The 288,358-nt window shown below is 33.1% G+C and overlaps 1 protein-coding gene across 1 annotated transcript; it reads left to right on the plus strand.

The window, feature by feature from the left end:
• The first annotated feature begins 174,153 nt into the window (after window positions 1-174,153).
• On the plus strand, window positions 174,154-175,464 carry LOC114334345 (toll-like receptor 6). The gene has a single exon (XM_028284382.2). It carries the CDS (start codon window positions 174,154-174,156, stop codon window positions 175,462-175,464), a length of 1,311 nt encoding a protein of 436 aa, XP_028140183.2.
• Window positions 175,465-288,358: the final 112,894 nt, after the last annotated feature.

Here is a 288,358-nt window from a genome sequence, read left to right on the forward strand (position 1 = left end):
TATTATATTATTAAAATCACTCATTTTATCATTTTTTCCATATCTGGAGGCTCCATAAAAACTCATAATGCAAATTTTTTTTGTTTTTTATTATTAACTTTATATTTTGACTCCATTTTATAATGACCGGTAAAAAATACGGGGGATCTGTAATTACGTGCTAATATTGGGATGTCTGTAGTTAAGGGTTCATTTGTATCAAAATGTGGAGGATGTTGTTATTAAAGTAGATCAAGAAAGCATTACTTCTTGTCATACAATTAAATTTTTAGGCATAAACATAGACAGCAAACTTGATTGGAGTTACCACATAACTGAACTTAATAAAACCCTCAGCAGAACTACATATGCCATAAGAGCAATTAGACAAAATACAAATTTTTGTGTGGCAGAAGTAGTTTATTTTGCTCAATTTCAAAGTATTATGCAATATGGTGTGGAATTTTGGGGCGCGGCTAGCACAGCAGAATCCACATTTGTGGCTCAAAAACGAGCAATTCGAGCACTATTCAACTTAACAAATAGAACTTCATGTAGACCTCTCTTCAAAGCTCAGACAAAGCTCTTCAGACCTCAGATTTATAAGATGTCTCTACTTATACATAGAAAACGACATGAATTGTTAAAACCTTCTGATATACACAGTCACAATACACGCAGGCAAGATATAATTCTTCCCAATTATAATTATAGACGTACTCGAAATGGTCCATTGTACTCCGGTATTAAAGTATACAACCATTTGCCCACTGGGATTAAAGTACTTTCAATATGTAAGCTTAAAAAAAAATTAAAAAATTGTTAGGTTTTTTATAGCCTGGATGAATTCTTTTTAATAAATTTTAATGATCTAGACGGTTCCAACGCTTAGGCTAAAATCACATATTGTTCTTGTACAAATATTTTTGTTAAAATTATATTTATTGTAAATTTGTGATTTTTTGGAATAAAGATAACTAACTAACTAAGAAGCAAAGTTATAGCTAATGAAAAATAGGTTCATATTCGTCAAATTGTAACGGTCACGTTGCAAAATTAGCTCTTTAATTATTATTATAATTATTTTCCCTCGGTCTCCATTTAAATTCTCTAATTTCCCGTATAGGACTACTGGGGTGACGTCATACCTCGGTGATGGAACGTACTCCACCTATCGAGAATGATTTCGTTTTCTGAGAGAATTCGACGTTCACCTTGGCGGAGAAACGTATCTCGTTCGTCACTTGGTTTGTGGCTGCTAATTAAGTGGGTTGGTTTGGTACTTGGTACTGGTACCATGAAATGGCGAATGAGTTCCATACACCTTATTTTATAACATCAATCCAGTTTTTTTAAGTAAAAAGTTACCAGCAAGGGTTGTCTGGAGTTAGGGAGACATGTGTGTGACAACTCCTGTTGGAGCCTAATAGGAATCATTCGGTGAGATTTATTTTTTTGTAATAATTTTTTAATTAGCCATTGTCATGTGTTTGTTTGTTGTGGAATATTTAAAATATTAGTCCCATTGTTAAACTTTCTTAGTCAATCTATTAAGGGAAGGGTGTAGATGATTTCGATCTTTATATTACCTTTATATCGATCTTTATATTAATGGGGTTTTTGGTTTTACATAACCAAACATTTTTGAAGTCCTCAAATTAATATTGGAAATAATTACCATTTCTCTGTAGGTGTTAAATTTATTGAACATCCAATATTTTATAAATTCAATATATTTTTACAGATAATTCCTCAAATAAATCATTTCAGTGTCATTTATTCATGTCTTCACACTTAAAATAGTTCAAGGTTACCTGAGATTGGTTTTTTGTTCCATTTTTAATGGCCGGTTTTTCTATACTATTGCTTCTAAAAAGTATTTCTTCTTCCCTTTACTTTTTGCTCATGTTTAAAATGGGAAATAAAACTGGGAATGTTTTTAGCCATTTGGAAGTAACCCTAACATGAAACCGTAGCCCTTTGACCACCCAGGGAAACCACTGCAGCCACGGCCAAGTCACGATTGGGAATATGTCTATTTGGGAGCAAGCTATGGGAGCGTTCCAGCTCAATTTTCGTCTTGGCACCTGGGCCTATAGGAGTCATGGGGTCGCTCCATCCTGGTGCATCATTTTCTAGGATGCAACCGCAACCTCGTTTGGGAACATTTAGTGAGGTGTTTTAGTAACTATTGGTTTTTTTTATATTTCAGACTATCTGTTAAATACACTATGTTTTTTTTTCAGATTTAGGTTACCTCTGTTTTTTTTTTGACATATTTGTATATTAGATTATTTGGTTCCCAAACTTTGTATCTACGGTAACTTCTTGTGCACAGGAATAAGCCTAGAGAAAATTAGGTTTTTAATACTTTATTATTGCTTTGATATTGGTTTATGTAATTCGGGTAAATTCATTTTTTAATATTACTAGCTTGTTTCCCAAATATTTTACTGTTATTCGCTTTATTCCATTTGTTCGGTTAATTTAGGTCATCGTCGGTATTTATCTCAACTTCATTTCTACTTTAGTCAATTGTATTTTTAACTTTATTTATTCATTATTGTATTTTCCCTTAGTGAGGCTTGGGCCTATTTATTTGTAGTATTTTCATCTTTGTCAGTTTCCTTTAGTTGTACGTAGCAGGCGTACTATAACCATTTGGTAGAAGACTTATGTAATTTTGTACCCTATATGTTAGTGAGAGGTACTTATACCTGTAATTTTGTAACAGATAACATTATTGTTGTTATCTTAGATATAACTTTTGTATAACTTATGTCATTTTAGAGTCACATGATATGCACTTTATGTAACTCAGAGATTGTCAAAGATCTAGCAGTTATTTTTAATAAATATTTATTTATTTTGTATATCATGAATTTTAATACTCCTTTATGTTCATTATTACAGGTTTGATATATTTAATATTTGACAGCAGTATAAGATACCTGGGAAAATGATCGAAGATCATTTTCATGGCGCCCACGATTTGTTAGATTTATTTATCTTGTTCGTCTTTAGCAATTATCCATCTTCATTCAGTTTCAGTACATTATTCTTATTTTATTATTTCATCTTTTAGTCATCATTACTATCTATATAGAGCTACTGTTCTTCGACAGGCATGCAAACGAGCCGTATCCATCCTTGAGTGTCAAGTTGCTCTCTTGCATCTATAGCTAGCCAACTCTTCCCACTTCTACTTCTATCCCTTCTAATCCCCCTTTCTTTAGTACTACTGCAAAGTAGTATTTTTTTATTTTTTCCCTACTTCGGCTTCAATGGAGAAGCCCCTTTTATTTTCATAAGAGCCCCAACTATTTAACTATTTAGTTATATTTATTTACCTAGTCTTTTCTTCTTTTTCCTTACTTCTGTTGGAGTATATCTTTCTTTTTACTTTCACTCCAACAGAAGTCTTCTTATTTTTGTTACAAAATTCCAAATGGAATACTTTAACGTGAAATAACCAAAAATGAAGCACATTTCGGGGAAAACTCATTACAACTTATTTAAAGTGTTTAAGCTTCATTTTTGTTTTATAAAAAAATTTTTAGCATCAAAAGTAAACAAGTTACGCTCAAAATAAAGTTAGTCCCTTTTTTTGGTAAAAAAATCGGGAAATTCACCTCTTAATTAGTATCTCAAATAAACTTAATCGTTACGACTTCAAAAGTTTTTTGACTCGTGTATGTATTGTTTATATGATCTGTAACTTTCGTCGGTTCAAAGTCCTTATTTTTGAAAGGGCTGTAGTTAAAAGGGGTTGAACGAGTCACTGATGACGAATGTATGCAAATTTAGAAACAGCAAATCTTAGTAAATTTTTGTATTATATAAAAACCAAAGAATACAGGATATTCAGAAAAGCAATGCTGACTTTTTTTGTTTTTTGAGGTTTTTGGTGTCCCTAACAATTTTTAAGTTATTTTGAAAAAATGCATATTTTTCAAAATTAAAATTTTTGAAAATTTTATTTTGAAACCAAATTTTTTCAAAAATAAGCACTTTGAATTAATGAAACTTACAGATCATATAAACACAACATAAGTAAAATAATTTGTGGAGCGGTAACGACTAATTTCATTTAAGTTGCTAATTAGGGGGTGGTCTTCCCGATTTTTTTTTGCCAAAACAAAAGGGACCAACTTTATTTTGAGCGTAACTTGCTTAAATTTAATGTTAGAAACTTTTTATAAAAACAGAAATAAAGTTTTTTTTCAAATGCTTTAAAAAAGTTTTAACTTGTTTTCCTTAAAAAGTGCTTAATTTTTTGGATATTTCACGTCGAAATATTATATTTGAAATTTGGTGAATATGAACCTATTTTTCATTGGCTGTAACTCTGGTTCTACGAAGTCCAGAGACCTCACGCGTACATCATTTTTTTTACAGGCTATATTTTTGCTTAGAACTTTTTGTCGGCAAAATACTTACTTTTTGAGTTATTTGCAAAAAACTGTCTAAAAATGTGGTTATTGTGTGGAAAAATGAACATATTCACTCTAAAATAACTCGAAAATAACTCGAAAAGTGTTGACTTGGCGAAAAAGCTCTATAGAACAAAAGTTACTTAAAATTAGTCAGTTTACCCATTTCCGGACTTATTTTGGACTTATATTTTTTCACCCCCAAGCGGGTCTGAAAGTCACCCCCAGGGCAAAAGCACACATCGACACAATATCACTTTTTTTTCTTTGGCATGTAAGCTATGCGTATGCCGAATTTCATGTCAATTCAAGCGGTTCTTTAAAATATAGAGCAAAAACCGTGAAAGAATGTACTAAAATAAGTTTAAAATAATCTACGCATATTATAGTCTATATGGTAGGTAAAGTAGTTCGTCAGTTCCATTGCAAACATCAAAGCTACAAAACATGACAATAAAAATTTGATTACACTGCAATATTTTAGTGTCATATTAAAATATTACATTTATGGTTTTCACCCTAGTTTGAAAGAATGTAAAATCGTTGGATCATTTCCTCAGTCATTATACCAGCTAGAATAACAAATAAGGTGTCGAATGAAAGCTGAAAAACCAAGGATGAAACTAAAGGTGAGAGAGTTGACCTCGGTTAACTTCTGATTTTAGAATTGTAACCAGAAGTACTGTTTTAAAGTCGTTGAAATGGTACAAGCGATATATTATTTGACACGCCTTAGCAAGATGAGAACAAATATATACTTCCGGTTTAGTGCCAGTCTGTCCGTCTATCCGTTTGTCTGTAAGCACAACTCCTCCGTCATTTTAACAGATCTAATGAAAAATGAAGGGTCAAACGAAAGTTTATAATACAAGAATGGTATTAAGCATGAGAAATTTTTCCTCGGACTTCCGGTTTTAGAGTTGAAACCGAAAGTACTGTTGTAAAATCGCAGAAAAGAGTGCAACCTATATAGTATTTGTTGCTAGTTAGCGAGATGAGAACAGATATATACTTCCGGTTTCATGCCTGTGTGTCCGTCTGTCCGCAAATATAAGTCCTCCGTTATTAATGACGATTGAGGGGTCGAACGAAAACTTATAGCGCAAGGATGGTATCAAAGATGAGAAATTTGTCCTGGGAATTCCGGTTTTAGAGTTTCAACCGGAAGTATTGTTTTATAGTTACCAAAATAGTACAAGCGATATATTAATGGACGCGCTCTAGCAAGACGAGAATAAATATATACTCCCGGTTTTTATATCACCTCCGGTAAAAAGGTGTAATCGCCAGTGACACATTAGACCTTCAGAAATAATACATGTGATATATCAATCATCGCGTATTGAAAAGTCGAGCTCGGATATTTACTTTCGGTTTTGATTTCTTTTCTGTTAAAAAGTTAGGACAGGAATTTGATGGCAAAAATGACTCAAAATGAGTGAAATCGTATATCAATCCACGCAAAGTTACACTAAGTGTTCAAATATCGACTTACATGAAGTGTCCAAATGAAGCTCAGCAATGGACTGCCACAGGGATCTGTTTTGGCACCCTTACTCTTTAATTTATACATCGCGGACCTACCTAGGACAACTTCGCAAAAATTTGGCTACGCTGACGATTGGGCCATTGCAGCAAGACATAAACATGAATGTTACAGAAACAATACTGACGGATGACCTTGCTGTTATGTGTGAATATTTTCGCAAACGGAGGCTACGGCCCAATGCAACGAAAACTGAAGTGTGCTGTTTCCGTCTGAATAATGCCCAAGCCAACAAAAAACTCTCCCTTCACTTTGAAAACAGACTACTCACTCATAACTCAACACCAAAATATCTTGGAGTGACTCTTTACATAACCTTAAATTTTAAGGAACACCTACAAAGAACAGCAGAAAAACTGAAGACGCGAAATAATATAATCCAAAAGCTATGTCGCACCACATGGGGGTCACCAGCCTCCGTACTCAGATCATCCGCTCTCGGACTCGTATACTCGGCGGCTGAATATGCTTCGCCGGTATGGCTCAAGAGCAAACACACGAAGATGATTGACACCCAATTAAATCAGACAATGCGAATGATCTCAGGTACAATTCGACCAACACCGAACTATTGGCTTCCCATTCTGAGTCACATTCCACCGCCGAAACTAAGAAGAAGTCATTCCCTTCTCAGAGATTATCGAAAAATCGAGGCTAACCATCAACTACCCATCCACCATGATAAGCTTGATATCGAAATGAACAGACTACGCTCCAGATATCCCCCATTGGTAAGGGCCGCCTCCCTACATCAGGAATATTTCGATCTCATCAACGCTTGGAGACGACAATGGGAGAGCGACTCACCACAGGAATCACACCAAATGGCCTGTATCGATCAGAAACCGCCAGGCTTTGAACTGCCCCATAACACATGGACGGCGCTGAACAGAATAAGAACAGGTACCGGCATGATATAATGAAACCGAAGATATGACACCACGCAGCTCCTGGTGACTTCAGTACGTGACGATTCCGGCATTTTGTCATTTGTTGTTGTTTGTTTCCATGGCTTGTTTCTGCTATTTATATACAGGTTGTAAGCTTTCAACGATTGTTAGAGGAAAGGATGCAAATATGGGCTACCCATTTTGTTTTTCTTTGTAAAAAAAGAATAAAGATTCTGTTTTATTTCCAAAGGTATGTAAAAATACCTACATTTAGTTATTTATAACCTGCCCAAAGTCCAAATTGATTAAAAAATATACAAGTGTTTTAAATGTACAAATAATGAAAAATTGTACTTTTGCGCCGTTTGAATAATGATCCTAAATATGGGCTACCCCGAAAAATGTGTCTTAAATTTGTGTGAAGTGAGATAAATGCGTGACAAATATATTTTAATATCTAAAATACAAAAAATACATCAAATAACCCATATGCTAAAACTATTTGCAAACGTCACACACATATTCTTCTTTTTCGGCCCCAGCGCACTGGTTATGTGCCCACAAATGGCACAGAAGCAATTGACCCATATTTCACCAATATTATACTCTGAAAAAAGGGCTTCGCAAAACATACACGTTACGTCAGCTGCGTCTTGTGGAGGCTGTGTAGAAGGAAACTCATTGTAATCACTCTCATCATCTGCAGGCACATATTCCTCCTCATCCTCGCTACTAGAACCCGATTTCTTTTTTTGGTTCTTTGTGACTTTGTTAACCTGCTTACGTTTTCCTTTTTTATTTCTTTTTCTTTTCTTTTTCTTTGCCTTTTCCTACTTCGTTTTGCCTACATTGCTACATTGTTCTAAATATGGGCCACTAGCCCATAATGAAAACAGAGACATAGCCCATATTGTAAACACGCTTGCTTTGCACAACAAAAGAAGTTATGTCTAAAAGCAGACAATTTGAAGAAAACTCATTAGCATATATCAAAGACTAATAATAGAGCTTCAACGTGACACAGACGTTTTTTTGAAATTCGTGTTTATTTGTAAATACTGGAATTTATCAACTTACCCGAAAAAGTTTTGACACTCGCACCAACCGACAAACAATTATTATAAACTGGGAAATATCTACCACAGTGGCGACATCGCTACGGTGATAGTTTAACTTCGTCAAATACCTTTTGCAATAGTCAAAATGTAGAGATCTGCAACGAATAGCTGTGAAACCCACCTAGCCCATATTACAAGACCAGCCCATATTTGCAGCCTTTCCTCTATTAGTATTTAATATGTCATCAGGTTTGCAGATACAACATAATTAACACATTTGTGTTTATCAAAGTTAATAAAAAGTGTTTTGTTAAATGTATTCTATTTTTTATTTAATCCAAAAACCTATTAAAGCTTGGAAAGGGAGTATTAAGTTTATGTTGAAATTTAGTATTAACAAGAGCTCTGGATAATAGGTAAGAGACATAGAATAAATCATCTACTAATCATAGCTACAACCTGTTATGCACAACTTCCAGTTCAAACAAGAAAGAAAATTGACAAAAAGGCAATCAAGCGTTATTTGATTGGTTTAGACGAAGAAGATACAGAATTTTTGTTGAGGATGAGAATAAGGTCACATTGGCAAGAGATGTTTAACATTTGGAAAAACTGGTTGTCAGAAACGGGTTCAACTTCCTCTACAATACCTCCTTATAGAAAATAATTCTAAAAGTGACCATGATTATATAGCTATTTCTTAATTAGAACAAAATGAGATCGATAATGAAATAATCTCACAGAATGGTGAAGATGACCATAAAAGAATCGGTAGATATGGAAACAGGAAGATATAACCTAAGAAATTGTGATCAAACTAAAAAGCCTTCACACAAATTTCCACAGCAGAACAAGTTACAGATGTGATGACCAAACTTCTAACAAAAATAAGATTCCACATCCTCTCAAAGACGGGACTGATGTAGATGCGAAAAACCTTTTTAATAACGGAAAGTGTTGAAATTTAGTAGGTATTAATATGGTTTTTCTCATTGTATTCAGTGAATGTCATATTAGTGTGATAATAGTTTTAATGAAAACATCACCATTTTAAGTGCACATTTGCCTATTGTATCTTCAATAAATTCATAATTCACAAAAGTTTATATCCATTACTTTATCACTACGTTTCGTAAAAAGAAATTTAACATAAACAATCCGTAATTTTGTTACCAGAATGCTCCACTCTTTATGTTATCCATAGGTTATTTCAAATTGGCGCCGCTAACTAGTCACGTATTGACGTCATGCGCAGAACCGAATGAATTTGAAACACTTTGGTGTCATATCTCAGGTACCGGTAGATGTGCTGACAGCTTGCATAGATGGGGAAAGGCCCTTACTCCTGAGTGTGACTGTGGTGCGCAACGGCAGACCGCCCGCCACATTATTGAGGAATGCCCCCGAAGGTGGTACCCTGGAGTTTTCGATGAGTTCCTGAATGCGACCGAAAATGTTTTACATTATATTAATACATTAGATGCTCGTTTGTGATATTTCATGTAATGTTTTATATACTTTTTTTAAATTATGTGTTCTTATTGTATCTACGCCATACGATAAATAAATAAATAAATCGACTTACATTTCTACTTCCTATCACGTTGGGTGAAAATCTAGGATTACGAAGTCTAATTTCTTGCATTCTTGATAATTTGATACAGCTGTACAAATCAATCTTTACAAATAATACCGGTAATTACTATTTTACAAAATTTTATAGAGAATCGGCTTTGCTGCCATTGATCATACAAAATGTATAACACAATTAAGGAAATCCGAAAGAAAAAATGAGCTTTTTCCCTAAAAATTAATTTCCAAATAAAGATAAAGACCTCCAGACATTTCCTAATCCTCCCCATCTCGAAACTTAATCACAATCCACGAAGCTTTCATTAAATATTTCGAGCTTAATCTAATAAGCCATTTTAGGCTTCTCTCTTAATAAACTAAAACTCGAAATCTTTGATTAATATTCCAGCCCTAATAATTTGGTTAGATGCTATAATGGCGGACTGTACTGCGAATAATTTAGCCTTCAAAGAAGTCAAATTGATGATTTTTGATATTAATAAATGCCAAAAAATGTTGATGGAAGGGTGAAGAAGTCAGGTAGCTGTTGGCTTGCTGTATCAGTTTGGGATGAAACGTTGTCAACAAATTTTTCGGAGGATAATTACCCGCTCTCATAAACTAACAAAATTTCATTTAAAAAAAAATATAAACTTTTAATAAAAATATAAAAGAATAAAAAGCAGATACAGTAAACCATACATACAGGATGAGTTTTTAGTGCAACATTGGTGAATAATTCCAGCATGGTACAGTATTTTTTAATAAACTAAAAGGGAAGTTCCCTAGGTTGGCTGTATACCATATAGTTAAAAAACTCTAACAAGAAGTAAAACCACTTCTATGTAAATTGGTATATTTATTAAAACTTGAAAATCCCAATGGATTGAATAAAATATGTCCAATTCAGAACGTTTTCAGACCTATCGGTCCATCATCAGTGAATCTACAATAAAATAAGTAATCCCACCATTAGAATTGAAAGATGGTTGAAATTTTTAAAAAGCTAAAAATGTGGTTAGATTACTTACGTGCATACTTGCTAAATAGCCCCAGAACCAAACAATGGTTGAATTTAAAATTCGATTTACATTATTTAAAAATAATATTCAACAGGCTAAACGCCGATGTTACAGGATATTGCCTATGGGAACATGGTGAAACCCTACCAAAACCTCAATCAACCATCTTAGGCCAACTTTGACTATAAAGTGACACTAGTGTGTATGGAACTGTTTGAAGTGACATTGACAGTAGAGAAAAAGGTAGTCGATTTTATAGTCAATTAACCAAAAGGTCATGACCCACAACAAATGATAAAATTTTTTTTTTTTTAATATCTGAAAATGTCTAACATTTTAAATCTATTGGTTATTGAAAAAAAACTTGTGATATACAAAATTAATTTAGAATATAAGATTATTTATATTGACTGTATACCATAACATTAGATTGATCAAATTGATAGAAAGAAAGTTGAGCTGCTGTCAATAATGATAAAAAGATAAAAATAGATGAAGGTGAGAGAAGAGAAAGAATCAGTATTAGTTGGAATGTTATTGTACAAAATGAATAAATTGGTAGGCAATTTAATCTAGTCTATATTGTATTGGTGGTTGTATATGTAAAAGGAAAATATTGTTATTTAAAAAATAAATGTAAATTTTTGTAAAGAATGGATTTGAGTTAGGATACAGTCAAATAATTAAAAGTGTGTAATATGTGAATGAAAAAGAATTGTAATTATTATGAGATGTTTTATTTTTCAATTTTATTTCAAAAGTTTTGAGAGAATTCTTGTGACAAAGTGGGGGTATGTGAAGTTAGAGATAAAGAAAAGTATGATTATAGCTGTTAAGTCCAGTTGATACACGAATGAAATTAAAATGAAAATAATATTGAAAGTGTACTGAATAAAATAAAACCAAAGTAAGAAAAAGAATATTGATATAATTTAATTGTAATGATAATGGATCTGAATGTGAGAACTGAAATTAAGTGATGTGATGTTAGTTGGAGAGGTAAAAATTTTCTCTTGGAAAAGTCAAAGACAAAAAGTAGAGGGCTGTGGTGTAGGGTATAAAGACAAGAATTTTTAAGGGAAAGAGAGGGATAAAGAAAAGATAAGGTGTGGAATTAAACTGAACGAAGTAATGAAATGAAAAAGAAGTAAAAAGATAGTAGGGTGATTAATGAGGTGATGGTTAATAGGGTTCAGTAGTTAATAATGTTAGTCGGGTAAAGGAGTTTGAAACAGTGAAGGATAGAGGAAATTTTGAAAAAGAAGGGAGAGAAAGTTGAAAGAGAAAGAATAGGATAAAAAGAGGAAGTTGAAAAATAGGAATTATGAGAATAATTGGCGGTGAATGGGGACAAAGTTGCGGTTAAGGGATGTTTGTCTATTGACACAGTTGGGACTCTTCTTCATGTCCTTGCCAATCTCCAAATCTTCGTATAAGTCTAAACGGAGTGTATTGTTTTGTTGAATATTGTGTATCAACTGGACACCTTCAGGAATCTTAAGTTCATGTTTATTGACTTTTAAATGGTGTGAAAAGGCAGAAGTGGTATCTCTCTTGCTGTGTCCAGCAGATCGGGTAGAAAGGGATCTGTAAGTTCTGCCGATGTAGGTGGCATCACAATCTGAACAAGAGAGTCTGTATACCCCACTCCGGTTCATATAATGGATAGGATCTTTGGTATTAGTTAAACTTTTGCTGAGAGTGTTATTAACTTTGAAAGATATTTTTATGTTGTCACAAGAATTGGAAATGATATGTTTGACTCTTTCAGATAATTTGGAGTTATTGAATGGTAAGGAGGCATAGATGGGAGTAGTTGTGGATGATGTAGAGAAAGCGGATTGTTGTAGTAATTTGAGTTCTCTTTTTTGTTGAAGTTTAGTGATGATGTCTGGGTCATAACCATTGTTGACTGCAATCTGTTTGATAATATTCAACTCATTGTTGAATTCAGTTACGGATAAAGGAATAGAGTTTAATCTATGTATAAAACTGCGAAAAGCTGAGAGTTTATATGATAAAGGGTGATTAGAAGTAGAATGGATAATATGATCTGTCTGTGTTGGTTTACGGTAGATACCAAAGTTGAAGTGGTCATGTAGTCTGGTAATAGATAAATCCAGAAAGTTAATGGAGTTAGAAGATTCTAGTTCCATGGTATTATACTATTTTTTAATAGTATATTATGCAACGAGCATTTAATGATGGTCATTATGAAGCGAGTATGAGGGTTACGAAACGAGCCGTATGCGGCGAGTTTCGTATAAAGTACGAGCTTCATAATCATAATTAAATGCAAGTTGTATACACCATTTTTCCTATGATCAGTCACAACAAAAAAAAATATATTGAAATTTATTAATTTTGTAACACAAAGAAATTGAGTAGTTTGTCAGTTTGACGGTTTGTTTACATATTGAGAACTGTCAAAGCGTATACATTTATCTCGCCATATCTAAATAGATTTTTATTATCAACTGCAACATTTCTTGAATTATTGATGGCCACATTTATATCACAAATTATATTAAAATTATTATATTCTTATTTTTTCTTGATTAATGTTAGAGTTTTTAGTATTTTTATAAATTTTCGAAAACTGTATACATTTATACATTTGTTAAATATTTTTTGTGTTTGTTTATATTTGTAAATTAGTATATTATATTTTTAAGTCTCACGCACAAGGGGTACTACTTTTGTATGTATATTAGTAATATATATACAGGGTACCTCAACTTCAGTGAGTTATTTATGTTTATTTAGGTAGTACTCATTATGCTTTTTATTTTTTTTTGTAAATCTTTATTGTTATTCCTAAATAAACATCACCAGATTTAGCCATACGGCTCACACTCCCTCTAAGGGGAAAATTGACTCATCCCAGATACCTACGGTATCAAAAGGATTGAGCTCTGGTGGGACTCTTTCCGTGTTATCGAGCCCTAGGTGACTTGGAATGCAGGTGTATCTCCCAGAAATTTTCGTACGCATCTGGCCGTCGCGAGTAGTACAGCTTTCTGCATGGTCTTATAAAGATGTTCATTCAGACCCAGCTTTTTTATGCTTTCGAGGAGGGTCTTCGGAATGACTCCAGTAGTAGAAATAATAATCGGTATCGTCTGGGTACTTTGCATTCTCCATTGCCTTCGTATTTGAATTTCTAGATCTCTGTATTTGGCGATTTTTCACTAAATTTACTACGTAGATTATTTCCTAAATAAACATCACTATTATTATTATTATTATTGGTCACTGCCCGTGTACCACCTATATCGCGAATGCCATATCGCGATTATATTGGTTAAAAATCTGTATCTTAATGAAAATCTGTATCATAATGAAGTTCATTAGGATACAGGCAGTGACATCATAATTGATATATTATAGTATGAGAAGAGAAAAAATATTATATCTACTCTATATCATATTATATATAAGTTTTTAGTTTGTGAAAACTGTCATTATAGATAGCAGTGCGTGAAGTGTTTAAAGTGTGCGTGAAGTAACAATATATTTTAAATGGGACTTAATTTTTCGTACTGTTTTTGATAAACTTTCATATAATCAAATATCCTTAATTTTCGCGTTGTCATGGTGATGACATAATGAGCAATAAATTACGACGAAAATTTTGACAGTTTTGTGGTTTGAAAGAAGTTAGAATTTTTAAATGTCAAAGTTCTAAAAATTGTAGAATAGAAATACATTTCAGTGACGAGGAGTTACAGTTTTTTTTATTTGTTCATCATAGATAAAATATTGTATTCATTAATATATATAATATTGATATTTATAGTATATATAATAAATATGTATAAATATTGTATTTGTTTTATAAATAACTATTTTAGAAAAAATGTATGCAATGATTTTCTCCAAGCTTTGGTCGAACGTACTTTTTTCTACATGTTTATTGATAGTAGGCTGAAGTTTGTCAGGAATGTACTGAACTGTTACATCTTTTCATTGAAATGTTCTTTGATGCAGAAAAATGTACTAAAGTTTCTAGAAAAAACTTGCGTCACAAAAAAGAACTGCAAATTGAAATATTTAGTATATAGGTAGAAGTGTACAACAATAATTGAAAACGTTATTGTTTTGCGGTCACAAAAATTTAGAATTACAACATTTAAAATAAAAAAAAATAAGAAAATTTTACTCATAATAAAAACAATAAATTCTTAGGGTATTTCCTTGCAAAACTCTAAAACTAAAGTAAAGCGCGTAAGCGTAAGAGTAAAGCACTACAAGCTGATGGAGATTTTATTCAATATTGGAATAAACACCTGTCATCTAAGAATTGAAGATTTATGTGAAATAGGGAGGTATGTTGCATTTTCTAAAATTTTCAGTTTCTTAATGAATGAAGGTGGTATGTAACTTAACTATCATATGCCACTTTTACTGTACCTCTAAAAAGCTTAATAAGAGATATTCTAGTGGATGAAGGAGGTATGTAACATGTAAAATACAATTCTCGAATGGAAGGAGGTATGAAACATTTTTCGTCTTTTTCAGGTTTAAATTGTTTATAACTCGGAAACTATTAACTTTAGACAAAAATTACAAAAGACCTTTTTTGTTTCCAATGATCAAAAGAACCTAAAATAATGTACCCAGGTTAAAAAAATTGATTATTTTAATTTGTTTAAATTTTTTTTTAATAAATGTAGCTAAATAACTACGAAATTATGGCATTTAGATATAGGGAATATAACACGAAAAATAATCAGCATTTATTAAGGACTTCAAAACCCAAAAATTTACAGGGTGTTCCATTTGAAATAAAAAAATTCATTAGGTTTACAGAAAAAGGGAGGTTCTGACAACAATGTAATTATCACTATTATATCGGTCGCATCAGAAAACCCTTTGTCACCAAAATCTATAAAAAATCGTGGAAGCCCTTTCCGAGATAATTGAGGCTTTCCATACATAAAACTAACTCTATATAATATACTCCATTTAATAATACAAGGTAAGGTAGACTTGGTAGACGGAAGAAAAAACGCCAGGTCGAAGAAGAAAGGCCAGCTCGAAGAAGACCCTCATGGCTTAGACACCTGTGAGGATGGTTTAACAGATCCAATGCATTCCATTACCAAGCTATCAATAACAAAATTACTATAGCCAATTTGATAGCCAACGCTCAATAATCGAGCACGCCACATGAAGAAGAAGATTATTTTGTGTTCAATTCAGTTAGATAAAATAAAAATGTATACCATTTTTATTCAGTTGCAATGCGAGGCCAAAAATGTCCTAATTTTTACTTAGATTAGAGAGCGCAACCAGCACTCTTATCGACGATTTCACCTCTTGTTAGAGGCTCTTCAGAAAATGCATAGGTTGCTTTTCTCTGATCCAGTAAATTTTTCGACATATTTTAGTCCCACACTGAAACTGAGGTAAATGGATTAGTTGACTAGCGTCATCTGGCAATTGAAAGATAAAGTTTTTCAATCCTAACAGCAACATCATGTCGAAAAATTTACTGGATTAGAGAAAAGCAACCTATGCATTCTCTGAAGAGCCTCTAACAAGAGGTGAAATCGTCGATAAGAGTCCTGGTTGCGCTCTCTAATCTAAGTAAAAATTAAGACATTTTTGGCCTCGCATTGCAACTGAATAAAAATGGTGTACATTTTTATTATATAGTAGTATTACTCCGTGGAGTAACTAGGTGCATTTTCCGTTGGACCTTTCCCAAGCTGCAGACGAATATCTCATACCTTTATATAATAATACCTTTTCGAACGGTTTTTTGCGAATACTTTAAAAAATATGCATCTAACTCAAAAATCAATAATAAACATTTTTGTAGGTTATAAAAAATCAAAGAGACACTTGCCTTCATAAATCTTCTAGTTATAATACAAAAATAGATATGGTAGGTGAAAACAGTTTGTTTTTTGGTACATTCTCAAATTGGTGAATTCAACTTGAAATAACAGAGAAACGGTCAACTTTAGCTGTATAATGCTACTAATACCTTTTGTAGTGCTTAAATAGACATTTAAAATAAGCTACATTCGAGGTCCATTACATTAAAACGAAGCGAAATATGCTGCAAAAAAAATGATGATAATATCTTTTATGAAAAACGAGAAATAATTTTAACCGTCATCCACCAAAATGTAAATGCGTCGTTTTTCTTCTACAATACCTTAAATTATAGTCTTATTTCTATGTTCAAAAAGTTGGAGGGGTTTAAAATGAATGGCTTTTGAAAAAAAAAAAGATCAAATTATAGAGCGCATTTTTCAATTTTCTTAAAAATCTTTCTTTTTCTCCATGTAACTTGAAAATGATAAGAGACAAATTAAAAGGAAATTTATATCTGAAAAAGCCGTATATTTTGTGTGGTATTTTTTTTTCGTATCTCTTATCTTTTTCGAGTTACATGGAGGAAAAAGAGGATTTTTAAGAAAATTTAAAAATGCGCTCTATAATTTAATCTTATTTTTTTCAAAAATCGTTCATTTTAATCCAGTCCAACTTTCTAAATATAGAAATAACACTATAATAAAAAGTATTGTAGAAGGAAAACGATGTATTTAAGTTCTGATGGATGAGGGGTTCAATATACTTATCATTAGTCATCAACTTTTTTTCAGAATATCTCGCTTAGCTTGAATGTGATCAACATTTAGTATTGCTTATTTTAAAGGTCTTTCCAAGCTCTACAAAAGTTATTAGTATCATTATACACCTAAAATCGACAGTTTCTCTGTTATTTCAAGTTGAATAAACCGATTTGAGCATGCAGCAAAAAAACAAACTCTTCTTACCTTCTTTGTATTTTAACTAGAATATTTATGAAGGAACAAATCTCTTTGTTTTTTTTAAACTTACAGAAATATTTTATATCGTTTTCTTGTTAGATGCATAGTTTTTAAGGTATTCGCAAAAATCCGTCCGAAAAGTTGTAATTTTTCAATGAAAATGGCCAATTTTTAACCACTAATAACTCACAAAGTATTGAGTTTCAAAAAATAATTCTGTATGTCGGAAGCATACTGTCCTAAGTCCAATTTTTACATATTGGACTTATTTATGTAGGTTTATTTACATTTTTACAATCTATTTAGTGGTATATAATGCCAAGTCCATTTTAAATATAAAAAGAAAATAGTTAAAATAACATTGTCTTAAGTCTGTACCTCCTTACAGGCATATAATCCTAAGTTGGACTTAGGACAGTATTCCTCTATTTATGTAAACCGACAATGGTAGTTTAAGTCCATTTAAAAAGAACAGCCCCCAAAGAAATTTACATCTGAAAGATGCAGAACGTAGGTACAATCTCAAATCCTCAGACACGAATGAAACTAAAGAAAATGGCAAACATAAGGTACTCACAGCAGATCTTAAAAAGTGATTACCTACACCACTGTTGACCAATTCGCTTACTTTTTATAAAAGAAAGCTTTGGACTTTAAATTATACAATTTTTGATTCCTCAAATAATTCAGCCTGGTGAATGATGTGGGACGAATCAAAAGGTAAGAGAGGTGGGAATAAGTTGCCATCAGCCTTGGTAAAATGGGCAGATCTAAACTTACCAGGATCCAATATAGAGCACATAACGCTTTGGTCTGATAATTGCTTTGGGCAAATAAGAACAACAGCATCGTAATGGGCTTTTATTTCATTCTAAATAAATATCCACAGCTTAAAACCATTGATCAAAAATTTCTTTTAAAAGCACATAGTCACATGGAAGCTGACACCGTACATGCACAAATAGAAAAACAGCGAAAAAAACCCCTACAATGACAGTTGTAACTCCGTGGGATTGGAAGCAACTTATCGGTCACTGTTCCTCAAAATTTAAAGTAATAAACTTAGAATTGGCGGACTTTAAATCTTTTGATCCAATGTATACCGTTGCAAAGGGTTCTTCAAATGCTGCACCTTTCGTTGCTCGAAAAATGAATCGTAATAAACAGCCGTTCCTATTGTCTAAAGTAGTTCACTTGCAGTATGTATAGAAAAGACCAGTTGGGAATACTGTACTACAAAACATTATTTCAAGCAACGAATTTCGAGGAAGTAGATTTGAGAAGAAACACAAGAACTGAACTTACCTTACCGATGGATCTGGATCAGATAAATAAAAGGCTAGTGCCTATTTCAACAGCAAAATAACGGCCTCATGGATTTATTGCCTTTTCAACCATCGGAGTTTCACGAACACTATCGAAGCTTACCATGCTCTAAATCAGAACGATTATCTAGAGGGAGATGCTGATCCATAAAATAAATTTATTTAAGCTAATACGTACTTTAAAATTTTTAGTTCATGTTTATGGTAGGGGAGCCCAAGCGGGGATTTTTGCAGTTACTCGAGCGCGTCAGATTATTACATGGGGAGAAACCTTGTACCCTGAAAATGTACTTCTACCATATATTGGCTCTTAATGCAGAGGAGTTCGTTAAGGGGGGGACGAAAAAAAAATATCCTTAGAAAAACTAGAAATCGTCAGATTAAGATAAGGTAAGTTAAGTACATGCAAAACAGTGTATATTTCAAAAATCTGACGATTTGAGCGGGGCGTAAGAAAATGGTTGAATCCCAAAATTTCACAAGAAAAATGCGAATATTTCACGAAATGTATGACAGATCGAAAAACTAAAAAATGTGTGCTCAATATTTTTCAAAAATCTATCGAATTATACCAAACACGACTTCCCAAGGAGAGGGGTGGGCGGTAAATTTAATATTTTAAATACGAATCCCGCGATATTTCGCGAAATGAACATCAGATCGAAAAACTGAAAAATACACTTATTATATATTTTTAAAAAATCTATCGAATGGCACCAAACACGGCCCCCACGGAGGTGGGGTGAGGGGTTACTTTAAAATCTTAAATGGGAGCTCCCATTTTTATTGCAGATTTGAATTGCTTACGTAAAAATAAGTAACTTTTATTTGAGACATTTTTTCGAATTATGGATTGATGGCGCTATAATCTAAAAAAACGATTGTTGGAAAGGAAAAATTAAATTAAAAATGGAAAGTCCCCACTAAATGGAAAACTTTACTTATCTTTTTTTGGTTTAAGGACCTAATAATCGCAACCCAATAGATCCCTGTAACGCTCGAGTGACTTCACATTTAGCATCCTTTGCTCCCTTATCATTATTTTACTTGCTGTTTTAAGTTTTAGTTGCTGTTAAACCGATTATATATATATATATATATATATATATATATATATATATATATATATATATATATATATATATATATATATATATATATATATATATATATATATATATTGTTATATTTCTATTTGATATGAAAATTAAAATTTGATAATTATAGACAAATTCAATTTAATATAAAATATTTTCAATTTTCTCAACCACGGGCATATAAATTTAGAACAACCTGTATACAACAAATTGTTATATTTAATTTTAAGAAGTGATTAAATAAGACTCAAGTGAAATCGATAATAGGTAATTATGTTTGTTCGCGGAAGGATCGATCATTAGCCGATGCTAAATAAGACTAAGTGGAAATAGAGAATAGGTCATTAAAATTTGTATATAGTAGAAAGTAATTTTAGAATGGGAATTAACTATTTTCTTTGAAATCCATTAAGCATATTTAGAAAGTTTAAAAATTGGTTTTGAGGAATACTGCGAATGAGAGTTGGTGGTGGAATTTTGATTTGTGAATCTGGAAGGGATATTTAGAAAGTAGGGGAATGAATGACAAATAGAGATCAGAATGTTTTTGAGCTGTCGAGAAGTGAAGTCCAGTGGTGGACGGTAGTGTACGGAGAGTGAGAAAGCCGGTGTAGTTCCGTGAGTGTGGAGTATCTATCGTAGAACGAGAGGTAGGCCAGGTTGAGAGTAAAAGAACCTCCTTGAGCCAAGAGTTCCCGGTAGCTGATTGCAGTTTCGAAAAAGGTAGAACACAGCATCACGACAGAAGCAGGAAACGAGAGCTATACGAGCTAGTTTCAGAGGAGAACATTACTGGAAGCCAGGACGAGGTTTTGATTGCAGCCAAGGATAGCAGGAAACGGGTCTTGTGTGAAGACATTCTCAGTGCACCAGAAAAAGGTCAGTCTCATTTGTTTGGACATGAATGTATGGGTTTTTCGTAGTAAATATCACATTTAAAATTGAAGAAACATAATCAATAATATCAGAAAAGCTTCATCAAACTTAAATAGAATTGTTGCTGATAAATCATAATAGTTAAATGTTAATAAAAACTTTCAATTGGAAACCAAAAGGAAATAAGATTCCCATGTGTAAATGTTATTTTTAAGAATAATCAGATATAGCAAATAATAAGCAGTGATTGCCATTTAAATAAAATAAACAATATTTTGATTACAATTGTAACCCATATGTGTTATTATTTTACTCTTTTCTTTCCTATCCCGATTAGGAACCATTGAGAAATACTTAGAAGCCACGTATGTAAGTTATTAATTTTATAAAAAGCCCTGAGATTGAAAACATATTGATATGTGATCTGGTAAATTAATTAGATTAATATTAAAGCATTGATTAAATTAAATGACATATAAAATTATTATCTCATATCAATAATCAAGATCACATCAACTGTCGTCCAACGTGGAAAGCATTGTAAAGTATTTCTAGTGGCAAATTTGAAGGATAGAAAGAGTAAAGCCGGTATTTGAAAATTTATATGCCTGTGGTAAAAAGTGAGATACTTACATTTGATAACATAAAAATTTAGATCTCTTTAGGTACAAATTTTACATAACTGATTTATATTTTATTTTTACGATATTTACATTTGATATATTTATTGACAATTTATAATATTTGGGTGAGAAAAAGTCGTCTTGGTAACATACTAGTAAAATTTCATATTTGGCGGGGACAGTACTTCTTGAAAACAAATGTCTGTGACAAGAAGCCAAAGCAAAGACAACAAAAAACAAAAAGAACATTCAGACCAAGAAGATATTTTAGACACGACAATCATGGCATCAGAACAGCAAGAATTATCAGGAATTGATAAACTATTACAACTGATGCAACTCCAGTCACAAAAACTGGATGACAATCAAAGAGAAACAAAACTAACAATGGATAAAAATCAGGAAGAAACATCAAAGAAAATGGATAAAGTGGATCAAAAAATGGATGAAACACAGCAAAAAATGGATGACAATCAAAAGGAAACAAAACAAGCAATAGAAGAGAACAATAAGAAAATAGAGGAACGCATAGAAAAGTATGAAAAGGAAATAAAAGGATGTTTGACAACAATGAAAAACGAGATAGAACAGCAAGAAATGAAAATTAAAGATCACATGCAAGAACAAGAAATTAGAATGAAGGACCACATGAAAGAACAAGAAATGATAATTCAAAATAAAATAAAGGAGATAACGAATTGCCAGAAAAAAGAAATGGAAAGTTTGGAAAACAAGTTTGAAAACGCTATTCAAGCAATCAGAGAAGAAATGGAAAGAAAGATTGCGGAAATCAATATTCAACAAAATGTAGGAGAAAGAAGAGAAAATGTTATACATAGCACAGATGACGTGAAGATAAGGTTTGGCGGGGATGTAAGAAGATTACACCCAGTGCCGTTCATAAATAGCCTGAAAAAGAAAATACAGCACATCGGAAATTTCGAAACAGCAAAAGAAACTATCAGAAACCATCTAAAATATGAAGCAAGCCTATGGTTCGATTGCAGAGAAGAAGAATTTGACAGTTGGCAACAATTTGAACAAAAATTTTTGAATTATTTCTGGGGAAAAGTCCAACAATTGGAAATTAACAAGGAATTGCAAAATGGGAAATACAATGATAGGATGGGTATATCAGAAAGGACATATGCATTACAAATTTACTATAACGCAAAACATCTACAATATAATTACTCATCGGAACAATTAGTCGAACTGATTGCAAGACATTTCGAAGAAACGCTGGAAGACCATATCACATTGCAAAACTACAAAGACATAGATAGTTTATGCCAATTCCTACAAATAAGAGAATCACGTTTAAGAGAAAGAAAATCAAGAAGGTCGCGAGAAGATTACAGGCTCCGAGAAACACAGGATTACAGAGATAGAAATCAAAATAGGAGGGACTATACAAGACGAGAATTTAATCCCAGAAGGGAAAACGAAAATAGAGACAACGGAAGAGGAAAATATGAACAAAGAAATAGGCAATGGAATGAGGACAGAAATCGAGAATACCAGAATAGAAACACCACACTCGCAAATCAAGAAAACAGAAATAATGGTAGACAAAATGAACAGGGATATCGAGAAAACCGAAACAGATCCGACAGACCAAGAGAAAATAGAAGAGAAGTAAATAATACCCAGACAGATGAATATGACGGAGAGAGACATTATGACGAAAATATAAACTACGATGAGCAACCGGCGTTTTTTCACGACGGCGCTCACTAAAAACCAAAAATCAAACAGGAATCTTTTGTAACCCCAAGGAGTTTATTAAATTGGCAAGAAACAACGAAACGAAAAATGGAGTTAATTTAAAATTTGTGGATGGATTTATCAACGAGAAACCAATTAAAATTATGATAGACACTGGATCTGAAATAACATTGGTCAACAGAAAACTAATAGAAGAAGTTAACTTAACAAATTTAATTTACAAAATACCTAGGGTAAATTTAGTGGGCGCAAACAAACGGACATTGGCAACTATAAATGAAGGCATACGAGTAATGGTACGACTGGGTAAGAAGATGTATGCACTACAATGTGTAATAATGCCAAACATGTCACATGACATGATAGTAGGAGTTGACGAATTGGCAGAAAAACATGTAGTGATAGATTTTAAAAATAATACGATGAATCTAACAGAAGAAAAAGAAGAAGAACAGAAGAAGGAACAGGAGAAACAAAATACGGACGAATCAGGTAAAGAACAAACAGTGGAAATGAATTTGGCAACGAAGCAAGGACAAAGAAGAAAAGGGAGAAAAAGCCAGAAAAAGACAAAAGAAAATGAAACCTGTGGCTCCTCAAAAGAAGAGTTGAGCCCAGAAGAAGAAAAATTGAGAGTATCAAAAGCAAAAGAAAACTGGGATTCCTCAAAAGAAGAGATGAGCTCAGGAGAAGAAGAAATAAAGCTAACAAATGAAAGCGAAAAAGATATGATCGAAACAGTGGCATTTGAAGAGGAGGCATTAGAAAACGAGGATGCAGAATACACGGTAAAAGTATGTGAAAAATCTGAGGAAAAAGACAGAAGATTGATATGGGAAAAAGGGAAAGACAATATAATAGCCGACACTCTAACACAGGATGAGGACACTGAAAATAAGGAAACAATTACTCTACAGGTGGGACTAATTAGAGTAATACAAGAAGAAGGGGTATAAGACGTAGATTAAAGTAAGGAAATATACAGGGAGTTGGTTTTGCCTCGAGAAAATTTATTTAAAAATGCAGATAAATTTTATCGAATACAAGGCGGGGATTTGTTATATTTCTATTTGATATGAAAATTAAAATTTGATAATTATAGACAAATTCAATTTAATATAAAATATTTTCAATTTTCTCAACCACGGGCATATAAATTTAGAACAACCTGTATACAACAAATTGTTATATTTAATTTTAAGAAGTGATTAAATAAGACTCAAGTGAAATCGATAATAGGTAATTATGTTTGTTCGCGGAAGGATCGATCATTAGCCGATGCTAAATAAGACTAAGTGGAAATAGAGAATAGGTCATTAAAATTTGTATATAGTAGAAAGTAATTTTAGAATGGGAATTAACTATTTTCTTTGAAATCCATTAAGCATATTTAGAAAGTTTAAAAATTGGTTTTGAGGAATACTGCGAATGAGAGTTGGTGGTGGAATTTTGATTTGTGAATCTGGAAGGGATATTTAGAAAGTAGGGGAATGAATGACAAATAGAGATCAGAATGTTTTTGAGCTGTCGAGAAGTGAAGTCAAGTGGTGGACGGTAGTGTACGGAGAGTGAGAAAGCCGGTGTAGTTCCGTGAGTGTGGAGTATCTATCGTAGAACGAGAGGTAGGCCAGGTTGAGAGTAAAAGAACCTCCTTGAGCCAAGAGTTCCCGGTAGCTGATTGCAGTTTCGAAAAAGGTAGAACACAGCATCACGACAGAAGCAGGAAACGAGAGCTATACGAGCTAGTTTCAGAGGAGAACATTACTGGAAGCCAGGACGAGGTTTTGATTGCAGCCAAGGATAGCAGGAAACGGGTCTTGTGTGAAGACATTCTCAGTGCACCAGAAAAAGGTCAGTCTCATTTGTTTGGACATGAATGTATGGGTTTTTCGTAGTAAATACCACATTTAAAATTGAAGAAACATAATCAATAATATCAGAAAAGCTTCATCAAACTTAAATAGAATTGTTGCTGATAAATCATAATAGTTAAATGTTAATAAAAACTTTCAATTGGAAACCAAAAGGAAATAAGATTCCCATGTGTAAATGTTATTTTTAAGAATAATAAGATATAGCAAATAATAAGCAGTGATTGCCATTTAAATAAAATAAACAATATTTTGATTACAATTGTAACCCATATGTGTTATTATTTTACTCTTTTCTTTCCTATCCCGATTAGGAACCATTGAAAAATACTTAGAAGCCACGTATGTAAGTTATTAATTTTATAAAAAGCCCTGAGATTGAAAACATATTGATATGTGATCTGGTAAATTAATTAGATTAATATTAAAGCATTGATTAAATTAAATGACATATAAAATTATTATCTCATATCAATAATCAAGATCACATCAACTGTCGTCCAACGTGGAAAGCATTGTAAAGTATTTCTAGTGGCAAATTTGAAGGATAGAAAGAGTAAAGCCGGTATTTGAAAATTTATATGCCTGTGGTAAAAAGTGAGATACTTACATTTGATAACATAAAAATTTAGATCTCTTTAGGTACAAATTTTACATAACTGATTTAATATTTTATTTTTACGATATTTACATTTGATACATTTATTGACAATTTATAATATTTGGGTGAGAAAAAGTCGTCTTGGTAACATACCAGTAAAATTTCATATTTGGCGGGGACAGTACTTCTTGAAAACAAATGTCTGTGACAAGAAGCCAAAGCAAAGACAACAAAAAACAAAAAGAACATTCAGACCAAGAAGATATTTTAGACAAGACAATCATGGCATCAGAACAGCAAGAATTATCAGGAATTGATAAACTATTACAACTGATGCAACTCCAGTCACAAAAACTGGATGACAATCAAAGAGAAACAAAACTAACAATGGATAAAAATCAGGAAGAAACATCAAAGAAAATGGATAAAGTGGAACAAAAAATGGATGAAACACATCAAAAAATGGATGACAATCAAAAAGAAACAAAACAAGCAATAGAAGAGAACAATAAGAAAATAGAGGAACGCATAGAAAAGTATGAAAAGGAAATAAAAGGATGTTTGACAACAATGAAAAACGAGATAGAACAGCAAGAAATGAAAATTAAAGATCACATGCAAGAACAAGAAATTAGAATGAAGGACCACATGAAAGAACAAGAAATGATAATTCAAAATAAAATAAAGGAGATAACGAATTGCCAGAAAAAAGAAATGGAAAGTTTGGAAAACAAGTTTGAAAACGCTATTCAAGCAATCAGAGAAGAAATGGAAAGAAAGATTGCGGAAATCAATATTCAACAAAATGTAGGAGAAAGAAGAGAAAATGTTATACATAGCACAGATGACGTGAAGATAAGGTTTGGCGGGGATGTAAGAAGATTACACCCAGTGCCGTTCATAAATAGCCTGAAAAAGAAAATACAGCACATCGGAAATTTCGAAACAGCAAAAGAAACTATCAGAAACCATCTAAAATATGAAGCAAGCCTATGGTTCGATTGCAGAGAAGAAGAATTTGACAGTTGGCAACAATTTGAACAAAAATTTTTGAATTATTTCTGGGGAAAAGTCCAACAATTGGAAATTAACAAGGAATTGCAAAATGGGAAATACAATGATAGGATGGGTATATCAGAAAGGACATATGCATTACAAATTTACTATAACGCAAAACATCTACAATATAATTACTCATCGGAACAATTAGTCGAACTGATTGCAAGACATTTCGAAGAAACGCTGCAAGACCATATCACATTGCAAAACTACAAAGACATAGATAGTTTATGCCAATTCCTACAAATAAGAGAATCACGTTTAAGAGAAAGAAAATCAAGAAGGTCGCGAGAAGATTACAGGCTCCGAGAAACACAGGATTACAGAGATAGAAATCAAAATAGGAGGGACTATACAAGACGAGAATTTAATCCCAGAAGGGAAAACGAAAATAGAGACAACGGAAGAGGAAAATATGAACAAAGAAATAGGCAATGGAATGAGGACAGAAATCGAGAATACCAGAATAGAAACACCACACTCGCAAATCAAGAAAACAGAAATAATGGTAGACAAAATGAACAGGGATATCGAGAAAACCGAAACAGATCCGACAGACCAAGAGAAAATAGAAGAGAAGTAAATAATACCCAGACAGATGAATATGACGGAGAGAGACATTATGACGAAAATATAAACTACGATGAGCAACCGGCGTTTTTTCACGACGGCGCTCACTAAAAACCAAAAATCAAACAGGAATCTTTTGTAACCCCAAGGAGTTTATTAAATTGGCAAGAAACAACGAAAAGAAAAATGGAGTTAATTTAAAATTTGTGGATGGATTTATCAACGAGAAACCAATTAAAATTATGATAGACACTGGATCTGAAATAACATTGGTTAACAGAAAACTAATAGAAGAAGTTAACTTAACAAATTTAATTTACAAAATACCTAGGGTAAATTTAGTGGGCGCAAACAAACGGACATTGGCAACTATAAATGAAGGCATACGAGTAATGGTACGACTGGGTAAGAAAATGTATGCACTACAATGTGTAATAATGCCAAACATGTCACATGACATGATAGTAGGAGTTGACGAATTGGCAGAAAAACATGTAGTGATAGATTTTAAAAATAATACGATGAATCTAACAGAAGAAAAAGAAGAAGAACAGAACAAGGAACAGGAGAAACAAAATACGGACGAATCAGGTAAAGAACAAACAGTGGAAATGAATTTGGCAACGAAGCAAGGACAAAGAAGAAAAGGGAGAAAAAGCCAGAAAAAGACAAAAGAAAATGAAACCTGTGGCTCCTCAAAAGAAGAGTTGAGCCCAGAAGAAGAAAAATTGAGAGTATCAAAAGCAAAAGAAAACTGGGATTCCTCAAAAGAAGAGATGAGCTCAGGAAAAGAAGAAATAAAGCTAACAAATGAAAGCGAAAAAGATATGATCGAAACAGTGGCATTTGAAGAGGAGGCATATGAAAACGAGGATGCAGAATACACGGTAAAAGTATGTGAAAAATCTGAGGAAAAAGACAGAAGATTGATATGGGAAAAAGGGAAAGACAATATAATAGCCGACACTCTAACACAGGATGAGGACACTGAAAATAAGGAAACAATTACTCTACAGGTGGGACTAATTAGAGTAATACAAGAAGAAGGGGTATAAGACGTAGATTAAAGTAAGGAAATATACAGGGAGTTGGTTTTGCCTCGAGAAAATTTATTTAAAAATGCAGATAAATTTTATCGAATACAAGGCGGGGATTTGTTATATTTCTATTTGATATGAAAATTAAAATTTGATAATTATAGACAAATTCAATTTAATATAAAATATTTTCAATTTTCTCAACCACGGGCATATAAATTTAGAACAACCTGTATACAACAAATTGTTATATTTAATTTTAAGAAGTGATTAAATAAGACTCAAGTGAAATCGATAATAGGTAATTATGTTTGTTCGCGGAAGGATCGATCATTAGCCGATGCTAAATAAGACTAAGTGGAAATAGAGAATAGGTCATTAAAATTTGTATATAGTAGAAAGTAATTTTAGAATGGGAATTAACTATTTTCTTTGAAATCCATTAAGCATATTTAGAAAGTTTAAAAATTGGTTTTGAGGAATACTGCGAATGAGAGTTGGTGGTGGAATTTTGATTTGTGAATCTGGAAGGGATATTTAGAAAGTAGGGGAATGAATGACAAATAGAGATCAGAATGTTTTTGAGCTGTCGAGAAGTGAAGTCCAGTGGTGGACGGTAGTGTACGGAGAGTGAGAAAGCCGGTGTAGTTCCGTGAGTGTGGAGTATCTATCGTAGAACGAGAGGTAGGCCAGGTTGAGAGTAAAAGAACCTCCTTGAGCCAAGAGTTCCCGGTAGCTGATTGCAGTTTCGAAAAAGGTAGAACACAGCATCACGACAGAAGCAGGAAACGAGAGCTATACGAGCTAGTTTCAGAGGAGAACATTACTGGAAGCCAGGACGAGGTTTTGATTGCAGCCAAGGATAGCAGGAAACGGGTCTTGTGTGAAGACATTCTCAGTGCACCAGAAAAAGGTCAGTCTCATTTGTTTGGACATGAATGTATGGGTTTTTCGTAGTAAATACCACATTTAAAATTGAAGAAACATAATCAATAATATCAGAAAAGCTTCATCAAACTTAAATAGAATTGTTGCTGATAAATCATAATAGTTAAATGTTAATAAAAACTTTCAATTGGAAACCAAAAGGAAATAAGATTTCCATGTGTAAATGTTATTTTTAAGAATAATAAGATATAGCAAATAATAAGCAGTGATTGCCATTTAAATAAAATAAACAATATTTTGATTACAATTGTAACCCATATGTGTTATTATTTTACTCTTTTCTTTCCAATCCCGATTAGGAACCATTGAGAAATACTTAGAAGCCACGTATGTAAGTTATTAATTTTATAAAAAGCCCTGAGATTGAAAACATATTGATATGTGATCTGGTAAATTAATTAGATTAATATTAAAGCATTGATTAAATTAAATGACATATAAAATTATTATCTCATATCAATAATCAAGATCACATCAATATATAATCTTAATAAATTGAATGATGTATATCTACCTTGGTTTTACTTATTGTAAATAAGGACAGGTGACTTAAGATAAAAATATTTTTGGGAAAAAAAATACAACTTTGAAGCATACTGTCTTAAGTCCATTTTTTTTGTAAAATTAGAATATTGCAAAAATTTGAAATTGGTGGATTAAAATACTCTACCTGTACTATTAATTGCTTAGATAAAACTGGTTATTCATTATTTATTTATATCTGTAATAATTCTAAATATTCACCGAAAACCTTTAATTCGTTTTCCTGTAAAATCAATAAATTGGACTTAGGACAGTATTCTTCCGATATACAGAATTATAGAACGGTTTTTGCTTAAAATTAGGTTCTCTAGCCTCTTCCGTGGTTATTTTAACCAAAACATTTTTCACCAACGAGAAGGGGTGGGAACCACCCCCAAGGTAAAAGCGCACATCAGTATAGGGTAGACTTTGTTTCTTGAGCTATTCCCTACTTAATGCCAAAATATCGAGTAAATCAATGTAGTAGGATGGAATTCGGAGCCAAATGCCCTCATTGACTTCCCTATATAGCAATATAAATAAAACCAAATAACACAAACAATATTTTCATCAAAAGTAGAGGAATAACACTTTAATTACCCATATCTCAAAAGGTAGGCTTTGTAACATACCTCCTTCTTCCACTTAGGTCTTCAATTATTATTAGCAATCTGTACTGGAATCAAACATCTTCTATACGGACAGATGCAGAAGAATCCGACGATATCAACGTCGGATATATACTATGAGGGAATCATTCAAGAAGCAGTGGATGATACTTAGAATTCGAAATAAGGGTGAATGTATTAATAACATAAGATTCGCAGACGACATGGTGGTATTCACTGAGAGTTTTGAAGCCCTCCAAGAGTTAATGAGTAGAATCACAGAAGTAAGTCAGCGATATGGACTTTCATTAAATACTAAGAAAACAAAGTGCATGGCGATCTCTAAGAAGAAACAGCAATTTAGTCCAATTAGTGCAAACGGTTAACAAATAGAAAGAGCTAAAATATATACCTACCTTGATATGAACGTCAATGAAAATTAAGACCATTCCCTAGAAATCAAATGAAGGGTAGAGAAAGCAAGATCTGCATTTCAGAAAATGGTTAAGCTATTCAAATGTTATGATTTATCATTACTGTTATGTTCTGAATATTAGGTATACGGGAAAATCTAATTTACTCATACACTGTACTTTAATAATACTTTTTACTTAATTAGTTTTATACATTTTAAATTATACGACATGACATGAGTTGTGACATAAGTCAAACTGGGGACCTGGCTGTCAGCTGCGTTACCAGACGTCTTTGATGACCTTGATATATGACACGCCCCTTCTAAAAATAAAAATTAAATTTAGTATGAATACTATTATTACAAACAATATGATTATAAGTTTAATCTTTCTGGCTGCTTTATAGTACGTCCACTTCTTGTGCATCTTGCATTTTCTTCTCCTTTGGGGTCGTTTGGATTTTGATGTTAGTGCAGTTTGGTCCCTCACTTGAGAAGTGGGTTGGCTTGGCGAATGAATAGTGGGAGTAGGGGAATTTTCCACATGGATTTGAGGGGTGTTATTGTTTTGGTCTTCAAGGTGATTTCTGATGTTTAGTGGCTTTAGAAACGATCGGTTTCTTCGATATTGGCCATCACCTGCCTGCACTATATAATCTCCATTGCTTGTTTGGTGTTTAACAATGGCTGGCGTCCAGTCTCTGGTTCCTTTTTGAAGTAAAATTGGTTGATCAACTTCAAGGGTTGGGAGCCTTCTCGTTCCTTTGTTATAATATACCCTTTGTCTAGATTGTCTTTTTTCGAGTGCCTTCTTTACACCAACAGTTGGAAAGTTAGGTTTAAGGACATTAGTTTTGACTGGTATTATTGATCTGATCCTCCGACCCATTATTAATTGGCATGGAGCAGGTAAATCAGACTTGGGAGTTATGTTGTACTGTAGGATGGCTAGAAATGGGTCTTCGCCTTCCTGATAAGCCTTAGTTAACAAAGTTTTTATTGTCTGTATGGCTCCTTCGACCATACTATTTGAGCGGGGATATTTAGGACTGTAAGTGTTTAGAAGAATGTCATATTTCTTTGCAAATTGTTGAAACTCGTACGAATTGAATGTAGGACTGTTGTCGGAAAAGATCTCTTTAGGAATTCCATTGATTGAAAAAATATTTCTTAGGGTTGACAAAACAGTTGATCCCCTTTTATTTGCTAACTTGTTGACAATAGTGAATTTGCTGTAGTATTCTACAAGGACAATGAAATCCTCCTGGCCTAAAGATTTGAAATCCATGCCTACTTTTTGCCAAGGTAATATTGGAATTTCATGAGGGGTCAGGGGTTCCCTAGGATTTGAGACTGCATACTTCTGACAAGTTAAACAATTTGACACAAAGTTTTCAACATCTACTGATAGACCGGGCCAGTATACACAGTCGTTTGCTAATTTTTTGGTGAAAACAATGCCCTCATGAGTGCGGTGTAATAAATTTAAGAACTCTTCCCTCAGAATAGATGGGATAATTAGTCTGTTTTGATAAAAAAGCATGTCTTTATGAACATATATATCATCTCGAATTGTCCAGTATGCTTTAATTGGACTTGAAACATTAGCTTTATGGGTTGGGCAGCCATTTAGGGCATAAAATTTGATTTTATGTAGAATAACATCCTCATTAATAGCTTTAGTAAGCGTGGCCTGATTGTCTGAAGTGGTGGATAGTACAGAATACACCTTCAGGTTGTTCTCCAGATAATCAGTATTGAAAATATCGTTGATTGGTTCACGGCTGAGTGCATCAGGGACATGCATCAGCTTGCCTGGAACATAGGATAATTCAAAATCGTATCTTAATAGTCAAAAAACTAGTCGTTGGATTCGGGGAGAGAGTTCATCTAATGGTTTTTTAAGTAATCCTACTAGCGGGCGGTGATCAGTTTCTACCTTGAACCTACGACCAAACAAATAATAATGGAATCGCTCACATCCATGTACTACAGCCAATAATTCTTTCTCGATATGATTATATCTTTGTTGACAGCTGGTTAGTGATACAGAGGCAAATTCAATAATATGGTCTTCTTGGCTTATCGTGGCGCCTAGGCCGTAAAGACTTGCATCAACAGAAAGTGTGACGGCTTGATAAGGATTGAAAAACGACAGGACTGGGGTTGACGTTATAAGTTTTTTAAGCCGTTCAAAACATCTTGTTTCATTAGCAGTCCACTGCCATACATTCTTTTTACTCAGAAGTTTTCTCAGCACTGCTGTTTCAGATGAGAGGTTAGGAATAAATTTTGCAAGGTATGGGGTCATTCCCAGAAACCTTTGGAGTTCTTTAGAATTTTTTGGAGCTTTCATATTTACAGTGGAAGAAATCTTTTTTTCATCTGCTTCCACACCTTTTTCACTAAGCACATGTCCCAGAAAATTGAGACGACTAGCACAGAATTTTGATTTATCTAAATTTAAATTCAAGCCAGATTCTGAAATTTTTTTTAAGACAGCGTTTAAGTTTTTGTTATGTTCCTCTAGAGATCTTCCAAAAATTAAGATGTCACCAAAATATGCAATTACACCTGGAAGCCCATCCAAGGTTTCTTGAATAAATTTTTGGAATATTTCGGGTGCTGAAGAAATGCCATAGGGTAACCTCAAAAAATGATATCTGCCAAATGGGGTTGCTATTGTGCAAAGAAATGAGCTATCATCACTAAGCGGGATTTGCAAAAATGCAGAAGAAGCATCAAGTAATGAGAAATATTTGGCACCACAGAGTTTGCTAAACAGAACATCTTGAGTGGGGATTGGAAAATTTTCCCGTCTAATATAAACATTTAAGGACCGAGGGTCCATGCACACCCTAATATCGCCGTTGGCCTTGGGTGCTATTACTATGGGGTGTACCCAGTCCGTTGGCTCACTTACAGGTACAATAATTTTTTCAGCCACCATTTCATCAAGTTTTTCCTTCACTTTGGAATTAAGAGCAGCAGGTATTTTTCTAGCACCAGAAATTCGGGGAATAGCATCATCCCTTAAGGCTATTTTGTAGCACCTATCAACAAGTCCTATACCTGAAAAAACTTTTGTATGTTTGTACAGAATGTTATTTACACTAGTTGGAATGGGAATGTGTTTGTCGGAGTCTATAATAGTTTCACAATTATTGCCATTCAGGTTTAATATTTTTAAATCATTAGCAGCACTAAGTCCCAGAATAGAACTAGGGTTTAATCCCTTAGAACATAAAATAAAAGTTTTTTCTTGATATTATTATATTGACAATTTATATAAATGTGTCCGATAGTGTCTATTTTGTGACCAGAATATGATGAAAGTTTTACACGTGTTAATGAAAGTTTATTAGATAAAATATTTAAGTTTTTGAAATCACTAAAATTTAAAATGTTTACATGACTGCCCGTATCAATTTTGAAATTAGTTTTAGTACCTATGAGAGATATCCTCTCAAACCACTCAACTGAGTCTATTGTCCAGACGACATTTTCGGAACAGTCAATAGAGTCTATACGCACTTCTAATTCCTCAGTACTGTCTTCCAGGTTTTCGGAAATTTCGTGTACTCTATTCATGCTGCGGCAAAATTTACGATAGTGACCTTTACGGTTACAGTGGCCACAAGTTCTATAAAAAGCAGGACACTTACCTCGAACATGTTGAAGAACGCAGTTCATACAGTTACCTCCAGCCGTTCTGCCACTCCTGATGTCAGCACTTTTACTGTTGCCGCTGTGCTCTGCTTTAGACCGAAACTGTTCATTTTTCTGAAAGTTGCTACTTGTTGCACTACGCGCACTATCACTATTTGGCATGTATTGTTTATTAATTGCACTCACGGATGCACTGTCTGCCGCTATTTGTCTCTGGGTTAAAACACTTGATTCCATTGACCTGGATATGTCTATAGCTTCAGCTAAACTAAGATCTGGCTTTTGTAATAATTTCTCCTGTATTCTTTCATCTATAACTCCAAGGACAATCCTATCCCGTATCAATACATCTTTTTCTTTAAAATCGCATGAATTTGCTAACTCTTCAATGCCATGACAAATTGTTCTATTGTTTCACCCTGTAACTGGTTTCGTTTGAAAAATTTGTAGTGCTCAAATACCTGATTTTTAAGTGGCTCACAGTATTGATCAAACTTTTCCAATACTACTGACAATTTGTTTTTGTCTTCTCCTTCTTCATACTCAAAGGTATTATAGATACGGATGCCCTCATCTCCTAGATAGTTTAATAGTACTGCTATTTTATGCTCTCTGGCTTAGTTGACTTCCCACTAGCCAATATGTAAATATGATATTTTTGTTTCCACAACTTCCAATTTGCTGGGAGATTGTTGCCCTTGAATTCGAATTGTTCAGGGGCTCTACACTGTTCAAATGACTCGGCCATTTTAAGAAAGTAAATTCTACAGCTAGCTAGGTATTATACCACCTTAATTGAATGTATTTTTATCAGAAAAAACCGAAAATGTTTTTATGATTACCGCTTAATTACGCCGTTGACATAACCTTTTCACACAAAGTTATTTAAACATTAGTTTTCCGTTTACCGTTGCCACCATGTTATGTTCTGAATATTAGGTATACGGGAAAATCTAGTTTACTCATACACTGTACTATAATAATATTTTTTATTTAATTAGTTTTATACATTTTAAATTATACGACATGACATGAGTTGTGACATAAGTCAAACTGGGGATCTGGCTGTCAGCTGCGTTGCCAGACGTCTTTGATGACCTTGATATATGACAAATTCTTATAAAAATCAGGTTACTACGATGTTATGTCTTTCATATACTGTTGTACGGAGTTGAGTCGTGGACTCTCACAGATACCGCCTGCAAGAAAATTGAGGATTTCGAAATGTGGCTTTATCGTCGAATCCCGAAGATATTGTATACCGAACACGTCACTAATCTGGGTGTTTTGTTGAGAATGCAAAAAGAAAAAGAGCTGTTAACCACAATAAAAATTGCCAAAATCGAATATCTCAGTCAATCATGAGGAGCAGCGAGAGATATGTGGTATGCGTTTCAACACATCAACCACAAATCTTTTCAGATCAGCAATGTGCAAAGTAAAGATTGCCATGATGGTCACCAAGATTCCAAACGGATAGGTACTGCAAGAAGAAGGAAATTCGAAAAATAATGATATTTGTTGAGATCTTAATTTAATATGGATTATTATTTTAAAATGACCAATTAACAAAAAATATTTTTAAATATACTTTTTTCAGCGTCGCCAAATACATAGTATTCAATTCGAATATCTATTTTTCTGACAGTGAATTTTACGAAGAAAGGAATTTCATTAAAAATTCGTCATTCGACAAAATGATTATAAAAATGCCAACTTACTCAGAGGTCCTTCATGCTCCGGAAAATAATTATAGCTACGTCATTCAGTGTCAATTTTGGCAAGAGATCGAAGACTTATCGTTATTTTCAAATTTCGTAAAGAAAGATAAAAAAATCTGTGTGAGATGTTATAAAGAACGAACGAATAAATGTTTTGTTCACAGTTGATGATGTATTATTGTTTTGATAATTTTAGTTGAAAAATTGCTTATTGTAACATTGTTTTGTTTAATTTTATACTTAGAAATACGTAAGAACTTAATATATTGTTATGATCTGCTTCTTATTAATTTTATATTAATTATTATTTATTTGATTAATTATTTAATTGTCACAAATCATACATAAAAATGAATAAAAAATCTCAGGGTGCCTTTTTATACTATAAAAAAAATCTACTATTCCTACTATTCAAAAAAGAAGATAAAAAGCAGCCAGAGAACTACAGAGGTATCAACTTGTTAAATACTTCCCTAAAACTTACAACTAAAATCTTACAAGACGTAATGAATCAGAGGATAAGTTTAGCAGATGAACAACAGGGTTTTCGTACTGGAAGATCGTGTACAGATGCAATATTCGTCATAAAGCAAATTACTGAGAAATCACTAGAGTATATATAATAGACCAGCATTTCTATGTCTGATTGACTTAAAGAAAGCATTTGACAGAGTAAGACTCAGGGATGTAATCCACCTTCTGTATAATAGAGAAATCCCTCTAGATATCATAAAAACTATTGAGAACATCTACCAAAATAACAAGAGGGAAGTCAGAATAGATGGACAACTTACAGAACCTCTAGATATAGGCAGCGGAATAAGACAGGGAGACTCATTGAGTCCTCTGCTTTTCAATTTAATGATGGATGAAATCATCAAAAACGTCAACAAAGGAAGAGGATATAGAATGGGAAACAAAGAAGTAAAAATACTTTGCTACGCAGACGACGCAATATTGATAGCCCAAGATGAAGATAGTCTGCAAAGATTAGTCCACAGATTTAACATAAGAGCAAAAGAATTCAATATGACAATTTCATCTCAAAAAACTAAAACTTTAGTAATCAGTAAAGAACCAATCAGATGCAAAATAGAAATTGATGGTATCAGTACTGAACAAGTAATGGAAGTAAAATACCTTGGAATTACATTGTCAAGTTACGGAGACCTAGACAAAGAAGTGAGAAATCAAGTACAAAAAGCAAATAGATTGGCAGGATGCCTTAATAAGACTATATGGCGAAACCGACATATTAACACTGAGATGAAGTCAAGAATTTATAAAGCCAGTGTAAGACCAATAATGACATATGCATCAGAAACAAGACCCGATACAGCCACAACACAAAGACTACTGGAAACGGCAGAGATGAGAGTACTGAGAAGAATTACAGGAAATACACTGAGAGATCGAAAGAGGAACGAAGATATTAGAAGACAATGTAACGTACAGTGTATAAACGAATGGACACTAAATAGAAAAAAAGAATGGAACAACCATTTAACCAGAATGGGGGAGACACGTGTGGTCCAAATAGCACGAGATAAATCACCAATCGGCAGAAGAAGTATCGGCCGACCGCGCAAAAGATGGAGCGACAACCTTCCATAGAGGTATCAATCCGCCAATGAACAAGCAGAATTGCTTATAAACAGGAAGAAGAAGAAGAAGAAAAAAAATCTAAATTATCTCACGTTATACTTATCTTCTCTCGTGGGTTCAGTATCTCTTAGTTGATCCTAATCGGGATAAAATAGGAAAAAGAAATAAAGCAAAGTATTAAAATAAATATACAGAATTGTCTTTTATTTATCAAAATCAATACTCTAAAATCCCTCAAATTTAGAATCTGTAGGCACAGATGTCCGAATGAAATTTTTACCACTTAAATTTATTATAGTTAAAAAAAAAACAATTTATCGGTTTGTTCCCGATGACTTTGGTAAAACAAACTAAACAAAACAAATTTATGTATTCGCAAGATTACCTATATTTACTATTTACTTTTTGAAATATTGGAATTTTAATTCATATGCTTTTTACTCAAAAATTTAGTTTTCGAACATGAAAATCTCTTTCACATAAATTGACTGACCTTTTGCTTCACTCACTCTGATGTCTTCTCGTGACCCAAAACAGCTCTACCTCGTTGACTATGTTAAAGGCTACTCATCAAAGCCCTCTCTGTTCTCCAGCTTCAAAACTATCAGCATACCAGCACCAATTCTCCAACAAGCCGGGTCTCTTTTGACACGTACTCGATTCAAAAAAACTCCAAAAATTCTCTGCTCTCCTTCTCGCAATAATACAGAATCAAAGAGGTATTTCGTCTCAATTTGATCTGTCTCTCGTTCCACTTTTCAAAACTATTCTCCACTATCAAACAACCACTGGTACTTGCTAACTATCTATTCACAAAAACGTCGAACCACTCCTCAGCGATGCCAAAAACATAATGACTTCTTTTTCAAACTCTCTCAATCATTCAAACTACCTTTCCCCTTCCAACTTGCCAATAATCAGAAACAATCTTTTCCATTCGACAAACAAACATTCATTTTTAAAATTATTCCGGCCATCCTAATTACTTTCGGGGAAACTCTACAACATTTACTCGTGTTGAACAAAGATATTAAATTCCAAACTTTCTTTTTAAACCACTTTCCCAGAAAGTGATAATTACATCTACCTGTGGATTCTATAGTTCTCGTAATAAAACATCTATTTTCATTTTAAATCTAAATACATCGTCCTTTTCACTTTAATTATTCACAAAAGTCTTAATTGGTTCATCGGAAAGTTCATTAAAAAGAGAAATCCACTTACATCCAAACTAAATTCTAATAAATATTTACAGCTCCATATACAGGGTGTATCAAATTTATGTGCCCGCGTTATTTAAAAAAAATTAATTTAATTTTTATTTTGCCTTTGATAAAATTGAAAACACAATAACATCCCCGCCTTGTTTTGAGATAAAATCAGTATTAATAAGTGCAACAAAAATATGATTTTCTCTCGATAAAAACACTTTTCTATTGTGTCAAAATATTTGGTCCCACCTGAAAAACAATTGCTTACTTTTTCCCAGTGTCTGTACTTAGATGGGATAGGATAAGATTTCGATCGAAAATTTCCTAAGTCTTTAGCCTCAAATGAATTTTCATACTTTTTGGCTACTCTGTTTTCTTCATTTATTAAATTTTCACATTCCCTCCATATTACACGCAGTTCCTTCTCCTTTTCTTCTCCACATATCAATTCTCTTTCTTTTTCCTCCGATTCTCTACACATGTTTATTGTGTATTCTGTCTTCTCTATTTTGCATATTTCCTCTTTAAATACCGCAGTCTCAATTGTATCTTTTCCGCCTTCTTTTTTTATTCTGATCTCTTTTTCTTCTGGGCTCATCTCATCTTTTGAGGAAACCCAAGCTTCATTTTCCTGTGTCAATCTTCTTTCTTCTTTTTCTTATTCTGGGCTCATCTCTTTTTTCGAGGAATCCCCATCTTCATTTTCTTTTATCAATCTTCTTTCTTCTTTTTCTTCTTCTGGGCTCATCTCTTTTTTCGAGGAATCCCAATCTTCATTTTCTTTTATCAATCTTTTTTCTTCTTTTTCTTCTTCTGGGCTCATCTCTTTTTTCGAGGAATCCCAGGCTTCATTGTTTTTACTTATCTTCTGCTGCTTTCTCCTCTTTCCTCCCTGTCCTTGCTTCATTTTCAGAATGTTCGGTTCTTCTTCTTTTCCATCTGTGATTTTCATCGTGTTATTTTTGGAATCTATCACCACATGTTTTTCTGACAATTCATCCACTCCTACGATCATATCATGCATCATGTTTGGCATTATAACACATTGTAGTGCATAAATTTTCTTCCCCAATCGAACCTTTATTCGTATTCCTTCACTCATTGTTGCCAAAGTCCGTTTATTTGCGCCCACTAAATTTACCCTGGGAATTTTGTAAATCAAATTCGTCAAATCAACCTCTTCTATTAATTTCCTGTTAATTAAAGTAATTTCTGAACCAGTATCAATCATAATTTTAATCAGTTTCTCATTGATAAAACTATCTACAAATTTTAAATTAGATCCACTTCGTTTATCATTTTTTCCTGTTAATTTAATAAATTCCTTTGGGTGACAAAAAATTCCTGTTTGTTCTTTTGTTTTTAGTGAGCGCTTTCGTGAACAAAACGCTTGCTGTTCTTCTTCGCTTCTTCTTCCGTCGCTTTGTCTCTCATCCTCATATTCATATATTTGCGTGTTGTTTACCGCTCTTCTGTTTTCTCTTTGTCTGTCGGACCCGTATCGGTTTCCACGATTTTCCTGTTCATTCCTTCTATTATCATTTCTGTCCTCTTGATTTGTGCGGGTGTTCTTCCTATTCTGGTTTTCTCGATATCTGTCTTCGTTCCATTGCCGATTACTTTGTTCATAGTTTCCTCTTCCGTTGTCTCTATTTTCGTTTTCTCTTCTTGTGTAATCTCTCCTAAAGTTCTGTCTTCTATCTCTTTAGTCTCGATTTTCGCGTTGTCTATAATTATCTTGCGATCTTCTTATTTCTCTTTCTCTCATTTTTGCTTCTCGTATTTTTAAGAATTGGCACAAACTGTCGATATCTTTGTAGTTTTGTAAAGTTATGTGATCTTCTAAGGAATCTTCAAAATGTCTGGCTATCAGTTCTACTAGCTGTTCGGATGAATAATTGTACTGTAGATGTTTTGCATTATTATATAATTGTAGTGCATATGTTTTCTCTGAAATACCCATTCTATCATGGTACCTCCCATTTTGCAATTCCTTGTTTATTTCTAGCTGTTGTATTTTTCCCCAGAAATAACTCAGGAACTTTTGTTCGAATTTATGCCAATTGTCCAATTCTTCTTCTATGCTATCGAACCATAAACTTGCCTCATCTTTAAGATGGTTCCTTATCGTTTCTTTGGCTGTCTCGAAGTTACCGATGTGTCGTATTTTCTTTTTTAAATCGGTTATGAAAATTACTGGGTGTAATTTTTTTACATCCCCGCCAAACCTTATTTTCACTTCCTGTGAATTATGGATAATCGTTTCCCTTCTTTCTCCGGAATGTTGTTGATTTCTGATATCATCAATTAGTTTTTCATTATTTCGGAATCTTTCTTGTATTCCTTTCTTATCTTCTTGCAAAGCATTTTCAAATTTGGTTTCTAAATTTTCTAGTTCCTTTTTCTGGAAATTGTTTATCTCCTTCATTTTGATTTTTATTTCTTTAATCTCTATCTCCTGTTTCTCGCTCTTTTCTGCAATCTCTTCGATTTCTTTAATCATTTCCTTTTTGATACTCTCTATATTTCTGTTGTTTTCTTCTATCGCTTGTTTTGTTTCCTGTTGATTGTCATCCATTTTTTGTTGTGATTGATCCATTTTTTGACCCATTTTTTGTTGTGTTTCATCCATTTTTTGTTCCAGTTTTTGTGACTGGAGTTGCATCAGTTGTAATAATTTATCTATTCCTGATAATTCCTGTTGTTCTGATGCCATGATTGTTGTTCCGAAAATGTCTTCCTGTTCTATATGTTCTTCTTGTTCCAAATGTTCTTCTTGTTTTTTGTTTTCTTTGCTTTTGCTTCTGGTTGTTATCGACATGTAGTTAAAATTTATCCCCGCCTAATATGAAATTCGAAAATACCTTGTATGCTGTCGAGACGAAAATTTTTCTCTCCCCAAATATAATCAATTTATCCCACAAATTTTTAAATATTTCAAAATTCAAATCAATCAAAAATAAAATAAATATGTAAAATTGTACCTAGATAAAAAATTAAGTCAAACAAATATTTCAAAAAATTTTAAATATATCAACTTTTTCCGACGGGCAAATAAATTTTCTTTCACCTGTTTTTCCGTTTCCTATTCCCCTCAAATTCACAACCAGAGATACTTTAATGTCCTACGTTGGCTCGCCATGTTGTTATGATCTGCTTCTTGTTAATTTTATATTAATTATTATTTATTTTTGATTAATTATTTAATTGTTGCAAATCATACATAAAAATGAATAAAAAATTTTAGGGTGCCTTTTTATACTATAAAAAAAATCTAAATTATCTCACGTTATACTTATTTTCTCTCGTGGGTTCAGTATCTCTTAGTTGATCCTAATCGGGATAAAATAGGGAAAATAAATAAAGCAAAATATTAAAATAAATATACAGAATTGTCTTTTATTTATCAAAATCAATACTCTAAAATCTCTCAAATCTAGAACCTGTGAACACAGATGTCCGGATGAAATTTTTACCATTTAAATTTATTATAGTTAAAAAAAAACAATTTATCGGTTTGTTCCCGATGACTTTGGTAAAACAAACTAAACAAAACAAATTTATGTATTCGCAAGATTACCTATATTTACTATTTACTTTTTGAAATATTGGAATTTTAATTCATATGCTTTTTACTCAAAAATTTAGTTTCCGAACATGAAAATCTCTTTCACATAAATTGACTGACCTTTTGCTTCACTCACTCTGATGTCTTCTCGTGACCCAAAACAGCTCTCCCTCGTTGACTATGTTAAAGGCTACTCATCAAAGCCCTCTCCGTTCTCCAGCTTCAAAACTATCAGCATACCAGCACCAATTCTCCAACAAGCCGGGCCTCTTTTGACACGTACTCGATTCAAACAAAACTCCAAAAATTCTCTGCTCTCCTTCTCACAATAATACAGAATCTAAGAGGTATTTCGTCTCAATTTGATCTGTCTCTCGTTCCACTTTTCAAAACTATTCTCCACTATCAAACAACCACTGGTACTTGCTAACTATCTATTCACGAAAACGTCGAACCACTCCTCAGCGATGCCAAAAACATAATGACTTCTTTTTCAAACTCTCTCAATCATTCAAACTACCTTTCCCCTTCCAACTTGCCAAGAATCAGAAACAATATTTTCCATTCGACAAACAAACATTCGTTTTCAAAATTATTCCGACCATCCTAATTACTTTCGGGGAAACTCTACAACATTTACTCGTGTTGAACAAAGATATTAAATTCCAAACTTTCTTTTTAAACCACTTTCCCAGAAAGTGATAATTACATCTACCTGTGGATTCTATAGTTCTCGTAATAAAACATCTATTTTCATTTTAAATCTAAATACATCGTCCTTTTCACTTTAATTACTCACAAAAGTCTTTAATGGTTCATCGGAAAGCTCATTAAAAAGAGAAATCCACTTACATCCAAACTAAATTCTAATAAATATTTACAGCTCAATATACAGGGTGTATCAAATTTATGTGCCCGCGTTATTTAAAAAAAAACTAATTTAATTTTTATTTTGCCTTTGATTGATAAAATTGAAAACACAATAATATTTATGTAATAATGTAATTTTAATACAGTGGAACTTCTATAACTCGGATTAATCGGGACCGTGGCCAATCTGGGTTATCGGAAATCCGGGTTAGCCGGAGAATATGGTAAAAATTAATAAAATACTGTATACTTACAGATAAACTCCGTTATAATTGAAATAACATGAAATATATACACTGGGGTGCAAAATTAACCGGACACCTTAAAAATGGGTCACTTTAATGTCTGGAATTTCCTAAACCTGTTGTCCGATTTAGGTGATTTTTTAATATATTATAGCCTTATTCTTTAACAATATCGCCATAAGAGTATTGTTGCTAAACAGTTAAATTTTCATTGTATACCGGGTGTACCAATCAAACTGTGTTTTTTTTTCTAAAAATTCGCATCACCCTGTGGAACATTCTAGCATTTACAAAATAGTTAAACTAAAATCCAACTATAGCCTCAGGTTTTCTCAACATTTTGTTTTTTGATTCATTCGCTTATGTTAGATAATAAAAAAGTTAGGTATTTTAACAACTAGCCATGTTTTTGATTAATACAGGGTGTTTTAAATAAGTATGGCCAACTTTAAGGTGAAAATTCTGCATAAAAAAATAATGAGAGTTGGCTTTATAAACGGTATATCCGAAAATGCTTCGTTTCCGAGATAGGGCGTGTTGAAATTTGTATTGCCAAATGACGATTTATTTATTGCTTTAAAACTGGTTGAGATATGCAAATGAAATTTGGTTGGTTTTAAGACGTAGTAATTGCACATTTTTTGACATAAAATTAAGTATTTAATATTCACCATTGGCAAGCATACGGTAATATAACCGCTCATATGACCCGTATGCGCGCCAATGGTGAATATTAAATTCTTACTTGTATGTCAAAAAATGTACAATAACTACGGCTTAAAACCCACCAAATTTCATTTGCATATATCTCAAGCGGTTTTAAAGCAATAAATAAATCATCAGTTTGAAAGAAAAATTTCAACACCCTCTATCTCAGAAACGAAGGATTTGAGGACATAGGTTTATAAATCAAACTATCATTATTTTTTCATGTAGAGTTACCTCTTGAAGTTTGCCACGCTTGTTTAAAAACTCCCTGTATTCATGAAAAACATGGGTAATTGTTAAAGTACCTAACCTATGGTCCAACATAAGCGAATGAATCAAAAAACAGAATGTTGAGACAACATGAATCTATAGTTGGGTTATAATTTCAGTATTTTATAAATGCTAGAATATTTCACAGGGTGATGTGAAGTTTGAGAAAAAAACACAGAGTCATTGGTGCACCCGGTATACAATGAAAATTTACCCGTTTAGTAACAATAGTATTACAGCAATATTGTTAGCTAATAAGGCTATAATATATTAAAAAATCACTTAAATCGGAAAACAGGTTTAGGAAATTCGAGACATCAAAAATAACCTATTTTTAAGGTGTCCGGTTAATTTTGCACCCCAGTGTATATGCACTGTACCTGACATCTAAATTAATAAAAACACGCAAACACAAACCTAAGCAAACGGAAGCAAACAATACAAGACTCTGTACTACACGCAATACAGTCACAATCGGAACGATGTTATGTTATTTAAGAACAGTGAAAACTAAGGCCATTGCTTAAAAAAGAATTTTTTAAATAGTCTTTTAGTCTTTTTTAAACAATGTTAGGACAGTTTGAAATAAATATAGGAATACTGCAGGCGCCTGTTGTTTCTGATAATCCGAGAACAATGAACGTGGCTCTGCAGCCATGTGCCATGAGTCATTTTTATTTTCGTATAGTTCAAATTACACAAATGCACATTATCTCTCAAATATTATATATATTATATAAATACATATATTGTTATTGTTGAAATGTTTGTCTGATGAAAATCGGTCCGGGTTAGCCGGACTTCCGGGTTATCGGGGGCCGACTTATCGGGGTTCCACTGTATATAAATTATAAAATTAAAAGGGAAACTCCCAGTAGGTACCTAGGTGCCTGTATACCATATTTTAAAAAAACTTAAAAAGAAGTAAAAACTTCGTGTATAAAATAGTATATGTTTTATTAAAAGCCTTTTAAAAAATCATCTAAATAGATTACAAAAATTCCAGAACGTTTTCGGCCTTATTAGACCATCATCAGTGAAACATTATACTCGTAGTTGAAACTAGCCCACATTCGTTACATGATTTTAATGTTATAATTATATTTTGAAACGACACTAGGTCAATGTTAAAAGATTAACTTAAAGAGCAAAATGTAGGGTACTTATTTCTATGACTGATGCAGACCGACTGAGTCATGTTTCACTGATGATAGTCTGATAAGACCGTAAAAGTTCTGGAATTTTTGTAATTCCTTTGAATGGTTTTTTAATAACTATATACCATTTTACACGCGAAGTTTTTACTACTTTAGAAGATTTTATATACACTATATTTTCTATTAGCGCACTGATCTGAGTAAATACGGGTTAAATTAGCAGTAAGTCTATCCAGTATTGAGGTGAGCACTCTACGAAATTCTAGAAAAATAGTAAAGCTGTTAAATATAAATGTCATATATTTATAATAAATATGATTTCTTAGGGTAGTATTGCAAGAGTTAACAACTGAATACTTCGTTGCTGTTATGTTCTGAACATTAGGTATACGGGAAAATCTAATTTACTCAAGCACTGTACTTTAATAACTACTTTTTATTTAATTAGTTTTATACATTTTAAATTATACGACATGACATGAGTTGTGACATAAGTCAAACTGCCGACCTGGCTGTCAGCTGCGTTGCCAGACGTCTTTGATGACCTTGATATATGACAGTTGCATCCAAGTTTTTTTATTGAAAATAGTAACATAGAACAAGTAGATTCAACAGATTTTCTGCGATAGCGATTTGACAGATTAAAAAGATTGCATCAACAACATTTCTAAAGAACTATTGAGGATATAAACGTATTTCATAAAATAATGTAATAATTATACTTATCTTAAGAATATAAATGTATTTTATAAAATAACTGGACTATTTCGTGCGGCTGTAAATAAGACAGCGATTGTTAATTTGCTGGGCAACATGCAGTTATAATATACCTTTTGAATATTTAAATATACCTTTTACAAAATAAGGTTTCTATTTTTTGTTTATAATAGTCATAGATTTCATGATGAAACAAGCTTAAGATAAAAAACAGGTATACAATGGTCACCATTTAAAAAACTGGAGGATCTAGAGTTTACTGACGACATATTTTTCATAACATCAAACAGGCAGCACATGTAAAACAAAATTACCAGATTGAACAACATAGCAACAAAACAGCTTAAAAATAAATCACAATAAACGAAAATATTATCAAATGGGGCAACGAACAGAAACAATATATGTAGAAGGGAAACAAATAGAAGAAGTAAAAGATTTCTGTTCTTTGGACAATCTGGTAAACACAACAGGAGGCACAGAAAACGACATAACACAAAGAATAAGCTTGGCGCAAAACGCTTTCAACTCTTTACGCAAGAAACACGCTTTACTCTTCTAAAAACATCAGCAGAAGAACAAAGCTACGATGATTTGAAACTAATGTAAAGTATGTCCTGTTATATGAAGCAGAAACATGGAAACACCATAAACAATTTTTTCAGAAAATACAATCCCTCACTAACAGGTGCCTACGTATTATACTGATTTATTTTCTGATGATTTTAACTTCCAACCGTATAGTAAGATATTTGATCACGTGTTTAATTCTGTCCATTTAGATTAAAATTATATTGATAATTATCTACTGTAGAAAATTACCGATAGATTTTTTTTAATTAGATTGTTTCTGTTTAATGCCAGTTTCCTAGTTTTGACAACTGTCACATTTAAGAAAATATCCATAATATACGTATTAAAAAATAATTTTACGAATATCACACGACAGTAGGAATAAATAAGATAATAATGCTTCATTTTTACTCAAATTTGTTGTCATTGGGCAATAGCCACTCGAGCTCTGCGGGCTCTCGTGTCTATTGCCAGACAACAAATTTTCGAAAAACTGTCGCATTATTTTCAATTTATTCTAACTCTCTTGTGATATTATACCCGAATATTTTTTGATGATTTTAACTTCCAATCGTATAGTAAGATATTTGATCACGTGTTTAATTCTGTCCAATCAGGTTAAAATTATACTGAGAATTATCTACTGTAGAAAATTTGCGATAGAATTTTTTTAAGTAGATTGTTTCTGTTTAATTGCAACCAGTTTCCTAGTTTTGACAACTGTCACATTTAGGAAAATATCTATAATATACGTATTCAAAATAATCTTACGAATATCACACGACAGTAAGAAAAAATAATAAAATAATGTTTCATTTTTACTCAAATTTGTTGTCACTGGGAAATAGCCACTCGAGCCCTGCGGGCTCTCGTGTCTATGCAGGGCACTCGTGTCTATTGCCAGACAACAAATTTTCGAAAAACTGTCGCATTATTTTCAATTTATTCTCACTCTCTTGTGACATAGTCCTGTCGCCAGGGGGGGTACAACGGCCTCCTGTATTCAGATGGAATTACCCAAGTTTTTTTTTATGTATTTTGACCTGTAGAACACGAATTTTTTGGGTAACAGTTGATCCAGATGTCGATAAGATTGTTATAAACCAAGAAGTTGAGGAATCATATAACAGCGATTTCTCGCAAAACAAAACATTTTTTTGTATTTTTTGGGCCATTCTAACCAAAAAATGTTCCTACAAATTTTTTCGTAGGATGCATAGTTTTCGAGATAAACGCGGTTGAACTTTCAAAAAATCGAAAAATTGCAATTTTTGAACCCGAATAACTTTTGATTGAAAAATAAAATAGCAATTCTGCTTACCGCATTTGAAACTTCAAGTCAAATTATATCGGATTTAATTATTTGTATTGCTACAAATTTATTATTTTATTGTTAAAAAAAGCTACAAAGACCTAGTGCTTGAGTGATGTTTTCAATGATTTCTCATTTAAAATCGAACGAGTAGGTAGAAGAGGTAAAAGTGCAAGTGGGGCTATTTCTACGTAGCACGCATTAAAACGCATGTATTAGGCACGGGAAACACTATGTGTTTATAGCTTTTTTTAACAATAAAAAAATAAATGATTAGCAATGCAAATATTCAAAGCAGATATAATTTGACTCAAACTTTTAAAGGCGGTAAGCAGAATTGCTATTTTATTTTCTATTCAAAGGTTATTCGGGTTCAAAAATTGCAATTTTTCTATTTTTTGAAAGTTCAACCGCGTTTATCTCGAAAACTATGCATCCTACGAAAAAATTTGTAGGAACATTTTTTGGTTAGAATGACCCAAAAAATACAAAAAAATGTTTTGTTATGCGAGAAATCGCTGTTATGTAATTCCTCAACTTCTTGGTTTATAACAATCTTATCGACATCCGGATCAACTGTTACCCAAAAAATTCGTGTTCTACGGGCCAAAATACATAAAAAAAACTTGGGTAAGTCCATCTGAATTAAGAAGGCCGTTGTACCCCCCCTGGCGACAGGGCTAATATTATACCCGAGAATATTTTGGCCAAACAAAATTACTAATGAATAATTGTGGAGAATAGCAAATGAAGAAAGGATAGAACATACAATAAAAAACGTAAATGGAAGTGGATAGGACACACCTTACGAAAATCAGCAACAAATATTGCTAGACAAGCTCTACATAACAATTCTCAAGGCAAAAAAGAAAGGGTAGACCATCTTATAAGTGGAAAAGGACAATAGAGAAATAACCTAAAGAAAATAATTGAACATGGAACGATGCAAAAAAGATAGCAAAAAACAGAAGAGAATGGAGAAAACTAGTAAACAAAATTGGACGAAACTCAACAGATGATGCGTGGGACTAGCAACCTCACCATCATTTCTTATGCCCTTTGCTCCACTTGGAGATGTATGATTATGATCACTTGCATGACGTTAATTGTACCTTACCCCACCTGTGTAACATATAGAGTGGTAGCAGCTATCTATGAGCTCTATTTTCAGCTCACCTGGGTGCTATTGTTGGAGGTGTGAAATGCCATAAATAAGGGATCTACCTGTTTTAAGAAATGATTCTTGTTTATGTAATTTTACACGACATATTATGCTTCATAACATCAAACGTCAAACAGGCAGCACATGCAAAACAAAATTACCAGATTGAAAAACATAGCAAAATAAACAGCTTAAAAATATATCCCAATAAAAGAAAATATTATCAAATGGGGCAACGAACAGAAACAATATATGTAGAAGGGAAACAAATAGAAGAAGTAAAAGATTTCTGTTATTTGGACCATCTGGTAAACACAATAGGAGGCACAAAAAACGACATAACACACAGAATAAGCTTGGCACAAAACGCTTTCAACTCTTTACGCAAGAAACAAGCTTTACTACTCGACAAACATCAGCAGAACAACAAAGCTACGATTATTTGAAATTAATGTAAAGTCTGTCTCGTTATATGAAGCAGAAACATGGAAACACCATAAACAATTCTTTCAGAGAATACAATCCTTCATTAACCGGTGCCTACGTATTATACCGATTATTTTTTGATGATTTTAACTTCCAGTCGTATAGTAAGATATTTGATCACGTGTTTAATTCTGTCCAATCAGATTAAAATTATACTGATAATTATATTTCGTAGAAAATTACCGATGAAATTTTTTTAAATAGATTGTTTCTGTTAATGGCAACCAGTTTCCTACTTTTGACAACTGTCACATTTAAGAAAATATCGATAATATACGTATTAAAAAATAATCTTACGAATATCACACGACAGTAAGAATAAATAAGAAAATAATGCTTCATTTTTACTCAAATTTGTTGTCACTGTGAAATAGCCACTTGACCCCTGCGGGCTCTCGTGTCTATGCAGGGCTCTCTTGTCTATTGCCAGACAACAAATTTTCCAAAACCTGTCGCATTATTTTCAATTTATTCTCACTCTCTTGTGATATTATACCCGAGAATATTTTGGCCAAACAAAACTACTAATGAATAATTGTGGAGAATAGCAAATGAAGAAAGGATAGAACATACAATAAAAAACGTAAATGGAATTGGATAGGACACACCTTACGAAAATCAGCAACAAATATTGCTAGACAAGTTCTACATAACAATTCTCAAGGCAAAAAAGAAAGGGTAGACCATCTTATACGTGGAAAAGAACAATAGAGGAATAACCTAAAGGAAATAATTGAACATGGAACGATGCAAAAAAGATAGCAAAAAACAGAAGAGAATGGAGAAAACTAGTAAACAAAATTGAACGAAACTCAACAGATGATGCGTGGGACTAGCAACCTCACCATCATTTCTTATGCCCTTTGCTCCACTTGGAGATGTATGATTATGATCACTTGCATGACGTTAATTGTACCTTACCCCGCCTGTGTAACATATAGAGTGGTAGCAGCTATCTATGAGCTCTATTTTCAGCTCAGCTGGGTGCTATTGTTGGAGGTGTGAAATGCCATAAATAAGGGATCTACCTGTTTTAAGAAATGATTCTTGTTTATGTAATTTTACACGACATATTATGCTTCATAACATCAAACGTCAAACAGGCAGCACATGCAAAACAAAATTACCAGATTGAAAAACATAGCAAAATAAACAGCTTAAAAATATATCCCAATAAAAGAAAATATTATCAAATGGGGCAACGAACAGAAACAATATATGTAGAAGGGAAACAAATAGAAGAAGTAAAAGATTTCTGTTATTTGGACCATCTGGTAAACACAATAGGAGGCACAAAAAACGACATAACACACAGAATAAGCTTGGCACAAAACGCTTTCAACTCTTTACGCAAGAAACAAGCTTTACTACTCGACAAACATCAGCAGAAGAACAAAGCTACGATTATTTGAAACTAATGTAAAGTCTGTCTCGTTATATGAAGCAGAAACATGAAAACACCATAAACAATTCTTTCAGAGAATACAATCCTTCATTAACAGGTGCCTACGTTTTATACTGATTATTTTTTGATGATTTTAACTTCCAGTCGTATAGTAAGATATTTGATCACGTGTTTAATTCTGTCCAAACAGATTAAAATTATACTGATAATTATATTTCGTAGAAAATTACCGATGAAATTTTTTTAAATAGATTGTTTCTGTTTAATGGCAACCAGTTTCCTACTTTTGACAACTGTCACATTTAAGAAAATATCGATAATATACGTATTAAAAAATAATCTTACCAATATCACACGACAGTAAGAATAAATAAGAAAATAATGCTTCATTTTTACTCAAATTAGTTGTCACTGTGAAATAGCCACTCGAGCCCTGCGGGCTCTCGTGTCTATGCAGGGCTCTCTTGTCTATTGCCAGACAACAAATTTTCGAAAACCTGTCGCATTATTTTCAATTTATTCTCACTCTCTTGTGATATTATACCCGAGAATATTTTGGCCAAACAAAACTACTAATGAATAATTGTGGAGAATAGCAAATGAAGAAAGGATAGCACATACAATAAAAAACGTAAATGGAATTTGATAGGACACACCTTACGAAAATCAGCAACAAATATTGCTAGACAAGCTCTACATAACAATTCTCAAGGCAAAAAAGAAAGGGTAGACCATCTTATACGTGGAAAAGAACAATAGAGAAATAACCTAAAGGAAATAATTGAACATGGAACGATGCAAAAAAGATAGCAAAAAACAGAAGAGAATGGAGAAAACTAGTAAACAAAATTGAACGAAACTCAACAGATGATGCGTGGGACTAGCAACCTCACCATCATTTCTTATGCCCTTTGCTCCACTTGGAGATGTATGATTATGATCACTTGCATGACGTTAATTGTACCTTACCCCACCTGTGTAACATATAGAGTGGTAGCAGCTATCTATGAGCTCTATTTTCAGCTCAGCTGGGTGCTATTGTTGGAGGTGTGAAATGCCATAAATAAGGGATCTACCTGTTTTAAGAAATGATTCTTTTTTATGTAATTTTACACGACATATTATGCTTCATAACATCAAACGTCAAACAGGCAGCACATGCAAAACAAAATTACCAGATTGAAAAACATAGCAAAATAAACAGCTTAAAAATATATCCCAATAAAAGAAAATATTATCAAATGGGGCAACGAACAGAAACAATATATGTAGAAGGGAAACAAATAGAAGAAGTAAAGGATTTCTGTTATTTGGACCATCTGGTAAACACAATAGGAGGCACAAAAAATGACATAACACACAGAATAAGCTTGGCCCAAAACGCTTTCAACTCTTTACGCAAGAAACAAACTTTACTACTCGACAAACATCAGCAGAAGAACAAAGCTACGATTATCTGAAACTAATGTAAAGTCTGTCTCGTTATATGAAGCAGAAACATGGAAACACCATAAACAATTCTTTCAGAGAATACAATCCTTCATTAACAGGTGCCTACGTATTATACTGATTATTTTTTGATGATTTTAACTTCCAGTCGTATAGTAAGATATTTGATCACGTGTTTAATTCTGTCCAATCAGATTAAAATTATACTGATAATTATATTTCGTAGAAAATTTCCGATGAAATTTTTTTAAATAGATTGTTTCTGTTTAATGGCAACCAGTTTCCTACTTTTGACAACTGTCACATTTAAGAAAATATCGATAATATACGTATTAAAAAATAATCTTACGAATATCACACGACAGTAAGAATAAATAAATAAATAATGCTTCATTTTTACTCAAATTTGTTGTCACTGTGAAATAGCCACTCGAGCCCTGCGGGCTCTCGTGTCTATGCAGGGCTCTCTTGTCTATTGCCAGACAACAAATTTTCGAAAACCTGTCGCATTATTTTCAATTTATTCTCACTCTCTTGTGATATTATACCCGAGAATATTTTGGCCAAACAAAACTACTAATGAATAATTGTGGAGAATAGCAAATGAAGAAAGGATAGAACATACAATAAAAAACGTAAATGGAATTGGATAGGACACACCTTACGAAAATCAGCAACAAATATTGCTAGATAAGCTCTACATAACAATTCTCAAGGTAAAAAAAAAGGGTAGACCATCTTATACGTGGAAAAGAACAATAGAGAAATAACCTAAAGACAATAATTGAACATGGAACGATGCAAAAAAGATAGCAAAAAACAGAAGAGAATGGAGAAAACTAGTAAACAAAATTGGACGAAACTCAACAGATGATGCGTGGGACTAGCAACCTCACCATCATTTCTTATGCTCTTTGCTCCACTTGGAGATATATGATTATGATCACTTGCATGACGTTAATTGTACTTTACCCCACCTGTGTAACATATAGAGTGGTAGCAGCTATATATGAGCTCTACTTTCAGCTCAGCTGGGTGCTATTGTTGGAGGTGTGAAATGCCATAAATAAGGGATCTACCTGTTTTATGAAATGATTCTTGTTTATGTAATTTTACACGACATATTATGCTTCATAACATCAAACGTCAAACAGGCAGCACATGCAAAACAAAATTACCAGATTGAAAAACATAGCAAAATAAACAGCTTAAAAATATATCCCAATAAAAGAAAATATTATCAAATGGGGCAACGAACAGAAACAATATATGTAGAAGGGAAACAAATAGAAGAAGTAAAAGATTTCTGTTATTTGGACAATCTGGTAAACACAAGAGGAGGCACAAAAAACGACATAACACAAAGAATAAGCTTGGCACAAAACGCTTTCAACTCTTTACGCAAGAAACACGCTTTACTCCTCGACAAACATCAGCAGAAGAACAAAGCTACGATTATTTGAAACTAATGTAAAGTCTGTCTTGTTATATGAAGCAGAAACATGGAAACACCATAAACAATTCTTTCAGAAATTACAATCCTTCATTAACAGTTGCCTACGTATTATACTGATTATTTTTTGATGATTTTAACTTCCAATCGTATAGTAAGATATTTGATCACGTGTTTAATTCTGTCCAATCAGATTAAAATTATACTGATAAGTATATGTTGTAGAAAATTCCACACCTGTAATTTTGAACCAATCAAAATAAGTTATTTTGACAGATCACCATGGCAACGGAGGTATTTTATCGGAAATTTTTTGCTCGTGGGCTACCCAACAGCGAATTATAGTGGAAATTTTTTGACGTTTACAATAACAGAACATTTTTGACAGACTGGTTTTTATTTGTTTACATAATTTAGTTTTGATTCATTTTAGTTACAAAGCTAAGATGTTTTCTATATTCTTCGGACACCTCCTCTCTTCTTAATGGCAAAAATGCAGGACTTTGAATGTTTTCAATTAAGTTTCTATGTCTAATAAAATATATATAATATTTAGACACTAATTTATTTACCTTTTTCCCATTCAGTACTTTCAATTTTGCGTAGTTTAGACGCAAATATTCGTGGACAATTTGGAACAGATTTTCTTTCTTCAAGTTGAAACCACAATCCTCTATTAATTCAAATAAATAAGCCATGGTACGATGATTGATCTTTACATCAGATAATTTCACGCATATTTTGCATATTGTATGATTTTCAAATCGATTCATTTTTTAAACAAAGAATTTTATTGGTTTTACTGACTGTGCAATATTATTTATTGTAACAAAACGCGAGTTTTTTTTTGATGTTTTGAAGTGTCAAAATATAATGATCACAGCCTCCTATGATTGATGCTTGCTGACGCTGGTTATGAATTCCATACCATTAAAACGCGCATAACGCACGTTAAGAAAAACGCCAAAAAATAATTTTCTATCACTTGTAGTTACTCAAAACTTATGTAAAATTGAAGAATATACTATTTTCTATCTTGAAATGGTATTCCCATGCAACTACAATGAGCAGAAATTACGAATTTGAAAGCCTAAATAATTGCTGACAAAGCTATGGCGCGCTATTAATCTGTTCATGCAGCTTTGGATTTTAAAATGCAAATTTGGTGTGGAATTTTCTTACCGAATACCACGCGAAGTCAAATTAATATCCGGAAATTTTTTTTTGATCATGAATATTTTTAGAAAATTTTCAAAATATTCATGATCTCAAAAAAATTTCCGGAAATAATTTGACCTCTAGTGGTATTACTAGTGAAAATTACCGATGAAATTTTTTTAAATAAATTGTTTCTGTTTAATGGCAACCAGTTTCCTAGTTTTGACAACTGTCACATTTAAGAAAATATCGATAATATACGTAATAAAAAATAATCTTACGAATATCACACGGCAGTAAGAATAAATAAGAAAATAATGCTTCATTTTTACTCAAATTTGTTGTCATTGGGCAATAGCTATTGCCAGACAACAAATTTTCGAAAAACTGTCGCATTATTTTCGATTTAGTCTCACTCGAAATAGACGCTCTCAGTTCTTTCTCTATATTTAGGTGCGATCTATATTTGGTCTTTAAAGCAGCCATCGCGGAAAATCCTGTTTCGCAAAGGTAGGATGGTGAAAACGGTAATAGTATACGGAACGCTCTGGTTTTCAGTGCAGAAAACTCATCATTTACCCCTGCCAAAATTCAAAGAGGGATCTAATATTAAACTGTTTCTTGATTTCGGCATTTTCTGTGAAGTCTATGAAGGTTCCTTCTTCTGCAGCAGAGAGCTCTTCGGGTGTAATTTGAAACGGGTTCCCGACCCACTCATAACTATTAGGTACGTATTAATTGGTCGTCGGCAAAAAAGTATCTTTTAAAATTTTTTGTCAGCATTGCTAAATGATTTTCATTGGTTACAAAAACAACTTTCACGTGTTTTTCTTCAACCTGGTAAGTTTTAAAACATTCATCCACATTTTCAAATATTTCTAGGTTTTTTGCTTTAAATTTCTGCTCCACAATTTCAATTTTCTACAGAAAGCGTTAACTTTATCATTCGTATCAAATATATGTGTATTGGCCCCTTGAAGTTGTAAGTTCAAAATATTTAGTTTCTCGAATATATCAACCAAGTAACTCAATTTCATCAAAAATAAACCATCATGAAACATCTTGGCTTGCGGCCTCTTTTCTTCTTCTAGAAAAATGGCGATTCCATATCTTAATTCAAAACACGTTGTAAAAATTTCCCACGTAATAACCAGCTTGCCTCACAATAAAATAATAATGCTGAATGTACCGCATCCATGTCTTTGCAAAGTACAGAAAAGATTCTAGTTTTCAAAGGTCTCCTTTTTATGTAGATATTTAACTATTGTTACAACCGTAGTTAGCACAATATTCAAGCCAGAGCTTCTCTGTTGATCATACAGTGTTCCTCATACTCTATTTTTGCTTCATTTATATAATCATTTAACATAGCAACTAATGCAAGCGACTTTGCTCTCAATTATATTGGTTTGCAGAAAAGTAGTTCTGCTACTGATCTGCCATCACAAAATCGAACGTAGGCAATAAAATGAGCATATTTATTAGTACTGTTGCCTCATCAAGCTGAATCGAAAACAACTTTTCACGCAACTTCCTGATTACCTGATCCTGTACATATTCAGCTATATCACCAATTCGGCGGGCAACAGTATCATTTGATAAAGGTATAAACTCCAATTTTTTAGCAAAATTATCTCCAAACACAGTTTCTACAATTTTGATTGCAGTTGGCAATATAAGATCTTCACCAATAGTGTTAGGCTTTTTAGATCTGGCTATTTAATATCAGACTTTATAAGAGGCAAGTAAAGCTATTTCATTCACAGTCAAAGTTTTTATTAAAACTAATTTTTGCTTTTCACGCCATTTTAATTTTAACTCGAAGAATTCTCGGGGTTTGTTAATGTACTCACTATGAAGCGTTTCCCAATGTCTTTTTAATTTATTAGGTTTCATGCTGCTCAAGGTATATTATTAATGCATAGATATATTGTTATTGAACGAGGGGGGGCGCGGTGAAAATAATTATGGAAAATTGGGGCGCAAATGGTAAAACGTTGAGAAACGCTGGCATAATACGTTTCTCATCTTGTTAAATTTTGCTCTAGTTAATCCATAGTGGTGCACATTGCTAAGCTACATAATATGCAAGAGCTAAGCCTAATGACCTGAGTATGGATGCCAATTACCCCATGTTGTGTCGCAAGATTCTGAATGATATTATCTGTAATTTTAAGCTTATTGGTAATACAATTATTATTATTAAAGGTCCTCTAAAGGTCATTGTTCTGTCCAAAGTCGAACCTAGTTCTTTTGTATGTTTATTTTGGTTTGCAATATCAAAGTGAAAGTTGAGGCCTATAGAATCAAAACCTGCTAGACAAAGTTTTTGAATTTTTTTAGGAGACAAAAAAACATTAAAAATGTAAATTTCCCAAAAAATATCCGGCATTTCTTAATCAAAGTGGCATCAATAAATGTCAATAATTTGATATAGAGTCATATTTCTGCATATCCCTTACATCTTCAGAAATTTGTACTTTTATTTTAGATTTAGCAGATTTTGATTCTAAGGGCCGGAATTTCAATAGCTACTTAAGCTTTTGCTTAGCTAAGCCTGTGTCAAAAGTTAAGGAGAAGCTTAAGCTGGGTGCCGTATTTCCATCATTCTCTTAACTAAACTGATGCTCAGCTGTAAAGTTAATTGGTTTGGTACCTCTGAATACGTCAAAGTGCCAGAACTAACTGTTGTGAGGTAAAAACCAATACAGTTGACATTTAATTTTATCTTGTCATCTGTATCAATGTTATTTTTACTTCACTTAATTTTGTAATGATTTTGTGTACATGGTACATACATGTGTTTTTAGTTTATTGTCTATACCGGGTGGTGAATCGGAAAACGGGCCATAGGAAACTCAATGTAAAATTCTAAACTGTTGAATTCCTGCTTCCCTAATTATGTTACATCAAAAGTCATGAGAAGTTATTTGTAGAGGATTGAAATCTGTATTAAAAACAGAAGTTACAATTGTTCTACGATTTAAACACATTCCAAAATTTTGAAAAATATAATGTATTTACCGCAGTAGGTATGTGTGGGTATGTTAGGCCACACGTTACTATTTAACTGACAGTGAGCACATTATTGACTGAAGAAAATATCTTTATTATTAATATTTTCTCCTTAACTAAGGGTATCTTATCAACTTTATTGTGTTTTAAACAAAAAATGATAAAATAATTAAAAAAATTGACAGTTCTAATTGTTAATATAATAAATTCATTGTCAACAAATGCAATCTTATACACATTATTGTATTGTGTGTGGCCTAGCTTTGGCGTATTACTCTGAAAATTGTATTATATTTTTACAAAATTTTGAATAATTATTGTTCATAGAACAATATTAACAGTTGTTTTCAATAGAGAATTCAATTCTCTACAAATAGTTTCTGATGACTTTTGATGTAAAATAATTAGGGAAGCAGGAATTTAACAGCTTAGAATTTTACATTGAGTTTCCTATGGCCCGCTTTCCAATTCACCACCCGGTATAGTCTAAGAGCTAGTGAACCTTTTGACTAACGGTCGTCCTGTAAGGCTAAAAATTTGTAGAGTGATAATTCATAGCACACCAAAGCTAAAAACCATGACCTGGCAGGCCTCAGCGGTGCACGTGTATCTACCAGGTGAATCGAAAAGTGCAAATTTAGGGGGTAAAATAAACTTTCTCCTGTAAGGTTTAAATTTAAGTATGTGTTTGAGTAAGTCATTTAGAAGAAATGTGTACAATGACAGGCGATTCTGAAGAGCATAAGACCTTGCCAGGCGAGGGGAAAGATTAGGGGTTTTTCCTAAAATTATTCTTTTTGCATCGAATAAATTTTTTTTAGGCTTTTTGAATCATTCCAAACAGAAAAGGTCCTTAGTTATTTTTCTCTTAAATTAATAGTTTTTGTTATATAAGCGATTGAAAATTTTGAAAATTGCGAAATCGGCCATTTTTTACCCAAATCGGACATTTATCTAAAAATTTCAATATTGGCAATGTACGCAGATATTCCTTAAACATTGATTGATGAAATCCCGAAGAGTTTTTTGCAATAAAATATCGAAAACCGCTTTGTTTTTTTAATTGCTAATCAAGCGGGCGCTACACTGTAGTATAATTGAGGACGTTTGAGCTTGCATAAATTCATTATCTCGAGAATGGGCAAATTTGAAGAGAAATCCTCAGACAGGTCGATTTTTATTTTTGAATTAGGACTTTTTGGTATATATATAATACTAGTGACGTCATCCATCTGGGCGTGATGACGTAATCGATTATTTTTTTAAATAAGAGTAGGGGTTGTGTGATAGCTCATTTGAAAGGTTATTTAATTCTCTATTCAGTAATATAAACATTAACATAATTATTTATACAGGGTGTACAAAAAAAATTTTTTCTTCTATTTGTCAAATTTAAACAAAGTTAATTTAATAAAAAAAAATTTTTTGTACACCCTGTATAAATAATTATGTTATTGTTTATATTAGTGAATAGAGAATTAAATAACCTTTCAAATGAGCTATCACACAACCCCTACTCTCATTTAAAAAAATCATCGATTACGTCATCACGCTCAGATGGATGACGTCACTAGTATTATATATATGCCAAAAAGTCCTAATTTAAAAATAAAAATCGACCTGTCTGAAGATTGCTCTTGAAATTTGCCAATTCTCGAGATCATGAATTTATGCCAACTCAACCGTCCTCACTTATACTACAGTGAAGCGTCCGCTTGATTAGCAATTAAAAAACAAAGGGGTTTCCGATATTGTATTGCAAAAAACTCTTTGGGATTTCATCAATCAATGTTTAAAGAATATCTACCTACTTTGGCAACTTTGAGATTTTTAGATAAATATCCGATTTGGGGTTAAAAATGGTCGATTTCGCAATTTTCAAAATTTTCAATCGCTTATATAACAAAAACTATTAACTTAAGAGAAAAATCACCAAAGACCTTTTCTGTTTGGAATGATTCAAAAAACTTAAAAAAAATTTGTTCGATGCAAAAAAAAATAAATTTAGGAAAAACCCCTAATCTTTCCCCTCGCCTGGCAAGGTCTTATGCTCTTCAGAATCGCCTGTCATTTTACACATTTCTTTTAAATGACTTACTCAAACACATACTTAAATTTAAACCTTACAGGAGAAAGTTTATTTTACCCCCTAAATTTGCACTTTTCGATTCACCTGGTAGATACACGTGCACCGCTGAGGCCTGCCAGGTCATGGTTTTTAGCTTTGGTGTGATATGAATTATCACTCTACAAATTTCTAGCCTTACAGGACGACCGTTAGTCAAAAGGTTCACTAGCTCTTAGACTAATATTTTCTCTGGTTATATTTTATTGTTATTTTGCATAAGCAATAGATCCGTCTTTGTAATTTTGTTTATTGGATATATTCCTTAAAATGTCAAATTGGAATTTAAGTTTATTTTTGTAAAGTAAATATACCTACCAAGCATTGTAGAAATAAACAATTTTCATGTGCCTACACCTTCCAAAAGTAGTAAGAATTTTAATAATCGTTATTACGATTAATAAATTAATAGATTATTATTTAATAATCCAATAATAACGTTATTACTTAAAAGTTGGTTTTCAAAACAACTCTATAATTAATAATAATCTATAGAAATAACCTCAAAAAACAGAAAACTAATTTTAAGCAAAGGCTTAAACCAACTCCCGCGCGAGCTTAAAATTATTTGGTTTAAGCCTAGGCTTAAGCCTCAAATTGAAGTGGAAATACAGGCATATAAGCTTAAGCAAAGGCTTAAACTAAGCCTTGGCTTAAGCGAGGTTGGAAATACCGGTCCTTAGCCAATATAATATTGCTCATTTTCAACTGCTTTGCGGTGCAATTAATTCAGTAAAATCAGGTATTGAACCATTTTGATAGGAAAACATACAAATTTTACAAGAAAAAGAAGTACTTTATTTTTCATAACACTATGGACATGACAGGGTTTGATTCTACGTTAATATTTCAGTGGTATTTTAAAGAGGATTTAGAAGGTTTTGAGCCGAAACTTTATGCCTGTAGATTAATAGATACTTGAACTTTGAAATTGTGTAAAAAGAGAAAAAATGAAAAATTTAGGATTTGGTAGGTTCTGATTCGGATGGGCTCAGTTAAGTTTTGTTGAAGCCAAATTCTGGTTTAGGCTAAAGCAGGTCGTTTCGGTTTTACAGGCGTTTTACCTCCATTTGTAAAAGTAACTTCCCATAACTTGGCCGCTTATGCCGATGATATTAATATTATGAGTAGAAAATCAACAGGAACACAAGAAACATACGCAGAGTTCAAAACAAAAACCAAAATGCTAGGTCTGGAAATTAACACAAAAAAAAACAAAAATAATGACTCAGACGAGAAGTCCCACAAAACATAGTATATGAAGATGACATTGAAACGGTTGAAAAATTTACATACCTGGGAGTAGAAATATATGCCGACGGATCAGAAGACGGAGAAATACGGAAGAGAACAACGCAGGCAAACAGAGCTTATTTTGCCCTCTCCCATATATTTCGGTCTAAAAGTGTCCACCGAAATACAAAGATACACCGAAATACAATTTAATTCGAAAAATAACATGCTGTGACAGTGAAGCCTGGGTCCTGAAAGAAACATCCAAAAACAAACTCGACACATTCGAAAGGAAAGTACTGAGGAGAATACTAGGACCTGTGAGGGAAAACGGAATCTTTAGAAGTCGATACAATAACGAACTTTATCAACTTTATACGGAAGCACCCCTGTCAGACTTCATTAGAATACAAAGATTGCAATGGGCCGGACATGTGATGAGAATCGGAGATGATAGGCTACCAAAAAGAGCACTGAATTCTAGAGTTCCGGGAACTAGACCGGTTGGAAAGCCAAGAAAACGCTGGAAAGACACAGTAAACAGCGACGCACAAGCCCTTTCAGGAGTCAGTGTATGGAGAAGAGCAGCCAAAAACAAGCAAGGGTGGAGGCAAAAAATAAAAGAGGCCAAGACTCAATTTTGGATGTAGTGCCATAGAAGAAAAATAAGGAGATTTTTTTTATTTATTTATTGTTTATACATATGACCTGGCCTCTAGTGACTAATCCAGGTCGTTTTTTCCTGATGGGATTACAGATTTTTTTTATATTTTTACATTTTTTACTAAACTACTAAATCTATTTTTACAATTAATAATTTGCCATAATCTATTAATTACATTTAACAAATACATTTAACAAATTTAAAGAAACAATAATATATATTTGTTAAAATATTTTTGTTACTATCAACTCCCTTCTAAGTTATAAAGACAGTCCCTCTATTTTCAGAAAAGAGTTGGTATTTTTTTTTTATTTAATGAATTATTTATTGAATTATTATTTTTTTTATTTATTTATTATATATTGAATTATTATTATTATAATTTTGAATATCTATTTTTGAATTTATATATTATTTTATTTATTTTAACTTTATCTTACTCAACTTCATCAGGGTTGGATTATTTGTTGTCTTCTTCTATTATTATAAATTTCTTGTTGTTTTTTAGATATTATTTCTGTTAGATTGTTTAATATTCCAAAATATTTTTCATTTTGTAATATATCTCTTATTTCAATTCTTTCTAATCTTCTTCTCATTTCTCTAAGTTCTTCATTTTCTATAGTATTTTCACAATGTAACACTATATGTTCTGGTGTACCTAGTTCTCCACATTCACAATATTTTAAGTTAAATCTTTCCAAATATGTTGGGTACGGTCCATGTCCTGTTAAAAAGTGTACTAAACCTTGTTTTGGATTAAAATAATTTGGAATGTTTTCTAATATTGGTATAAAATTGTATAAACGTCTAGATTTTGTTGAATTTTCCCATTCATTTTGTCTTTTCTATTTATTATTTCTTTTAATTCTCTTTTATTTCTTATATCTAATCCTATTATTTGTATTACTTTTTCATATTTTTCTTTTTTAAGCCAATAATTACATGCTCTTTTTTGTGTTTCTAAATGCATTGGCATTACTCCAGTTAAAACTGTGAGTGGCTGTGTTGCAGTTGTTCCAAATGCTCCCGTCATTCTTACAAGAAATCCTCTCTGAGCTCTATTTAATTTTTCTGCATTTTTTTATTTATTAATCTATGTGCCCATACACTTGAACCGTACCCTACAATTGATGCAAGTATTGTACTTAGGTATATTCTCATCTGTCGGAACGAAATTCTATATTCCTTCTGTGCTAGACTAGCAATGCTATGCATGATCTTTGTTGCCTTTTCACAGACACAATTCATGTGTTTTGTAAATAATTTTTGTTCGTCTATTATAATACCTAAATATCTTGTTTCCTTTTTTTTATCGTTTTCTCTCTAATTTTTATAGTTGGATCTCTTTCTAAATTTCCTTTTATTAAACTATATGTTGTTTTTGAATCTGATATTGTTAATTTTATTTTGTTCATCCAATCATTTACTCTTATTAATACTTCATTTGATTTATTTTCTAATTCTCTTCTTGAGTTTGCATCTATGATCAACAACAAATCATCTGCATATGCTATGCTTCCAAGCACTTCAGGATCTATAGTCAATTGTTCCAACAGTTCCTCTAGCATTACATCCCAGAACATAGGTCCACATACTGATCCTTGTGGACATCCTTTTGTGATATGTTTTGTCTTTTTTCCTGTTGGACAGTTTAGGCTTGCATTTCGGTCTTGACAGTAGTTTCTGAGACTTCCGTACAGATGCTTTGGACATCTCATTCTTCGAAGTCTTTCAAAGAATGACGGCCACCATAGATTGTCAAAAGCCATAGACACGTCTATAAAGATCATTAAAACATACTTTTTTACGTTTTCATTTACTATTTTAAATACTTTATTTATTGTATCTTCTGTTGATCTACCTTTCCTAAAACCATACTGACCAGGATTAATCCAATTTCTGTTCTTATTTGATTTAATTTTTTACATAGAAATTTTTCTTGTAATTTTCCCATTGTATTCAATAAACATACCGGTCTATATGATTTCGGTAAGGCAGGATCTTTATCTTCCCCTTTATGTATTATTATAACTTCTGCTTATTTAAAATTATTGAGAAACCTTCTTTGTCTAAGACATTCATGATATAATGATGTTAGTACTGGAATTATTTGTTCCGACAATGCTTGAAGTATTTCAACATGAATATTATCCGGTCCAGGTGCCTTCTTTCTTTTCATTTCTCTCATACTTTCATATACTTCTTCTTCTGTGAATTCCTCTATGTCTCTTTCTTCTTCTATTTGGTATTCTTGTATCATTTCTTCTCTTATATTTCTTTGTTCTAATGTTTCTCCTTCTAATTTATCTGTAGGTAATAATACATTAAGTAATGTTTCGGCTGTCAGGCCTTTCACCCCTGTCAGACTTCATTAGAATACAAAGATTGCAATGGGCCGGACATGTGATAAGAATCGGAGATGATAGGCTACCAAAAAGAGCACTGAATTCTAGAGTGCCGGGAAATAGACCGGTTGGAAAGCCAAGAAAACGCTGGAAAGACACAGTAAACAGCGACGCACAAGCCCTTACAGGAGTCCGTGTATGGAGAAGAGCAGCCAAAGACAAGCAAGGGTGGAGGCAAAAATAAGTTCTTCTTCTCCTTAAAGAAGGAGAAGAACAACTTCCCATAACTTGCATTTATGTCTTCCTCCAGAATTTCTTCTGCTTCTTCTAGGGATTTTTTTGTATTAATTAAGCCGCCATTGACATATCCAGAGTTTTTTGATATTGTTGCTGGCATGCATACGATGTAAAGAATTCATTCTGGGGGTGCTTATTTCTGAACCAATAATTACTTAAACTACACTGTTAGTGAGCATATTTTCTATTAATATGGATTACTCCAGTCAATGAGAGCAAAAAGAGGATATTACCTCTGAATTCTATCCTACTGCATAGATTTTAATGAAATTTTGGAAATAGCCTCTACTCCTCTAAAAGTACCTTAAACTTATATCATCAGGAAATCTTTTAAAATTGTTGCTAAGCAAAATTTAAGTCATTATTATCTCAAATATAAACAGTAATTTATCACGTCGTCGCCTTAGTACTATAACTCGATAACTCCAAAATTGACGTTTCTGAGATAACTAGTTCACAATATGTATTTTATTTGCTTCCATGTTGTGTAAAAACTTGATAACTCGTTCCAAACGTATTAAGTATTTATTTATGATTGACGAAAGTTGATAAAACTCAAATGCCCCTAATATTCAGTGCTAAAACTTGATAAGATAAATTATCAAGCTATTGTTTAATATACTGCATATACTGAATGCTATAACTAGCTAACTCTAGTTATCTAGTTGTAGCATGTATTTTTCTGAAACCAATAATGTTACCACGTAATTGCTATCTGTTTATTAGGTTCACTTTAATGCAGAAATTCGAGAATTGTTAGCAGATCTGGCAACCCCCATGGCAGGGGGCTAATTTTCACCAAAGTAATGCTTAAAATGCTAGTAGTTGAAAGACTGATAAGTTTGTACACCCTTTAATAAATAAAGGCAATGAAAATATAGTATGTCAAATTGTGTAAATAGTTTATTTCTTTAGCTGAGCGCTTTCGACATAAACGTCATCATCGGAGCTAATGGTCAAATAGTAAAAAAGTACCGCCACATTGAGGTGTAATCGTGTGCTTCTTATGAATTATGAATATAAATATGAATTCTGATTGCAAATGCTAACTGCTTTGTCCTCCCTACAACACCAAACATTAAAAAACAGAAAAAACGGCCACATACACATTGCACAAACACATAAAAACTTTTTTTATGGTATGGGTGTAGGTATCACCCTTCCATTCTTGGCCTAATAGAGACAGCTGACTAACTAGGCCAAGAATGGATGGGTGATACTCACACCCATACCAGGAAAAAAGTTTTTATATGTTTGCGCAACGTGTATGTGGCCATTTTTTCTGTTTTTTACTGTTTGGTGTTGTACGGAGGACAAAGCAGTTAGCATTTGCAATCAGAATTCATATTTATATTCATAAGATGCACATGATTACACCTCACTGTGGCGGTACTTTTTTACTATTTGACCATTAGCTCCGATGATGACGTTTATGTCGAAAGCGCTTAGCTAAAGAAATAAATTATTTACCCACTTTGACATACTACATTTTCATTTCCTTTATTTATTAAATTACTAGGTTTGTTAAAAAATTCACTTAGATGCAACTTGACACGACATGCGACATTCCCAAATCTTAACATTGTGGTAGTGCTAAAAGTTGATAACTTTAATTTTTCATGTTATTTTCCATATTGGAAAACAAATTTTCACCATATTCCTAAGTAGATCAGTAGCCAAAAAGTTAAGGAACAGTATTTTAAAGCTGCAGAGTAAATTTCATATTTGAAGGGTCCAATGCATAAACCGGGCAAGTCCACTTTTTGGGCAAAATGAGTTAATCACTTATTCATGCACAGTATACAATTCTACATCTTCCAGTTCATAAACCAGCTCGATAGAATTAAAAATATCAATAATAGAGCGTATAATGTGTTGCCTGCATTTTGATACTTTGCGTAAACCGGTGGAGTCCTGGACTTGACTGGTTAATGCACAGTGGAACTTGCAGCCCCTGACCTTACCAAACCATGACCATAAGTTGGACACTGAAAGGAGAAAGTTAAAAGAGAACAAATTCGAGCATGTTATGTCTCTGGCAACAAATTATGTGCCACAGTGTGATCAATTATTTTATGAAGCAATCCGAAATTACCATCAAAACGTCTCACCAGACAATAAGGAACCTTCGGTATCAGAATGCAGTGACAGCGAGTAAAGAAAAATATATCAACTCTGCACTAAAATTTAGTTGAAACTATGTTTTGGTTTATTTCATTTAATAAATTACTAAAAAATATTTTTGTAATATGAAATTCCATTTTGTTTTATTTTTCCCCACAAAAAAAATATGAATACTTTGCATATACCAGTCAAGTCCAATTCTTTTCCCCCATAACTTTTTTCTTTTTTAACTTACAATTTATTATTTAAAAAAATACAGTTAACAAGATGATCTTCAAATGAAAGAAAATACAAAATGTATCAATATTTCACAGTTTTAGCTCAAAATGTTTTTTACTTCTCCTGAACATTTTGCTTTATGTGACTTAACCCGGTTTATGCATTGGACCCTTCATTTACCAACATCACGGTAGCAACAAAAATACCTTTAAAATCTTTAAACCCGTTTATCTCAGAACTACTAATTTCGAGTTATCAAGTTATAAGTATTAAGTCGACGACGTGATAAGTTATAACGATTATATTATAATCGTTACCTTTTATTTCCTTGTGCCGAAAAACAGAGGTCAAGTCACCGGGTATATAATAATGCTGCTAATCGATAACATTTTGCAGTTGATCTCGTGTCTTGAATGAATTCACGATAAACAACAATGAAATTCATATATTTCTTATTTTCTATTGTCGCTTTGATGGCATTCGTATACGCCAACGACCAAGAAGTCTTCTATTCTTCAGGTAACTTTTTTGAATTAAATTATTAATTTATATTTTTTATACATATTAATCAGTTCGCTATGGTTTTGTAGAATTCCATTGAAATTGATATTTGGTTTTGTGTTCCCTATTATATTCAAAGTTATAAAAAATGTCTCCTTCCGTTTGTACAGAAATGACTGTTTGTTTTCCCAATATGCCTCCAGTAAATTTTTGTTCCATCGTTTTGTGATCTTCCCACTGATCTTCTTCCTATTGGGGAACTATCTCTCGCCGTCCATAATACCCTATTTTTTGTAATTGGGCTTACGTTGTCGTTCCATTCTATTGTTCTGTTTCTTACCCAGTTATTAATAATTTTCTCTACCTCATATCTCTGTCGCATATATCGGTACTTCTAGGTCTGTCCTTTAGTGTCTTACTATAGATTTTCGAGTGGTTCTTATCTTTGCTGTTTCTAGCACTGTTTTTGTCCTCTCTTCGTCAGGTCGTGTTTCTGTCGCATATGGCATTGTTGGTCTGACGACTCTTTTGTAAATTCTGCCTTTCACTTCTTTTTTGATTTTTTTGTCCATACTATTTCATTTAGACAAGCTGTATTTGCTCTATTCGCCTGATCTTCCACTTCTGTTCCGAGCTTTTCGTAGCTAGATAGTGTAACGCCTTGATATTTAAACTCCATCACTTGTTCTATTATCTGACCCTCCAGCTCTAATTTACATTTTAGTAGATATGCTCTTCTAAGAATGCTAATCTGACAGAATATAAAAAGCTAAACAGTATGATTCGAAGAAAAATAAGATCAGCTAAATCAGAGTGGCATAAACAACAATGTAAAGAAATTGAGAACTACGAGCGTATCTATGACGCATTCAATATGCACAAAAATTGAAAGAAGTTGCAGGACTGAATAAAAAAATGTAAACCTTCACTAATCGAAGATAAAAACGGAAAAATTATAATCGATATCGAAGGTCAACTAATGCTATGGACTGAATATATGAAGGAATTATTCGATGATGTACGAAGCGAACTAGAATCGCTAAATGACATAAGCGGTCCTCCAATAACTGAGGAAGAAGTGCAATACTTATTCAAATTAATTCCTAAAGATTGGCTTAAATCCTCATTTGTTTTACTACCAAAAAAACACAGAGCCACCTACTGCCGTATTCTGAAGATCAGTTGGGTAGAAAGAGTCACAAAAGAAAGGGTTTTCCAACGTTTGAATAAAAGTTGCGAAGTAGTGAACACGGTGAAAGGGCGCAAATTGGAATACTTTGGTCATATAATGCGTGACTCAGAGAAATATGACATACTTCACCTTGTCATGCAAGATAAAATAATGGGAAAAAAAAGTGTGGGCCGCCGTACAACTCCTTGGCTTTAAAACCTACGCCAATGGTTTAGGAAAACTAGCACTGGACTATTTCGTGCAGCTGTAAATAAGACAGTGATAGTTAATTTGCTGGGCAACATGAGAGCCAACGATCGACAAGCGGTCTCGGCACCTTAAGAAGAAGAAAATTTGCTCTTATAACCATGCATTTTGTCGTTGGTGAAATTAACATGTTAAATTTTCTGGGGGTTTTATTGAATTAGTGCAGCATACGTTGTAAATTATATTCACTGTGAGAGATAAGTATTGTATCGTCCGGATAGCAGAGAATTTTAAGTTGTTTTTTTTCCCATTTGGTATCCTTGTTTAGTTCTTAAATTTTTTTATTATTTCATATATGATCAGGTTAATCAATTTAGGACTCAAGGAATGTTTATGCCTTATCTCGTTGCCACTGTCAATTGAGTCAAAGTTATATCAGTTTTGCAGTGTTAAATATTTCAAGTAACTTAAAATAAAATGTATAGTTTATGATGTTTGCTATCTTTCATATTCATGTGTGATGAATTCTCAATATCGAAGAATACCGTCTTGAAATGCGTGTCTTCGTCGAAATTCTCTATTTTTATTACTGCCATATCCGTTATTTAGGCTAGTACTCAATGTTCCAATTATTATTTACAAAACCTAAGTTTTAAACAACAAATATACCATTTCCTGAAATCTATAGATATTCATGTTTGGGTGACATTGCTATTGGCCTTTGTTGTGTTTTAGATTCTAAGCCGTAAGATACAGTTTTTTGTCCATCCCTGCATGCGCCATAAAATACTTGTTTAAAATCTATGAACTTCTGATGAAGTTCACGATCAGGCTCCCAGAATTTTTTTCATTATCTGTTTTATTGTGAATATCTCGTCAATAAATAGTGGTGCGTCCCGGTCTAAATCCGCATTAATAACCCCAAAGATATTTTGTGTGTGTCTGTGTTGATTTTTTCTATCAGGATGTTGGCAAGGACTTTATAGTTGGTATTTAGGACCGGTATTCCTCGGTGGTTAATACCTTGATTTTGTTTCCTTTTTGTCGATTTGGTAGAATAACCCGTTCTTTCCATTCACCGCTTCCGTGTTTTAAGTTTTTAAACATTTACGCGCTTTTCTGGTTCCTTTATTTTAAAATTTTTTAATCTAGGTTACTTCTTCGTCTGTTGGCTATTGGTCTTCTATGCATTTCTATGTGTGACGTATTTCTACTAGATTTGTTTTAACAGTTGATAGAAATATGCCTTCTAGATTTTTAGAATTTTCTTGTCATTAGTAGTAGGGTGTCCGCCGTTGTTTTCAAGGAAGTATCATGTTCTTGCTTGGTACCTAGTTTTGATCTTTGAAACTCCTTTAAAGGATTGTCTTACTTGGTTTTTCTTCCGATTTGCTTCTATATCTCTGATTATTTGTTACTGCTGCTCCTTCTTTTTCATTTTCATTAGTCTTCTTGTCTCTCTTATTGGGTGTTTATACCTTTCACTATTATTGTACGAGCGATTTTGTGGCATGTCCATTCTTCTTCTTCTTCACGTGCCATATAAAATTATCTGGAGTTGGCGATCACCATGGTGAAGGCTTCTCGATCTTCTGGAACATGGAATAATTGCCTTGCGTTTAATATTTGAGTCCATGCACGCATGTTTTCTAAAAAAAGAAACGTGTTTTCTTCCCATACCTCCTTATGCAAGCATTCAAATATATTTTTTCTTTTCTTTGATCAATGCATTTTGTGCCGTGATAAGGTTCGTCATATTCCCATTACTCACGTTTATTTCTTTTACTCACGTTAATTTCTTTTATGGATTTCCGGAAATCGTCATCGAACAATTTTTTTATTATACTCCTTTCTCTCCTAGTATTTCATGTGATACGCTTGTCAGAGTTGGATTTATATTTTTCCAAGCAGAGTTCATGTTTTTTATACTCTATGTGTGATAGAGCTAGTTGTATAGAATTTATATCAGGGTGAGTCACCACTAACGGGACGAAAGATTACAGCGGAATGGTAAAAGTTTTGAAAACCATTTTAAATTAGTAGTTTGTAAGTTGATAAAATCTACATTTTAAAATTATTTTGAAATATACAGGGTGTCCCAATAAATGGCGGCGTATCAAAGTTATATTTTCTTTATGGAATACCCTGTATTTTATTGCATTTTTTAATTATCCGCAAAAAATAAGGTATAGTTTCGTAAGGCTTCCCTATACCTATGTACAGAGTGTTCTGAGTTATGTTGACTTTTCTTAAAATGTAAAGTTTAAAAAGAAGGCTTATTCTCAAGTTATTTAAAAAATTATAAAAACATCACTTTTACATCTAAATAGTTGGATATTGGTTGAATGTATTCCATGATTAATTATTACACATTTGTCTACAGGGTGTTCAAAATTTATAGTTTCATTAGTGGGGTATTAAATGTGTCATATGATGCGTATTTTAAATGGAACACCATGTATATTAATAAATAATTATACTTAACACATTTACCTCTTTCGAATGGTATATGGATGTCCTATACCTAGGTCTCATAATTTTTACATAATTCACAATTATTTAAATTCCTACTCTGTAAATCGATTTTAAAACAAAAGATGAAGTTAATTAATGTTATTGTATGACATCGTCATTTTATGACAATACGGTCTGGTAATTATCTTATAATTAATGCATTCCATGATTGATTATTACACATTTATTTACAGGGTGTTCAAAATTTACAGTTTCATTATTAGATTATTCAATGTAGCATAATATGATGGGTATTTTATTAGAACACCATGTATCATAATCAAAGATTTAGTCCAGAGAAATAAGTTTTTTCTCGTGACACATTCCCCTCCAGGCCGAAACCAATTTTTAAGTAGTATGGACATCTATATTAATAACCTTTATGTTTTCTGCAGCTGATTTTGATGATATACATAGTTATAAACAAATGAAGATCAAAAAACGGTAAATTTTGTCTTTTTTCGTCCATAACCAAAAAGTTAAGCAATTTTAACAAATTTTAGAGTAAGAAACTCATAAATCGTCTAAAGAATTTCAATATGGCGTTCGCTGAATATGTCTCTCCTTATTGGTTGCTTAGAAAATTGCAAAATAAATCATAAATTTTGAGTTTTTATAAATATTCATAACTTATCTAAAAATTAACTTAGAACCTTCTCATTACACGAATTGCTGAGGCTTCTGGTGGTGCTTAAATTATATTTTACATTTCAAAGCAATTGGTCAAATAGTTTAAAAGTTATTTAATTTGTTTATCCAAAATTAATTTTTTTGCAACACTGTAAGTCAGAAAATTATGAGATTACAGTAAGACTTCTGACAGTTTGTGGAAGAAGAACATGAAATTTATACTATTGACTTAATTAAAAAAAAATACAAAGAGTAATTTTAAACAGGGTAAAATTATTTTGCAGAAACACGTCAATTTTTTGCTTACTTATAACCAATTAGAATAACTTTTTAACTGTTACCCGTAGAAAAATTATTTTTTCATATTTGGAAAGACTGAATTTTTATACACATTTAGAAAGAAAAATAATTGTCCTAGGACAATAATTAGAGACGAAGTTAGCCCCCCTTTTTTTACTTCACATGTTTTTGCAAAATAATTTTTGCAGTATTTAGAAATATTTTTTGTCATTTTTTTAATTAAATTAATAGTATAAATCTTCTTTCATAAACTATCCAAAGTATTACTGTAACTTCATCATTTTCTGACTTATAGCGTTGCAAAAAAATTAATTTGGGATAAACAAATTAAATACTTTTTTTAAACTACACACACCGGCAAAATTAGCCGAACACGTTAAAAATGGGACATGTTTGATGTCTCGTATTTCATAAACCAGTGGTCCGATTTGAGTGATTCTTTTAGTATGTTATAGCCTTATTATTTAAGAATATCGGTGTAATAATATTGTTGCTAGACAGGTAAATGTCATTTTATACCGGGTGTAAAAAACATACTGTGTTTTTTTCTTAAAGTTCGGAACACCCTGTGGAATATTCCAGCATATATAAAATATTAAAATTAAAACTCGATTGTAGAATTATGCTTTCTTAACATTTTCTTTTTTGATTCATTTGATTATGTTGGAAAATAAAAAAGTTATGTGCTTTAACAACTAACCATGTTTTTTATCAATAAATCCTCATAGTAGGGGAGAAGAGTATGCTAAATTTGCAATTACTCGAGCGTTCTTGGGACCTGGAGTGGATTGTGAAGAGTGGGTGCTACAACAAAAAAAGTTAAGTGAAGTTTTCCATAAAGTGTGGGACTCTCCATTTTTCGATTTAATTTTTCATTTCCATCAATCGTTGTTTTCCTATTATAGCGCCATTTATCCATAATAGGAAAAAATGTTGCGAATAAAAGTTGCTTATTTTTACGTCAAGGATCCAAATCTGCAATAAAAATTTGGGGCTCCTATTTAATATTTTAATGTAACCCCCACCCCACCTCCGTGGAGGGTCGTGTTTGGTGCAATTCGGTAGATTTTTGAAAAATATTGAATAGGTGTATTTTGCAGTTTTACGATCTGATGTTCATTTCGCAAAATATCGTAATATTAGACGTAATATTAGAGGTTCGTATTTATAATTTTTAATTTACCCCCTACCCCTCTCAGTGGGGTGTCACGTGCCCCACGGAGGTGGGGTGGGGGATTTAATTTAAAATCTTAAATAGGAGCCCCCAATTTTTATTGCAGATTTGGATTCTTTACGTAAAAATAAGCAACTTTTATTCGACATATTTTTTCGAATTATGGATAGATAGCGCTATAATCGGAGAAAAATGATTGTTTCAAATGGAAAATTAAATTAAAAAATGGAAAGCCCCACTTTATGGAAAAATTAACTTAACCTTTTTCTGATTTTAGCACATACTCTTCACAATCCAATAGGTCCCCATAACGCTTGAGTAACTGCCAATTTAGTATACTTTCCTCCCCTACTATGAGGATTTATTGATGAAAAACATGGATAGTTGTTAACGCACATAACTTTTTTATTATCTTACATAAGTAAATGAATCGAAAAGGAAAATGTTAAGCAAGCTTAAGTCTACAATCTAGTATTAATTTTAATATTTTACATATGCTAGAATATTCCACAGGGTGTTCCAAACTTTAAGAAAAAAACACAGTATGATTGGTACACCCGGTATAAAATGGTATTTACCTGTATAGCAATATACAGCGATATTCTTATAATATTACAGCGATATTCTCAAATAATAAGGCTATAACATACTAAAAGAATCACTCAAATCGGACCACTGGTTTATGAAATACGAGACGTCAAACATGTCCCATTTTTAACGTGTTCGGCTAATTTTGCCGGTGTGTGTATTTAACAAATTGCTTTGAAATTTAGTGTATGATTTAAGCACCATAAGTCTCAGCATTCCATGTAACAAGGACGTTGTAAGTTAATTTTTACATAAGTTATGAATATTTATAAAAACTCAAAATTTATTATTTATTTTGCAATTTTATAAGCAACCAATAAGGATAGGCAAATTCAGCGAACACCATATTGAATATTTTTATACAGTTTATGAGTTTCTTACCCTCAAATTTGCTTAAAATGCTTAACTTTTTGGTTATAGACGAAAAAACGAAAATTTACCGTTTTTTATTTTCATTTGTTTATAACTATATTATATCATCAAAATCGGCTGCAGGAATATATGTCCATACTACTAAAAAAATTTGGTTTCGGCCTGAAGGGGATTGTGTCACCAACAGGATATTTTTTTCCTTATTTCTCTGAACTAATTGTACTAAACACAGGTTCATGGGTTAGGAAGTGCAGCATTTACAATATTTTTAATATAACCTTATTTAAAAAAATTCATCTTGGTCAATCCTGGTGACCTAGTTGGCCAAATATATGGACCGAATCTATCTATCCATTTATTTCTAAGTTTTATGTTGAGATTGTTCTTAGCATCACGTCAAAAATAAGCAGGAGCTCCGTCCAATTGGAGCCACATGTTTGTTCGCACGCTAAGTAAAAGGTTTTAAAAATGATTCAAAAATATGGGTTTTTTCGTCAAAAAAATATGGGTCGATAACATACTGTCTCAGAATACTACCCCAAACATTAACACTTCATCGGTGTTGGCGATCAACAGTAAAATGTTTGTTTACTGTCTCATAATAAAATGAAATCTATGTCTATTAACTAGGCGATTATTAATAAAAGTAGGTAGATTCGTCTATACACAATACATTCTTAAAAAAATCAGGATCTTCTCCAAATTCTAAAGTCTATAAACGAAAAGTAAAAGTTCCTGTTCTGTCTAATGCTGGTGTAGTTGAGTTTTATACGGATGATAGTGGTTGTTCTTATGTATTCTACATACTCACAATAAAGCACTGAAAACTTTTGTTTTCTATACTTCCACAAAATTTATTATTTACAACTATGTGACTACAGCTGTTTCGGTTTCAATGAAGAGTTTCAAATTCTGCATACCCAAAATAAAGGCCTTAAACTATCTTTTTTAGAATCTATAGAAATTAATAAACTGAAAAATACGGATATAATTCTGAATGACCAACTCGAGACAAACAGCTCCCCACTCCTCAACCTCTTCAGTTAGAGACTTGAAAAGGCAAACTCATTGTAAATTATATTCCAAGAACAAGTGCGAGTAAGGGGGCTAAACTAACCGCGAAAAAGGCTTACAACGAGGGACCCACCAGCAGCAGGGTAAACTGCACCCATCAGGTAGTTATAGTCACTGTCTAACGCCGGAAAAGCACGGAGGGGTGGACAAGCCACCTTTATCCCTGGGGTTTACCCCCCAGAACACCTTGAGGCTGAGGTGCCCTCCGAAAGCTAGACTTGCATCCTCCCATTTGTCATGCCTTCATCTGTAAGGTCCGTCAGTTCCACCCGGTCGCTTCGTCCTCGGACGACGACCTCGACAAGCGTTGCCACCACTACCACCACCACCACAGCCACCACTACAGCCAACCAGTTTTCTTCCTTGCAACAGGAAGGCACTGTACCCCCATCCAGAGGCTACAACCGTGTCACGGCGGAGCTGGACCTCGAGACGCTTAGCGCGGAGATGCAAATCGTCCGCGATAAGTATCGCGAGGCCTACCTCCGCATCGAGCGGGACGACGCCTCCAACCCCCTTCTGCAGCGATATGCAAACGATTTTCCGCCTCTAATAACACCAGCACAGGCTGGTCCTCAGCGTCAGAGCGCTCGGAATAGACATGGTGCTATACCAAAAATTCCAACCCAACCGTCAAAACAAGCACCCCAACATTCTCAACAACAACCCTCTCAACAGCAACCCTCTTCTCAACAACAAGCATCCATCAGCACTTCAAACAATCCTGAACCCAACGATTTCGTCTTCCAAAGAAGACAACTAAGACAAATGTCTTACGCCAATGCCGCAGCCAATCCACGCCCCAAAACCCAAGCCAGAAACCAAAACGTCATTAACGCCATAAACGATCCTACACTGTCCGAATATCTAATCAAGGATCTCCCAAAAGATCTTTGTAACAAACGCACCTTCTTTCGGCAAATAAATGCCACCACTCTCTTATCCAACAAAATTCATTCTTGCAAAGTACTCTCACATGGAATCGCACACCTTCGACTTTTCAATCCGATAAATGCAGGGGATATAGAAAAAGCTATCCACACAGCAACTGGCCAAACCATGGTTACGGTTCACAGCCGTAGCAGAAATGCTAACACTTCCACAAAAGAGCCCACCTACCTCCTCTGCATTACTGGTATCGACGTGGATTACTCCGAGCAGGAGGTCACCGACTTGCTCACAGAACAGCAATTCCCAGTCGAAAGACTGTGGAGAGTCAAAGCTTACAAAACAGGCAAGGACTCTAAAGTGATCAAGGTGGTGACCAAATCCTTGGAGAAATTCACGTCAGCATTGAGCCGAGGCATAACTCTAGATGGTGAAATCTACAATGCCGAACTTCCTCATGGCTCCGACCCTACAATCCCCACCCCAAAATATTGCAGCAAATGCTGCATTAACGGACACTCCATCGACGAATGCCCTCAAAAAGCGTTCGTCTGCCCCCACTGCGGCGGCAACCACAAATCCAGCGCCTGCACCAAACAGCAGGAACCCAAATGCCCGAATTGCGGCGGTGACCACCCCGCATACTCCAACAAGTGTCCACAAAGACACACCATCCCCTCCGCCCAACACGAAATACAGCCACTTACGATCGAAAGATCATTCCCCCCTTTCGAACTCCCTATAGAAACAAAGAACATCTTGTCGATTCAGACTGCTCTGTTGCTTAACTTGTTGCCCGAACTTCGTGAACATATCGCTGCAATCACGGCTAATCTGATTAGCCAAGTCTACGACCACTCGACAGTGGTCCACGGGTACGAGAGCAATGTCACGGTGACATTCCGCTCCAACCACTAAACACCCTCCCTTTATGGATTTCACCCTAGGCACAGTCAACTGTCAGGGTCTCTCCAAAAAGAGACCCCTCATCAAGAATATCCTGTCGAAGCATAACATCCAGATCCTCGCACTCACAGATACTCTGTCGAAAAACGATCCACACTTCGCAGGATATTCGATCATCCATCGAAGCCGCTGTCAGGTTTCACGTGGGAATGGTATTCTCGTGAAACACGGAATACCGCACAACACACACACATTCCCACAAAATTTTCGTCCACCTGATGTGGACTTCCTGGCAATTGACGTGCACATCCCCAATAACGAAACCCTCACGATAGTCTCTTACTACAAACACCCGGATCAACCACTCAACAGGCATTTGCTAGAGTACTTTTCGAGGCTCGACAAAGCTGTGTTGATGGGCGATCTAAATTGTAGACACACGCAGTTTGGTGATCACCGTCAAAACACAGAAGGCATCCGCCTCACGGATTATCTACTAGACCTTCCCATTTCAAGAATCACCAACACTGAATTCACGTTTATGAACGCCAATGGGGCCTCTATTGTCGACCACATCCTAGTTACTAGTAACATTCTGGATCGGTTCGGGGATAGATGCCACATAGGCGATTCAATAACGTCAGACCACTTACCTCTTCTTTTCGACACCGACATACTAATTCCAAAACAACCAAACCCTCCAAGATCTATAAGAGGCTATCGTCACGCTAACTGGACTGAATTCCAAAACTTCATCACACAAAATCTCCCTATGTTAGGCGAACTCGATACTAACGATAGTATCGACACCAGTGCAACCGATATCGAGAACCTCATCACTGAGGCGATCACGCACGCAATTCCACTCAAACAAATAACCTATACATCACTGGCACTTCCACAATACATCATTGCCAAAATCCAACAAAAACGACGTCTTCTACGTCAATACAAGGCCAACAGAAACCCACTAATCAAAACAGAGTACAACCGGATCTGTGCCAGGATAAAGAGGGAGATATCTGTCCTAACGGCTCGCCGGTGGGAAGATGCTACCTCAAAACTGGACTGCAGAGACGGAGGTAAATTCTGGCAAAAATTCAAAGTCCTAACAAAACAAAAATTATCTCAACCATCCCATCTGTTGGTCAACAATCACATAGTCAATTCCCCAGAAGGGAAAGCCGAAGCATTCAGAAATTCGCTTCAAAACAATTTTCAAACCCCAGATAACCCGAACTTTGATCGCATATTTAAATTCAACACAGAATACATTGTAAATGTTACTCTCAACCACTACATTCCAGTCTATGATCCCATCATGGACCCCCTCACAGACAGGGAAACGGAGAGCTTTTGCCAAATCGGCAAGAACAGCGCTCCCGGACCTGATGGCATCAACCGAAGGTGCCTCAAAAAACTTCCAGAGAGTATCATTCCTCTTCTAACTAAAATATTCAATGCATGTCTCAAAAACAGCAACTTTCCTACTCCTTGGAAAGTGGCCAACACCATCATGCTTTTGAAAAAAGGCAAACCCCCAACCGACGTGGAATCCTATAGACAAATTTCATTAATCAATACTCTGGGTAAAGTTCTTGAGCTAATCCTAAAAGAGAGGCTCAATGACTTTCTCGAAAACCACAATATCATACCAAAATTCCAATATGGATTCCAGTCAGGTAAATCTACTAAACATGCATTAATAGATTTCACTACCAAAGTTACTCAAACCATCAACGATGGTTCATTCGCCATAGCCACATTTCTGGATGTGCAGAAGGCTTTCGACCAGGTCTGGCACGACGGGCTTGTTCGGAAACTTCTGGACATCGGGCTACCATTGCAATTTACCAAAATTGTACACTCCTACCTCCACAACCGTACTGTCAGAGTTAAAATAGGCGATCAAAAGTCCACCCCCTTCACTCCACAAGCTGGAGTTCCCCAGGGTTCAGTCCTAGCGCCGCTGTTGTACATCATCTACAACAGCGACATCACTAACCAAAATATCCCAGGTACTCGGTTGTTTCTCTATGCAGACGACACGACTCTGCTCTCAACGACCTCTCGATACAACCCAAGACTCCTCTTCAGAAGAGCCCAGGCTCTGTTGGACGGCGTCGGCGAAAGGTGTTGTAAGTGGAGAGTCACGCTGAACGCGAACAAAACAACAACAATTGTGTTTCGCGCCCCTTCTGTGTCAAATAGAATCATACGCAATGAAGATGACCAATATCCACTGAGACTGTTGGGAGAAAGGCTTGTTGTTAGCCCGACTGCGAACTATTTGGGAGTACTGTTTACCAGGACTCTCAACTGGGACGCAGATCTAAAGGCAACTTTAGATAGGGTAAGGAACAGGGCCAGACTTCTCAACGCTCTCTCGGGAAAAATTGGCAAGACACACAAGAAGACTCTCATCCACACTTACAAGACCTTTATTCGACCCGTCATGGAGTACAAATCATGTATCTACTCTCTTTGCTCAAGACAAAAACAAGAGAGGTTGTTGAGGACAGAACGAAGAGTCTTGCGTAGATGTAACTATGAGCACTGGCGATATCCCTCAAACGAAATCCATAACATCTCGAACACCCCCAAAATCACCGAAAGAATAAACTCTCTGAACAGGAACTTCACAATCAAAGTAATCAACGGCCCCCCTTCCGACACACAAGAATCTCTCAAATGTTCCTGTTCATCTTCCGGCCACGTACTCCACCGAAAGCCCAAACGCAAAAAGATTCATGTACCGTCCGCTCTAATGCAAACATGCATTGACGAACTCCCGGTGGAGTACGAAAACATCCTTGAGACTACCCCGCTAGCCTACCGTACCCACCTCTAACATTTCCTCTTCCCTACCCCGAACAGGGAGAAGTTGGTTTTTTGCGGTTTCCCAACTTCATTGCACAATTATACCTGTTCGTCCCAAGAAAATAGCCGCAACTATTTTCTCCACTCGAACGCACTCTGTCCACGCTGCGCTCAAAGCCACCTCCTGACCGCCGACGAGGGACGCAGGTTCGCCTGTCGTTGTACAATGGTTTCTAGGGAGACTGGTCGAGAGCAAAGCACGGACAGTACACGTAAATGTCTATGGAACCAACAACAATCCATCAAACTTTCTTCTCTGTTGACTTCTTAGCCTTCTGGACACCACCGTCCGGCAAAACCCAGGATCCAAGAACACCAGGACACGGCGCTTACCCCAGTGTGTTTTTCGGACTGTTTGCTTTTGCTGCCAACACTATACATTCACCTCAAACCCTGAAGAGGACAAAATCCTAAACGGGGAAGCACATTGAACGCATTTCTTCTGAACATTATCCAGACAAGCAAATCAAACAATGTTGTTGTTGTTGTAAATTATATCATTTGAAGAAGGCACTCTGCCGAAGCAGCTGTAGTCACATAGTTGTAGATAATAAATTTTGTGGAAGTATAGAAAACAAAAGTTTTCAGTGTTTTATTGTGAGATAAAATGAACTTCCATCAAGTAACGGTCGAATCCATCAATTATTCTACATACATTTGTTTGACTGATCTCCAATTGACTCTACATTTTTCACGTAGGTACTAGTATTTGGGTTTTCCGTAAGAGAAAGCAGGACACCAAGTTCGTTGACGTCATCAAAAATAAATGGTTTATTTTATTTAACTTTTCCTACCTATGCAACATTACCAGCAGCACGGAATCTATCGAGAAATTTCTCAAAAACGTCCTTTTTTGGGTGTTTTCTATCAGGATACTTTTAAGGGTAAACTTTAGAAGCTAAGAGAAAATTTTAGAAATATTCCCCAATGCAAAGTAGCATGTCTACTCTTTCATAGATATTGTGATTATTCATTTTTAGGAACAATTAAATTTGTATGTAATTGGATCTTCCAAAGCCATTTTTAAGTAAAAAAAAATTAAATATCATACACGGATGTTTATAGTTTTGATAACTACCAGACTGTACTGTCATAAACTGACAGTATTATACAATGACATTAATAATCTTTTGTTTTAAAATCGATTTACAGATTAAGAATTTAAATAACTGTAAATTGCGCAAAAACTATGACACCTAGGTCTAGGACATTCATATACTATTCGAAAAAGGTAAATTTGGTTAGTATAATTATTTATTAATATACATGGTGTTCCATTTAAAATAAGCATTATACGACACATTGAATAATCCAATAATGAAACTGTAAATTTTAAACACCCTGTAGATAAATGTGTAATGATTAATCATGGAATACATTCAACCAACGTTCAACTATTTAGATGTAAAAGTAATGTTTTTATAATTTCTAAAATAACTTAAGAATAAGCCTTCTTTAAAATTTTACATTTTAAGAAAAGTCAACATAACTCAGAACACTCTGTACATAGGTATAGGGAGGCCTTACGAAACTATACCTTATTTTTTGTGGACAATTAAAAATGAAATAAAATAAAGGGTATTCCATAAAAAATATAACTTTGATACGCCGCCATTTATTGGGACACCCTGTTTATTTCAAAATAATTTTAAAATGTAGCTTTCATTAACTTACAAACTATTCAATTTAAATTTTTTTCAAATCTTTTACCGTTTCGCTGTAATCTTCCATCCCGTTAGTGGTGACTCACCCTGTATATGAAATTTCTGTTTATCTCATTATCCCGTAGTACTTCGGTATTCCATAATGTTGTTGTCGCACTCTTGTGAAATTTTGGGACGCACTTCTTGTCTTACCTTGGTTTTTAAAGTAAAATAATCCATGTCTTCATCCGTTCCCCTTAGGCCTCTTACGTATAGGCAGTTATTACCTCCACTGGTATCTACCAGAACGTGAAAGATATATTTCCGAACATTTTTGATTTTGAAAATAAAAATATATACCATTTTTATTCAGTTGCAATGCGAAGGCAAAACAATCTTATTTTAGAATACGGAGCGCAGTCCAGCACTCTGAATCGACGATTTTCGACTCTTATTGGAGTCTCATCGGAGAGACATAGGCCTGCTGCTCCATATTCTAAGTGACCAACAACGAGAGTTTATCCCCCACACCGCAACTGACGTGAATGGATTAGGTGACTAGCGTCATCTGGCAATTGAAAGGTAAAGTTTTGAATCCTAAGACCGACATTAATAATATTGAAAAATATTTAAAATATTACTAAAAGATTTTCAAATTGAAAATTTATTGGTCCATTTCCCTGGTGACACCTCAAGGCTTCTACAATATGCAAGCCAAATGGATGCTGCTGCTTCTTCTTCAGGTGCCATCTCCGTTACGGAGGTTGGAAATCATCATAGCTATTTTAATTTTTGAGGCAGTAGCTCTAAATAGTTATTTTGGATGCTGCAGCGAAGACAAAAGGGAAGGAATTCTACACTATGCAATTCACAACCCCCGTCTGCAGCTTGGTAAAGTTCCAACGGAAAATGTACCTAGTTACTCTATAGGAGTAATACTAATATAAAAATAAAAATGTATACCAAAACAATCTTATTTTTCACTTAGAATACGAAGCGCAGTCCAGCACTCTGAATCGACGATTTTCGACTCTTATTGGAGTCTCATCGGAGAGACGTAGGCATGCTGCCCCATACTCTAAGTGACCAACAACGAGAATTTATCCCCCACACCGCGGAGGTGTCACCAGGGAAATGGACCAATAAGTTTTCAATTTAAAAATCTTTTATTAATATTTTTAATATTTTTCAATATTATTAATGTCGCTATTAGGATTGAAAGCTTTACCTTACCATTTTTGATTGTATTAGTAGGTCATGGGATGCTGCGAAGTTGATTGACCTTGTTTTGTTATCGTTATTGGCACCATGGAGATTGATTATCATCTATTGTTAGTCTCTATGCTGCTTACTTCCCACTATTTTCATTGAAATCTCCCAAAAGTAATATGCATGTCCTCTTTGGGAGATTATTATTTGTCAGTTCCTCTAGTTTCTCAAAGTCTTTTACTTCCTGTTCTTTTCATTTTTTGGTACATGAGCAACAATTAGGAAATAATTATGCAGCTTTTTTTTTAGTCTCATATAACAGATCCTTTCGTTAACGGGTTTTAAAGTTACGACTGAGCCCATAAGGTTTTCATTTATCATAAAGGCGGTGCCGAATTAGTGTCTCTGTTCACATCCACTGGAAAGTACTATAGACCTTTATGGATTCAAGTTCTTTTACTTCCTGAGTTAGGACTCCACTCCTATGGAGGCTTAATACGTTCCAGGTTTCTATATTCATTGTCCTTTCTCGTCACTTTTGTCGTCTTAAAACATCGGTTTTTATCCGATGCGGATTCCCCCAAATTATTATTCCCTTGATTAACCCTCTTCCTTTCTCATCCTGAACTTGGTACCAGGTAATGGCAGAGTTATGCATACGGTGGGCTTACACAAGTCAGTCTAAAATATCACTTATTCACAATTTTGTTTAAGGATTTTTAAGATTTCCAGGTTTGCAATTGAAACGTCAAAACAAAAAAGAAAATGTAGTTTTGTTACGATTTATAGTGATTTGGTTTCTATTTAGTTCACAATTATGAGGCAGAAGTTTAAACTAAGCGTAACGTTTTAATTACAGATTGCTTCAGACCTGTCGAATACCACCCGAATGGAATTGCTTGTATGGCCCTCATTCCTGTCTGGAGATGGGACGTCGGAGCTCAAGCTTGTGTACGTGACACCTATGGTGGATGCAACCCCACCAACAACAATTTCCCCACCTTGGAAGAATGTAACGAAGTTGCTAGACCCATTTGTCAATATCTAAGAGCTTCGGTCTTCTAAGATTTAGACATTTTCTTTAATAAAAATTATAAAAAAGCTTAAAATTTTGATTGTTTCATTTTTTCAATTTTTCCGGTCTGCACTCATTGCTCTTAATTTTTTAATGGGCTTTCCTAGATTTTATACAATTTTGTGTTTTTAGATATTTATTGAGTTTGGTCTGCTTTTTTTTTATTTTCTTCATTTTTTCCTTATTGAATCCCCTTAGTTTAATTGCTTTAGCTTTTCTTTTTAGAAACCCATACCACCTTAACTGTTTCCGCTGAATTTTTCTAGTTTTTTTAGTATTCCAGCTTTGATAGTTAGACATTCTTCTTCTTCTAGTGCAATTTCGCTAATGAAGGTTGGTAAAACCATTGCAAATTTGTCTCTATCTTCTGCTTTCTGAATACCGTCTGCGTGTTTAACTCGGTCCATTCGCGAATGTATTTCAACTGAGATATTTGAGGCGCTCAGAGCAACAGTGGCCTAACCACAAAAACGAAGTTTTGAGATAAGTGCAATCTTTGCATTAGCATTCCCATTATGGTTATTAGTCCAGGGCGTATCTGTTTTGAGATGGACGTTGAGAGGTGACTCAATTTTTTTTGCAGAAATTGCTTGAAAATAAATCAAATAATAATATTTAAGTTATCCTCTCTCAAAAAGGTCCGGAACATTGTTTAAATAATCAAAATGTCAAAAATTGAAGGAAAAATTCGTTTTTTTTTCCTGCATTTTCTGATTATAACTTTAAAATTATTCATTTCCGAGAAAAGTTGTACTGACATAAAAGTTGCGTAATTAAATTTCCTATAATATAGAATTGGTTAAAAATTTAAAAAATAGTCACCCTAGTTGCAAAATAGCAATAATTGCGAAAAAACCATACAAAAACAAGTATTCGCTTTTTACGTCTTTCAACCATTTATGCTACACTTAGGACCTTTATATTTCACCCAGAAAAACTTTATGATACAGTTAAACAACACTGTAAATTTCATTAAGATCGGTTCAATAAATTTTGCAAAATAAATTTTGCAATCAAGCTTTCGCAAAAAAAATTCATTTTTTCAAAATGTTACCGGACTGAAAATGAAGCAGATAGCAAGTTGAAATTTTTTTTGCTTATAGAAGTGTACTGTACCTTTCATTTGCAATTTTCAAAATTAACATCGATTAATTACCACGGCGTCAGAAAATTTTTGAAATAAACAATAATTTTTGGTGCTACGCGCAGAACAGCGGTGTTCGATTCACACAAGTTGATTTCCACGAAAATTTCTTCCAATCTTTATCTAATATATTATTTTCTTAATCTATATTTTGTTGTATTTTAATATTTTAATTCCACAAAAATCAATCTAATTTTATTATTGTTTGTGAAATATTGTTTAAACAATTGCAAATGTTTAAAAATAAGAAACTTTTATTAATTAAGTTAAAATATATGAACAAAGAAAGTTTTTGCTAATAAAAGTGTTATTTCAAAGGATAGAGTATGTGTTTTTGTTTTGCAATAAACAAATTTATTTATTTATATCAAAATGTAATAAAAATTAAAATTTATCAATCATTATCAAAGGTCTTGGAATGCCCAATCAGAGCAAACTATCCGCTGTCCTGAGCGTAGCACCAATAATTAATGTTTATTTAAAAAAATTCCTGACGCCGTGGTGTTAACCGATTTTAATTTTACAAAATTGCAAATGAAAGGTACAGTACACATCTATAAGCAAAAAAATTTTCAACTTGCTATCTGCTTTATTTTCAGTCCTGCAACATTTTGAAAAAATGATTTTTTTTTACGAAAGCTGGATTGCAAAATTTATTCTGCAAAATCTATTGAACCGACCTTAATGAAATTTACAGTATTGTTTTAGTGTGTCATAAAGTTTTTCTGGGTGAAACATGAAGGTCCTAAGTGTAGCAAAAATGGTTGAAAAACGTAAAATGCAAATACTTGTTTTTGTATGTTTTTTTTTTCACAATTATTGCTATTTTGCAACAAGGGTGGCTATTTTTTAAATTTTTAAATTTTTTACCAATTCTATATTGTAGGAAATTTAATTATGCAACTTTTATGTTAGTACAACTTTTCTCGAAAATGAATACTTTTAAAGTTATAATCAAAAAACCAAGAAAAAAATCGAATTTTTCCTTAATTTTTTGACATTTTGATTATTTAAACAATGTTCCGGACCTTTTTGAGAGGGAGGATGACTCAAATATTATTATTTGATTTATTTTTAAGCAATTTCTGCAAAAAAATTTGAGTCACCTCTCAACGTCTAAATGTACTAATATTTTTACAGATGCGTCCTGGTCTATATGGGATGGCACTACAAACGATGTAAAGTTAGTTAAACAAATATAGAGGTAGTTTCTCTAGACTCCGGCTAATCTGTAGATTTAATGTTGCTGCTTTTGTTGATATATTAATCTAAAAATGCTCACTTTGTGGCTTAGGCCACTGTTGCTCTGAGCCCTAATTTGTCGTCACAATAACTTCTTTGTTCTACGATTTTACCCGTCATAATCAACTGTAATAACTCGTATTTAACATTTCTATTTCTGTGTGTCCCAAATATGCTGTTTTATCTCTTATTAATGCTGGTAAAAAGTTCTCTGTCTCTTCTCATTCTGTGCAACATCATTTCGTTCGTAATATGATCAGTCCACCTTATTTTCAAAATTCACATAAAAAGCCATATGTCAAAAGCTTCTAGCTTTCTTTTAAAGTCAACATTATAGATCCAAGCTTCGACACCATAAGGAAGAATAGAGTGGATATAAAATTTTACCACCCGATATCGGATTTCCAGATTGAGTCTTTGGTTACTCAGAAATTTAAAAAATTTAAAAAATTTAAAATAGATCGAATTTCTGATTTCGGATTTAGACCTTCCGTAATCCAGGTTCCTAAGCATTTCATTTTGTCCACGTGTTTGTTATCTTCATTTCTTATCTAGATCCTTGTTATGACTTTACCTCTCTGATCGCAATGGCTTTTGTTTTGTTTTTGTTTATTGTTAAACCATACAACTGTTCCCCATTATCACAAACTGTGTTTGGAAGCGTCTGCAGGTCTTTCTCACTTTAAGCGATAATGACTGTATCGTCGGCATAACCAACGGTATTTATATTTTCCACATTTTTTCTTAAACTGTCCTGTGCTGTTTTCAAGTGCTTGTGTAAGTAACTTTTTGGAGTATATACAGAGTTGGGATAAAGTATGGAACAAAGCAAATATCTTTGAAACGAAAAGAACAATATTTATGAAACCTTGCATGCAAGTACAGTGACGCAAAAGGCATCTGATGCCATATTTTTGTTACTACTCCACTTCCGGTTTCAGCGGAAATACCCTTAACTTATTACTTTAAATGGGACACCCTGTATATTTTTGCAGATTTTTAAAGAACTTGTTATTTTTAATTCATACATACCAAGTTTGGAAGAAAAAACTATTAAAACAAGAAATAAATCTCTTTAGAGTTATAAAATAGGTTAATTTATTTACGTTAGACCAATGATATTAAAAATTAAAAAAAAATAATTTCAAATGTTGAAGATGTTTGCTGTTCACCTCCTGACAACTTGCAAGCCTATAAATAAATTCGTGAGTCACTTTTTGCAAGATTTCTCCACGTATTAGTTCACATTCATCAATTATTATTCTTTGTCTCAAATCCTGCAAGCATGTTGGTCGCCTAACGTAAACACGTAATTTTAGATAACCCAAAGAAAAAAATCTAACAGGTTGAGGTCCGGAGAACGAGCGGGCCACTCTATGAATCCTCTACGTCCAATCCATGGATTTGGAAAATTCACTTCCAAAATATGAAAATTCACCATAACCTATTATCATTAATATTTCAATACGATCTTTTCCACTTAAATGAACCATTTTTAATACAACTTATTTCTGTCAATTAGTTCAGTAATAGTTTTACCTACTATACTAAATTCAAACAAGTCATGCATTGCATGTAAATAATAATTTTAGTCTACAGTATAGATGGTACACGTTTATTTCCTATTACGTTGTATTAATACAAAAAATTATCTACAGACACTTTTTAACAAATTTTCTCTACCAAATTTGGTATGTATGAATTAAAAATAACAAGTTCTTTTAAAATCCGCAAAAATATACAGGGTGTCCCGTTTAAATTAAATAAGTTAAGGGTATTTCCGGTGAAACCGGAAGTGGAGTAGAAACAAAAAATATGGCAACAGATGCCTTTTGCAGACTGCCTTTGAACTCCCAACTCTGACTAGAAAATAAAAAGCAGTCATTCGAAGGTTGAGAATTTGACATACCCGATACACACACGAATACTTAATGAAGTCTGAACCGAAGCCTAATTGTCAAATTTGCTTTAGTGTTTTAAGCGTGAAACACATCCTTACTGAGTGTTCTCAGTATGTGACGCAAAGAAATCGACATAAACTTAAGCCAAATATTAAAGATATTTTAAACTCGTCCGATCAACTTCATAACCTAATGAGTTTCTTAAATGATCTTTTGTCTTTATAATCTCTACCTGTTGTTCAAAATTCAGTGATTAATAATTAATAATTATAATTAATAACTAATAATTATTATAGTAATTACTTGTAAGTCTCTATAGTATCTAATGATTGTATATCCAATATTTTTGTCACAATTTTTAGCTAATGTTATTTAAGATTTAGAAATTAACTGTTGTAATAATTAGTTTTAAGTCCTCATTGTAATTAATTATTGTATAACCAATATTGTTTGTGTCAATGGCCATTGTAGCCGAGACACATAAATTAAAATAATAAAAAAAATCCAATGAATATTATAAATATGTATATATTAAATCGCAGTTAGTAAGGACTTTATTTTGTAAATGATTTATGCTCCAATTAACCGAATAAGTCCTTTCTAATAATTTGTAACTTATTCAACGAAGTTTCAAGTTATGAGTAAGTTTCTCTAACTCTAACTGAAATATTAGTTTTACTACAAACGTACATTCAATTAATGCTACTAGTTGAACATGCGACACACTCTGCTGATCAACTACCTGTTCTCCCTCACTTTCTCTTCATCTCTCTCTTTCCCGGGATTCTGCCGATGTTATTTATTATCTGTGTGATTGAGACCAAGCAAAGTGAGCAACCCGTTTGGGTTGAGACCTTTTGCGTTGTGTGTAAGTACGAATGGGAAAGTTAAAATCTCTGCGGTTTTAAGGGTGGAACACGAACATGCTTGTTAATATAATTACTAAAAGGGTAATAATTGAGACGAATGGACTTGTTATAGACCCGTATTATTGTAATATATTTGTTTATTTAAAAATAAGGTAATTCGATTTTTGCCTGTTCATAGAAACGTGTCACATTATTACTCGCACCATGTTTTTTAGATAAGTACACGCCCTGAGGTAATTTGCCTCCTTATACTAAAGGATCTTATGCTTAAGATTAGCTAAGTATTATTAAAATGTGTACATTCTATTTTAAAAGTAGTTTGGTATTCAGAATTAGAATTGTTAATGGTTTTCTCTTCTTTTATGCGACCAGAAAACACTCCTTTTAGCAATTCCCTGCATCCGACTTACCGAGACTACACGCTCCGTTGGAAAAACGCCGCTAACATTTCACATTAGAGATTTTCAGATAAATATTACAAGAGAACAGCAGTTCTCGCCAGTGGCGCACACCCACACCCCCCTACACGCGACACTATATAATATACACAAAATTTTCGATTTTCTAAATCTGACGGAATTGAAAATTGTACCAACTCTCATCTTAAAGTTGAGGAAAAGACTCACCTATTAGTATATCAAACATCCATTTTGGTCCAAGGGTGTGGATTTTACGGCCCTTCCTATTTAGGGCCTGTTTTTCGTTCTCGTCCCCAAAACTCCCAAAAACTTTGAAAATTTAAGTCCGACCTTTGCGGCTTCTAATAGTACTGATCACTACCTTTCCAACGCATGTCTAATTTTAAAAATCGGTTATACCATTAAAAGTTACCGAGCTCAGAAATATGACTCAATTTCTATTTAAAAAAAGGGAAAATGTTTGTGGATATGTATGTATGTGGCTGGAAAAGTTAAACCGATCTGAATTTTTTTTCTGTGTTTAAAGAAGGAGTCAGTGCCGATTCAGAATCGGTGTAGTTTATGATTTTTGACCACCCATAAGCCAGCTATAGGACTTGGTAGGTACAAAACGGCATAATTTTGGGGGTATATATCTTCGGTTCAAGTGAAGAGACAGGAGAGCCGAAAATAAACCAAATCAATAGTGTTGAGTTAAGCTTTTAAATGGTGTTTAAGTCGTCAGGATAAGACATACACACGGCTCAGTATCGCCGAAAAACTGAAAATTTAAACTTTGAAAATTTTGGTTTTTCGACAATTACTCAAAATTTCAACCAACGATTGGCGCCAATAAATGAGCGTTTGTAGAAGGACTCTAGACAAATCTGACGGTGTACAACTCATATCCGGTAAAATTCGAATTTCCAAGTTATAGGCTTGAAAATTATGATCCAATCTATTTCCTGTGGGAAAAACGGTTTTTCAAGCTCAATAATTTCTGTAATATCTTCAGTTATCATACTTGACCTTAGATGCATCAGATACTACTTGTCAAAACGTTTCAAACCCATGTTTAGTGATCAAAATCGGTTAAGCCGTTTAGAAGTTATTAAGCTACAAATGTATAATAAAATTAACGACTATTCCCGAAATGGTTTATGTAGTTGTAGTGGTTACGACGCTAAATTTGATCTGGCAACGGGCAATCCGAGTTCATTAACCGGTCATCCCCCATTTTTTTTAATCTATTTCAAATAGAAAAAAATCTAGTGTACATTCGATGGACACTGCATTATTTGGGAGATAATGCGACAAAGGCGACCATTTATAAAGCTTAACGTGTAATTAAGAAAAATTGCATTCAACTTCATACATTTAATTTATAAAAAATGAAAAACTCCTGATACAAGAATAAAAAACCGCTAAACGCCGTAAAAATGAGTGGCGCATACAATATTCCAGCTACAAAAGGTCTGATATGAATATTACGTGGCGCGAAAATGTATTTTCATTTTGATGCAAAATAAAATTTCAGTTTTATTTTAAAAATTTTTCCATAATATTTGCTAAATTTGAAGTAAACGCGCCACAAAAGAGTTTCAAAATTCAATCTGTATCAAAGTTACTCTTTTGTGGCGCGTTTTACTTCAAATTTAGCAAATATTATGGAAAAATCTTTTAAAATAAAACTAAAATTTTATTTTGCATCAAAATGAAAATACATTTTCGCGCCACTTAATATTCATATCAGATCTTTTGTAGCTGGAATATTGTATGCGCCACTCATTTTTACAGCGCTTAGCGGTTTTTTCTTCTTGTACATATTATACAGTCAGAACACAATGTACTGTTACAGTACTATGGTTATAAATGTAAATATAATCGAAACAAAGAAATCATGAAAAAAGTATTGAATCGATTAGAAAAGTTCTCATGGGATCTAAAAACCGGGAACTATTAATAGGTAATGCAATTTTATTAAACCATCAAAATATAAAATAATTGCACGTTGCAGTGAAAGATCAAGAGAAGGTTCAATTGATGGGCTGCGAATGTTGATTGAGATTCTCATTGGTGATATTCTGACCCTGCGAAATATCTTCTGCAATATATACTCTCCTGTGTCGAGTCGCAATCGATTTCTGCATTATTTATTATTTCTGCTTCATCAGTATCAAGATAATCAGACAAATCGTCACCTAACTGGTATAAAGTACAGTTCTGAACAGAAGTATATAGACTTCTCAATCAATGTGTTCTTTCTCGGAAACCCTCATCTCACTAATTAATGATTCCTTTGAGAAAGGTAAATTTCCAGAGTGCCTGAAGACAGCCATCATTATTGCTCTTCATAAGGGTGGTGAAATATCTAATACCTGCAATTATAGACCTATTGCACTACTACCGGTACTCTCCAAAATTATTGAGAGACTCATAAAAGCCCGACTTATGTCCTTTCTAGTTAAAAACAACATTTTATCACAAAATCAGTTCGGCTTTTTAAATAATAAATGCACCACTGATGCCATCTTTTCTGTACTACATGAGGTTTATCAAGCACTGAACAATAATCTTCACACTGCCACCGCTTTTTGTGACTACACCAAAGCTTTTGATTGTGTAAATCATAACATTTTGATAAGAAAACTAAAGTTCTACGGAATTCGAGGTATTTATTTAGATTGGTTCCAATCTTACTTGGATGATAGGAAACAACTGGTTAGAGCAAATGATACAGACTCTTCAAAAACATTGTATGTGGGGTACCTTAGGGTTCAGTATTGGGTCCTCTACTTTTCCTTATCTTTATTAATGACATCACTAGTTTAAAAATCGATGGAAAAGTCTTTCTTTTTGCTGATGATACCAGTATCACTTGGAGCCAATCAAATATTGCAACTCTTCATGCTACTATAACTTCTGATCTACTTACAATAAAAACCTGGTCTGATTCTAATTTACTCTCGTTTAACGTAGATAAAACAGTAGCATTGTCTTATGAAGGAGTCCTTCAACCCTTACCTCTTAATAACAGCCAGATCAGTACCGTTGATTCTGTAAAATTTCTTGGTATTTTTTTAGACAGCAACCTTAAATGGTCCCACCATATCGATTTGTTAAGGAAGAAACTATCCTCAGCTTGCTATGCTATAAGATCTGTTTCGAATAAACTCAATTTAGCATCTTCCAAAATAACATATTTTTCTTTGTTCGAGTCACATCTTCGTTATGGTCTTCCTTTTGGGGTTCTGGTACAGCTGCCCAATTCGATGTTATTTTCAAATTACAAAAAAGAGAAATTAGATATCTGTTTGGCCTCAGAAGAACAACACATTGCAGAAGTTACTTCTAAGATCACAGAATTTTAACCCTTCCATCTTTGTATATTTTAGAAACTGTTTGCTTAATTCGTAAACATCTACATGTCTTTCCACCAAGACCTAATCATGACTACTTCACGAGAAATTCTACGTTTGACGTCTATATGCCGACCCCGTCCTCTGAGTTAGTAAAGAAGTCTATATTATATTCCGCAAAAAAACTTTACAACCATCTCCCTCTACAACTTAAATCTGCAGCATCTTTCCCCAAATTCCGTAAACTGACAAAAGCCTACCTATCTGAAAGACCATATTATTCTTCAGTAGAAGATTTTCTTAATCAATAACTAAGAAATTACAGTACCCTTTGCACAAGTAGTATTTTTATTATCATTTTTTTGTCTATATTTGAGTGTCATATGCAGCAGCTTAACTTTTAAACTTATTAATTACTAGGTAGGCTATGCATTTGCAATTTACTTAAATTTTGCAATTGATTACTTCTGTTTAACTTCATTGTTATTGTTATTATTGTAAATATATTGACGATTTATGTAATTTTAGTAAATTGGATTGTTATTGTTTTGTTTTCTTGACTTTTTATAAGCTTTGTCGATAAAATTGTACAATTTTTCATGACAATAAAGCATATTTCTATTCTATTCTTTCTCATATGGATCATTCGACTGCATTTTAAATTAAACACAAAAATAAAGCGAATTTATATATAGTATGATACCATTGATCCAAAAGATGGCATAACCCAGACATCCAAATTGAAAGTTATCCTCCAACACCAAATTGTTCTATATGGTCCACATAATGTTCAGAAAAAAGTCACACCATTTTGAGCGTCGGGTTTGGGGCGAGAGGGGGAAGAAATCTACCCAGAGAATGGGTAACCATAAGCAAAAACAGGAACGAATGGAGAAAACTTGTAGAAGATGCCAAGTCACACAACCAATTGTAACACCAAAATGTTAAAGCGGATTAATTCACCGAAACAAACGAATCGGAAGTGCCCAAAGAGGGCGGCAATCACTCCGCCAGGAGTGTAGATGCCATGATGATGACGATATAACTAGTAAAAATAAATTTTGTAAATACTTACATAAGAACACGCATGTTAGCAAATTGTTAACTTATATCACTACGCTATAAAACGCCTGTTAGCAACATGCTCAAACAATACGATATATTTTCACAACAGATAACGCCAGACTAGTTTGACTTACGAGCATACTGTAGAGGATTGGGGGGAGGAATACTCAGTACCGCGACTCTTCTTGCATACAAACAGAATTATTTTAAGAATTTTTGGAATTGCGGCAAGTTGCCGCCGGTGTGTGTAATGACGTATTGTCTATTATATGTATGATTGAGACCAAGCAAAGTGAGCCACCCGTTTTGGTTGGGACCTTTTACGTAAGTATAAATGGGGAAGTTAAAATCTCGGTTTTAAGGGTGGAACATGAACATGCTTGTTAATATAATTACTAAAAGGGTAATAATGGAAACGAATGGAAAATAATAAGATTTTTTCCTCTAAATCCTGTCGCCATAAAAGTATGCTATTGCTGTAATAATTTGCGTGCATAGAAATCCGCCCACCTAAAAATTTAGTCATTTTTGATGTCTCGTGTTTCCTAAACCTGTTGGTTGATCTAATAAGTGATTTTTTAATAAGTTAGAGCCTGATTCTTTAGCAATACCACTGTAATAATGTTGTTGCTAAACAGGTTAATTTTCATAAAAACTCTGTTTTTTTTCTCAAACTTCGCATCACCCTGTGGAATATTCTAGCATTTATAAAATACTGAAATTAAAACTCAACTATAGCCTCAGGTTTTCTGTTTTTTAATTTTGTTTCTGTTTTTAACATTTTGTATTTTAATTCATTCGCTTGTGTTGGATAATAAAAAATTTAGTACTTTAACAACTAATCGTGTTCTCCACCAACACAGGGTGTTTCTAAATAAGCGCGGCAAACTTTAAGGAGTAATTCGGCATGAAAAATAATGATAGTTTGCTTTATAAACTTATGTCTGCAATTGTCTTGTTTCCGAGATACGGGATGTTGAATTTTTTCTTACAAACTGACGATTTATTTATTGATCTAAAACCAGTTGAGATATGCAAATTAAATTTGGTAGGTTTTAAGAGACATTTATTGCGGATCTTTTCACATACAATTAAGAATTTTATATTCACCATTAGCGTGCATACGGGTAATATGATCGGTCATATTCCGTATATTATATTAGCTAGTATGTAGTGTGTATAGTTAGTGTATATAGTGTATATATGTATAATTAGTTTGTATGTAGTGGATTGCGAACTGTAAAACGCTTCTACTTCATATATCATCGCTACCAAGTGCCTTATTATTTTTAAGTTTTTTATTGCCTGGATTACCTCTTTATATGTCGGGTATTGGTCTTCAATTTCAGCTGTATGTACTTCTATATTTGATGTATTTCTGCTGGACTGATCGCTTAACAGTTAATAGTAAATAATTCCTTCCAGGTTTTTAGGATTTCCTTGTCTATAGTGATAAGTTGACAGCTGTCGTTTTTAAGGAAGTTTCCTGTTGTTGCTTGGTACCCTGTCTTGATCTCTGAAATTCTTTGGAGAACTACCTTGCTTGTTTTCTTTCTTTTTGCTTCTATATTTCTGATTATTTGTTCCTGTTAGTCTCTCTTCTTTCTTTTCATTAGTTTTCTTGTCTCTGTTCTTCTCTGCTTATACATCTTCCTTGTTGTTTTATGAGAGACTTTATAGCATGTTCCTTCTAGCCATATTTCTTTCTTCGGTATTCCATATTCCATAATGATGTTGCTGTATTCTTGTGGATTATTTGGGACGCTATTCTTGTTCTTTTGTGACGCCGTCATTGGAGACCCACGTTTCCTTGTATATTTCCTTGTGTTCAATCATTGCTGATTTTATTAGTAGGTTGTCATACTCCGCAGAGTCTATTAATCTTGTTCCATTATCGTCAGTGACATCATGGAGATTATGTTACCTATTGTTGGTTTGTATGCTGCTTCCTTCCCAATTTTTGCATTGAAATCTCCTAAGATAATGTAGTCCTTTTTGGGGAGATTATTTGTCAGTTCCTCTAGTTTCTCATAGAAGTTATCTTTTACGTGCCCTTTCTTTTCCTTTGTCGGTCCATGGACAAAAACTAGGGAATAGTTATGTAGTTGTCCTTCTAACCTAATATAACAGAGAACTTCGTTAACGGGTTTGAAGGCTAAGACTGATTCCACAAGACTTTCCTTGACTATAAAGCCAGTGCTGAATTGGTGCTCCTGTTTACTTCCGCTAAAAAATACTATAGGAGAGTGCATATTGATTTTCACTTCGGAAAAAATCAAACAAGATAGAACTTTTTGTAATTTCATTAAGAAATATTTAATAAACAACATATCAAAAAGTTGTACTCGAGAAGTGGGTGCTTCATTTTTTATTAAACAAATGAACTGCGAAAATAGATATATTTTTAAATAACTCCAATAATTCCGAAAATATAAATTTTTGAAAAAAATTGACTTGATTATTGAAAAATTCAGAAAATTTTACAAAAAACCTTATACAAAGATTTTTCTAAAATTAAATCTGTAGCTTCTATAATTTTTTATTGATAACGCTAAAGTCACCCTTCTCACAAACATTGGCGCACTGTAAACTAGCGTACGGCGTAGTGCACAGTTGAGTTATTTTAATGTAATTCTTTAACTAATTAATCAAATGAAATTTTACAAACTGAACATGAAAGAAGAATAATTAAGCTATCATAGAGTTATAATAAAAAGAAACAAAATATATGGGCATAAGTACGGTGTGGGCTGAAAATGAGACTTACTTGAATTTTGTTTAAAAATGATTTAAAAATGTGTAACTAATACAATTTTTCTTATGAAACTCTTAATTTTGCACAACTTACCTTTCAATCATCTTACTAAACGATGTTTTATTCAAAAAAAAATCTCAAAAATTTAATTCAAGTGATACGACGTCTCAAAAAATGTAATTTTTAAAAAACTTCATAGTTTTACAGAATTAACACCAATTTAAGACGGTATTACTCAATTTTCAATGGATAAATTACAGTTTTATAGGCGTTTTTTTAAAGATCAGGATGTAGCCTTTAAAATTAGCTGAATTATTGTACTTTAGAAATAAAACAAACTATTTCTTTTTGAGAAAATTAAGAAAGATAAGAAAAATGTAATACAAAAACCGAAAATTACCAGCTAAAAAAATGTTTATACAAAGTGATCAAAACTTTTTGCTGTAAATCTTATCTAAAATACATTTAATAATAAGCTTCAACAATAATACATGTTAAACAAAAAAATTTTTTTTAGCTCTTATACAGTATGTCTGTGTAACTTGGAACCTATTGATAACTTTTTTATTATCAGTTTTACGAAAAAAAGTTATTCTTTATAAAATACTCTGCATAGTATATAATCTAAGATGCAACCATCAAATATAAAATTTTATTAGTTTTCTACGAGGTATGTCAAAAAATATGAATTTCACTCAAAAGTAAAGTACCTTTATATTTCACAATATTGAAAATTGTTATGAAAAAAAGTTGTTTGGAATTAAAAAATATGTTTCAGTGTTCAACTACATCCTTCTAATTAAAATACTGTGAATAATAAAGGCACTTGACACTTAAGAAAAATTCATATTTTTTACATACCTCGTATAAAACTGAAAAAGTTTGATATCTGATGGTTGCATCATATATTTTAGACTAGCTAGAGCATTTTATGAAGAATAACTTTTTTTCGTAAAATTGATAATAAAATAGTTACAATAATTGTAATAAAATGATGATGGGTATCCGTCGTTTGAGAAAAAAATGATTTTTTTTTCGATTAGAATAATGTAATTTTATATTACTACATAGTTTTTAATTTCAAACAACTTTTCATAATAGCATTTTTTGATATTCTGGAATAAAAAGGTACTTTACTCTTTAAAGAAATTCATATTTTTGACATAACTCGTACAAAATTAATAAAATTTGATAGCTGGTGGTTGTTTTATATTTTTCACTATCCAGAGTTTTTTATGAAGAATAACTTTTTTTCGTAAAATTGATAATAAAAAAGTTTTCCATGTGGTTCCTAGCTACGAAAACATACTGTATAAGAGCTGTATAAGAATTTTCAAATTGTAATGCCATATTCGGATTCACCATAACTAAAAACAAAATAGAAACATATTTGATTAAAGTAAAATGATGAATTCAACGATATTTTTAAAATTATTTATACAAAACAATTGTTATTGTTTAAACAATTAATAAACAATTAGCGCCCAAATCTGCGAGTAGAACTTTTTACTATAACATGTATATAAACTAACAAAAAAAGTTTTAGAAAAATATAAGCTTGTTTGAATTTTTCCGAAACAATGCATTTTTACGTTCTAATTGCACTCCCCTACTACGACTTTTAAGAATATATAAAACTTCCATAATAGTCTATTGATTATGTACTTTAGAAAGGAATTACAACGTTAACAGGGTTTTATTGTTTTATATAGTCAATGGAACTATATATTTAAAAAAAACCGCGGAGTACTATCATTTAAATGGGTGCGTTTTTGAGAAATGGGTGAATTAGTCCCTAGGCACAGGGCGAATTAAAGTGAGTTCTATGCACATTTAGTGCAAACAATTCTATAGCAAAATTGTTCCACGTTAAATTTACTATCTAAATATCACATTTTAAAGTCAAAAACAGGTTTTTGTACAAAAATATATCCAAAAGAAAAGCAAGAAAAAAACATGAAAGATAGCAATTTTGTTTTTTGCCCCATAACTTTTTTCCACAGGGATATAGGTATAGGCATTGCTTCATAGAAAAAAAACTACCATCCTTTCTCTTGAAACTGGCGTTTGGTAAAAGTACCTGTGATTTATAATTTCCAAAATATGATTTTTCAAATTTCGCCACTCATAGCGATTTTGGAATATTTTCCTTGTTACTTCGCAAACATTGTTCTGTAACTTTTTTTTACGCATCTCTAGGTATACGCAATGGCACATTTAGTAAAAAGAGGAGTCAATTTCCTTTAAAATGTTCTATCGTAGAAGGCCCTATGGCGATATTTAAGCCAGATATGGTTGTTCAAAATTGTATACTTTTAATGATTTTTGATATATTTTACGATTATTTTTAAATCTCTTATTATAACTTTTTTATTCTATAATTGGGTATATACATTGTGTAATAAAAAGGAAAGCTTATTTTCTTTACTTTTAAATGGTGTACTGTAAAAAATTCTAGGACTATTTTTAAACAAGATATGCTTTTCCAAAGTGTGATATAATATACACATGCAAGAGTTGGATCCATATGGAAAACTTTTTTAGTATTAATTTTGTGAAAGAAAGTTATTCGTTATAAAATGCTCTGCCTAGTCTAAAACCTAAAATGCAATCATCAAATATAAAATTTTATTAATAGTGTACGAGGTATGTTAAAAAAATATGAATTTGCTCAGGAGTAAAGTATCTTTATATTTCACAATATCGAAAAGTGTTATTACCAAAAAACATTATTTGGAATTGAAAATTATATTATACGATGCAATTATATTCTTCTAATAAAAAAAAAATTAAAAAGTTTAAATTTTTTCAAATTACGGATACTCTTGGATATCATACGGATATTTTGTTTAGAAATAGTACTAGATTCTTTTGGAATACACAATTTTAAAGTAAAGAAAATATGTTGTTTTCTATTATACAATGTATATCCCTAAATGTACAAGAAAAAAGTCATAATGAGAAATTTAAAAAATAAACAAAAAAATATCAAAAATTATTAAAAGTATAAAAGCTTCAAAAAGCAGAACTTGACTCCTCTATCTAATAAATGTACCATTGCATAGAAATGCGTAAAAAAAAGTTACAGAATAATGTTTGCGAAATAATGGGGAAAATTTCCCAAAAACGCTGTAAGCGGAAAATTTTGAAAAATCTTATTTAGGGAAATATAAATAATAGAGACTTCTATTAAACGTCATTTTAAAGAGAAAGAATGTAAGTTATTTTTTGATGAAGCAATGTCTATACTTATGTACCCGTGGAAAAAAGTTATGGAGCAAAAAACAAAATTGCTTTCTTTCGTGTTGTTTTTTTTTGCTTTTCTTTTGGATGTATTTTTGTAAATAAAAATATGTTCAACTTTAAAATGTAATATTTCGATAGTACATTAATTTAACCTAAAACAATTTTCCTGTAGACGTCTTTGTACCAAAAGTGCATAGCACTTCCCTAATTCACCCTATGACTAAGGACTAATTCACCCATTTCTCAAAAACGCACCCATTTAAATGGTAGCACTCAGCGGTTTTTTCAAATTTAGTGGTCCGTTGACTATATGAGACAATAAAATCGCGTTAACGTTGTAGTTCCTTTTAGCTCTCTTATTTTGAACATAGTCAATAGCCTATAAAAACAATTTGTCTTTCTAGGTGTCGCATTTTTTTGCTACGAGTATATAGAAATTCAGAGACCTCAGCGTTTTTTATGATTTATTAAAATAATTACATAAATAATTTTATTCCATAAGTGGTTTCCACTCTATATATTTATAATATACATTAATATAGAAATGAACACAAAAAATATTTTATTCTTTATTATTTAAGACGGTACCATCTAAAAGATTATTGCCAGCCGAGGAATTCATTAGAATCAAAACAACGGAAAACATTGCAAGGAGGAATCGCTTCCTGTCTCCGGCGTTTAGGTCGGCGTCTTCAGCGTCGCTAAATATTTGTAGAATGCTTGACGTCGTTAGCTCAAATTACACAGGAGTTCACACTTGAATCCTCTCTCCATCGGCGCATCGCAAAATAAGAAAAGAGGTAAGCTAACAAGCGCAATTGTTACTTCGTCTCTCTAAGGTAATTGTAATTCGAACTAAGCTTGTTACGAGATTCGAGTTAACATTAATTATTGTTATTTAGTGTAGTTACTCCGATTTATTGACTACATATTACCAGAGAACGGCAGTTCTCGCCAGTGGCGCACACACTACTACACGCGACACTATTAAATAAACGAAATTTTCGATCTTCTAAATCTGACTGAACTGAAAATCGGGCCAACTCCCTTCTTAAATTTCAATAAAAGACTCGCCCATTCATATGTCAACCATCCACTTTGGTCCAAGGGTATGGATTTTACGGCCCTTTCTATTTAGGGTCTGTTTTTCGTTCACGTCCCCAAAGACTCCCAAAAGCTTCGAAAATTTTAGTCCGACCTTTACGGTTTCTAATAGTACTGATCATTACCTTTCCAACGCATGTCTAATTTTGAAAATGGGTTACCATTCAAAAGTTACCGAACTCAGAAATATGACTCAATTTCTATTTAAAAAAGGGAAAATGTTTGTGGATATGTATGTATGTACTATGTATGTATAATACGTATGTATGTATGTATGTACAAACGCTCAGTTATTGGCGGAATTCGTAGGTTGACATTTTGAGTAATTGTCGAAAAACCAAAATTTTCAAAGTTTAGTTTTGAGTCCGGTCCTGAACATGGTAACACAAACTGTGTTTACATTTCAGTCCCAAAAAATCATCTTTTTTCAAGTAGTTTATATCCAAATAAACTTGAAAATAAGCAAAAAGTAATAGTATATAGTGCAGTTACCTTACGGAATAAACCAGTGAGTTTTTATTATTTATTTATTCAAAACATTACAAAGCATACCGTTTGTAAGGTTAAGTGACGGCCGAAAGGCCAGTTCTCGGAACTAGTTCTGGTTCTGAAACTGGTTCATAATTACTAATGAGTATACCAAATGATACCAGATCCGACCTAACTAATTTGTCAACAATCATGACTGAAGATCATCAACAACCTCAAAACAAAACCTCATATTCAACTGTGCTTAACAATGCTTCTTCAATTCAATTTCCTTCAAAGCTGCAAGCAATTTTATTTAATTCGCTACCTGATACTAAAATAGAAGAGTACTTAATAGCACTTGGTGAAGTTGTTCATCCACGGAATATTTTATTTTCATCAAGGCTATCAAATAACAGAATATGTATTTATCTCTCCAGCGAATCCCTGGTGGAAAAATTTATGTCCGGTCCAGCAGAAATAACAATTAAAGGCGAAAATCTAAAAGCACGAAAATTGATAACTCCAAACGAAAGACTGTTACTATCGGGTGTTTGCCCTTCTATTCCACATATTCTAATAGAGAATGAGTTAACCAAATTCGGTCTTAAATTAATGTCACTTTTAACCTTCCTTAGAATCGGTAGTCAACTTCCAGAATTTCAACACGTCCTCAGTTTTAGAAGACAAACTTATATTCAACCACTTGCAGATATAGACCTTCCCTCTTCTTTCTTAATGACATATGATCAAACTTCGTATCGCATATATTTAAGTTTAGATAAACCTTCATGTTTTATCTGTAAGAACACAGGTCACATTGCAGCAAATTGTTCAAATCATAATCAACAAAACGGTTCCTCTCATATCCAACACCAACCGCAACAACCAATACAAAAACAACCAATACAACAACAACCAATGCAACAACAACCAATACAACAACAACCAATACAACAACAACAACCAATACAACAACAACCAATACAACAACAACCAATACAACAACAACCACAAGAATCCCCCAAGTCTATTCCATCACCCCTAGAAATGGAACCAAATCATCCAGTCAGTAATTCTAATGCCGAACCTTCACTTAACCAACAAACAGATACTAATTTAATGCCCCCCGTATTAATTATGGAAACTAATTGTATATCTAAGGATCAGTCAACGACCAATAAGAGAACAATTTCGGAAATTAATACTACTCCATCTCCCACTGAAGAATTAATTAAAGAATTTAAAGTACCAACACAAACCAAAAAGAAACAAAAAAAGCAAACTGAATCTACCAGATCAATTCAGGAAATAATGATGCCAACAAAAACAGTATTTCACGATACGTCAAATAATTTTAACTTAACATATGAACAAACACTTGACTTTTTTGAAAATTATACTAGCTCGACTGATCCCATTAGTTTATTACAAACATACACAACGGATATACCCAACTTTATTTACATGTTAACAACAATTAAGCCATATTTTACAGAAAAAAGCATGAAAACCAAATGCACTAAATTAATAAACAAAATCGAAAAAATGCTAGACGATCCCGCTTATCAAGATAGTGATTGTTCGACAAATTCAGCTCCAGAAATAAACTAAAATCTTCGAACCGATACTACAATGGAATGTTAACGGGTTTTATCCCCGTTTAGAAATGCTTAAACATTTATGTTCAATAATCTCACCATCAATAATATGTTTACAAGAAACAAACTTTAAAGGATATCATAGTTATGACATGAAGAATTATTCTTGTTTCCATAAAAACCGAGACAATGCAAATATCGCTAGTGGAGGAGTTGTTACGTATGTTAACAAAAAATATGAATCAGAAGCATTAGTAATCAATAGTAATTTAGAAGTAGTAGGAGTATCAGTGTCTTTTCCACAAAAAATGAATATCTGTAATATTTATATTCCACCTGACTTAACTATCACAGAAGCAGATATTTCAGATGTATTAGATCAGATTCCCACTCCCAGAATAATCGTTGGTGATTTTAGCAGCCATAATCCAATATGGGGATCTCTTGGAATAAATTCCAAGGGCAAAATTTTAGAAAACATAATTACCTCAAAAAACCTAAACGTACTGAATGATGGACAATAACAAGATATAATATTCATACAGGTACTTCATCAGCTATCGACCTGTCATTATGTGATCCTGTACTGTCAGCAAAATTTTCATGGGATGTAATTCCGTTTTTATTTGGAAGTGATCATTATCCTATTAAAGTCTCTTTTAACAGTAATTATGAAGATACTAATACAACCCCAATTCCAAAATGGAATCTAAAGGATGCCGATTGGTATTTATTCAAAAAGTGTATTCAACAGAACTGCCATAGCTTAAAAGAAGTCACCGAAAATCATCATATAGATGAAATTTTGAATTCGTTTATATCATTAATCCATCTTGCCGGTGAAAATCATATAGGTAAAACACAAACTCTACATAAAAGAAATTCATTACCATGGTGGAACGCAGAGTGTACTGATATAATAAAGAAATATAAAAAATCCTTTAACAAATTGAAACGTCACAAAACACTTGAAAATACTATAGAATATAAGAAGTTACGGGCTCAAGCTAGATATATAACTAAAAAGAACAGAAAAAAATCTTGGCAAGAATTTATGTCCTCTATTAATTCCACTATGCCTATAAGCACCGTATGGGAAAAGGTTAGAAAAATATCTGGAAGTAATACCTATAAAAAGATTCCATTTCTATGCAATAACAAACAGATAGTAACATCTAATAACGAAATAGCAGATTTATTAGCAAAACAATTTGAAATGAACTCCAGAAATAACAACTTTTCTAAAGAATTTATCAATACCAAGATGATTTCGGAAAATAAATTAATAGATTTTAATTGCATTGAAGATAATCCTCTTAATATAGCATTTACCATGGAAGAGCTTAATCACTCTTTAAGTACCAGCAAAAAATCGGCGCCAGGACCAGACGATATTCCTGTTAGTTTCTTACAAAATCTACCAGATAATGGAAAACAATATCTTCTTAACCTATACAACAGAATTTGGACTAATAATGAGTTCCCACAAAATGGACGCAGGCGATAATAGTTCCATTACTAAAACCAAATAAACCACGAACTGATCCCGAATCCTATAGGCCAATTTCGCTTACCAACACAATGTGTAAAATCTTGGAAAAAATGGTGAATAATAGACTAAGGTGGTTTTTGGAAAATAATAAATTAATAATCAATGAACAAAGCGGCTTTCGCAGGAACAGATCCACTATAGATAATTTAATTGACCTAGAATCCGAGATAAATGAATCGTTTGCAATTGGACAGGAACGTCTTGCGGTTTTTTTCGATATAACAAAAGCGTTTGACATGGCTTGGAAATACGACATTCTTAACACACTAAGTCAGTGGGGCGTCAAAGGTAACATGCTATATTTCATTCAAAATTTTCTTAGTAAGAGACAATTTAAGGTTAAGATAAATGGTACACTATCCAGCACTAAAGACCAAACAAATGGAACACCTCAAGGATCTGTTATTAGTTCAACACTATTCTTAGTAGCAATAAACAAAATCTTAGAAAACTTTCCACAACTTGTTAAAGCGAGATTATACGCTGACGATTTAGTCATATATTCAAGAGGAAAAAATAGTGTTTCTATACAGAAAAATTTACAATGTGCATTAAATCACCTTGAAAACTGGTCGAAAGCTGTAGGATTGCAATTCTCTACAACCAAAACTAAATGTATTTTATTTTCAAAAAAACGGCAGTCTACAACTCCAGACCTTCAGTTATATGAAAACAACTTAACTTATGTGGAACACTTAAAATTTCTAGGAATGATCTTCGATAAAAAACTATCTTGGAAGTACCACATTATGCACATTAAACAATCCTGTCAATCTGGTCTCAATTTAATGCGTACACTGTGCAATCGTAATTGGGGTTCAGATTGTAAAAGTTTGATTCTTATTTACAAATCTCTAGTACGATCCAAACTCGATTATGGATCAATTGTATACTCATCTGCAAAGAAGACACTTCTTGCTCAACTAGAAGTCATACAAAATACAGCATTAAGAATAGCCACAGGAGCATTCTGTACTAGCCCCATTAATAGTTTACAATGTTTAACCGGAGAACCACTTTTAAATTTCCGAAGAATGTACTTGTCATTAGTCTACGCATCATCCATATATGCAATAGAATCGCATCCCACTTTCCACCACACTATTGCAGAACGTTTCAAAGAAACTTATGTAAATACAAAAAGAACTAACCCCCCCTTTTACGAGAGAATCAGAAAATATCTCTCTCTCAATAATATTCAATTCCCAAAATTTTTTAATCAGACAAATACAGTTACTCCTCCGCCCTGGACCTTTCCTCCTGCAATATGTGATCTAACTCTTTCTAAATACAATAAGCTTGATACCCCCCATGCAACAATTAATCAATCTTTTCTCAACATACTTGCTTCTTTCCCAGATCATTGTTATATTTATACAGATTCATCTAAGACTGCTGATGGTGTGGGATCGGCAGTTGTAGATTCAAACACTATATTACAATTTAAATTATCTTCCACTTGCAGTATTTACTCTGGAGAACTATATTCAATTCTGCAAGCCCTCATTCACATTCGTACTCAAAAAATTCCAAAATCTGTCATAATTACCGACTCTCTCAGTGCATTACATACGATAGAACAGTTATATACAAGTAATCCTATAAGTATTTTAATAAAAGAACAATTACATTTACTGAAGAACACGATGCAGAAAGTAAGCTTTATATGGGTTCCATCACACATTGGACTTCAAGGAAACGAAAAAGCAGATTTCCATGCCAGAGAAGCAATATACAGTGCGTCTTCAGTGTTAGTGAACTTAGTGCCTGTTTCCGATTACAAACCATTCCTTAAAGAAAAAGTGTTAAACAAATGGGAAAACGAATGGAATCTTTCACAATCATCTCTACACACAATAAAGCCCTCAATTGAACCTTGGTGTGAGATAGACCTAAATCGCCAGCTGTTTGTGAAGCTAAATCGTTTACGCATAGGGCATAACAGACTTACTCACAGCTACCTAATCTCCAAGTCAAATCGCCCTATTTGTGACCTGTGTAATTGCGACATCAATGTAACACATATATTAATAGAGTGTCCTAAATATCTTAATGAAAGACAAAAACACTCCATACCTCTCAATATAAAAGCAGCCTTAGGATCACACTGTAAGCTTACGCATTTGTATAATTATTTGAAAGACATTAATGTTTTAAACAAACTATAACCACTGTTAACATTTTATAAACCCCATTCTTAATTTGCAAATTATGATATTCTTACCTAAATGTGAACTTATGTAATACCTAATCAAAATGCTATTAGATTTAAGTAACCATGTATCAATGACAGTACAGCTAATAACCCAAAGTGGTTGATGCTGTTAACAATAAAAAAAAAAGTTTAGTTTTTCAGTTTTTTGGGTATACTGAGCCGCGTGTATGTCTGATCCTGACGGCTTAGACACAATTTGAAAGCTTAACTCAACACTATTGATGTGGTGTATTTGCGGTTTTCCTGTCTCTTCTTAAACCGAAGGTATATACCCTCAAAAAATATGCCGTTTTGTACCTACCAACTTCTATAGCTGGCTTATGAGTGGTTAAAAGTCACAAACTACACCGGTTCTGAATTGGCCCTGACCCCCTCTTCAAACACAGAAAAAAAAAGAGAACCGTTGTAGTTTGTGACTTTTGACCACCCATAAGCCAGCTATAGGACTTGGTAGGTACAAAACGGCATGTTTTTTGGGGGTGTATATCTTCGGTTTAATAAGGGACAGGACAACGACAAATACACCAAATCAATAGTGTTGAGTTAAGCCTTCAAATTGTATTTAAGCCGTCAGGATCAGACATACACACGGTTGGTTCAGTAGAGCCGAAAAACTGAAAAACTAAACTTTGAAAATTTTGGTTTTTCGACAATTACTCAAAATGTCAACCTACGAATTCCGCCAAAAAGTGAGCATTTGTAGAAGGACTCTAGACGAATCTAACGGTGTCTACGCCATATCCGGGAAAATTCTAAGTTTTAAGTGATAGGCCTCAGAATTATGATCAAATCTATTTCTTATGGGAAAAACGGTTTTTCAAGCTCAATAACTCCTGTAATAGCTTCAGTTATCATACGTGACCTTAGATGCATCAGATACTACTTGTCAATATGTTTTAAACTCATGTTTAGTGATCAAAATCGGTTAAGCCGTTTAGAAGTGGTTTATGTAGTTGCAGTGGTTACGACGCTAAATTTGATCTGGCAACGGGTAATCCGAGTTCATTTACCGGCCATCCCAGTATTTTTATTCAATCTATTTCGAATAGAAAAAAAAAATCAATTGTACATTCGATGTACATTCGATGGAGACTAGATCATTTGAGAGATAATGCGACAAAGGCGACCATTTATAAAGCTTAGCGTGTCATCGAGAAACATTGCATTCAATTTCATACATTTAATTTATAAATAACTTTGAAAAACTCCTGATACAAGAATAAAAGACCGCTAAACGCCGTAAAAATGAGTGGCGCATACAATATTCCAGCTACAAAAGATATGATATGAATATTACGTGGTGCGAAAATGTATATTTATTTTGATGGAAAACAAAATTCTAGTTTTATTTTAAAAGATTGTTCCATAATATTTGATAAATTTGAAGTAAACGCGCCACAAAAGAGTTTCAAAATTCAAACTGTATGAAAGTTACTCTTTTGTAGCGCGTTTTACTTTAAGTTGAGCAAATATTATGAAAAAATCTTTTAAAATAAAACTAGAATTTTGTTTTGCATCAAAATGAAAATAAATTTTCGCTCCACCATATTTCATATCCGATCTTTTGTAGTTGGAATATTGTATGCGCCACTCATTTTTACGGCGTCTAGCGGTTTTTTATTCTTGTTATATTCAAACGCAACAAAAAATATAAAATTACGCAGTAGTACCTAACTAATTGAATCATGGGACTCACTAGATATTTTAAAGATATAGGCTGGTTCTATAGGATCCGCATCTAACTGCTGAGCTTTTGCTCCCCATAATCCGAGAGGCGTGTGAAACAAATCGCATTCTAGCGGGCGAAAGAAGGTGGGCAACATTAAAGCTTTCAAAAATGGGCAACCTAACACTGTGCAGAAATTGAAGAGGAATAAACTTGCTTACCGCCATAATTAAACTTTTCACAACGATCATATTATTTAAAACATAAAAAAAATTAAGTTCTCAATTTAATAGCACATAAAACAACATCCAAAAATGTTACTCTACAGCCTACCAGATTGAAAACAATGGGAACCTTCTCTGGTAACACCTTCAAGGTTTCTACAATTTGCAAGCCATCGGAGGTGTTACCAGAGAAAGTTCCCATTGTTTTCAAACTGGCTTGCAAATTGTAAAAGCCTCAAAGTTGGTACCAGGAAAGGTTCCCATTGTTTTCAATGTGGTAGGATGTAGAGTAGCATTTTTGGATGTTGTTGTATGTGCTATTATATTGAAAACCTAATTGTTTTGCTAGCAGTTGCCGCTAGGGCATCCGTGCCATTTCGTTAGTTCCAATCCATGACTGCACGTCGGGGTTTGTCCTAGTTGGGTCAGAGAGAGCAGCATATGTGCCTCCTGATGAGAGACTAATAAGTTTCGAAACCGGTAGAGATGCTTGCTGCACTTCTGATTGAACTGGAATAATGATGCGGCTGTGGTTTCGTGTTGCAAGGCAATTGAAAATGGTTATTCTTTTTTTATTAACAATAAAGGTTGAATATCGAGCTAATCAAGCAGGCTTTACACCAGAATCATCCTTCGTAGACCACATTAATACTATGAGGGTAATACATGATAATTTTTTCGAACGTGCCTTTGACAGCTTATTTGACGGTTATATGGAAAATTTTAGAGCTAAGAGACACCCGCATAAAATTATTTCCATCATAAAATCACTGTACACTGAGGCGAAATGGCGTGACACACAATGGGATCAACAGTGACGAATTTGGCTTACTTACTTCAGGGATGCCTGCTTTCTTCTGTTCGTTTTAACACAACTATAGCCTATGTTATCTCCAAAGTAGACTCCGACACAAGAGTAATATAATGGACTTTAACCGCACGTCTAAGGGACCTGGAATGTGCCGAAGATATCTGCCTATTAGGACAAAGGTTCACAGATGTGGCTGATTAATTGGAAATACTTTCCACTGAAGCCAAAAAAATAGGTTTGAAAATCAATGTTAGTAAACCACGTCAATGAAAATAACTGCAAGGAACAACACGTTGTTTACTATCGACAACATGCAGATTTAAAATGTGGAAAACTTTATGTATCTTTATCGTAAGAGGAAACGGAGATAGATAAGCCGAATTTCTTATGAAGATACAAAAAGCTAAAGATATCAAAATTATTGAAGATATCAAAATCAAAACAAAGATCCGAATATTATAGACAAATGTCACGTATACATATTCTGCTCTACGGATGTGAAACCTGGAAAGTGACAAAAACCTTCCAGACAAATAGCTGGTCTTTGTAAACAAATTTCTACTAAGAACAACAGTTACAGTTACAGTATCGGCAAGGCTGAGGTTGCCCATCACAAACTTGGAGAAGACCCATCGTGGATGAGTTAAGAGGTCAAAGAAAGAATGAAGTGAAGGCTATAGGTAAATGTATAATATGTATTGTTGTGATCTGCTTCTTATTTAATTTATATTAATTATTATTTATTTGATTAATTATTTAATTGTCGCAAATCATACATCAAAATATATTCTTATCTTAAAAAAATTATACTTATCTTCTCTCGTGGGTTCAGTATCTCTGAGTTGATCCTAATCGGGATAAAATAGGGAAAAGAAATAAAGAAAAATATTAAAATAAAAATACAGAATTGTCTTTTATTTATCAAATTAATACTATGAAATCTATAGAATCTAAAAACCTGTGGACACAGATGTCCGAATGAAATTTATACCACTTAAATTTATTATCGTTACAAAAAAAAAACAATTTATCGGTTTGTTCCCGATGATTTTGGTAAAACAAACTAAACCAAACAAATCTATGTCTTCGCAAGATTACCTATATTTACTATTTATATTTTGAAATATTGGAATTTTAATTCATAGGCTTTTTACTCAAAAATCTATTTCCCGAACATAAAAATCTCTTTCACATAAATTGACTGACCTTTTGCTTCCCTCACTCGGATGTCTTCTCGTGACCCCAAACAGCTCTCCCTTGTTGATTATGTTAAAGGCTACTCATCAAAGCCTCTCTCCGTTGTCCAGCTTCAAAACTATCAGCATACCAGCACTATTCTCCAACAAACCGTGTCTCTTTGACACGTTCTCGATTCAAACAAAACTCCAAAAATTATCTGCTCTCCTTCTCACAATAATACAGAATCAAAGAGGTATTTCGTCTCGATTTGATCTGTCTCTCGTTCCACTTTTCAACACTATTCTCCACTATCAACCAGCCACTGATATATGCTAACTATCTCTGCACTTAACACGTCGAGACCGCTCTTTCTCGCTGCCAACAACATAATAATAATTTTTCAAACTCTCTCAATCATCCAATCCATCTTTTCCCCTTTCACATTCCAAGAATCAGAACATTGACTTTTCCATTTGACAAACAACAGTCACCCTCAAATTTGTTCCGACAATCCTAATTACTTTCGGAGAAACTCTCCCACATATACTCGTATTGAAATGATGATATTAAAATTCCAACTTTCTTTTCAATTATCAATTTCGAGAAATTATACAGTAAACAATTTTTTTTCATTTTAAATCTAAATACATAGTTCTTTTCACTTTAATTATTCACAAAAGTCTTTAATGGTTCCTCGGAAAGCTCGTTAAAAGAGAAATCTATTTACATCCTAACTAAATTCTAATAAATTTTAAAACAGCTCAATATACAGGGTGTATCAAATTTATGTGCCCGCGTTATAAAAAAAAATTTAATTTAATTTTTATTTTGCTTTTGATTGATAAAATGCAAACACAATAGTATATATGTAAATGACGTCGTTAGCACAAATTACGCAGGAGTTCACATTTAAATCCTCTCTCGATTGGCGCATAGCAAAATAAGAAAAGCGGTAAGCTAACAAGCGCAATTGTTATTTTGTCTGTCTAAGGTAATTGTAATTCGAACTAAGCTTGTTACGAGATTCGAGTTAACATTAATTATTATTGTTATTTAGTGTAGTTACTACGATTTATTGACCATATTCACACACAACAACAAATATAAGGTTACACACTAAAATAGTTGCTTTATGCATATACTGCTATCTCTAAATACTCGAACCACTACCATCTTGTTAGGCAACCAACAGTACATTTAATACAACACCTCATTACACTCTGATTTTTGGTTTAATTTGCTTCCTATTCTTCCACCTCACTACATTAATTGTTTAGTTTGCAGTTTATTTCATTTCATTTAACTAAATTTAACTTTCATCTTGTCATTTCACATCCGATGACGTCACATTTTCCACACTAAAACTATAAAATCCATAAGTTGTTCTGGAATAGAGAGTTTCTAATTGAGACTTTACAATAGATTATAATATTTAAATAATTTAAATTGCATTTTCAGATATTTAATAACAACTTTTACATTTTACTAAAAAATCCAAACCAAACTACACTTTTAAGCTTTAACCAAAAATTGGCTTTATCTTGTTATGGCATGTCACTCTTTTCATATTGAATGTCCATTTCCTAATTTCTCAGTTGGTCTGTGCCCATTGAGCTGGCAAGTACCTAGCATTATCGAGCAGGGAACCATGTTTCCCTTTGAGCATGTGTTCTATTATATCTAAAAACATCGACTTGTAGCCATAATATTCTGTTAAAATAATATATTTAAACCATATTATATTATGGGGTTACCACTTTAAATAGTGTACTAGTTTCAAACTACTCAGCAGAATGTAAGTATTCCCACATATTTTTTCTTTTTAACAGTCACAGGGTCAGGCCATGGAGTTGGAGTGTCTACATTGTAAAAATGTTGTGTACCCCATCCTCCATGCTATGGCATGCTGGACGAGCCACACAGTCTGTAGTCAACACCCCGAAGTATGAGCGGGAACACAAAATGTATTAATACTCATACGCTTATGAAACGCACCTGGCGGATCATAAGGGCCTTCACATTTTACTCTCTTTCAACTTGTCTTGAGTGAAATGTCTTTCAATCTTTCCTATCAGCCTTTCTTGGCTAACTCTTGTTTCTTCCGACCCCGAATGGCGATTAGTTTTCCGAAGGCAGACGGGTCACTATATATATTTCCTGCTACTACACCCTCTACTAACCGAACGATTACCGGTATAAGTAATCTCCCATTTTTTGGTCAACAGCTACGGGTGGAAGAACCGACATTTGGTAGGGCACTTCATTGCCCTGGAGCTGGGAAATTGACTCCGAAGACGGATGAGCTAAATTAGCCAACGGCATTGAGATGTGGAAAGCCACGGGATGACTACCACATTAAAGATCCATAAGGATATCCCCAGGACACCACAATGGCTGAAAACCCAAAACAAACGGCCCTCAGTCCCGGGCAACCCTTAAATGGGGAGAGGTTGCTAAGAATCCCCCGGTCAGCCAATAATGTCCCAAAAGTGAAAAAGATCGGTACGTGGAACATTCGAAGCATGTATCGAGCAGCCAAGGCAGCAAATATTATTCAAGAAATGACTCGCCTAAACATAGATATTTTAGGATGCAGTGAAGTTCGACGGCCAAATTCTGGCATACAAATTATAGGTGAACACCATATCTATTATTCCGGAGATCGACACAAGAAACAGAAATGGCGTAGCGATGATAGTAAAAAGGGAAATAGCCGAAGCAGTAATAGGATTTACGCCCATATCAGATAGAGTTATGCTATTGAAGATTAATTCAAGTCCCTCTAATATAAATATCATTCAGGTCTACGCACCGACATCCGAATGAACCGAAGAAGAAATAGAAAATGTCTACCAGACTCTAGAAAACTCTCTAAAGCTGACAAAAAAACATGAGATAACTATCATCATGGGCGATTTCAACGCCAAAATAGGACAAGGTACAGTCGAAAATGTTGTGGGGTCATATGGTCTTGGCACAAGAAACGAAAGAGGAGAAAGACTGATACAATTCTGCCAAGAGACGGATATGGTTGTAATGAACACATTTTTTAAATTACATCCAAGAAGGCTTTATACATGGAAAGCACCCGGTGATACCCCAGGGAAAATCATAAGAATCCAAATTGATTTTATTAACATAAGCAAAAGGTTTAGAAATTCTGTCACCTCAACAAAAACATATCCAGGCGCCGACGTCTTCTCAGATCATAGTCTGTTAGTTGCAAATATCAACATACGACTCAAAATAATTCAAAAGAAAATAAGACCCAAGATAAATAAAAACTACTGAAAGAAAATAGCATCCAGGAAAAAGTACAAACAGAGATTAATAAGAATTTTGCGAAAATAGTCGAAGACGCTCCTAGTGGCGTAGAAGAACAATTGAACGAAATGAAGACATCTATCAACACACTTTCGCATGAATATCTTAAATCAAAAAGAGAAAAGAAGCAAGAATGGATGACAGATAAAATATTGCAAATGATGGAAGAGCGAAGGAAATTAAAAGGTAGAAATGACAATGAATACAAAAAGTTGCATAAGAGTATACTAAGAGAAATAAAAGGGGCAAAAGAAGCATGGCTGATGGAGAAATGTACAGAAATTGAAACACTACAACGCAAACATGACGTTTTCCATATGCACAAACAGATTAAAGAAGTACAGAACATCAGAAAACAACGCAATATAGGCATAGTCGTAGACGTCGAGGGTCAAATTTTGACTACAATTGAAGATAAATTAAGAAGATGGAAAGAATATATGCAAGAATTATTCGAAGATGCTGCACGAATTCCGTATGAAATAGACAATCCTTATGGCCCAGAAATAACAAACGAAGAAGTATCTATGGCCATTAAGCGGATTAAAGATGGGAAATCACCAGGACCTGATGAGGTGCATGGTGAAATTTTAAAGCTATTAGAGGCACAACAAATTACAGCTCTTACGAAGTTATTCAACAACATATACGAGACTGGTTACTTACCAAAAGACTGGCTACTATCAATATTCATTCCACTTCCCAAAAAAGCCAACGCTAGAAAATGTGAAGAACATAGATTAATTAGTTTGATGAGCCATGTACTTAAAGTACTCCTTACTATCATTCACTCGCGCATATACACCAAATTAGAAGAACATCTGAGTGAAGTTCAATTTGGATTCAGATCAGGACTCGGAACGAGGGAAGCACTTTTCAGCTTGCAAGTTCTAATACAGAGAGCCAGGGATGTCAATTGCGATGTGTATACATGTTTCATAGATTTCGAGAAGGCATTTGATAAAGTCTCACATGGAAAACTAATCGATATCCTAAAAACATCAGGACTCGATGGTAAGGATATAAGACTTGTTTCAAACTTATATCTCCAACAAAAAGCAACAGTTCGATTCGAAAATGAACTGTCCGAAATCTTCACGGTTGAAAAAGGAGTCAGACCGGGTTGCATACTGTCACCAACATTATTTAACATATACTCTGAAAACATTTTTAGAGAGGCCTAGAAAACTGTAAGAAGACAAAAATAATGATCATTAGTAAAAACACCCAACGCCCAAACATAAACGCCCAAATTACAGTAAACAATACACCTCTAGAAAGAGTACAGAAAATATGCTACCTGGGCTGCAACATTAAGGATACTTGGGATCATAGCTACGAAATAAAAACTCGTATTGAAAAAGCCAGAAGCTCTTTTAACAGTCTTAAGAAAATTCTCTGCAACTTGTCTTTAAGTATCAATGTACGCATAAGAATTCTTAGATGTTACGTCTTTAGTGTCCTCCTATACGGAGTTGAAAGCTGGAGCCCGACAGAAGATGCCATAAAACGGTTAGAGGCGTTTGAAATGTGGTGCTACCGACGTATGTTGAGGGTCTCATATATACACCACACAACTAATATAACTATTCTCCAGAGGCTAGGAAAAGACAAAGAAATAATTAACACCGTAAAGAACAGAAAATTGGCTTACTTCGGCCACATTATGCGTAATGAAAAATACTGACTGCTGCAGTTGATTCTACAAGGCAAGATTGAGGGCAGGAGAGGCCCTGGACGTAGACGTATATCCTGGCTGACTATTTTTTAAATTTATAACCAATTCTATATTGTAGGAAATTTAATTATGCAACTTTTATATCAGTACAACTTTTCTCGGAAATGAATACTTATAAAGTTATAATCAAAAAACGAAGAAAAAAATCGAATTTTTCCTTCATTTTTTGACATTTTGATTATTTAAACAATGTTCCGGACCTTTTTGAGTGGGATGATCACTCAAATATTATTATTTGAGTTATTTTCAAGCAATTTCTGCAAAAAAATTTGAGTCACCTCTCAACGTCCAAATGTACTAATATTTTTACAGATGCGCCCTGGTCTAAAAATAATGAGTCAGGTAAAAATTTATTTAATAAAAAAGGAATGATGGCATGGCTTTGCGAGGAAGCAGAAATCAAATATCCAAATCCAACCAAATGTGCAAGAATACTATTGCTACCATTTCTATCTTCATATTTAGCTGAATGTAAATTCAGCCCTGTAAATAATTTTCTGGCAAAAAAAAGATATCAGCTGGATATAACACAACGTAAAGACTGGAGACTGGACTGAAGCTAACTAAGTTGGAACCTAATATAAAATCTCTGTGCAGAAAGCATCAAGTACATACAAGAATTTCACCAAAGTAAAATATTAAATTTATATAGAAAAATCTTTGAACAATTCAATTTTTTAATATTAGAAATTATATATTATATTACATAGGAGGGGTGCATAGGAATTTTAGAAAGGCTAAGGGGGGCATGGTCCAAAAAAGGTTGGGAAACACTGATCTAAGTGATTACCTACATTAATGTTAAAATGGGCTAGTGCATAATTATCCATGAATCATACTCAGCTATAAGAAGTAACTCTTCCTGTAGGAAACGAAGGTAAGATTCTCCTGTTAGTTATTGTGGGAGGAAATATGGACCGATTGGGAGGTCAATAATTACTCCAAGCCATACATATACTGAAAACTGATGCTGAATATAATATGAGCTTCAGAGATGTGGATTTTTGTCGGTTCATAAGTTATTATTATGGAAATTTCTTATACAGTGTCCTCTAAAAGTAGCTCGTCTAAAAAAGATTTAGACCCCTAATTATTAATAATTTTGCTCTGAAAAATGATATTATCTCGAAAACTAATAAATTTACGCATAGAAAATGTTATACACAAATTATAGTATGGTAATGGTACTTTTAGATAATGATATAAAATACAGGGGGTTCTATTTAAAATTACTGTGAAAATAATGTATTTGCGTTTTGACTCACCCTGTATTCAATATAAATAAAATTAGCAAAACAACCATTTTCGAAAATTTTGACAATAAATAAAAAACATGACGTCAATAAACCATTGACCTTGTGCTTGCTTTTATTTATACAGGCAGTTAAACTTGTTACGATTTTCATATAAAATTGGTTATAACTTTGTAAATACCCCGTATAGCATACCAAACCTTTATATTTTTGTAATCGAGAAGTTACGAAGACTTCGAATATAAAATAAAATACAGGGTGTTCTATTTAAAAAAACATAAGTTTGGTCTGCCACTAGGTTATCGAACACCTTGTGACATTCTAACTAATTTTGTAATGTGAAGCTCAAAGTTCGCTACAATTTTTGTTATTAAGTTTTATCGCTATAAATTACTATAACGGATCTACGGAGCTTCACCCCACTAATTATTAATCACCTTGTATAATAGCAGTAAACTATTGTATTGTTAGCTAGTTCTAAGCTATCCTGAAAATTTCAGGTGTCTAGGTAGCCTAGAACTATTTTTAAAATGGATTATAAAATTTGCGGAGTCCGTGACACCAGCCAAGCCAAGTATATAAAAAGGTTTTAATAAAATGCCTTCAGGGTTCTTTTGATCGTAATATGTAGTCTTACATGGAATATTCACAACCTCCAAACCACATAGAAATGTATTATGACCTTGGACTTATATAAGACGAATGTGCGGTAATAATTGCGGGGTTAAACCAAAAATTGCTCTATGGCTATAAATACACAAGGGCTATTAGACCAATAATAGCCTATGGGTAGTGGACAAATACTATGGTATAGTTAGACCCAAACCCAGACTTCCAAAGTGAAAGTTATTCTCCAACACCAAATTGTTCTATATGGTCCACATAATGTTCAGAAAAAAATTACACCATTTTGAGCGTCGGGTTTGGGGGGAGAGGGGGGAGAAATCTGTAAATTCGTTGTTTTTTGGGTTTTTCGTCAATATTTCTAAAACTATGCGCTTTAGCATGAACAACCTTCTATACAAAATTGTTCTACATTAAATTTGAAATAAAATAGGCCCTATGCATAACCCTTCTAAAATGAACGGTTTCAAAGTTACGGAGGTAGTATAGTATAATTGGTCCCAAAAAAGGCCTAACCCAGACATCCAAAGTAAAAGTTTTCCTTCAACACCAAATTGTTCTATAAGGTCCACATAATGTTCAGTACAAAGTTACACCATTTTGAGCGTCCGGTTTGGGGGGCAGATGGGGAAGAAGTCGGTAAATTAGTATTTTTTTTAAGTTTTCAATCAATATTTCTAAAACTGTGCTTTAGCGTAAAGACTGCTCTATAGAAAAATGTTCTACATAAATTTAAAACAAAAAAGGTTCTATACATAATTGCTATAAAATCAACGGTTCCAGAGCTACGGTGGGTGAAAAGTGGAGGTTTTCGATACTTTTTATATTTACCGATTTCTCCCCCCTCTCCCCCCAAACCCGACGCTCAAAATGGTGTGACTTTTTTCTGAACATTATGTGGACCATACAGAACAATTTGGTGTTGGAGGATAACTTTCACTTTGGATGTCTGGGTTTTTGGTATAGTTAGACCATACATTGCCCAAAAAATATAAAAAGTATCGAAAACCTCGACGTTTCACCCTCCGTAACTGTGGAACCATTGATGTTTTAACAATTATGTATTGTTACGCGATTGACTCTACTATTTTATTTATTTATATCTTTAGGCACTAGGTTTAATTTAAATAACGGAAGACTTACTTATATTATTTTATTTACATCACTTATTTATTTTAATAATTACAAATAACACCAACTAACACATCTAATTTATTTACAACTCAAATTTATGATTTAATTAACTAAACATAATAACTTCGATAACTAATATATACATTTCATTAAATCCGACTCGAATACAATTATATCACGCGTCGCGGCTTGTTCATTGACTGACTGGCCTGTGCTCGAATTCCTGTTCTTAAATACTCTGAGAGCGGTCGCCTCGAATCGCCGTGGAAGGTCTGGCCTTTACTCGTAACCCCGGGAAGCATCGAGAATAATTAGGCCGAGTTGTGAGGCGTCACATTGCCCCCTCCTTAAAAGATGATTCCTCCTGGAACCTTGTCGGGACTGGAACTGGATGCTGGTATCTGCAACTGGACCCTCTTTTACAACTCCCAGTTGTATAAAAGTGACAGGGGACGGTCTTCTCTCCGCACCAGTAACTATGCGGATTGCAATAGACTAACACCTGGACCTCGGTGTCTTGGAAAATTTCTTCTACCATATTTCGGATAACTCTCCAGTCTAATTGGCTGCATTCTAACTTTGGCATGGCTAACTTTTGCACGTCGGACTCCAACACGTGCTCTCTCAATTGAATTAATGCATCCCATACATCTTGGTAGGTAGGTTGGTCACGGACAGTGTCTTTTGTTACCAGATAGAATAGGTAACGTGATGAATCTTGGAGTTTCAATACTTTGCCAGGAGCTGGCAGTTGGCATTGAAGTTCTGCAACTCGACCAAACTTCCTTCGGAAGGCGGATGCCAACCCTCGTGCGTCTTTGATACTGGCCGGGATGGTATGGGCCAGCGAATAGTCATCGGGAAGTGCGAGAAGATCTCGCTTTTCTTCAGTGGTAACACCATGTCTTGCTTTACCGGTACCTCCGTAGGCACCCATGAACTCTTCAAAGGTAAGGTCAGGTATTCCTCGAATTTGGTTGACTTCCACTTCTTCATCTACGTCGTGGTCTCCCTCGTACGGCGCCAACCGGTTATGGTGGACTATCATCGGCTTTCCCCTAGGAATCTTGCTTATTTGGTAGATAACGTCATTGATTTTCTTGACAATGAGGTACGGACCCTCCCAGAACTGCTGCAACTTGGGAGAACAACCTGTTCGCTTCTTTGGATTATAAAGCCAGACTTTGTCGTTCTCCTTAAAACATCCCTTCTCGGCTTGGGTATCGTATCGTTTCTACATGCGGTCGCTAGCGATCTGAAGTTTAAACCGGACCAACTCATGTATATCGTCCATTCTTCTTCGTAATTCATTCACGTAATCCTCACCAGCAACATCTTCTCCAGGTCGACATCCAAACTCGAGATCACAGGGTAGACGCATCTCACGTCCAAATAGGACTTTTGCTGGTGTTTGGCCAGTTGATTCATTAACAGCAGATCTATAGGCCATTGCGAAGAACGGAAGGTACTGGTCCCAGTCTCGTTAATGATTGGACACCATCTTTGTCAAATACTTGCCGACTGTCCTATTCATACGCTCCACCATTCCATCCGATTGCGGGTGATAGGGCCGTGGTCCTTGTCTTCTTCATGCCTAGTTTATCACAGATTCCTTGAAATATATCGCTCTCAAAGTTCCTTCCTTGGTCACTATGGATCTCCAGAGGTACTACAAATCGGCTGATGTAGTCTTTGATTAACACATCTGCAATAGTGGCGGCCTTCTGGTCTGGAATTGCGTAGATCTCCACCCACTTCGTGAAGTAATCCATTATCACCAACATGTATTTGCATCCATTGTCACTTTCTGGAAATGGCCCGGCAATATCCAAAGCTATTCTTTCAAACGGACTTCCAACATTGTACTGTCTCATAGGAGCCTTTCTTTTTCGGTAGGGCCCGTTACTTGTAGCACAGGTAGTACATTTCTTACACCAGTCCTTCACATCGTCGGAACTATTCATCCAATAAAATCGTTCCCGAATTCTCTGAAGGGTCTTCTTTACACCAAAATGCCCTCCTGATGGACTGTCGTGTAACTGACGAAGTACTTCGGCTACTCTGCTTTTTGGAATCACCAACTGTGTTCTCCTCACCGAACCATCATCATTTTCTATTACTCGTTTAAGCAAGCTGTCTTCCAAGATAAATGAGTCCCACTAGGCCCAATACGTCTTAACTACTGAGCCTAGGCTTGATATTTCTTGCCAAGATGGTCGACGATTTTCTTCTTTCCATTTTCGAATCTTCTGTAAAACTGGATCTTTTTCTTGTTCTTCCTTGATCTTGGTAGGCGTCCACTCGTCGTTGACCACTGTTGTTCTTAGTACTGCTGCTTCCTTTGACTCTGTTTTGTTGCAATGGGAACATTCTGCTGGACACGGTCTTCTAGATAGAGAATCAGCGTTCCTGTGGCTAACTCCGGCCCGATGCTCGATCTTGAAATCATATTCTTGAAGTCGTTCAGTCCATCTGGCTCTCTGACCCTCTGGATTCTTAAACTGCATTAACCATTTAAGGGCGGCATGGTCGGTTCGGATTAGAAACTTCCTTCCGTAGAGGTATTGATAGAAGTGTTCCACTGATTTTACTACTGCTAGAAGTTCTCTTCTCGTGACGCAATAATTTCGTTCAGGTTTTGAAAGCACTTTACTAAAATATCCAAGGACTCGTTCCTGTCCTCCTTGGATCTGCGACAGCACTCCTCCAATTCCCACATTGCTTGCATCCGTATCTAAGATGAACTCTCCTTCTGGCAGTGGATACCCTAATATTGGCGCTGTAATTAAATGCCTCTTCAAAGTTTCAAAGGCCGTTGGGCAGTCTCCATCCCAGCAATAATCCCTTGCTTCCTCTGTAAGTCGCGTTAATGGCTTAGCGATATCTGCAAACTTCTTAATGAATCTCCGGTAGTAAGTACATAGTCCCAGAAAACTTCTCACTTGATGTTTATCAGTTGGTTCCGGCCATTCCTTAATGGAATCGATTTTTCCTTTGTCCACGGCCACTCCTTCTTTGCTGACTATATGGCCTAGATAATTGACTTTACTTTGAAATAGCTGGCATTTCTTGGGGTTTAACATTAACTGGGCAGCTTTAAGTCGATTAAAAACGTCTTCTAAATTCTTCAGGTGGTCTTCAAACGTCTCCCCCAAAACGATTATGTCGTCTAAATACACCAGGCACGTCTTCCAAGATAACCCTCTTAACACATTTCCATAAGCCTCTCAAATGTCGCAGGAGCATTACAGATTCCGAACGGCATAACGTTGAATTCCCATAATCCAGATCCTGTCGTAAAGGCCGTCTTCTCCTTGTCCACTGGATCCATTTCTACCTGCCAATATCCAGACTTCAAGTCCAACGTAGAAAACAATTTACTTCCAGCCAGTGTGTCCAACGTGTCGTCGATCCGAGGCAGAGGATAACTATCTTTCTTGGTAACATTGTTCAACAAACGGTAGTCCACACAGAATCTCGTAGTTCCATCTTTCTTCTTGACCAGGACCACCGGAGAGACCCATGGGCTCGTAGAAGACTCTATCACCCCGTCTTTCTTCATTTCTTGAACAATCCTTTCAGCTTCCTCTCTCTTTGCCTGTGGTAATCGTCGAGCTGTTTGACGAATTGGCCTAGCGGTACCAGTGTCAATTTTATGTTTGACAACTGTCGTTCTTCCTGTCTTTCCTCCTTTCGGTACGAATATGTCACGATATTGCCGAAGAAATTCCCTTAATTTCCTTTTCTCCACTTGATTTAGAGATTGGCCTGCAACTGCAACCATTTGGTCGAACTTGTCGTTGGAATTATCTGATGTTGTTTTCTGACGGATTATGGACGTCATGGGTACACAAGTTCCTACTTTTGTCTCCTTCTTGATGGTCACCGGGTAGTCATTGACATTAATTAATCTCACGGGAATTTCTTTAGCAGAAGTAACCCATTCCTTTCCAATTATGATCCCTCGGCCAACCTCCTCGTCGTGGTTCCATGGCTCCATCATAACAGGTGTTCCTTCTTCTACAATTCCCTGTAGCCGCGCTACGATGATCGTTTCGCTCCTCGCAGGCACAACTCTATCTTCTCTAATAGCTGCTAGCATAGTGCTGTCATCATGTGGATGAAGAAATACCTCCTCGTTGCCAACTTTGATTACCCTGTTCTTAAAATCCAATTGAAATCCACGCAAATTCATTACGTCCATTCCTAATATAATATCTTCTTCGATGTCTGCAACTATGACAGTATGGACGAACTTTTCTGCTCCAATCCCCAATTGTATCTGGATTTCTCCGTGGATGTTGGCACTTTCACCTGTGGCAGTCCGCAGTCGCAACCTCGTTGGTAAGAGTTTCTTACGACTGTTTATAACTGACGGTCGTATAATGGTCCTGGTCGCTCCGGTATCCACCAACAATGTATACTTTTTACCATTTATTTCTCCATCTACATATACATTATCTTCACGACATTTCAAAGAAGCTATTAGTATTAGATGGTCTTTAGATCATCTATTAGATGGTCTTTAGATAAAATCGAAAACGAATATAAAGATATAGAAGCTGAAGAACAGGCAGGATTCAGGGCAGGGAGATCAACGGTTGACCATCTGTTTTGTATTACACAGATTATTGAGAAGAAACTGGCCGTCAACCAGGAGGTGCATCTGTTATATTTGGACTTAAGAAAAGCGTATGATAGCATCCCACAAAACAAACTATGGGAAGCATTAGAGAAAACCAATATAAGCGCAAATTTAATAACAGCGACGAAACAATTGTATACCAAAACTGCATCAAGGGTGAAAGTTGGAAGCAGGCTATCGAGAGGATTCCAAATTAGCAAAGGCCTAAAACAAGGGTGCTGCCTTTCACCGACATTATTTAAGATCTACCTCGAACAAACTCTAAAACTTTGGAAACGCAAATGCAAAAACATGGGATTACCGATCAGCAACAATACAATATACACTTTGTCATTTGCAGACGACCAACTTGTACTAGCGCAAGACTACGATGATATAGAATATATGACAAGGAAATTAATAGAGGAGTACAAAAAAGGTGGTTTGGAAATAAACATAAAGAAGACCGAATATATGTGTATCGGTGGGACACAGCAGGACCTTACACTGGGGAATGGCGAAATTATTAAACATTGCGACGCATATAAATACCTGGGTATGACCATCACACAAGAAGGAAGCGTAGACCGGACGATAGAAGAAAGAAACAACCAGGGAAGAAAAGCAATTACCCTTCTCAATAGCATCCTGTGGGACCAGTCAATATCAAACAACAACAAACATAGAATATACAATACAATTGTTAAGAGTAAAATCACTTACAGCAGTGAAGTATGGCAAATAAAAGAAAGATACAAGAGAAAACTTGAAGCAACAGAAATGGATTTCTGGAGGCGCTCAGCAGGAAAATCAAGATTAGAAAGGGTAACCAACAACAGAATTAGGGAAATAATGAATGTGAAACACACAATAGTAGATGACATTAGTACCAAACAGCTTAGATGGTATGGACACGTACAAAGAATGTCCGAAGAACGACTCCCGAAACAAATCCTAACGTGGACCCCTCATGGTAGACGAAAAAGAGGAAGACCCCGCCTTAGTTGGAGAGAAGGCATAAATCGAGAAATGAGAGAAAGAGAATTGGATGAAGACCTTTGGATGGACCGAAGTGAATGGCGACTAGGCATCGGAAGACGTAGGAGAACGTTTTAAAACCGATATATATATATATATATATATATATATATATATATATATATATATATATATATATATATATATATATATATATGGTCTTTAGAGGAGTTCTGAGTCGAGGCTGCCCCCCTAGGGTCTGTGCGTTCTCTTATTTCCTGCTGGTGAGTTTCTTGATTTGCGTTCTTCCTTAAACTCCGTGCGTACCCCTTTTCACCACAATTGCAGCAATTCATGCTCTTTGTTTTCTTCGATGTAAAGCCTTTCACCATATTTACCAGCTGGTCAAGTTTGTCTTCATCCTCTTCCTCTTTCACGGTCCTAACTTTACTGTACCCGCCAGAGGCCTGGGTAGCTGATTCGTATTCGAGGGCGGCAGACAAGACATCGACCAGCGTCTTGTGACGAGCTAACCGCAGTGTTCTTTGCATTTCATGATCACGAAGGCCATCAATGAATGTTTGAACAGCCAACTTTTCCATCATGTCTTCGGGAGTCTTGAAGAGCTTCATCTTTCTTTTTTCGTCGATTTTTAAGCCGCGCCTGCTAGACATACTCCAAATGTTCCTGCCCATAGCGCATGTTTAGTCTCTTCATAAGTTGTTCATAATCATTAGTTTCCTCTACTAGCAATAGTGAGGTTTACAGCTTTTTCTTTTTCGGACCATCCGTTCGCTCTGGCCGCCGATTCGAACTGTTTCATGTAGTTGTTCCATGATGACTTTCCGTCGAAATTTGGCACCTTAACACGGGCATGACCTACACTCCCTTCAACTATCGACCGTGGCTCCAGTTTGTATTTGGTTAAATCATCTTTGATGTCTGTTAAGATGGGTTCCATCCCTTTGTCTACTTTTTCCGTTTCCTCCATTTTCTTTTCTATTTCCTTGATCTTTTCTTCAAAAGTAGATTTTATGGACGATATCTTGTCGTCAAAATCCGAAGTGACCCTAGAGATCTCGTTAGTCATTTTGCTGTCAAGGGATGAAATATCACCCGAAACTTTCTTCTCTAACGTCTGTCGAAACTTTCAAAACATCCGAGGAAACTTGGGAAATTTCACTAGAAACCTTTTTCTCTAACGATGTAATGTCTGTCGAAACTTGGAAGATTTCACTAGAAACTTTGTTCTCTAACGATGTAATGTCTGTCGAAACTTTGTTCTCTAACGATGTAATGTCTGTTGATACTTGGGAGATTTCACTAGAAACTTTGTTCTCTAACGATGTAATGTCTGTCGATACTTTGTTCTCTAACGATGTAATGTCTGTCGATACTTTGTTCTCTAACGATGTAATGTCTGTCGAAACCTTCGAAATCGACGAGATCACAGCAGCATGCTTGTCTTCAAACAAATAGGTTTCTGGATCTTGGCCCTCTTCTTGAAGAGCGTTTTTTAGACGTTCGACTAGATCAGCCTTTTTTCCAGCAGAACTCAGGTCCCTTTCTTCCAATTCAAGTCTCAGGTCTGCAATTTTTAGCTTACACAAGGTAGACATGATCACACACTTTATTTATTACGATTTATATTAATTTATTTTTAAAGGTTCCACACTGTATTTAAACCGAAAATTTACGTTGATATTTATTTCAAGTATCCCACTTCTGACACCATTTTTGTTACGCGATTGACTCTACTATTTTATTTATTTATATCTTTAGGCACTAGGTTTAATTTAAATAAAGGAAGACTTACTTATATTATTTTATTTACATCACTTATTTATTTTAATAATTACAAATAACACCAACTAACACATCTAATTTATTTACAACTCAAATTTATGATTTAATTAAATAAACATAATAACTTCGATAACTAATATATACATTTCATTAAATCCGACTCGAATACAATTATATCACGCGTCGCGGCTCGTTCATTGATTGACTGGCCTGTGCTCGAATTCCTGTTCTTAAATACTCTCACAGCGGTCGCCTCGAATCGCCGTGGAAGGTCTGGCCTTTACTCGTAACCCCGGGAAGCATCGAGAATAATTAGGCCGGGTTGTGAGGCGTCACAGTATATAAGATTTTTTGTTTTAAATTTCATGTAGAACATTTCCGTATATAACTTTGTTTACGCTAAAAAAATATTGACGAAAAACCTAAAAAAAACTACTAATTTACCGACTTCTCCCCCATCTCCCCCCAAACCGGACGCTCAAAATGGTGTAACTTTTTACTGAACAATATGTGGACCATAGAGAACAATTTGGTGTTGGAGGAAAACTTTTACTTTGGATGTTTGGGTTAGGCCAGTTTTTGGACCAGTTATACTATACTACCTCCGTAACTTTGTAACCATTCATTTTAGAAAGATTATGCATAGGGCCTTTTTTATTTCAAATTTAATGTAGAACAATTTTGTGTAGAGGGTTGTTCATGCTAAACCGCATAGTTTTAGAAATATTGACGAAAAACGTAAAAAACTACGATTTTTCCGATTTCTCCCCCCTCTCCCCCCAAACCCGACGCTCAAAATGGTGTGACTTTTTTCTGGACATTGTGTGGACCATATAGAACAATTTGGTGTTGAAAGATAACTTTCACTTTGGATGTCTGGGTTATGCCATCTTTTGGATTAACTATACTATACTAAAAGACGCAGCAAGTAAGAACAATAAGATTGATAAGTAATACAGAATGGCCAGCATGCCTGTGCATTACGGGTGCCACAAAAACTAGTCCTACATCAGCGTTGGAAGTTCTGCTGTATCTACCACTATTTCACATCTTTATAGAGGCCGAAATCAGATCATTAATGCAAATATTAATATACAGAGTGGGCTAAAGAAAAGAGTCCACCTCGATATTTGGCAGTATGTATTAGATTTTAAGGAAATAAAGAAACAGGTCGATTTTTGATCTAAGGGGGACACATTATTTACGATACAAACATCTGTCATTTTTTTTGTCAACCCCCTCCCTTACACTTTCCCCATCCCTTATTTTTAAATAGGAAATAGGGGTCGTGTACTAGCTCATTTTCAATTTTCTATTCAGTAATATAAACTGACATGAACATATAAATTGATATGAAGCCACTCATTTGTCAACCCCCTCCTTTATACTTTCCCCACCTCTCATTTGTAAGTAGGAAATCGGGGTCGGTACTAGCTCATTTTCAATTTTATATTCAGTAATATTAACAATAACATATTTAATTATACAGGGTGTCCAAGAAAAAATATTTTAATTAAATTAATTATTGACACAAAAAGGGAAGAATGTATGTAATTTATTTAATTCAAAATACATTCTACTGCTGCCATAAAACAGAATAAAATGTGTTTTGATAAATTGCTGATAAAATTTTGATAAAATTGCTTTTCGCTTCAATTCAATGTTCAAGCTGCACGCCACCCATCTGCCTAGTGGTAGGTTGAATATTGAATTTAAGCGAAAAACAACATTTATTTGTCAAGTAAACATTTTTCCTTGTTTTCGGTCAGAAGTAGAATGTATTTTGAATTTAATAAATTTCATACATTCTTGTTTTTGTATCAATTAATTTAATTCAAAATAATTTTTCTTGGACACCCTGTATAAATAATTATGTCAATGTTAATATTACTCAATAGAGCATTGAATATCTTTTAAAATGAGCTAGCATACGACCCCTATTCCCTATTTAAAAATAAGGGCTGGTGGATGTGGAAAGGTGGGGGTTTACAAAGGACAGATATACGGACCGTAAAACTGTTTCCTTCTTAGACCAAAAATCGACCTGTTTCTACATTTCCTTAAAATCTAATAAATACTGCCAAATATTGGGTGGATTGTTTTCTTTGGCACCCTCTGTACATATGTGGCATATACAGGGTGGGCCAAAGAAAACAGTCCACCTCGATATTTGCCAGTATTTATTAGATTTTAAGGAAATGATGAAGCAGGTCGATTTTTGATCTAATGGGGACACGTTTTTACGGTACATACATCTGTCATTTGTCAACCCCCTCCCTTCCACATCCCCACCCCTTATTTTTAAATAGGGAATAGAGATCGTTCATTAGTAGAGGTCGCTCATTTGAAAAAATATTCAATTCTATATTCAGTAATATTAATATTGACATAATTACTTATACAGGGTGTCCAAGAAAAATCATTTTGAATTAAATTAATTGACACAAAAAGAAGAATTTATGTAATTTATTTAACTTAACACTAGAAGCACCAGCATTTTTGCATACCTAGAAGCACCGCAGCGGTCAAGATGACGGGTATTAGAATTTTCTATTGCCAGCCGTTTTTGAATTCTTTTTTACTTGATAAAAACCTATATTAAGTTAATAACTAATAATAAAAGACATATTTAATTAATTTAAATAAATTATTTAATTATTTAAGCACAATTTATGCAGTAGCAAAATTTTTCAATTTTGCTTGTACAAGACTCACACAAATTTTATTTACATATGTATATGACAAATTTCACATGTTTTTCACTTTCACCTGCTGCGTCTTCCCTGTTGTTTTTTGTGGTGTTGAATCGTGGACCTTGAACAAAGATATGTGCAGAAAATTGGAAGCATTCCAAATGTGGCAATATCGGAGAATACTTAAACAAATGAGGAGGTCCTCAGAAGAATAAAGAAGAACCGAGAGGTACTGACCACCATCAAATCTCGAAAGTTACAATACTTCGGACACACTATGCGAAATGAATCCAGATATACCCTTCTAGAAGCCATCCGGCAAGGAAAAATATTTGGAAAATGGGGCCCAGGAAGAAGAACATCCTGTGCATAAGGTAAAAATTGCCATGATGGTCGCGAACATTCGTCACGGATAGGCACATCAAAAAGAAGAATATGCTCAAAAATATTATATACATAAGTGAATATATAAATAGAAACTAGTGAAGCTACTAATATAATATAGTTGTTAACCTGGTGTACTAGCGCTATTGTAAAGTAACTCCCATCCTATGGTGACAATGGAGGAATTTTCTAAACTGCTTCCGCGAATTCTTTTTACCCGGTTCGTAATAATTCTTGAAGAGGTATTGGAGTCAGCATTTGAAGTTGAAACAGAAGTACTGAGCATCTCCTCAATCTCAACTTCATCTTCAGAATCGCTACCCGATGAATGTCCTTGATCAACTTTATCAGGCACATACTCGTCATCTTCATTATTGGATACATGTTCGTTCATCACATAACTCTACTTCAGATTCATTATATGACAAATTCTGTAAGCACTCCAATAGTTATTGCTCAGTTGAATATCGACGAGACATGATAACAGCAGAAAAGAGAAAGATCACAATGAAAAATCAAAATACCTATTGAGCACGCACTTGCAAACAGTATACTCAAATTACCTAATAACACATGTTTTCGATGCATTTTATATATAAAATAAGTAAAAACTTCCCAGAAAAGTAAAACAAAAAGTAGAATACCTTGTCATTACTACCACATGTTTCTAGGTAGACATCAACTATATTCAAAATGTAATTATACTGTAAAAGTACCTGTAACAGAGAAATTGTAATCCTCAAATAAATATTATAGTCCCAAATTATAAATTCTGTAAAATAAATATTAATGAGTGATATAGAGGGTCAATAAGAGAAAGCAGTAAAAATGACTGCTTTGGTGCCTCTAGGTAGACATTAGCATATCTTAAAAAGTAATTCCTCTAGGTAGCTGTAAAAGAGAAATTATAATCTTCAAATAGATCTAGGAAAAGTCATAAATTATCAAGTTTCTAAAATAACTATGAATGAGTAAAACAGAGTGTCAAAAATAGAAAGCAGTCAAAATGACCGCTCTGGTGCTTCTAGTGTTAAAATACATTCTACTGCTGACAGAAAAGAGAAAAAATGTTTATTTGATAAATAAATATTGCCTGTTGCTTAAATTCAATATTCAACCTACCAAGAGGCAGATGGGTGGCAGCTTGAACATTGAAATTAAGCAAAAAGCAATGTTTTTTTTTAACAAAAAACATTTTGTTCTATTTTGTGACAGCAATAGAATGTATTTTGAATTAAATAAATTACATACATTCTTCTGTTTGTGTCAATAAATTTAATTAAATTTTTTTTGGACACCCTCTCTAAATAATTATATTAATTTTTATATTACTGAATAGAGAATTGAATAACCTTTCAAATGAGCTGGCACACAACCCCTATTCCCTATTTAAAAATAAGGTGTGGGGGAAGTGGAAAGAAGGAGGTTGACAAATGACAGATGTGTGTACCGTAAAAATGTGTCCCTCTTAGATCAAAAATCGACCTGTTTCGTCATTTCCTTAAAATCTAATAAATAATGCCAAATATCGAAGTGGACTGTTTCCTTTGGCCCACTCTGTATACTGCCGTGCTTAGCAAAAACGCCGTATCTGCAGGAGACATCACATTCGAGTAAAATCGATTTTAATTTAAGAATTCGTATACATTTACACAGGATATGGCATAATACGCGGTGTTTTTAATGTGTTTTGGCTAAACTTACGTCATTTTTAGTAAGCAAATAAGATAGATATGCACATTTGGGTTAGAAAGAAGTTAAAATTTCATTTTTTCAGATTTTTGCAGATACAGGGTTTTTGCTAAGCACGGCAGTATAGTCAGCGACATATAAGCCAGGTGCATGGTGCTGACAATAGAAAGCTAATAGAGAAGCTAAAAGCAGATATTGTGATAGGGCAATATATCAAAGCAACAGCTATGAGATATAGCTTTGACAATTAGTTCAAAATTAATATAAAAAGCAAGGAAAGCTGGACCCGACCCATACAAGCTGATGTTACCTGGTACGCTGATAGCTAAAATACACTGGATGGTATGAGAGCCAGCGTATTATGGACATAGCCGGATAAATCAAGAGATACGTTTCCCAGTAAGTCTATTTAACCTTTAACTACCCGCGCATCAAGTTATAACATAACTACACGCGTGGCGTACTTTATACGCCACAAGAAAATACACTCAAAAACAGCGGATTTGTTTATTTGTTTTTGAAAAAATACACTTAGTTGTTTGTTATAAACCTTATTCAGCATCAGTGAATACTTGGAATTCCTTCTCAGCAAGCCAATTGGGATTTATAACTTGAATCATGGAATAACTGGATTCCATGATAAATAAAATTACTAGTAAAAAATTTTTTGAAATGTGGTTTTTTACATGAGAAAAAGTATTGTTTATAAAGAAAAATATATTTTGTGCCATAATGACTAAAAAACAATTGAAATATGTACTCATATTACGACTTATATCAATATAATCGTGGCGTATATTGTCCACCACCGGAAACAACAAATAATAAACTGTAAATTACGATCTTCCCAGAACGCCGATTATAACGAATCTAAAACCAAATTGTAAAGCACATTCCAGTGATAGGTTAGAGAGATAAACAAGGTCAAAAATTAAATTTTTAAGTATATTTGCAGTAGAATTTTTATATCTGGCGTACAAAATACGCCAGCGCGTGTAGTTAAAGGTTAAGAATTTCCCAGATTTACAGACGAAAATAACGACAATATATCACTGCGTGGATAAAATAGCAGGCAGAAAGAACATTATGTTCAATTATTGCCTTCTTCACAGATAGCCAGGCCAATTCTGTAGGGATAAAGTCTAAGCTAGTCTGGGATTGTGTGGGTGCCCTCAATAAACTAAAAGACCATAACCAGGTTACGGTAGCCTGATTAACGGGGATCGAGAGTCATAAAGGCAAAGAAAAAATAGATGGATTGGCCAAAAAAGGCCATTTGTTGGACCGGAAACTTTCTGCGTCGTTGCAAAAGAAGTAAGAGGATCGGCTGCGAAAAAGTAGGTATCTCACAATTCTTTTGAATGTTGGAGGAATTCACCAGGACAAAAATAGGTGAAACAATTCATTACAGAACATTCCCAAAATATACGGCACACTTAATAAGCAAAAACAGAAAAACAGTCAAAGCCATACGAGGTCTACTAACAGGGCACTCTAACCTGAATAGGCACTTGGAAGTGATGGGATTGCCAGATGATGACCTGTGCAGATTCTATCATCTGGAAGAAGAAACAGCAGAGCACATACTATGTCAGTGTGACAATCTGACAAATGTACGGTTCTTTGCATTAGGAGAAGAAAATCCACTGGCAAAGAGCAACATCGAAGGTTCAGTCTCGAAGCTATTAGAGCTTTTTGAAATGGTCAGGCTAGAAAATGTAATCTAGGGCTAGATGACCACAATACACCTGAAGAGGTCGCAGTCGAAGAGGCCAAAAACCAGCTATTTTAATTTATCTATCTACCTACCCCGTATCAGCTAAATTTCGAAAACAACCTGTAACATTGATTCAAAAATAAACATTCATAATACTCAAAATAAATAAACGAACTAATCATCAACAAATTAATCATAAAAAGTTTGTACGCCAGTCAATAAGAGCAAAAACAGGATATTGCCTCCGAATTCTATCCTATTGCATGGGTGTTAATGAAATTTTGGGAATACTCTCTACTTATCTCCTTATTCAAAGTCTACCGTATGCCGATGTGCGCTTTTATCTTGGGGGTGGTTCACACCCCTTCTCGGGAGTGGAAAGTTTTTTGGTCACAATAACTACGGAAGTGGCTAGAGAACATAATTCTAAGCAAAAGCCGTTTTATAATGTTTTTTTTTTTTTCGAAAATTCAATACTTTTTGAGTTATTCGTGGTTGAAAATTTTCCATTTTCATTGAAAAATGACCTTTTGGGACGGTTTTGTGCGAATACCTTAAGAATTATGCATCTAATGAAAAAAGTTATATAAAATATTTTTGTAGCTTACGAAAACTCAAACAGATTGGTTTCTTCAGTTATAATACTTACATAAAGAGATTTGGTAGATAAAAGGAGATTTTTTTGGTCCGTATTCAAATCGGTGTGTTCAACTTAAAATAACACAGAAATTGTCGATTTTAAGGGCATAATGCTACCAATATCTTTTGAAGTGCTTGTAGAGACTTTTCATTTTCAAACTAGAACTGTTAAATGCCGATTACATTTAAACTAAGCGAGATATGGTGCAAAAAAATGATGAATAATTTATTTCAAGATAAACTACAAAGTGTATTTAACCCCTTATCTACCAGATTTAAATGCTTCGTTTTACTTCGACACTGCCTTTTATTATTGTGTTATTTCGATGTTAAAGAATTGGACGGATGTAAAATGCATGGTTTAAAAGAAGTAAAATCAAATTATAGAGCGCATTTTCAAATTTCCTTAAAAATCTTCCTTTTCCTCCTTGTAACTCAAATATGCTAAAGGGATGCAGTAATGGAACAAAAATCAAAATTATGATTTGAAAAACCTTACATTTTTGTACTGTATCTTCTTTTTTGGATTTCTTATAATTTTCGAGTAACATGAAGAAAAAGGAAGATGTTTAAGAAAATTTAAAAATGCGCTCTATATTTAATCTTATTTTCTTCAAAAACCATTCATTTTCACCCCTTCAACTTTTTGAACATAGAAAAAACATTATAATAAAAGGTATTGTAGAAGGAAGACGAGGCATTGAAATTCTGATGGATGAGGGGTTAAATATACTTCTAATTTTTCCTTAAAATACATCAGTCATCAATTTTTTTTGGACTGTAATTCGCTTAGTTTGAATGTAATCGATATTTAACAGTGTTCGTTTTAAGAGTAGTGCTTTTTAAGCACTACAAAAGTTATTCGTAGCATGATACCCCTAAAATCGACCATTTCTTTGTTATTTTAAGTTAAATACACCGATTTGAGAATGGACAAAAAAATATTTTTCACATACCATATATCTTGTGGTAATATAACCAGAAGATTTATGGAAAATTAATCTCTTTGATTTTTCATAAGCTACAAAAATGTTTTATAAATATAGTTTTTTCGTTAAATGCATAATTTTTAAGGTATTTGCAAAAAACTGACTGAAAAGGTGTCATTTGTCAATGAAAATGTCCATGAAAAGTCAAAACGTGTTGAGTTTACAAAAAATATATAACAGTTTTTGCCTAGAATTAGGTTCTCTAGGCACTTCCGTTGTTATTTTGACCAAAAAAAATTTCACCACCGAGAACGGGTGAGAACTACTCCTAAGATAAAAAGCGCCATAGAATGTAGGGTAGACTTTGTTTGTTGAGCTATTTCCTACTTACAGTGAAAATATCAAGTAAATTGATGCGGTAGGACGGAATTCCGAGCAAAATACTCACACTGACTGCACTATTAGAATATAATTCAGGGAAACAAGTACCATCAATCAAACTGATATTTATATAACATTATTTATATTGTTGCAAATTTTTACCAACTGTATCTATCTATAGGTCACGGGTAATGCCTGTTTTGAACAATAACTTTTATATAAGAAGTCATGATAAGGAATACAGTATAGTCATAGGATCTGTTTTAATTTTATACATATTATATGTTGTGTAAAATTATATAATAATTATAATATTTTTTGTTATAACATTCCTACATATTATATATTTTTTTCTCTTATTGCATTGTAGAAATTATTGAAGAAGGAAATAGAATATTCCGAAAGTTTGAATATTCAGACAATAGTGTATTTCTTTAATCCCCAGTTAGAATTCAATGCCCAAACAATCAGTGAAATTACTATTTCCAAAAAGTCAAACGGAAAATGAAAAAACTCCGTTTATAGCTTGAGTCTGAATTTATTTTGAAATCTGCATATATGAAATAGAATAATAATAATTATTATATTCCTAAACATGTTCCGAAAAGTACAAATGGTAATATTCATCTTTTTTGTTTGTTTAAAATTAAGTAATATTTCTATTGATCTGTATAAAAACTTGGACTATATAGAGAATAATATAACAATTAACTCAATTTTTGAGTTGAAACAAAATGTATTCCACAGATACATGTAGTCCACAGAGAATGTAGCAACTAAAAAGTATTCTGATTGTGAACCAAAATGTTCCAGTAATACATATAAAAAAATTTCAACGAAAATTTTATTTCATTTATAAATTCCCAATGTCTCTTCGTCAGTTCGTCCGTGCGTTGCCGCCCCTACAATATCTGGAGTCGATCTACCGATGGAGTTCAGTGTATTTTGTCTCCTAAATCCAAATCTGAAAACAGTATTTCGATATCTCAAACCACCTTCGAGATAACCGACCTCAAAATCTCCTTGCATCTCAGGTCAGCAATTTAGGGTAGGTATTAATTAATTTTAGATAGCAAGGTAATTCTACAATGGAGACACTCCTAAAAACACATTAAACCAATGTATTAGGCGAAGCAATAAAACACTAAAATCGGCGTTACCTCCAAAAAAAAAAACGACAAGACGGATCTTAATGATTCTTTTTGCATTCGATTCGCGATTGCGTCAGGAAACTTTGTGACCCCTACTCGTGATATAATATTGAAAAAGTGCATACAAAAATAGCATTCTTAAAGTGAATCTCAAACAGACAATAAAGAAAATTCAGAACTCGTCAATTATCGGCGAAAATGAGTTCAATTTTGTTACTCGGGGGGTTTTTAAGGTCGCTGAAAACGAATATGAAGTCTTAAGTGATCTCCCTGGGGCCCACGGTACATACTGTTTACCTCATCTTGTGGAGTTTTCCCCAAATTCAATAAAAAATTAGTCAAAAATCATTACTCGGGTTTTTGGATCAGTACCTGGTGCCCAGGGTACCTATTGTTAACCCCGTCTTCTGAAGTTTTCGGCAAATTCATTAAAAAACTAGTCAAAAATTATTAGTCGCGAGATAAACAGTAGGTACCCTGGACACCAGGTACTCTGGAGATCATTTCCGATGTCATGTTCGTCGTCAGCGACCCCAAAAACCCCCTGAGTAATGATTTTTGACAAATTTTTTAATGCATTTACGAAAAACTTCAGAAGATGAGGTAAACAGTAGGTACCCTTGAAATCAAGTATTCCGGAGATCACTTCCGATGTCATATTCGTCATTAGCGACCCAAAAACCCCCGAGTAAATATTTTTGACTAGTTTTTTGATAAATTTTTTGCCGAAAGCTCTACAAGACGAAGTAAACAGTAGGTACTCTGAGACCCAAATATTCCGGAGATCACTTCTGATGTCACATTCGTCGTTAGCGACCCCAAAAACACCCGAGTAATGATTTTTGACTAATTTTTTAATGAATGTGAGGAAAACTTCACAAGACAAGGTAAACAGTATGTACCGTGGGCACCAGGTACTCCGGAGATCACGTACGACGTCATATTCGTTTTCAGCAACCTTAAGAACCCCCAAGTAACAAAATTGAACTCATTTCCGCCGATAATAATTGATGAGTTCTGAATTTTTTTATTGTCTGTTTGAGATGCACTTTATGAATCCATTTTTGGTATTCAGTTTTTCAATATTATATCATGGCTAGGGATCACAAAGTTTCCTGGCGCATTCACGAATCGAATGCAAAAAGAATTATTAAGATCCGTTTTGTCCTTTTTTTTTCGGAGGTTCAGTGCTTTATTGTTTCGACTATGACTATACGATACGTAGAAATGCAAATAAAAATTTCATATGATTTCAAACTAGCGCGTGACTTCAGCTGAAATTAGATATAAACGATTGTGATCAGGACCCTAAATTGCTATCCCGAGATGCAATTCTGTATAAAAATTTATATATTTCACTTTAAAAGTAGATAATCTGGTAATTAACCCGCAACACAAGCAAATTCATATCGCCCGATAAGCCTACTCCCAATAATGTCGAAAGTATTAGAACGGCTACTATTACATAAAATCGAGCAAGTTGTCCCCATAAACGAAATTATACCACAACACCAATTCGGATTTAGACGTGAACACTCAACCATACAACAATGCCACAGAATAGTAAATATAATTAAAACAACTCTTGAAGAAAAAAAGTTTTGCGCTGGAGTGTTTCTACCTTATTAGGCGTTGGTTATATACCAAATATAGATAAGTTTGGTTACTTGTACATTACTGTAATTTCTTAGTTAGTCATTAAGAAACTCTTCTACTGAATAATATGGTCTTTTAGATAGATGAGCTTTTGTCATTTTACGGAACTTGGGGAAAGATGTTGCAGATTTGAGTTGTAAAGGAAGATGGTTGTATAGTTTTTTTGCGGAATATAATATAGATTTCTTTACTAACTCAGAGGACGGGATCGGTAAATAGACATCGAAATTTGAATTTCTGGTGGAGTAGTCATGACGAGGCCTTGCTGGAAAGACATGCATGTGTTTACGAATTAAGCAAACAGTTTCTAGAATATATAAAGATGTAAGGGTTAAAATGCCGTGATCTTTGAAGTAACTTCTGCAATGTGTTGTTCTTCTGAGGCCAAACAGATACCTTATTGCTCTTTTTTGTAATTTAAAAATAACATCTAATTGGGCAGCTGTACTAGAACCCCAAAAAGGAAGACCATATCGAAGATGAGACTCGAACAAAGAAAAATATGTTAGTTTAGAAGATGCTAAATTTAGTTCTTTCGAAACAGAGCTTATAGCATAGCAGGCTGAGGCGAGTTTCTTACTTAACAAATCGATATGAAGGGACCATTTGAGGTTGCTGTCTAAAAAAAATACCAAGAAATTTTACAGAATCAACGGTAGAGATCTGGCTGTTATTAACAAGCAGGGGTTGAAGAGCACTTTTATAGGATAATGCTACTCTCTTATCCACGTTAAAAGAGAGTAAATTAGAGTCAGACCAGGTTTTTATCGTAAGCAAATCAGAAGTTATAGTTGCATGAAGAGATGCAATAGTTGAGTTGCTCCAAGTGATACTGGTATCATCAGCAAAAAGAAAAATTTTTCCATCGATTTTTAAGTTAGTGATGTCATTTATAAAGATAAGGATCAGTAGAGGACCCAATACTGAACCTTGTGGTACTCCACATACAAAGTTTTTGAGACTAGAGTCAGTATCATTTGCTATAACTAGTTGTTTCCTATTATTCAAGTAAGATTGGAACCAATTCAAAGAAATACCTCGAATCCCATAGAAATTTTAGTTTTTTAATCAAAATGTCGTGATTTACACAATCAAAAGCTTTGGCATAGTCACGGAAAACAGTGGCAGTATAAAAATTATTGTTTAGTGCTTGGTAAACCTCATGAAGCACATAAAACAAGGCATCAGTGGTACATTTATAAGTTAAAAAGCCGAACTGATTTTGGAATAAGATGTTGTTATCAATGAGAAAGGACATAAGACGGGTTTTTATGAGTCTCTCAATAATTTTTGAAAGTACCGGTAGTAAGGCAATAGGTCTATAGTTGCAAGCATTAGATTTTTCACCACCCTTATGAAGGGGAATAATAATGGCTATCTTTAGGCACTCTGGGAATTTGCCTCTTTCAAAGCAATCATTAATTAGTGAGACGAGGATTTCCAACACATTTTCTGTGAGATTTGAGAAGATTTTTATGGATAGTCCATCAGTACTACAGGATGATTTGCTTTTGATACTATTGATAGTTTGGATCAGTTCAGATATATCGATTGGTCTTAAAAAGAATGAATTCGAGAACACTCCTGAATTGGGGAGATAGGGAATGGGATCTTTTTGTGGCAAAATAGTAGAAGTTATATTTTTACTCACATTAACGAAATATTCGTTTAGATTTTCCGGGTCTGGAACGGCAAATGTTTGAACTGCGTGAGTTCTATTTCGAAGATCGTTTATTATGGACCAAGTTTCTTTTGCAACACTTTTAGAGCTTTCCATACGATTTTGATAGTAGGCTTTTTTAGCTGATTTGATGAGTTTTAGATAGGTTGCCCGGTACACTTTCCCATTTTCCTTGATTTTATTTATAATAAATAAGATAAGTTCATAAGAAGATATACATGGTTTAACGTCTTTGATGCAACCAACTTATATTAAATTTTATTCGAGGTATGTCAAAAATTGAAATTTCGCTCAAGAGTAAAATGCCTTTGTAGTTCACAATATTTTTAAATTAGAACGAAAAAATTGCCCATTAAAACAGTTTTGTATTGTACCTTTAACCCATTAGTTCCCAACGTTGTTGTAGGGGAGCAAAGTATGCTAAATGTGCAGTCACTCGAGCGCTTTGGAGACCTATTGGGTTGTGATTATTAGGTCCTAAAACCAAAAAAAAGTTAAGCAAAATTTTCCATTTTAGTGGGGACATGCCATTTTTTAATTTAGTTTTCCATTTCCAACAATCGTTTTTTCCGATTATCTATCCATAATTCAAAAAAATGTTTCGAATAAAAGTTGCTTATTTTTACGTAGAAAATCCAAATCTGCAATAAAAATTTGGATTTTTACGTAGAAAATCCAAATCTGCAATAAAAATTTGGGGCTCCTATTTAAGTTTTTAAAGTAACCCCATACCCCACCTCCGTGGGGGATAGTGTTTAGTACGATTCGATAGATTTTTCAAAAGTATTGAATAAGGGTATTTTGCAGTTTTTACCCCCCACCCCTCTTCGTGGGGGCTCATGTTTGGTATAATTCGATAGATTTTTTAAAAATATTGAAAACATAGTTTTTAGCTTTTCGATCTGATTTTGATTTCGCGAAATATTCGCTTTTTTTGTGAAACTTTTTGACTCACCAATTTCCTTACGCCCAGCTTAAAGCGTCAGATTTTTTAAATATATACCCTTTTGCATATACAAATTTGCATGGACAAATGCCAGATGAATGGAGAAGCACTATATTAGTACCGGTCTACAAAAACAAGGGAGACATAAAACAATTTACAAACTACAGGGCTATCAAACTCCTTAGCCACACCATGAAAATATGGGAGAGAGTAATAATTGATAGACGGATACGTGAAGAAACCGAAATATCCGATAATCAATTTGGCTTTATGCAGGGCAGATCAACAACAGATGCAATTGTCATTGTAAGGCAACTGATGGAAAAATACAGGAATAAAGAGACCAACGCTCATATGGTATTCATTGATCTTGAGAAAGCATATGATAGAGTACCTCGAGAGATTCTGTGGTGGGCACTCAATAAGAAAGGAGTCCCTGGCGGATATGTGAAGATTGTGAGAGATATGTATGAGGGAGTAACGACTAGTGTTAGGACAGGTGTGGGAGAGACTGACAAGTTTCAGGTGAAAGTTGTATTGCGCCAAGGCTCGGTGCTTAGTCCTTATTTATTCTCATTAGTTTTGGACCAGATAACAGCGAAACTACAGGGTAGCATTCCATGGTGCCTAATGTATGCTGATGATGTAGTGTTAATAGGAAATAGTGAAATAGACTTAGAACAGAAACTGGAACAGTGGAGACAAGCTCTAGAGAAAAAAGGTTTAAAACTTAGTAGGACAAAAACAGAGTATTTGGAACGTTCATTTAAAGATGGAGTTACTACAAATAAAATGGTATCTTTGAAACTTTGGATAATGAAATGATTGTGAAAAGCAACAGTTTTAAGTACCTAGGGTCGGTATTACAGAGTAATGGAGAAATAGATGGAGATGGATGCAGTAGAATTAGGGATGGATGGATGAAGTGGAAAGAAGCGAGTGGAATGTTGTGGGATGGAAAAATTCCAACGAAGCTGAAGGAAAAATTCTAAAAAACAGCCATAAGACCGGCTATGATGTACGGAACTGAATGTTGGGCAGTGAAAAAGAAAGAGGAACAACGAACGCATGTGGATGAAATGAGAATGCTTAGATGGATGAGTGGAGTGACAAAAAAGGATAAAATTAGAAATTAGTATATTAGGGGAAGTCTAGGTGTGGCACCAATTGATGTCAAAATGAGAGAGCATAGGTTAAGATGGTTTGGTCATGTTCAACGTCGTAACGTTAGTCACACAATACGAAGAATAGCTGAAGTGCAGATCCCTGAAAGTAGTAAGAGAGGAAGACCAAAGCAGACCTGGGGGGAGACGATAAGGCAGGACATGTTGGTAAAGGGGATTAACATTGATATGACCCAAGATAGAATTGTATAGATACTATTTTGCATGTACTTAACTTACCTTATCTTAATCTGACAATTTTGAGTATTTTTAAGGATATATTTTTTTTCATCGTTATCGTTATAATTATTTATAGTAGTTAGTAATTGAGCAATGTGACGGTAGGTCATTACTGTGATATGTAAACCCACTGTTATGGTTAATCGTAGACGGAGTTAAAAGTAAATAATATAATGTATTTGAACTAAGAAGAGAGTTTAAATTAATTACGACCTAGAAGGCAGTAACAACACACTATTTATTACATGGCGCTCCTGTAAATTAATTGGGAGAATCTTCTGAAAATGGGCGACAAAAATTGGAAACACCGACGGCGGAAAATGGACCAGACCAGGACAGGAAGAATGCAGAGAACCCAGTGAAAAAAGACACAAGTGATAAAATGTAAGTAAGAATGTCTATCTTTATTAAAAATGCTTCCCTCGTTTTTATATTTTTATTGAAAATTGAATATTTATCTTTGCTGATTTTTGAATAATTTATGAAGTATCGATTTTTTTTTAAGAATATCTATAAATTTTGAAATATGAAGTGATTTTTGAATTGAATATTTTTATAGAAGTTTATTATATATGCTATTCTTGAATTTTTATTGAATTTTGAATTATTATTAAATTTATTTGAAAAATCTCTATCCGATTTCGATTTTTAGTACGGTTATTTTTAAATATTGTATGGAATATCGAATTTTTTCCAAAAAAAAATTCTATCGAATTTTGAGATTTGCACTGATTTTGAATATTTTTATCTAACTTTTGCATATGCTATTTTTTTATTGACGAATATGTATACTACTATTGAATTTTTATTAGCCAGTTGTTTTTATTATTGATATTTATTGATTCTATAGATACATTTTCATCGATTTTGTGTTAAATTTTGTATGAGATGAACCTGAATTAATATTTTTTTGAGTGATAAATGATATTTTTTTAATGAATAATGATTAGTGATGACATACGTTGATATAAGAGCTTTAAGACAAACATTGCTATAAGCAAGAGATATATTTTTAACGAACCGACCTGAAGAGTCGAGATAAAGAATCTATATAGATAAGAAGAAGAACTAACAATATTATAAGCTAAATATTATGAGGCAACTAGAGACAATAAGAAACCCACTGCTCTTGTCAAATTAGGAAGGTACTAATGATTTATAAAAGCTTGAACGCTTATTAGAGACCCACTCTGTGTTTTGAGAGTACCTATTTTATTCATGATTATTCGTGAATAAACAACGGCCTCAAAGCAAGGGAATGAGGTTGTGATATTTTTAGAAGAATTTGAACCGCATAAAATACCTATTTCGTGTTTTGAGTTAACTATACCACCTTAATGGTGCGTACAGATCAGGGCGAAAATTCGGGGTAATATTGGCGGAGAACTAAGACATCCGAGTGAAACCTCTTTTATTAAGGTAAAACGAAGGTATCGGAGCTAGTATATGAAGTGATGATTATGATGATATATGAAATGATATATGAGATAAATGATATATGATTGTTATATGAAATATGTATATGAAGATGAATTATGTACACTGTAGAAGTGTTATTATGTGGAGAAAAATGAAGAAATATAGTTATAGTACCAGACAAGAAGAAGAGAGAGAGAAAAAAATAATTTTATTAAAATATGTGGGAAAAATGAAAGAAGAAACATAAAATTTTCAGAAATGTCAAAATAAACAAACAGAATTAAGAATAATATCAAATAAGTAGCTAATCATTAAATAATTATGTCTAAGAATTAAAGTTATAAATTTTGTTTTCTCTAAAGTAACGTAAATTATAAATAACTTATTTTTAAATGTAGATAATGAATTCAGGTTAAATTTTCGTGGAAAATGGAAGTGTTTGAATTAAGGATAGACAATATCTTACAATAGTGTTAGTAGATAGTAAGCAAAGGAACACAAAAAGTGAAGTTCTTAGAGAGATTAAATCTTTATTATAGGTACAAGAGAGTTATTAGAAGTTTTTTTAGAGACACATATTAAAAGTTTTAGAGAGATTACATTTCTATTATAGGTACAATATTTTAAAGTTAGTAAGGCGTACATAAATAAATCAAAATAAGACTGAAATAATAAGATGAAATAGTAAAGTAACGTTAAATTCTTTTTTTATATACCATTTAATAGAAGTTTAGGTAATATTTAGCTTAGCTTAGGAAGTATTAAAGTCGAGACTTTATTACAATTAGATTAGTTACGGCTTATAGGCACTAAAAGACTATTTAAAAGTTAGGATCAATTTCATTCACTGTGGACACTGTTTTGATGAAGTGAATTAGTGAACGAAAAAAAAAGGACGAAAAGACACGACGTGAAAGTACGTGAACTAGTAATAGGTTATAAAATACCAGTTTTAGTATAGGGAAAATATGAACTTTTGTGTAAAATAGGAAAAAGAATATACATGTTTAGGGAAAAATTGATTGATCTGAAATGTACCATGTTACAGTTAGTTAGCATAGTTAGGGAATTTAATTTTTCAAAATAGTATTAGGTAACCATAAACATTTTTGTAAAAGGGAAAGAGGAGCATCACATTTTAAAAATATGTAATTTTAACAAAACGGGGAGGTGTGGTATTATAATATCACCCTGTACAAAAGATGTGTTATTCAAAGAAAAACATATATCATTCATCGTTCGCCCTTGACCAAGGCCGAGCGTGAGGTTGCGAGAGTTCATCATGTATATAAGTGAACACCCGATGATACGGATCATCGTTATCGTTATAATTATTTATAGTAGTTAGTAATTGAGCAATGTGACGGTAGGTCATTACTGTGATATGTAAACCCATTGTTATGGTTAATCGTAGACGGAGTTAAAAGTAAATAATATAATGTATTTGAACTAAGAAGAGAGTTTTAATTAATTACGACCTAGAAGGCAGTAACATCACACTACTTATTACAGGCCCCCCTTAACGAACTCCCCTGTGCTAAGAGCCAATATATGGTGGAGGTACATCTGCAGGGTACCACGTTTCTCCCCATATGATAATTTGACGCGCTCGACTAACTGCAAAAATCCCCGCTTGGGCTCCCCTACCATTTCGTAAACGCAACATTTTTAATTTTATTTTTTTTAATGTAGCACTACTTGGAATATCATTTTTATTGTTACATGTTACTTAGAATAGAACGTAAAGTACAAATCTAATAAAATATTTTGAAATAATAAAAACGGTATATATATATATATACATAGTAACTGTAGCTACAGGCACCCAGTAAACCGACGTCAATGTAGCTCCCGGTGTATATTGTATATAGTAAATATTGATATTTAGGCACCCAGAAACTATTTGATAAATAGGCACCCAAGCTGTATAAAATTTTGATAATATATTACAAACAAGCACCACGCAGCATTGCCACATTTATGGGGGTCACATTGACTGTTTTTCTGATTAAAGTGTATATTAGTTATTTAAACTCGACACTGATTTTACATGTTCATAAAATATGTATGTAAAAGTGGGTGCCACTAATTATCGTAATAAAAAAATATGCAATTTTATTCGAATGAAGAAAGACCTCTAACGCATTAATTTTTATTTTATTTTAAATTTGTGCGTATATAATATGTTCCTCAAAAACAAACTATCAAAACTGCATAACAGAAAGACATACTTGCTCAACAAACAAAATATACACTAAAAACAAAATAAATAATAATAAACTACGGAATATCTTCTTCTTATACTTGTTGTAGATCTGTCGATTTCTTAATTCCGACGTTGAAGTATTTCTTGAGAGGTGAACTACCAGCTATCACTCCATCTTTTTGGTGCTCTCCCCGGTGAACACTTGCCTGCTGGCTTTTCTTCTAGTGCAATTCTTTGTAGTCTGTGCTCCTCCATTCTTTACACATGACTGAACCATTCTCTTCATTTTTGCCTACCCCATCTGACTACATCTTGCACACCACATTGTTCCCTGATGAAATTGTTTCGTATTATATCTCTTCTTGTCTTCCCTGCTATTGCTCTTGGTGTCTTCATTTCGGCTGTCCGTAGCATACCTTTGGTTTTATTGGTGTCTTCTCTTGATTCAATACCATAGCTCATAACAGTTCTGATGCAAGTTTTATAAATTCTAACTTTGCTGTCCATTGTCATATATGGGTTATTCCAGACCACATCTCTCAAACATCCGGACAAGACGGCGGCCTTGTTAATTTGTCCTCTTAGGTCTCTGGTTGGGCATAACTTGATAAGTCTACACCTAGATATTTAAACTGGTTTAGCTGTTCTATGGGTTTCCCCTTTACCACGAGCTTGCACCTAATTTAACGTTTTGCAATGGTAATGCATTTTGTTTTCTGCGTGGATATGTTCATGTGAGTTGTCATGCTTGGTAGAATCGATAAAGTTGTCTTTGTAGGTTATCCTCATCCTCTGAAATCAGGGCTGCATCATCCGCATAGCACACCACACTAATTCTACTGTGACCAAGTCTGTATCCTAGTTGTAGCAATTCCACATCTTCTATTATTTCATCCATTAGTATATTGAATAGAAATGGACTGACGCTGTCTCCCTGTCTGATCTCCCCTGGTGTTGGTATGTTGGCCGTAGTGATGTCGTCTGTTTTAATTTTTGTCGTGCTGTTATTGTTCATTTGTTTTATGATTGTCAAATGCTTTCGTTAGGTCTACGAAACAAATATATGCGGGTTTGTTATATTTTATCTATCTACTTCTCTTTCACTTGTTTCATGACAAATATTGCATCTGTCGTCGACCTGTGTTTTCTGAATCCTTCCTGTTCTTCTCTGCTCTTTTTCTGTAAATCCAATTTATCCTTGAATATGCCTGTGAATAACTTTATTGTCGTATTTAAGAGAGTTATTCCTCTGTAGTTGTCCGGATATGATCTTTGTCCTTTCTTAAAGATGGGTATTGTGATACTGGTGTGCCAATCTTGTCGTATCTCTGCTCTGTCTAAAATTTTGTTAAACAATGTTGTGAGACAATAATTATTGACTTTCTGACCGCTGTATTTCAGCAGTTTGTTCGGAATTCCATCAGTACCTGGCGATCGTCTATTCTTTAAGATCTTCATTCTCGCTTCTCCTTCAGTTTCTTTAGTGATATACCTGTCTTCTGTTTTGTAATCGTGTTCGTCATTGGCTTCTTCACCTTCGTAGGGTTCTTTGAAATATTTTCCCATGTCTCAGTTGGCATCCCTATTGTCTGTACAAATTCATTTATTGTTTTTTTTCTGTTTTTTAGCATTTTCCAAACTTTCCTCTGTGCGCCGTAGATGTAGTGATCCATGTCACTTGTAAACTTGATTCAATGCTCTCTTTTTATTGTTCTTATTAGCGAATTTATTCTGTTTGTTTTTTCTATACATATAGATGGCGCGTTGTTCCTGCGTTCCGGTGCTTCTGTAACACATATAGCATTTTCTCTTTTGTTCTGCGAGTTCTTTGACTTCTTGACAAAACCATTGTTTTTTGTTTCTTATTGCGCTGGTGTTTGTTTTTCTTTGAAGACAAAAATTTTATTTTTTAATATGATTTTCTATAGAATTTTTGCTTTCCAAGTATATAAAAACTATATTTTTTTGATATACTGATCTTATACACAGGACAATTTTTTGACGTCTTGTAAATTTCAAAGCTAGAGAAAAAGCTATCATTTCCACCCCAACAATAATAACTGTACGTAATATGTAGTCACTTTTGTATACATTGATTAGCGCGCTAATAATCGGAAAAATAACGCAAAAGATGGAAAACATATTAAGTTGCGAGATAGAATGACATGGAACTAGTAGAGTTGGTAAATTTAGCGATAAAAACGTATAAATTTAAATTCTATTTATTGTTTCCCACCTTTAGAAGTATCAGAGGAGAATGTCAACTAAAACAGTCACTCTCACGGTGGCTAAACTCGAAACAGTAAATATAATGTAAATTTATAGGTTTTTGTCGCTAAACTTCCCACATCTACTAGTTTCATTTTTTTTTATCTAATAACTTAATGTTTTCCATCTTTTACGTGATTTTGCTGGTTATTAGCGCACTCATCACTGTATATACACTGAGTCCACGAGTCTTTACCCGTGCCTTATTAATGCCTGGCGAGATAAAACACATACTGTTTATCTAGCATCATTCTGTTCCACGCATGAAACTAATGACAAACCAGTTACCGCCTCTTATTAAGTAAAAACACATGTTATTTTTATGAACGATCTACGCTCAGTACAATGAAAAGAGATAGGTACAAAAAAGACGATTGGGGATGTTTTCACATATTTTAAGTATAATTTCTGACGTTTTGGTTTGTTTACATTTATGGCTGTCAGTTTGTTGAAGTTTTTTATAGTATACAAACAGTTGTTTTCCCAACTAATTTTATATTGGAGTTTGAAATTTTATGATAAGTTTCTGTTATTTTACGATTAATTTTGACAACTAACCTCATTGACACAGTTAAGGAATGCTTGTGTTCAATGTTCCGCCAAAGTGAATAAAATATCAAAAAGAAAATATGTTATTAGTTTTTTTTATAAATTGCTTATTTATTTATTAATCAATGATAATAAAATAATTTATTAAGCTACTTCAAATGCAGCTGTAATTCTGCACCAAAATTTTAAAGCAAAACTTACATTTGCCATTTTATTTATTTGATAACGTCAAATTTTAACCCGTGATTGGTACAGTAGCTACTTACTGTCACTTGCTGTTGTGTTTAGTAAATTTTTCGACTTATTTCGTATGCTTTAACTTTAAAGGATGACGCACGGGTAAAGACTCGTGGACTCACCTGTATAGAGATGTTTAAAATAATGGAATAAATTCAATTTATCGAAAATAGTCCACTTTGGAGAAAAATCCCGAGACAGGTCGATTTTTATTTCTAAATTATGATTTTTTGACATATTATATACTATAATATAGTCGAGGAAATGAAGCTGAAAAAATGGCAAAACCTCGCAATTTTTTCGTCCACCATCGATTTGTACAAAAATTTGGGTTTAGGCTCATTACACCCTCTAGTTCATTTTCTATATTGAGCCGTTGTACGCTTTTGATTTTTTAAGGGTGAAAACTACCCCTAATTGTAAAAAATTATAAAATAACATTTTAAACTTTAATATTGTCAACATTTGGTTCTTATTAGTTACATAATGATTGTTTTATTCTTTAAGATATACTATCATAATATTTCAACCCTTAAAACCACCCTTGTTGGAGCCATATATAAAAACTTTACTTATCCTAAACGAATAATGTCGGCTTGCATCGATTTACAGAAAAATTTGGAATTAGGATCATCTTACCCTGTACTTTATATTCTATATCATGCTTAAGGGCGTTGATTATTTTTAGGGATGTAAACTACCCCTTATTGTCAAAAATTATATAAAAACACTGTAAACTTTAATATGGGTAAAATTTGGTTTTGATTGATTAAATAATGATTGTTTTATACTTTAGGATATAATATCATAATACTTCAACCCTTAAAAACCACCCTTAATAACATTACAGTTTTTATAAGTAGATATTTTAATAGATCTATACAGAAAAAAAGAAGAATTAAAGAATTACAAAAACATCTATTTACACAAAAATACGAATTTACAAATATGTACAAATACAAATACAAATAGTTTTTTAGGCATCTTCCAGTATACGAACCGGTTATGTGGTATTATACATACATTGAAAATTATCCATAACCGGACTATCTGAATTTTTCAAAAAAAAATATTTGTTTTATAAACAGAGCTTCTTCATTTTTGGCGATAAAAAGTTTTTTCAAAATTGACTTTGTAGCATTTTTGAAGAGTTATAAGACTGTGTAAAGTAAATTCCGTAAGATCCTTTAGTTTTTAATTAGGGTGGGTTAAAGGGCTCGAATAAGGGGGTGTCTGCTCGTAAATAGAGGTTTTAAACAGCCATATCTCGCTAACTGTTCATTATAATGAAAATCTATGCACAAGGAATTTTAGTTCTTAAAAAATAATAGTAATAAAATTTTAGTAATACATAATTTTTTTCGTATCTCCAGTATTTTCGGATATAATTTGAAATAAAAGGTGAAAAATGGGAAATTCCAAAAAATTAATTTTTCTTTAAACTCCAATTTTTCTAAAATTATGCCTTTTAAATAGGTCACACTTCTTGGGTGTATTGATAATACAAATATAAAAGGAATTACAGAAAGGTGAAGAACAATTTTTAATTAGGAGGGTAGTTAGGGGGTTGTTTTCACTGATTTTTTCATAGAGAAAAGCAGGTACCGATCTTTTTTTGATCATAAGTCGCTTAATTTTCAGGCTAGAAACTTTCTATTGTTATTTTTTTAAAGGGCTAACTGTATACTTGAAAAAAGATTATTTAAGTTTTCCTCTAAAAATGCAAAGTTTTTCCGTTATTTTACTTTGAATATTTCAAATGATGCATTTGACGAAAAAAGCTAAGTTTTAACATGCCGTATCTCGGTTTGTATTGGTCTTAAAGATATCACAGAAAAAGAATTTGGTTTGTGTTACTAAAAGATACAATTTGGATATCTACAGTTTTTTTTTATTAAATGTATATTTTTCAAGGTATTCTCAAAAAACCCTCTAAGAAAGTCGATATTTTCATCGAAAAACTGTTACTTTCAAGCGCGAATAACTCGAAAAATATTAATTTTACGAAGAAAATGTAAAAAACATTTTTTTCTTAGAATCACTTTTTACATCGATTTACATGGTTAAAATGTAATAAAAAATTCCCGGCCCCGAGATGGGGTGGCAACCACCCCCAAGGGTTTAGCGTACAGCGGCATGATATAGAAAATGATCCTTGGACTATTCCCTACCTTCTGTGAAAATTTCAAGTAAATCCATGCTGGACGAAAATATTGCGAGCCAAAATGCTTCATTTCCTCGACTAATAGTGACATTCATTTGGGCGTTTGATGTAATCGATGATTTTTTTTAAATGGAAACGGGGGTCGTGGGGTAGCTCATTTGAAAGGTTTGTCAATTCTCTAGTCAGTAATATAAACAATAACGTTATAATTTATACAAGGTGGCCAAAAATATATTTTTAAAAAAATTTATACAGAGTGGCCAAAAAGAAGAATATAACTAGATATGTAATTTATATAACTCAAAATACATTTTACTGATGTAAGAAAATATAAAAAAACATTTTTTCATACATAAACATTGCTTTTCGCATAAATTAAATGTCAAACAGCCACTCACCTACTTGTTGGCAGTTTGAATATTTAATTTAAGCGAAAAGCAATGTTTATTTATCAAATAAACATATTTTTCTCTTTTCTCATAGTAGTAGAATGTATTTTGAGTTAATTAAAATACATACATTCTTCTTTTTGCAGCAAATAATTTAATTCAAAAATAATTTTTTTGGCCACCCTTTATAAATAAGGAACACCCTTTATATTACCGAATAGAGAATTAAATAACCTTTTAAATGAGCTACTACACGACCCCTATTCCCATTAAAAAAATCATCGATTACGTCATCACGCCCTAATGGATGACGTTACTATTATGGCATATAAATATGTCAAAAAATCATACTTTAAAATTAAAAACCTGTCTCGGGATTTTTCTCCAAAGTGACCATTAAATGAATTGATTCCATAATTTAGAATCTCTCTGTATATGGATTTTAAATCTGTACATTTATCTTGGCGATTCTATTTCATCAAATAAATAAAAAATTTCATTAGATGAAAAACCACGTTAGTTTCTCCACTTCATTCCACAATATAATGATTCAGTTCTTACAAGAAAAAAATTAATGCTTTTAGAGTATTCTTTGTGGTAGGTTAGCAAAGTATGCTGAATTTGCAGTCACTCGAGCGCTTTGGGGACCTATTGGGTTGCGAAGAGTAGGTCCCAAAACCAAAAAAAGTTAAGTAAAGTTTTCAATGTTAGTAGGCGCTTGCCATTTTTTAATTTAATTTTCCATTTCCAACAATCTTTTTCTTCCGATTATGACGCCATCTATCCATAATTCGAAAAAATGTTTCGCACAAAAGTTACTTATTTTTATGTATGGAATTCAAATCTGCAATAAAAAATGGGGGCTCCTATTTAGGATTTTAAAGTAACCCCCCACCCCACCTCCGTGGGAGGTCCTGTGTGGTGCCATTCTATAGATTTTTCAAAAATATTGAATAAGTATATTTTACAGTTTTTCGATCTGATGTTCATTTCGCGAAATATCGCGGGATTCGCATTTAAAATATTAAATTTCCCCTTCCCCACCCCTCTCCGTGGGGAGTCGTGTATAGTCTCATTCGATAGATTTTTAAAAAATATTGAGCACAAATTTTTTAGTTTTTCGATCTGTCATTTATTTCGCGAAATATTCGCTTTTTTCTTGTGAAACTTTGGGACTCGCCCATTTCCTTACGCCCGGCTCAAATCGTCTGATTTTTGAAATATGTTAATCTTAATTAACATGAGTTAGGTTATATTAGGGAAAGGCGGGGTTGTCAAATTTATGGTGCCACTATGCCACTTTTTTTATTGGTGCCAAATTGACTAAAATTATATAGTTACATACAGTTGTATATAGTAGAGCGCCCTCTATCGAAAAATGCCTGAACAAATCAATATGTCCGTTTAGAAAAAGTCTCAATCTGGCACCATTACGTTTTTTACATATTATGCATTAGGAACACTTGTACTCTCCTAGGACGAAAACATACACGCTGTCGTACTGGCACCCAAAATCGGGTGCCACATCGTCAAATTGGGTGCGACATTGACATGTTTTGCTTAAAAATGGTGCCAGATTGACAGAATATATCTGTATATATATATATATATATATACATCCCGCTATTAAATTGGCATCTTTTCACGTTGCAGTCATTTGGCATCACCTAGAAATGCTATCATTTTCTAGGTATAATCCGTGAATGTTCGCTTAGTACACTTCTTTAAGCTTGGCACCGTTGTCGGATTTTCAGTAATCCGATTTATTTATATATTTTATTCCTTACACTATAACGACAATTTGACCCCCGTAGGTCAAAAACATTGCTTAAACATCACTTTGGCAACAACAGGATGTTGCCAAGATATACATTTTTACGGAAAAGACAGTACCTAGTTAGATACATAATATCGATCGCTTCACGTTACAAGTCTTCCACTCGCACTCAGGTAAAAACCAGTTGTAGGCTCTTTTGTCTGAACGGGTCCCTGAATGAGTTTAATAATTCACTTTTATTGTGTATTTTGTTTCGTTTAGTTGAAATATCAGATTTTGTTTGTAACGAATTTCATAATAGATATTTAAATTATTTTTTTGTTAACAAAAACAAATTTTAAAGTTTGACATTTGAAAAATTAATTTTATATTGCCATTTTCATGACATGGTCAATGGTTAATTGCATTTATAATAATTTAATGGGTCATTGCGAAACAATATACAGTGCGTCCATAAAGTAACGCATAAATTCATTATTTCACAAACCGGACACTTTCAGGAAAAATACCGAAACAGGTCGATTTTTATTTTTAAATTACAATTTATTGGCATACATATCATACTAGTGACGTCATCCATCTGGGCGTGATGACGTAATCGTTGATTTTTTTAAATAAGAATAAAGGGCATGTAATAGCTCATTTGAAAGGGTATGTAATTCTCTATTCAATAATATAATTGTTAATATAATTATTTATACAGGGTGTCCAAAAAATGTTATTTAAATTAAATTAATTGGTATAAAAAGATGAATGTATGTAATTTGTTTAATTCTAAATATATTTTATTGGTGCCAGCAAACATAAAAATGTTTTATTTAAAACCTAAATATTGATTTTCGCTTAAGCGTAATCTTAAACTTCCAAGAGGCAGGTGGATGGCAGCTCTAACATTTAATTTTCTGACAAAAGTAAAACGAATTTTGAATTAAATAAGTTACATACATTTTTCTTTTTGTCTCAATTAATTTAATTAAAGAATTCTTTTTGGACACCCTGTATATATAATTATGTTATTGTTTGTATTAGTAAATAGAGAATTAAATACCCTTTCAAATGAGCTATCACATGACCCCTATTCTCATTTAAAAAATTCATCGATTACGTTATCAAGCCCAGATGGATGACATCACTAGTATGATATGTAATATGCCAAAAAATTGTAATTTAAAAATAAAAATCGACCTGTTTCGAAAATTTTCCTTAAAGTCGCCGGTTTACGAAATAATGAAATTATGCGTTACTTTATGGAAGCACTGTATGTTACAATGTGTAAATTTTTCAGGAAACGTAAAAATCTTTCCATTAGTAGTTAGAGATTCTGATAGTAATACTATATTTTATATAAGTATTATGGGTTATAAATGCATCTATTAGGTCTGGATCCCGCGTATGAAAAAAAAGTTGATTAATAGCAAGCTGAAAATTTGTTAATAGCTTAAGGGTGTTTAGTCGGATAAACTTTTATATATGGGAACACTGGAACAGGGGCAGTTTTAATTGTGAAACAGGTTGAAAATTTGGAACGGTCACACCACGAAAACGGCACATTTATTTTGTCCGACATAACAGACTTAAACTCTCCGAATAGAGATTAAACTCTCATGCAAAAATTAGACTGCTATTTATCACCTGTCATAATTCCTGTCATTTGACATATTCTACATGCTCTACTCATTAAAAGGCCCATTTGGTGATAAATAGCAGTCTAATTTTTGCATGAGAGTTTAATCTCTGTTCGAAGAGTTTAAGTCTGTTCTGTCGGACAAAATACATGTGCCGTTTTCGTGGTGTGACCGTTTCAAATTTTTAACCTGTTCCAAAATTAAAACTGCCCCTGTTCCAGTGTTCCCATATATCAAAGTTTATCCGACTAGACACCCTTAAGCTATTAACAAATTTTCAGCTTGCTATTAATCAACTTTTTTTTCATACGCGGGATCCAGACCTATATCTGAAAGACCAAAAAAGTTTAAATGTTGCTTATTTTTTTGATATTATGTTTTAAAGTTTGTGGACTTATGTTGTTTTCGAAATGAAACCATAATTGGTAAAGTTTTTTCTTTATTCTCAACAAGAAACAGTCATAATACGGACAACGCACACATCTTATGGAAAATATAATGTCACTCAAATTCAATAAAATTTATACGAATAGATCCGTTTTAATTTACCGATCAAATCTTATCATTGCGCCAACTCTTAATTATGATTAATTACGGCGCAAATTGCAATTAAAGTTTATCGAAATCACATTTTTGGAGTCCATAAAGTGTTAAAAGTGTTAAAGTTACAATCATTATTGCTCCGAGTGCTATTCATAAGAGCTTAAATCCCGCTGGGCCTAAGCGGATTAGTGAAACTAATCCGCTGATTTATGGAGTACCGAAAATCTGGGTAGTTTAAAATATTTTTTCTCTCTCTAACTTATGTACCTACCCATTTGATTTCAGATTTATTTGTATCAATTTCTGCTCTTATTTTTGAAAATAGAGAGTTGGCGCAATGATAAGATTTGATCGGTAAATTAAAACGGATCTATTCGTATAAATTCTATTGAATTTGAGTGACATTATATTTTCCATAAGATGTGTGCGTTGTTTTCGAAATGAAACCATAATTGGTGAAGTTTTTTCTTTATTCTCAACAAGAAACAGTCATAATACGTAGAAATTTATACTAAATTTAAAATCCAGATTCAGTAGAAATAAACAAACCAAGACACGTTAAATGCTACTAGGAGCACTCCCGAATCATAATTATTTACAATGTATTGTTATATTTCTATTTGATATGAAAATTAAATTTTGATGGTTGTAAACAGGATTCAATTTAATATAAAATATTTTCAATTTTCTCAACCACGGGCATATAAATTTAGAACACCCTGTATACAACAAATTGTTATATTTAATTTTAAGAAGTGATTAGACGGAACTCGGGACAGTGCGCTTAAAATAAACAAAGTGAATGACGCGTACCATTATCGTTCTTCTCGGAAGGTCGATCATTAGCCTATGCTAAATAAAACTCAGTGAAATAGATGATAGTTCATTATCGTTTTTCGCGGAAGGTTTCGATCATTAGCCTATGCTAAATAAGACTCATTTGAAAGAGAGAATAGGTCATTAAAATTTGTAAATAGTAGAAAGTGATTTTAGAATGGGAATTAAATATTTTCTTTTGAAATCCATTAAGCATATTTAGAAAGATTAAAAATTGGTTTTTGAGGAATACTGAGAATGAGAGTTGGTGGTGGAAGGTTGATTTGTGAATCTGGAAGGGATATTGAGAAAGTAGGTGAATGAATGACAAAGTGGGATCAGAATGTTTTGAGCTGTCGAGAAGTGAAGTCGAGTAGTAGACGGTAGTGTTCGAGGAGTGAGAAAGCCGGTAGTTCCGTGAGTGTGGAGTATCTATCGTGGAACGAGAAGTAGGCCAGGTCGAGAGTAAAAGAACCTCCTTGAGCCCAGAGTGTCCCGGTAGCTGATAGCAGTTTCGAAAAAGGTAGAACACAGCATCACGACAAAAGCAGGAACGAGAGCTATTCGAGCTAGTTTTTCAAAGGAGAACATCACTGGAAGCCAGGACGAGGTTTGATCGCAGCCAAGGATAGCAGGAAAGGGTTTTGTGTGAGGACATTTTCAGTTCACCAGGAAAAGGTCAGTCTCATTTGTTTGGACATGAATGTATGGGTTTTTCGTATTAAATTCCACATAAAAAATTGAATAACATAATCAATAATATCAGAAAAGCTTCATCAAACTTAAATAGAGTTGTCCCTAATAACTCCTAATAGTTAAATGTTAATAAAAACTTTCAATAGAAAACCAAAAGGAAATAAAATTCCCAGTTGTAAATGTTATGTTTAAGAATAATAAGAAATAGCAAATATTAAGCATTGATTGCCTTTTGAATAAAATAAAAAATATTTTGATTATAATTGTAACCCATATTTGTATTTTTTTTTTACTCTTTTCTTTTCTATCCCGATTAGGAACCATTAAGAAATATTCAGAAGCCACGAAAGTAAGTAATTAATTTATAATTCGCCCTGAGATTGAAAACATATTGATATGTGATCTGGTTAATTAATTAGATTAGTATTAATACATTGATTAAATTAAGTGACATATAAGAATATTATCTCATATCAATAATCAAGATCACATCAGTATATACATTGTAAATTCCAAGTCATGATTTCCAAAGTTTACACATTGTAAATTATGATTCGGGAGTGCTCCTAGTATCATTTAACGTGTCTTGGTTTGTTTATTTCTACTGCATCTTTACTGTTTCTGTTAACTAATCTAAACGTAGAGATATTTTTTGAGATTCTTTAACTCTTTCAATGCTGGGGTTTGTCACATCCCACCTGTCTGTAGTGGCAAAAAAGTTCACCTGTCGGATGCCGGGTTAAAACATGACAAATTAGATGTGGAATGAAAGCTTATAACCCAAAGATGGTACTAAAGGTGAGAAATTTGGCCTCCGACTTCAGGATAAAGAGTTGCAACCCGAAGTATTGTTCTAAATTCGCAGAAATAGTACAAACTATGTATTACTCGACGCGCCTTAGAAAGACGAGAACAAATATTTATGCCTGTCCGGTTTTATGCCTGTCTGTCCGTCCGTCTGTCAGATATAATCACAGAGGTTGAATGAAAGATTATAACCCATAGATGGTACTAGCGATTAGAAATTTGACGCGCATTAGAAAAATGAGAACAAAGAAATACTTTTTTTAGTTTTACACCACTTCCGGTTAAAATGGTGTACCCGGAAGTGACACACACAGTCACAGAAAAATATACTTGATCAATTTACGTGTATTAAGAGGTCGAAACCGAATTTTTTTAATTCTGGTTTTGATGTCATATGCGGTTAAAAAATTGTCTGGAAGTGGAAGAAACCAGTTTAATAGTTGTCCCCTTCGAGTAGCGAAAAATAAACAATACTTTGTAAAAACATTCAACATTGGTTGATATTCCGCTGTTTTCATATTATTTATTGACCTAAGTTTTTGTAAAATGCACTAGTCTTTTTTAAAGATATCATTGGACAATTTAGTCACTGTTTTTGGATTTTACAAAATCGCTTGGATTGGCATGAAATTTGACATAAGCATAGCTAACATGTCAAAGAAAAAAGTGATATTGTGCCAGTGTGTGCTTTTTTCTGGGGATGAGTACCACCCCCTTCTCGAGTGTGAAAAAATATAGGTAAAAATATGTCCGTAAGTGGATAAACTAATTAAATTCCTTGTATTTTTTGTTTTTAGATGGTTTTTCGTAAATAAATCAAAAAGTAAGTATTTGATCGAAAAAACTATTCTTAGCAAATATAAAGCTTATAAAACAGTAAAAAAAATTATGTATGTATGAAGTCTGGACACACAATAAAAACAGAGTTGGAGCTGAACAACAGTTGGTTCTTATTCGTCGAATTCCAAATCGACTAGTTCAACGTAAAATATCCAAAAAATAACGCACTTTTCGGGGAAAACTCGCCACAAATTTTTTAAAGTGTTTAAAAAAGTTTTATTTTTGTTATTTAAAAAGTATCTATTCTATCACCATCAGCATCAAAAGTAAGTTACGCTTTAAATAAAATATGTCCCTTTTTTTGCTAAAAGAAATCGTGAAAATCACCACCTAATTAGCATTCCATATGAAATTAATAGTTACCGCCCTAGTTAATTTACTTATATTATACTGTTTATATGATCTATAAGATTTATTGGCAAGAAATGCTTATTAAAAAAAATTGGTTTTAAAATAAAAAAATTTTAATTTTGAAAAAAAATGCCTTGGTTTAAAATAACTTAAACATTAGTGATACTAAATATCTCAAAGAGTAAAAAATGTACATATCACATAAACAATACATAAGTAAATTAGGCGGTGTGTTTTACATTTTTTTAACAAAAAAGAGACTTCATTTTGATGCTAACTAACTTTTGATGCTAGAAACGTTTATAAAAATACAAATAAAACTTTTTAGACATTTTATAACAGTTGTAAGTCATGAGTTTTTCCCGAAAAGTGCTTCGTTTTATGGTTATTTCATGTTAAAATATTCGATTTGTATTTTGACGAAGTAGAACCTGCTTTTCATTAAGGTGATACAGTAGCGATCAACAGGTAGCCAAAACGCGTTCCAAGATTGCGGCTGTAATTTTGAATATTTTTTCGAGATATTTGGCACACGTATTCGTAATATAATAAAGAATGGCGGTACAGAGCCGAATTTGAAAAATATATTAATATGTGGAAATTACTCTGTAATTAAATATAATATTAAAAAAACGAGCCTGTACCGCCATTAAGAAGAACAAAAAAATACACTTTCTTCAAATAAACTTTTTATCCGATGCCTAGATTTTGTGTCATTTTGGAACTACTAATGAAATACAAAATTTTAGTAGTTCCAAAATGACACAAAATCTAGGCATCGGATAAAAAAGTTCATTTGAAGAAAGTGTATTTTTTTGTTCTTCTTAATGGCGGTACAGGCTCGTTTTTTAAATATTGTATTTAATTACAGAGTAATTTCCACATATTCATATATTTTTCAAATTGGGCTCTGTACCGCCATTCTTTATTATATTACGAATACGTGTGCCAAATATCTCGAAAAAATATTCAAAATTACAGCCGCAATCTTGGAACGCGTTTTCGCTACCTGTTGATCGCTACTGTTTCCTCTTAACTACAACTCTACTTTTACAGGGTCTACAGACTTCATACATACACCATTGTTTTCACTTTTTTATACGCTATATTTTTGCTAAGAATATTTTTCGTTAAAATACTTTTTGAGTTTTTTTCTAAAACCGTCTAAAAACGTGACTTTTTTGTTGAAAAACGAACATAATATATTCACTTGCAAATAACTCAAACAGTATGTTAAGAAAAAATCTATAGAACAAAAACTAGCTTAGAATTACTCAGTTTATCCACTTTAGGACTTATTTTGAATGTATGTCTTTTCACATTATAAAAGTGGTTGTACTAACTCCCAAGGCAAAAGCACACGTCGGCACAATATCACTTTTTCTTTGACCTGTCAGCTATGTGCATACCCAATTTCATGTCAATCCAAGCGGTTGTTTAAAATTCGGAGGTTTTGCAATATTTACCGTGAGTGGATGGACTACAGATATATGTATATTAGATAAAAATTATAGTCTCAGCGAATCTTTGAAATATCTCCATTCCTTTGAAATGTTACATTTTTTAAGCCTTGAGGGAGTAGGCGCAAAATTATGACCAATGCTATTTAAATGCATTCAGTTTATTCGAATCCTGAGAAAACTAATAAGAATTTTGGAAAAATTTAAACGCAGAATGAAAGATTACATTATAACCGAGGGCGAAACTCTCTAAAAACTTTTATGTTTATATTGATAAGTGAAAGGGTGAAAAAAAAAAAGAAAATTTAGTGTGATTTTTTATTTCAAATATTTAATTCAAAAGAAATTTTTGTTTATTCTATTCTTTTTGACATGAGGCTGTATTTGATTTCTCTATGTCATTGTATGCTATTGGTTAGTTCCTATCATTTCAGCCGACGTACGTCACGATTGGATCAATAGGGCCGAACATACATAACTAAGGCCCTTTTGGCATGATGCTGTATTATTTTGAAGTCGATACAGCCTGAATATTTTTTTTTATTTTTTTACGTTCTATGTGATTAAAAAAATTAAGAATCACCGCAATTTTAGCCCACCACCCCCTTCCCCTTTCCCCACATCAAAAAATGTCAATTTTTCGATTTTATTTTTTTTTAAGTTGGTTTGCAATTAAATTATAAATTACAAAAAATTCACACGCACAGCTGAGGCTTTTACAAAACATATATTTTTATGGACCCGAAGGTCGAGTGTACATAACCTCAATGTTTTTTGTTTTTTTAATAGGTACGTATAACTTTTTTTGGCGATGGCTGCATGTCTAATTTTTTTGCGTTTTGTGAATTTTATCAAAATCTGTATTTCTGACTTTTTTCAGATTTATTCGTAAGGTGCGCCATCTTCAAAAATTCGGAAAACTGGTTTTTTCGGTAGTTTTTTGGGATTTTCTCCATTTTATATACTTCAAAATAGACTAACTCAAGGTTTTTTATAGGTTACGTATATATAATTTGAAATAACTGAGTTTTTAGGGATATTCAAAAATTGTGTAAAACACCTAAACCCCCCAAAAACTATGTTTTTTCAAATTCTTAAAAGTTTCTTAATTCTTTCGTACCCCATGAAGTTAAATTACAAAGCCATTAAAATATAACTAGAGGTGATTCATACCTACTTACCATCTCAATTGAATGCAATCATCGGCAAAGCCATCTTTTAGTGTCATTGTGTCATCCCCAAAAATCTACCTGGGTCTTAAAATGCAGGTATGCATACTTGTTCCGTTATAACTCTTATCTTTTAAAATTTTGTAGTAAAAGCATTTCTATAGCTATAGTGAGTTTATTGCCCTACCTCTTTATGTGGCTTAATGATTTGGATTGTAAACACAGATAAGAAAGGGTGTCATAGACCAGAGAAATTAGCAAATAAATGGCCTCTTTCGTGACATCCGTTGATACAGGTATCTAAGAACTGCTTATGGCATTAGGGTAAATTTAGTTACAACAGTATCCAATATAAAAATTATGCAAAAAATCAAACGTACTTTTTAACTTATAAACAATATATAAACAATTAAAGATCGCTATTTGATTGTAAATATTAAAGGTGGAGACCGGTATGCTGTATGGAAAGGTGATACAATTTTACTGAAGAGCATAGAAAATTCTTTAAAATGAGTGTTTGGAAAGTTCTTTTTGTTAATTTGTTGCTTAGTTATTGGGAAAATAGCTTCAAAAGTCGATTTTTTGAAAATAATTAATAACTTTTCTAAAAATACACTAAAAGCTTTATTTTCGCGTAAGTAAAGGAACAATATTAGAAGTATTCAGCCGTTAAAATTTCAAGAAGTTTTACCTAATAGTTATTGCAAAATTGAAATTGTTTATCCCAAAAAGCTTCTATCTACAGCGTTATTATGCATAAACTATTAGGTCAACATAAATTCTAAAGACATCAAACCAAAGAGAAAGGTTCAATTTATCAAATTAGATCAAGTCTTGAATAAAAAGTTTATAATAAATATTATAAATAATTATAAAATAATTTTGAAAAAGTAGTGTTATTTTAAGCTTATTCGCGAACTCAAGCGAGGGTGCTGCCGCTTATTTTGAACTAGAGGAATTGGGATGAAGATTTAAACAAAACATCCGTTAACCTATATATCAATGTCGATTGAATGCTTGTCTGGTGTGTTCATTTAATGAATGATTTATTTATATTAATTAATTACATCAATAAAAATATTAATTATATCAAAATGCATTATCCCAATTACATCGGCCATTTTCATGCAACTGCACTGCCACCTATAGTCGATTGAGTTCGCGAATAAACAATTAAAATAACAACCGCATTAACATGTGGGAATTAACTAATTTTGATGGGAAATAAGCCACAATTTTACTAAAAAAAATGGTTTTATTTTGACAACGACACCCGATTTGAGCGTCGAAACGTTAATAAAATCAGTTTTTTTAGTAAAATTGTGGCTTATTTCCCATCAAAACTAGTTAATTCCAAAAATGCCACAAGAAAATAGCTTCAGAACAACAACACGTAGGAAGTTAATTTTTTTTATTCGACATGTTGGTATTCTTATAGAAACTGAAACAAAAATTTAATGCCCTACAACCCTTAAAACCCGAGTTAGCCACTTTTTTCAAAAATTCACCGAGGCTTTGTTTATAAATATTAGAAAATTTGAAAAGCAACATTTAAACGAATGAAAGAGCATGTTTATACAAAAAAAAATTAAAACGATTCTTTTAAAAACGAGCCGTCCATGATGCGCCAAAAGTGAAGAGTTTAAAAGTAAAGCGATTCTTACCCTCTTGATTTTATTATCAAAAACTTAATTCACAACTACACATTTATAAAAGGCGCAATACCTCCGGTAAGATTTAGGTACAAAATTAACAAAACCCAAAAAAAAATATATAATACAATATTCCAGTTACCCGTCGTTTGTCACCATTAATCCCTTTATCCTAAAGATAAATAACAGTTTGTCGACGAAAATTCCATTCGATCAAATGTTCGTCGATGAATTGTCCATTCGATGAATTGTGCATTCGACCAACTGTTTGTCGACCAACTGTTGTCGACCAATTTTCCGTCGACGAAGTGTTCTCGACCAGCTTTCCGACACCGGATTTGGGTGTCATTGTATTCTGTTGGTTAATTCCTACCATTTTAGCCACCGTACGTCATGATTGGAAAAATAGCAGCGAATATACGTAACTAAGGCCCTTTCAATATTTTACTGTAATTGATTTTTCTGTGTCATTGTATTCTGTTGACTGATTCCTATCATTTGAGCCGCCGTACGACACGTTTGGACCAATGGGAGTGAAGATACGTAACTAATACCTAACAAGAGGTTTACTCAAACTTCTTTTTTGTACTTATACCACTCGGTAAAAGTACAAAAAAAAGTTTGGGTAAACTTTTGCACAACTGTGTAAATACTAACGAAAAATCTAAAATATTAAAAAAAATTAGTGGAATCCGTTAATCTGTTCTCGAAAAAATTAGCTATGAAAATGAGCATAATTTTCTATATCCCTAACTTTTGACGAGCAGTTTAGCTTAAATGGGGAAAAGCGGTAAGCTTAGACCAAACACCAGTAGGAGGCATTCAATTAATTGAGGAAAAAAATTAAATGGATAACAATATTTATTTCAGTTACACAAAAGGCATTGTCCCGCTAGAATGTTTGAAATCACAATTAATAGTCCTACAAAAAAGACAGGCGTTTAAAAGTGATAAGACCATTGAACAATAAGCCTGTGAGCTACCTTTTAAACACATTCTTAAAAATAATCCATAACACAATTAAAAAAAGGTTTGTTAAGAAATTCTTTTATAGACTTCAGAAATTCAACAACTTCTCCTGATTATGTTTAAAAAACGTACGGAATGCACTAAATGAAAAAAAAAAAAAAAGAAAAAGATTTATCATACCGTTATACTATAATATATCCTTACGTTGAATATTTGATGCTTCCCTGTGGAGTATAAAACGGACAGTTGTGTTTTTCCCGTGATCTGCCTTGTTTAGTCTTCTTTGTCGTTTTATTCGTTAAATCCTATCCTCTTAAGTCACAGCGTCAGAAAGCAGTGGGTATATGCAGTGAACGGGAGGCCTATGTCGAACAGTGAACGTTGGGGCCCTTTCGCGTTTATCATATGTAGAGAAGTCGCTTGTCAAAAACTGGACGTATGTAATCGTATTCTATTTGTTAAATACTCTCACATAATATGTCATACCATGTGCGTTAATCCATTTTATTTCTACAATTTTAAAGTGTTATTACATGCCGTCATTTTCATTTGTCTACACCATCGTATTCTGCCAGTTAAATCCCATCGTTTCAGGCGCTGTACGTCACGATTGAACCAATAGGACCGAAGATACATAACTAAGGCCCTTTTGACCTGCTGCTTGTTTGATTTTTCTGTGTCATTGTCTTCTATGATGCCTAAGGCATATTTATGACATGTCTTATTTTTAAAGAAAACAAGTAATTGGACTTCGTAAGTCCTAGGTTTTCACCCAAAGTAATCGAAAGTAGAATTGGAAGTCGATATTTGAATTCTTCGTGTAACTTTGCGTGGATTGATATACAAATTTACTAATTTTGAGTCATTTTTACTAAACTGTTTACACAGAAATAACTCTAAAGATTCAAACCTTTCAATACGCTTCGATTTATGTGTTCGTATACTATTTCTGAGTCTATTGGGACCGTGCAAGTTCGGCAAAACGACACCTGGTTTCTACGCTCTGCAACTTTATTCGCACTTTTAATTATATTGGCCAATTATATTAGTCCTGGTTACTGGATAATTGTCAAGGCCATAATCCAAAAAAATAATAAGAAGAAAAAATAAGATTCAGGTTATGTTATTAAAACGTAAACAATTGTATGTAGTAAATAAAATTAGTTATTAAAATGCAGTACTGCAAGCAAAATACAATTAATTTAATTTGCCTTCATATAATAATTGCATATAATATCAATATTGCAGAGCAACATATAATTTTTCTTCTTCAATGACAGTAGGTATGAAATGTACGTCAATTTGACAATTTCAATGGACAATATGAATTATTTAAGAAAGTTGCAATATTTCTCCGCTATTCGCGCACGATCGTTTCTCGTATCCGTTCCAAGTACTTGCACACCGCGAATAATGGCATTTCCGGTTATAACTTTTTAAGCGGAAATTACGTAAAAACCAAAATTTTACATTTGTTCTCATCTTGCTAAGCCACGTTGAATAATATATCACTTATTCTCTTTCGGCAACTTTAAAATAGTAAATACTTACGGTTGCAACTCTAAAACCGGAACTCCGACGTCAAATTTCTCATCTTTAATAATACCATCCTTAAGTTAAAAGCTTTCATTCGACACCCGATTTGTCATTCTATCTGTATTAATAACGGAGGAGTTGTATTCGCGGATGGACAGACATACGGACAGACAGCCTAGGTAAAATTTTTCATCTTTAATACCATGCTTGAACTATAAGCTACCATTTGGCACCTCATTTGCCATTATACCTGGTATAATGACGGAGGATTTAAACTCGCGGTCGAAGGGATCGACGGACAGACAGCCTAGGTCAAATTTTTCACCTTTAGTATCATCCTTGGATTATAAGCTTTCATTTGACACCTCATTTGTCATTCTACCTGGTATATTGACGGAGGAGCTATATTCGCGGTCGGACGGACCGACGGTCAGACAGCGTAAGTCAAATTTCTCACCTTTAGTACCATCCTTGGATTATAAGCTTTCATTTGACACCTCTTTTGTCATTCTACCTGGTATAGTAGAGGAGTTATATTCGCGGTCGGACGGACCGACGGACAGACAGCCCAAGTCAAATTTCTCACCTTTAATACCATCCTTGGATTATAAGCTTTCATTTGACATCTCATTTGTCATTCTACCTGGTATAATGACGGAGGAGCTATATTCGCGGTCGGACGGACAAACGGACAGACAGCCTAAGTCAAATTTCTCACTTTTAGTACCATCCTTGGATTATAAGCTTTCTTTTGACACCTCATTTTTCATTCTACCTGGTATAATGACGGAGGAGTTATATTCGCGGTCGGACGGACCGACGTCTCACCTTTAGTACCATACTTCGATTATAAGCTTTCATTTGACATCTCATTTGTCATTCTACCTGGTATAATGACGGAGGAGCTATATTCGGGGTCGGACTGACCGACGCGACGGACAGACAGCCTAAGTCAAATTTCTCACCTTTAGTACCATCTTTGGTTATAAGCTTTCATTTGACACCTCATTTGTCATTCTACCTGGTATAATGACGGAGGAGTTATATTCGCGGTCGGACGGACCGACAGCCTAAGTCAAATGTCTCACCTTTAGTACCATCCTTGGATTATAAGCTTCTATTTGACACCTCATTTGTCATTCTACCTGGTATAATGACGGAGGAGCTATATTCGCGGTCGGTCGGACCGACGGACAGACAGCCTAAGTCAAATTTCTCACCTTTAGTACCATCCTTGGATTATAAGCTTTCATTTGACACCTCATTTGTCATTCTACCTGGTATAATGACGGAGGAGTTATATTTGCGGTCGGACAGACCGAAGGACAGAAAGTTTAAGTCAAATATCTCACCTTTAGTACCATCCTTGGATTATACGCTTTCATTTGACACCTCATTTGTCATTCTACCTGGTATAATGACGTAAGAGTTATATTCGCGGTCGGACAGACCGACGGACAGATAGTTTAGGTCAAATTTCTCACCTTTAGTACCATCCTTGGATTATAAGCTTTCACATTTTTTCAAAATTGGGTGAAAACAACTTGATGCCAGAATGATTTGTTGATGAAAATAATATATACATTCTCAAATTGCCTATTTTTCGTTGTGGATAATATTGTATTCAACAGTGATGCCAAATTTCTGATGCCAAAATGATTGATAATGAAAGTGGGATATACGTTTTCATGTATATAGCGGCAGCGACAAAACGGTAAAACCCTGAACTAAATGTATATAATATTTTCACTGTGCCATCATTTTGAACTCAAACATTTTATGGAATAAACTTATATAAGTCAGTAAGGAATAAACAAAGAAAGCTGATATATTAAAGTAACATCAAGGAATCAAATCTCTAACTACAGAGTTGATTAGACTTCTGCTAACAAGTACAGGAAAAAAGTTATTAAGGTAGTGTAAAGTGGCATCGATATACAGATGCCACTTTGCAAGACGATGCCAAATTGATGGTAAATGCATAATGTATCGATGCCAAATTGATAGTAGGATTTATATATATATATATATATATATATATATATATATATATATATATATATATATATATATATATATATATATATATATATATATATTTTAATTTAATGAATATTGAAAAAATCGAAAACTTTTTTTCATATTTTTGTTGATGTAATTTCTATACCGAACGTGAAACTATATTTTTAAAATTATCAATTCACATTGATGTATCTATCAGTAGAGAAGATTGTTTATCTTTTTTTTTTAAATATTTTTTGGTTTTTGCATACATAACCGATTTCAATAGGTTGCGTTTACGGAACGTTTAGATTTCTCATAAGAAGGTGCCGGTGAGTCGACTGACTAACTTAGCACTCACGAATGTAGATAATAATTTAAATTTTGCATTTTTGTTAGTTTTGTATAATAATTCAAGTGAAAAAGGCGTAGTTTCTCATAATATAATCAGTAAATGAGGAAATTGTGCCATATTTTCGAAGACATAGATGAATATAAAAGAAAAACTAATTAGGTTTGGGTTCAAACTATGGCGTATATGTAGTTCAAATGGCTATTTATTCAAACTTTTACCTTATGGTGGAAAAACAAGTTCTTATGAAAAAGAATTGGGCCAGGGAGAAATCGTTGAGCTGGATTTATTGTCAGTTATTCGGCGAAAATCTAACCATCGCATATTTCTTGATAACTTTTTTCATCTTACCAGGTATTCGGTTTGCTAAATGGAAAAGGATTTTACGCCATTGGAACAATCGGCGAAAGCCGTACTTGTAATAGTACAATGGAAAATGTAAAAAAAAATATAATGCAAAGATCGTGGTACTAACGATACTGAACAAAATCTATTGTTAGTTAGATGGAATGACAATTCTGTAGAGACAGTTGCAAGAAATAATTGTACCATTGAACCCCTCGCAGGCGCAAAAATATACAGTGGGTTGTCATATATATTAGAGCCACCACAGAAAATTTTACTTTTGTTTAATAATGGTATGTAAGTTTTTTCTTTATATGGTCCACGTTGCCTTTGAAAATTTAGAAATGGATGCTATGTTTCTATTGGAGTGATTGTGTTGAATAATAAAATTTTTATTTGTGCTACTTTCCTTGATGAGATGTCTTTGGTTTTTCCATGATGTTCTGGTACCACTAGTGTAACGAACTCCAATGTTTACTAAATTCACAAAAAATAGTATAGGACTGTCAGAATATCACTAGAGAGCATTGGAAACTCTCAAGGTTTATTACAACTCTAAACACCAAGAATTCAAAATAATAGGCACACGAGTTGCAAGCTAGGCTGGGTAGCACTGACAAACAATGGCATCTGTGTCACGCATTGCCGCACACGCGTGTTGCCACTATTGTCAGACTATTTATTGCACTTTCATAAAGTGTAAGAAGACAGCCAAATGGAAACAAACGCATTAATATATTATACAGCTCAATTATATACCCTTTCTCTAAAACATTTTTTTCCTTACATTACGCATCAACCACGCAGGGTTATTAGCGTGTATGGATTGTGTATAAATTATAACTTAAAAATAGATTTTAAACATAACAATAGGAAATTATAAAAAGCTCTAAGTCTATACAAAGTAAAGTAAAATACTATATTTTTGGTAAGAGGTTGCAGTCTTTGAGGAATGTGAAGATGCTTTTTGTATCACTGTCTTTTCCGAGTGCACTATTTAATGTTGGTGGCATGTTGCACTTTTTTCGTTGCACTTTATACTTCGGATACTGCAATAAACAATGCTTTACGGTAAGGACACTTCTACACAAATCACACACAGGTTGATCGGCACGTTGGAGTATGTAGTCATGGGTTAATCGAGTATGGCCAATCCGGACACGAGTGAAGATTACTTGCTCTCTTCTGTTTTTGAATTGTGGAATTTGATTGTGGTTAATGTCGACTTCGTATAGCTTGGTTGATGAGTCCCTCCATGTATCCTGCCATATTTTAAAAGTATTTGCTTTGAAATATGCTTTCAGGTCGGTGTGTAGGGTTTCTCTAAAACATTGAATTTTACATTCTCTAATAATTTGATCACCCACTGTATATCAGAATAGAAAAGAAAACCCAATGAACCTCGGCCAAAAGTATTACCTGAGTATAATCAACATATGGGTGGTATTGATTTATATGGTAACGGCATATCTTCTTACAAAATAAAGGTAAAAGAAAAGAAATAGTGGTGGCCCTTTTTATAGATGTGATTGATAGTGTTATTGCATTAATGTATGAAAAATATAGTACGTGACAAATAAAACCAAAATGTCATAATTAGATTTTAAGTCTTACATAGCAGTTATCCTTATGAAAATGGAAGTACCACTGATCGAAGGTAACGTCCAAGGAGAGAGTATATCGGCTTCAAATGATCAAATCAAATCATATTGTGGACGGTTATCCAGAAACAGTTTGTTGTTAGAAATTATTATATTTTATAATGTAAGTCATATATTATCATTGCAGAGGAAGAAAATAAAGTAAGAAGAAGAAGCAGATAAACAAAAGTACAATTGTATATATAATGTTTGTGAAGTGTAAAATCCATCTAGGTATAAATTTACATCCAAACTACTTTAATTCCCGATTGCACCAACAGATCTTATAGACAAGTAAGGATCTGTATTTAGGTGGATGTGAGAGGTGGCATTCAGATTTTTTCGGATAAAGTGAGGTGATAACTTCGTTAATAATAATTGATTTATGGTCCTTCTCAAATATGCCCGGAACATTAATAAAAAATATAAAATATTTAAAAATGTCAAAAGATTTCGTTTTTTTTTCTAATTTTTTTTTGCTTATAACTTAAAAATTATTCATTTTAGAACAAAGTCCTATAGGAATAAAACAAAGATAATTAAATTTTACATCAGATGCGATTGGTTAAAAACGTCCTAATTTATCACCCTTGCTTCAAAATAGCAATAAATATAAAATAAGGGGGCAAAACAAGCCTGTCTTTATTCAATGACTTTCCATCACTTAGGTTACACGTGGAACCTTCCTAATTCGCATAGAAAATTTTTGTAATGTGCTAAAACCGTACACCAAATTTCATTAAAATTTACCTACTAGATTCTGCATAATAATTTTGCAATCTAAACTTTTTTTAAAAAATTAAAATTTTTTAAAATCTTGGACAACAAAAACTAGAACATACAAAGATTTGTCAATTATTTATATACAGTATGTCCCTGTAAGTTGTATCCATATGGAAAACTTTTTTATTATTAATTTTACGAGAAAAGTTATTCTTTATAAAAAGCTCTGCATGGTCCAAAACCTAAGATTTAACCATCAAATATCAAATTTTTTGAATATTATACGAGGTATGTCAAAAAGTTTGAATTTCACTCAAGAGTAAAGTAGCTTTATTTTTCATAATATTGGAAATTGCTATTATGAAAAGTTGTTTGGAATTAAAAACTATATTCTAATATGCAATTACATCCTTCTAACTGAAAAAAAATTTTTTTTGAGAAATTATGGATCTCATTATTTTTTCAGTTATTTCAATTCTGATAACTCTTTTATTATTAATTTTACGAAAAAAAGTGATTCATAATAAAAAATTCTGGATGGTCTAAAACTTAAAATACAACCATCCCATATCAAATTTTATCAATTTTATACGAGGTATGTCAAAAAAATAAATTTAGATCAAAAGTAAAGTACCTTTATAGTTCAGAATATTTCAATTAGAAGGATGTAATTACATACTGAAACATAGTTTTTAATTCTAAATAACTTTTCATTTTAACAACTTTCGATATTGTGAAAAATAAACGTATTTTACTCTTGAGCGAAATTCATATTTTTTGACATACCTCGTATAAAATTGATAAAATTTGACAAAAGATGGTTGTATTTTAGATTTTCGACAATGCAGAACTTTTTATTAAGAATCACTTTTTTTCGTAAAATTAATAATAAAAGAGGTATTTGAATTAAAATAACTGAAAATAATGTTAGTTATCCATAATTTTTCAAAAAAAAAATTTTTCAATTAGAAGGATATAATTGCATACTAGAATACAGTTTTTAATTCCAAACAACTTTTCATAATAGCAATTTTCAATATTGTGAAAAATAAAGCTACTTTACTCTTGAGTGAAATTCAAACTTTTTGACATACTTCGTATAATATTCAAAAAATTTGATATTTGATGGTTAAATCTCAGGTTTTGGATCATGCAGAGCTTTTTATAAAGAACAACTTTTTTTCGTAAAATTAATAATAAAAAAGTTTTCCATATGGATACAACTTACAGGGACATACTGTATATATAAAGAAGTACACCACCTATCGAACGCACTTTACAGAATTGAAATCGGATTATTTAAGCAGCCTCAGCAATGTTTTAAAATTATAAACAATTTTGTCGTTTATAAACAAATTAGTGCTGTGGCCAGGAGGGGGTGCAACGGGCTCCTTTATTTAGATGGACTTACCCAAGTTTTTTTATGTATTTTGACCCGTAGAACACGAATTTTTTGGGTAACAGTTGATCCGGATGTCGATAAGATTGTTATAAACAAAGAACTTAAGGAATTACATAAAATCGATTTTTCGCAAAATGAAACATTTTTTTGTATTTCTTGGGTAATTTTAAGCAAAAAATGTTCCTACAAGTTTTTTCGTAGGATGCATAGTTTTCGAGATAAACGCGGTGGAACTTTCAAAAAATCGAGAAATTGCAATTTTTGAACGCGAATAACGTTTGAGTAAAAAATAAAATAGCAATTCTGCTGACAGCATTTGAAAGTTTAAGTCAAATTATACCGGTTTTAATATTATTTGCATCGCTAAAAATTATTTTTTTCTATTATTACACAAAGCTATTTGTTTATAAGCCAAAAAATTGTTTATAAATTTAAAACATTGCTGGGGCCCATTAAATAATCCGATTTTAATTCTGTAAAGTGGTTAGATAGGTAGAGCACCTCTTTATATGTAAAAAAATTAGCCAACTTCTAAATGGTCTACTTTTTGTTCAGGAAGATTTTAAAAAATTTTAACTTTTTTAAAAACATTTAGATTGCAAATTTATTATGCAAAATTTATTAGGTCGATTTTAATGAAATTTGGTATACGATTTACGTATGTGGTAAAGAATTTCCTAAGCGAATTACTAAGGTTCTAAGTGCCACCAAAGTGGTTAAAAAATATTGAATAATAACAGACTTATTTTGCCCCCTTACTTTGTATTTATTGCTATATTGCAGAAAAGGTAATACATTAAGACATTTTTTACCAGTCGTATATCATACAAAATTCAATTATCTTTATTTTATTTCTCCACGACTTTGTTCCAAAACGAATCATTTTAAAGTTATAAGCAAAGAAAGCAGAAAAAAATCGATGTTTTTCGAAATTTTTAATTATTTTAATTTTTTTATTAATGTTCCGGGCATATTTGAGAATGAGCATAAGTCAATTATTATTACATGACTATTCCACCAGAAATTCTACCTTTGACATCTATTTACCGATCCCGTCCAGTGAGTTAGTAAAGAAATCTATATTATATTCTGCAAAAAAACTTTACAACCATCTCCCTCTACAACTTAAATCTGCAACATCTTTCCCCAAGTTCCGTAAAATGACTAAAGCCTATTTATCTGAAAGACCATATTATTCAACAGCAGAGTTTCTTAACCAATAACTAAGAAAGTACAGTATTCTTATTTATAAGTATAATCTTAATCTATATTTGAGTGTCATATGCAGCAGCTTAACTTAACTTATTAAATTTCTTAAGGTAGAATATGCAATTTGCAATTTTTTTTTAATTTTGCAATAGATTGTTACTGTTTTTTTTTGTTTCTCTTCATTATTTTTATTTATATAGACGATTTATATCATTTTAGTAAATTGAATTTGTTATTTGTTATTGTTCTTATTTATGATTCTTGTAAGCTTTGTCTATAAAATTGTTAAATTTTTCATGACAATAAAGCATATTTCTATTCTATTCTATTCTATTACTGAAGGTTTCACCTAACTTTATCTGCAAAAATCCGAATGCCACCTCTCACATCCAAAAATAGACGTTTTTTTCTCAGATCCTTACTGGTCTATTAAGCTTAAGACGAGAAAAACATAAGAATTATAATAATATAATTATAATACATTATAATAAAAATATAATGTAGTAATAGATATGATTGATAATAAGGTAAGAATCGAAAATAATGGTGCAACGTAAGTGATACTCAAGGAGGCCCTATCTATAAGTAGAGCTTAGCTAAGCTGGAGCTTAAGATCTGTTGGTGCAACCAGGCATAAATAACTTTATAGTAATTAAAAATTTTAAAAAAATATTCTAGGAAATCCCATCGTTGCGTATAAGCAACATTTTTTTATGAAAAAACTAAGGGCTTAATTTTTTTTAAATTGATAGATGAGTATTAAGTAGGTATATTCTTTGCAATAAAAAAACATAATTCATTCTTTTTTCGAAGCTTGGGAACTAATGGGTTTATTTACTAGTCCGGCCCTGAACAAACACGTGTTTCCAGCGAGCATTTTTATGAGTTTATACCGTTTATGTTGTTTTGTAGATTCTGAATTTAGTTTTAAATCTGCGTACTAAAGTCGAACAATTATTATTATATTCGTAAACATGTTCCCAAAAATACTAATGGTGATATCCACGTTTTTTGTTTGTTTAAAATGTAGTAATATTTCTGTTGACCTGTACAAAGACTTCGACTATATAGGGGATACGATAACAATTAACTCAATTTTTGAGTTGAAGCAAAATGTGGTCCATAGAGGTGAATTACAAGGCATTCTGATTGAAAACCAAAATGTTCCAGTATTACCAAATAACTTTTTGAATGGAATCAGTGTAAGAGAACTCTCAATTACTAAATCCCAAGTAAGAGATGTTGAACCTGGTGCATTAGATATGGCTTCTGTCGTTAACCTAATATTGAATGATAACCAAATTGCAAGAATAAGAAAAGGTATATTTAACAAAAAATCATTTAGTTCACTTAATTTAAACAATAACAATATATCCCATATAGAAGATGACGCATTTCAAGGTGCAAATATCGAAAAACTGAGCTTGGATGGTAACAAGATGACAAAATTGACTTCAAAAATGTTTACCCGTTCGCATATAGCAGTTATTTCGCTACAATCGAACGGAATAAGTAACATAGAGGATGGTACCTTTGCTAAAATCGATAACTTGAGGGAATTAATTCTAAATGACAACCAACTGGAGGTTATTGGAAACGTCTTTCGGAACTTGACAAATTTACACGATTTGTACTTGAAACAAAACCAAATTAAGACACTTGAACCTGGATGTTTTGACGGTTCTGGGATCTACTACCTTTATCTTGGAAGTAACCAACTGACTCATATTGCAAAAGGTGTGTTTTATAAAGTACCTCTCGTCATATTGCATGTTAGTGATAATAGAATTTCAAAAATTGATAAAGGTGCTTTAGCCGGTATTTCAACGCTGAAATATGTTCACTTACATAATAACAATCTTGGAGATTTAAAGCTGTCTACTCTTGACTTCCTCAATACTCCTTTAAACTATCTAGTTCTGAGTGATAACTGCATTTCAAATATTGATATTGGTGTGTTTAAAAATAGTAAAATAGATGACTTGGACCTAAGCAGAAACCAGATAAAATCGATTAAAAAAAAGCTTTTCCAAAATGTTATAATTCACACCATTAACTTGAGTGAAAATGAAATTAGCGAAATAGAAGAAGATGCTTTTGACGATATCGAGGATTTAAGTAGCATAGATGTGAGCTTGAACAAACTTAAAGAAGTTAAGAAGAGGATGTTCAGTCTACCATTGGATAAAGTTAATTTGGAAGGTAATGTAATAACTTACATCGATAGTGATGCCCTCAATGGTCTTCCGCTGTCACATCTTCAGATAAAAAATAATCATATTGCTACCAACAACAACGCTTAACATATATTATGTATTTAATAATAGTTGTATAAATAATAAAATTTTATGTATTTGTTTCTTTGTTTGTAAGATTTCAGTTTACAAAATATGATGAATTTGGAATAAAAAAATTAAAGATATGCACGTCAAATTTATTTGTCTTCTTCTTCTTATTTGTATGTAGACATGACTCTGTCTGTCTTTTAATGTACCTCTAGTAAGTTGTCATTCCATCTTTTTGGTGGTCTTCCCACTGATCTTCTTCCTATTGGGGAACCTTCTCTCGCCGTCCTTACTACTCTATTTGTTGTCATTCGGCTTATGTGGTCGTTCCATTCTACTCTTCTGTTTTTCACCCCGTTATTAATGTTGTCCACCTTATATCTCCGTCGTATATCTGCACTTCTAGCTATATCTCACAGTGTCTTACCATCGATTTTTCGCAGTGTTTTCATCCCTGATGTTTCTAGCATTCTTTTGTCCTCTTTGTATCAGGTCGTGTTTCTGCCGATTATGTCATTATTCGTCTGATGACTGTTTTGTAAATTCCACCTTTCACTTCTTTTCCGATGTTTCTATTTCTCCATATTGTTTAATTCATGCAACCTGCGGCTCTATTTGCTTTATTCACCTGATCTTTCACCTGATTGTGTGGTGTCTAGATATTTAAACTCCATTACTTGTTCTTATATTTGACCCTCCAGCTTTAATTTACACCTTATTAGATCTGCTGTTATAACCATGCATTTAGTATTTTTTGGGGAAATTAACAGGTTAACCCTTTGAGACCCTGTGTACATGTATACGTACATAGCTTTTATTCTTTTGTTAAATACAAACTACTCCAACTTTTATTAATTCGTTCATTTTCTTTTTTTGCCCTCTGATCATTCTCCATACTTCTTTTTGTGTTCCGTAGAAGTCGTGTTCCATCTTTTTTGAGAAACTCTGCCAGTGCTCCCTTTTTATTTGCCTCACTAAAGTATTCGTTTCGTGTCTGATTCGTTTGTAGTGGTTGTATTTCTGTTGTGTTTGTTTGGTTCTGTATTGTAAAAAGGCTTTCTTCTTTTCTTCGCATTTTATCTTAACTTCCCCTCTAAACCACGGGGTTTTCTTCTTTAATATGTGAGTATTCGTTACTTTTCTCTCTCCAAGTGATTCTGTTGTAGCGTCGATTATATTATCTTTGAGTTTTTGCCAGCTTTCATCGATGATATCGTTTTCTAATATTCCATTCTCAGAAACCTTCTCTGATATTCTTTTCCTGTATAAGTATTCCGTGGATTCCGTATGTAGTCCTTCGACTTTGATTTTTGTTTGTGTTGGTGCTGCCCTCTTAGGTGTGAAATATTTCATAATGATTCCTCTTTTACATAATACTTGGCTATGGTCGCTACCTACATCTGCTGAGTTGAGGCATCTTACGTCAATTATTCGTCGAATATATTATGTATATGTACAATATTTATTTCGCCGAAGCGATGGCTGTCGCCAAATAAATCCTTTTTTCCCAATCCAAAAATAGGTTTTACATTTATTTTACACAATTTATACACACATACATTATAGACCATTAAGGATCTGTTTTTAGGTGGATGTGAGAGGTGGCACTCAGATTTTTGCGGATAAAGTTAGGTGATAACTTCGTTAATAATAATTGATTTATGCTTCTTCTCAAATATGCCCGGAACATAAAAAAAAAATATTTAAAAATTTCAAAAAATTTCGTTTTTTATCTAATTTTTTTGCTTATAACTTTAAAACTGTTCATTTTGGAACAAAGTCGCATAAGAATGAAACAAAGATAATTAAATTCTATATCAGATGCGATTAGTTAAAAATGTCTTAATATATCACCCTTGCTGCAAAATAGCAATAAATATAAAATAAGGGGGCAAAACAAGCCTGTCTTTATTCAATGATTTTCCATCACTTAGGTTACATTTGAAACCTTCCTAATTCCCTTAGAAAATTTTTGTAATTTTCTAAAACCGTAGATCAAATTTCATTAAATTTGACTTACTAGATTTTGAATAATAATTTTGCAATCTAAACTTTTTTAAAAAATTAAAAGTTTTTTTAATCTTGCACAACAAAAACTAGAACATACGAAGATTTGTCAATTTTTTACATATAAAGAAGCTCAATCCACCTATCTAATGCACTTTACAGGATTAAAATCGGATTATTTAAGCAGCCTCAGAAATGTTTTAAAATTATAAACAATTTTTTGGCTTATAAACAAATTGGTCCTGTGGCCAGGAGGGGGTGCTACGGGCTCCTTTATTTAGATGGACTTACCCAAGATTTTTATGTATTTTTTGACCCGTAGAACACGATTTTTTTGAGTAACAGTTGATCCGGATGTCAATAAGATTGTTATAAACAAAGAACTTGAGGAATTACATAACATCGATTTTTCGCAAAATAAAACATTTTTTTTGTATTTCTTGGGTAATTCTAAGCAAAAAATGTTCTTACAAGTTTTTTCGTAGGATGCATAATTTTAGAGATAAACGCAGTGGAACTTTCAAAAATTCGAAAAATTGCAATTTTGAACGCGAATAATTTTTGATTAAAAAATAAAATAGCAATTCTGCCGACAGCATTTGAAAGTCTAAGTCAAATTATACCGGTTTTAATTATTTTCATTGCTAAGCCAAAAAATTGTTTATAAGTTTAAAACATTGCTGAGGCGCATTTAATAATCCGATTTTAATTCTGTAAAGTGTATTAGATAGGTAGAGCACCTCTTTATATGTAAAAAAATTAGACAACTTCTAAATGGTCTATTTTTTGTTCAGAAAGATTTTAAACAATTTGAACTTTTTGAAAACATGTAGATTGCAAATTTATTATGCTAAGGGCCGGTTGTTCGAACGCTAATCAAGAAGTTGATTATAATCAATCATTTATTGTAATCAATTTTCTTGATGGAAATCAAATCGCGACATGAACAATACATGTAAAACACTAATCAGTTATTGATTGTAGGTAAAACAGTAATTAAAATATAGCCGCAGCTCTTAAATTATTAAAAATTGCTTATTATTATTATTGATTTGTAAGTAAAAACAAGAAATTAATATCAGAAAGAGTTTAATTATGTTTTATTTTAAATTAAAACCAAAATAATAAAATAAATCAGTCAACATAACCTCAAAATGCTAACATCTGTCAGAAGTACGCTTAATCAAATATAATTGTAATTAAATATTTGATAATGATCAGTTTTGATTAGCGTTCGAGCAACCGGCCCAAAATCTATTAAGTCGATTTTAATGAAATTTGGTACACGATTTAAGTATATTACAAAGAATTTCCTAAGCGAATTAATGAGGTTCTAAGTGCCACCAAAGTGGTTAAAAACATTGAACAACAACAGGCGTGATTTGCCCCCTTATTTTGTATTTATTGCTATATTGCAGAAAAGGTAATATGTTAAGACATTTTTGACCAGTCGTATGTAATACAAAATTCAATTATCTTTATTTTATTTCTCTACGACTTTGTTCCAAAACGAATTGTTTTAAAGTTATAAGAAAAGAAAGCAGAAAAAAATCGACGATTTTTGAAATTATTAAATATTTTAATTTTTTTATTAATGTTCCGGGCATATTTGAGAAGGAGCATAAGTCAATTATTATTACTGAAGGTGTCACCTAACTTTATCTGCAAAAATCCGAATGCCACCTCGCACATCCAAAAATAGACGTTTTTTCACAAATCCTTACTGGTCTATTATAATATATGTATACATACGTACAATAATTATTTCGCCGAAGCGATGACCGTCTCCAAATCAATTATTTTTCCCCATCCACAAATAGGTTTTACATTTATTTTAAATTTAAATACTTCTACACAATTTATATATGTACCGGGTGTCCCAATAAGAATGGCTCTCGGGCATATCTCAGGAACCGTTTATAGTAGAGCTTTGAAATAAAAAAATTTATAACAAAAGTTGCCTCAGGAAAAGCATGGAAATCATTTTCATAATTGTGGGACCACCGCTAGAGGGCGTAATTGAATATCAAAAATTAAAAAATCTAAATTTTACATAATTTTCCTAATGAAGGTGCACTGGAAATCCGATCGTCGTATTCTTCATAAAATTCTACGCATATTTGATTTGACAAGTTTAGGTCTACCTTTGGAAATAAGAGGTGGGGGTGAGTGGGAACCTTGTTATGCAAAACTGGCTGTGAGTCCGGTTCTGCTTAATCAAATTTTGCAAACTTGGTCTTGTTGAAGACAAATCTTTTTTATCAATGTAAAAGTTATCATTTTGAACCAACTTACTGAGTAATGTGCCAGCTAGAAGGCGTTATTTAATTTTTTTCAGAAATCTAGTGCTCCTTGGAAAATATTAAATACAAACATGCATTTTTAATACCATATTGCGAAATTAGACAAAATAAGTAACAGAATAGCGAAAACCGCATGTTAATACCTTTTTTTTATCTCGATATATCTTACAAAACGTGTAAATGTAAAAATATAGCTATTACTGTCACCGGTAAACGAAATTCATTAAAGGTAGTGTGCTATGGAAACAACAAAGAAACATTTTTCAGCTGTCAACGTATATTAGGTCTTTTCAACGCTTCTCATTTGTTTCGAGCCTCGTTCATATCTCGTATATTAATATTATACACGGATTATACGGCATATGACAGAGGCTCGAAACAAATGAGAAGCGTTGAAAAGCCCTATTAAAAAGAAATAAAAACAACTATTTAGTGATGACATAAACGCTCAAATTGTTGTTCATCATTTTCGTTGCAAACATTTACTCCTTCAAGAGTAGATTGAACAGCAGTCTCAATTTCTGCTCTCGATATGCTTTGAATGGCGTTTAGTATTCTCTTGATAATGTATTCTAGAGTAGTGTATGATTAGCATCAATTTGAATATTTAGGTCGTCACTAAGTAGTTCTTTTTGTTCTGTGTTATATTTAATTTTAATAGTATTGTTTCTCTGTATATTGTTGTTGTAATTAATTATATTTTTATACGTTGACATCTGGAAAATGTTATTTTGTTATTTTCCAAAGCACACTACTTTTCATTAACTGAGTTTACCGGTGATAGTAACAGTTATGTATAAAATTTACACGTTTCTCGAGATATCTTGAGATAGAAAAAAGGTGTTGACATGCAGTTTTCGCTATTCTATTGATAATTTAATCTAATTTTATAAAATATGATTAAAAATGCATACTTCTATTTAATATTTTCCAGAGAAAACTAGATTTCCGAAAAAAATTAAATAACGCTTCCCAGCTGGCTTATTACTTATTAGGATGGTTCAAAATTATCACGCTTACATTGAAAAAAAAAGAACTGTCTTCAACAAGGCCCAGTTTTCAAAATTTGATTTAGCAGACCCGGACTTACAGCCATTTTTTCATAACAAGGTTCCCACTCACCCCCACCTCTTATTTGCAAAGGTAGAGTTAAACTTGTTAAATCAAATATGCGCAGAATTTGATGAAGAATACAATAATCGGATTTCCAGTGCCCCTTCATTAGGAAAATTTTGTAAAATTTAGATTTTTTATTTTCGATATTCAATTACGCCCTCTAGCGGTGGACCCACAATTATGCAAATAATTTCCAGGTTTTTCCTAAGGCAACTTTTGTTCTAAAATTTTTTATTTCAAAGGTCTACTATAAACGGTTCCTGATATATGGCCGAGAGCCATTTTTATTGGGACACCCGGTACATACATATTTATAATATATACGTACAATATTTATTTCGCCGAAGCGATGACGATCGCAATGACGGTCGCGATGACGGTCGCAATGACGGTCGCGAATTCAATGCTTTTACCCCATCCAAAAAGTGCGATGACGGTCGCAATGACGGTCGCGAATTCAATGCTTTTACACGGTTCAAATTTACATATAAAGCCATCTCAGATTTTGCCTTTTGCAAAAATAGCGGGCATTCAAAATGGCGACTATACATATGTAACTAATAGCACGATAACTTTTCTTTTGAACGAGACGACAGATTTTAACCAAATTTGGTACATAGGTTCTTTTTTTGATAAATAAGATCAATGTCTTAAACCGGAAGAATCGGTTTACCAGAAGTTGTGTTTTTACTGTTTTTTATGTAAAAATATTATTATGTTGTACCTTTTTCAATTCTTTCACCCTCTATATATAAATTTTTCAAAAAGTAATACCGCCATTGAAAAGAGTGTAAATATTTTGAACTCTTAGTTATGTTAATTACCATTTAATAAATGCATAACGTATGTTCACATGTACATATGGGCGGCAGATTCGTTTTGAATGCCCGCCATTTTTGTAAAAGACAAAATCTGAGATGGCCTCATATCTAAATATGAATCTTTGTATGTGTAGTATGTGTGGTCCAAATTGTATGCTTCTACCATTAGATGCACAATAGTTCATATATTATTATTTGCACGAATCTGCCGCATATAGGTACCTACATGTGAAGATACGTTATGCAATTATTAAATGGTATAGTAGAAAAAATGAAAGAATACCCATGGGTGATCACATTAAACACATCCTTTCTATGTTCCAGAAAATAATGAACTGGTACCAGTATAGTCCAGGGCCCATCTGTTTTGAGATGGACGTTGAGAGGTGACTCAATTTTTTTTGGAGAAATTGCTTGAAAATAACTCAAATAATAATTATTGAGTTATCCTCCCTCTCAAAAATGTCCGGAACATTGTTTAAATAATCAAAATGTCAAAAATGAAGGAAAATTTCGATTTTTTTCTTCGTTTTTTGATTATAACTTTAAAAGTATTCATTTTCGAGAAAAGATGTGTTGACATAAAAGTTGCGTAATTAAATTTCCTACAATATAGAATCGGTTGAAAATTTAAAAAATAGTCACCCTTGTTGCAAAATAGCAATAATTGCGAAAAAACCATACAAAAACAAGTATTTGCATTTTACGTTTTTCAACCATTTTTGCTACACTTAGGACAGAAAAAGAAAAGAAAAACTTTATGATACAGTTAAAAAACACTGTAAATTTCATTACGACCGGTTTAAAAAATTTTGCAAAATAAATTTTGCAATCCAGCTTTCGCAAAAAAATTCATGTTTTCAAAATGTTACAGGACTGAAAATAAAGCAGATAGCACGTTGAAATTTTTATTGCTTATAGAAGTGTACTATACCTTTTATTTGCAATTTGCAAAATTAAAATCGATTAACTACCACAGCGTCAGGAATTTTTTTAAATAAACATTAATTATTGGTGCTACGCGCAGGACAGCGGTGTTCGATTCACACAAATTGATTTCCACCAAAATTTCTTCCAATCTTTATCTAATATATTATTTTCTTTCTTTATGTTTTGTTGTATTTTAATATTTTTGTTCCACAAAAATCAAACTAATTTTATTATTGTTTGTGAAATATTGTTTAAACAATTGCATTTGTTTAAAAATAATAAACTTTTATTCTCTAAATTAAAATAAATGAACAAATGAATTTTTGCGAAAAAAAGTGTTATTTCAAAGGATAGAGTATGTGTTTTTATTTTGCAATAAACAAATTTATTTATTTATATCGAAATGTAATAAAAATTAAAATGTATCAATCATTATCAAAGGTCATTGGAATGCCCAATCAGAGCAAACTATCCGCTGTCCTGCGCGCAGCACCAATAATTATTGTTTATTTGAAAAAATTCTTGACGCCGTGTTAGTTAATCGATTTTAATTTTGAAAATTGCAGATGAAAGTACAGTGCACTTCTATAAGCAAAAAAAATTCAACTTGCTATCTGCTTTATTCTCAGTCCTGTAACATTTTGAAAAAATGAATTTTTTTGCGAAAGCTGGATTGCAAAATTTATTTTGCAAAATCTATTGAACCGATCTTAATGGAATTTACAGTATTCTTTTACTGTATCATAAAGATTTTCTGGGTGAAATATGAAGGTACTATGTAGCACAATGGTTAAAAAACATAAAATGCGAATACTTGTTTTTGTATGGTTTTTTCGAAATTATTGCTATTTTGCAACAAGGGTGACTATTTTTTAAATTTTTAACCAATTCAATATTGTAGGAAATTTAATTACGCAACTTTGATGTCAATACAACTTTTCTCGGAAATGAATACTTTTAAAGTTATAATCAAAAAACGAAGAAAAAAATCGAATTTTTCCTTAATTTTTTGACATTTTGATTATTTAAACAATGTTCCGGACCTTTTTGGGAGGGAGGATAAATCAAATATTATTATTTGAGTTATTTTCAAGCAATTTCTGCAAAAAAATTTGAGTCACCTCTCAACGTCCAAATGTACTAATATTTTTACAGATGCGCCCTGGTCTAGTACTATAAGAACAGCTTGTATAAATATTACATGTACTTGCGTTGGCCAATTTTTTTTGTGACACGGTGACAGAAAAATACAGCGTGTTTTATATGTTCGTTCATGGGTAATCTTTCATTTTTCCGACTGTAATTAATATAACTAAAGGGTTTAAAATATTTCCCAAAAAAATATTTTTACGCTCTTTTCAACGCCGGTAGTATCTTTTTGAAAAATTAATGTATACAGGGTGAAAAAATTGAAAAAATAAACAACAAATTTTTTTAAGAAAATCAGGAAAAACAAAACTTTTGGTAAACCGATTCTTCCGGTTCAAGAGCTCGATCTGATACATTAAAAAATGAACCTATATACCAAATTTGGTTGAAATTGGACTTTAGTTCAAAAGTAATCGTGCTATTAGTCACATAATATGTATAGTCGCCAATTTGAATACCCGCCTTTTTTGTAAAAGGCAAAATCTGAGAAGCCTCATATCTAAATTTGAACCTTTGTATGTGTAGTATATGTGATCCAAATTATATGCTTCTCCTATTAAATGCACAATAATTCTTATAATATTTGCATGAATCTGCCGCACATAGGTACATGTGAAGATAAGTTACGCATTTATTACATAGTAATTAACATTAAAAAGTTCAAAATATTTCCTAATAATTATTTTTGCGCTCTTCTCAATGCCGGAATTACCTTTTTAAAAAATGAATATTTACAGGGTAAAAGAATTAAAAAGAACAACATATTTTTACATAAAAAACCAGGAAAAACCCAACTTCTGGTAAACCGATGTTTCCGGTTCAGAAGCTCGATATTATGCATCAAAAAAAGATCCCATATACCAAATTTGGTTAAAGTGGGGCTTTTCATTTAAAAGTTATCGAGCTATTAGTGATACATGTATCGTCGCCATTTTGAATGCCCGCCATTTTTGTAAAGTAAAATCTGAGATGGCCTCATCTAATTTTGAACCTTTATATGTGTAGTTTATGTGGCCCAAATTATATGCTTCTATCATTAAATGCACAATTCGTATAATATTTGCATGAATCTGCCGCACTAATATACACAGCAGACTACATCTTAGCTTATGTATACAACTAAAAACTGGAACGTTGCTTAGTCGCGCGGTCTACGGTTGTAGACCAGTGCTCTTTGAATAATGGTAAAAAAATAATGCAAGCAGATCGGCGGCGTTTAGCAAACTGAAGAGTAAGTTGGAAGTATTAGTGACAGCTACTAAGCGGGATGGGTGCGTATGTGCAGTATTCTGCAATTAGCGACCACTTGCGACCAAGAAGAGTGTTCTACGATTGTAGACCGCGCGACTAACGGAGGGTTAATAATATAGTTATAAAAAGTCCGCAGATGGGTGTTAATTTTTTTTATAAACAAAATGGCGCCCCAAAATTGTATTTTTTTCAATCATTGCTCTATAACTCTAAAGATTTTAACATTACACCAAAAGCACTCAAATAAAAATTCACCGTAATTAAATTTTGCATAGAGACAGGTTTTTTCCGATTTACTTCGATGAACAATTTCCTCGAAAAATGCAAGTTTTTCCAACAAAATCTTTAATTTGCAACTAAAATTTTAGGTAAGTAATTATATATCAATAATTAATTAACTTGGTGACATAGAAGCCCTTCTTGTATAGATTACACTACCAGAAGCTGAAGGAAATTGAATTAACAATTTAGCAATAATTAAATTTAGGAAATGGTTGAATGCTCGAATAAATGAATTTTAAAGTCAAAAGACAGATATCGAGCACTGAATTTAATTAAATCTTGCCCAAGTATACTTTCGCTCACAAGAGCATCCTCAGGGCCATCTGAAATAAGTAAAGAAAACGCCATTGCAGAAGAGGAAAAAAGTTACAGACTTCGACAAAAAATCGAAGGTGATATGATAAAAATTACAAAAACGTTTCTAGACTTACTTCGTCAATAAAAAGAAGGTATCCTCGAATGTCATTTTATTAATAAATAATTTTGGTGGCAAACTTAAATTAACATCTAACTAAACACTGAACAAGGGACAAAACAGATAAATTAAATTGCCAGTAGGTTCTACATTTCACAATATGGAGGCAGAATGAAGAATGAAGTAATGAAGTATTACTTTTTCTTGACGTAAATGATCAAGTGATGGCTGACAGATGACAACTTGGTGAGACTATGACTGTGTAATATGTAGTCACTACACATTTGGGCTGTACATTCAAAAAACTGTAAACGATCAAAGGCCTCAAGCAAGACAAAACAGTATCAGTAGCAAACGGTGAAATGAGAGGTTATTAGAATGTTTTGTTAAATTATTATTTATTTGTAGTTAAAAGTGAAAGCCAGTTACCACATTCAAACTTGTCAGAGGTGGGCTAAGATGTTGGTTGGCGACAATGTTTCTGGACATAGAGATTGGATGTGGCACTGGTTGAAATATGAAGAGTAGTGGGTTGCATACTCTGTAGTACTAATTAAGTGTCAGCTGTTGAAAAAATTGAAATTGACTTATTGAAATGGACTGAGTAAAATTTGAGATTTAGAAAAGTTTAGTGAAATATGAAATATTATACCACTGTTGAGTCAAACTTGAAGTCAATGATCGGAATACAAGATTGAAGTGTCAAGCATAATCCAAGTTCAAATGAAAACAGCGTGTTATTATTATACAGGGTGTCCCGAAAAGATTGGTCATAAATTGTACCACAAATTTTGGGGTCAAAACTAGGTTGATTGAACCTCACTTACCTATATACAATAGTGCACACAAAAAAAGTTACAGCCCTTTTTTTCATATATCGAAAACTCTTGGAGATTTTTTATTGAAAATGAACATGTGGAACTCTTATGGCAGCAACATCTTAAAACAAAATTAAGGTGAAATTTGTGCACCCCATAAACATTTTATGGGGGTTTTGTTCCCTTAAACCCCCCCAAACTTTTATGTACGTTCCAATTAAATTATTATTGTGGCACCATTAGTTAAACACAATATTTTTAAAACTTTTTTGGCTCCTAGTACTTTTTCGATAAGCCAGTGTTTATCGAGATATTTTGAATATTTGTCGAATCCACCACATATTTGTATATGGTTAAGTACGATTGTAGCGACCTGTTAATAATCTGAAAATTTATTTTTAATTTACATTTTTAGGTATATTTTGAAAAAGAAGCCACATCTCGATAAAAGGTGACATCAAAAAAAGACTAAGAGGCAAAAAAGTTTTAAAAATACTGTATTTAACTAATGGTACCACAATAATAGTTTATTTAGAACGTACACAAACATTTGGGGGGTTTAAAGGAACAAAACCCCCTTAAAATTTTTATGTGAACATGTTAAAAGAGAAGCCGCATCTCGATAAAAACTGGCTCATCGACAAAATACTAAGAGGCAAAAAAGTTTTAAAAACGTTGTGTTTAACTAATGGTACCACAATAATAAATAAATTGGAACGTACACCAAAGTTTGGGGGGGTTTAAGGGAACAAAACCCCCATTAAATTTTTATGGGGTCACGAAATTTCACTATAATTTTGTTTTAAGATGTTCCTGCCATAATAATGAAACATGTCCATTTTCAACAAAAAATCTCTAATAGTTTTCGATATATTGAAAAAAATCGATTTTCATTTTGTAACTTCAAAGGGCTGTAACTTTTTTTATTAGCACATTTGTACTAAGGTAAGTTAGGTTCAATAGAACTATTTTTGAACCCAGAATGTGTGGTATAATTTATGACCAATCTTTTCGGGACACCCTGTATAATAACACCAAGTATTTCTCCTTCACTTACATTAGTGACATTTCTAAAAAAATATCCAAACTTTATACTTCCACAATTGACAATATCAAAATATCTTTCAAGTCACATAATACTTTAGGCTCCTTTCTAATTAACACCAAAGATAGGATGAACACCTTGGATAAGACTGGTATATATAAATTAAAATGTGATGATTGTGATGCTTCCTATGTAGGTAGAACCATTCGTAAGTTGTCAATGAGAATTACAGAGCATTTGAAAAGACCAAATTCTTCAAGTTTCGGTCCACACTTAGATTCCAGCACACATAATTTCAATATTAACACAGGCTCCTCCATTTTACATGATATCAGTAGGAAGAAAAACTACTTGGAGTTGGATTTGTTGGAGGATTTAGAGATTACCAGGGAATCAAATGAAAACTCACATTGCCTTAACACTCAAATCAATTTAAATTGCACTAAATTTAAACCAATTTTCAAGAACTTTGTTACAGCATCACCTCGCAGGAGTCCCAGCTCGGCTGTATAGGTTTTCCAGCACTGAGTCTATATTCAGTAATAGTTTTACATTTCTTTAAATTTGTATCATCCATAACACATTACATGTTAGCCAAGCTCATTTGAGGTCAATTGTTTCACAGCTGGACTTAATTAAAACTTATATATACTCTATTTTGGAATTTTAAACTTTCATTGACATCATATATTTAGATGGACCTCGCTGTTTTCGTTTGATCTTGGATTATGCTTGACACTTCAATCTTGTATTCCGATCATTGACTTCAAGTTTGACTCAACAGTGGTATAATATTTCATATTTCATTAAATTTTTCTAAATCTCAAATTTTACTCAGTCCATTTCAATAAGTCAATTTCAGTTTTTTCAACAGCTGACACTTAATTAGTACTACAGAGTATGCAACCCACTAGTCTTCATATTTCAACCAGTGCCACATCCAATCTCTATGTCCAGAAACATTGTCACCAACCAACATCTTAGCCCACCTCTGACAAGTTTGAATGTGGTAACTGGCTTTCACTTTTAACTACAAATGAATAATTTAACAAAATATTCTAATAACCTCTCATTTCACCGTTTGCTACTGATACTGTTTTGTCTTGCTTGAGGCCTTTGACCGTTTACAGTTTTTTGAATGTACAGCCCAAATGTGCAGTGACTGTACATATTACACAGTCATAGTCTCACCAAGTTGTCATCTGTCAGCCATCACTTGATCATTTACGTCAAGAAAAAGTAATACTTCATTACATAGAGGTATATATTAACATAGAGGGTGCCTACCTTCCGCGCTTCCTGACGACAAGATCTCATGGACTGGTTTGCGGCATCTCTTTCTAACACATTGTATCGAAAATATATGATGACATTCAGTGTGAATATAGGCACGGAAGAGGAGGACAACTGTAGCAGCTTTACTATGCGTAAGAGTGAAACATCACTAATCCAAATAAAAAAGATGGTGTCGTCACTTTGCTCTGAATGACACTCTCTCTATGCTAATATATAACTCTATGCTTCATTACTTCATTCTTCATTCTGCCTCCATATTGTAAAATGTAGAACCTACTGGCAATTTAATTTATCTGTTTTGTCCCTTATTCAGTGTTTAGTTAGGTGTTAATTTAAGTTTGCCACCAAAATTATTTATTAATAAAATGACATTTGAGGATACCTTCTTTTTATTGACGAAGTAAGTCTAGAAACGTTTTTGTACTTTTTATCATATCACCTTCGATTTTTTGTCGAAGTCTGTAACTTTTTTCCTCTTCTACAATGGCGTTTTCTTTACTTATTTCAGATGCCCCTGAGGATGCTCTTGTGAGCGAAAGTATACTTGGGCAAGATTTAATTAAATTCAGTGCTCGATATCTGCCTTTTGGCTTTAAAACAATTAAATTGTTAATTAAAAATTTACGGTCGCTATAGTAACCACAATAATTATGATGCATAAGAATAGCAATGATTTTTGTATAAAAAGGCACACTATCTATACAATATACTTTACAGAATTGAAATAGGGCAATTTAAGCGGCCTCAGGAATATTTTAAAATTATAAACTAATAGAATATCTCGGCCAGCATTAAATTAAATTAAATCGTGAAAACGGTATTGGAAAGAACTCAGCAGGACACTTCTTTTAAAAGAAAAAACGTTCAATTGCGATGAGTGGTTCCTGAGATACAGCCTGTGAAAGTTGACCGGCATGTACGGACAAGATATAAAAAATAGGATGGTAGTTTTCGAAACATCGCCTTTTTATTTCGGTACTCTTTCTCCACACAAATTTTAATATCTTTAAAACACTCATAATATAAATTATAATAATAAAAACTATCGGTACTACGAATAAAAATACCAAAATGGCTTTTATATCTATAAGTTATTTAATTATTGATAAGTAATTACTTACCTAAAATTTTAGTTAAAATTGAAGATTTTGATGGAAAAATCCTCATATTCCGAAGAAAATTTTCATCGAAGTAAATCGGGAAAACATGTCTCTATTGCGATGAATTTTTATTTGAGAGTTTTTGGTGTAAAGTTAAAATTTGTGGAGTTATGTAGCAATAATTGAAAAAAAAACACTATTTGGGGGCGCCATTTGGTTAATAAAAAAAGTAGCACACTATCTGCGGATTTTGCATAACTATATTATTAATATATAGAATCATAAGATTCGATTCCAACAATAAAATCACTGGTACCTAAATAACTTTTCCCAAAAATGGCCTATTCTCCGATAATCTGCCCAGACTATTTCCATTCCGTTATTGTGGCAAGAAACTAAAAGTTGCAACTCAATACTCGGCTTTAGCGAAGAACAAACTTCTTTTTATAGTGAATAAAATCCGAAATATATTTAGAAAAGGCGGCCTGCCGCGCCGCCATTATTTGAATTCCGACCCAAGAAGAGCAACACGACCTCTTCGTTCTATACGGCCATTGTTAAATATTGTACTTTGAAAGGCCTGTCGACAAAATCTAAATCCTTCTCCTTTCTACGCTGTACAAACATGATTTCAGTAAGTTTCAGGGGACTTTGAAAGACAAAGTCGACCTGATGAATTAACGTTTCACGACTGAAAAGCTGAAATGGCTCGACCGACTCTTTGGTTGTATGTTTTTACAACTTGGAGTAAGTTATACATTTTGTAAAATAATGCAGAAGTCCTTCTGCTATTTGCTTCTGTTTCTTAGCCATTGCTAATAAATTGCAATTGGCGGATTCTCGAAGAGATTTTTGAAATTTAAAAATTATTGTAATGGGAGTCATCCACTAATATTGGTGTAATGAAAATTATAATAATTTTAATTAAGTAAATATTTGACGTCTCGATTTCCATTCCGGAAATACGGTTCTCAGAAAACAGAAGTAAATGTTTATTTCACAAATAAACATTGCTTTTCGCTTAAATTAAATGTTCAAACTTCCAAGAGACAAGTGGATGGCTAGAGCTGGCTTAAACATTGAATTTAAGCGAGAAGCAATGTTTATTCGTGAAAATAAACATTAGTTATGTCTTATGACTACAGTAAAATGTATTTTAAATGAAATAAATACATACATTCTTCTTGTTTTGTCAATTAATTTAATTTAAAAAAAATATTTTTACACCCTGTTATGAGGCTGGTAAATAGACCCCACTTAAATGAAATTGTTCCAATCTCAGGTTCTATAGGTGCTGGTTCGCTGAGAAAGGTAATTAGCTGATACCACTAATGCCTGGTTGCACCAACATATCTTAAGCTCCAGCTTAGCTAAGCTCTACTTATAGATAGGGCCTCCTTGAGTATCACTTACGTTGCACCATAATTTTAGATTCTTACCTTATTATCAATTATATCTATTGTTATATTATGGTATTCTTATTGTAATATATTTTAATTAAATTATATTAATTCTTATGATATTCTCGACTTAAGCTTAAGATCTGTTGGTGCAACCGGGCATTAATGTACCAACGAGACTGCTTCCTAAAGGGATAAATTTGGACCAATGAATATGATAAGACGTGAACTTTAACACATTTATTCTAAATTAAACTAATAAAATGATAAACAAAAATATATACAAGACTAAGAAAATGGTTATTCATTTTTAAAAATATATACATATATAATTCTTCCTCTAATATCAAAAAGAATAAAAAGAGTATATATACGTATATATAAAATAATATGTAAATATAAATAATTATGAACAGTAAAAAATGATAGATTTTTAAAACTAAATCTAATGGATATGACCGAATGAAAACTACGATAAAACAAGAATGTGCGAACTTTGTAAACAGTTTATTTATATTTAATTTCAATATTAAACTAATTTTAATACTTACTACTTTCCACAAATTTTTATTAAAACAATACCAAAAATTAACAAAATAAAAGAATAAAAGACACACAAACACATTGAAAAATGCCACAAAGAAATGATTTTTGAACAGTAATTGTTGCCAAAAATTTTAACTGAATACGTATTTTCTGAAAAAAATTATATAATAATATACTTACAATCATAAAATGTATAAAAAAAAATAAAAAAACAGTAACTTGCATTGGGGATCGACCCCACTTCCCGTCGAGCTTTCCCATTGAGCCATCTTAGCGTATCTGTCATGTGGGAATATACTACACCAACTGAACGTTTACACCAATAACTTTTGACAGTTGTTTATTACTTATTGAATTTAATCAAATTAGATTGATTTTTGTGGAATTAAAGGAATATGTTGTGGAATAACAATATATTAGGTGAATATGTATTGGTAGAAATTTTGACGGTAATCAAATTATGTCAATCAAAGCATTACAGAATTTACCTTTTTTTCATAGGTTCATTTTAAATTTTCCAAGTAGGTAGGTACCTATGTAATTTTTTATTATGGTACTGAAACATTTACAATTATTGCGTACCTGTCGTTTTTTAAACTATTTAAAAAGTAACTACAATTATAAACTTGCTTTTTTCTCTGCCATCACAACAATAAAATCTAATATACACAACATTTGCTTATTCATAATCTCCATATTGAACAATTATTGAACAATCAGATCCCGTATAACGTTTGAGCGACTAATACCATACTACCGGTGTGCGCATGCGCCCCGGAAAATAAAAATTCACCCTCGTGCCTAAAGAATTATAACTTAAAAAACTGCGATATTGTATCTGAACTAGTGTTGCAAGACCAAGACGAGACTTATAGAGTCTTGGTCTTGGTCTTGCGACAGTACACCTGGTCTTGGTCTTGGTCTTGGTATTGCGCTCCAGGCCTTGGTCTTGGTCTTGGTCTTGCAGCAAGAGTCTTGCAAGTCTCGCAGTTGCCCATTAGCCTATTACATATCTTAGAACTAGAACAACGTAACAGAGTAGGTCAATTTTAAGCTTTAATATCACAGCCGTAGTAAAGACCAACCAAATTAATAAATATCTAAACAACTGACACCGGGTGGGGTTTGAACCTACGATCTAAGCGATCCGTGTCTATATTCCAACTAACCAAAGTTTATTAGGAACTTACGTATTTTTTCGAGTATTTGCCATTGACAATGTGTGATTTGAAAAGAATTCAATTCAGTGACAGATGTGCACAATATGAAGGGTCAGAGGGAAAAAGGATGAATGTAAATGTTTAGTCATTTTGAGATTGTTGTGCAATCTGTTAGCTTAGAAAGGGTACTATCAACCTGTGAATGGACAAGGGGACATAAATATGATAATCGTCTTAAAATCACGTCACAAAATTGGACGCAAGGGGTAAAAACAATGAATATGTAACCTTATTTCTCATTTTACCGAAAATGCTTGCAGATAGACATTCATCGTTCTTTCCCCTGGCCCTTCATATGTTAACGCCAGTTCTCATTTTGGTACCGAATACCAAACCGAGAATAATACACTTCTCCAAGAAATTAAGGCACCTCCTTAAAAATGGAATGGGTCATTTTTGATGTCTCGAATTTCCTAAACCTGTTGTCTGATTTAAGTGATTTTTTAATATTTTATAGCCTTATTCGTTAACAATATCGCTGTAATAATATTGTTGCTAGAAGTTAAATTGTCGTTGTATAGGTACCCGATATAATCGGTTCGCTAAACTCAGACACAACTAGCTAGTGATTTTAGTAAGTAATTTTGCGAGTTTGGTAATATTGGCAAAAAAATAATTACTAAATAGTTACTAATTACTCAATAGTTAGTAATTTTGCCAATTTTGGCGAAATTGGCCAAAAACAAAAAAATTACCTACTAAAATCACTAGCCAGTTGTGTCTGAGTTTAGCGAACCGACTTTAACTTATCGGTACTAATGAGTGTACCAATCAAACTGTGTTTTTTTCTCAAAGTAAGCATCATCCTGTGGAATATTCTAGCATTTATAAAATACTGAAATTAAGACCCAATTACAGTCTGATATTTTTTTAACATTTTGTTTTTTCATTCGCTTATGTTGGATAACAGTAAAGTTAGGTATTTTAACAACTACCCATGTTTTTTTTCAACACAGGGTGTTTTTAAATAAGTATGGTAAATTTTAAGGGGTAATTCTAAACAAACGGGTCATGTTACCCGTATGCGCGCCAATGGTGAATATTAAATTCTTAATTGTATGTCAAAAATGCGTAATAACTACCTCTTAAAACCCACCAAATTTCATTTGCATATCTCAACCGGTTTTATAGCAATAAATCGTCAGTTTGTAAGAAAAATTTTAACACCCCCTATTTCGGAAACGAAGCATTTGCGAACATACACTTATAAAGCAAACTGTCAAATTATTTTTCGGGCAGAATTACCCCTTAAAGTTTGCCATACTTATTTAAAAACACCCTGTCTTGATGAAAAACATCGCTAGTTAAAAAAGTACCTAACTTTTTATTATCCAACATAAGCGAATGAATCAAAAAAACAAAATGTTAAGAAAATATGAGGCTATAGTTGGGTTTTAATTTCAATATTTTATAAATGCTAGAATATTTCACAGGGTGATGCGAACTTTGAGAAAAAAAATACAGTTTGATTGGTAGTGTCCAATGACAAATTTACCTGTATAGAAACAATATTATTACAGCGATATATATACAGAACAAGGCTATATTATTATCAAACATTAAAATCAAATAAATAAAAAATCAAATTATCAACCACTTAAATCGAACAAGTTTAGAAAATTCGAGAGACCAAAAATGACCCGTTTCTTGGAATAGTGTATAGCAACCAAAGAGCATAACAAAAGAACAGTGAGTCGATTGATAAAAAAAATGACTAGTTTAATTTAACTACCTACAGAAATAACTGCTATGAATATCCTTTTGTTTTCCATGTATTTCACTGTAAATATTTCTTTGTTGAATGCCTCGTAGACTAAATATTTGGGTATGTATTTGGTTACACGGTATAGACGGCACGGCATTATCTGTTATAGTCTGTCTCCTATCGTAATCACACTCAGCAGAAAAAATATACATACATAATAGTCTTATTATTCTATATTATATCGATATGATTTTTATGTGTTTAAATTCCTACAAAACTAATTAAGGAAAAAAATTAACTACTTATTGTAGGTATATTTTTTATCAGCATATGACATATTTTTAAAAAGTTTCGATACATTATAAGTCTGGATCCCGCGTATGGAAAAAAATTGATTAATAGCAAGCTGAAAATTTGTTAATAGCTTAACGGTGTCTAGTCGGATAAACTTTGATATATGGGAACACTGGAACAGGGGCAGTTTTAATTGTGGAACAGGTTAAAAATTTGGAACGGTCAGACCACGAAAACGGCACATTTATTTTGTCCGACAGAATAGACTTAAACTCTCCGAACAGAGATTAAACTCTCGTGCAAAAATCAGACTGCTATTTATCACCTATCATAATTCCTGTCATTTGACATATTCTACATGTTCCACTCATTAAAACGCTCATTTGGTGATAAATAGCAGTCTGATTTTTGCATGAGAGTTTAATCTCTGTTCGGAGAGTTTAAGTCTGTTCTGTCGGACAAAATACATGTGCCGTTTTCGTGTTCTGACCGTTAAAAATTTTTAACTTGTTCCACAATTAAAACTTCCCCTGTTCCAGTGTTCCCATGTATCAAAGTTTGTCCGACTAGACACCCTTAAGCTCTTAACAAATTTTCAGCTTGCTATTAATCAACTTTTTTTCATACACGAGATCCAGACCTATTAATTTATGAATGGAGGGCGGCTATTCTCAAAACCTGGACAATTAATTTCAGAGCGAAGAATGTATGTTTGTTTATGGTATTATCCGTAAGGCGCATAAGTCCAATTTTACAAATTTTTTTGCTTCTCATAGAGTGCCTACCTAAGAATATACCCGAACTAATATACTTCATAAAAGACTTCTTCTTCTTCTTTAGGTGCCGTGTCTGTATTCAGACGTTGGCCGCCATCATGTTTACAATTTCCTGAAATCTCTCTCTATCGGCTGCTGCGCGAAATAATTCTTCTACTGTGCAGATACACCATTGTCTAATATTACGCAGCCATGAAAGTTTCTTTCGACCAATCCATCTCTTTCCCTCCACTTTTCCTTGTATTATAAGGCGAAGCAGATGGTATTTAGGTCCTCTAATCATATGGCCGAAGTATTCTGTTTTTCTCCTCTTTATGATGCTTATGAGCAGACGTTCCGAATTCATCATTTGAAGAACATCTTCATTGGAAGTGTGCGAAACCCACGATATCTTTAGGATTCGTCGATAGCACCACAATTCGAATGCTTCTATTTTGTTTAGCATTGTGGTTTTTAACGTCCATGTCTCACAACCATACAATAGGATAGACCACACATAACATTTCAGCACCTTCTTTCGAATATTCATCGACAGGTTTCTATTACATTAAACTGGTTTCCAGGTCATAAAAGCCTTCCGTGATATTTCGATCCTAGTTATTATCTCTTCATCAGAGTCACAATTTACATTTAACCAGCTGCCAAGGTACTTGAAATGATTTACCCGTTCTAACTCCTCTCCATCAAGAGAAAGCTGACCTTGATCTATATTAATCTTTCCAACTGCCATCCACTTTGTTTTTAAAATGTTGATTTTAAGGCCTCTCCGATAGCTTGCTTGCTCATAAAAGACCCTCAGTTCTAATTGCAAGACGCAAGAGTCTTGCAGGCTTAGTCTTGTTCTTGCTCAAATCTTGCACGGTAAGTCTTGGTCTTGGTCTTGCTCAAATTAGGCGGTCTTGGTCTTGGTCTTGGTCTTGCGAAAACGTAAGAACAAGACCAAGCCTGCAAGACCAAGACTGATTTTGGGCAACACTAATCTGAACTGAAATGTTCCGCGCACTAAAATAGTCTGTTGCCCGTTATGCGTTTATATTATGAGCTCATATATATATATTTTCTTACCTCCAACTAAATACCACTTGTCTAGGTATAACGAGAATTTCCACTCCAATTTTGATACGAATCCAGACGACTAAAATTTACGATAACTAAAAAATACGAGAGACACTCTGGGTATTTGTGCCTTGAGATATAACTATCCACTATATTTTACGGGAAGCGAGACACAACTGCTTGTCTTTTTGGGGCTATTATTCTAAGTCTTTCTTTCACGAGGCAATTTTCTATCTTCTTCTGACGGGAGATGAATTTAATTCTTCTATTGTCACTTTGACGTTTTGAGTTTCTACTTTACGTGACAGAATCGTATTCGCGACGTCACCAGAGATGGGAAATGCCGCATATGTACAATAATATAAATGTCAAACGTACTTCTCTGAATGTCAAACGTACTTCTCTGGATTTACACTGATGGTTCAGTGGATCCCATATTAAATATTTCAGGTATGGGTGTACATATCCCATCTTTAGGGTATAATTTTTCCGCCAAGTTATTCAGCCATACTCAAATTTGCAATGCTGAAATAATCGCAATAAATAAAGCAGTATCAATTTGCATAGAAAAAAATATTAACAAAGCTATCATATCTACAGACTCTCAAAGTGCTATCCAGAAAATTAATAATAAAACTTTAAAGTTAGTAAATGGTTGTTCAGGAATGACAAAAAGACTTATATTAGAAGCAAAAAATATTAATTTAGATATTATCATTGCATAGATCCCAGGGCATTCCGGGGTATTAGGGAATATTAAAGCTGATTCACTTGCTAATGTAGGTCGTTGTCTCAATTGTCCAGTAAACATAAAGGTGGAGAAAGATGACTATTTTCCTTTTTTTTTAAATGTACTGGGATAAATTTAAAACAGAGTGGAAGGAATCTTTTAAATATAAAGGTATTTGGTATCAACAGCTACAACCAGTTTTCACAAATAGTCCTTGGTATCTCAATGTCCCTTACATAGATAGAAGACATATAACAACTATTATCAGAATGCGTACAGGTCACTGTTTAGTTCCAAATCACCTATTCAAAATGGGGATAGTAGAACAGTCTGATTGTGAATGAATGTGGTCAATTAGCAGATTTACAACATGTGATTCTTGAATGTCCTATTAACTATGTGCAAAATTTTGATTTATATACTGAATTAGCTAAAGATGGGTGCCCAACACCTATATCCCTTACAACCCTTCTTTATAAACCGCAGTTGGTTCTTATTAAACTTTTAATACATTTTTTGAATATACACAAAATTAAGTTATGAGGAAAGTAAAATATTGAAAATAAATAGATAAAATAAATGAATATAAATAAATATAATGATAAATAATTTGAAAAATCTGTCAAAAGTACACGCGAAAATAGAATTCAGATTTAAGTAAACTAATAATATAATATTTTGTTTCCTTATAAACATTCTGTAATCACCTGGGTCTTTCACTATACCTATATGTGGCAACAACATGGGATTGTGTAATGGTCAGGTGTTGCCTCTGTATAAGAGAAGTTTGTGCCTTTTTGTATTTACCCCATGCCAACACAAAAATGCCTGTAAACAAAAAAGACATAGAAGAATAAGATTGGTGTAATGGTCGGCAGTTACCCCTGATAGAAAAAAGTTTGTGTCTTTGTTGTATTTGTCCCATGTCAACTCAAAATTTGCCAGTAAACTCAAAAAAAGTAGAAGAATAAGATTGTGTAATGGTCGGCAGTTGCCCATGAGAGCAAAAAGTTTGTGTCTTTGTTGTATATTTGTCCCATGCCAACTCAAAATTGAAAGTGAACTCAAAAAAAGTAGAAGAATAAGATGGTGTAATGGTCAGCAGTTGCCCCTAAAAGCAAAAAGTCTGTATCTTTGTTGTATTTGTCCCATGCCAACTCAAACTTGCCAGTAAACTAAAAAAGAAGTAGAAGAATAAGATTGTGTAGTAGTCGGCAGTTGCCCCTGTCGTTCAACTTCAATGTCGTTGAAAAAAAAGTTTAGTTGTTGTATTTGTCCCATGCCAACTCAAAAATTCTACTAAATCAAAGAAGAAAAAGAAGATTGTTTATTGATAGACAGTTACCCCTAGCGTAAATTTTTTTTTATCATGACATGTTTTTCCCACACCAACCAAAATTACCAGTTAACTAAAGAAGAAGAAGAAGAAGAAGAAGAAGAAGAAGAAGAAGAAGAAGAAGAAGAAGAAAAAGAATCAAATTGTACAATGTACTAACTCCAAATTGTAAGTGAATAAGGAATTTTTCCCTTATTTCGCGACGATGAGCTGGCCAAATACCCAAGTAGGTGGAGGCCAATAAACTAAAGAAGAAGAAGAAGAAGAAGAAGTACTTCTCTGAATTTTATGAATATTTTGTGGGAGTTTCGAACACACCCTGTATAAATAATTATGATAATGCTTATACTACTGAATAGATAAATAAATACCCTTTCAAATGAGCTGCAACGCGACCCCTATTCCCCATTCAAAAATAAGGTGGTAATGATCTGGAAGGGAGGGGGTTGACAAATGGCAAATGTATGCATCGTAAAAATATGTCACCTTTAGAACAAAAATCAACCTGTTTCAGCATTTCCTTAAAATCTAGTAACTACTGCCAAATACGGCTTTGTTATCTTCTAATATAGTTTACCAGAGTTTGTTTAAATTGTGAAAATGAAGTCTGCATAAGTCCATTAAGGTGAAAACCATAATATGAAATCTGCACAACTCACACAAGTTTGCTCTTGCTGTAAGCCAAACCGTTCAAATCTGTCGGTGCTTTTCTGCTGTTTATGTTTTCTGCTGTATGCTGTTTTATTTTACAATAAAAGTCTTTTCATTGTAAACGGGTGAGTACCTACAGGGTACAGGTTAAAATGACGTAACATAATATTTTTTATGATTAAACAAAAACGTGAATTTAAATTGTTTAGGGACTTACGCAATTTCCATATAATATTTAGTTGTATACAATTGGAGTCATGCACACTTACAACGGTTTTTGTATCTCCTGTAGAATCAGGTATTTTTGACTTATGCATTTTTCACATTAGGCCGACGACATGATTAATCTTCTTCTTCTTAAAGTTCCCTCTCCTATCGGAGGTTTGATATCATAATGGCTATGGTCACTTTGTTGGCTGCTGCTCTGAACAGTTGCAATGAACTACAGTTAAACCATTTTCTAAGGTTCCTCAGCCAGGATATGCGTCTTCTTCCTATGCTTCTTCTTCCTTGGATCCTATATATAACACCGGTTTATAGCGTCCTGCGCCTTCCGGTTCCTATTCTCCAGCCGCGTCGATCTGTCCAATCTCCTGGTCGGAGATCTCTCTCAGACATGGCTTTCTGGATTCCACTTATCCAGGTTGTTTTCGGTCTGCCCCTTTTCCTTCTTTCCGGGGGTTGCCATTCAATTATTAGCTTTGGGAGTCGATGTTCCTCCATTCTTTGTACATGGCCATACCAACAAAGTTGTTTTTGTTGGACTTCTTCAATTATGTTTGTTTTTCTATTCATAACATCTCGTACCCGTTCATTCGTTATATGTGAGACTCTGGAGATGCAGGCCGATCTTCCTTGGATCCTTCCTTGCATAATAATTCTCAGCAACTCATATTTTTTTCCTCTGGTAATGTGCCCCAAATATTCCAGTTTTCTAGTTTTTATACCCTTTATAATTTCTAACTCCTTATTTAAACGTCATCGTAGCACTTCAACATTGGTAATCCTTAGAACCTACTGAATTTTCAATATTCTTTTGTAACACCACATTTCGAACGCTTCTATTCTTCTTATGTGTTGTCTCTTCAATGTCCAAGCTTTCATTCCGTATGGCAATATAGAAAATATGTACCACCTTAGTGCCCTCAATCTGAGAGGCAACGGAAGGTCTTTGTTTGTAAGCAGTTTCTTCATTTTTATAAATGCTTGCCTTGCAGTTTCAATTCGGACTTTAATTTCTTTGTTTTGGTCATTTTTGTCATCGACCCAGGTTCCCAGATATTTGTATGTCTTTACTTTTTCTATTTGGGTTTCCTCTATCATTATTCTTTCATTTCCATGTTCTGTTTTTGAGACGATCATAAATTTAGTTTTTTCCTTGTTTATTTTTAGTCCGTATCGAATGCAATAATCGTTAATTCTATCTAGCAATTCTTGTAGCGATTCCAGGGTGCCTGCCATTATAACGGTGTCATCAGCGAATCTTATGTTATTTACTATTCTTCCGTTTATAGAGATTCCATCACTTAGCTCCCTTTTCGCTTCCTGAAATATGGCTTCACTGTATAGGTTAAAAAGTAGCGGCGACAGAACATATGATATGATTAATGCATAAATTCTATAAAAAATTATACATTAACTGTTAACCGAAAACGAGTAGGAAATTAAAATTTTAAATAACATATTATCTAAAACGTGATGAAAATTTTGTATTTCATATCTGCGTTGGATTAAATAAACAATTTCCTATTGAATTTAGCCAAGTAATGAATCACCCGAAAGGTCATCGTTAAGCCTGAATTGTAATCAGTGTTCTAGCACCGTCTGTCAGTAGAAGCGCTCGCAGATTAAATGGTGGCAAGTCTGTCAACACGGCCATTTACAGGCTGATCTTGCAGGAGGCCACACACAATATTTTTATCTAAACCAGATTATTGTAGCAACTTATGACGAAATGTTATTTACAACTTTGTAGACCGAAATTTATGTTTTATTACAACTGTAATCAAGACTTTCCTTCAACACAGAAATATACAAAAAATATACATGGATACAGAATACCCAAGGGCTAAAATCAATCATAAAACAAACAACAAAATTTATTGTACATGATGTGCAGTATATTATAGGAGTCACTTGCGGCAGTGACTACCATCTATTAAATAAAACAAAGCTGACAACAGACAACAGGAATAGATAGATAGAGCAGGAGAATTAAAAAAGCTGCAGCAGAAATTGTAAAATTAACAGATTGATGCAATAAACTACCCCAGATCATTGAAATAATATTCGAGAATAATTTTCAATTAACTATGATAGCTATTGTCTACCCTAGACTAGCTCATGTGAGTCCACCTTGTCGTAATGAAAAACATGAACAATGAAAATCCAGAATGGAGCAAATAAAACAATAATATTTAAGTAATCATGTTTATTTTTCATAAAAGACATAATTAATGTATTAAAAAATAATATACTGGGTTGGGATAAAGTATGGAACCAAGCAAATATTTTTGAACCGAAAAGAACAACATTTATGAAACTTTGCATGCAAGTACAGTGACGCAAAAGGCATATGTTGCCATATTTTTTGTTACTACTTCACGTCCGGTTTCACCGGAAATACCCCTAATATATTTAATTTAAATGGGACACCCTGTATATTTTTGCGGATTTTAAAAGGACTTATTATTTTTAATTCATACATACCAAATTTGGTAGAAAATATTTGTTAAAAAGTGTCTGTAGATAATTTTTTGTATTAAGAGGCTACAGTAGCGAACAACAGGTAGCAGCAAACGCGTTCCAAGATTGCGGCTCTAATTTTGAAGATTTTGTCGAGATATTTGGCACACATATTTGTAATATAATAAAGAATGGCGGTACAGGGCCCAATTTCAGAGATATGCTCTTCTTCTTCTTCTTCTTCTTCAAATGCAAATCCACTAATGGATGTTAGCGATCATATTTTCCTTAACTCTCTGTTTCTTGCAATGTCGATCAGTGATTGTATGTCGGTAATACCTGTCCATTGCCTTGTGTTTCGGAGCCAGGACATTTTCTTGCGTCCTATTCCTCTCTTGCCTTCAATTTTACCCTGGATTATAAGTTGAAGGAACTGGTAGTTTTCGTTTCGCATGATGTGACCCAAATACGCCGTTTTTCTTTTCTTGATGTTTTCGAAAAGCTGACGTTCTTGGTTGATTATTTTAAGGACATCCACATTTGTGACTTTCGCCGTCCATGGTATCTTTAGGATACGGCGATAAAGCCACATTTCGAAGGCTTCTAATCTGTTTATATCCCTCGTTTTGAGTGTCCAGCCCTCTATGCCATATAGCAGCACCGACCACACGTAGCATTTAGTAAACCTTAGTCTCAGTGTAAGGTCGAACTCTGAGAAGCTCAGTACCTTCCTGAATTTTACGAAAGCTTGTCGAGCTTGCTCAATGCGACATTTTACTTCCCTGTCCGATGCCCAGTCTTCAAAAAGCCACGTTCCTAGGTATTTGAATTTGCTCACTCTCTCAATGGACTTAGTATTCAGTGTTATGGTGGAGTTTTCAAATGCATTCAAGTTTCTGGAGATGATCATGAATTTGGTCTTTTTGGTATTAATCTCTAATCCCATTCGCTTACTGTATTCTCCGATTATAGTGACAAGTTGTTGAAGATCTGCTATGTTGTCGCAAATTAAGACAGCATCATCAGCATATCGTATGTTGTTGATTAATACTCCATTCACTTTGATTCCCATCTCTGCATCTTCCAAAGACTCTTGAAATATGGCTTCCGAATAAATGTTAAATAAAAGAGGGGAAAGCACACATCCCTGCCGAACACCCCTTCTTATATGTATGGATTTGGATATAGAATTGTCTATTTTTAATAGTGCTGCCTGATACCAGTACAAGTTTTCAATGCATCTTATGTCTTTTTGGTCTATATCAAGCTTCTTGAGGATCTGCATTAACTTGTGATGTTGGACACGATCAAACGCTTTCTCGTAGTCTAGAAAGCACAGGAATATGTCCTTCCTCTGATCGTAACAATTTTGGACCAACACCTGTGTTGCTACTATTGCTTCTCTTGTTCCCAAACCTTGCTTAACCCAAACTGAGAATCACTGATGTCCCATTCACATTTTTTGTATAATCTTTGATGTAGTATTTTTAAGAATATTTTTAAAATGTGACTCATCAGGCTAATGAGTCTGTGATCCTCACATCTTTTTGCATTGACTTTTTTGGGTAGGGGAATAAATGTAGAGAGCAACCACTGCTGAGGATAGCAACCAGTTTCATAAATAAAATTAAATATTTTATGTAGTGCTGAAATTCCCTTTCATCTAGTAGGTTGAGTATTTCTGAAGGGATTTCATCAGGTCCAGGTGCCTTATTGTTTTTTGAATATAATATTGCCTTTTCTCTTTCCTCTTTAGTAATTGAAGGGCCAGTCAGCTGGTCGTCTGTATAAACTTCACTCATGGGTCTTTCGTCATGAAAGAGCTCCTGAATATAGTTTTCCCATATATGAATTTTCTCTTTTTCACCTAGCACTACCTGGTTATCCTGATTAACTATAATAGTTGGTCTTCGTTTTCTGTATATTCCAGCAGTCTCCTTAAGCTTTTTATGTAAATTCCGATCGTCGTGCTGTCGTTGTAAATGTTCTAGATCGATACATTGTTGCTTAAGCCATTCATTTTTTGCTATTCTTATCTTTGCTTTTATTTGCCTGTTAATGTTTTTATACATATTGCTGCCATCTGGGTCATTATTGTGTCGTCGTCGTTCATCCATTAGTAATAGTATTTCTTCTGTCATCCATTTTTGCTTCTTGTTTTTTGGTTTGTACCCCAAGTTGCTTTTCATGATGTCTGTTAGAGCACTTGTAATCGTATTCCATGTTGGTGTTAGATCTTCGGTAATGTTTGTCGTCAATATTTGAATTTGTGTGTTTATTTCATTACTTATTTCTGCTTGTATCATTGGATCTTTCAGTTTATCCAATGTGATCTGTTGTTGAGTTTCAGGCTTGTTTTTGCATGAAAGAGCGATCTTTATGACGGCCACTAATAGTACATGGTCAAAAGGCACATCTGCTCCAGGATATGTGCAAGCTCTTTTGACAGTTGTGCTGAATCTACCGTTGATGAGAATGAAGTCTATCTGATTTCTTATTATGTTCTGAGCTCTATCGGCTGGAGATTTCCAAGTATAAAGGCGACGGGGGTGGAGTTGGAACCATGTGTTGGTAACTCTCATGTTTTCTTCCTGACAAAATTGTACAAGTCGGTCACCCCTTTCGTTCCTTGTTCCAAGACCATAAGGTCCAACTACGTCTTCAAAGCTGCCTTTCCCTATTTTGGAATTAAAATCTCCCATAATTATGTTAACATCAGAAATATGTTAGTTCGTGGAAGTTACTCTATAACTAAATAAAATATTGAAAAAAGGAGCATGTACCGCCATTAAGAAGAAAAAAAGATAAATTTTCTTCAAATAAATTTTTTATCCCATGCCTAGATTTTGTGTAATCTTGGAACTACTAAAATTTTTTATTTCTAACAAGAAATCGAACATATTATAACTAAATAACTAATTAGGCAACATAGAGAAATTATCACTGTAACTTTGACAAACCTCAGATTTTTTCTAATCTGTTTTGTCATCTTAATTGATATCTGTTTAGTGCAGTAGTGTGTTAATTTAAGAATTCGTTTTTGTTGTTTCATAGGAAAGTAGTGTTTATTGATAGTTAATTTATTATATATTTGTTGTTGTTGTATAAGTTGTTGGCCTCTTTGAAAGAATAGATTGTTGTTAATTGTGAGTTTTAGTTATATGTAGGTAGGTAAGTATATTTTACGTAAAAATATTTCGAATTCTAATGCGAGCATATAATGTTTTAGGAGGATTTTAAAATGTCCATTAAAAACCGTGCCAAAATTATGCGAAAATCGAAATTTTTTTCGCTTCACAACAAAAAATGATTATTTATTATTTTTTTATTATTAGATATTTCATGCAAACACCTTTCTAAATACCTAGCTTAACATAAAATTTTTACCCATTTTGGTTTATTTTTATAAATATCTATTTATTAATAATAAAATCGTTTTCTATTACTTCCATTTAGCGCGAATATGATATTGTCAAAATATTATCTTAGATAATGTCAAACATTACCACTGTTGCCAAAGTTTATGATACTATCTCCCGAAGTTATATTTTATTGCTACCTGTTGATCGCTACTGTTTACTCATGTTTACAATGTAGTAGGAAATAAACGAGTACCATCTATACTGTAGACTAAAATTGTTGTTTACATGCACTGCATGACTTATTTGAATTTAGTATAGTAGGTAAAACTGTTACTGAAGTAATTGACATAAATAAGTTGTATTAAAAATGGTTCATTTTAATTTTAATTTTTTGGAAGTGAATTTTCCAAATCGATGGATTGGACGTAGAGGATTCATAGAGTCGTTCGCTCGTTCTCCGGACCTCAACCCGTTAGATTTTTTTTCTTTGGGGTTATCTACAATCACGTGTTTACGTTAGGCGACTAACGTACTTGCAGGATTTCAGACAAAGAATAATTGATGAATGTGAACTAATACGTGGAGAAATCGTGCAAAAAGAGACTCACAAATTTATTTATAGGCTTGCATCTTGTCAGGAGGTGAACAGCAAACATTTTCAACATTTGAAATTATTTTTTTTATTTTTAATATCATGGGTCTAACGTAAATAAATTAACCTATTTATTAACTGTAAAGAGAGTTATTTCTTGTTTTATTAGTTTTGTCTTCCAAACTTGGTATGAATTCAAAACAACAAGTTCTTTTAAAATATGCAAAAATATACAGGGTGTCCCATTTAAAGTAAATAAGTTAATTATATTTCCGGTGAAACCGGAAGTGAAGTAGTAACAAAAAGTATGGCATCAGATGCTTTTTGCGTCACTGTACTTGCATGCAAAGTTTCATAAATATTGTTCTTTTCGTTTCAAAGATATTTGCTGGGTTCCATACTTTATCCCAACTCTGTATATACAAGACCTTGCCGAAACTTAACAGATCACAGATTATACTTATCGATGGCACTTGGTATCTGTCTGCGGGTTCTTGGTGTCTTCCTGTTGGTTCTGCAACGGGCTCTGGGGCTTGTAGATGTAGATTTTGTGGCCAACAGGACTGAAGGTGTTGATTGTTCGGTGTCTTTTTGCGGTTATCGCTGCATCGCCGGCGACATTGGGGGCTCCAGTTTCAGGGAGTCTCCCACGAAGTGAAGGGTTGTTCTGATATTTTTTGCAGAATACCCAGAAAACTAGAATACATACAGCTACATAAGACACAAAAAAAATGAAAGATATCCTTGCCATTCCAAGAAATAATCCAGAAATGTTGCAGAAAGGCAAGGTTAGACAAAATTAATAGAAATAAATAAGATTAGTAGTTAAATAGTTGTGGATTACTGCATAAATATGAAAATAATAGATATAATGTGAAATATAATATGAAAAAAATCACCATGAGGTATTAAACTAGAAAGTAAGGTTAGATAGGAACATAAAAACATTACGGGTATAGGTTCAGAAAAATGTGTAAACTTACCCCAAATAAGAACGTCTGTTTGAAAATGTGGCTATGAGGCCAGTCAATTGCCTTAAGTAGATTTTAAAATTAAAAGAGAAAATATTCTTTATTTAGACAAAGAGGAAAGGTTTGACTTGACATTGACAGACTTCGTGAGTGGGGGCCTAAAATTTGAAATGAAAAACGACAGTGCGACTTGACTGTCATTAACCACAGAACGATTGAATAAGAAGAGATAGAACAAGAATGTTGAGATATGCCTATAAATAAAGAAGCAGGGCGCCAACCAATTTTTAACGGGGAAAAAGGTAAAACAAATAGAAGAAGATTATGTACACGATGTGACGTTTGTAACGTTACAAGATAAGAAATAAAACTTAAACAGTTTAGAACAAGAAAGCGTGAGGGACTTATATAGGAGTAGACTATTTAGCAGTTAGAAATCTAAAAAAAATAAAGAGCACAACCATCATAAAAAACATATCTTTAGGAAGCAGCAAAAGAGGTCTTCGGATTCCAAATAAAATTCCCGTATTGGTGAGATTAAGATATAGAACAAAAGATAAAAAAAAAAGAAAAGAAGTATAAAAAATGTTTGATGACAAGGTTAGACGCCGATAAGGTATAATACAAGAGTATTCAAGATAATTCTGCCCTCTTTTCATACCTCGCTGATTCTTCTAAGGGTTTGAGAAAGACGAGCCCCGTTTTGAATGTCTCATCCACTAGCTGCTATTTGTACAATTTTTATTGTCATAAGGTGCATCCAATGCATCACTATAATTTAATGTTTTGGCGAGAAACTCTGAAAACTGATTTGAAAATTCATAATTTTTTTCTGCAGTATTACTATATATGTATAACTAATACTAACTTTAAATTATCTCTTAATAATATGCTTACTTCAATGCGTCCCCTTACTTCGACTTCCTTAAATGACCACCAGATTTCCGATTTTTAAGACAATAATATCCGATAAATTTCAATAATAGGCCAGGAACCGGAGCTTTTCACCTCGCAATTTTTACAGAATGGATAGATTTTCTTGAAAATTTGAGAATAAGTAGTGGATAGTCCAAGGATCAAAATCTATATGATTCGGAAAGGCGCTTTTACCATGGGGGTGGTTGCCAACCCATCTCGGGGGTGGAAATTTTTTATTATTTTTTGACCGCAAAAGTTGATAAAAACATTCATTCTAAGCAAAAAATGTTCTATACATTCTTTTGATAAAGTTAATAGTTTTCAATTTATTCGCTATCGAAAGTGATAGTTTTGTATAGAAAAAAATCATTGTTTTTCGATATACTCATTAACGATTCACTCAATTTTTGCCGTAGAAAAAAATTTTTCAAACCAAATTCTTGGGAATTAAATAGCCTACTATTTTGCATTGAAACATTTTTTCGTATCTCTGATGCTAATCTTTCTATTCTGAAGAAAATGGCATTATTTACCAAACTGCAAAAATTCGTTATTCGATTTAAACTCCAGTTTTTTTAAAACTAGTCATTCTAAGCCAGTCAAACTTCTACAATCTATTAACAGTACATAAATAAATAAGAATGAATAAGGCCAATGACTAAAAACATCGCTAAATTATATTATTATGCTTCCAATTAGATTTCTCCTTTTTTTTTTTTCAAAAAAATATATTGATTTTTTAACCGTAACTTTCTTATTTTTTATTTTAGAAAGTTTGTTGAAAAACGGTTGTATAGGTTTTTATAAGATCTATAAGAATGTTTATATTAAATCTTTTAAAAATCATATTCGCAAGAAGAGGTGACTTTGAAAGGGGTGGTAAAGGTGGTTTTTGCAAGTTATTAAAAGTTTTATTTGTCAATAGCTCACTCAATTTTTGTCGTAGAAAACACATTTTTGCAAACCCTTTCCTTGGGAATTACATAAGCTACAATTTCACATTTAAACATTTTTTCGTATCATTGATGCTAATCTTGCTATTCTGAAGAAAAGAATAATTTTTCCAAACTACAAAAATTAGTTATTCGCTTTTAACTCCATTTTTTTTTAAACTAATCATTCTAAGCCGGTCAAACTTCTAGAACCTATTAATAATACATAAGTTAAAAAGACCAAATAAGGTCAATGACGAATTTTAATTAGGGTAGTGATTAGGGGATTGCTTGCGATCACTTTTTCGCTGAAAAAAAAAAATAAGGACTGACATTCTTTTCATTATAAGTCACTTAATTTTGTAGCTAGAGACTTTTTTTTATTTCTGGAGATAGATATTTTTAAATACTTTAATTTATTTTAAACAAGTTGTCCTGGAAAAATGCATACTTTTCCCGTCTTTTGACTTTGAAACTACAATATTTAGCATTTGACGAAGAAGAGCCAACATATATTGAAGTATAGCTCAATTAATATTGGTCTTAAAGAGAATTTAAAACAAAGGTTTTGTTTATTTTTTCAAAAGTTACATTTTTGTTAAGTAAAGTTGTTTTAATAAAACGAAAACTTTTTGAGTTAGCAGAAAACTTATTAAAAACATTGATTTTTTCTATATAAAGCTAACACTTTCGATAGCGAATAAATTCAAAATTATCAATTTTATCAAAAAAATGTATAGAACGTTTTTTGTTTAGAATGAACGTTTTCATCAACTTTTGTGATCAAAATATAATAAAAAATTTCCACCCCCGAGATAGGGTGGCAACCACCCCCATGATAAAAGCATCTTTCGGTATGATATAGATTTTGATCCTTGGACTGTCCACTACTTATTCTCAAATTCTCAAGCAAATCGATCCATTCTGTAAAAATTGCGAGGTTTTGTCCTATTTTAAGATTCATTACTTGGACTATAATACACGTGCTCGCTATGGATGGGAAAAACCTACCGGTTTAAACCTAAAACCGGTTTTTTTACTTCGCAATAACCGGTTTTGCCGGTTGTTTTTTTGTCCCGGTTATAATCGGTTTTTTCTTCTTTAAGTAAAAACCCTTTATTAGGTTTTTACGGTGATTAGGATTAGGTTAGGTATTATTTTGGATCGCAATCATAATTATTATTCTCAAGTAATTATTCCAAACAAAACCATAATTCAAATTTTATTTTATTTTATAAAGTACAGAAGCAAACTGAAAGTGCAATCTCACATCAGCCAGAAACAATTATTAAGTTTTATTATAATATTTCCTTGAAAAGGTATTTGTAATCATAATATTTACATAAGAATTGATATGGTTCAATTAGAGGCAAACATCATCTATTTTTCACACTTAACTCTTGACATTGAAAGTGGGTGAATGACTTTTTCTGATTACCAAACATAATGCTCTGACTATGAATATCGAATTACTGATTACGAATACGAATCTCCAAGAATTTCGCTACGTTTTCAAAACGATACACTCATACAGGAAGTATTAAATAAGTTAAATTGTACCTATTCTACAAATATACACACGTGTTAAACGTAATACATGTTCTTTCGATAGTATCATACTAATTTTGATCATATTGATATCGAGTCGAATGGAGTATCGAAAACTAATGTGTATTGTAAACGTAACTTTGTAACTAATTGGATTAAAAAACCGAAAACCAGTTTCTCCAAAAACCGGTTTTTTGGCCGGTTATAACCGCCAGGTTAAACCGTAAGCAAAAAAACCGGTATAACCGAAAACCGGTGTTTTGTCAAAAACCGCCATCCCTAGTGCTCGCTTCGTAAGTTTTAGAGCTCAACTATCGAACTGCAGATGTACGGATCAGACGTTGCGCGTGTTTTTGCAAAAAAACAAATTTTAGCTCATTTAGATTCCACTATAGATACAATAATTTTGCATTTCGAATTTCTTAATAAAATTTTAATACAGTGTTTCTATGTAACTAAAAAATGTTTTGACTTAAAAATAACACAAAATATACGTTTTTAATTTGCCTACATAGTAAAAGTCGCCTTAAATGATAATTCCGACAATATTTTGTAGAAAATATTTGTACGTTGCCGATAAATTTTCATTCTTTTTAAAAAAATATTATCCAACAATAAAAACGGGCTGTTCTCTAGTATAAAGCTCAATTTTTAGTATCAGTAAACTGTCATCTGGTTAACTTTTTTTTGTTCCCAATATTTTACTGCACAAATTGCGGCAAATTAAAATTTTGCATGAATTTTGGTAAACTTATTATTTCAAATTAATTTGGAACCATTTTATGCTTGTTTATTTTATTTACATTCACAATATAGTAAAATTTTGTACACTTTTTTTATTTCAAACATTTTATATTATTTTTATATAGCGTTCGTACTAGTATGCTATGGAATGAGCATTTAAGGTCATTAGGCTGGCCAGCGAGTACCTATGATGAATATGACATGGTCGCGAAGCGGCAACTGTCGTATAGAATACGAGCATCATAATGACAATTAAATGCAATTGTTTTAATTGCATTTAAGAAATCATATAACTACTTATCTTTAAATTAATTCTTTAGTTGATACATTTATATTTTTAATTTATTTTATTATTTATTATCCCGGTTATTTATAGCGTTCTTCGCCTTCCGGTTTCCAGATTCCAGCTTCGTCAGTCGTCCTATTCGCCAGAGTGAAGATTCCTTTCCGACATGGCCTTCTGAATGCCGCCTAGCCAGGATTGTTTCGGCCTTCCTCTCTTCCTTCTGTCCCTTGGCGTCCATTTTAGAATTTGTTTTGGCAGTCTGTCGTCGTCCATTCTTTCTACATGACCATACCAGATCAGTTGTCTCCTTTGAATTTCGTCTATAATGGTCGACTTGACTCCCATTATATTTCTGATTTGCACATTTTGTATTCTTTCAAGCCATGATTTTCTAGCCGATCTTCTCCAAAAGTCCATTTCCAATGCAAGTAGACGTCGTTCCAGGGATTTAGTCTATACTTTTAAAGATTGAGTTAAAAATGAGATGTTTTCTTTGATTAGATAGTCCTTTGACCATAGGGCTTTTCATTTACAGTAATTTGTTTCGAGCTTCTATCATATGTCGTATAATCCGTCTTTATTAATATTATACACAGATTATACAAAATATGAAAAAAGCTCTAAACAAATGACAATCGATGAATCGAGCGACTACACACACTGGCATATTTTGTACGCCACATAAATATAAGAATTCTACGGCAAATATATTTAGAAATTAAATTTTTGACCTTGTTAATCTATCTAATCTATAACTGTAATGTGCTTTACAATTGGTCTTAGTTTCGTTATAATCGGAGTTCTGAGAAAATCGTAATTACTGGTTTTTTGCTGTTTCCGTTGGTGTACAAAATATGCTACGATTGTAGTAATGTAAGAACAGTTTTCAATTGTTTTTTAGTTATTATGACACAAAATAAATTTCAAAATGTTTTTATTACTTAGTAATTTTATTTTTCTATAGGGCTGTAGCACCATTGATGATGAAGATGAATTTTATTTCGCAAATCCCGACTGACTTAATAAGAAGGAACTCCAAGCATTCGCTGATGCCATAAGATTAATAACAAACAACTAAGTGTATTTAAAAAAAAATAAACAAAACCGCTCTGTGTAAGTGTATTCTCTTGTGGTGTATAAAGTACCCCACGCGTTATACTTATGTTATAACTTGATGCTCGGTTAAACTTCGACTTTCAAAATAAATTGAAGCTTGTTGATCAGCATTTCCTTGGTTCTAGATTATGTTCTTATAATATTATCTGTAAAAATTAAGTTTTTTTAGTAATATTTAAAAGAATCGTAATTCAAGTTGAAATGTCAAAAATACTAAATTCAATTAGGTACAACTATTGTGTTGTATTCAAACAAATAAAGTAAAATATTCAATATACAACGCAACAAAAGAATATTGTGTAATATAATAAACTTCCACCATTAAGCAAAATTATTTCACAAAATATAAGGAGCTACGGGCAAAATAGTCCCTGTAATATTTTTTCGGCTTAATAATAACAAAACAAAAAACGAAATAATAAAGTACCTACTGCTTACTCTTAACCTTCCGCAACTAACATAGGTTTTCTAAACATGAATGCTAACATCGGGTCTCAGAGCCCGACATTTTTTTTTAATTATTATACCTCTTTAATATTAGCAAACCACCAAAGAAAATAAAAAACCACATAACATGTGATTTGTCAAAAACAATCTCAATATCTCCACTGCTGTTTTCTTGTACCTAGGTTCACTTCTTACTCCTGGCAATTGGATTACTAAATTATCAGCAGTTGTTTGCACAGTCTTTCGTTAATCTAAATATTTTTTAATCGAGTAGATCATGGGTCCAACGTGGGTCTCTGAGACAAGATTTGCCGATAACTGCATAATAAGTTGACACTGAAGACTTAAAGTTCAACACTAAAAACAGGCACCTTAATCACGTAGCTACTGATGGCGGCGAAGATTTATAACGAACGATGTAGCTATATATAATCGTAAAAACTCTAACTGGTCGGTCTCACAGACCCAATGTTAGTCACGGAAGGTTAATCAAGCAATCAGACGTATATAGCAGAACCTCTAATGTCTTTGAAATAATTATATCAATTATACAAATTAAATATTTTAATTATTATGCAGGTAACAGAAAAATAATATTATTATTTTTTAAACGCTCTAGAGGGACGCTGTTAGAATATGGATAACGTAGAGTGACCCAGCTAATGGCGTAATATGACCCCCTAGTTCTGTTTACAGAAAATATAAAATAAAATATTTGGATCTTCAAAAATCGCAAATATAGGTACAATTCCTGCTTTCACGTTACATTCGTGCACAATATACGAGACTATTATTCATTACACAAATTGCACTTACTCTAGGCCTCATTCACCTGCGATTTGCTAAATAATTCCGAGAAAAATATATAGGCGGCATCATGTTCAATATCATCAATTCCTTTATTATTTTTTTTCTAAAAACCGTTAAGTTTATGTTTGCTAAAATGTTTGAGAAGTTTGCTTGGGCGTTTTTTTGTTTTTCTTTTATCAAAATATGATCTGATGTGAAAGTGAAAACAGGTGATCCTTGTAAAAGTCTTGCACTCCTTGTCTGCGGAGGTGGAGATATATTATATCATATTTAGTTACAAAAGTATCGTCCAGCGAAGATGAATTCTCATTCCTTACTAAATGACTTTTAATACCACCTTTAAACACACCAGCTGATGAAGAGGTAAAAAAAACTCAAAGAAGCGGCTCTAATATGTTTAATTAAACCAACTACGTCGCAAATTCTTCGGCCGAGTTCATTAGGATATGGTTACCCTTACCCATATTAAAAGACCAAATGAATAGGAAGAAAATAGCGCTAATAGTAATTAAATCAAATATTGACAATATATCATCTGCTGTCTTTTAAAATATCATACATATAAAATCGTGCAGAGTTTGGTGATAATATTGAGATTAAACTAAATGTAAAACCAAATGCTTAAAATGTCGGAATAGTATGAGTTTTTCATAATTTACTATGGGTTCACTAACAGGAGAATTTTACTATCATCATTGAATGTGGTTTTCGTTTTAAAGACAAATCACTGGCTTAAATGTTCTGACAGATGTTAAGCTAAATTTGACTTCATTTAACCGAATAAACTATAAGGATATAAAACCGCTAAATGCCGTAAAATTGAGTGGCGCATACAATATTCCAGCTACAAAGGAGCTGATATGAAAATTAGGTACGTGGTGGCGCGAAAATGTATTTTCATTTTGGTGGAAAATAAAATTATAGTTTTATTTTAAAATATGTTTCCATAATATTTGATAAATTTGAAGTAAAACGCGCCACAAAATAGCTTCAAAATACAAACTCTATCAAAGTTATTTTTTGTGGCGCGTTTCACTTCAAATTTAGCATATATTATAGTAACATCTTTAAAATAAAACTACAATTTATTTTCCACCAAAATGAAAATACATTTTCGCGCCACGTATCTAATATTCATATCAGCTCCTTTGTAGCTGGAATATTGTATGCGCCACTAATTTTTATGAAGTTTAGCGGGTTTTTATTCTTGTATCAGGAGTTTTTCAAAGTTATTTATAAATTAAATATTTAAAGTTGATTTTAGTGTTTCTCGTTTCCACATTAAGCGTTACAAATGGTCGCCTTTATAGCATTATTTCTCAAATGATCTAGTGTCCATCGTATGTATGTACACTAGATTTTTTCTATTCGAAATAGATAGAACAAAAATATTGGGATTGCTGGTAATTGAACTCGGATTGCCCTATTAATTTAGCGTCTTAACCACTACAACTAGGGGAGATATACCTGAGACGGCATACTTTTTTTTAAATGTTTTTTAATCGATAATCGATAGAGTTAGACATGTAATAAAAATCAAAGTCAGTGCTAGGAACATTTACATAAATATAACATTATTTTTTAACAAGGTACATATTATAGTTCTTTTCTGAAATTTTTTTTTAAAGTATTATATGTGCCATCTCACCCACATGCATGTGGGTAAGATGGCATACCCTTGAAATAAAGGCACTAATCTCGACATAGTCACAAATAATTTTTTTTGTAGTCATGGGTACACCGGCACATTCGAAATATGATCACTTGCCACAAATTTGGTATCTTAGTCAGGTTTCTCGAGAACGAGATAATGAAAAGAGGCCATTACAAAAAATGCAAGCAGCATCTTCCTCTTCACTTGTCTCAACATCGACGGAATCGATTTTGTCGGTTAGAATTTCTCTTAAAACGACCCATAACTGTAACGATAAACTTCAATCATATAACAAAATTAATGCAGTGTAAAAACGTATAAGGGTGAGATGGCATACCTATGCCATCTAAACCACCTGCTTACTATGCCATCTCAGGCAACATTGCAATCATACCGTTTTTTTAACCTAATTTTTCTTAAGCACATGTTTAAGATATAAATCGATACAGGCGTGATAGGCATAAGGTAAAAGAACATCATAAAATTTAAAAACTTAACTCAGGTGTAAAGAATCGCGAATTATAATGTGATACAAAAAAAGTCAATAAATATTTTGTCGTACTTAATTAACATTCCAAAAGCTACTGCTGTCAAAATAAAACTAACATGCTTAAGTTCAACAATGTTGACAAATTTTAACTTAAGGGACTGAAAACTGTCACACTAGGCACCAAATTTGAAATAGTTTACGAAAAACGCATTATATGCCATCTCAGCCAGTATGCCGTCTCAGGCATATTTCCCCTACATAAACTATTGCGATAATAGTTAAATCGATTATACTTTTGGAACCCGATAACTTCTGAACGGCTTACCCAATTTTGATAATTAAACATGAATTTAAAACGTATTGATAAATAGTATCGGATTCATCTAAGGTCAAGTAGGATAACTGAAGGTATTACAGGAATTATTGAGCTTGAAAAACCGTTTTTCCCATAATAAGTAAATTTGATCATATTTATGAAGCCTGTAACTTAAAAATTCGAATTTTACCAGATATGTGGTATACACCGTTAGATGCGTCTAGAGTCCTCCTAGAAACGCTTTGTTATTGGCGCAATTCGTAGGTTGAAATTTTGAGTAATTGTCGCAAAAAACAAAATTTTAAAAGTTTAGTTCTTTAGTTTTTTGGCTATACTGAGCCGTGTGTAAGTATTATCTTGATCGTTTAGGAACTATTTGAAAGACTAGCTCAACGCTATTGCTTTGTTGTATTTGCGGTTTTCCTGTCTCTCCTTGAACCTAAGATATGTACGCCCAAAAAATATGCCATTTTGTATCTACCTAGCCCTATAGCTGGCTTATGGGTGGTCAAAAGTCACAAACTACACCAGTTCTGAATCGGCTCTGATCGCCTCTTGAAACACAGCAAAAAAATCAGATCGGTGTAACTTTTCCACCATAAATACATACATTCATACATATCCACAAACATTTTCCCCTTTTTAAATAAAAATTGAGTCATAATTATGGGCTCGATAACTTTTGAATGGTATAACAGATTTTGAAAATTAGACATGCGTTGGAAAGGTAATAATGAGTACTATCAGAAGCCTCAAAGGTCGGAATTTTGGGAGTTTTGGGGACGAGAACGAAAAACAGACCCTAATTGGGAAGGGCCGTAAAATCCACACCCTTGGACCAAAATGGAGAATTGACATATGGATGGGCGAGTCTTTTCCTAAATTTTAAGATGGAACTTGGCCCAATTTTCAATTCAGTCAGATTTGGAAAATCGAAAATTTCCTGTATATGAAGTGTCGCATGTAGGGGTATTGTGCGCCACTGGCGAGAACTGCCGTTCTCTGGTAATATTCTAATAAATTACTAAAGGAACACAACTGAAAAATGTTTTATTTAATTTATTAACGTTTTATATTTTGAGGGTCAAAATAAACGAATTTTAAAATAAAATTAACTATTTATTTCATTTATGAATATCCGAGGACATATCCATTCTTGTTACTGATTTTTAGGAACAAAATATAAAATTATTTTAAGCCACCATCGTCAATTATTTTCCTCAAAAAATCTTACATAACCTAATTTGTAGGGTTTATTTTTAGAAATGTTGTCACCGAAATACTAACTTTTTCCACTTAATATAAGCTCGTTAAAAAATTCTTGAAATAAGCCAAACCGTCTTCAAAGTTAAAGTTAAAAAGAAAACTTTTTAAATTAAATTATATGGGCAATATTTTATGAAATAGCATATTGCATTTGTATAAAAACACTTGAAAGCTATTATGTAGAAATATTGTACACTCACCGACACAAAAAACGGAGCACTTACATTTTTTAAATAAAACTTTTAATTCTTTCTAAACTTTTAATATTATAATAACGTAAACACAAACGAAACAAACTGTTTTAACTAATTTCTAATAAAAATTGAAGTTTTGAAAAAAGAACTGTTTCAGTAGATAGCAATTTAAACATTACTGAAAAAAAAAAACGTAAGTAAATGATGCTCAATTAATGAAAACTTTAATCATTTGTCCGGACAAACTGAATTTAATAATGAATGTTACCCCCACGTGCTCGAATTATTGCTTGAAATATCCTTGGCATTGGCATGCCTAAAATCAAATGAGGAATGTCCTGTTGTAGTCTGGGCTGATTATCGGAGAATAGGCCATTTTTGGGAAAAGTTATTTACCAGCAATTTTATTGCTAGAATCGAATCTTATTATTGTATGTATTAATAATATAGGTATGCAAAGTCCGCAGATAGTGTGCTACTTTTTTATAAACAAAATGGCGCCCGAAAATCGTGTTTTTTTTAATTTCTGCTCTGTAACTCCAAAGATTTTAACTTTACACCAAAGGCACTCCAATAAAAATTCACCGCAATTAAATTCTGCATAGAGGCGTGTTTTTTCCGATTTACTTCGATGAAAACTTTCCCCGGAAAAAGCGGGTTTTTCCAACAAAATCTTTAATTTTCAACTAAACTTTTAGATAAGTAATTGTTAATCAATAATTAAATAACTTGGTAATGTAAAAGCCCTTTTCGTATAGATTATAATTCCAGAAGCCAATGGAAATTTAGCGAACAGTTTAGCAACAATTGAATTGTTAATTAAAAATTTACGGTCGCCCTAATAACGACAATAATTATGATGCATAAGAATAGCTATGATTTTTTCATAAAAAGACACTATACCTATCTCATGTACTTTACAGAATTGAAATTGGTCTATTCAAGCGGCCTCAGGAATATTTTAAAATTATAAAGAATTTTTTGGCTTATAAACAAATAGAATATCTCGGGAAATGTTAAACTAAATTAAAATATAAAAACGGTACTCGAAAAACAGTGGCAGGACGCTTCTTTTAAATGAAAAAAACATTTAATTATGATGAGTAGTTCCTGAGATACAACCGGTCAAAATTGACCGGAATTTACGGCAAAGATATAAAAAATAGGATCATAATTTTCAATCCATCACCTTTTTGTTTTTGTCCTCTTTCTCCACACCAATTTTCATATCCTTAAAGTACTCATAACATATATTCTTATAATAAAAACTATCGATAATACGTGTGAAAATTGCCAAAAATAGCAAAATTCCAATCAAAAATTAGGTTGGAGAAAATGTACCCCTCAAAGTTCAAAATCGGTATACGTTAAAAAAATGCATTTTCTCGGCTTCTGATGGAGCAACTTCCTTCATTCTTTTTTTGTTCCCTTTTTTTCAGCTTGCTATTAATAATTTTTTTTTTGGTACGCGGGATCCAGGCCTATTAATGAGACTGTGAGCCAACAACATAAGTTGCTTTTGCTGTATATTGAAATAAAAAGCTCAACGTTTACCAAAATATTTTGCAAAAGATGTTAATGAAATTAGATGCATTTGATAAGAAAATAATAGAATACTAGTTCACGGGAGAGATATCAAAACGTTACTGAAAAGAACATTGATAGTTTATTAAATGCATAAATTTACAGAAAGCCAGTTGAGCTAAGGGGTACAGTAACAGCAATGGTCACCAAAATAACTATTAATGAGGACTTTGTTCAAGCACTTGAAAAAATAAAGAAAGGTCCTGCAGTAGGACCAAATCATATACCTGGGAAAGTTTTGACAACTTTATAAGAGGGACGAACAAGTTGGCAACAGCCATTTTCTTCTTGTTCTTTTGGTTTTTCGCGGTCTTCCCACTGTTCGTCTTCTTATTGGGGAGTTGTCTCTCGCCGTCCTTACCAATATATCTATTGCCATTCGACTTATTAGGGAGTTGTCTCTCGCCGTCCTTACTAATATATCTATTGCCATTCGACTTATGTGGTCGTTCCATTCTAACCTTCGGCTCTGTTCGCACTATTCACTTGATATACCACTTCTGTTTCGAGCTTTTCCTAGCTCGATATTTTTATGCTTATATATTTAAAGTCAATCACTTGTTCCATTATCTGACCCGCCAGCTCTAACATACATCTTGGTAGGTTTGCTGGTGCAATGAAACATGGGACAGCATGTGTTGTAAATCACCTTTACTTTGAGAGATTTGTATTGTATCGTCTGAATAGCAGGTTATTATAAGTTTTTTTCTCCCATTTGGTATCCTTTATTACCATCTCCGGATTATAAGCTTTCATTCGATACCTCATTTGTCATTCTACCTGGTATAGTGACGAAGTATTTATATTCGCGGCCGGACGGACATATGGACAGACAGCCTAAATTTTTCACCTATAAAACGATCCTTGGATTGTAAGCTTTCATTTGATACCTTATTTGTCAGTCTACCTGGTATAATGACGGACGAGTTATATTCGCTGTCAAACGGACCGACGGACAGACGGCCACAGTCAAATTTATCAGTTTAGTACCATCGTTGGAATATAAGCTTTTATTTGACACCTCATCTGTCATTCTACTTGATATAATGACGGATGAGTTGGCCGTGCCGGATTAACCAATAGGCAAAGCAGGCAGTTGCTTAGGGGCCTCGGCCACAAAGGGGGCCTCGCAGGGCCCAAAACGAAAAAATAATAACTATAATTAAATAAAAACTATAAATGTTGAAAAATTCAAATATCGAGCAATATCATTTTGCTTTAAAATTTTGGTGCATAATTACAGCTACATTTGAAGTAGCTTAATAAATTCTTTTATTATCATTGATTAATAAATAAATAAACAATTTATAAAAAAATTCAATAACATTTTCTTTTTGTTAGTTTATTCACTTTGGCGGAACATTAAACACAAGCATTACTTAACTGTGTCAACAATGAGGTTAGCTTTGTACGTTGTCAAAATTTATCGTAAAATAACATAAACTTATCCCGAAATTTCTAACTCCAATATAAAATTAATTGCGAAAACAACTGTTTGTATACTATATAAAACTTCAAAATGTAAAAATTCGACAAAATAACAGCAAAAAATTCAACAAACTGACAGCCACAAAAGTAAACAAACCAAAACGTCAGAAATTGTACTTAAAATATGTGAAAACATCCCCAATCGTCTTTCTTTGTACCTATCTCTTTTCAAAGCACTGAGTCTAATCGTTCATAAAAAAACATGTGTTCTTACTTATTAACAGGCGGCAGCTGGTTTGTCATTAGTTTTATTCGTGGAAGAGAATGATGCTAGATAAAAAGTATGTGTTTTATCTCGCCAGGTATTAATGACGCACGGGTAAAGACTCGCGGACTCAACTGTAGTAGCTTCCGTAACTGAAGAAGATAAAAAAAACATTAACGACAGTTCTATTCCAGTTCAAGAAGTTAAAGAACTGGAAACCGAAACTAACTTAGAAATTGAAGTTAAAGATAAATAATTGGGTCCTAAATTCAAAAACGACATAGGATTACGCAGTGGCGGTTCTAGCCCGGGGCAGGTGCCCTCCCAGTTTTTACAGGACTTTTGTACTATAATCACGTTTGTAAACCGGTCACTCAAAATCTATTGTGACTTTCCCCCCAGGTTTTTTGGTCTAGAACCGCCACTGGGATTACGGAATATAATATCTGAAGAAGTACGGAGATTTTGTATCGGTAAAGGTCTTCAGAATGTAAAAATCTTGATGAAAGTTTTTCAGCTTCAAAAAGAAATTTTAAAGGTATTACAAGATTTTTACAAAATCTATGGTTTCTCGAAAATATATCAGTGGAACAAAAATGCAAAGAGTTTGGCTAACGTATTCTCCCCCAAATGGAATATCGTATTTTGGGTGTGTTCAGACTGTGTAGGTACAACTTTTTTCAGCCTCTAGCCACCACCGTTGGGAAGTTATGATCAAATGCTTAAATGAAACTCCACTATAAATATCTGCGATAATAAGCGATCTCATTCGCCACGATCTAGAACTTAAAAGAACTAGCAACACAAGATGGTCTGCAAGGTCACACGCAACAAGATCTTTGTCTAAAGGTTAAACGCTTTTGAATCTGCTGTTCATACTTTTGCTGAAGACAATAATCAGAAAGCTGAAACAGTTCATCAGGCTAAGTGTTTGTTGAAAGAAATGTAAAAAAAGAAACATTCGTAATGAATGAGTTTTGGGCAACAATTTTAGAACGCGTCTACGCTGTCAGTAAATCATTACAAAGAGAAGAGAAGAGATTGAACTTCAAACTGCTGTTCAACATCTAAATTCACTTTTGGAGTTCTTAAACCCAAAGACATAATTTTGGGACGAGCAGTAGAGCTGCAATCTACAATACTCTGAATATTCCCAGGCGAGTAAACGAAAACCAGCAAGAAAACTACATTTTGATAATGCTAATTTCAATGGAAGTTTTTCTACAGTGTGGACAAAAGTTAAAGGTTGAAACGTATCCACCAATGTTCGATAAGGTAATTATTGAGCAGAGACGTCGGCTGACAGTGTACGGGTCAGTAAACTCAGTATTTGGTTTTTTGTGTTTTTACAAAATTGAGTGATACTCTAACAAATAAGTGTGCTGGGTAAAAGTACACGAAAACTATCCTGATGACATTGAATCTGAACTTGAAGATGAACTAGAGCAGTTCAAATGTTTTATAGCCCAGCTTCAAGACTTGCAGGGAAAACTATTTCTGCTACACAGTCATGTAGGGTTATTTCGCAACAGGCGAACTGACATGGTCAAAAATGGCGAAAATTATTAAAAACGGAGAAAGCCTAGGTTTCTTAAGGGGCCTCAGGGCTTGGGTTGCCTAGGGGCCTCAAGATTCTTAATCCGGGACTATGAGTTGGATTTACGGACAGAGAGATAGACAGACATACGGTTTCACATTTTTTAAAAATTGTTGCAAACAATACGTTTTTCACGATATTAAGAACTGAACCTAACGAAAAGAGTTCATTTGTTTAGTTAAATGTTAATAAAAAACCATGACGCAGTAAAACCTTCGGTACCCACGAAATTCGTTTTCTATTCACTTCCCCCAGATATTTCAGTTGAAAATAGCGGCACTAATTGTTTGATTTTTTAAGTGGTTTTTGGCTTATACACATTTGTAGTATATTCTATTACGGTTTTTGTTGTAAATTTTAAAAAACCGCTGAGATTGACATGAAATTTGGCATAAACATAGTTAACATGTCATAGAAAAAAAGTGATATGGTGTCGATGTGTGTTTTGCCCTGGAGGTGAGTTTCACCCTATCTCGGTGGTGAAAAGTATATGTTCAAGTTAAGTCCCGAAATGGATAAACTGACTTATTTTAAGCAATTCTTGTTCTATAGAGTTTTTTCACCAAATCAATATTTTTCGAGTTATCTGTATGTTCATTTTTCAACAAAATAACCACGTTTTTAGACGGTTTTTCCCAAATAACTCAAAACGTAAGCATTTTGTCGAAAAAAATATTCTTAGCAAAACTATACCCTAAAAAAAAGTGAAAAAAACGTTGTATGTGTTACCGTTAAAACCCGATTTCAGTTAAAACCCGAATTTACTAGGAAAAACTAGTTTTAACTAAGCGCTTTAGACAATTCTAGTTTTAACTAGTCAAAACTAGATTTGATTGCTAAATTCAGTTAAAACTAGAAATCGCGAACGGATTTCATAGTAGTTTATATGAGATTTTCTTGTGATTGCATATCGATCAAATATACCCGACAGCGACTATATTTATTTCTGAATGCAATATAGGTTTGGACACAAGACCTCTCTTCGTTTTTATATTTTTACTCTTCTTCCGTTGGCAGGTTTCACACGTTGGTATAAAGTATTGATCATATCAATAAAAAGTTATATTTGCCTATTTACTGGCGGTTTCAGTCTTCAACCTATCCCGATTTCCATGAAAAAAAGCAACATATGCTTTCAATTATGCCAATAATATTTTCGACAGGTAAATAATATTTGATGGGATTAATTTTGGCAGCTAACTTTTTTATTTTGCCAACTTCAACAATTCTAAATCATCTTAGTCTTCAATTTTGTAATGGTGTTTTCTTGACAGACAGTTCCACATCTTGTACTTCGACCATCAATTTATTACATATGCCTTTGGTCATATCATTGTAGTGACTTTCTTTCTTTTCTGTCTCTTCCATTTGTAAAATCATTTCCAAAACACGTTCTTTTCACGTTCTTATATCTCTGTTCTCAATCTGATCTTCGATATTATTACTAATGGTGAATAATACACAGTGGTGTAATATAACCAATAAAAACGATGCAAAACAATCAACAGTTTCACACACTACTTTGCTACCGACCGGCCGCCTTCGTCATTAACACTACCCCGAACATGCCGTAATACATACTCGTCTCTTGCAACAATTTTAACTGGTATTCGCCAGTAATTCCAAAAAAGCTACTTTGAACTAGTATAAACTACTCTAAATGAAATCCGTTCGGGATTTCTAGTTTTAACGGAATGTAGCAGTCAAATCTAGTTTTGACTAGTTAAAACTAGAATTGTCTAAAGCGCATAGTTAAAACTAGTTTTTCCTAGTAAATTCGGGTTTTAACTGAAATCGGGTTTTTACGGTAACATATGTATTAGGTCAATACACCTACCATAAGCAGAGTTATAGCTAATAAAAATAGGTTCATATTCGAAAAATTTCAAATAGAATAATTCAATGTGAAATATCCAACTAATGAAGCATTCTTGGGGAAAACACATTAAAACTTTTTTAAAGTGTTTTAAAGAAGCTTTATTTTTGTTTTTATAAAAAAATTTCTAGCATCAAATGTAAGCAAGTTACTCTCAAAATAAAGTTGGTCCCTTTTGTTTCGGCAAAAAAAATCAGGAAGATCACCCCCCAATTAGCAACTTAAATGAAATTAATCGTTACCTCTTCACAAGTAACTTTACTTATGTTGTGTTTGTATCACCTGTAAGTTTCATCGATGCAAATGCTTATTTAAAAAAAATTGGTTTTAAAGTAATATTTTTAAAAATTTTAATTTTGAAAAAAAATATTTTTTTCAAATAGCTTAAAAGTTGTTAGAGGTACCAAAAGTCTTAAACAATAAAAAAGTCGGCTTTACTTTTCTCAATATTTTGTATTTTCTTATTTTTCTATAAGACAAAAATTGGTCAAGATTCGATGTTTCTAAATTTGCATACACTCGTGATAAGTGACTCGTACAAGCCTTTTTAACTACAGCTCTTTCAAAAATAAGGATTTTAAACCGATGAAACATACAGATCGTATAATCAATACATACGCCAGTAAAAAACTTGTGAAGTGATAACAATTAAGTTCATTTGAAATGCTAATTAGGGGGTGATTTTTCAGATTTCTTACCAAAAAAAAGGGACCAACTTTATTTCAGCGTAACTCAAGTTACTCTCAAAAGTTAAATAGAGTTTTCCCTCAAAAAAGTGCTTCGTTTTTTGGTTATGGCACGTTAAAATATTCGATTGGGAATTTGACGAATATGAACCTATCTTTCATTAACCATAACTCCGCATCTACTAGGTAAAATGACCTAAAATATACACCAAGTTTTTCACTTTTTTACGTGCTATATTCTTGATATGGATTTTTTTCCACCAAATACTTACTTTTTGCGTCTGATTTCCTCACTTCTTACCCTATCCTGTAGTCCTTTTCCAGCAATCCTTCTTAAGATCTTCATTTCGTTTGTTTCCAGAAGTCTTCGTGTTTTGCTTGTATCTGGTCTTGTTTCGGCCGTGTAAGTCATAACTGGCCTAATAACTGACTTATATATTCGGGCCTTTGTTTCCAATCTTAGGTGTTTGTTTTTCCAAATTGTGTCGTTTAGGCATCCGGCCGTTCTACAAGCTTTAATTATTTGGTCTTTTACCTCTTCTTCGATATTGTTGTCGGCTGATAGATTAATTCCCAGATATTTGAAAGTCATTACTTGTTGTATAATTTGATTGTCTAACTCCAATTTGCATCTTATTGGTTCTTTGGCAATTACTAAGCTTTTTGTTTTTTGGACTGATATTTTCATATTCATTTCTTTTGCGTTAATGTTGAACTCGTGCAATAATCTTTGTAGGTCGTCTTCGCACTCTGCTACTAACACGGTGTCATCAGCGTAACAGAGTATTTTTATCTCTCTATTGCCCATTTTGTACCCTCCTTTTGTCTTCACTTGTTTTATTATTGCATCCAATATTATGTTAAACAGTAGAGGGCTTAGTGAATCTCCTTGCCGGATTCCTGTGTTTGTTTCTATGGGTTCTGTTATTATTCCATTGACTTTCATCTCTATTTTATTTCTTACATATATGTTTTCTATCAGTTTTATGATATCCAGTGGTAAATTTTTCTCATATAGAAGGTGTATCATATCTTTTAATTGGATTCTATCAAACGCTTTCTCTAGGTCTATGAAACAGAAAAAGGCTGGTTTGTTATATTCTAATGATTTCTCCGCTATTTGCCTTATCACAAAAACTGCATCGTTACATGATCTTCCACTCCTAAATCCTTGTTGTTCATCCGATATATTTATGCACGCCATTATTTTCTCCATAAGTATTTTTGTTGTGAGTTTCAGTATAGTGCTCAGTAAATTTATCCCTCTATAGTTACTGGGGTCTGCCCTATCACCTTTCTTAAATAACGCTATCATTTGAGTGGTTCTCCATTCTTCTGGAATTCTTCCTGTATTTATTATTTTACTTATAAGGATATTCAATTCTTTGTGAAGTCTATCTCCTCCGTACTTTTAAAAGTTCATTAGCTATTCCATCTTTCCCAGGAGCTTTTCGATTTTTCATCTTTTTTAAGGCGTTCTTTATATCTTCCTCTTTAATTTCTGTTTTCTCATCCGATTCTAATCGTGGTGTTTCCAGTTCTTTGTGATTAGCTCTTATCATTTTCCACATTTCCCTTTGAATCCCATAAAAGTCGTGCTCCATCTCTTTTGAAAATGCTTCCCAATGTTCTGTTTTCTTCCTTCTTACTATTGAGTTTAATTCATTTCGTACTCTTTTATATTCTTCATATGTTTGTCTCGTTCTTTTGGACTTGTATTCTAGGTAGATTTTCTTTTTTTCTTGGCATTTTATTTTTATTTCTTCACAGAACCATGAAGTTCTCCTTTTATTTCGTATATGTTTACTTATCTTACGTTCTCCAAGTGCTTCCGTTGCTGCCATTTTGATATTATCTCTGATCTTCCTCCAACTTTCTTCTATGTCTTCATCCGGTGTAATGTAGTTTTCATTCAGTACTTTTTGCAATGTTCTCTGGTATAGATCTCGTGTTGACAAGTCTCGTAGCTGTTCTACCTTTATTCTTGTCTTACATTCAACAGGGTGTTCTTTCCTGTTTCTTTGTAGCTCTATTCTGATTTTTCCAAGTACTAGGTTGTGATGGCTTCCAATATTAGCTGCACTTAAACATCGTATGTCTAGTACTTGAGAGTGGTGGATGTTTCTGTTTGTCAATATATAATCAATAACGGATCTGTGTCCTCTTGTATCTTGGAATGTATATTTTTGTTGATCTTTGTGTCTGAAGAACGTATTGTTTATTCGAAATTCGTTCTGAGAGCAAAAGTTAATAAGTAGTTCCCCATTTTCATTTTTGTTTTCTTCATTGAATCGTTTCTTTATTCCTGGTATAATTATGTTACCGACTCTTGCGTTCATGTCTTCTAAAATGTATATTATCTCATTGGCTGGTATTTCGTCGACTGTTTGTTGAAGCTCGTTATAAAAGTGGACTCTGTCGACTTCAGGTTTGCAGTTTTCTGGGCTATAAACTCCTATGATATTTATTTTTTGCTTCTCTAATTTTTGATCTTAGTAACTTCGATTCTTTCTGATATATATTGACATTCATATATGTTATCTGCCCATTTTTTGTGTATCATTAAGGCCACGCCTTCTTTGGCTCTCATATTTTTTGGTACACCACTATAGATCAAGAAGTATTCCCCAAGCCACATCTGTCCTTTTCCTTTCTTTTTTGTTTCCTGGATCGCGCATATCTCTATCTTATTTTCTCTCAGTTCCTTTTCTAACTCCTGGTCTCTGTTGTTCAATGATTTTATATTCCATGTTGCAATTCTGAGTATATTTTCCCTATTCTTTGTCCTGATTCTCGCCGTTTTCGTCATCTGTGTATCCGTCCTGTTCCGAGGCATCCCGTTGGTTCTTTGAGCATTTCGGATAGTTCCAGCGCCAATTACATCTTTAACCCTGTTTCAAGTAACTAGTGTCGATGTACACTAGCCCAGGGGGACCGACTGCTTAACGTACTCTCCGAGGCACGGTGAGACGGCTCGTGTCATTATTGGAAATGAAAATGGTTTGTCTTTGGCAGGGCTCGAACCCACGTGCACTGGCGTATGAGGCCAGCGATTATGCCGTTACTCCACGGCCGCTCATATAAAATGAGTTAAAAACAGCTAAATGAGTTAAAATGAGCTAATTAATTCGTTCACAAGAGGAAATTGGGCTCTGATATTATCTGTTAACTCCATGAGCTAAACAAGTAATATGAAAAATATTCTCATGAAATATTTTTAAAATTTGCCCCACCTTAACCATATTTGGGACAGAATAGGATAAGAAAATCATAGAAACCATAGAAATGTTAAAACTGATTTTTGAAGTATTGTATTGTGTGTGTGGTACCCCTTAGCGCAACACATCATACCAAAACTCTTTAATAGGAATTGAATGATTCATGACCGGAGTAATCACATCATCCGTGAGTGTGCCGAGAACGAAACGTGCTAAAACGGCCCAAACTCTGCTTGTTGTGTGTTTGTGTATGTACTCCATTCATATTTGATCCTTTTTGTGAAGGCCTATCGACTGGGTGGTTAAAGGGTCAACAGCTTTTTAGTCAGAGTCGTGAATATAAAATGCTCTTTCTGTGTATTGATGTACTCACAGCTCTATTGAACTTTTGTTTTGGAAAATTAGTCTTTGTTGTGTGCGGACTTCATACTTGACACTTCGGAACTAATCCAGTAAACAATTCAAAGTGAGATTATTAGATTAACGCAGAACTCAGTCAAAGAGTAATATTTTTTGATAAAATAAATAAAATACTCGATTGTAGCGAAGAAATTTTTGATATTAAAAAAATCAATAACTAGAGATACCTTGGGATCTAAAACAAAATTGTTTCAAGTAATCTTCAGAAATTGTTATTTAATTTTTTGGGATAAAAAACAAAAATTTTAGTATTATAAAAGTTTAATATTAAACTAATTATCGATCTAATTATAGGGCAGTCAATAAGGGTATTTGGCTCCCAATATCATCTTCTTCTTCTTTGCGTGCCATCTTCGCGACGGAAGTTGGCAATCATCATGGCTATTCTGATCTTAGATGCTGCTGCTCTGAATAGTTCGGTTGATGTGTATCCGTACCATTTCCTCAAGTTACGCAACCACGAGATCGTCTCCTTCCTACACTTCTCTTGCCCTGGATTTTCCCCTGTATAATCAACTGAAGTATATTGTATCTCTCATTACGCATAACATACCCCAAGTACTGCAGCTTTCTCGTCTTGATGGTTTTCAATATTTCCAGTCTTTTGTTGACTCTTGTCATGACCTCGTTGTTTGTTATATGCTCGGTCCATGATATCTATAAGATTCTCCTATACACCCACAGTTCAAATGCTTCCAACCTTTTAGTAGTCGATGCGTTAAGTGTTCATGCTTCTATCCCGTAAAGCAGAGTCGAGAAAATATAACACCTTACCAGCCTAACTCTCAAGTCTTCTTACAATTTTCTTGCACAAAGTACCTTTTTCATTTTATTGAAGTTAGTTCTTGCTTTCTCTATTCTAACTTTGATTTCTTTGGAGTAATCGTTTGTGTGAATAATTATTGTGCCAAGATAGTTGTAGTTTTCTACTTGTTCTAAAGTTTTACCTTTAATTGTCAGGCTTTCATCATTATTTTGGGGTTTTGATATCGTCATAAATTTAGTTTTCTTGATGTTTATTGATAATCCATATTCTTCTGCATACTCAACTATCTTGTTCATAAGCTTTTGGAGGTCTTTAAGGTTGTCTGCCATTATGATAGTATCGTCCGCATATCTAATGTTGTTAATTGGCGTTCCATTTACCTTTATTCCTGCTGCTTCTCCCTCAAGAGCTCTTTTCATAATGTCTTTAAAGTATGCATTGAATAGTAGTGGTGACAATACACACCCCTGTCGCACTCCTCTTTAAATTTCGAACTCTTCTGATGTGTGTTCGTTAATGCGTATGTGTGCTTGCTGTTTATAATATAGATTTGTTATAATTCGAAGGTTATTGTATTGTAATTGTTTTTTTTAGGACGTCCATTAGCTGTTTGTGGCGGACTTTATCGAAAACCTTGTTGTAATCTATGAAACAGACGTACATATCCTGGTTCACGTCCAACCGTCTCTGGATTAGTGCGTTGAATGCAAATATTTACTTGATTATCATCATCTTACTGTATCGATTTACTTGATATTTTCACAGTAAGTAGGAAATAGCTCAAGAAACAAAGTCTACCCTATATACTATGGCGCTTTTATTTTACCGGGGTCTTTACCAAGGGGCTGGAAAATTTTTTCGTCAGAATAACCACGGGAGTGGCTAGAGAACCTGATTCTAAGAAAAAACTGTTCTACAATTTTTTTCTGAAAATCTAATACTTTTTGAGTTATTTCTGGTTGAAAATTGGGCATTTTAATTGAAAACTGACACAGTCTCGGACGGTTTTTTGCGAATACCTTAAAAACTATGCATCTTGTTATAGTTCTAATTATAATACAAAACGAGATATGATAGGTGAAAAGAGTTTGTTTTTTTGGTATATACATGCTCAAACCGGTGTATTCAACGGTAAAATTAAAAAAAAGAGAAACGTTCGATTTTAGGTGTATAATCCTACCAATACATTTTGTAGTGCTTGAAAAGACATTTAAAATGAGCAGTATTAAATGTCGATTACATTTAAACTAAGCGAGATATTCTGTAAAAAACATTGATGAATACAAAAATAAAATGACTACAAAAACTACAAAAAAACATTTAAGAAAATATGAGAAGTATATTTAACCCCTCATCCACTAGAATTTAAATGCATCGTTTTCCTTCCATAACACCTTTCAGTATAGTGTTATTTCTATAAAATAAAAATGTGTACCATTTTTATTCGGTTGCAATGCGAAGGCAAACCAATCTTACTTTTCAATTAGAATACGGAGTGCAGTCCAGTTCCTTTAACCGCGATTTTCTGCTCTTATTGGAGCTTCATCAGAAGGAACGTAGGCACTGTTCTCCATACCCCCACTAAATTGCATCGAGAGGTTTTCCCACACATCGCAACCAAAGTGATGATAATAGGTGGCAAGCGCCATCTGGCAATTGAAAGACGAAGCAAGTTTTCAATCCTAATAGTAAATTAATAATATTGAAAAATATTAAAAATCACTAAAAGATTTTTAAATTTAAAACTTATTGGTACATTTTCATGGTAACACCTCCAAGACTTCTATAATTTGCAAGTCATATGGATACTGCAGTGAAGACGAAAGGGAAGGAATTCTACACCTTGCAATTCACATCCCCCGTCTGCAGCCGGCAAAGTTCGTCTTCACTGCAGCATCCATATGACTTGCAAATTATAGAAGTCTTGGAGGTGTTACCATGAAAATGTACCAATAAGTTTTCAATTTAAAAATCTTTTAGTGATTTTTAATATTTTTCAATATTATTAATTTACTATTAGGATTGAAAACTTGCTTCGTCTTTCAATTGCCAGATGGCGCTTGCCACCTATTATCATCACTTTGGTTGCGATGTGTGGGAAAACCTCTCGATGCAATTTAGTTGGAGTATGGAGAACAGTGCCTACGTTTCTTCTGATGAAGCTCCAATAAGAGCAGATTATCGCGGTTAAAGGAACTGGACTGCACTCCGTATTCTAATTGAAAAGTAAGATTGGTTTGCCTTCGCATTGCAACCGAATAAAAATGGTACACATTTTTATGTTATTTTTCGTATTACTCCGTAGAGTAACCAGGTGCATTTTTCAGTTGGAACTTTGCCGGCTGCAGACGGGGATGTGAATTGCAAGGTGTAGAATTCCTTCCCTTTCGTCTTCACTGCAGCATCCATATGACTTGCAAATTATAGAAGTCTTGGAGGTGTTACGATGAAAATGTACCAATAAGTTTTCAATTTAAAAATCTTTTAGTGATTTTTAATATTTTTCAATATTATTAATTTACTATTAGGATTGAAAACTTGCTTCGTCTTTGGTATTTCTATATTCAAAAAGTTAGATGGGTTTAAAATGATTGGTTTTTCAAAAAAATAGGATTAAGAGAGCGATTAAAATAATATAGAGCGCATTTTTAGATTTTCTTAAAAATCTTCCTTTTTCTCAATGTAACTCAAAAATGATGCAATACGAAAAAAGATACTATACAAATTGTAGGTTTTTCTTAGATAACAATTTATTTTAGATATTTCATTATTGTATCTTTTATTATTTTTAAGTTACAAGGAGAAAAAGGAAGATTTTTAGAAAATTTAAAAATGCGGTCTATAATTTGACCTTATTTTCATTTAAGAAACCATTAATTTTAAACCCGTCCAATATTTTGGACATGGAACTAACACTATATTTAAGATATATCAGGGAAAACGATGCATTTAAATTCTGGTAGATGAGGAGTTAAATATACTTTTTTATTGCAGCATATCTCACTTAGTTTAAATGTAATCGACCTTAATATTGCTCATTTTAACCCAGATATGCATAAAACTTACCTTAAAATATTTGTTAATATTTTTCTTCAAATTTACGTGTTATGCAAGGTAACAAAAACATATTTGTCGTTAAAACAAAATATTTATGTAAAATAATTAAAAAAAAATGCTGTACAAAATATGGTACACCAGGCATATTATAACCTATTATGAGGTTTGGGTATAGTATAAAACAAAACATTTAAAATTTAAGCATACGTTGCATTTTGAGCACCTTATTTATGATATGTTATGGCACAAATCATACTATCGAGTTCTTTTTTCCTGTGGAATCACCAAATGGTTTAGTCGATCATAGCAAATTTAGACGTTTTCATTGGCAGATGGACGACCTTATCTAAATTAGCGTCTTCTAAATTATAACTGATCCAATTTTGTAAGTAAGGGCATTTGTCACAGCTTTAAGTCGATTTCTAGGATCCCGTTCAGGTTGCCAAAACATTCTCCTCTAAGGATAGTTGACATAACCACTCAATAGTGTAGAGTTCCCAGAAAAGCTTTGACCTCATACTCCCGAACTTCTTGTTGGCAATTCTTCTGTGAAGCATATCGATTAGTTGCTGACGTTATAAGCTTTAGTATAAGTTACTTATTAAATAAAAGTGAAAAACATTCAGCGGAACTCTTAGAATCATATTTTGAAAGTTCCTTTTTTCACCAATACATTGACCTTCTCTCTGCATATTTTCTTTTACCTAGTGATATGTATTTTTTCTTTAATCCTTTACCTGTCCTCTTATCCCTCAACTCTGATAATGCATGTTTTATTGAGAATAGGGTAACAATATGCCTTCGTCATTATTTTGCACATATTATATTTCAGAACGATGTTATAATTGCGAGCCAGATAAATTTATTATCCATTGCCATTATATCTCTATCATTAGTCTTCTTCTGTTAGGACATCACATGCATTTATTGGAGACACCAAAGCAATACTGTCGACAATTGCTACTAAATTTTCATGATTCTCCAAAATACCAAGCGCATCCTCCAGTGAGAAACCCCCAATAATAAATAGTATGGTATTTTCCTGGCGTACAATATTTTGTACACTAAAATGAAATACCCCAACTCATATTTTAGAATAAAAATTCAATCAGTTTCTAAATCTAAATAGACATATATACTTGTTGTCTATCGATACGTACAAAAATATATACACTTTCTGCATAAATATAACAAATATTTAATTATTTAGCAAATCGTTTGCCAAATTCAGCCGTTTTATAATAAAACTTATAGAGATAGCGAGAATAGAGCGCCTCACGCTGGCCTGCATTGATCGGGGAAGGATTTCATATGGGAGTCCGTGTACCCAAGACTCCCATATGATAAGCACTTTGCTGATTGAGAGCCCCTATAGCGCATCAGAGTGCTATCGGGGGGTAAGTGGATGGTGTGGAGCATTGAAGCGGGGTGGAGTGATTCCTGCTTATGGGAGTTAATCCTCCTCGCCCCAATGAATTGTATCACCCGAATGTCATTCTCTAGGGGTGATCAAGTCTCTCAGGCTGGGTTAAATCACTATGCTTAATAAAACTTATTATCTTTATCACAAAATTATCGCAAGGTATCACAAAGTGACCAATTCACAACTACACCTTATGGTTGGTTAAGACTTTCTGAAAGTATTTAAGCTGTTACCAAAACAAATAATATGCATATTTGTAAAAGTCAAAATATTGTTGTGGTGTACAATTTATTGTACGTCAGGCACATCTGGGTTAAAGGTCTTTTCAAGCACTACAAAAGGTATAGGTAGCAATATACACTTAAAATCGACCATTTCTCTGTTCTTTCAAGTTTAATACACCGATTTGTTCATGTACCAAAAAAAAAATTTTTTTTTTAACCTACCATAGGTATTTCTTTTTGTATTAAGTATAACTAAAGTATTTATATAGCAACGAATTTCTTTGTTTTTTTATAAACTACAAAAATGTTTAATATAGTTTTTTTAGTTGAATGCATAGTTTTTATAGTACGTTCTTTAAAGGTAAAATATTGCTAAACCTAAACCTCTAAATTTTATAGAACCGCTTGGATTGACATGAAATTTGGCATACACACACATAGCTAACAAGTCAAAGAAAAAAAGTGATATTGTGCCGATGTGTGCTTTTGCCCTAGGGGTGAGTTTTACCCCCTTTTGGGGGTGAAACTCACCAAAGTATATGTGCGAAATAAGCCCAGACATGGATAAAATGACTAATTCTAAGCAACTTTTGTTCTATAAAGTTTTTTCACCAAAATAATACTTTTCGAGTTATTTACGAGTGAATCCGATAATTTTTCTACAAAATAACCACTTTTTCAGACGGTTTTTCGCGAATAACTAAAAAAGTAAGTATTTGGTCGAGATAAAAATTTTATCAAAAATATAGCAAGTAAAAAAGTGAAAACCATGGTGTATATATTAGGTCACTATACTTAGTAGAAACAAAGTTATAGCTAATGAAACATAGGTTCATATTCATCAAATTCCAAATCAAATATTTTATCGTGCCATAATCAAAAAACGTAGCACTGTTTTGGGGAAAACTCATTTTAACTTTTTTAAAATGTTTAAAAAAATGCTTATTTTTGTTTTTAAAAAAATTTTTTAGCATCAAAAGTAAACAAGTTACGTATAAAATAAAGTTGGTCCCTTTTTTTTGGTAAGAAATCGGGAAAATCACCCCATAATTAACATTTCAAATGAACTTAATTGTTACCGCTTCACAAGTTTTTTACTCGCGTACGTATTGATCATATCATCTGTAAGTTTCATTGGTTCAAAGCCCTTATTTTTGAAAGAGCTGTAGTTAAAAGGGCTTGAACGAGTCACTTATCACGAGTGTATGCAAATTTAGAAACACCGAATCTTAACAAATTTTTGTCTTACAGAAAAACAAAAAATAAAAAATATTTAGAAAAGCAAAGCTGACCTTTTTTATTGTTTAAGATTTTTGCTACCTCTAAGAATTTGTAAGCTATTTTGAATAAGAGGATTTTTTTCTTAATTAAATGTTTTAAAAATTTTAATTTAAAACCAATTTTTTTCAAAAATAAGCACTTTGAATCGATGAAACTCATAGATCATATAAACACAACATAAGTAAAGTAACTTGTGAAGCGGTAACGATTAATTTCATTTAAGTTGCTAATTGGGGGGTGATCTTCTTGATTTTTTTTGCCAAAACAAAAGGGACCAACTTTATTTTGAGCGTAACTTACTTACATTTGATGATAGAATTTTTTTTTATAAAAACATAAATAAAGCTTTTTTTAAACACTTTAAAAAAGTTGTAATGTGTTTTCCCCAAGAATGCTTCATTATTTGGATATTTTTTGAATATGAACCTATTTTCCATTAGTTATAACTAAAGACCGGATTATATGTTTTTTGCATATCGATAACCATCAAAGATACAATCAAACGCTTTAGGATGTGGACGAATTATGATAATTAAAGGCGTTTGACACTAATTTAATTTTACATATTTAGAATATTTTCGGTTTTTTAACATATTTTGATGGTTTGAATATATTTTCGACCGTTTGACATATTTTGGCATATTTTTAACATATTTTGGCATATTTTTAACATATTTTGGCATATTTTGACATATTTTTCGCTGTAAACAGCTTGACACAGTTAACCATGTAACAATGGTTAGGTTTATAAATAATGCATTATGAACTTTTTCCTTCCCGACATTGTTCCAGCTAACAAAATCTTGCTTATGGTTTCCGATGCTGCGTCATACATGGTCAAATCTGGCCAACAACTAAAAGTTTTATATCCCAATTTAATTCATGTGACGGGTTTTTGTCGCATGGTTTAGACAGAGTGGCGTTCGAAATTCATTTCCTACATTTAATAGTTTAATTAGCAACGTGAAGAAAATATTTTTAAAATCGTCTTTAAGGATTCAGATATATAAAGAAAAATTACCAAATACTCCTTTGCCACCGGAGCCTATAATCACAAGTTGGGGAACATATTTAAAAGCTGCCTGTTTTTATGCGGAACATTTTCTCCATATAAAAGAACTAATTTTATGTTTTGAAGAAACAAATATTGGTGCGATTTTAAAATTCAAATCAATTTTAGAAAACAGATCACTGCACAATGAGCTTTGTTTTATTAAATCGAATTATGAATTTGTTTATAAAACCATCCTCAATCATGAAACTGAATCGTTTCCACTAAAAGAGTCCCTTAATTTAATTCAGAAATTTAAGGAAAACGCTGAAGAAGTTTCTGGAAAAATTGGACAGTCAATAAATAAAAAATGGATTGAAACTTTACAGAAAAATAGTGATTTAAAATTATTATTACAGGAAGCAAAAAATAATAATTTTTGGGGCGATTTTGATGTCAATACCAATTTAAATGCGGAGATTGTTAACGTTATAAAATTTGCACCAATCACATCAGTTGATGTTGAACAAAGATTTTCAACATACAAATTACTACTAACGGATAGGCGACATAATTTTACTATTGAAAATATTTAAAAACATTTGATTGTGAATTGTTTTTATAAGAAGGAATAAAATGTAGAAACGTGTAATAGTAATAGGTACTAGATAGGTATACATTCGTATATTTAGGTTAATTTTGTCAATATATGTACTTACCGTTATTTAATAAAACTTTTATACATTTTGTAATGCATATTTTCTTGTTACTTTAAAATGTTTTTCACATATTCCACATATTTGGAACATATTTTAAACTTTTAGGGAATATTTTCAACATATTTTACTCATATTTCAGACATATATATGCACATATTTCAGTCAAAACAGGAACATATAATCCGGTCTTTAGTTATAACTGTACTTTTGCTGGGTATATAGACCGAATATATACACCGTTTTTTTTACTTTTTGATAGGCTATAGTTTTGCTAAGAATATTTTTTTCGACAAAATGCTTCCGTATTGAGTTATTTGCGAAAAATTGTCTAAAAACGTGGTTATTTTGTTGAAAAATGAACATATTCACTTGCAAATAACTCGAAAAATATTGATTTAGTGAAAAAACTCTATGGAACAAAAGTTGCTTAAAATTAGTCAGTTTATCCATTTCAGAATTTACCTTGGACATATGTCTTGGACACCCCGAAATGAGGTGAAACTCACCCCCAGGGCAAAAGCACACATCGGCACCATACCACTTTTTTTCTTTAACATGTTACCTATGCGTATGCCAAATTTCATGTCAATCCAAGCGGCTCTTTAAAATTTACAGCAAAATCCGTGAATGAATGTACTATTAAGGAATTCACAAAAAACATTCTGAAAAGGAGGCATTTTTCAATGAAAATGTGCAATTTTCAACCACTAATAACTCAAAAAGTATTGAATTTTCAAAAAAATTATAGAACAGTTTTTGCCTAGAATTAGGTTCTCCTCCGTATTTAGTGAACGAAAGTGACCAAATCCGTAGTTATTTTAACCAAGAAAATTTTCAATCCCCGAGAAGATCTGGGAACCGCTCCCGAGATAAAAGCTCCGTAGTATATAGGGTAGACTTTGAATTAGGAGATAAGCAGAGACTATTCCCAAAATTTCATTAAATTCCGTGCAGTAAGATAGAATTAGGAGGTATAGTATTTTTACTACAAAAACGTCATTACGTAGGTCAAAATTTTTGACGTAAGAGAACTGTCAAAACATTAGAATGTTACTTTTCATTATATAAACTTTTCATTAATAAACATGGCAATAATGAAAAGTCACATTTTTAATCTTTTGACAGTTCTCTTAGGTCAAAAATTTTGACCTACGTAATAACGTTTTTGTAGTAAAAATACTATAATATCCTGTTCTTGCTCTCATTGACCGGCGTATTACTGTTGTGTTTGATTGAAAACTGACACAATTTTTATCGCAGCTCGAAATACAGCTTCAAATATAATTGGACCGCGTTATGTAATAGCGGATTAAGCGCCAAAATGTGGTTTTGAGATAAATCGGTTTAAAGATTTTAAATTTGTTTTTGGTACTATTTCTAAAATATAGTACTGACATGTTTCATATTTAATATAGATAATATGCAAATATATATATATATGTATATATATATATATATATATATATATATATATATATATATATATATATATATATATATATATATATATATATATATATATACAAGCTGTACGCTCCCGAGGAAGCTGAAGCTGTTTTCACTTGAAGATCCTTTTTGTGGGGGATCATCCCATTCTGACTTTGGTTTTACAATTGCTGGTGTGACTTCGCTGTTTCCACTACCTTTCTCCATTCTTCTCTCTCTCTGATTTTGCTTCCTATATTTCTAATTTCCATACTTCTTAAGTCTTCTTCCACTTGTTGTCTCCATCTGAGTTTAGGCCTGCCTCTGGTTCTTGTACCTGGTGGTATCCATTCGGTTATAACTCTTAACGGATTGTTCTTCTCTCTTCTCATTATGTGTCCATACCATCTAATTCTCTGTGCTTTTGTTGCTCTTACTATGTTCTCTTGACCCATCCATTCTTGTATTTCGTGGTTCATCCATTGCCTTGTATCCTCTTCGTTTTCCCTCTTTGGTCCCAGAATTTTTCTCATAATTTTTCTCTCAAAAACTTTCAGCTGCTCTTCTTCTCTTGCTGTTAATGTGAATGTCTCCAAAGCATATAGCACTATTGGTCTTATGGTCGTTTTGTAGATTTTCATTTTTGTATTTCGGCTTATCTTCTTATCTTTGAAAATTTTTTTATTTCTGTAGAATGCTTTGTTTCCTGCTTGAATTCTTCTTTTCATATCTACACTTTCATTTCTTCTGTTGACTAATACTCCCAAATATTTGAATGTTTCAACCTCTTCGAAGCTGTGTGCGTCTATTGTCATGTCTGTCAGTTGCGTCTTCTTTTTTTTACTTACATTCATGTATTTTGTTTTATTTTCATTTATTTCCAGTCCTCTTAGTTTGGATTCGTTTTCTATTTCTTGAAAGGTTTTCTTTAATGCCTTTTTATCTGTTGCTACTATGGTTATATCGTCCGCATATCCAATTATTTGTACTGTATTTTTATTTATAGTTCCTGCGTTTGACAACTTTTTTATTATCTTATCTAATGATAGAATAAATAGTACAGTTGAGAGCGCATCTCCTTGTCTTACTCCACTTTTAATTTTTTATTATTTCTGTTCTCTCTCTTCCGGTGTCTATTGTTGCTTGGGAATCTCGCATTGTCATTTCTATCATTCTTATAATTTTATTTGGTATTTTGCTCTCTTGTAAGTCTTGGATCATTTTTCTTCTACTTAGTTTGTCAAAAGCCTGTTTAAAGTCTAGAAAAAGTATATGTGCTTCTCCGTCGTACTCGTATGTTTTCTCTATCGCTTGTTTTAGTGTATGGATAGCATCTATCGTGGATCTTCCTTTTCTGAAACCGTACTGGTAGTCTCCTATGCTTTGTTCTGTGTATATTGTTAGTCTGTCTCTAATTATACCAGTCAGTACTTTATATGTTACATTCAGTAAATTAATTGCTCGGTAGTTTTTACATATCCTGTGGTCTCCTTGTTTTGGGATTGTCACAATAATTCCTTTCTTCCATTCTTCGGGCATTGTTTCCTTATTCCATATATTCTGTATTAGTTCATAAATCTTTCTGTATAGTGCTTCACCCCCGTATTTTATAAGTTCTGCACCTATTCCGTCGTCTCCCGCTGTTTTCCCGTTTTTCAGTTTGCATATTGTATCTTTAACTTCTGTATAGGTCAATTCTTCTTCTTCATCTTGTTCCGGGTTCATTATTGTTTCTCTTTCTTCTTCTACATCCGTTTCTTGATACATTTCTTCGAAATACTTCTGCCATGTTTCTGCTTCTATGGTTACATTAGCTGTCCGTTTTCTACTACCTAGCTTTAAGTATTGGTACAGTGGTTTTGAATTGTGTCTCTTATTTTCTGTTTCGATCTCGTTCATAATTTCGTCTACTTTTTTATTTTTCTTTGATTTAAACAATTTCTTTGTCTTTTTCCTTTGATCTTGGTATTTTTCTCGTTCCTCTTCTTTACCTGTGCTTAGCCATTTCAATCTTGTTTTATTCTTTTCGTCCACTGCTAGTTTGCACTCTTCGTCAAACCAATTGTTTCTTCTTTCTTTTTGCATTTTTCCAACTACTTTCTCTGCTGCAGTGTTTATTCCTTGTTTGATTTTTCTCCACTGCTCCTCCATTTCTTGTTCCTCCTTGAACTGCATCTCTACATTTACTTCTTTTACAAATCTTTTTACTCCTTTATCTTTCAATTTATCTACGTCCCATCTTCCCTGTGCTTTTCGTCTTTCATTCTTTGTTGTTTTTATTTTACATTTTGCAATCACTAGCATATGGTCCGAATCGATGTTTGCCCCTCTGTGAGATCTCACGTCATTTATCGACTGTTTGTGTGACTTTTTAATAAGTACATGGTCTATTTGATTCCCCTCCAGACTGCCTGGTCTCATCCATGTTATCTTGTGTATGTTTTTGTGTTTATATCTCGTGCTACTTATGTCCATGTTTAATGCCGCTGCTAAATTACATAATCTTTCTCCATTATTGTTTGTTGTGCTATGTAATGAGTTTTCCCCTGCAACCTCCCTAAAGCATTTTTCTTTACCTATTTGTGCGTTGAAATCGCCTATAATAATTAATATATCTTCTCCCGGGATTTTTTCGGCATTTTCTTCTAGTGTTTCATAGAACTGTTGTTTTATTAAGTCATCACTGTTTTCTGTGGGTGCATAGACATTTATTATGGACAACTTGTTCGGTTTGCTGTTTACTCTTATGTATGATAATCTTTGACTTATGGGTTTGCAAATATAGATAATAATTTAATATAGATAATATGCAAATGTAAATAGACTTTTACATGTGTTTAAAATTTTTTAAAAACAATTTATATTTTAAAAGTTATTCGATCAAATGTCGCTTAATTCGTTAATGATTTTTTAAGATATGCATGAGTTAAGATTAGTGGATTTGCGATTTGCGGTCGCTGGTTCGAGCCTCAGCTAGGTCATGAAATTTATAAAAGGCCAACGCCGTAGTATAAAACTCAATAGAGTCTACGGCTTGGTCTGGATAAACTGGCGTCGGATCGGCCTATGGAGGAGCGGTACGGCAAGGGATAAGGGCTTGCGGCTTGGTGATACTCCTCCATAGATCCCTACCGAAGGACGTTGACGCCTAAGAACGGTGTATACACATGAGTTAAGATCCGAATACCGGATTAAAAGACATATTTGGCGCTTAATCTGATGTTACCAGACAAAGGATGTCTTTTAATTCAATATCTTAAACGTTAGTAAATATGTTGTGTTTTGTAATAAAGAATTAACCGACTATTCGTGGCGCTTGATTCGTTATTACACTTACAAAGATGCGGATTTTTGTTTATGACAATGGATTATGTACCATTATTGGCGTTTAGTTCGATATTACAAATCCTAGTGTGAGATTTTTTTTAATAAAATAAAAAATGTCGCTTAATACAGGCATTTAAAAACAGCTTTTTTTTTTTAATTTTTTTACAAAAAACATATTTTTATACATAGATTTGCACCCTAGCTGCAAGATGGCACTATTATCTCGATTTTGGACTTTTGGCGGTTAATCCGTTATTACATAACGCGGTCCAATTAAGGTTCGATTTCTACGGGAGCTATTATACTTGGAAAACCATCTTAATCTTGGAGATATCTGGAAAACGATATAAAGTAGATGTATAAGTATTTCGTCTCAGCATGTTTCTACAGCGATTGAGGTTTCTCCTAGGAGATTTACATTTTGACAACATGAATGCTCGTGAAGGAAAGGAATCACTAGATAAGCTGACACCTATACGAAATTTTTCGTTAATTTTTTAACTAATTCTCAAAATGTTAACAGTCATCCTGAATTTGTAACTACTGCAATGGAATTGTGTGTTAAACAGCAGCTAGAAGGACCGTTCAAGGTTTCTATTAGTGTCAAACATGTTTTATTGCTGATAATATTTGATAATTGACAATTGACAATAACTGGTTTACGTCAATCCCTTTGGTTGAAGAATAGATGCAGAAACTTAACAGCTTAAAAATCAGTGGTATGGATAAAACCTAGTATAAACTCACGAGTATATTCTCATAAGTATGAGCATAAAGTATAAGTTTATACTCTATTTCTTACGAACAAAAAGATTTTGATGTGATGAGTTTCTCATCAAAGAAGATATATTTATATGCTTTATAGACTTCGAAAAAGCATTTGATAGAGTAGATACGACCTACTACTAAAACGTTTGCAAGAAGTCGGTTTAGATGTAAAAGACATCAATTTACTAAAGAACTTGTACTGAAACCAAAACGCCGAAGTTAGAATGGAGGGTTCCACATCCGCAGAAGTAGAAATTAGGAGGAGAGTTAGACAGGGATGTGTTCTGTCGCCTCTGCTGTTTAGTTTTTACTCCGAGTTTCTATTTAAAGAGGCACTGGAGGACTCCAAGGATGGAGTCAAGGTGAATGGCGTAAATATCAACAGCATCAGATACGCCGATGATACAGTGTTGATTGCGGATTCCGATTTGGGTCTACAACGACTCATCTACAAGACCAACTCGACCTGTGAGCAGTTTGGTATGAGAATAAACATTAAAAAAAACCAATGTGATGTCAATCCGAAAAAACCAAAAGGTATCTCAACCTTGCACAGTAAATGGGCTCATCTTTGAACAAGTCAATAGATTTAAGTACTTGGGATGTTGGATCGATAGCAGCCTAAATCCTGATCTAGAAATAAGATCGAAAATAGAACAGGCCAGAAAATCTTTCGAAAAAATCACAAAACTGCTTGGTTATTCTCGAATAAATCTCTAAATTCGACTACGTTTATCTAAATGCTACGTTATGGTCGGCTCTTCTCTATACAGTTGAGACATGGACCCTTAAAACATCAACCATAAATAAGTTGGAGGCCATTGAAATGTGGATCTACCGAAGAATTCTCAAAATTTCGTGGACATCGCATACCTCAACCGAAGAAGTGCTGCATAGAATAGGCAAGGCAAGAGAACTTTTCAACGCAGTGAAAGTTAGAAAAACATCATACCTGGGCCACATATTAAGAAATAATAAGTAATAATATGCTCAACTTATAGTGAAAGGAAAGATCGAGGGAAGGAGACGACTAGGAAGGAAAAGACTATCGTGGCTCACAAATATCCGACAATGGACAGGGCTATATTTTGAACAGCTAATAAGAACAGCTGAAGACAGAGAAGAGTTTGCAATTGTAGTAGGCAACCTCCATTGAGGAGACGGCCCCTTAAGAAGAAGAAGATAAGTTTTTACTTACTTACATAAGATAAGATGGAGTATATACTCCAACATTTGGAATATAAACTACATTCTCATTTTTATTCATACGAGCTATTAATAATAACGTTCAAATAGAACAAACCTGAATTACCAATAGAGGCTATCAAATATATAGCACGGCCAGCTTATAGTAGTATCTTCGTCTCAGAATATAACCCTGTCAAATGTGTTATTGATGTTATAGACAAATTTGATAATATGATAGAAAATATAAACAACTAATGATAATAAAAAGAAAAATCTTTTGAGAAGATTAATGTTGTTTGTTACTGCAAATGAAACAATAAAATCAAATCATATTTCGCAAGCCCTTAAACTCTGAATGGCAGTGCAATTATTTATATTGACGTCTACAGCAAACGCAAAAATTCTGGATAATACAGTTAGTTGAGCAATCCACATGGTATTACTGTATCTCGTTCCAGTGCTGGTTTGAATAGCTGATCTCTTTTAATAACAACTGTACAGAGTGGTTTTCAAATACCGGGACGAACACTGTTATATTAAGTGATGTAAATTTGAAATTTGTAATTAAATAGTCAACTGATGACTTGCTTCAAACACTATCGGGGAGACCGGTCCTACATCGATAACTATAATGTTGTATTCAATGTGGGCTCCGAATATTTTTAATATTAACAAAGTTTAATATAAGTTATAAATTGTGAATCTCAGTGATATATGGAAATAAACTGTAAGTGTACAAGCTCGTTACCTAATATCCAGTTAAATTAGCATTAAAGTCAGCAAATTGCAATTATTTTTATTGTTGTCAATAAACAAATCCAGTTTTACCAGCAAAATAACCGCTTTTAGTAAAGACCCATATACCTGTTTTTGCAGGTGTACAGGGTCGGACTTAATTTTCACTTAACGTTTATCGAAATGAATTCAAACATGGAATCACACAACAGTTCTACAATACAAGACCATCAAAGTCAAATAAACGCACCACAGTCATACTCTTTGGCAGCGTCGAGAGTGCAATTTCCTTTAAAGTCCCAAGGAATTATCTTTAGTGCCTTAGAAAACATCAAACTTCAAGACTACGTTCTCCCACTTGGAAATATAATTCAACCGAAAAATATAATATTCTCTTCTAGATTATCTAATAATCGCATATGTATGTATTTATCCAGTAAAAAATGTTGGATGATTTCATGAATAATCATGGTCAAATAGAAATACAAGGTGAAATTGTCAGACCGAGAAGGTTAGTTACACCAGCGGAACGACTTGTGCTCTCCGGCATATGTCCTTCAATACCGCACGACTTGCTAATCAATGAGTTACAAAAAATCAGCATAGTTCCTATCTCCCCATGACATTCCTCAGAATTAGTGCTTCTATGCCCGAGTACAATCACATCCTTAGTTTTCGAAGACAAATCTATATCAGTCCTCACAGTCTAACACTACCAGAGACATTTACTCTTGTTTTTATTATCTTAGAATATTCATTTCTCAAGACAGTTTAGTTTGCTTTAGATGCAAGAAGCCAGGTCACGTTGCATCCCATTGCTCCGAACCACTAGCTCAACTAAACACTAACTAAAACAATGAAGCATCTATATCCAGCGCAACAAATATATCTTCGCAAGCACCCAATGATACAAACCCTTCTCAGTGTGAACAAATGTCTATTTCTAATGTCCCGGAGATACCGAACAAAGTAGATGCATCAAATAAGGACAGTCACATAATCAATCAGCCAAAACGTAATTTTGATGAAATTATTTCACCTGAAGCAGACCCTTCTTCAAAAGAACGTAACATTTTTCCACCGCCTAAAGTCCAAGCAAAATCTAAAAAAGCTAAAATTAGTTCAGCAAGCACTTCTGAACGCTCATTTTTTCTCTTACTTGACCCTGCCAAAAACTTCATAGAAAATCACCCTCGACCTTTCCCTCTAAACTTTGATCAACTTGACATGCTCCTAACGAATATCACGGGATCAACAGATCATATAGCCACGATTAAGGAATATACCACAGACCTAGAAGCCTTAACCGATATGCTCACTGAGGTTTACCCCCATTTAAAGGAAAGATCTATAAAACGCAAAATCACGTCCTTAAAGAAAAAAATTTTTAAACACCTTGGTAATGAGGAGGCATTGGACTGGGAAAGTGACACATCTCAATTAAGTCAACATTAAGATTTAAGTTTCTACTTCAAAAGAATATTGATGGATTTATCCATCGCCTAGCCATGCTCCAACATCTTTCTCTAAATTCCAGCATCTATACTGCAGAGCTCTTTGGTATGTTTAAAGCCATCAAACGTGTAAATATTAAAAACCTCCCTTGTTGTCTAGTCCTTTCCGACTCTCTTAGCATAGTCAAAGCTATGCAAAATATATACCACAAACACCCCATTGAGAAAAGAATCAACGTCGATTTAATGGAAGCTCAAGAAAGTTTCTGAAGAATATTCCTGTGGATACCTTCTCACATAGGCATAGAAGGAAATATGAACAAGCAGAATACTAGTGCGCGTAACGCTATCACTATGATGTATCAGAAAGAGAGTGTCGGAGTGTCGCTAGCGATCTGAAAGTTCATTTCAAAAATAAAGTGTTAGTGCGTGGAATCCAATTATTGCTCCAAAGGTTTAATTGTATACAAATTGTAATTAATGTTTACCAATTTTTGATTTAATATTGTTACAAATGTTACAGAAATGTCGCTAATAACCTTCGGGTGGATGCGACTTTGCCTTTCTTAAATAATAAATAAAATTAAAACACTATCACATGATAAATGGTATGGAAGTTTTCAGTTCCATCATGATACGGAAGTTTTAAGTTTCACCATTATACGGAAGTTTTTTAAGCACCATTCCAAGAGGTAAAAAAAACTTTTTCCTGGTTCGATATCATAAATTCATGCCTAATTTTATCTTCATAAATTTACAATTTTTCACATACTTATATGAATTTTTTAATTTTGAATTACAAAAAGTCAAAAGTTCAAAATACATGTCAATTTTCAACCTATTGGTTTATAATATAATGAATATGCTAGAGTAATCATTCAGGGAAATTTGTTTACATTAAAAATGTATACTTGTCTAATCATTAAATATTGTACTGTTTTAATCTACATAATATAGCTACACCATCTTGAATCTGACAATTATTAGAATCTATTAACTATAACCTAATTACATGGTACACGAGAATTAGACCGAAATCATTAGACCGACAGCAGTACACCGAACTCATTGGACCGGAAAGCACTTTACCGAAACCTCACTAGACCCAACAGCATTAGACCGAAATGGTACATATATGAAAAATATGAAAAAATTTTTTTTAAGAAACGCTTTTCTTTAGTTATGAATGACTAAAATTAAAAATATTATAAAAAATCAACTAAAAAGCAAAAAATAAAAGAAAATTGAAAAAATCTAACACATCCGTCAAAGAAAAGCGTGGCGCGTGTTCATCGAATAAACGGTTTTCGCCACACGCTTTTCTGTAACGAACGTGTTAGATTTTTTAAATTTTCTTTTACTTTTTGCTTTTTAGTTGATATTTTTTATATTTTTAATTTTAGTCTCTGGTAACTAAAGAAAAGCGTTTCTTAAAAATTTGTTTTTCATATTTTTTATTTTTTGCTTTTTAGTCTTACACTTTTCAAACATTAAAATATATCGTCATGTTTATTAAAATATGTATAATGTAGAAACTCTGGAAATTCGGGACATAGATTAAACACCGTTTTTTCTCCTTAAAGAACAAAATTTTTTATTTTTTTTTACAATTAAAAAACAATATTTACATACCTTAAAGAAAATCGGTTTTATAAGTCTTTAACATTCTAATCTTTAAATGAACAATAACAAATAATACATTAACAAGTTTAAACGATAAAAATTAACAGATATATATGAAAATATTAAATTAGATTTTAAGATTGACGGAACAAGCTTTATGTCAATTTAGTGTAAGAATATTTATTATTATTCTCTTTCTTTATAAATATCCTTTAGCCTTTTCCATCAATCCAATGGCACTACAGCCCAAATCGAGCCTTGGCCTCCTTCAATAAGCTGCTCCAATCATTTCGATTTGCCGCTGTTCTTTTCCATGAACGCGTTCCCAGAAAGTTCCTGGCATCCTCATCGACTTCGTCTTCCCATCTCTTTTTAGGTCTTCCAACAGGTCTTCTTCCCTGCATTATTGTATTCAGCAATTTTCTGGGGATTCTACTCTCATGTATGCGGACCACGTGCCCTGCCCACCGTAATCTCTGCAGTTTAGTGTGTTGTGCTAGAGTTGGTTCGCTATATTGCTCGTATATTTCTCTATTATACCTAATTCGCCAGTTGTTATTTTCACTTATTGGGCCCAGTATCCTACGTAATACTTTTCTTTCAAACACATCTAATGCATTGGCAGATTTTTGTGTCACCACCCATGTTTCGCAGCCATAACTTACTATGGGCCTGATTATTGTTTTATATACCCGGAGATTTGTTTTCCGGTGTACGTCTCGCGATTTGAATATGTGGCCCATCGCAAAATAGGCTTTATTTGCCAGCACAAGCCTTCTATTTATTTCCGGTTCTTCTTCATTGCTTGCAACCGGATCCATTCCTAGGTACGTGAATCTATTCACATGTTCTATATCGTCAATAAAGTGTTGTTGCGCCGGTCTATTTGATCTGGTTTGTATGAGTAGTTTTGTTTTATTTGTATTTATTGCTAGCCCTACCGCTTCTGCACTCTGTTTCAACTCAACGTAGGTTTCTTCCGCTGCATTCATTGTTCTGCTCATTATGTTTATATCATCCGCGTATGCTGCTAATTGGGTAGATTTGTTTGTAAGTATGTTATTTCCGCTTACCGTCAACCGTCTAATTACATATTCAAGAACAAGATTAAAAAGCGTTGGAGCCAGTCCGTCGCCTTGTTTCAGTCCTTGCGTTATCGTAAACGCATCAGTGATCTGTCCTTGAATACATACTTGTGCTTCTGTTTCTGTCATTGTCATTTGCACTAGTCGTATTAATTTTGATGGTATGCCTTTAGCCTTTTACATACCAGTTTTTCATTATTACATCTCCCCCCCCCCCTTGAAAAGGCAAGAGCTTACTGCTATGGACAAAATTTTTCTGATTCCGACGATAGCCTCCATTTATTTCATAAATTGATGATGAAAACCTGTTTAAAATTTTGAATGGCCCCTTTCTTATCGGATCAAGTTTTTTTCTGTTAAGACGGTTACCCATTTCGACATAGACTAAGTCTCCGACTTTAAATTCATAGTCTTGCTTCTTCCGATCAGCTCTAGTTTTATTGTTATTGTGAGCTCTTTGTGAATTTTGGAAAGCCAGAGTTTTGTTCTGAGCCAAATCTTGGGGTTGATTAAGATCTGAGGGCAAAATTGAAGATAGTTCACCCATGAGTAAATAAAATGGAGAGAATTTTGTTACATTGTGTGTTGTCTGGTTGTATTCTTCTGTACATTCAATTGCGATGTTGGACCATGGATGTCGTGGTTTCTCGTTAACCTTGCAGCGAATACGATTTACCAGTGTTTGGTTGAGACGCTCATTTAATCCGTTTGAAAGAGGACAGTCAACAGCCGTAAAAATTAAAGTTATGCCACAGATTCGTATGAGGGATTTGAACTCATTTGAATTAATCGCTGCATAACGATCAGCCAGGAGAACTTTCACCTTATTCTTTTAAAAAATAGGACGTAAGAACCTGATTAGATCTTTAGCTTGTTGGCCTTTAGAAGGGCATGTATAAGCATACCTACTAAAATGATCTACCAAAAGATGAAGATAACGTTTAGCTGAATGGTTGCCTGCAAACCCACCAATAGTGTCAAGTGACATGATTTCATATGGTTCCTTGGCTGGCCCTAACTGTGATAAACGACCAATATCTCGGCTTCTTCTTGACTTGTTTTTCTTGAAAATATCACATTGGTTACAAAATTCTGCTCTAACTGCATCCATATGTTTAAAATAATAAAAAGCTCGTATCTTTGCTATTATATGACCAGTTCCAATGTGGCCATAGTGAGAATGAATTTTTTTATTTTTTTTACCAAATGTAAACCAAAGTTCTTAGATATAAAGATGCGTTCTTTGTTTCTTAGTTTTTTATAAAGAAGTTCGCCTTTTTTAACTGTACGTTTGTCTAAAGATAGCTCAGTGCTATTATTTTGTTGATCTTCTTTTAGGTCTTCGATGGTTATCAAATTAACCACTTGAAGTATATCATCAGTATTCTCAAAAGATTCCAAAACAGGGTTTCTCGAAAGAGCATCAGCTTCTTGGTTCGTTTTGCCTGGAGAATATGTAATGGTAAAATCATATTGAGACAGGTAGTACACTAGGTCTCCAAGTTCTTCATCGGTTCGTTCTTTTATTTTAAGATTTTCTAATAGTTTATGATCTGTGATTACCTGAAAATTTAGCCCTATTAACCAATGCTGCCAATAACGTAGCGCTTCTCTTATTGCGAGACACTCCAAATAGACCGCTTTTTTCTTTGCTTGTGATGGCGTGAATTTCTTTGAAAAATATGTTACTGGGTGCAACTCACCATTGTCTTGTAACTGTTTCAAAACTGCACCAACTCCTAAAGCACTAGCATCTGTAAATAAAAAAGTTCTTTTCTCTGGGTAAAAAATTGGCAATATGGGACTCTGGCAGAGATATTTTTTGATTCAAATAAATGTTGCCTCGCATTCATCTGTCCATTTAAACTCTGTTTTATTATGTAGAAGATTATGGATGGGCTCAAGAAACCTAGTATGATCTGGAATGTATTTATGGTAAAAATTTATTTTTCCTAGGAACTGACGAATATTTTTCTTATTTTGAGGTCTGAAAAGTGCTTAATAGATTTTAAGTTATCATGATGTGGTCTAACAGAATTGTAAGAGAGAACATGGGCTAAATACTTTACAGAAAATTGAGCGAATTTACATTTTGATAGTTTCAGCAGGAACCCTTCTTGTCTAAGTGCAAGAAGTAATTGTTCTATGTGATGTATGTGTTCTTCGAAATCAGAAGAAAATATTAGAATATCATCAATATAATTTATGCAAAAGCCCTGAAGTACGTAACGTCGAATAGTAGTGGCTAGTACTTGTTGAAAAATCGCTGGAGATATTTTTAAACCAAAAGGTAATTTCTTCCATTGATAATGTCCGGACTGTGTAACAAATGCTGTCTTATAGCGATCTTTTTGCCTTACTGGTATGGTCCAAAAAGCTGAATTAATATCCAAAACTGTATACCATTTGCAGTTTTGAGCCTTTACTATAATGTCTTCGATTCGTGGGAATGGTTGTGATTCCGGTACCCAAATTTTATTCAGTTCACGAAAATCAACACAGAGTCTCGATCGTCTTCCTTCGTCTTTCTTATATGCCAAGGTCACTGGTGCAGCAAAAGGAGATTCAGATTCCTCTATCAGTCCTGCTTCAAGTAACTTGGTTTTCTGACTTTCAATTTCACGTTCATCAGGAATGGAACATCTATAAGGTTTCTTTGAAATATATTTATTTTCTAAGAGTTTAATGTGAGCTTCCTGATTTTTTACTTCTCCTACATCGTACTTGTGTTTTGCAAATATCGATAAGTTTTCATCTAATATTTTAGAAATTTGCTTTATTTTAATGTTGTCTACATGTTTTATTTTATCAAAATAGTCGTAGGAGTTTTCTTCAAAATACCTTACCCGAAGTTTATTGTTTTCCAAAGTCTCGGTTTTTTTATCATAACTATATCTTAAATTTTCCTTTAATGTCTTTATATCTTCTATCTTGTTTTCATCCACTCTTTGGAGAATATTCAAGTTTTTGTCTTGCAGCAAACGAAACTGTTTAATAGCATCTAATCCTAGCAATACGTCATAAGAGAAATTATCATTTTTAATCACATAAGCATCTATTTCTTGTTCTATTTTATGGATTTTCATAGGCAACTTTATTTTATTATAACTTTTTCCCACACCACTAATTGTTCTAAATGTCTGTTCATTTTCCAACATATTATGTTTAACATCTTCAATGATCTTTGAATTTTTCAGTGTTATATTAGATCCACTGTCATAAATTCCAGTAACTTTATTATTGTTGATTGTAACAGTTAATTTAATTAGTGGTGTATAATCTAGTTTTTTTTGTTGTTCTTCCTCTTGAACATTAACAGCAACTTCACTAACATCCGTTAGATTTACCCTTCTCGTATCAGTGCTACGTATTTTGTATCTGCAATAGTCAACTGGATGAAAACGTCCCGTGTAACCACGAGCCTCACAATAACTACATGGGAGTTTTTCTATCGATTTCTGATTTCTATTTTCATTCAAACAATCAGTCTTATTCGTAGTACTTAAAAACCTTCCTTCACTTTTTTTTAATCTAGGAAATATTGATGTGTATCTACGTAGCTGATTCATAAGCTGTTCAGTAGTATTAATGGTCTCTTTGTCCAAGCGATCTTGAATATTCAATGGCAGACCCACCACAATGTGATTTATGCGCGATTGATCTGACATAGATGGCTCAGTCTCTAACAACATCCTTTCTTTTTTTAGCGCATAGTCTAGAAAAGAACCGTTTATATACTTATAAGTATATGCTAGATATACTGTTCGCCAACTTTTATCGCCGTAAGTTTCTAAAAAAGAATTTTGCCATTCCGACCATGCTCCATGAATTGTTAATTTACATAAAGTTGAGATATACCATTCTATAGCAATATGTTCCAGAAATAGACGTAATATTTGTATTTTAGCTTCATCTGTTACTATTTCATGCCTTTCGCACTCATTTTCAAAATTACTCATCTACTGTCTAGCATTTTCTTTGCCTTGAAATTTATTTAAAACAAACTGGCTTTGAATTTGGGAGATATCCCGCCCCCTGTTTACTTTTGTCTCGAGTTTAATGCTTAATTTATCAATTAGTCTAATTAAATCTACTTTAGTTTTATCTGTTTTTTCTAATGAAACTGGAGTATTTATCAGCGTGCTATTCTCTACTAATTCCTCTAAATAACAATTTTTAAAAACAAAATTACAATCTTCATCTAAATACAAAGTAACAATCTCAGGATTTAATGTAATCGTTATGTTCCTACACTGACCTAATTTTGTCAAAGCTTTACTTGCCATTTCGACAGTACTACTTGTGTCAAATAAATCTTTATGATGTTTTAAATTATGTAAATTTTTTGGAAACAAATAAGTGATATCATCTGATAATAATCTAATTGTTGTTAATTTAACTACATCTAAGCTATTTTCTTCACCAAGTTCCAAATGGATTCGTACCTTCTTTGTTGACATCTTCATGTATTCAAGGTGACCAAAAACCGATTTATAATGTAGAAACTCTGGAAACTCGGGACATAGACTAAACACCGTTTTTTCTCCTTAAAGAACAAAATTTATTAGTTTTGTAGACAATTATAAAAACAATATTTACATACCTTAAAGAAAATCGGTTTTATAGGTCTTTAACATTCTATTTTTTAAATGAACAATAACAAATAATAGATTAACAGTTTAAACGACAAAAATTAGCAGATATGTATGAAAATATTAAATTAGATTTTAAAATTGACGGAACAAGATTTATGTCAATTTAGTGTAAGAATATTTATTATTCTTCTCTTTCTTTATAAATATCCTTTAGCCTTCTACATACCAGGTTTTCATTATTACATATGTATAAAACATATGATGTACTAACATGAAAAGTAGTCGGAATAGGCAAAAAATTTAAAACTTTATTGTTTATTAATGAAGCATAACGTAAACAATTAACGTAAAAAGTGAAATTAGGTATTGTTTATATCAGTAGCTATAAAATCCGTAAAAGTTTCAAGTTTTTACATTGTAAAAAACAAGAGAATATAAGCGTTTTATATTAAAATCGTTTTTTTTTATTTAAACAATTAAGAAAACATACAATTTTTTTTATTGACTATTCGTGTATTGTTCCCCCGAATGCATATGTCTGCAAATTTTCATTCATTAGCATCGGAGAAAAGGCAGTCAAATTAACGTCTATAGATTTGACGCAAACTATTGAATTAAACTAAAGCGTTTAAAAAGATTGCAGTACATTTTGCATATCTTGTTTTTAGAGAAGGTTTTATATATCTGTCTTTTTGTTAACTGTATTTTTTTGTATTATTTTTTATACGGGGTGTTTGGCAAAGGATGGGCCATAGCTTAACCTTACATTCCTGAGGTTAAAATAGGCCGATTTAAGCTAACTTACTTTAGTACAAAAGTTGATAATAACCGAAATACAGGGTGTCGAAGTTAAACTTTTATTTTATTTATTTCTGAATATTTCCTGACAGGCATGGGACAACAACACGAAATTTTGTAAGTGGTGCTGGTACTGTACACTCTACTACATTATCTTAAACAAACGTTTCCTCCTGCTACCGGAGGCGTAGGACGGGGGAACGTGAATGGTTGACCCTTCCCAAATTCTACGCAACTGGCGGAATTCCTATTTTAGTGCAATTTTTTGATTCTCCAATACCTTCTATGTAAATATTATACTGTTCATTTGTATAGATAAAACCATTAGTTTTAGAGATATTTGCAGCAAAAAACGAAGGAGCATAATACATTAATCAAAATAAGTGTGCCTTTTCATTTTTATCTTCAAATATCTCGAGAACTAATGACTCTATCGTTACGAATGAAGAGTATATTATATGCATAAAAAGTATTGGAGCATCTAAAATTTTTACTAAAATAGCAGATTCATCAGTGGCGTAGAATTTGAGAAGGGTCAACCATTCACTTTCCCCTGTCATACGCCTCTGGTAGTAGCCAGAAACGATTATTTAACATAATTTAGTAGGGTGTATAGTGCCTACACTTTCTGCCAAGTATGACAGGGATATGTCAAATTATTTTAAAGTATTCTTTTTTTTTAAATAATTTATTATTTATTTAAAACTTTAAGGAACATGTGTGCCCGGTACTATAAAACTATTTGACATATCCTTATGATACTGGCAGAAAGTGTAGGTATTGTACTCCCTACTAAATTATATTAAAAAATCATTTTTGGTTAATACCAGAGGCGTACGACAGGAGAAAGGGAATGGTTAACTCTTCCCAAATTCTACGCCACTGATGAAACTGCTGTTTTAGCATAATTGTTAGATTCTCCAATACTTTCTATGCAAACAATATACTCTTCATTCGTAACTAAAAAGTCATCAGTTTTCGAGATATTTGAAGTTGAAAATTAAAAGTCACACTTATTATTTTGATTAATGTATCCACACTACTTCGTTTTTAGCTTCAAATATCTCGAGAACTAATGGCTTTATCGTTACGAATGAAGAGTATTTTGTGTGTTTTATACATAGAAAGTATTAGAGTATAAAAAAATTGCACTAAAATAGGAATTCCGCCAGTAAGTGGCGTAGAATTTGGGAAGGGCCAACCATTCACGTTCCCCCGTTGTACGCCTCTGGTAGTAGCCAGAAACCCTTGTTTAGCATAATTTAGTAGGGTGTACAGTACCAGCACCGCTTACAAAATTTCGTGTTGTTGTCCCATGCTTATCAGGAAATATTCAAAAATAAATAAAATTAAAGCTTATTTTTCTTTATAAACAATACTTTTTCTCCTGTAAAAAATCACATTTCAAAAAATTTTTTATTGGTAATTTTATTTATCATGGAATCCAGTTACTCCATGATTCCAGTTATAAATCCCAATTGGCTTACTGAGAAGGAACTCCAAGTATTCACTGATGCCGAATAAGGTTTATAACAAACAACTAAGTGTATTTAAAAAAAAAAATAAACAAATCCGCTGTTTTTAAGTGTATTTTCTCGTGACGTATAGAGTACGCCACGCGTGTAGTTATGTTATAACTTGATGCGCGGTTAGTTAAAGGTTAATGTATTATGCTCCTTCGTTTTTTGCTTCAAATATCTCTAAAACTAATGGTTTTATCGATACAAATGAACAGTAGAATATTTACAGAGAAAGTATTGGAGAATCAAAAAATTGCACTAAAATAGGAATTCCGCCAGTTGCGTAGAATTTGGGAAGGGTCAACCATTCACGTTCCTCCGTCCTACGCCTCCGGTAGCAGGAGGAAACGTTTGTTTAAGATAATGTAGTAGAGTGTACAGTACCAGCACCACTTACAAAATTTCGTTTTGATGTCCCATGCCTGTCAGGAAATATTCAGAAATAAATAAAATAAAAGTTTAACTTTGACACCCTGTATTTCGGTTATTATCAACTTTTGTACTAAGGTAAGTTAGCTTAAATGGACCTATTTTAACCTTAGCAATCTAAGGTTAAGCTACGACCCATTCTTTACCAAACACTCTGTATATAGACTGTATAAATTGTTACTCTGTACAGTCTGATAATAAGCAATAATTTTCATCCGGTACACAAATTAGTGAAGGTAAAAATAAACTATTTTTAATATTTAATTTTTGGTATTGTATTTATTTTTTAGCAGTGCACATAATAAACAAAAAATAAACAAAAAAAAAAATAAACAAGAAACAAAGCAAAAAAACAACCTTTAAATTCTCCAGTTCTTTGTGCTGCCATTCCTAAGCCTGGATAAAGGGTGGAGGGAGATTGATGTTACCCTTGCTCAGATTACAATACTGGTTGAGCAGCCTGTATTATGTACCTAATGTTTTTCAGTCTCCTGCTTTTCGGTCTCCTAATGTTCGGTCTAGTGAGGTTTCGGTAAAGTTATTTTCGGTCTAATGAGTTCGGTCTACTGCTTTCGGTCTAATGATTTCGGCTTCTTTACAGTAAACCTATGTACATAACCCAAAATAAAAAAGAATTAGGAAATTATTAATATAATGGCTTAGAAACAGGAAGAAGAAGAAGTCTTTATTTGGCTATACGTTTAACTTCGAGACTGTCATCACCACATTCCAAAAGAATTGCTGATTTGTTAGTTTCTCGAAGAAATTGGAAAGGAAAACAAAAACAGAACTGGAAAAAGATGATTGTAGAAGATGTCGGTAATGGAGATTCGTAGTATAACTGGAGGCAGAAACTTATGGAGAAATGTAATTATTATGACGACCCACACCGTTATAAAGTAAAGATGGTGATAATGCTTTATTTGGCTATAAAAGAGCTAGTTTATGATTATTTTTCTTCACGTATATTGCATATTTTGCATATTATGCATAAAATATGCAAAAATGCCAAATTTTGCATATTTCTATAAAAGTATGCATAAAATGCATATAACTTGAAATTTCATCAGGTGTATAGATATATTCATGAAATAAAATCAACGAAGAGCTTGAAAATCCGAATATATTTTGTTTCAATATTTCTAGATATTTATTGTAATTTTGTCCTTGAATAAGGGTTCCAAAATCTTCTAGGTTATACCTCTAGGTAAAAAATTTTTATTGGGATGGTCAGTTTTAGAAATCAATTATTATGTTGTAAAATTGATACCAGTAACACCTGTCCTTATAATATTATTGTGAATTGCAATTTGAAACTGCCGAAAATAAACGCTGTATTTTCTCGCACAATAGCCTTTAGTTGCGTGCTTCTAATTTAGGCTCATAATATTTTTTCTTAGATAAAGAGAAAAAACCAAGAATCTCCTGTAAATATTTGGAGGATCTTCCTGCTTTCATAGTCATATTATCTTGATATTTTCAAGATTCCTGATTTTAATTGTTATGCAAATAGTTACCAGGTCGTTTCTGAAGTACTTTGTTTAAGTACTAGGTGGGACATTTTAGGAACCATTTAATTTGAAAGCAAAGATTACCGTATAGGTATTTGAAAAATGCCCCAGTTACATCAGTTGATGTAGAAAGAAGTTTTTTCATGTACAAATATATTGTACCTACTCAGAAACCATAAGTTTTTGTTAGAAAAATTTAAACAGCCCTTAATCATTTAGTGTTAGCACAATTCAAAGTAATATCATTTATTTGTTAAAATACTTAAATACCTAAGCTTAGTTTGTAAAATATATAAATGTTAATTACTGTAAATTATGATATAATTAAGATATTTTAAATATTTTTGTAAATAAAACGGATACTACTTTCTGAGTTATTTATATATACATACAGTAAAACCTGTCAGTAACGGCCACTAAAAATGAAAGAATAATTGGCCGGTATAGAAAGGTGGCCTGTATTGCCAGTTTTTGTAGTCTACATATAATTGGTTTGGGGAATTTTTAAACTGGCCGTTAGTACAGGTGGCCGGTAACACAGGTTTTACTGTAGGTACTTCTATTTTTTTTTTATTTTTATATGCATATTTTATAGATGAACATGCATATTTTTGTGTAAAATGCTGCATATTTATGCGCATATTTCATATGTTTTTATTTGCATATTTGCCTAAGTCTAATTATCATAAATAAACCCTCCTTCAGTATTCCACAACAATTAACAGCGATAATCTCCTAAAAGTACCTGCCTAATACTACCTTTCACGACCGATAGCGCGAAGAGCGACAACGTTGTCAAGAAGATTCTCATTTAGTTTGTATTGGGACTTAATATAATAGTCGCGTTTTGTGTAAAATATCCATGGACCACAAATGGATGTCCAATGTACGTTGAAATCAAACGTCCAATGGACGTCCCGTAATGTACGTACATAGTACGTCCAGTTTTGGTCCATGGACGTTTGGACTTTAAATGTACGTTATATGGACGTACATCGGACGTTGTGTGTTATATGGGTATTTGCTTTCTCCTACTTTCGTCGTCTCTTGTGATTATATATTGTAAAATCCGGAGATGTGGGATGCAGCCAGAAAGCAGTTTATTAACGAAAAGTCTTGGATTTAAAATATTGTTTATTATATTTTTATTTCAATTATTCTAATTGTTTAAAAGTTAGTAAACTTTGCATCTGGGGCTTTTCGTTGTTTTCCTCGTAATACGAGAGATGTCGCTGAATTGCGTCTCAGAGGTGGGTTCATTGCATTGCGATGCGATGGTTTACCTTAAATTGGCAGAATTGTTTGTATTTCCTTCAGAGTTGAGACTTCTGAGCTTCACCGATGAGGCATAAGGATGCTGAAATAGCTATATTTAGATGGTGGTCCAACTCTGAATCAAATATAAACAAAACCTGCCTTGATCTTTTTATCTTTTTCATTAAAGAACTTTAAGAGGACATCTATATACTCATTTTCTATTATTTTAAGGATTTAAATAGGCAGTTGATCTGGCCCTGGGCTTTTCCCGTTACTAGTGTTTTTTATTGCATACAATATTTATTCCTTTGTAAATTCGACACTTGTTTCTTTGTTTTCGAATGATATGTCTTGTAGGTTTCCTCTTTCGTCGTCGAAAAGCTCTTCCATATATTCTTTCCATCGTTTTAGCTTTTCGTCAGTCGTTGTAATAGTGTTACCATTTTTGTCTAAAAGAGTTGTGTTGTGGTTTCTTTTTTGCAGCCCTGCCATTTCTTTAACATTTTTACGCAGGTTTAATAGATCGTTTATGATTATTTAACCTATAATATCTTGGATTGATAATAAATGCTAAACAATGGAAGTTTTTATACAGAACCAAACTTATATGGAACCATTGTATATATATTTTTTTATTTTATCTAAATTAAATTTTTATCCGTTGTGCCTCTCCGGAGCCTAAGTTATAGAACAAAATCAACGTACCTGCCAGCTATTAAAGTTAGTTGGATGAAAATTAAACGATTTTTTCACTGATCATAATTCCTCCCCATTACATGACGCTTCCCCTTTTGTGGTTGTGAAAAGATCTGGCAGTTTTAGTTCTTGCTTGCCAATTTCCACACTTTGCCAATTTCCAATGTTCCAGTTTTGGGATTGAAGACACCAATTTACGTGATCAATGTTGCCCTGTCTGGATAACTCAGGATCCTATAACTTTCTCCTGCTATCTAGTCCTTGGGCACAAACTCTTCTGATCGTTTCAACTGAAATACTTACACCTATAACTTCCAGAAGCCGCAAATTTTAAATGCATGATGATTGCCTATAAGTTTTGTTATGTATATTATTCTGCTGTGTATTTTCTCTCTGTTTTATGAGATTGCTCAGCATTTTATTTATTCAATTAATTAATTAATTATTTTAACTACTACTCATGGAAACAAAACCAAAATTTAATAAAAACTTTCCAATAAAAAATATTCTCAGGGCTAATTGATTTTAATGTATCCCCTTAAAAAAAAAACTAAGTATTCAATCTAATAGCACATAAAACAACATCAAAAAATGTCTTTCTAAATCCTATCAGACTGAAAACAATGGGAACCTTCTCTGGTAACACCTCCGAGGCTTCTACAATTTGCAAACCATAACGGATGCTGAGACTAAGGAAGATGAGGGAATTTTACAATTTATTATTCACGTCCCATCTGCTCAGCGCGGTAAAGTTCCAACGAGAATGGTTCCCCTCGTACTCCAATGGGAGTAAACATAAGTCAAAAATGAATAACCATTTTCAATTTCGTTGCAACACGAAACTACAGCCGCATCATTATTCCAGTTCAATCAGAGAGTGCAGCAAGCACCTCTACCGGTTTCGAAACTTATTAGTCTCTCATCAGGAGGCACATATGCTGCTCTCTCTGACCCAACTAGGACAAACCCCGGCCTGCAGTCACGGATTGCAACGAACGAAATGGCAGGGATCGTTGCAATCCGTGACTGCAGGCCGGGGTTTGTCCTAGTTGGGTCAGAGAGAGCAGCATATGTGCCTCCTGATGAGAGACTAATAGTTTCAAAACCGGTAGAGGTGCTTGCTGCACTCTCTGATTGAACTGGAATAGTGATGCGGCTGTAGTTTCGTGTTGCAACGAAATTGAAAATGGTTATTCATTTTTGTATCTTCTTTAGTTTGTGGCTTCTAGTATTTCTCGTTGCTTACTTTATCCAAAACAAAACAGGGAAAATAAACATATTCAAATTCACATAAATTTTATAAATATTATTTATTTAATTACTATACCAGGAATATAAGATTCAAAATGCATGCTAAAACTTTATTCTGTTGTTGAAATTTCTTATCTAATAAAATTAATCTTTAATTCTACTATCTCCATTTTCTTTTAACAAATTTTTATTTAAATCATTCGGCAGACTGTTCTGATTATTAAAAAGAACAAAATTTAATTTTCACCGTAGATAAATAGATTGTTTATCTCTTTTATGAATTTATGAATGAATAAATTATGCTGAAAAAACTGTTTAATTGACAAAAAAAAATATGGTATGTAATATACAACAACTCTCTCCTTTTCACAAATAAACTGACAAACCTTTTTTATCTTCTTTACTTCTTCTCATGGATTGTGTTGTCCTCGGTTCTCCCACACTTGCTCCTCGGATGCTGCTACGGTCTTTGTCTTCCAAACTGTTTCAAAAACAAAAAACAGCACTCGCTCGAAATCTCTCGTCCATTTAGTCTCCGACTCGATACAAAAAATATCAATCTTTGCAATTCCAAGATTTTTTCTCTCACCTCGATATCTTGTGCAAATTTGATAATATTAATAATAATATCATTTAGTATCAGTATGGCATTTTTGCCGGGGAGATCCCTTCGAACAGTTCCGGCGCTATTTACATCTTTAACCCTGTTTCAAGTAACTAGTGCCGATGTACACTAGCCCAGGGGGACCGACGGCTTTACGTGCTCTCCGAGGCACGGTGAGACGGCTCGTGTCATTATTGGAAATGAAAATGGTTGTCTTTGGCAGGGCTCGAAACCACGTGCACTGGCGTATGAGGCCAGCGAATATGCCGTTACTCCAATGCCGCTCTACTGCAAATTTGATACAAACCGGTTACTCGTTCCAGACAGAAAACTGGAATCTCTTCGCACACGAGGATATTGTACTTCTCGACTCGATCACGTTATCGTCTCAACAAGGATCTGCTTACACGGCCACCAGATACACCAGTTTACACAAAATTACTATTTTTCGAACTGGACTGCTCCCTTCCGATCTTAATTACACAGCAAATCTTTTTCTCACTACATAATGTTGTATACAAATTTTCTGTCTTGTTAAATTTCCAGGAGATATTAAAATTAAATGTTTTCTTATATCCTAGAAAAACCCTATATTCTAAAACTAAATAAAAATGTTTATTGTCGATTTCTTTCTAGGAAATCATTTAGGAACATTCTATTGTCTATTCCAAAGCGGCACATTAATTTTCTAAAACTGACCATAATTTAGTTCATTGTTCGAATTGCATAAATCCGTACGTAGAATCTTTATCACTAACGTTTTTCTGTTTCCACGAAAACACTGCTTACAGCTAAATCATATTATTTTGATTTTGGCTATATACAGGGCGATGAAAATTTATGATCTCGTGGTCTTTGACATAAAATTAATTCTATAATTTCTCCCCATAAGAATTATTTAACAATATATAACAAATAAAATCACTATAAACGACTAGCTTATAATCAAACAAGTGAGTTGAGGTTGAAAGTGAAAAAATAGAGAGATTATTTTACATTCTTTAATATGAAAACATATTTTATTCATACACACATTTTACCAAGTTTATCAGATCGTACGTTATCTCTTACAAGCACACATATCCTGTATATAAATTTTGCCGGTTTCCTTCGACTTACTCCTTTTCGCAATATAAAATAACATACTACACTCTATTTTCCAGGAAAGAAAAAATGTAGCTATATCGGCCCAGACAGAAAATAATATTTCCATTGTAAGTGACTTATGGTTTTAATAAACAAACCATAAATAAAACTTGTAATAAATTACGACACAGGAAAACATGAAAATGTGGGAGTTGCTTTCCATCTCGGAGTTTTCCAGAGTCTTATTTGTCAAAGGTTCAAACCGTAACGGCTCCGAAATTTAATAGTGACATTCATCACTGAAACATTAGCTTTTCCTAGGAAAATATTAGCTTGGTACATAAAGTTATGCGTATAAGCCTAGAAAATATTCTTGGCTCTATATTTGAGTATTTTTTATTGCATGAGCAATAATTCATCTAAGTAATATGATTGTAACTACCATATTCTAGTAACATAGGTACCCTAATAATAGGCCAGGGTAATAAGACAAAAATACACCCTGTTCGTGACACTTCAGCAGCCAGGGTACTGAAGCATTTTTTCGACAGGTTATACCTATAGGAACAAATTATAACTATTTCCTTTGTAGGATCTGGTGGCCATTTTTATTTACAAACAATTAACTGTCAAAAAAACGGGATTTTCCCTTTTTTCCAAATCAACGGAAAACAGTGAAACTTATGAATTTTTTAGTAAAAATATCTTAGAGATTATGGATTATGGATCTTGGAGATTATGGAAAAAGCTTTAAAATGACGTATTACAAAGTTTGATATACTCATTTACTGTTAATGTAATTGCGAAAAAAGTCGGAATTGCAAAAAAAATATTTTCTCAATAACTGTTGTAAAAATTAGTGTACAGCTTTGAAATTCTTGTCAAATAAGGGTGCTTAATATGTGATGAAAATTTCAAAGCGATTTATGCAGTTGTTTAAATTTTATTCAAATTGTTTTTCACAGAGAGCATTTTTTTGCAATAAAATAAGTCAGAAAAAAATTACCTTAGAACCATTCCACAGGTGTTAAATGAAAGAGCATGAGCTGCATTTTCAACATGGTTTAAAAAAGTGAATAAAAATTTCATTTATTAGTAATAAATAATTATGCAAAAGTATCGTCAATTTTTCTTTATAATCTTTTTGAATAACTTTTTCCAAAAAATTTAACTTTTTTACCCCGTTTGAAGTGCACAACTACCAACTAATATTATCTATACCATAATTGATAAAAAATTGTAAAAAATATGTATAATTTCTTATATAACAAAATAAAAATTTTATAAGGAAAGATTTATGATACTTGTGCATAATTATTTATTACTAATCAATGCATTTTTTATTCGCTTTTTTTAAACAAAGTTGAAAATATAGCTCATGCTCTTTCATTTGACACCTGTGGAATGGTTCTAACGTAATTTTATTCTGACTTATGTTATTGCAAAAAAAAATGCTCTCTGGAATAAACAATTTAAATAAAATTTAAACAATTAAATGAATCGCTTTGAAATTTTTATCACATATTAAGCACAAAGAGCCCTTATTTGGCAAAAATTTCAGAGCTGTACACTAATTTTTACAACAGTTAGTGCGAAAATAATTTTTTTTTGCAATTCCGACCTTTTTTCGCAATTATATTCATAGTCCTGTCGCCAGGGGGGGTACAACGGCCTCCTTAATTCAGATGGACTAACCCAAGTCTTTTTTATATATTTTGACCCGTAGAACACGAATTTTTTGGGTAACAGTTGATCCGGATGTCGATAAGATTGTTATAGACAAAGAACTTGAGGAATTACATAACAGCGATTTCTCGCAAAACAAAACATCTTTTTGTATTTTTTGGGTCATTTTAAGCAAAAAATATTCCTACAAGTTTTTTCGTAGAATGCATAGTTTTCGAGATAACCGCGGTTGAACTTTCAAAAAATCGAAAAATTGCAATTTTTGAACCCGAATAACTTTTGATTAAAAAATAAAGTACCAATTCTGCTTACCGCATTTGAAAGTTTAAGTCAAATTATATCGGTTTTGATTATTTGCATTGCTAAAAAATAATTTTTTTATTGTTAAACTAATCTATAAACACATAGTGTTTCCCGTGCCTAATACATGCGTTTTAACGCATGCTACGTAGAAATTGCCTCGCTTGCACTCGTAGCTACTCTACCTACTCGTTCGATTTTAAATGAGAAATCATTGAAAACATCACTCACATTCTAGGGGTTTATAGCTTTGTTTAACAATAAAATAATAAATTTCTAGCAATGCAAATAATCAAAACCGATATAATTTGACTTAAACTTTCAAATGCGGTAAGCAGAATTGCTACTTTATTTTTTAATCAAAAGTTATTCGGGTTCAAAAATTACAATTTTTCGGTTTTTTGAAAGTTCAACCGCGGTTATCTCGAAAACTATGCATTCTACGAAAAAACTTGTAGGAATATTTTTTGCTTAAAATGACCCAAAAAATACAAAAAGATGTTTTGTTTTGCGAGAAATCGCTGTTATGTAATTCCTCAAGTTCTTTGTCTATAACAATCTTATCGACATCCGGATCAACTGTTATCCAAAAAATTCGTATTCTGCGGGTCAAAATATATAAAAAAACTTGGGTAAGTCCATCTGAATTAAGGAGGCCGTTGTACCCCCCCTGGCGACAGGACTATCCCAATAAATGAGTATATCAAACTTTACTTTATGTCAAACCACAGGTATTACCTGTCGAAAAAACGCTTCAGTACCTTGGCTGTTCAAGTGTCATGGAAAAAACCTTATTACCCTGGATTATAATGTAAATTTTACCAAACATGATACTATGCAGCATATTTTATTTTATTTACGCAAATATACCCGCGTCAACCACTAAAGTTTTGTAGCGAAAAGACATGCACATACAACAGTAAACAGTTGTAGCTGATATTCTAAAATTTGCTATTTTTTTTTTGTAAGCACAACACTCCGTTAAAACCTACGGTATTTTTATAAATTGCAAAGATAAGACCAACTAATTACAATGATTTTAAACAAAACGTTAGCGTGTACCTAGACACAGCGAATTTAAAAATATACTAGATGTTAGCTGTCACATTCGTCAAGTTTTGGACTTTGGTTGGGGCATAGACTTATATATTATCATAGACAGAGTGTCATTCAGAGCGAAGTGACGACACCAACTATTTTATTTGGATTAGTGCTGTTTCACTCTTACGCATAGTGAAGCTGCAACAGTTGTCCTCCCCTTCCTCCTCCTCCTAAGTGCCTACCCTATTGAGGTTGGCGATCAATACGTAAAATTTTTTGTTCTGGGCTTAATGAAATAAGTCATTCCCTGTTGTGGGGGTACAATCTTTGATTTGTGGGAGCCAGGATTTTTTCTTTCTTCCTATACCCCTTTATTTTCGATTTTGTGTTCTAATAGTACCAGTAGCTGCTCAAATTCCCTATGACGCATTATGTGTCCTAGATATGACGTCTTTCTAATTTTGATTGTATTGACCAGATGAGGACGTGTGTTCATTATTTCCAGCGCTTCTCCATTCGTAGTTCTACTGGTCCAGCTTATTCTTGACAATATTTCTCTATTCGCTTCTGCTTTGTGCTGTTCATTTGCAACTCTTCTCCTTCATGTGTTTAAGGTCTTTGTCCACTTTGTTAATCCACCTTTTTGTGTGTCTACTTCCTCTTTTGCACTGATTTATTTTCTCGTGATAACTAGATGAGACATCCTGTTCGATGCCAATCTTTATACACCTCCCAAACATCTGATCACGAGCCTATCGATAGTAGCTTCTATGTACAAAGCCAATATTTCGTTGTTGATACTTCTTTCGCACTCATATCCTGTCTGCATTCCTCCGAATATGCGTCTTAACCTTTCGTGACTAACATTGGGTCTGTGAGACGGACCGCTTAGAGTTCTTACGATTATATCCAAATTGTTCGTTATGTATCTTCGCCGCCATCAGTAGCTACCTGATTCAGGTGCCTGTTTTTAGTGTTAAAGTTAAAGTCTTCAATGTCAAGTGATTATGCAATTATCGGAAAATTTTGTCTCAGACACCGATGTTGGATGTGACATACTCGGTGAAAAAAATAGAAAATATAACCAAAGAAAGTACGCATAAGTGCTGGTAATTTAGTAACCCAATTGCCAGAAGTACAAAAAGGTTTATTAAATTAAAAATAGATTTAATTCTTGTTTAATTTCACTCCTTCAAGGAGTAAACACAAACCTACGCTTGAAAGTGTGTAAATGGAAACATTTTTTATGTCGGTTACTGACACCGATGTTAGGTTTGATGTCCAGAAAACCTATGTTAGTTGTGGAAGGTTAATATTATAATCCTGACCCATTTTTAGAGAGTATCCTCTTCGTTATTATTTAAGATATATACCTCGCAGGCTTATGTTACTGTGGGTTTAACTACTGTCTACATATTCGGAGTTTCCCCTGTACTCCATTAAAATGTTACACTTTTTAAGCCGTACCTTGCATTTGTTAGAGGAGTCAATTTTGTTACTTTAATGTATATGGTGGATCAGTAGAAGCTTAAGTTCAAGTTTTTGGGGTCGCCACCCTTATCCCCCGGTCGCCATCTTGGGAAATGGGGTGCAAAGGAGTTTCGCGATATATCTCGTAAACTACCAACCCTACGGAAAATCTAATTAAACATAAAATGTAGCAAATTAAATTTTCTACAATTTTGGTTTTATTACTTTTTATCGCCAAGTGACCAACAAAAAATATATAAACAAAAATATGTAAAAAATTTTTAACAAGTTTCCGTTTGGAGATTATAACTTTTTTTCAGTCCATTTTAAAATAAAATAACATTTTATCAATTTTGTAGAGGGTTTTTCAGCGAACAATTTCCACTATAAAGTTGTTTAATTCTATTTATTTATATAGGTTTTACAGCGCTCCAAACTTGACCAGATCCTTGAATGCTCATAGGGATACAATAAAAACAAAAGTTAGGCTTAATTTTCTATCTATATACATATTTTTTATTTGTACAATTTATTATGATTTTAATATTCCTATGCTATTATTAATCTGTTTATGACCTTTCTCCCCTTTATAAAACTTATAACCCTAAGCATATATAGAAAAGGCCCAAGAAGTTGTTTGAGGACAAATTCGCCGGTTCAGAAGAAAAATGACGCAACCGCAAAATGCAAAATTCTTAAGAAAAGCAAAAAAACTATTTTTGATATCAAAATCATTAAGTATGATCAAAATTAGCCATTCATACACCGTGGTCAGGATCTCGAGATATAAGCGTTTTTTGGGGTGTGCCGATTGTCTATGAAGTAGCATAACTTTTTTCCTATTGTATATTCTAACTTAAAATTTTCCAAAAAACTTCTTCATGAATTATATTTTATTATTATGTTGGTTAAAATTATAGACTATAACGTTTGTCATTCAACTTTTTTAAGTAAACATGAAACTAACGAAATATGATGACAAAATGTTTAAAAATTAACAACTCCCTTTTTAATATGTTTAAAAATTTCTGACAAATTTCATTGTTATCTACCTAGTTCAAAGATGGCACAGTAAAATTTTTAAAAGGAAATATATACAGTGATCAAAGATACAGCGAGGTAAATTTGAAAAATCATCAAAATTGATTTTTGGCATTTTTGTATAAAATTTGATTTTTGAACATGTTCCACCAACTCTAGATAAAAATAAACTTTATATTCGGATTCAGCGACCTCGAAAACAAAAAAATAGACTAAAATTGGTTATTCACCTTAAATTTGATTTTCGTGGTGGGCATAACGGTTGATGCCGCTCGCCTTATATACAAGGTGTCTAGAAATTCTACCGACAAACGAAGACAGGAGATTCCTTAGATAATTTTAAGATAATTCAGCCCAATTCACCTAGTCCGAAAATGCTTCTTAAGTGAGCTAGAGCTCTTTGAAGATGGCGTCATGAAATTAGTTTTTCTTAAATACCTCTAGAACGCTTCTATTTAGAAAAACGAAAATTGGTATGCACATTTACTTTTCAGAGATGAATTGATTCCATCCATTGCAAATTTCTAGTACCGATCATAGGCGTCCGTTTTGGGTAGAGAAACGGGTATTTTATCGCATAACTTTTTTGTCCTTAACTTTTATGCATTTCTGACACCGGATTATTAAATTGTGAGGTATTCTAGTACTTAAAGGTACTCCTGTTTTAAGTCGATAGGACACACCGTTTTCTAGAAAAATCGATTTGAAAGTTTTTCGTTTTTGGAATTTGAAAAAAAATTGAAAGAACTTTTCAACAAAAAACGAAGTATTTTACCAACATAAAGTAAGAGTAACTTTTAGTACTCGAATACCTCATAATTTAATAATCTAGTGTCAAAAATGCTCAAAAATTCAAGACAAGAAAGGTATGCTATAAAATAACAGTTGAGCTACCCAAAACGGACGCCTATGACCAGTACTAGAAATTCGCAATTAATGAAATCGATTTATCTCTGGAATATAAATAAATGTACCAGTTTTCGTCTTTCTAAACAATTTTTTTTTTGAAATTTTTTTTTAATTCATAAAGCGAAAAATTTTCAAATCGATTTTTCTAGAAAACAGTGTGCCCTACCGATTTAAAAAAAGAGTACCTTTTAGTACTAGAATACTTTACAATTAGTAATCCAGTGTCAGAAATGCATAAAAGTTGAAGATAAAAAAAGTTATGCGATAAAATAACCGTTGCCCTACCTAAAACGGACGCCTATGATCGGTACTAGAAATTTGCAATAGATGGATTAGATTTATATCTTGAAGATAAATACGTGCACCAATTTTTGTTTTTCTAAATAGAAGCATTCTGGAGGTATTTAAGAAAAACTAATTACAGGATGCCATCTTTAAAGAGCTCTAGCTCCCTTAGGAAGCATTTTCGGACTAAGTGAATTGGGTTAAATTATCTTAAAATTATCTGAAGAATCTCCTGTCTTCGTTTGTCGGTAGAGTTTCTGGACACCCTGTTTAGATAGAAAAGTATTGTATTCCTATGAGAATTCGAGAATCTGGTCAAGTTTGGAGCGCTGTAAAACCTAGATTATAAATAAAATTAAACAACTTTATAGTGAAAATTGTTTACTGAAAAGTCCTCTACAAAATCGCTATGATGTTATTTTATTGTGAAATGAACGGAAAAAAAGTTATAACCTCCAAAAGGAAACTGCTTACAAAATTTTCTCTTATTTTTGTTTATAACTTTTTTGTTGGTCACTTGACGAAAAAAAGTAATAAATATAAAATTATAGGAAATTTAATTTGCTACATTCCATGTGTAATTAACTTTCCTGTAGGATTGCTAGTTTGGGAGATACAGCGCGAGAGCCCTTTGAACCACTTTTTCCAAGATGGCGGCCGGGGGACAAGGGTCTCAACCCCAAAAAACTTGAACTTAAGCTTCTACTAACCCCCCCTACACATTAAAAAAATAAAATTGACTCCTCTAAGAAATGCACACTAAATGTAACATTTCAATGGACTACTGTCTAGAAACGTATTTTGAATTCATTATGGCTCGTAAACTGCCCAATTTTATATTCCATTTTTCTATTTTGGTATCGAGCTCCCGCTTCTCTTTTCCATTTTCATTAGATACTAGACCCAAGTATTCAAATTTGTCCACCATTACCACTTACAGACCTCAGACTAAATTAATTACTTACTCGGTGGCGTTACAACCCTTCGTGGATTTTAGCCGACTCGACAACATGCCTACACTGTTTTCTGTCTTGAGCAACCTCCATCCAATTCTCCACGCCCATCGCGCTTAGGTCTCCTGCTATATTATCTCGCCACCGGAGTCGACGGCGTCCGCGTGGTCTCCTTCCAGTTGTGACTTCCTCCCACACCAGCCTTACTGTTTTTTGGAGAGAATGTCTTCTGAGGTGTCCCACCCATTGGAGTCTCTTCTGGACTTTATTTCTTTTATGATGTTGGCGTCTGGGTAAAGTTCTTCGAGCTCTTTGTTAGTTCTTATCCTATATTGTCCTGATGCTTTATCCAGCACAGGCCCAAAGACTTTACTTAGCATTCTTCTTTACCAAACAAGTAGTATCTCTTCGTTTGCCTTTGTTATCGTCCACGTTTCGCTTCCATACATCACAACGGGTCGTATCAGTGGCGGCTCGTCAGAGGAGGCAAGGGAGGCTCAGCCTCCCCATAAATTTTTTACACACTCTATACTGTTTTGTTTATCATGAATCGCGAAAACAACAATTACTCTCACTATTATACAACGTGTAAATTCCATATTATCACTAATTATCCATACGTACGGAGTACGGAGCATTAGCATTAGAACGCATGATCGCGTCTCAGTTTTATTACATATTATTGTAGGCAGGACCCTGGGTTATCCCGAGATGCACGAACGGAGCCGAGAAGCCCAGCATTCTCCTTTGCTAATGCTCCGTGCAGCGCAGCAGGCGTTTAAAGAGACCCGGTCTCCTAACAGTGGCATCTACGGCGCCATCACACGCTGCCCGGAGATATACCAAGGGAGGCAGAGTAACTTCTCAGCTCCGTTGGGTGGTTGGGTGCGTCTGGGGACAACGAATTTTAGGGTTCTGACTAAAAATAATGAAAAATCTAAAAGTGCGAATTTTGTTGTGAAATTTGGTATGTGGGGTTATAATAATATTTGGAACAACTTGCTCAAATAACTTTTTCCGATATCTCTAACTCAAAGCAAAATATCGGTAATTTATCGTGTTTTTGAATCCGCAGTAGGCCGCGTTTAGAATTAAAAAAATTCAGTTGAGTATCTTAAAAAATTTGAAGCTTCATTATGTATGGACTGCAAAACTTCAAATCTGTATTTATTTTGATATGCATAGGTATCTATTTACAAATAGATGGAATTGTTAACAAATAAACGACACAAACTTTGGTATTAAACTTTTACTATTAGACTCTATTTTTAAAATGATGATATCATGAAATTATGAATTAGGATGATATTATGAAATGTAAATAAAAAATGGTCAAATGATGGGGCCTTAAATTACATTTTTTGGCGCATTTTTTTGCTAGTGCAAATTTGTCTAGATATTTTACAGTTAGGTATAGCCTCCCCTATTGTAAAAATCACGAGCCGCCACTGGGTCGTATGATTGTTTTATAGACTTGTATCTTCATACGTCTTGTTAATTATTGTTTTGATTTTATAAGGTTTTTGAGGGCATAAAGACATCTGTTGCCGGCTTGTATCCTGCTGTTTATTTCTTGTGATCCGTTATTGTTTTCAGTTATTGATGTTCCAAGATACTTGAATTCTCTAACGCGCTCAAAGTTAAAGTCATCGATGGTGATGTTCTGACCAATTCTCTCTCTGCTTTGGTTATTGCGGCTCATATACATATATTTCGTCTTGTTTCGTTGATTTGGAGCGTCATCTTCTCTGCTTCCTTCTCTAACCTCACGAAAGTATCCTTTATCCTTAATCAGACTAAATTGTTCATCTTTTTTTCTTCTCTCAGACAAACAAATTAACGCTTGTGTGTCCATCAAGATTGAAAGAAGAGAGCAAAGGAAGAGAAATTTTTAACTCTATGTAAAGAGTGAACGGAAGATGGAAAAAGGTTAGGAAAACACATCCGCGAAAGATGGAGTAACCCTTAGTGAACCTACCTGGATTCTTATAAACGTGTTTATTACGTGGATATTTAAAAAATAAATTTTATTTTTTTTTTGTAAGAAGATTATGAACACATTATGCATAATATAAAAGCAGGAAATGGAGGTGCTTACAAAATCCGTTATAAACTGAATTACAAAAAAACTTAAATATGGGTACCTAGCTCAAAAATAGTAAAATAGTGCTTTTTACTTGAAAGTAGAAAAACTGGATGAACTTGCTGCCATACTAATAGCGAAAGAATATACGTGACTGCTTTTTACTATTGAAACGTAAACATCGACATGATACGCGATACCGCAAGATAACTTTACGTCAAGGTAGCTCAAACACCAAGCCATACTAAAATTGCAGTAGCCGGGATCAGTTACAATAAATAACACACCATTTGAAGATATACAGATGATGTTTTAGACATATATTATTCAAGATATTTTACAACAAATTATATATTCGGCAAGGTATGACATTTACCGCGTGTGAAAGCTGCTTATGTGACGACTGTATGCATTTTTTATAATATAGTAGAAAAAATGGAAGATTGCCCATGAACGAAGATATACTCGTACATTACATCTTTACTATCTTACAGAAAGTAATGAACCAGTACCAGTGTTATGAGAACAACTTATATAATTATTATAACATTTACTTGAGCTGGTCAATTTTTTTTTCTGGCACGGTGACAGGAAAATACAGCGTGTTTTATATGTTTATTCCTGGGTAACATTTCATTTTTCCTACTTTAGATATGGTCAGAGTAATATAATTAGATCTCCTGACTGTTTTCAACCACACCTATGATACATTCCTAATAACTCTGAAGTTACAATTCTAGCCACTTCGTATATTATTATGTGCATGCCTTAAGGGCGTAGACGCAAAATTCCGCGCCAATGTTTTTAAATGCATTCATTTTTTTGAATCTTAATAATACTAAATGAGTATTTTCAAAAAATTGAAACGCAGAATGGAAGAATGCATTATTAGCGAGAACCGAAAGTCCCTGAAAATGTCTATAATGCTTATTTTAATAAGTTACAGGGGTGAAAAAAAAATGAAAATTTACTGTTATTTTTAACTACAAATATCTCATTCGAAAGATATTTTTTGGTTATTCTAAGGGATTTTACGCCCTAGGAAATAATGTAATCTTTCATTCTGCGTTTAAATTTTTCAAAAATACTTATTAGTTTTCTGAGGATTCGAAAAAACATAAATGCGGCGGGTTAAATGCGTATCTATATGAAGTTTTCTCTCACAGTTTCAGAAAATTGCGCACAACTTCTTTTCTGGTAAATTATACGCGTTGTAGTTCCTTCTAGTCTCCTAACTATCCTCCCTCGACAATTTAATAGACTCATCCGCTCAGATAGTGACGCAGTTTTCTTAGTATCACCATATTGTTCAGTCAGTGTGCTTCATGTGAGAGATTCTCTCATCAGGCTACCACCGGCGCCGGCGTCACCAACTGTGTATAAAAATTAATTTTATTTTTCTCCTTAAAACCTAAAATAATATCCTTTGATGATGTAATAAAAGGCGCCGTGGATGTGGTCGATGATATGAAAATCCTATATTCTGTTTCACGGATTAGTTGTAGATGGTTACTTACCATATATATTTTTCAATGTTAAATATTGGCTGCATCAATAGTCACATTTTATAAAAAGATAATAATAAAACAGAAAAACGTCGTGTTTTTTTTAAGCAAATGGCTTTATCGTTGATGAAACCTATAGTCCAGGAACCGAAGCATTTCACCTCGCAATTTTTACAGAATGGATCGATTTGCTTAAAAATTTGAGAATAAGTAGTGGATAGTCCAAGGATTAAAATCTATATGATGCCATAAGGCGCTTTTACCATGGGGGCGGTTGCCACCCCATCGTAGGGGTGGAAATTTTTTATTATATTTTGACTGCAAAAGTTGATAAAAACATTCATTCTAAGCAAGAAATGTTCTATACATTTTTTTGATAAAATTAATATTTTTCGATTTATTCGCTATCGAAAGTGTTAGTTTTATATAGAAAAAATCAATGTTTTTCGACATATACTCATTTACCACTCACTCAATTTTTGCCGTAGAAAAAATTTTTTCAAACCAAGTTCTTGGGAATTAAATAACCTACAATTTTATATCAAAACATTTTTTCGTATATCTGATGCTAATCTTTCTATTCTGAAGAAAATGGCATTTTTTACCAAACTACAAAAAGTCGTTATTCTCTTTTAACTCCAGTTTTTTAAAAACTAATCATTCTAAGCCAGTCAAACTTCTAGAGTCTATTAATAATACATAAATAACGAAGAATGAATAAGGTCAAGCACTAAAAGCAAAGCTTACTTAGATTATTATGCTTCCAATTGGATTTCTTTTTTTTTTTTTTCAAAAAAATATATTGATTTTTTAACCGTAACCTTTTTAATTTTTATCTTAGAAAGTTTGGTAAAAAATAATTTTGTAGGTTTTTATAAGATCTATAAGACTGTTAATATTAAAGCCTTTTAAAGTCATCAGTCGCAAAAAGAGATGACTTTGAAAAGGTTGGTAAAGGTGATTTTTGCATGTTATTACAAGTTTTAATTGTCAATAGCTCACTAAATTTTTACCGTAGAAAAAATTTTTGCAAACCAAGTTCTTGGGAATTGAATAAGCTACAATTTCATATTAAAATATTTCTTCGTATCTCTGATGATAATCTTTCTATTCTGAAGAAAAAGGAATTTTTACCAAACATAAAATTCGATATTTGCTTTTGACTCCATTTTTTTTAAACTAATCATTCTAAACCAGTTAAATTTCTAGAACCTATTAATAATACATAAGTAAATAAGACGAAATAAGGTCAATGACTAATTTTAATCAGGGTGGTGATTAGGACTTTGCTTTCAATCACTTTTTCGCTGAAAAATATAGGGTCTAACATTCTTTTCATTATAAGCCACTTAATTTTTGAGCTAAAAACTTTTTTTTTTATTTCAGGAGATAAATATTTTTAAATACTTTAAATTAGTTTAAACTAGCTATCCTCAAAAAATGCATAGTTTTCCCGTCTTTTGACTTTGAAACTACAATCTTTAGCATTTGACGAAGAAGAGCTAACATATAATAAAGTATAACTCGATTACTATTGGTCTTAAATAAAATTTTAAAAAACGTTCTTGTTGATTTTTTTAAAAGGTATATTTTTGTTAAGTAAGGTTGTTTTGATAAAACGAAAACTTTTTGAGTTATTTGCAGAAAACTGATTAAAAACATTAATTTTTTTAATATAAAACTAACACTTTCGATAGCGAATAAATCGAAAACTATTAATTTTATCAAAAAAATGTATAGAACATTTTTTGCGTAAAATGAATATTTTTACCAACTTTTAAGGTCAAAATATAATAAATAATTTTCACCCCCGATATGGGGTGGCAACCACCTCCATGATAAAAGCGCCTTTCGGCCTCATATAGATTTTGATCCTTGGACTATTCACTACTTATTCTCAAATTTTCAAACAAATCGATCCATTTTGTAAAAATTGCGAGGTTTTGTCCTATTTTAAGCTTCATTACTTGGACTACTAATCTTTTTTATAAAATTTTGTAAAGAAAGGCAAAAGTTGGATATGTGAGAGAAAATCTTACGCGCGATCACTCGCGTAACAACCCACCTAGCGACCAATGCCGGGTTACAACACATTGCCTCGAAATTTTGCGCCTACAAAAATATGAAGTTACAACATAGTAAAATATGAAGTAGAATAGTATAGGAAGAGTACAGGAGAAAAACAAGGAATTTCATTTTTTCATTAATTTTGGCTTTTCTTGTCATGTGGTAGCAAAAACTGAGTACTGTCGACTAGGCTATCGATCCGGAACATTAAACAGAAAGATCAATATATATAAATTTTCTACGAATTTGTATCCAGGCGAAGGACCAGGATTTTCCGCACGCCACTGAACAACAATAAGGAATGTTAGCAGTTTTTTGGTGCATTATTAAATTAATAGGTTAATATAGATTCATATTATGTATATTAAAATATAGAATAAGAATTGGTAGACTGAGTCTTGTTCTAGCATTCATACGAGTAAGACCTGTGCCAAGTATAATTAAAATCTAGTTTACCTTATCAGTAGTAATTAGTGTATTTGATTTCGATTTAATAGTGTATTTTAAAAAGTGATTTCTGGACAAAATTTGTACGTATTGCTTTCTTTATATTATTAAACCATTATAAATTGTTGTTGTTCTGAAGCTATTTTCTTGTGGCATTTTTACAATTTTAACTATTTAGAATGGGAAATAAGCCACAATATTATTAAAAAATGATATTTATTAATGTTTCGACGCCCAAATCGGGTGCCGTTGTCAAAATACAAAATACTATTAATATAAACAAAAATGTTGTTGCTTAGTAAAAAAATTCTTCTAATAATTTATTTAATTTGACTCATTTATATCGGCAATTCAGATACATATGATACATTTTAAAGTAGAAGACTTTAAAATGATATTGCCAATATTTATGAGTTGCGTTCCTGGGACGACTTTACTGAAAGATAGTTCATTCGATTACATGAAATCAACCCCAACTCAAGAATATCCGTCACAAAAAATCATAGCATGTGATCTGTCTTTAAAAAGACAACCACATGCAACGGTGACATTAAAATTCTCGCGTTAGAGATCTCATAGTAAATCACGAGGGAAAACCAGGAAAAACCTCGTGATACTATCCCGACATCGTAAGTATTTGGTCTTACATTTAATTTACTCTCAAAATTAATACCAAATTCTGACTTTACTATAATTTTGTTTAAATTATAAATAATATCAATAATACATGGGTATATAAGTAATACTAAAATATAAAATATGTACTAACTCGACTATTGACTTACTAATTGTGGTATTTTCTTTCTATTGATTTCCTCTTTCAGTATGGGTATCCACATCCTACTGCATTCCACCGAGGAATTTGCGACACAATTGGTTTCGTTTAGCATAATTAGAGCCGCTTCTTTGATTTTTCTCTTTTTACTAAGTATCTGTTTCTTTCAGGACTATACTTGAATCTCTCCACTGAACTCTATGTTCATTATCCCATGCGTGTTGACATATTTGAGATCTATCAAATTCTCTATTTTTAATATAAGATTGATGTTCACTTATTCTAACGTTTAATGGTCTTGATGTTTCACCTATATAAAACTGTTCGCATTCACAAGGTATTTTATAAATACAATTCTTTGTCCTTTCTTTTTCATTGTTAGGTTTAGTTTTAGATAGAATAGATCTCAATGTGTTGGTTGTTTTGAATGTTGTTGAAATGTTGAATTTATTTCCTATTGTTTTAAGTTTCTCGGATAGTCCTTTTATGTATGGTATTGCTATTTTCCTCGTATTATTTCTTGTGAATGTTGTAGGATCCCGTTCTATGTTGTTCTGTTCCATTCGATCCAATCTTGACAATTCCTTATTTATAAACGATAAAGGATAATCATTTTTTAATAAAACAGATGTTAAGAATTGTTTTTCTTCTACAAAGGAATTTTCGTTAGAACAAGTAATTTTGGCTCTATCATATAAGGATTTTATGATTCCCTTTTTAACGTTGATGTTGTGATTTGATTTGTAATTGAGATATCTGTTGGTATGTGTTGGTTTTCTATACACTTGAGTCTCATATCCAGTATCCTTCTTTAAGACTAAAACATCGAGGAAAGGCAGGGTGTTATTATATTCCTTTTCCATTGTAAATTTTATTGTCTCTTCTTGATCGTTTATAATATTCAGGAATGTATCCAACAATTCTGATCTATGAGGCCATATTTAAAACACATCATCTACATATCTCCACCATACAGTGGGTTTTAAATTTTGTTTAAAAATGATATTAGTTTCGAAATCCTCCATAAATATATTGGCCAATAATGGAGATAAAGAGGAGCCCATTGCTAGACCAAAATTTTGTTTATAAAATTCATTATTTAGTTGAAAATAGGTATTATTATTACATAATGTCAACAACTCCATTATAGCTGATACATTTAGTTTTGTCCTAGTTGTCAATATATCATAATTCTCTAATTTTGTTTTGATTATGTTTAAAGTTTTATCTAATGGCACATTTGTAAATAAACTGTTTATGTCAAAACTTACTAAAATATTATTTGGATTAAACTCAATAGTTGATAATTTGTTTACAAAATGTTTTGTATTTTTTAAAAATGTGTCATCATTATTAGCAAATGGTTTTATAATGTTTAATAAAAATTTTGATAGTTCACTACAAGGAGAACTGATGGTACTACAAATGGGTCTAAGTGGTATGTTCGCTTTATGAATTTTCGGTACTCCATAAAAATGTGGTGACTTACTGTAATGAGGTGTAATTAATTTTCTTTGATAGTATGTTAGATCATTTTTAAATTTGAATAAAGTTCTATAGATTTTGTTTTCCAGTGTTTTCGTTGGATCCTTCGTTAATTTGGTATAAGGTCCATTTGTAATTAGATCTGTAATTTTGTCCTCGTATTGTATTTTATCCATTATTACAGTTGCATTTCCTTTATCCGCTGGTAGGATCGTTATGGAGTCATCATTTTTTAAAGTTTTTAAAGCTTTAATTTCCTCTTTACTGATGTTCTGTTCAATTTGATTTGTCTTTTCCAATTCAAGTTTACATAGTACCCTATACTGTTCTTTTTCATGAGTTGGTAAACACTGTGATATTTTTTCCACTGAACTAATTATGTCTAATTTTGGAATAGATGGATGAGTAACAGCATAGTTTAAACCCTTTGACAATACCAAATTCTCCGTTGCATTTAACTGTCTATTTGATAGATTGACAACTGTCGCTAATATGTCATTATTTCTATTTAGGTTATCAAAAGTATGTATACTATTTTGTTCTAAAAGAATATTAAATTTATTTAAATGTATATTTCTTTGTTTCTGATATGAATTTTGATAAATTATGTGTAAACTAAAAATAAAGAAGGATACTGGATATGAGACTCAAGTGTATAGAAAACCAACACATACCAACAGATATCTCAATTACAAATCAAATCACAACATCAACGTTAAAAAGGGAATCATAAAATCCTTATATGATAGAGCCAAAATTACTTGTTCTAACGAAAATTCCTTTTTAGAAGAAAAACAATTCTTAACATCTGTTTTATTAAAAAATGATTATCCTTTATCGTTTATAAATAAGGAATTGTCAAGATTGGATCGAATGGAACAGAACAACATAGAACGGGATCCTACAACATTCACAAGAAATAATACGAGGAAAATAGCAATACCATACATAAAAGGACTATCCGAGAAACTTAAAACGATAGGAAATAAATTCAACATTTCAACAACATTCAAAACAACCAACACATTGAGATCTATTCTATCTAAAACTAAACCTAACAATGAACAAGAAAGGACAAAGAATTGTATTTATAAAATACCTTGTGAATGCGAACAGTTTTATATAGGTGAAACATCAAGACCATTAAACGTTAGAATAAGTGAACATCAATCTTATATTAAAAATAGAGAATTTGATAGATCTCAAATATGTCAACACGCGTGGGATAATGAACATAGAGTTCAGTGGAGAGATTCAAGTATAGTCCTGAAAGAAACAGATAGTAAAAAGAGAAAAATCAAAGAAGCGGCTCTAATTATGCTAAACGAAACCAATTGTGTCGCAAATTCCTCGGTGGAATGCAGTAGGATGTGGATACCCATACTGAAAGAGGAAGTCAATAGAAAGAAAATACCACAATTAGTAAGTCAATAGTCGAGTTAGTACATATTTTATATTTTAGTATTACTTATATACCCATGTATTATTGATATTATTTATAATTTAAACAAAATTATAGTAAAGTCAGAATTTGGTATTAATTTTGAGAGTAAATTAAATGTAAGACCAAATACTTACGATGTCGGGATAGTATCACGAGGTTTTTCCTGGTTTTCCCTCGTGATTTACTATGAGATCTCTAACGCGAGAATTTTAATGTCACCGTTGCATGTGGTTGTCTTTTTAAAGACAGATCACATGCTATGATTTTTTGTGACGGATATTCTTGAGTTGGGGTTGATTTCATGTAATCGAATGAACTATCTTTCAGTAAAGTCGTCCCAGGAACGCAACTCATAAATATTGGCAATATCATTTTAAAGTCTTCTACTTTAAAATGTATCATATGTATCTGAATTGCCGATATAAATGAGTCAAATTAAATAAATTATTAGAAGAATTTTTTTACTAAGCAACAACATTTTTGTTTATATTAATAGTATTTTGTATTTTGACAACGGCACCCGATTTGGGCGTCGAAACGTTAATAAAAATCATTTTTTAATAATATTGTGGCTTATTTCCCATTCTAAATAGTTAAAATTATAAATTGTATTTAATTTATAAAAAGTGCATACCAGCGGCTGGTTTCACCAGTTTGCTGGTTCTTGCTGACCATCCAGCATAATGGCTTTGAATGCAATTCTGATACCAGAACCATTTAAAGAAAAAATATAACACGAAGCTATTGTCTGTATCTGCATGACAAGTACAAACATACACAGTAATCCTACAGTTTCTACCTCAACCATGGCCCTTCAAAGTGCTACAAATACTCAAGCTACTACATCAATTTCGTACGTAAACGCTGCAAAATCTTCGCCGAAACCACCATCCCTACCCAAAAAAGAGCAAGCCATAGTCCTTCACGCAGAAGAAAACCTTAAACTTCTAGATTACGTTAAAGCTATTGGTGATGTCATCGGACCAAAAAATATTTCCTTTGCTTCCAGAATCTCCAATAATAGAATCTGCATATATCTAGCCAACCCAAATCTCGTTGATCAACTTCTGAAGTCCCACCCAACTATCCAAATCGGATCCCTAATTTTAAGTATTAGGAAACTTGTCTCCCCGACAAAAAGAATATTAATCTCGAATATCTCTCCTTATATTCCCCACCAACTTGCAGAAAATGCAATCAAGAGTCTTGGTCTTCAAATAGCCTCCCCAGTGTCTTTCCTTAGAGCAGGAATTCCAGGTGATGAATATTCCCACATCCTCAGTTTCCGCCGCCAAGTGTATGTCTTTTCACCCTCTGATAATTTCGAGCTTCACACCTCCTTATTAATTTCATTTAAAGGCAATGATCATAGAATTTTTCTTTCAACGGACAAGATGGAATGTTTCGTATGCAAACAGGCTGGACACGTTGCGTCAAATTGCCCCAATACTTCATCTGACAATGTGTTATCACAAAATTCTACTCTTTCTCATGACCCAACTCCCACTAACGAATCAACGCCACAGCAACAGCATACACAACTTGTGACAGACAATGTGTTATCTCAAAACTCTACTATCTCTTATGACCTAACCACCACCACCGAATCTACGCCACAATAACAGAACACACAACTTTTCTCCCATACTGAATCACATCAAGCTGAAGACGGTGATCCAAACAACATAAATATTCAAAAACCTTCTTCAATTTCTTCTACTCCTCAAACCCTACTGCCAACTTCTGAAGCGAGCAAAATAATTCCCACCGAAGAGAACATTCCCACTAAAAATCCATGTGAAAAAACCTCTGAAGTAATGGATCAACAAGCTTCACTCGGAATCATAGGAGAATCATCCAGTACATCTGTGAAAAGAAGTATTGACGAAACGTTATCCCCTCCCATCGAAAATCTGAATACTAATAATCCAACGTTTGCTCTCCCTCAAACACCACGTCAAACCAACATCCAAAAGCCCAAAAAACCTAAACGCACAGCACCTACTCCTGACGCACTTAAATTTTTCATGAATAAAAATTCCACAACACTCCCATTAAACTATGATCAGCTAATAATGCTAATTGAAAATACCCAAGGTAACAATTCACCTATAGAAATTATCCAGGAATACACAACCGATCTCCCCGGTTTAATAAACCTATTAACCATATCTTACCCATACCTATCAGACAAAACTACGAAACATCGCTTCACCCGACTTAAAAATAAATTGAATCACTATCTAGGTAAAGATATCACTGACAGTGAATTATCTTCCTCCGATGCCTAATTTTCAACTCTATATTACAGTGGAATATTGATGGACTGTTCCATCGTTTACCCATGCTTCAAATCATCCAATCAGAATACTGTCCAGAAATAATTTGCCTACAAGAAACTAACCTTAGTCCAAACACAAGTTACAATTCTAAGCAGTTCAATTGTTTTAGAAATGACAGAAAAAGTAATAGTAATTATTCTTCTGGTGGGGTTGCCACTTTGGTAAAAAAATCATACGTAGCAAGCCTATTTCCTGTAAAAACCAACCTCGAAGCAGTAGTAATAAAACTTTCAGCACCCTCTACACTCTACATTTGTAACATTTACCTACCATCAAGTACAATATTAACTTTTGACGATATAAATAACCTTATCGAACAAATTCCAACTCCTCGTATCATACTTGGTGACTTCAATGCTCACAATAGCATTTGGGGGTCTGTACGTACTGATACCAGAGGTAAATTACTGGAAAAGTTAATGTCTGACTTACAGCTTAACTTACTCAATAATGGGACTCCTACACGTTTTAATATTCAGACTGGAGATTCATCCGCAATTGACCTAAGTCTTTGTGACCCAGCGTTGTCACCTCAGCTCTTATGGGAAGTCTTATCACACACATATAGTAGCGACCATCATCCCATTCTTATAAGAAATCTCTCTAGGCAACAATCGCCTTATGAGTTTCTACCCAAATGGAAAACAGAGTCGGCAAACTGGACAGAATTTAAAAACTACATCGATAAAGCTATGCAGAACTTTACTGTAAAAAGTAACGTCAATAGTACTCTAGATGACTTCAATAATATCATTATACAAAGTGCAGAACAGTTTATAGGTAAAACTAAAGCGCCAAAAAAGCATTTACCCGTACCATGGTGGAATCGTGACTGTAGCGAAGCAATCCGGGCAAGTAAAAAAGCTTTCAACAGGTACAAAAAACATAAAAATATAGAGAACAAAATAGAGTACAAAAGACTTAAGTCCAAAGCTCAACTATTAATTAAACAGGCCAAAAAAGCCAGTTGGATGAAATATGTTTCCAATATAAACAGTTCTACGCCAATAAGTGAAGTTTGGAAAAAAATACGCAAAATTTCCGGTTTCCACCAATCACCCTCAATATCCAGTCTGAAAGTAAATAACCAAATCATTACATCACCAACAGAAATTTCCAATATATTGGCACTGAATTATAAAAAAATATCTTCCAATGAAATCTTCGACCCCACTTTTCTTGAAAACAAAATACAACTCGAAAATTATAATACATTTCCATACGAAATTAGCCACAATCCTCTAAATCTCCCGCTAACATTTCATGAACTAAATGACTCACTTATAAATTTGAAGGATTCTAGTCCTGGCCCAGATGATATACCATCTATTTTTCTGAAACAGCTTCCAAATTCAGCCATAATCGTAATGCTACAGATATTCAACATCATATGGCAGCAACACCAGTACCCCACACTTTGGACTAAGGCTATTGTGCTTCCATTTCTTAAACCTCAAAGTCCCCGTCTAGCTCCCGAGTCCTACAGGCCTATAAGCTTGACATGCTCTATGGGAAAATTACTAGAAAAAATTGTCAATGCACGGCTCACATGGACACTTGAAAAGTCAAATCTACTGATACCTGAACAAAATGGTTTTAGACAAAACCGATCAGGCATAGATAATATTCTAGACTTAGAAAGCGATATTCAGGAAACTCTAGCAATTCGACAACATTGTATAGCAATATTTTTTGATTTAAAGAAAGCATTCAACACGTGCTGGATGTATAATATTTTGAAAAGACTGCACTCATGGAATATCCGAGGTAATTGTCTAGAATTTATTAAAAACTTTTTACGGTACAGAACATTTCGAGTAAGGGTTCAAAATTCATATTCAGAGGAATATATTGAAGAAAATGGGACTCCTCAAGGATCAATAATTAGCCCAACACTATTCTTAACCGCTATAAATGATATAATTAAAAATTTGCAAAAACCTCTGAAAGCTCGCATTTATGCAGATGATTTAGTAGTTTACATCAAAGGCAAAAACCCCTCTCTAATGTCGAAATCATTACAAAATTTTCTACACCAACTAGAAGAATGGTCCCATGGCACGGGATTTAAATTTTCGGTTTCCAAAACAGTGGGCATGGTATTCACCAATAAACACGCTTTCAGCACACCAATACTGAAATTTTATAACTCAACTATCATGTTTAAAACAGACGTAAAATTTATGGGAATGTGGTTGGATCAAAAACTGACTTGGAAAAAACATATAAATCAACTAGTCGCATCTTGCAATAAAAGATTAAATTTATTAAGAACATTATCCAACAGGGACTGGGGCTCTGATTATGATACCCTAATTAGCCTATATAAAGCCTTAATTAGATCTAAAATAGACTATGGCTCCATTGCGTACATATCTGCGTCCGAAACAACACTAAAACCCTTAGATAGTATACACAATGCAGCATTAAGACTTTCCTCGGGAGCATTTAGATCGACGCCGGTAGAGAGTTTATATAGTGAAACCGGAGAACCTTCTTTATTCCACCGTCGCATTTATTTAACATTAACTCATGCAACTTCTATAGCTTCAAATCCAAACAGACCTCTTTTTGATAATACATTCAATAATAAATATACGTCTCAAAATAGACATATTTCACACAAACCTTTCTATGAGAGAATTCGATTTTATCTAAGATATTTAGAAGTAAACTTTCCAGATATATTCCTAATAAATTTGGACCATCCCCCTCCTTGGAAAACTGATACCCCCCAAATAAATTATAATCTTACTGCATTTAGTAAGCACTCAACAAATCCAGCTGTTTTTAAAAATAACCTTAATTCAATCATAGCCAAACATGGAGATAATTGCTACAAGATATACACAGATGCATCAAAATGTAATACAGGAGTAGGTGCTGCATATGTAACCCCTAACAACCAATATCATTTTAGACTTCCCAAATATTTCAGTATTTTTTCTGCTGAACTTTATGCAATACTCAAAGCCCTTGAACATGTCAACAAAAACAAAATACCAAAATGCTTGATCCTAAGTGATTCACTCGGTGCTTTACAAACTTTAAATCATGTGTATCCTAAAAACCCCCTAGAGAAAATGGTAAAATCTGAACTAGAAGAGGCTCAAGAAAATTCCAGACGCATTACCTTCATATGGATCCCATCTCATATTGGTATCGATGGAAACGAAGCAGCAGATCAGTGCGCCCGTAAAGTGTCGGAAAGTGTCGAAACAGAGGTAACGGAGTGTCGAAATCTCGCGAGTGACATAAAATCGTACTTTAGAAATCTAATCACGTGTAAATGGAACCAAGAATGGAAATATTCACAGACATCTTTAAGAACAATCAAAGATAATGTTTACCCGCGGCTATCGAGAATACGAGCCCGAAAACTTCAAACTGTTATCACACGTCTGCGTATAGGTCACACAAGATACACGCACTCTCACCTGTTTACAAGAGACGATCCCCCTAAATGTGAAATTTGTGACGAAATAAATAATGTAAAACATTTTTTAATTGACTGTCCACTTTTTGCAAATGAACGAATTAGATTCAATATTCCTAACAACATCAACAAACTTTTAGGCACAGATGGTTACTATGACAATATCGCAAACTATTTAAAATGTATAGGGCTATATTATAGAATCTAAATTACTGGAAGTTATACCTACACTGTATTCTTAATTTAAGATACATACTGTAATTATAGATAATAATATCGATAATTATTTAAAACTCATAGAATTATATTATAGATTGTAAGTTATTGGAACTGTACTCCTACACTGTATTCCCGCTAATCACCTCTTGGTGGATGCGGTAAATTTTCAATAAAAAAAAAAAAAAAGAATTGGTAGAATTCTGCTAAGAATGTCCTAAGTAGTTTTTAGACATCATAAGAATTAAACCTTTATTGGTGTTTATCTCAATATGTATAAAATGTGACATTCCTTGTCTTTCCCTGTACTCTTCATATATTATAGTAGAAGAAAAAAACAATATCCTAATACGATCGACCAAAATTTTGGTATTCGATTTCGCAAGATTTGGCGTTTATATTTTGACTGAATATTTTTACTTGAGGATTTAAAAATTTTTATGCCGGAATAAAATCATGTACAATTTTCAACATAAATATTGCATATAAACTTTGCATATCCTTGTGACTGTTCTGTAGACATTTAAAATTTAAATAGGCATGCCTTAATCTTACCCAATATCTTTCGCTATACTAAACTGTGTTTTTAGTAGTAGAAAACGGGAAACTTCATTTACCTGCTGCTCCTCCAAGCAGGAAAATCTGAATATTTATTTGTCAATCATCTGTCTGCCACCCCCGTGTGCAATAACGCCGCAACGGTTTTCTGAGCCTATATGTTTACGTATCTTGAATTCATACAGGAAGGTACCGGGAGCATTAGAAAATTTCTTTTAATAATGGGATAAGGGACAATAAAATGGTTGAAAATAAACCAAATCATTGGTATACGAAATAACATCACCAGTTATAGTTGTTAACCTTTGGATGATCAAGGGGGGTAAATTTTAACTCCAATGTATGATTTTATTTAAGAGGAAACAGTAGCGATCAACAGGTAGCGAAAACGCGTTCCAAGATTGCGGCTGTAATTTTTAATATTTTTTCGAGATATTTGGCACACGTATTCGTAGTATAATAAAGAATGGCGGTACAGAGCCCAATTTGAAAAATATATTAATATGTGGAAATTACTCTGTAATTAAATACAATATTAAAAAAAAGGAGCCTGTACCGCCATAAAGAAGAACAAAAAAATACACTTTCTTCAAATAAACTTTTTTATCCGACGCCTAGATTTTGTGTCATTTTGGAACTACTAAAATTTTTTATTTCATTAGTAGTTCCAAAATGACACAAAATCTAGGCATCGGATAAAAAGTTTATTTGAAGAAAGTGTATTTTTTTGTTCTTCTTAATGGCGGTACAGGCTCGTTTTTTTAATATTGTATTTAATTACAGAGTAATTTCCACATATTAATATATTTTTCAAATTGGGCTCTGTACCGCCATTCTTTATTATATTACGAATACGTGTGCCAAATATCTCGAAAAAATATTCAAAATTACAGCCGCAATCTTGTAACGCGTTTTCGCTACCTGTTGATCGCTACTGTTTCACCTTAATAAATTCAGAAATATTTTTAAATTTAAACTCATTTTTTTTATCTAACTTTAATATCATTCTAGATACCCTCAAATTTTGTAATAAAAAAAATTCCCTATATTCAGAAATTTTTTTTTCTGATGGGGTTAAAGACGAACTCCCTTAGCCTTCCATGTTCCAATTTTATATTAAGTAAATACCTTCTATTACGTGGAATTCTTTGTAAGAAACATTCCAATATTGAAAAAAAGTTGTTTGTTAAACCTGTGGCGACGTAAATTAGTGTATTTTACAAAATTTCTTTAGTTCTATGTTCAGAATGATGATCCCTGTTTTGGTTTAGTTGTGATTGAAATATGTTTTATTACTAATGTTTAGCTATCATTTATTGATAAAATACTAGTATTAAAATTAGTTAAAATTTTTTAATTCTTAAAAAAACCTTTTCCTTCTGTCAATTGTCATTTTTGACTTGG

The sequence above is a fragment of the Diabrotica virgifera genome, chromosome 5 (assembly GCF_917563875.1).
Source record: "Diabrotica virgifera virgifera chromosome 5, PGI_DIABVI_V3a".
In the NCBI taxonomy this organism is placed as follows: domain Eukaryota; kingdom Metazoa; phylum Arthropoda; class Insecta; order Coleoptera; family Chrysomelidae; genus Diabrotica; species Diabrotica virgifera.

Excerpts from the sequence above, each read along its gene's own strand:
- LOC114334345 (XM_028284382.2), top strand. The coding sequence starts at position 174,154 with ATGGTGATATCCACGTTTTTTGTTTGTTTAAAATGTAGTAATATTTCT.